This window comes from Rhyacophila brunnea, unplaced genomic scaffold, assembly GCF_057557595.1.
Source record: "Rhyacophila brunnea isolate RB1 unplaced genomic scaffold, BYU_Rbru_1.0 scaffold_10, whole genome shotgun sequence".
NCBI lineage: Eukaryota > Metazoa > Arthropoda > Insecta > Trichoptera > Rhyacophilidae > Rhyacophila > Rhyacophila brunnea.
Genome location: NW_028232752.1, coordinates 34,939,917 through 35,228,274, shown reverse-complemented (window position 1 = coordinate 35,228,274; position 288,358 = coordinate 34,939,917). Strand labels below are relative to the sequence as shown.

The 288,358-nt window shown below is 33.4% G+C and overlaps 5 protein-coding genes and 2 long non-coding RNA genes across 9 annotated transcripts; 3 read left to right on the top strand and 4 right to left on the bottom strand.

The window, feature by feature from the left end:
- Positions 1-9,669: 9,669 nt before the first annotated feature.
- On the bottom strand, positions 9,670-81,514 carry LOC147079145 (uncharacterized). The gene is made up of 11 exons (XM_085953627.1): positions 81,443-81,514; positions 67,601-67,781; positions 41,754-41,843; positions 27,668-27,862; positions 25,913-26,069; positions 24,921-25,043; positions 21,718-21,977; positions 20,708-20,915; positions 16,439-16,646; positions 15,657-15,837; positions 9,670-10,890 (listed from the first exon to the last, which is right to left on the bottom strand). Exons 2-11 carry the CDS (start codon positions 67,679-67,681, stop codon positions 9,724-9,726), a joined length of 2,670 nt encoding a protein of 889 aa, XP_085809753.1. The 5' UTR covers positions 67,682-67,781; positions 81,443-81,514; the 3' UTR covers positions 9,670-9,723.
- On the top strand, positions 76,024-89,018 carry Sam-S (S-adenosylmethionine Synthetase). 2 transcript variants are annotated; one of them, XM_085953639.1, is made up of 10 exons: positions 76,024-76,209; positions 76,562-76,639; positions 76,753-76,875; positions 80,814-80,926; positions 82,639-82,782; positions 83,331-83,417; positions 84,724-84,855; positions 86,057-86,239; positions 87,392-87,525; positions 87,997-89,018. In XM_085953639.1, exons 1-10 carry the CDS (start codon positions 76,095-76,097, stop codon positions 88,097-88,099), a joined length of 1,212 nt encoding a protein of 403 aa, XP_085809765.1. In that variant the 5' UTR covers positions 76,024-76,094; the 3' UTR covers positions 88,100-89,018. The 2 variants fall into 2 exon arrangements, with proteins under 2 accessions (XP_085809765.1, XP_085809773.1); XM_085953647.1 differs by lacking the exon at positions 80,814-80,926 and adding an exon at positions 78,508-78,620.
- Positions 89,019-112,043: 23,025 nt separating this feature from the next.
- Vps13 (vacuolar protein sorting 13C) lies at positions 112,044-215,055 on the bottom strand. Its single transcript, XM_085953718.1, has 54 exons — positions 214,859-215,055; positions 213,822-213,908; positions 205,489-205,686; positions 200,889-201,112; positions 199,868-200,006; positions 199,101-199,299; positions 197,829-198,117; positions 197,505-197,619; positions 196,981-197,218; positions 196,550-196,683; positions 192,676-192,799; positions 191,823-191,975; positions 190,625-190,802; positions 189,982-190,175; positions 189,180-189,249; positions 187,947-188,094; positions 187,000-187,268; positions 185,903-186,040; positions 185,006-185,117; positions 183,835-184,070; positions 181,732-181,887; positions 180,057-180,296; positions 178,538-178,750; positions 178,076-178,369; positions 177,107-177,407; positions 176,847-177,019; positions 176,074-176,259; positions 173,185-173,413; positions 168,399-168,545; positions 166,177-166,379; positions 165,556-165,693; positions 164,442-164,636; positions 163,799-164,001; positions 162,505-162,613; positions 160,429-160,623; positions 155,487-155,762; positions 153,324-153,554; positions 152,265-152,480; positions 146,878-147,081; positions 141,741-141,878; positions 140,933-141,079; positions 140,551-140,699; positions 138,522-138,653; positions 138,025-138,240; positions 137,305-137,470; positions 135,970-136,186; positions 127,025-127,200; positions 125,075-125,304; positions 123,398-123,593; positions 122,804-123,043; positions 122,004-122,173; positions 116,975-117,101; positions 115,268-115,393; positions 112,044-113,363 (listed from the first exon to the last, which is right to left on the bottom strand). Exons 1-54 carry the CDS (start codon positions 214,956-214,958, stop codon positions 113,163-113,165), a joined length of 9,885 nt encoding a protein of 3,294 aa, XP_085809844.1. The 5' UTR covers positions 214,959-215,055; the 3' UTR covers positions 112,044-113,162.
- LOC147079143 (uncharacterized) lies at positions 169,309-171,010 on the top strand. Its single transcript, XR_015071462.1, has 3 exons — positions 169,309-169,339; positions 169,454-169,522; positions 170,878-171,010. It is a non-coding gene; the product is annotated as an uncharacterized LOC147079143 (long non-coding RNA).
- Positions 170,761-172,318, bottom strand: LOC147079142 (histone H2A-like). The gene is made up of 2 exons (XM_085953822.1): positions 171,983-172,318; positions 170,761-171,879 (listed from the first exon to the last, which is right to left on the bottom strand). Exon 2 carries the CDS (start codon positions 171,611-171,613, stop codon positions 171,443-171,445), a length of 171 nt encoding a protein of 56 aa, XP_085809948.1. The 5' UTR covers positions 171,614-171,879; positions 171,983-172,318; the 3' UTR covers positions 170,761-171,442.
- Positions 215,056-241,924: 26,869 nt separating the features above from the next.
- LOC147079140 (uncharacterized) lies at positions 241,925-251,975 on the bottom strand. Of its 2 annotated transcripts, XR_015071440.1 has the most exons (4): positions 251,797-251,975; positions 244,579-244,659; positions 243,223-243,828; positions 241,925-242,657 (listed from the first exon to the last, which is right to left on the bottom strand). It is a non-coding gene; the product is annotated as an uncharacterized LOC147079140 (long non-coding RNA). The 2 variants fall into 2 exon arrangements; XR_015071441.1 differs by lacking the exons at positions 241,925-242,657; positions 251,797-251,975 and having other exon boundaries at positions 243,655-243,828; positions 244,579-244,859.
- A 9,063-nt stretch (positions 251,976-261,038) lies between these two features.
- On the top strand, positions 261,039-282,317 carry emei (transmembrane protein 161-like emei). Its single transcript, XM_085953777.1, has 9 exons — positions 261,039-261,196; positions 261,721-262,089; positions 263,704-263,783; positions 268,611-268,826; positions 273,717-273,833; positions 274,660-274,800; positions 275,289-275,463; positions 276,332-276,589; positions 279,118-282,317. Exons 1-9 carry the CDS (start codon positions 261,194-261,196, stop codon positions 279,235-279,237), a joined length of 1,479 nt encoding a protein of 492 aa, XP_085809903.1. The 5' UTR covers positions 261,039-261,193; the 3' UTR covers positions 279,238-282,317.
- Positions 282,318-288,358: the final 6,041 nt, after the last annotated feature.

Sequence of the window (288,358 nt, the reverse complement as noted above, 5' to 3'; positions counted from 1 at the left end):
CAGTTTTTTAAACATAATAATTTGAACAAACTTTAATGAATGCTTAAACGATCAAAAATTAAATAAATGTTTATGAACATTATAAGAAATAAGTCAAAAGTGAAAATTAAATCGTTAACGTAAAACTAGGAAAAGTTTTTGAAGTTGAAAAACAAATGAAAAATTCAACTTGCGTCATGTTTTATTTTGAATATATTGTCTATACCATTATGGATAATTTTTTCGTGGATTTAAACATGGCGTAATATAATACTAATTTATTATATGTATAATAGCAATATATCGGATATTTTTGACCGCGGCATGCCGTCTGCGATGTTGTTAATCATTTCTTTCGCGCCAGTTTGTAGAACAGGAGTGTTTGCTACGCGAGAACTTTGCCGAGTGGATTGCAAAGCAAGTTCGAAGCGGCGTAGCAACAAGCGGGTCTACGCGCGGGTCTACGCGCATGCCGCTACAGGTATTCGTCGGCTACGGCGGCAGCGATCGCTTTTCTCTACACTCGCACAATTATGTTTGAACCGATACAAATCAAAATAAAAAGATACAACGCATACTTGGATGCACGCATATCATAAGACACATCAGATATGTAGGCAGTTATTATATTAGATTTTCTTTTGTAAAATATGGGTACTGGGTGGTTTCGAACCTACTTTCATATAAATGCTTTACCAATTTAGCATAGTGGACAAAGAAGAACAAGGATACATTTTTGATATTCAAATATATAGCTTATTATTCATGCACAAAAAATCAATTGCACAATTAATTTTAGCAGAGTTTAGAATATTATTATTTAGAGTTTGGTAACTTTCCGTGAGTTTTTCGTAGTTTTCTGTTTATGGAAATTTATATAAGTACATATAATCAACTAGAATCGTCTTTTTACGAAAAGTTAAATAATGTACACAAACTCCGTTGTATTAAACACGCGGTAATTATTCATATGTTCTTCGTTGTGCGTACTTGCCGGTTCTTTTCGGTTGTTACGGTATTAAAAAATCTTTATAGCTCATTAGTAGAAGCCATATGCGAGTGGGTCGATTGTTTGGGCTTCTGTTCAACCAAATTCAGCTCAAATTCAGCTTCAGTTCAACCAGTTCTGTTCAACTAAATCGTTTTGCTTATTGACATATTCCACCTACGTGAGAATGAGTATATGTGGACATTGTTTTATAAAATAACTTAATACTACATATATTTCTTTTTTACATAAACTGTTTCAATAATTAGTATTTCTTTGTTTTTAAATGTCATGCTGTGAACGTCTTAAATTAATAATTTGTAAAATTCACTGTATGTAAAATAAATAAACTTTGATTGGATTTCATAAGTCGAAATATGTTTTTTTGATCTCCTGTCTCTACTTGGCTCCAAATAATGATATCTACATAAATAAAAATTACAAAGTCTGTTTGTTGAAATTACCTTTTCTGTTAATTTTGAATTTGAATGTTCATGGCACATAAAGATTGCATTATTTTTTGGATTCAATTTTAAATCGGTTTTCTTTTGTTTGACGTTTATTTTACGTGAAAATAATTTTCATTCTGACATATTATAGTGAGGCAGTGAGCTGATTATTGTTGTATATTATTTAAGGGTGGACATGCTCAGCGTAGGTCGAAATGGAGCTTTTTTGCATTTTCAAAGCATGATCCTGGACATTCCTTAAACGTTTTAGATAATCTATTTATATAATTTTGAAGCATTATTATCCTTTATATTTATTTTAAACATTTGATGACTGCATAAAGTATTTTTATTACATAAAATAGTATTCTTTTAAACCTCTTGCTCTAATGTTTTAGAATATAGTCATATTTCAGTACATGCATGTGCAGTGGTGTTAAGATTTTTTACATTTATTAATTTTTAAATGCTTTTATAAAACCATTAGTATAATTTATTTAAAATAATGCGTTTAAAAATTACTAAATTATTACCCTTTTTTTTAATTACCCCCTTAATTGTAAGTATATTATTAATTGTGATTATCAATACAGGATTAGTGGTAAATTGTAAAGATATTATTATTTTATTATTATTTTGACACGCTCAGTAGTCAGTAATGGCGGACAACTAATAATTGTCAACCATTTTTTTTTTCAAAGCTTAGTCAATAAATCTATGATGAAAACTCATAATATTATAATATGTTATAATAATATATTGTTTTTTCTACATATTTTGATTTGTTTTATTGTGATAAAAGTTTCAACCAACATAAACTATTTGAATCAGCATCGATGTTTATTGTAAAAATTATCTACGCGCGTTAGAAGTTATACTTATTTGGCGTAACAAAACAAAAACAAAACTTGTGATAACCAAGATTCTTCGACTAGCTCTGGTGTGGTGATTTAGAATCAGGTTCACAAAATAAATAAAAGTGTATCTTTGGTTCATCGAACTATCAAAATTATTTGTTTTTCTTATTGGTAGGAAGTTGAAATGGAGTGTCGATGGCTTAAAATTATCTTGTTGCTTCATTCCGTATTTATGAATATTATTTACTATTACCATTTTAATTATTTTGTTAAATTACACCTCAGAATAAGGGCTGCTTATTGGAGTTCCGCTGGTTTAAAATTATTTTATTGCTTTAATGGAATGATTCCGTAATTATTAATATTATTTAATATTACCATTTCACTTATCTTGTTAAATTACACACTCAGAAAAAGAGCCGCTTATTGGAGCGCCGCTGTTTTAACGTGTACCCTTGAGACCTGAATGAATATATTCATAATAATAATTATTTACCAACTCAACATTCACAAAATTTATTTATTTATTGATATATTTTACTCCTAAATATCCTCAAATCTTAATACACAATCTTTAAAATGAAATATAAATATACACTCCAATATAAATAAAGTTTTATGAATAACGTTAGGAAAGTTAACAGAAACAAATTTAAATCAGCCTAACACAACGATAAATATTTCAAAGTATTACGCAACCCGAATGCAATATAAATTATAAAAAATATGTGCTACATCGCGGCCGGTCACACGCAAAAAATACACTACGATATATTTTCCCGAACGCGCCAAAAGAAGTATAACTTCAAAAATCACTTAGGAATCATTTTATTTTACTTTTTTTTACCTATTCTAACTATTTTATTTTTCTACCTACATTATTTCAGTCATTGCATATTACATCGTAATGTACAATAATTTAGAACTGTATTTGATAGAAGTCGATTATTTATTTTTTATAAAATGTGGCAAGGCACACATTGACATATTCTAATGAATAGATTTATGTAATAATTGTCATCTACTCATTATGTAATGAGGATAATGGCATGATTTTTTTTGACGACAACGTAAAAGACAAACATTTAGAGATGCCAGTTACCAAGTTAGATGAGCCGCATACTGAAGATAATATTATTCATATTGAGTAGATAGCAGGTGGTAGAGATAATAGTGAATAATTTACTCCTATCACGGATAGTAGTGTTTTGTTCAATTAAATAGTGCCGGGTCGCTGTTTTTTAAATCCTAAACAACAACAATGTCATTTTCTACATTCACGTGATTGGTGACGTTTATGTGTAATGACAAAGTATCAGATTTTTTTCTCTCCACACAATCCATTTATAAGATCGCCAACGCGCCAAAAGAAATACAACTTCAAAAGAAAAAAGTTTATCGAATATGGTTTAAAGACAGACTTGTAAATACCTGATCTAATTGTTAACACACAGATAATATAGACGACGTTACCAATTATGATGAGAGTACAATGAAAAAGATGGCGCCGGAGTAATATGATGAATAATTAGTTTTATATTACATCATGTTTCCGCTCACACAATACTCATTTTAGAATAATTATAACGTTAAAAAAATTATATCATTTTGTTGTTAGAAATTCCATGTGCACCCGGTTTGCCAATACTTTCAAATGACACAAACGCCGTCTTAAAGTGATTTCATCGTGGCCGCAGTGGCAGAAGAATCTGTAACCATTCTACGTCAGATTATTACTTCACCCAGTACGCTTGCTAACCATGCTAAGAAGATCATAACATGGGCTTCCACATAGTGGAGGTTACGAATAATAATCAAATACAACCGTATACACAAGTAGAAAATAATATATTAGCGGTAAAACTTTTAAAGGGTTGTTTGTGCAAGTTTTCTGGGTTGATAACAAAAATACTATTTTTTAACCCACTACTGCGGGTTATTAATTTAAGAGTAATAAATGTTTTGCTTTGTGGTAGACTTCAAATATTACGACATAGTGATATTTTATTACGTCTTGTAGTGTGAGGGTAATCCGTAGAGCTTACGTATCATAATCACAAAGTAACTGAGATTATTGATTACATAATTAGCATTTCTTTCGCGTTGCAATATTATTTTATAGGATATTTTTTTTTAATTTAAAAAAAAAATATTTGATAGCACCGCACCGATCTGAGGTTAAAAAAAATCATTCATATCATCGGCATAAAAAACATAATTGTATAATATCCTAACATTATTTAAAACGGAAAATCATATAAAACAACAATATCTACATAAGTAATCAATTTTAATACTGTCGACCGTACTTGATGCAATTTGAAATTAAATTTTAATGGATTTTAGTTTTGTACTATTCCATTTGAATCGAGTTTTGCGACCCCGGTTTTATCTGTCGGCATCTTCAGGCACACACGCACTAACAAAAGGCAAATACATACTAACAACGAATACAGTTAGTTACAACTTACATAATAAATTAATAAAATAAAGTAGGTAAAACAATTATCACCTATCTATCAAGTCAAGGCTCATAATAAACAATATAACAAACAAAATTATGAATAGTTGAAGTGTTTGTAAAAAACTCTACCTATAATGCATTCAATAGGCGTATAAATCGTCAAAACCTACAAATAGATTATTAGATAACTACTCACTAATAACACAATCGATAGGCGTAAAATTGTAATTACTGGGTAACGTATTGGGAGTTTAATAGAGTTTACTATTGAGAAATAACAATAATAATTATTTATAGATTACAGTGAAACAATTGTCCGACATTTTATGTGGGGAAAACTACAAGGTAATTAATAGTACAAAAATTCGTCGCAGAAAGATGAGACGTAAATAATTCGTTAAAATATTACGAATGCTCTCAGTAATGGGCCGTAAATGATATCTGTAAAATATTACAATTTACGGAAGATAAAATTGTACAAATTTTGGTAATGTCGAGCCTGGAAAAACTGCAGACTGTGATAGAATTATATCAGATTTCTTGAAAAAGATTGGACAATGGTTTTTTATGGTCGTCAAAAATAAATACCTACCAATATTTTAAGAAAACGGGTTCTGCCAAAAACAATGGAAAATAGCAGAAGTGCTAGTAGTTGTCATGGGAGATACTATTGGACCTTCCGCAGATACCATGAGCTACCACCTAATTCTAACACGAATTATTAGAATGATTAATATTGTAATGGAATTTGCTGTAACCAAGTGTTAGTTCCAACTACTTACCCATTATGGGGCCACTTTTAGAGTAAACAGTTTAAACAGACTAAACAGAAAATGGCAATCATATTGCTTTCTGATTCTTTTTCGCGACATATTATATGTATGTCTTATGGTAGATCGGAGCTTAAAATTACCAATACAACTGGCAAATACAAAATAATAGCTGTAATTACATACTTTGAGTATAGCTGCACTTGATCTAGTCTATTCTCAAAATTATAGTCGTTGTTTGGTCTCCAAGTGCTCATGTTTACAATATCGATACGCAATTTTAAGGTACCATACATATTATCAGTGGCACCATATCCTCTAGAGCAGCGGTCGGCAACCCAAAAACATTGGCGTGCCACAAAATAGGTAATTCAAATTACTGGACACTCAGCGTGCCACTGAAATAAATTAGTAAATCTATTGTAAAACAATTTTATTTGACTATAATGATACACGCTACATAAAAACATCATAAAAATTACAATATTTAAACATTAGTGACTCCCTTGAGGTTCAATTTTGGAAGCTAACACCTCAATAGTTGGTTCATAGTTTGAAGTTTTTAATTTTATGCATATTTCCAAATTTTCTTCAGTTAAACGATTTCGATACGGGTTTATAATATATTTCATAATTGAGTATAGTTGCTCACAGTAGTACGTTGTACCGAAAACACTTAAAAGAGTGAATGCGACTTTTTTCATACGATGAAATCTGTTTGGGAGTTCATTTCACGTTTTGGTTATCATGTCAAGATAATAATTGTCTACGTTTTTCATAATTTCATTGAACGGCGACCGTATTATCACATAATATTACGGTATAGTTTTGTAAGTACTGAAAACTTTAATAAATCGTCATTTTTAAGGCGTGCGACGTAGTGGCACGCGTGGCATATGTTGCCGGGCACTTCTCTAGAGTCTAGACCGTTTTAAAATTGTTCTGTGTAATCAAGGATATTTCCACCAAAATATGGTGAAACTTGTACACATTGAGCGAATACAAGCAATAAGCAATACGAAACTCAATCATTATAACGTTTTCAGCAAAAAAAATTCTTTTCTCGGAAATTCCTTTCTGGATTGCAGGGAAAGAGCAGCTTCAGACTGGACGTGGGTAGTAGGATACTTAGTGACATGGCTAGTAAGAATCGTGCTTGAAGAACTTTCTAATTGCAGATCTACTGGACGAACTTTCTCTTTTTAGGCTGCCTAAGCCGAATCTGGTGTAGGCATTACCAATACGCTTTATATATCGTGCAAGTGTGACCAAACTGGAGGCTACGTAAATTATTGATGCCTTGCTGGCTCAACTATAACCTTTACCTATGCGATTTCATTGTTGTAGTTTTGTAATCTTCATTTTAGGCAACATTTTGTTTTTCTATCGCCATATTAATAATACATTTCATATTTATTTTACCTTAATTTTTGCAAAAAATAAAAGTATTTGGAAATTTACTTAAGATTTTTTAGAGTTTGCACTTTTTTGTGGGATAGGGGGAAGAATTCTAGATAGAATTTGATGTTCCACTATTACTATGTTGGCAGTTTTCTTTTTTACGTAAAAATGCTAATATTTCCTTTAAAACAGTCTAAACTTTCAGTTGAAGCTGAAGCATCCATTTGAGCACACGTTTGGTTTAAAGTGAAGAAATATGACACCTATCGCGTAAAACATATAATTTTTTTCGTATTATAATTCATATTGTGCATATTATATTTGAGATTATTACAATATCTGTAACCTAATTTCAATATGGGGAATGGGACGACTGGACTCCGGACAATTGGATGCCGCACTTTCGTAGACACGTATACAGAACGTAGACGAGGTATTTTAATCAGTTTCTATCTACTGCTTAGTAGTTTTAATTCATTTTACTCTTAACATATTAATGTATTCTTTATTGCGGATTGAGAATTACTATGCCTAAGGCTTTATATAAAATTAAAAACTCTTTTTTCGTTGGAACTTAAACATATGCACGATTAAATCATTATTTACGTCTGCATATTTACATTCTCACCAACTATTAAATCATAATATAATCATTTAAATATAAATAATAATATTAAATATATTCTTTAAGTACCTATAAGTACCTAACGTCTATTTATTTTCGAATTCCGTGGCGTCCAGTTGTCCCGGTGCCAAATCGTCCTAGACCCTCAATATGTGGTCGGCTAAAATAATCTGTGAATATGTGGATTATTTTATCTGTTGTCAACTGATTTCTTCTAATTTGGTCTTTTAGATTGTATAACTACGTTCAAATTCAGAATTAGATGACGTATTCGTTAATATAACTTTTTATTCTGGTATTCATGGTACACCGTTTATTTTGTCGAAAATACCATTTTGTGAAGTGACAATTTTTCTTTTTCCCCGTTAAAAATAACTAAAAGCGTTATCTTTAAAATATTAAGCATAGCAACATACTTACTTATTCAAACTCCCCCGTTATATTGGAATCGAGTATTCAGTGAAGGAGGAGGTTTAGTGAAGGCCGAGCTGCAGCTATCAAAGGAGAACACGTTGGGTGAGATTGGATTCAGTCGTTTGATGAAGAGGTGACATGGTGTGGGAGGCATTGGCGGCAACCGCTGAGCGACACCTTACAGCTTACAACAAGCCCCTCATATATTATCTTACCTCATTCCTAGAAGGATCAACATTGCAGACATTGACGTCATTGTAGAATTAAGAGCGGGCTCGCAAAATCCTATACCTATAATACGTAATTATGTAAATAATCTAATTTCTACATTCTGAAATTTTTGGTTAAGTTAAGGTTAAAACTTAAAACTCACATTTTTTTCACAAAAATAGTAACAATAATTACATTAATTTCAATTTTTTATTTAAAAAAATATCACGCCGTAGACCCTCTACGCCATAGATTATAAACTAATTTTGTCTGTGCGGCTTAGTGTGGCCTATTAAAACTCACATTTTCTTCACAAAGAGAGTAACAATAATTACAACAATTTCAATTTTGTATTTTAAAAATATCATGCCGTAGACCCTCTACGCCATAGATTATAAACTAATTTTGTTTGTGCGGTATAGTGTGACCTATTAAAACTCACATTTTCTTCACAAAGCGAGTAACAATAATTACAAAAATTTAAATTTTATATTTTAAAAAATATCACGCCGTAGACCCTCTCCGCCATAGATTATAAACTAATTGTATCTGTGCGGTTTAGTGTGACCTATTAAAAGTCAAATTTTCTTCACAAAGCGAGTAGCAATAATTACAAAAATTTAAATTTTGTATTTTAAAAAATATCACGCCGTAGACCTTCTCCGCCATAGATTATAAACTAATTTTATCTGTGCGGTTTAGTGTGACCTATTAAAACTTACTTTTTCTTCACAAAGAGAGTTACAATAATTACAACAATTTCAATTTTGTATTTATTAGATTATGAACTATTTTTGTCTGTACGGTTTAGTGTGACCTATTAAAACTCAGATTTTCTTATATAAGGAATTGTTATTTATGAATTATATTAATTTATCTACATTACATTATACTGCTTAGGCCTCTTAATAATTCTTGGTAGGTATTATTTTATTAATGTTTAATAAATTATATAAATATCACAATAATAGGTACAATTTGTTATTAAGAACAAATATAAATGTATAACTTCTACACTTAATAATATAATATAATGTTGCTTTATAAGTAGTGGGACCAAATAATCAGTAGGTAACTGGGGGGACTAGAAGATTTTTTTCACCACTCTTCAACCAAGAGATGGAGCACCTTTATGATCACAAAAATACGATTTGTATTGCTATAATAGACGCCCACAGTAAAGCCAACGAAATGCATGTTTATTTATCTCCCATTAAAGCGGGGTGTATTATATACATCAAATAACGGAATTACGAGACATGCAATTAAATACTAAAAAATATTTTGTTGAACTTCCAATTATTATAAAAATAGAAAATATTATAAGTAGCTATATGCGTATTGCCAATAATTGTGTATGTTTTACTAAACGGACGAACCCAGTTCTGATCATTATCGTTTATTATGCAACACGAGTAAATACTATATTATTATAAACCTACATACTACTATATTTTCCGCTTAAAAGCGCTTAAATCAGTTCATCAAACTCAAAACTATGCCCCTATATTTAAGTTTATTTCATAGACATTAATCTTCAAGTACGTCAGTTTTTTTTGTAATAAGTCAGTCATCTACAAAAACTATTTTTTTGTCATCTGGCCGATTTGGGGAAAGTTTGTCGGGATCCATGATTATATTTAGATGTGATTCAGCATGTCCTGTCGGAATCTCGATTTCATCATTTATGTTAATAATTGCATTTTTGTCAACCTCATTATCGACAATATCAGATTCGGAAGCATTGAATATGTCTAATGCCTCTACATTACCCACAATATCATCAGGTAGACATATCTTACCGGGTTGTATATTATCATATATACTCCTTTCGTCTTCATATACGTTTGATTGCGTAATGTTATTTTCATTCAAATTAAAAGAATCTTCTTCTTTATCTTGTGAAGTATTCATTTCAATTTCTTTTCCTTCTATTGTCGAACAATCATTATGGTCAACGCAATCGTCTGATTTATTTTTAAGTTGACTTTCATAAATTTTATTCAAATCTCCGATTGGAAATTTTAAATCTTTCACGTATTCATTATTTGCACATTCAATAGGGTACTGAGAAAATCGTTCTGGGAAATAATTTTTATCAATATTTTCATCGCTTCCTTTAAAATTTACATTTTCGTACGCATGTTTGTTTGCACTAAAAATGCTCGATCTTTTTCGAGGTACTGGTATGTTAACCACATGATCTGAATCATATACATTTTGGGGTATATCTTGAAGTGTTTGAAGATTTTCATATTTAAAAGGATAATCAACGGTATTCGAATCATCTTTTTTTTTGTAATCGGGAATTCTGAGTGGATCGTTTATTATATGAACAGTTTCGTGTGTATCCCCTACGTCATGCTCAAACCCTATGCTAATAAATCCTTCATCGTCTAACTGTTTATCATCATTAAGAAATACTAAATTATTGAAGCTGTGATCAATTCTCTGCAGTGTGGAATCTGGAGAAAACAGTTGCGCATTGTCGACATGGTGTTGCGGTTCCAACCTTGCTTCGTATTGAGTATTATTGTAAGCGATGGCTTTGTTTATGTTGTCTTGATCATTTTGGGCGTCGACTTCTTCGGGTTTGTCTGCGACCATTGTTGAGAAGGTTTGTCTTCTGTCTAATTCCGCCTGTGTTGGGCGCCGTCTACTTACCTCGCTTCGAAATCGCGTTGAGACGACATTTTCTGTCTTCCTATAAGTCATGGTGATCAGCCCACGCACCTGTAACAAAAGAGACATATTATTAAACTTACATTAGAAAAATCTTAATCATACATAAATCGAATAATAATTATGTTTGTTTTAAATGAGTATTTGGTGTGTGTTTAAAGTATTATTATTATTATTAATGTATTATTATAATTAATCCAGTAATCAAATAGTCGACAATCACCATATGAAACTATACAATGTACTTGAAATAACATTAACTTCACTTGGGAAATATTAAACAACTGGTAGCATAACGGAACTGTGTAACGTTCCCTACCCGTCTTGCAAATGATGTAATTCCTAAAAAAAATGTAACATAGTTAAATCATGGATGATTTCACTCCATAACCATAAATTTGTATAGGAAACCATAATGTTATTTGTCTCTTCTCTAAAATAGTATTTTTGGAGTTACACAATTTTCTAGTTTCAACGACGATTAGCATTTAAGCAATTTGGTTTCCGTTCTACTTTCCGTTATGCTTGTATTTCTATTGAACTAGCTTGCACTACCCTAAAATTTTCCTCTCAAAGTATTGGCATGTAACGTTTTATTAATATTTTTCGACATTCATTGTACAAAACTTCGTATGAAACAAACCAAAGTTGATTATTTGTCACCTTGATTATCTAAACGGCTTTTGATCATTTTAAAATAGACAACTTGACATAATGCTATTTAGGTTTTATATTTCCCTACTTTTTGTGCATGTTGAGTCACACAACATATTGAGTAAGTGTGTTTGATTACTATTATGTTTTTAAGAAAACCAGCAATGTATTTTATAAACACGCTATATAAATAAAAAGTCTATTGCAATTATTTATTACCTGTTTTTTTATTAATAATATTAAAAGTTAATAATTATTTACTTTGCATAAGATGTTCGTTTTTCATTTTAAATTATCATCCATATTATATTGTCCTGCTTATCAATTATAAGATAAACTCTTTTTTATAAGCTTTTTGTAATAATATAATAATAATTAATTATATTACTTATAACTATATTATTATAGTGTAGCGTACAATCAAAAGTGTAAATTAAATGTTGCTTTCACGTGCTTCTCTCATTAATATTTATCTAACAGAATTTTATATCTTTATATATTTGAATACTAATTCGTTGAATATGTCGTGATTAATTATATTTCTATAAGAACTTTTCCAACTTATAATTAACTGAATAATAAACTACATGGTTGATGGAATTTTATTACGTTGATAATATAATATTATCAAGAATAAAAATTGCGTACAGATGCACCTACTATTTAGTCATTGAAATGATTTATTTTTTTAAAATTATAATAATTCCATAAACACGGAAGTCCAACAAACGTTAGGTACATAATATTATACTTACATGAAGTATTACAAACATGTTTATTTATTTAAAAAATGACACGTTGAGCACATACCAAATCATTAATTCAGGACGTTCACAATATGACATTTAGAATAAAAAGTACAAGTAAATCAATTAGAGAAAAAACAAGCTAAAGAAGAAACAAACAAAGCGAAAAATATAAATTTTATAGAAAAGAAATAAAATAAACAACAGTAATTCAGACAATACAAATTAATTTTTAATTTTTTTTCGACCAAATTTCAATTGTTTCATATATTTCCACGTTTGATTTATTCTTCAAAGAATATTACCACATGAATGAACCCAAAATTGTGGCTATATCGCCATATACCTATTCAAAATGAGTTTTTAATTAAATGAAATAAAAATTTAATTCGTGTTTCATTTGCCAAGCAATGATACATGACGTGACATCTGCAATAGCCTTAAGATGAGTCTTAACGATGTTTTATTTTGAAAAAAAGAAATTCAAAGAAACCTTTTGGAAGACCACATACAGGAATCAACTGCACGTTATAAATTAAAGAAGATTGATAAAACTCTTGCAAAAGAAAAATTTGCCAGTATGAAAGTAATAATGGTTGACTTGGAGAAGTGTTTACCTAGGTGCTCCATATTTAACTAAAAATCAAAGTTCCTATATGAGAAAATCGTGGACTCTGAATTTTACAATTTACGATGACATAAGTGGTGAGACACAGCAATGATGTGGAGAGAAATAAAAGGTAGAAGGGGTGGCAATAAGATTGGCTCCTGCTTGATGAAATAAATGGGCATCTAGCAATGTTTTAGCAAATATTGAAGAGCTGACAATTTGGTCTGATAATTGCCTTGGCAAAAATAAGAATATCATGATTATTTTTTCATATACCTGGCTTCTGAAAACTATTCCTACGCTGAAAATCATAAATCACAAATTCCTATTAGGAGGCCAATACACATAGAGGTCGACACTAACCACTCTATAACAGAACGTAAAAAAAGACTGAGCTGTATGCAAATTGTTACTCCATGGGATTGGGTTCAATTTGTAGAGACATGTAGAAGAAACAAGCATTTTAAAGTTATTAACATGGATTATTTCACAGCCGACTGTATTTAATTTTGTATCTTAAGATGTCGCTGGTTATCTACGTTATACGGCAAAGTTCTCCGATGAAGATTTGAAAACTGTGGACCTCCGTAGAAAAACAAGGTCGCAAAACATTTTGTTTCCCATTGGCATTCCACATATTCAAAATGCTTTACGTCCAATTAGCACGGCCAAATTGCAAAGATTTGCAAAGTTGCTTTTTCCTCCACCATTCACCACGTCTCCACACTCAGAGGCAGGCGTATACCGTGGCGTAACGAACGATATGCGCTCTTCAAATTTGTGCCGAAAATGTCCCAGGAGCAACTTCCCAAGACTTTGGTTGGCGTGATCCCTACTTCGATAATGTATTACGATCAATTCTCGATGAGAAAAGACCTTTTCGCTCGCCATAAAATGCCGCAAACTTTTTAAAAGCTGAGATCTGCAAACTATGAAACAATGGATATCTCGGGAATTTCAAGAATTTTGTGATAGAATTCCACATAATTCCTTATCAGCAGATGTACCTATAGGAGAATGACCAGGAATGCTTTTCTCATTGTGTTGATTTTTTTCTAGACCAATAATAAATTTCAAATAATGCTGTTGTATATGTAGGTACAGCTGTGTATAGGTAGGTACTTACTGAATTATTTTGTATATTTATAATAATATAATTATTAATAATATGATGCGAAGAAAATAAAATATTATATACCTACCTATATTGACTTCGGTGTATTATCTATCTATAACGATATTATGTAGTAGGTAATATAATTATTCAGGTTCGAGCAAAAAAACTAATGACTCTGTGTCTCCAAAACCAAACTCAGCACCCACCAAATTATACTAACATTAAATTTGATAGTCGCCATCTTGAAGGGGTGAACAAATTTGTGTACCTAGGATCGTTAGTAAATGTCGATAATTTTATTAAGCGAACGATGAATAAAATACAGATTATTTACCGATAATAAGTGTGTGCATTTATGGTTTACCAAAAAAGATATTAAAGTAAGACGATATTCAAAAACAAAATATGGCTGTACAAAAAATCTTCTGAGACCGATGTAAACATAAAGGATTGGGACATGAATCATGTATTCTACAGATGGTAGTCGTAAAGATACTTCTGATAATTTATTAAAATGGAGTATGGCGGAGACGATTTAATCACAAACTGTACAATCCCTGCGAAGAGCTTTATACTTTTATAAAAACTTTGCTGGATGTGACACATAGGTAGGGTACACGATACATCTGACATCACGACACTGAATCCAGGAGCTTGGCAGATTAAAAATGATCCCTCTCGATGTCTCCAACTGGCGTTCCGGGGTAAAGAAGACAAGATGGTGGAGGATAATTCTTGAGGTTGCCGGAGCCCACACCGAGCTGTAGTATCATTCATAATAATAATTTAGCTCCGCGTACTATATTGTCGTGAATATTGTGTATTACGAATACGTCAAAAGTACTAAAATTTTATCCGAAATCTGAGAAATAATATAAAAATGCTATTTGAATACTTATAGGTATATGTCATGGACGCAATAAATTCGTTTACATACAAATCTAAGGAGAAACGCTAGAGGTCAGAAAACCTAAAATAGGATAGTATACAATCATCCTCTATGTCTCGAAGCATCTTGTACACAATTTTGAATAACCTCAAAACCTACATATTAGAAAAAAATAGATACCTATGAAACTATACCGAGTGGGACTCACGTCTTTCACTTTCTGGGTAAGTGCTTTCACGTCTTCTATGTTATTAATTCGCTTACTAACTTAATAACTTCGTTTTAACTGAGGTACCTTCTTCAAATTCTACCAATCAAGAGGCAATCTGCTTTGTAATCAATTAATCAGTAACATTGTTATCTTAATTATTGTAAGTACCGAATGTTTGGCGCCAGCTAAATTTTTATTATTGAAGTTCTTGTATTTTTCTTTTAAACCCGGTAAGTGAAAGACGTGAGTTCCAGTCCTACTCAGAATCTAACATTCTTAAAACCTTGTGTGTATTCAGAATTAAATAATAATTAAAAATCGCATTGAAAAATAACTATAATGCCATAATACTACTTCTGATAAATAAATACCTTATTCATAATTACAATACGACAGTGACACGAAAGAAGCCGGAAATGACTATTCTAGGTCCAAACTCTTTGGCACCTGCGTACTGACTAATAATTTAACGACAATATTGTACGTACTCGTTTACTTTCAATGTTTCCACCATGTCTGTCTTTAACGCTGAGGCAAGAATCCCCAAAAACGCTTAGTAGCCAACTTTGTAGTATAATCTGTAATCCCACCTCTTTGTTAAGGTAGCAATAAAGCAAGGAGACCATGACGCCCTGCATCCCGTCCACGGCGTACGTGAAGAAGTAATACGCCTGCTCCAGGTTGCAGGATGTGGTGTCTGGACGCCATGCCGTCAGTAGGAATTGAACCCCAAACAGCGGCATCAGAAATAGTGTTGCTTTTGCTGTGCTCCTATAAACACATAATAAATTAAAGTGATTAGATTTAATAATTATTGTAAAACATAAAAGATGCAAACAAAACATTTACATATTATATTTACATGAATAGAACGTTAATATTTATTAGTTACCAAATTAAATGTTCAGAGGATTTTAAAAAGCCATGTCAACCGAACTATAAAAAAATACTCATTTTATCGTAATAATATTGAATTATTTATTATACAACAATTTCAATATTTGATTAATTTATAAATGAAATCGGTGACATATTAATAATTATTGAAATTTAATTACATTTTTTTTCTCCTTACATAAAAAAGCTGGTTTCTCAAAGCAAACCCGCTAATTTACCAATATGCCTTTCCGTGCCATTTTTTTCGGTCGTTTTATCATAGGTTTTATCGTAAAACTTCAAATACATTACAAAAAAAACTGTACTTATACCCGAAAAAGACATTACAATCAACTACACATTCAAGCAAAAAATACTATAAAAAGAACGTTTAGTAAGTTTAGATTTAGTAAATCAAAAATGATTTTGTGCTTGCGTGCATTTAGATGATTTCGCGTAGAATTACACTTATAAATTTAATATTTGTATTGCTTACAACTGGTTATCATTTTCTTGCCGTCGTAATTTCGTAAGAAGCACCCTGAGGATGTCCACAAGGAGTATAGTATTCACTAAGAGCATGCAAAGTCTTGGTGCATCCAGCACCCACTGAATGTTGGGGACCTCGTACACCAGCCAGCAGTTTAAGTCATTCATCGTTGCCATCAGACAGATCCAGATAATCACTGGGATGACAGTCGCTCCTGTAATGTAATTTTAAAATAATTAATAATGTCATGCCTTTCCCAAGAATATAACTTTACTATTACATGATTATCGCTATCATATAAATTTCTATAAATAACACATTTGAAAAGTGTTCCCTAACCTTTTTACAACTGCACACCGGCGAATATAGGAGCAATATTTCGCAGACCGCTAACGCAGATTAAACTATTAGGTATGTGTAAGTAGGTAGGCATATAGATTTTTTTAAATTCTTACTTATATTAAAACATATAGATGCAACCATGACAAATGTCATTGGATGCAACAGACATATTAATATAATAGTCTGATTACGAATACAAAAAAATATATAACATAAAAATTATTTTGTTTATTGAAATATAAAAATACCTATCGGTAAATAAATTGTCAATAATAGAACTTTAGAAATTTTTAGAAAGCAATAAGTACTTGTTTTACAAAATGAATGCGAAATATTTTTTGCTACAATAGTTCTTCAAAGCATTGCATTCGGTATCCCTGTTTCGTTTATAATTTATATCACTGACATGAGCAAAAATGTGAATAGGTAGGTACGTAGTGGAAAATACGGATAATAACTGTTTAATAGGTTTGTAACTTAGCTATTAATGTTCTTCTTCCAATGATATCCAAAACTGAGACAATTTTGTATTTTTGTTTGGACATCATATTGGCATCAGGAAACAACTCGATTAGGTTTTATTATTTCGTCTATGAAATGCTCGTGAAGGTAATATGAATACCTTTACGAAGATCCTCATTTTTAGAATAATAGCGACATAATTTTTGACCTAACGCCTTTCAATACTAATTTATTATATTTTAAATAATTCTTGCAGAATAGGAAACATTTATATATTGTCATCTTGTATCTAGTCAGGTCATTCCAAAGAACCAGCTTCTTTTTAAGCGCATCCATCATTATATTTATATCGATATAAAAAAATTATTAACAATATTATATTCATTAATTATTAATTAGGAATTAAGACTGAAGAATTTTTTGGAATGAGAATTACAAAAATAAAGATCGCACTGCCCTCTCTCAGCTGAAATACAAATTAAGAGTTGGGATTGATAATATCCAAGTAATATAGTAAGCTTCATGAAAATTCCGATAGGTTCCACTGTTGGCTTTTCTTTATTTTCAGATATTTTCATGTAATTCATTTTTACCTTACCACATAGGTATTCTACTATGACCTTCTTGGCTACGACGCCCGTTAGCGACAAATTTATTATTTCGCGTAATGATAAGAAAATTGTTATAATTTGTTATACTCAGGGTCAAATTAAACATCGCGGAAGATCCATCGCTGAATGTAGATGGCTTAGTTACTAAGCTTGGTAATATATTATAATAAATATTTTATTATTTTAACGTAATTTACAACAAAGTAATAAACTTATCTTATTATTATGTTTGTATTACGTTGTATGACGGTATTAACAAAATCAATATGCTATGTATGCATTATTTCCTACCATCACACAAAATAAATCACTAAATTAAGTAAGTAGGTAAAATGAGAGCAATGTTTTTATTTTACTTATCAAGACATTAAATTTAATATTCAGGTATCTATGCCTGCACTACTTGAGGTAAATATTATTATCGTAACTTTTCTGTGTCCCTCACCGTTTTGATTATTGTTACTAAATGTTCTTCTTCGCGCACTGAAGCGGCGATATTTCTTTGTAGGTACAAGTGGTGATAAATAATTGAAATTATATAATATATAACTATGAAAACAATAACACTGTTACAATATATAATGTAGATTATATTAAATTCTAATTTTTGTCTTATTAGTCGACAGGTATTTATTTCTCTTACTGTAGAATTCAACTGCAGATCACAGTACAAACCAGTCTACCATCCAGAGACAACAGGTAAACAAACGGCTCTTGACAATAAGTTAATCTGGAGAGACATAGTTTTTAGTAGCTTCCAAGGAATGCGAAGCAGAGGAAGGACGTACAAGACAAGTGAAGGTGCTTACTGGGGCAGCCTTCTCTCTGCCCTGAGAGAAGCAAAGGGCCGAAAGGTGTGGAATGTGAAGGTGGTCACAACTAGGGATTCCAATCCCGGGATGCCGAATCCCGGGATTGATAAACATAATCCCGGGATTTCGGGATTGATTTTTTTATCAATTTTTATGGAAAATAAAATAAAAGCGAAAATAAAACAGAAAAAATACTTTTAATAAAAAATAACTACATTAGAAATAAACTGAGTTTGAATGAAGTTTGATTTATACCCATGTGTAGGTTGCGAATTCATTTTATTTTTTCACATGAATTATTAAAAATGAGAAAGATTGGAAAAAAACAATACTTCGCACTTTTAACAAAGTAATTCTACCATGACATCATACATTTTACGGCAGTTTCATATTTGGCTGACTAATTATTAGATTTATGAAGCGGAAAGGCCATAAGTACGCAATGATTATTTGATTTACTATTTTAAATCTCGCTAATCCATCCATTATGTCTTTACTATCAGAAACAGCAATCTCATATTAAATTCACATTATTATTATTATTATATTATTTACTCCATTAAACTTGTGTATTTCCAAGATTGAACGTATACAATATTAACAATAAATGTCTTAAATAGTATAAATTATACTAGATTTATTTATGACCAATTTTATCAATGTTATTTGTAAATATAAAAAAAATATATTAACAATGGACAAAAAATGCCAATCCCGGGACCAGTCCCGGGATCTCGGGATTGTCAAATTGTAATCCCGAAATCCCGGGATCAGAATTTTGGCTCGGGATTGGATTCCCTAGTCACAACCCTCAATCACGATCGACCAATAAGAAAAGACAGAATTTAATATAATTATTTATGTTACCATTTTATTTCTCTACCAAGTAAATACTAACTAAATCAATATGTTATATTATTGTTCACACAAAGCAGTTACCTGGATATTGTTTGAATCCTGTTTCATCCATATATAGATAAGTGTCTAATATGTGATGATAAAAAACTGCTCTTAACTATTTTTAAAATTCTATATTACTAGTTTAATCAATTAGATGTTTTTTCTTACTTTGAAGTCTGAGATGTTGTAGTATCAATATTGATTAAAATAAATTTTGGCGCAATAACCAAAAAAAATCCCTACCCCTATCTCTATCTTCTCACATTATTCTCATCACTTGATTATCAAAATGTACCAATAGGTCATCAATCCATTCGTAAGATTCGACGGTACACACCTGACACTAACAGAGGAGGAAATTTTAATAGATCTAAAAAATGACCTGTGCACAAAGCCTCGTTTTATGAGCTAGAGTTGTCTGCATTTTGGATATCGATTTGGAATCAATATCCTCGATTGGCTACAACAGCAATTAAATCTCTGTTGCCGTTTGGATCGTCGTATCTTTGCGAATTTGGTTTTTCAGCGCTTATGGAAATGACGTCAAAAAAAGAAGAGCGGTTACAGATGGTAGATGAGGAGTTACGTGTTTGTTTATCTAATTTAGAGCCGCGTTTTGGCAGAATTCTTTCTAAAAATTAAATGCATCTTTCATCCTTCAAAATATTAAAATATTAAAAAAAATTGTTACCTACACTATGATTTCCTTTATCCATATTAATAAGGTGCATTTCCTTTTTAATGCATTTTTACTTGGTGTGCCGTGGAACAAATCCCATTCACCAGTGTGATGTGCAGTAAAAAGTTTGGCAGACACTGTTCGTTCATAAAACCAAGGGACACAAAGCGCGCCGACTGTCCTCAATTATTGGATGCGCGTATGTAGACGTGATAAACTTTATTGTATATTATGAAACATTCGAAACTATTGAAAACACCAGTTGTATAATACGTTACGTTTAATATGTACTAGTTTAATATGCCATATTTTCCACACTCGAGATCCGTACCCTGTTATAGGTATCACATCCGGTAGAATAAGCCAGTTCCCATTAATTTATATTCCCTGCACCAAACCAACCATCCGAGAGCCATTCAAATGTATATTACGCCCTTCATGACAACACGGTTGCCGATTAAAAGCTTACCTGATGCCAGAGAGTAAACCCATACGACGTTGAGTTCCTGCTTGAAAACAGCTACGATTCGCCTGTGGAGAAACATCCCGTCGACCAGCATGCAAGTGAAGGCTGAACTGGATGCCAGCTTCTCCAGGGAAGAGAGGAACCTACACCAGAAGCCATTGCGGATCATCACCGTGTTTCCGGTGTTCGATGTCAACTCCTCTATCATCACCTGGAACAATCAAATCACCCATCTTATAACAAATTGATTATTTTTTTTTAAATGGAATAAATTTTCTTTACTAATTTAAAATATTTTTTTTTATTTTAAATTCATAGTTGTATTCCTATTAACGATTCAATTGGGTCCTTGCTCGGTTCAAACCAAACACATAATAAAAATCTTATGGAAAAATACATTACATAGTCGGCGAATTCTTTTTGTTGTGCAATTGGTTGCCAAACTTTACCTGGCTTTAATTCTTCTAAATATCGAATAGTTCTTTATTATCAACATTACATAAATGTTTTGTAATATACCAAATCAATCGACACTTTCAAGATTCAATTACTGCGGGTCTACTCTATACACAAGGCTGCTTTCGGCCGCTACGACGGCTAACCTAGGGTAGGTTTGTATCAAAGTATTAGCACGTATTGTAACAATTGCAATAAATTGGTTGTAATTGTTGCAATAAGTACTATATTTTTAACAGCACTTCTCTTGAATGTGATAAAATTTAGAGCGAGATATAAATATCGACAAAAATTATAACAAATTGTATAAAAATGTAGCTCCAAATAGTATGAAGCAAATAAAAATCGCCGTTTTCGACCATTCCGGTGTTATTTTGTTCACTCCCAAGTCCCACATAACAGACGTCACGAAACACCACCATACTGAGCGAGGAGAGGAAGCCATCTTCTTGCTAATGACGACGGGAGATGTCAGTAGGTACCTATAATATTATTTTAAAACCAGATAAGCATTTAACACGTGTCACATAAGAGTATTGTATGCTTATTTCACTTACAGCTGACTTGATGATGATGACAAAGATATTTCTCATCATCAGTGATACGAGGAGGTTCCGATGCAATGCAAACCTGCGCTCCCTCAACCGTCTGTAGGCAGATAGGACAATAATGGCGGGGAAGCAGAAGAAGGCGCTGACTCCCAACCACCCTGCGTGGAAATCGATTCTTTTCACCAAACGAGGCTTAACGCTGCAGGTGGAATAGTCTGTCGTAGGATTCCATGTTCCGTTCGTGAAACATTCCTTGGTGCTCATGTCTGAAATAAAAATAATCTTAGATAATATTGCTTTCCATAATTTATTTAATGTGCATTTAGTTCTTTTCAGATAGGCACACAATTTCATACGTAAAAGATACCTACATATTTTATTTAAAACGGAATGTTTTTATTTATATCTCATCAAGCTGCCCTATAATGACCAGAGTTTTGATGTAGATACGAGGTACCTACCTAGAGTAAAACTATTACAATTTAAATTATCCATATTAATCAGGGCTTATGATTACTCAACTTTTTCATATTGGATAATTATTGGAGAATTAAGGAATATTTTAATCTTGAGAAATCAAGATAAGCTTATCGGTCGTTTCGAGATTCCGAAAAAAATCCTTCTTGGCGTTGTTACAGGAGGGAAATTATTGTAAAGATATTTTTACGTTTTTTTCGTAGTGTTCGAGGTATGAATCCGGATTGTCCAAATTAATATCGATTATTTTCATGAATTGTTGGCGTTACTAACATTTTACTTGCCCGGTTCATAATATTATGTCTAGATATCATTTGGTTTCCCGTAATAACACATAACATTCGCAGACTGCTCGCAAATATGTTAGTAACTGGAGATTAGTATCAGTATTTTCTCGCATGAGATCACCAAAAATAGCGTGCAATTTTCGATGTTATGAATGAAAATAATGTTTTGTTTCTATGGTATATGTCTCACATTCCATGTACGCATCTGTTGAAAATTTCTCGATTTCTCGAAAAATAGTTTTATCAAAATTTCATAGATTTATTAATAAATGAGAATTAATAGCTCCTTTGATTTATCGAGGCGAGAATTGTTAGTAATAATTAACAATACCTCATCTGCTGGTACCTTCTACTCTGACAAAAATAAGTTTATTTTATAAAGCAATTTATATTAAATTCTAATGGATTTAAGTTTTTTACTATTCCATTTGAGTCGTTTTTTGCGACCCGGGATTCACCTGCCTATTCTTAATGATCAACTTACCTTTCCTAATAGCCCATTGCTATATCCTATATTAATGTTTACACGCGATACTATAATATTATACATGGTAATGAGTAATGATATAAAACATGCCCTATATGAATTATTTATGTGGATGTATATATTTGTGTATTTGGGTAAGTATGTGTGTGATTTATTTTGTTGGTTTATTGTATAAGTATAAAAAACATAGTCTGTAAGTATATAAATTGATTAGCTAATATAACTTTTTTAGAGTAAATGAAAACAAAGCTAAAGTCATGGTACAAAGCCGACAAATCAGAGTAGGCTGGGCCAAAGTTCCAATTTTGGAAACCATCAATTTGAGGTTGTCAACCGGTTCACATACCTGGGTTCCAATATTACAAAAGAGAACGAGGAATTAGAAGAAAAAAAAGCCCGAATAACCGCTGCAAATAAATCGTACTTCTCATTGCTGCCCATATTCAAATCCAGAAATGTCCACATAAAAACTAAGACCCGGCTCTATAAAACCGTCATACGCACAGTCATTGCTTGGGGTCCGAGTCATGGACGCTAAATATGAAAGCAGCTGAAATGGTGGACTGCTTTGAGAGAAAGATCCTGAGGCGGATATACGGACCCATGAATGATGGTGGGGAGTGGAGAATTAGGTACAACACGGAACTATACTGCTTATACCAAGATTCAAAACTCTCCACCTTCATACAACTCCAGAGACTTAACTGGGCAGGTCATATCCAGCGCATGCCTGATTCTCGGATACCGAAGAAGATCCTCGAAATAAACCCAGGGGGTAAAAGGCCAGTGGGAAAGCCACGCACACGATGGGGTGATAACATTACAAAAGATGCCAACCAGCTGCTAAAAATCAGGAACTGGAAAAGACGTGCGGATGACCGTTCCGGCTGGAGGACGGCGGTGGAGCAGGCCAGGGCTCGACTTGAGCTGTAGCGCCATCGAAGAAGAAGAAGAATATAACTTTTTAAAGCCTGGCATTCATACTAACTATGAATTATTAATACCCATTGCTATTTATTATTATTGGGTACTTATATTATTGTTATTTCTCATTAGCAAACTCTCAAATTCTCATTACGTGACCCAGTAATTACGAACTTATGCCCATTGATTGTGTTATTCTAAACAACTTTAAAACGGACCTGTGCAGAAGTACACTTACTTTCATGCGCATATATAGTAGGTGTGTAAACGCTGCGTATGTGTGTGAAAAGTCTGTTTTACACGATACTATTATAGTATATTTACGATATTTACAGTTTTACAATGAATACCCCATCTCGATTGGGGTATGACAAAAAACCTTTACAAAGACAAGCACGAGAGATTATTGTTTTTAATGTGACCGAATATTTAAAAGCGATGAAAAAACAGTACAATTATAATGATACGTAGATAAATATTTGTATACAAAATGATTATCACAGTGTGCGTTTTATAACCACTTTACTAAAAATACCAATTAAAAGACATTACCTATTTGAAAATTACAAAAAAATGTGATTGGTTCATCGATATATTTAATATGTATAGTGTTCACTTCTACGTATAAAGTAATAATTTGTGTTCTTCTAATTATTTAATTAGTACATATCTGCACAATATAATCAGTTAATGTCGGTTTAATGATTTATTTTGCCTTCCAAACTCAATAACTACCCAGTATTAATTAACCTTACTATCATAATGCTAATAATTAAGAGGTGAAATTATTTTAATTTATGTTTCTATTGTTAATTATCGAATAATAATTGGTGTAATCACACATGCGTATGAAACATGGACCCTAAGTAAAAGAGAGATCCAGAAACAGTAGCACAACGCGGTATGGAGAGGTGCATGCTGGGCATAATGCGAAAGGACAAAAAGAGGAATGAGTGGATAAGGAAGCAGACAAGGGTTTGCGATGTGATAGAGATAGAGGTTTGTGATGATTAGTATCAAAATGGTAGACTTACGATAACAAGCAGGTCCAGAATTTGTATATGCAAACTCTGAACAAACTTTGGTCGATATTTCTCCTTCCACTCCCTTTTCCCAACAGTTCCAAGCATCCCATGTTGTTGGGCAGGTCTCATTAACTAAAACAATAATTTGAAACTAAGTTACCTTTAAATGTTAAAATACTTCAACTTTCTATACTAAAACAGTTGAATACGATTTCCTTCTAACTGAGTACAGTCTCAGACATTCCATATTAAATCCTAGTAAATCCCATTCGGATAGCGAGTTTTCTCTGCGACGCGAAGTGATTCATCCCATAATGTGTACCTCTTCATATTTAAAACAATTATTAACACTCCTGGTATTCTATCGTTGGTTTATTTCATGTTGATTTTGAGCCCAACACGAGGCGAACTTTTATGCATGCGGTACATAATATGTCAACGGTTGTCTTTTAGATGCCCCCCATGGAATTAACAAATAAAGCAACCGAAATAATCACCTCAAAATAAGACGCCAATTAATTACCGATCATTTCGGGTAAGGTGTGACCTGGTACTTGCAGCCTGCCTTCTTGGAATTTCACCAGCTAACTCACAGCATATAAGAGATTTCTTACATTTTTTTAGCTAATTTTAACATGTAAAAACGTAAAATAAAACTTCAAAACATTAGTAGACTAAATTGTAAATAGTCTTGGTTATGTGACCGCTAGAAGCCAGTTCCGCTTTAATTTCCGAAAATTGTTAATTTAATAAAAGATGTCAGTAGGTACCTATATAAAATTTTGATAGTGTGTCGAAGGCGATTATATGACAAGAAAATGATTTTTTCCAAAAATAAATATTCAGAGAAATTAAAAAAAAAAATCAGTAGCATTTTTGTAAATGGAAGATCAACTACTAAAACACCTACTCGTTATTGTGTGTTCTCTCTGTTGGGATATAATATATTTAAACAAAATTAATGAATGAATTTTCAGAAGATATCGTTTAAAAGCAATTACCTATGTGTGATGCATGGTCATTCTTGCAACAGTCTTCAGCAGCTATGACACAACGCTCCCAACGCTCAACTGCTTCCGCAGAAATTAGAAGTCTTCTGATTTCAGTTTTAGTTTCATGGATGCGTCTATCGAAAGGGAAGCATGTCTCATAGCCAGGCTACAGAAAATTTCATTAAAATATACATTAAAGTTGTTTAACAAACTTTATTGTCAGTAAAATAACTTATCAACAAACTCAAAACTTTCGTATTGAAATGCTTCCGTGATAATCTATATAATATAACAAAGTTGTTAATTCTTGATTTTAACTATTTAAGATTATGCAGATATTAAGCCAATTTTACCATTAATATTTGTGAGCGTTTTGATAAAATAAATACGTTTTCCCTAAGAGGGCAACCATTAGATTTTTTGAGCACGTACGACCAATTATTGCAAATCAGTGGCATTAAAAAAAATTAACACATTCACGCAAACTATCGATTTTGACAAAATGGCCGATATGAAATATTATTAGCAGAGTTTCCACGATATGCAAATAAAACAATGACAATTAAATATACCTTATTGAAAAACTTCAGAAAAAGGCCAACCAAGTGGGACTCGAACCTCACATTTTTCGGAGTGACGGCTCTCGTAATTGAGAAATCGGCCTAACTATGACTCATGCGGATTAAATCTGATAATTATCCCCGTCATCAGAGTTATTCCAAAATTTTGCCGAAGTGAAGCCACCAGCAACATTGATTGAATTGAGGTAATCTTATTGCTAACATGACTCGAAAATAGCTCCAGGTGTCATCCAATTTTAATTATGATGTCTCTACTCTCTATACTTATGTTAATATAGCTATTTATTACTTTATTTATTTTATTCAATACTGAATACCTAGCCATAAGGTGTGACAGATTCTTATAATTAAATAATTACAAGATAAAAAGAACTTTATATATACCACGTTTTTAAATTTTCTGTTGAATCATATAAACTTGACAATTCTATGTATAAATAAATACTTTTTTGTGTACTTGACAGAAATACTGAATAAATATAGAATACTGAAATGTTATTTTGACATTTCATATTGATTTCCACAGTAACGCACGTATATATTAATAATTTAGTTGCTAGGACTGGACACACAAGAAAAAATTTGTACTGGACAAACAAGAATAAGAGCTAATAAAAACATGGTAAGATACATCATTTTTGAAAAACCTCAGAAAACACACTTACAAACAAAAATCATAGAAAAAAGGTCAACCATACATTTATATTCACTGTCCCGGTGATTTTCTTGATAATCTTTATTGAAAGACAATAGTAATTAACCAAACAATACAATTTTATGTAATCCACTTCTTCTACTCTTATTTTTTTTAAATATGTAAATCATTACCACTACAACAGTTTCATGTCCTACCTGACGAAGCCAATAGGTAATGAATTATCTGAATAATATATAGTGAGTGCTAAGGCCAAAAAGCGTATGTAACAAAATTTGCAATTTAACAGAACAGCAATTTGAAAAATTAATTTTATTGGGCTTGGGATTTTATTATTAGTATGTATATTTACCATACAAAAAAAATGTTGTACGAAATAAATAGTCCTGCTGCACTTTTAGGACACTAAATATGTCATTAGGTATATACATATTATAATAGATGTCCCTTTTTGATTATGATTCTTGATTTGATTTTGCTAATACTAATATTATGATTATGATAAAGATACAAAGTTAGCATTCTTACCACATAGAAACATTTAGCAAGTCTCTGCTTGTATAGGCACTTAGAAAAATGTGTAGTGACATTAGGCTTTTTAAGGTTAGGCTGCGTGAAAGCCAAACACCCGTAAGCAGCTTCCCATTGAAAGTGAATCTCGGGATAGTAGAAAACTCCGCGATAGTTACACGGCTTCGTTAGGTTCCCAACATCTCCGTTGAACTGAAAAAAATTATCGTTATTATAGTAGATTGAGTTGATGTATATTATAAGCAAATTGTACAGCTTCATAGTAATCCTCCAAACTTTCATGTGTTAAAAAAGCATATGAATTTAAATCGAAGGTAAACAATATGCATCATTAATACACATTTATAATTGCGAAAACAGTTTGCCACAGGATTATGAGGAATATGTACATATTTCTGTCAGAGGAGAATCATTTTTTTAGTATTTGTGATTTTGACACATATTCGCATACTCAAAATTACGGAAACATCCAAAAATATCGTATTTTTCAATTAAACATCACTAGATTAGGTTTGGTTAGGTTAGGTTTGGTTTAAGTGATGTTTATTAGATTCAGTTTACATTTGTATAGTGGTTTACTGCTAATACCCACATATAAATGGCAACGAATGTATATAATATATTATAATATAATGTAATATTATTACATTATTATTTTATAGAATATTGAATAGACACAAGATTTAAGAAAGTTAAATTCTTCTTATTGGGGTATTTTACCAGGTATCATATAGTTAGTTACCTATTAGATAATAATTTTCCCACGCTAATACCGATATGATTACGTGGCATACGCCGTGAGCCTCGGGATATTTTATCAGGTTTCTCGTATGAGGGATTATTTCCATCTATCCAATGATCATATTGTTGTTTTAATACTTGTTTAATATTAACTTGCCGTAGGTGCTATTGTTTTATGTGGAATTCAGTAAGATGTTTTGTGCTCGATTGTTCCAACAAAGAAAGATGTGGTTATTACCAAATATCCACTCGTGCGCTACGTATGTAAGTCCTATTGTCTATATTTTCGAATAATATACTTAATAGAAGTTTCTATAGACTATAATAAGAACTATTATCTTACCTAGTTAACGGTTTAGACACCTACTGTCAATATCAGTGGCGAAGATTGCCTGTTGGGTGAAGGTAATTTACTCGTTACCGAAAATAACAGTGCAGACACCAACAATAAAGATGTGTTCATATACGAAGCAATAATATTATGATATTTTTGCATACACTCTATATAATAGAGCCTCACATAAAACTGTGATTGTTAGAATCTAGCTAAAAACCCGTTTTGTAATGACATACTTAGGTATGTTTATTTACAATGAATAATGTAATACGCTATATTTAACAAAACAATATGTTACAGCATTGATTATCTTTAACTATTCACAATAATTTTAAACTTTGGGGCACACTGTTTTTGTCATTATAATTCGTAAAACCAGTATAGCCAGACATACATCATGTCCCAGCAAACAAATTACAAAAATGTTCGTTAAATTGTCGCTATACAAATGCACGTGCACACAGATTTAGCTCAGCACATGTCCACCAATGCAAAAATTTCAAAATTTTTAATACTACAACAAGCCACGAGACCCGACGACATTGGCGTATTTAAACACTACACTACACAAAATTACATAAATATATGTGACCTCACTGAAGAACGTACCTGGAGCCCCCTTATAAGAAACGAAGGAAACTATACGAAACTAATCATTAAAATGTTGTGCGCTTTAATCAAAACCAAAATAGGGTTATAAAACCACAGATATCCCCACTCGCTTGTGTGCTCAGTGATTTTACACATGTTTCTGACATCCGCGTTTGAATGCAGAACAACACATGGGAATTTATATAAAAATATTTGAAATGTTTCATTTGCATATCATGTAACTTTTTTTTATAAATTGATTGTATTGTTTTATTGATTATATTAATCATTAAACACAAAATACAGTCAACGTACACCGCAATAAAAACATTCACGTTATAGCACAAGTAAAATGAATAAAGCTATATAAAAAGCTCTCGGCCTTGAACCAGAACAACTTTTTTGAAATTCACCTTTTCACATTTCTTTGGCAAGAAAAGCTTAATAAAAAATATGCTGTTGACTTTGAACCGAAGCGGAATTTCTTAAATTTGCCAGTACAACAAAAAGGTAAGAAAAGCCTTAAATATATCTCGAATTCGAACTCAAGTGGATTCGGCTGGTAAAAAAATTTGGATGAGATGAATTATAAAAAGTGAAATCTTGTGAAACAAAAAAGTCGAGAAATTACACTTGCTAATATTTGTTTTATTATTATTATTATTATTCGATACAATAAGGTTTAAGGATTATTATTAATTAAAATACTCTTTCTTGTTGTTTCTAGCATTCTTACATATTGTGTATTTTCGGTAGGTTTTGAATAAAAAAAATATGATTTAATTCACTCTAAATAGATAGTGAAATCACCATAAAATATGAAATATAAAAATGACAATTCGAAAGACAGTTTTAACTTGAATACAAGTAAAACCCACTTAAAACCTAATATTAAAAATGTTCATTTTATATACGTAGATAAATACAATATTTAAATTATTTAAAATATCACCGAAAAATGCATTGTAGGCCTCTTAGAATTACATAATACATAATAATATACTTGTTTTACATATAAATTACATATTATACAGCGAAAGTGTTGTTGAAAATATCAATATACCCAGACAATATGTACGAACATGTGTTAGTCGTAAAGTATTTTTTATTGCCTTTCTATTGTTTTAATTCTAAACAAAATATTAATGATGTGAATTTACACATACATCAGTATATTCTCTCGTATACAATATAGAAGAAGAATAACAGGGACTGGATAGATTGAATAGTGGCTAAGTTCCACCCAGGCTGACAAACTGAATAACAAAATTACCTTGCCGTAGCGACATAGAGCTGTCTACGCCGTAGAAGTACACTATTATTAATTTCAAGGAAGAAATATATGTAATATATTTTCGTTTGACTCTATTAGAATGTACATTTTATATACGACTAGAGTCTAGAGCAGTGGTTCTTAATCGGTGCACCGCGGAGCACTGGTGCACCGTTAGCTTGTTGCAAGTGCACCGCGAAAAAATAATAAAAGCAGAAAATTCCGCGAAATAGTGAAAACCAAAAAGTCCTTCGAAAAATTATGAAAGCCGATGAAAGATCTAACGTGATTGTGAGTTTTCGTATCAAGAAAAAGAAGAATGAATAAATTATTGGTCACCTTGTCAACGGATCGTACCTACTCTAAAAATAAATCTTTCTGAAATAACTATGGAGAAATTTTGGATTTCTGTCCGAGTCGAATATTAATTCAGCTCTCTACACGAGGGCACTGAAAATCTTGTAACAGTTTTCAACATCATATTTGTGTGAGCTTGGTTTCTCAACAATAACTAATATAAAAACTAAAAAATGAGAAAAACTTACGAATTTAGACGAAGAATTGGGGGTAGCTATATCAAATATCCGACCTAATATTTCAGAAATCTGCAAAATCCGACAATCTCAGGTATCACATGAATTTGATTTTCACATCAAATATATTTCATTTTGTTAAGGACAATTTTAGTTACAGCTTTTTTTTATTTATATATATTTTCTATATTTTTTTCATTGACTGTTATGTAATCTGTCTAATTTGTAATAAAAGCTAAGTTATATTTTTCGGTACTGTTCGGTTATACCGGAGCCAGCGGAAAACGCATTTTGAAAATAGCCGATAAACTGGATTATTTGTTAGTTTGGGTTAGTTTAGGTTCGGTTAGGTTGGGTTAGGTTAGGTTAGGTTAGGTTAGGTTAGGTTTGGTTAGGTTAACCTAACAAATAATACAGTTTATCGGCTATTTTCAAAATGCGTTTTCCGCTGGCTCCGGTATAACCGAACAGTACCTATTTTTCTTTGTTTCCTGACCGTTTGATGTTGGTGCACCGCAATTTTTTCTTTTGATCAAAAGTGCACGGTGACTTCGAAAAGGTTAAGAATCACTAGTCTAGAGACTAGACTAAGTGAGCGTTGGCAGACTCTAACGTCATTGTCCTAAATCGCCATCCATTTTTCATGGATTTCCAATTGAATGTTGAGGGTTATTTTTCTCTCGGCCAAGCTACATGGTTTTCATTTAATAGACCATGGGCCAAACTTGGGTAAAATTGGCCACGCCGACTTGATATCAACTAAGGCCAACTTTTAGGCATTTGAAAAGTTTACTGCGTCGTAATAATATGGAAGACAGAATAATTCCAATCCCTCCACTTTCAACTCCTGACTCATCTGATTTGACAGAATTCCAGTACATGGGTACAGTCGGTACAGAAGACATTTCATGTCACTAAAGATGACGATAAAAATTACGATAAACAAGTTAAGATCCTTTTTTTATTTTCATATATACATGATTGCTACATTAGTATCTTGCAGTCTCAGAACAAGGAAATATGGAACTAAATTCTTTTCATTTAGACAGATTTATAGCAGATATGCAGCCGAGCACAAATCGCGACTGCATATAAATGACAGGTAGAGATAAGGTTACTCAAATCATTCTCCAACTACCAGAATCTTCGTCTCCTGGTGCTTACTGTTAAACATGTTTATTCTGATTAAGTCTTATTTATAATGTGATCTCACAATATGAAGTGAAAACGCAATGTTATTATATTATTATATCATAATATTTGATCGATTCTTGAGCGTATTTTGATATTTGATTTTGATTATTTACTTACGTACTATGATTTCAATTTTACACGAGTATTCATCTAATTAATGATGTACGGAAACTGATGTTATAAATGTAATGTACATTGCTGTGAGTTTCAATAGTTTTTCCATAAAACAAGATATAATGGGAGGGTCGACGAATGAAACAAACCCATGCAATACGCTTGATTGAATTATTTATTTTATCCAATGAATTAATTAACAAAGCAACCTTTTCATTAAATACATATATATATATGTATCTAAAGTTTGGAACGACCTCAGAAACATACCTGTTATATAATTAGATGTGGGTATATTGATAAAGGCTTTGGAAAATATAGTATAGAAATTTTACTAAGCATATAAATATTTTACATTATAATAAAATTATCATTAAACTATGGAAACACAATAAAATTGACATATACCTATGAAAAGTATAACGATTAGTACTATTTAATAATCAGCCGTATATACGCAGTAATGATGATTTTACATAAACAAAAATATTGAAGGATGTATTGTAAATAATCATCTTATTCGTAGTTATTATCCTCACTATTGAGGGTTTCAATTTCCACTGAATGGAGTAGTAGCTCCGTTACCTTCGACCATCTTTCCCTTCTGAATGGTAGAAATAAGAAAACCAATATCTCGAGCGTGTCGGAAAAATGCTAAAGAAATCAAATACGTTACGCCGTGAGTTTATTTTAAATGTACAGCTAGTTCGGAATATATGCGTTCGTATACTTGGCCATGCATGAAATTCGGAACACCATCTTCTATCACCAAATTTTCAACAGTCGTTTTTTTATGTCTTCACACCCTAGATACACAATATGCAAGAGGCTAGTAACGTCCTATAACGCATTTCGTTATGTTATTGACTTTTTCAAATTCTACCTAGCCTATAAATGGCTACGTTCGTCAACGATATTAAATGTGTAACGACTTCAGATACTAGTATTAAACATTCTTATAATACATACCTCGCAGTATGACAGCACTGAGCCTATTTCATTTGGTTGCCATGTCGAGGAACGATTGTACACTACCTTAATCATAACACTCCAAAAAGTAATGAAAAAACTATACGACTCGAGATACCTATATATAAAATGATTAGCTCCTCATACCTTCAAACTAACTGACAAAACAATCTATATTTTCAGTTATCATGTTTTGCCCAAACCGGTATTTTATTATATAACAAGATCGAGCCTGTTTTTCGTGGCATATAATGCAAAAATCTTGTGTTATTTCAGTCCATCGTGCGTCATAGAATGCCGCCAATCCATTTATCTTCGAAGATAGGGTGCGCGATGATCCATGAACTTGTCAAAAATGTGGACCATTCAACATCGATATCACTTGACCAAGGCTCTTCCATGACGTAGGTGAGTTTTGATCATGCGAGAAAAACACCAGATGAACTCTTCGCGACCTCTGGCCGAAAACTTGGGTTGCTAACGCGGTTAGATTATTTACTAAACTTTTGCTTCGAAATTGAATAATAAAAATAACACACCTCATATGACGAAAGGATATGGAACAATGTTGACGTGTGTTCATTCTTAAATTTAAGTCATCGGTTTTTCATAATATGAAGTTTTAATACTAGCCAGGTACGTTTTAGTTGCCATAATACTCTACAATTAAGATCTATCGCTGTTTATATAGTCGATGCCTACGGAATGTAGGTATTATTTAGATATTTTAACTACTAATAATTAGATTCTGTGTACTTTTTACTATCCTTAGGTAAACAAAGCTTTGTGTGTAAGAGGTTCTGAGTATTATCTTATATGAAGGCCACACCTACATTTTTGTTTATAGATAAAAAATAATCTTTGTCAGCTGATGTATTCTACTTAAATATGTATATATTATATTCATATTGTATTAAACATTTTTTTGTAAGTGCAAAGATTTAGTAGGTTATTTTGACGGTTTATTTTTCTGCACTGAGAAACTAACTCATGAATCTAATATGTTTGGTGTGTTATGATAGTTTGAAAATTATTTTGGACCCGTCAAATGTTATGTAATACGTATCCATTATACTAATAAAATTGCAGGAAATTTAGATTTTCTTCTAATAATTCTATCAATACAATCCTAGTCCAACCAAAGAGAGATTTTCTTTTATACCAATGCATTCTACATAGTACTTCTTCGTGAGGTCATTTAAATCAATTTTAATTCAGTTTTTCAAAATTGGTAAAACGAATTTCTATGTTTCCACAAATGTGATAGAAGATAGATAGAAGTGATTTTCATGATGCAGTTTATCGTGCTTGATATTGAAGTATGTTTTTATAAAATATGCCATATATCTAACCATATTGAATGACTTTAGTTAATCATTTTATATGTTGCTTACAATATTTACCTGCACACTCATAAACAATATACAATAATATAAATGTTAAAAGCAAGATTTTTTTTTAATTGGTTATTTTATTTTCTATTATTAATAATAATATAATTTTTATTTCTTGATTAGAAATCGTTAAGAATAACAACATAATTGAACTAGGAGAATTAATATTTAAATGTTAAGTAACTTTTAAATGCCTATTTAAAAATATCCCTTATTTTTTTCAATGTTGAATGAAAGTTTTTAAAAAATGTGTAGAAACTGTATTGAATATAATAATATTATTATCGGGTCATATTATTAGCTACTCGACTTTCTGCGGTTTCTAATACTGGGATACAGATGAATAGCTATATGAGATAAAATAGTAGCTTTTTACACGAAAATACTTTTATTAGAAAATAAATTATTTATTATTATGAAACGTTTTCATCAATAAATAAATTACAAAATCTGAAATTGTTTTGTACGTTCTGCTACGCAATATAAAATGCAATAGAAGATTTATTTTCTAATATGTTTGCGTATTTTCAATCAGTACAATTAATTCCATTACTATTTTTTATCTTTTAAAATATATTAAACATAAAACATTTTATTAAATTTGATAAAATTAAAAAGTGTTGTAAATATGTTTACTTGGTATCTATTTGTTGACGTATTACATATGAATTATTATACTACGGTAAGAGTTCATAAAAAGAACCAATTAAGTAAATGTTATCTTATCTCGGAATTATAATACTCATCAAAATTGGTTATAGCATGGTAACATCGTGCAATTCTGAGGTTATATGTTTCAGTTCTAGATATTATTTCATGCAGGCAGAATATTCCGGTTAAACGTGTTATTGTTATTCTTGCGGTATATGTCATCAAAATCACACTTTAATTACTTTTTGCATTACTTATTATTAGCTGACAAACGTCAGTGTGCCAAATTTTGCTGAAACAATAACGTTATCTTTGACCCGTTTTAATTAAAAAGCATTGAAATAGAGGAGGTGTCAAAAATATAATTTATGTTTTACGGCAAAATTTAATGAAAAATTATATTGTAATTTTTTATTAGTAATAAACTCTGATATAACATTTATATTATGTATTATATCAACGTCTCTGTTGCCATATATAGTCTTTATTACATACGTGTATGTATATCCAAATATTATTCGATAGTCAAGGTACCTTCTAGTTAGACGTACGATCAGTGGCATTATCGAAATTACTTTCTCTTGGGCATTCTACATACTGTGGTTAAAAATTTAGAAGAGATTTTTATTTGGTTACCGTATTTTTTCTGTCTCATACGTGGTCTAAATGAGAGTTCTGCCTAAGGTCGATATATCGAAAAAGAGTATCGATACCAAAGTATCGAAACATCGGTCAAATGTATCAAATTCAAATATACTTTTTTAACTTTGCCTGCCATATGGGTTTGTATCCCATATTATCTAAGAAATCGGGAGCATTCTTAGTTGTTTGTTCTCTCAAGATGCTAAAATAACCCATCAGTGGTAATACCAATTGGTAGAATAATAACGCTCAACCAAATTGCTTGAGATATCGACATAATTCACTTACACGTGGATGAGTTAAAATTGACGTTGGTGGCCGCGCGGCTTAAGCGTTGGACTATAACTCCGTGGGTCCCAGGTTCGAATCCTGGGTCTGGCAAGTACACATATTGTTTTTCAATTTGTGGGTGTCAGGGTATGGACCCAATAGATTGAGCAAGTGGCTAATATCCATTTCTCGTAAAAAACAAAATCTGTCAATACAAACCTCTACTATGTGGAGGCCCATATGATCCTATTAGGATCGGACATGGTCGAAAGAAGAATATAAATTCCTAAATTAGGGTATGTTTGGCTCACTAAGTTAACTTTTTTGAAACTGCTTATAAATTATTGTGAACAAATATATATTTTTTAAGTCACGCTGTAATCAGCGTGTTACTTATTATTCTTTGTGCTTCGTGTTATATTGGTCTTTACACTGTTTACTTACCTATGTAAATAAATTAATTCACTTTAATAGCACAATAGCACAGGTATGACACACCATGCGTTAGGGAAGGTCATTTTATATTTCACTATTTGGGAGTAGAATTGCAATGCGTAGCAAATATTTTGATGCAAAGAAAGTACGGTACAAATTTTCACGCGCGGAGAAAATCAGTGACGTAGCTACATGATTGCGATAGTTTGCAAAGTAGAATAGTCCAATCAGACAATATACTATACTACTCAGTTTAATAGTGTATTTTAATGTTTAATCAATACTTAAGTTTTTTGGTCGGTAGCTAAGTGATAACTCTCGCCCGGATAGCAAAATATGCGTATACTAATCTTGTATTTAGCTATCTACGATATAATATTATATAATACTCGTAATTAACTAACTACATTGGGCAAGCCATTTCGCATCGATGAAAGATACTAATATTGCTCATTAAAAAAAATAATGTAGCGACAGGAAAGGTAAGAAAGAAGAATTAATTTTAACTTTCATTTTTAAAAATAATATGATGAATATCTACTTATTAATTCGGATGAAAAATATAGTAGATATCTCATATTAAAAATATGGAAAATCCCTTGCATGATTTTATTATAATAGTCATTATTTTTGGCTATGTCAATAGTATAGTTATGATCATGGTCCACATCCTGAAGCGGGCCCCCAGGCCAGAATCTTTGACGGCCCCGCCCCACCCACCTATCCCTAAGATTAAGTATTCCACTGCTAAAGACGCGCCCGGTCATTAGATTTAATACTTTCACTGCTGACGAGTTAATTACCACATTTAATTATCATGTTAATTGCTACACGCCAGGCGTGTCTTTAGCAGATACCGTTTTGTGGTAATTAACTGGCCAGAACGGATAGTGTAAGGGCAGTCTGATGTTCTACAGTAGTGTTTTCAAAATTCTACGAGGGAATTATTATTTAAATACCTATATCAATCAGTGATCACTTAGATGGTCATCCCACCCACCACGCGGGGCCCTCCCTATGCGTTATGATCATGCAGAATTAGTAATTTATTGTTACTAATGAAATATTATAAATTGTGATTTGAAAGAAAACTATTTTTGAACATTTCATTCCACGTATGTCTCTGGAATGATATGTTGACTCATTATGTTGATTTTAAAATTGAAAAATAGTGGTTTAATATTTATTATTAATTATTATACCAATCTTAAGAACGATCTAAAATGATTAATTCTAATAAATATTCAAACAGAAAACGCTGATGATCCTAAAGTTGTGACAGAAAAATGGGAGTTCACTATCCGTTTCGCTCATTACAGATAAAAGGGGTGTAGTTTTCATATGTATTATTCGATTGTATTATTTTGTACTTATTACACTATAAATATTTATTTAAACAATTTATAAACATGCAAGCATCCTTACAAGTCAGATTTACATGTGCGCAATGGAAATTATACTTACTTATATATACAATTCCCTCCAAACATTATGGGTTTTTGACTTGTCAAAAAAATATATTTAAAATTTTCCTGAACCGGTTAAATTTGACAGGATTCCGTTCCCTAACGTTCCTTTAAAAAAATACAATAGGTGTATTTTTTATTACTTCTATTTATTTTTTTATACTCGCTATTATCATGCTTCAAATAGTGGATATGATGACATAAAATTTTAACATGTTTAACATTCAAATGAGTTTATATCTGTAAGATTAAAAAAAATAGAATTTTCGAATGAAAGTGTTTCAGAAAACATTTTGTTATACTCAACTTTTATTCTATTTTATTTTTCATTCTTTGTGTAAAATCCTAATTACCAGATCTACTCGTAAGTATAAATCAAATATAGTTCAGTAATCTAACGACACCACCTATGAGCTATAAATCTTTTTTTTTTATCTAAAGCTATATTGTCAGAGTATTTTTTGTTAATTATTGATAAAATTGATATCATACGCTAAGTTTATCTTTTATCAATTTGTTGTAAATTTCTATTACCTAGAATATTTACCACATTCTGTTTTTTATGCCATGTAGGTATTAAATCTATGAAATAATATTATATAAAAGTCAATTAATATTATTTATAATAAATACATTTATTACGTCAAATAATACTTTACGAAAACAACATTATCTGCATACAAAAAAACTAAGCAAATGAAACCAGAATTATTATAATCTTAATTATTTAAAACCTACTTTCGAGATATATTATTCCATTTGGAATAGTGTTGTCATGTTAAAATGAATTTAATGATAAACATTTTTGTTTTCTACAATAAATAAAAAATACCATCCGTTGTTTATCACAAACTTCGTGTTGTGGATTATCGTTGACTTATTGAAATATTATTGATTATTTACTTATTAAAAACGTTTTCAAAAGTATTGAGAGAAATTCATTCGATGATAATAGATTTGATAAAACTAATTTAACGGAAAGATATCTGACTTTGACTTTTAATGGTTGATTAATACGTATGATTGAATTGGAAACATCAAAAATCCAATGGCAACATTGTATGCAAAATGTCAATTTTAAAATGGTGAACTGTTGTCTACTTTCTTTCAAATTTAGTTACTGATTAAGTAAAGACTGTTATTTGCAACCACATGGTTATCCAACTCGTAGTCGGATTCTCACTGTCCTGTAATTTGTTACCTGTCAAATATTTTGTACATATTCTTTAAAATATTGTTGGTTAAAAGTCTATCATTCAACAGAATGTATCGTTTCTCACCGCACAATACATAAAAAACGTACAATCATACAAAGAAAATGGCCAATCTTCGACAGTCGTACTACAGAAATTAAGGTGAAATGCATAGACTGGTTTTGGTTATTTTTGAGCTGTCTATTAAGTTGTTAACGGCCGTCAAGTAAAATATGTAAAATTAGATAAATAATTTAATAATGGACTTAAAATTATCCTTTTATTATATTTTTCAATTAATGTCATGAGATACTATCATTTTTTTATGTTATAGTACAGCGCCCGGCAACCTATGCCACGGGTGCCACTAGGTGGCACGCAAAAGAATTTTTGGTGGCACGCCTCGAAAATGACGATTTGTTAAAATTTTCGGTACTTTTTCGCTAATTTTTTTTTTTATTTTCTAAATTTTAAAAAGTTTGTGGACACTTTAAGTAATTGCTTTGTAATACCTGATATAATGCATTATATATCAACTTTATAGAAGTATTTCATAAACAGGTTTATGAAATAAATCGCATTCGCTCATTTAAGTGTTTTCGGTACAACGTACTACTGTGAGCAAACATTCTCAATTATTATGAAATATATTATAAACCCGTATCGAAATCGTTTAACTAAAGAAAAATCGGAAATTTGCATAAAATTAAACACTTCCAACTATGAAACAAATAGTGAAGTGTTAGCTTCCAAAATTTAACCTCAAGGGAGTCACTAATGTTTAAATATTGTAATTTTACAACGTTTTTATTAGCTCGTATTCTTATTTGTCCGGTGGTTGTGTATCCAGTATAAATCTTGCAATCGATTTTTAACTAACTTCCCGACTAGCTAGACATTTGAAACTTTTATAATATACCAGAACACAATGCCAATGCATTCTTTTATTACTTTTAGCCATTTTTAAGTAGAATTGAATTCATTTCCAGTTAATCCTGTTTCGTATGAAAAGTTATTTCGGAAGAAATTCGTAATCCAATCCACTATTATTGGTTGCTAAGTGGGTGATCCTAGCAACTAAATTACTAATATATACGTGCGTTACTATGGAAATTAAAATGACATTTCAGTATCCTATACTTGTTGGTTTGTTTGTTTTTTTATTTACTTCATATCAAGTACAAGTTTGAGCATATTGAGCATAATAGTTCAACAGAAAATTTAAAAACGTTGTATATAATTCTTGTTATCTTATAATTATTTATGATGTTTTATGTAGCGTGTATTATTATAGTCAAATAAAATTGTCTTACAGTAGATTTACTAGTTTTATTTCAGTGGCACGCCGAGTGTCCAGTATTTTGAATTACCTGTTTCGTGGCACGCACATGCATTTGAATTGCCGACCGCTGTTATAGTATACAAAAATAACACATGTCATATGAAAATAATGTGAAAATGGGTGCCTGACGAAATCCCGAATGGCCGAAATCCCGAAAGCCTAAATCCCGAAAACCGAATTCCCGAAGGCCGAAATCCCGAATGCTGAAATCCCGAATGGCCAGAATCCCGAAGGCTGAAATCCCGAAAAATAAAAAAAAACAAACAATAATAATTGCACAATCTTAACAATCATCTCGAATTGCGCAAATTTTACAAGATGACAAAAAACCTTAAAAGTGTTAAGATTGCGCAATTATTACTGTTTGTATTTTTTTTATTTTTCAGGATTTCGGCTTTCGGGATTTCAGCCATTCGGGATTTCAGCAGCCTGGGTTTCGGCATTCGGGATTTCGGCCTTCGGGATTTCGGCTTTCGGGATTTCGGCCATTCGAGATTTTGGCCATTCGGGATTTCATCATTCGGGATTTCAGCCTTCGGGATTTCGACCCAAACCCTGTGAAAATTAATTTCTTAATTCCGCAATAGAGACTCGCAAATGCAGAGACAGCAAACCTTTATCTTAAAAAAACTTAATTTGTCGTATAAGCAAAGTTTATAATACAAATAAGAAAATGATAATAATATTATGCACCATATTATTATTTTGTCGTAATAATTTACGCTCTAATAAATAAAGACTATCGAGGAAGTGACTAAATAATAATTTTCTATAGATAAGAAAATGTTTCTCAATAGATAATTTCTAACAATTTTTATCAGAAAGAAATTGCTGTGCACAATGTTTTCATATTAAACTGTTGCATAAATATATATATATATATTCCGATAGATTTTTCAATATTACTGCGTAAATATAATAAAATAAAATATCATTACCACATAACATTCTGGTGGATTCGTTTGACTTCGTGAAGATACGAACGGTTCTTCAGAAAAAATATCTATCTCTTGCCCAACAACTCCAATCTGCAAAAAATAAAAACAGGATTTGTTATTTATCTTAATATATTTAAAGATACTAGGGACGGATTTTTCTAAAAACTAAAAACAATATTTATGTACTATTCAACACATTTTATGCATTCGCTGATATATCAATTCAAAATATATATATTTATATCTCCAAAAAAAGAAAACGTGTTAGACAAAACTTATTGAAATTTGGTATGTATTACAAAATGAATCGACATATATGATTTTATTGGAAAATAAATACCAACTTTCATCAGTCATTATAAAATGCTTTGTTAAAAGTACCTAGATGGGGGAAAGTCGGATACTCGTTTGTTTTTAAGGCGTAATATTTTTACTTTCAAATATCGAATCATTGAGCTTTCGGAATAACTCATAGACAATAATTGACGTAAACATTTAGGTAGGTATACTGTTTCTTCTTCTTTTATATTTTAAGTAACTATTTTTTTAATGATTTACCGAGGCTTTGACGGCGACTCGCTGTCATATCGCCTTTAATTAGGTAACTATTAATATTTAATGTTTATATTAATTAATTTACAGTTATATTTTTTCTTCTTTTATATTTTAAATGTCAACATTATGATAAGTATTCCATTGCTATTTTATTACCTATTGTAAAATACATACTTATAGGTCAATAAAATAGTATTATTATTATTATTCCATGTCCGATCCTAATAGGATCATATGGGCCTCCACAGAGTGGAGGTTTGTATTAACAGATTTTATTTTTACGAGAAATGGATGTCAGCCACTTGCTCAACCTATTAGGTCCATACCCTGACTCATACACAAATTGAAAAACAATATGTGTACTTGCCAGACCCAAGATTCGAACCTGGGACCCTCGACACCACATACCGGCGCTTAGGCCACGCAGTCATCGTGGGTGTATAGTAACTTTTGATATTTTATGCCATAATTACTATGATATAATATTTTTTTCGAATACATTCTCCTGATTTTCGTCAAAACCATTTTACATTCGTTTGATTATACATGAGAATCTATTGTGTCACTGTGCTTCTTATGCCGTGTCCACACTGGCAACAAGTTGTTAGCAACCTCGTTAAATTTCACGATAATTATCAAAATTTGTTTGAACAAAAATTATTTTTAAAACAATTCCGGAATAATTCATGTTATATGCTGGATTGATTTACGCTGAACATTCCAAGGTAACGTCGTTATTTATTAATAAATTCATTCATTTTACACTTCTGATGAGAATTTTATGTTCTTTTCTCTAATTTTATACTTCATAAAAATAATATCATTTTTATTTATTCACCTAGCCTAGCCTAGTTGGTTAAATGATGTAGTATGTTGTAATTCATTCAGTAGTATATTTAGTACCTACTATTTTGCTCATAAGCAAAGCATATGGACTCACCCCCATAGAGTAGTAATTATTTTAAAATACTTTTTAACGAGAAATTATTTTTAGTATTTGTTTCAATCTGATGGAAATGCTCCATTGGATAAGCAAAACGTATTATTTTTATTGCAATAACCTAAACGCACGATAAATAAAACTATTCTCCTATCAACTCAAACTGCTCAAAAATCCTTCCCTATGAAAAAAACCACCACTCCATCCAAACTACTTACTAAATAAAGTAATCAACACGTCAAGTCAATGGGTTTCATGATTATTAAACTTTCTCGTTTTAGAACAGATATACCAGATTAGGACGCCAAGCGACCTGCAACGTTTAGCGAGGCAGCTAGCTCTGCTAGTTACGAGTATAATAGATAATAAAATCTCTATACAATAGCGATTTATATAAATAAGTAGTTAGCTTAACAATATAATGAACTTCATTAAATTAAGTGTGTATATCATGTCCATTGTCCAATAATAAAAAATATCTGACGTCAATTTTTACATGATAGGAATTATTCCTATCATATCAAACAATCGCCTCAAGTAGAGCCACCCCTGTTTGATACATTACAAAAGACGTCATCACAGTATCGTAGCTACTTCGTATAAAGAGTACGCAAAGCGTTTTTTCAATAAAAATAATATAGTGTCCAGATAAAATATAGATTAAAAAGATGAAAAAATCTAAAATAATATGAAAAATGGGAGGAAAACTGATAAGACTTGAGAAAAATTTGGAAAGAATAACTATATAAGTAGGGATTGCAATACCGATATTCCATTATTTATTGATACCTAAATACCGGTGTCAAAAATCCAAAATACCAGTATTTTCAGTATTAAGAAAGCATACACGTTTATATTTTCTAAAATGAATTTATTATTACTTTTTCATTGCCTACTTACTAAGTACTATATTGTATATTCATTTTAGTATATAAGATTAATGCTACCATAACGTAAATATATCACCTGAAAGAACAAAAGCTAAATAAAATAAAAAAATCCCTCAAATATAAAAGAATTGCCGCGATGAATTAACATTTCGTAAATGAAAACATTCGTGGAAAATATTTCCAATTATTCTACAACTATTTATCCAACGTTGATTGTACATCCAACAAAGTTGAATTTTAGAAAAAAATTTCCTGAATCCGGACTTGTAGTATTTACGTCATATTTATAAAGGTCAACAAAATGTAGGTTTGCTACAGGTTGATACAAAATATTATTTTAAATAGATTTTAGTAACTATAGTTATTGATATGTATTTCTTTTTTCTTTATAATATGTTTTGATGAATACCGGTATTCAATAAGAAATACCGAAATATCGGTATTGATATATCCATTCGGTATTGTAATCCTTATATTATATAAGGCAATCGTCATTAATTATTTTGGATTTTTTTTTAATGGCAAACACAAAGAGGCTCTTGCGTGATTTTTGTATAGGGGCGGTGCAGTAGTTCTAGTTACAATACTACGCATTTTGCATTCTATAAAGCAATAGAAGATAAAATCCCTGACGAACACCCTTCTCGGTTCGGAAACTCTTAGAAAACGCGCTATTTACTTTTTCCTTTGTGTGGCTATTGTTATATAATTAAAAACAAAAGAATTTTTTTTTGGTTAGGTACATGTTCAAACACGCGCGTTAACCCAATGCCAAAAGAAATGGCGTATTTCAAAAAAACACTACCTTATTCTTAGGTCAATAATTATTATAAAGCAATCATTATTCGTAAGATGTTTATCACATTTGAATGGTCAAAGACATAGCTTATAACCAGTATCTTTACAATTATCTTCAAATGTGTTAATCTTGCCCATTTTTTGAATAATAAAATGCCTAATTCTTGTGAAATTTGGGATCACAGAGATTATCAATATAATTTTTTATCGTAAATATTTCACTATAATAATGTCGACATAAATTATACTGATGGTTTTATAAATGCGTTTAAAAATTAATAAATTTAAAAAATCTTAACACCACTGCACATTTATGTACTGAAATATGACTATATTCTAAAACAATAGAGCGAGAGGTTTAAAAGAATACTATTTTATGCAATTAAAATATTTTATGCAGTCATCAAATGTTAAAAATAAATATAAAGGATAATAAGGCTTCAAAATTGTATAAATATAATATTATCTACAACGTTTACAGAATGTCCAGGATAATGCTTTGAAAATACAATAAAAGCTCCATTTTGACCTACGCTGAGCATGTCCGCCCTTAAACCAAGCCGTTTTTTAATAATTAGAATACTACAAAAGTGTAATTAATATCAAATGTATATTATTTTTTTTACAAAATGGTATTGAAAAATATTTGAGATGCTAAAATAAACAATACAATATATACCAAATACGTGGCTGCTACTTGCTTTACCGATAATAACAGTAAACTATGGAGAGATTAAAAAATATTTTTAATTTTTCCCCATACCTACACTACAAGTATAATTATTATACTACTTGAACCGTTCCCATACTATCGACTTCCCCCTACACATAACTTACACATCAAATTCATCTCGGTACATCTGATAACCATGTAATATATTAATAATAAGTATCTTTTATAAGTAATAACAGTGTCATTAAGCCTTGAATTTCAAGAATTAAATTATAAAACATAATAATAATTATTATTTATTAAAATAATTCCACATAATATCATCGCTACATTATTATTTTAATGCGATCTGCGATAATTTCTCTCTCCGAAGCAAATTTAATTCCATAGATTTAATTTCCAGTATACACTAGAAATTTGAAATTTTATTGTTAGTTTAATATTGTTTATCCACGAGTCAAATGGGTTATCATCGTTTATCAGTTACGACTACTTTATTCATTTCAAGCAAACACGAACAAAAGGGGAGTCAAAATCGTCATAGTACCTATAGAAGAAACTTCACAGATCTTAATTTATTTGATAAGAGGTCAATGATCGGTAAACTGAGGCTGTAAAAAATCATATCATGGTTAAGCATTGAACCTGAATGTTTTCAAAAATACTTAAAAGTCTACCTAATGAATCCTGGAACGATGTTGATTTTAAACGGGACCTCGGAACCATCGATAAAGTATGTAACCATAGTTATTGTTAACGACTCATACATAATAATACTATACCAATATATTAATATGTGTTTTGTATATATAATAAAATACCAAAACCACTATTACTTTCACAATTACTTTCTGATGGGTTTTATTAAGTAGATATATTTAGGTAGTCACAAAGTACATTTATAAAATGTGGTTAAATGAATATGTAAATACTTCAAATAATATCTGTACCTCAGAGCTATACTACCTTAACCCATAAATCCATAATGGCAACACTTTAATAGTTTAATTTATAATATATGTACCTACATATTACTTCTCTAATTGATCACATTGATAAATGAATAAAAATATAACCATTTTGTCAGCATACTTAGTCCAGTACAGAAAACTGCAAATTAAAAAAAAAGTCATTCAGACAAAAGAAACATAAAGAATAATGCTGCAAGGCAACACCATGCAATTAAGGGTTAGAACAGCTTCTTCGTTCGAAAATTTAAGATTATTATAATAATGTAATGATTTAAGAATTTCAGGTTACTGATATGAATAAACACAAGGTTAGAATAATTGGGCCTGAGATAGATATGATCATTATGTAGGTAAAAAAATCGACAAAAAGACACTTTGAAGTATAAACATTAATAATAATAAATTCAAATAATTGAAACTAATAAACACGTATGTATTAACATTCAATCGGTGTAAATGACACAAATGAACGCCCACGATGGTCGCGCGGCTTAAGCGTCGGCCTATAGCATCGTGGGTCCCAGGTTCGAATCCTGGGTCTGGAAAGTACACATATTGTTTTTCAATTTGTGTATGAGACAGAGTATGGACCAATGTTCCCTGTAAGGCAGTGGTTTCCAAACTTTATGTTACTACGCCTCCCTTTTAAAAAAATCTAATCTTGGCGCCTCCCCCCCCCTTTATTTCATTAAGTAAACAAGGTTTTACTACTTGTATTATATTCATTTTTAAATTAATTTGTTTTTCATGTGATGAATGTGCTTGTTTATTAGCACAATCAATTTCAATAGTAGTCAATCCAAATTCATAATCGTTCATTGGCAAATGGATTCTATCATGGGCCCCACATCGTGAAGCGGGCCCCCAGGCCAGGATCTTTGGTGGGCCCACCTACCTATCGCTGAGGTTGTAAAAATATTGTAAAAGAGCATCATGCTTCGCAGCAAATATGCCAGGAAGTGGATTGCATGGAGGTTGTATCTTTTAAAAAGGCATTTAAGTCAAAAAGTACTTCAAAAATTATGGTTTCTGGGTTATTATTACATAAAATCACTGAAATTAATAAATACCTTAAAAATATAAGTTTCAATGAAAAATTGTATGTGTGGATTTATGGGGGGGGGGGGTGTAAATTTACCGTACCGGGTGACACCAACCCTGGTTACGCCACTGATCAGATGCGTTGATGATCCGCACACACAATAGAAAAATTAGAGGGAACGTTGGTATGGATCTAATAGACTGAGTGTGTGGCCGGCATCCATTTCTCGTAAAAACAAAATCTGTTAATACAAACCTCCACTCTGTGGAGGCCCATATGATCTTATTAGGATCAGACGTGGTCGAAAATGACAATAGTTATAATAATCACAAACATATAACTGCGATTTCAATTGAAAGTATAGGTTTGACCAATTCATGAATAAATTACACGAAACCGATCTTGACTATATTATGTGGATTAAGTACTATGTACCTATATTACTAGGTAGGCTCTTACATATTTATCATATTTTGAAGTATGTATTGTTAAAAATATATCTTATCGGGATTTGATAAGATAGTTAATCATATGAATAGTAAGCTTAGATAATATTATAAGAATTGTTTTATTATGTACGTGCCAGCATCAGCAAAAATGTGGTGGAAATCAGTTTCAAGAACGTTATCATCTTCTCGTCGATGTCTGTCGTCTTCTTATCAAAGTGGCATGGCTATAATCAGTAATCACTTCTTCGACTGCCTTTGATCTTAATTCGAACTTCACCATTAATTATTGTTTTACACTGTCACTGTTTTTCAATTACTGAAAAATCACTATATATTATATTATTATCCTGTATCTCTGTACTTGGTATTACTCTACATGGAAAGAAATTTAACTAAAATATTATTCAGAACAAAAAAAAAGCATATGATCATACAATATTTTGGCTTATTTTCTTTTTTCAAAGTCACCGACGACTTGATTTCGAATTTATATCACGCGTATTTATTTATTTAAAACATATTACATAACTTCCTATTATCTGTGAGGTTTTTAATATTCAATCGTTTTTGTGTCATAGGTACATAGCAGTGGGAAAGTACTTAATTTCCTAAGTACATATAATTTTTGTTTTTTACATAATATTGTTTTATATTATCACTAATAATATCCGCCATTTTATATTGTATCATACAAATGAGTTTTATTATCAGTTTAATCTTATCAATTTTATTATTTTATTATAGGCAGTTGATGATAAGTTATATGGACAAAATTACCGTTTGTATTAGATTTAGATGCCTAATAGTATTCGAGACAATTTACGAATATATTATATATAAGTATATTAGTTTTCTCTAAAGATGGTGGGAATCTTAATTTTCTTATCTCGACATTTTTTTTCTTCTAAAATTTAGAAATTTTTATTGAGAAGACGTGAAATTTTTATCACATTTCCATTTCTTCTGGATGATTTTTTAAAAAAAATCCAAAATTCTCGAGAAAACATAAACCAAAATTTTATTTTACTATATTATGATAAATTTAATAAGTATATCATACGATACCATTAAAATCCGAATTTATTTAAGCAATAAAACTATACAATAACATCAAGGGCATGAAAATTTTAAATTGCGTTTTCTTGAAAGTACTCTTTTTGAAGATAAGGTAGTCTGGCTCTCAGGTAGAGAAATATAATCATCACACGATAGTACCGTGTGTTTTGGTGATTCATACACAATAAAGGGGAAAAATCTGTTGGTCACTGCGAATATGCATAAAATAAGATTAGTGCCTCGGTTATTTATTAATTGTATGATATTTCGATAAATAAAATGTATTTCCAATGCTTTCTTTATTTTGTAATAATATTCTACGATACGACCGCGGGCCGCAGCTTTTCAATGTGACAGCCGTATAAAAATCTTTACAAAGCTGTGGTACATCGTTAAATTGTAGTTCACAATAACAATGCCATAAATTAAGCCATTTCACACGTCCGAGTCGCAATATTACACAAAAATACATCATAACAAAATAACGTATCAAATACTTTGCGCACACAACTCGCGAAAACATTATGACGCATTTTGTATGAGATTATTAATTAAATTATTATTTTCACTTCAAATATACAATAATATTAATTCATAATAATAAATAAATGAACCAAATATTTGAACAAAGCCGTATTTTTTTCCTTATTCATTTACATTAAATTTGATACAATCAAGGATTAGATTCTTCTGTGAATCTTAAGTGTATCTACGTCACTCGTAATGAAATATTTAGAATACAACATCACCATGACGTATCTACTTATGAGATATAAAGAAAAAACATATTGTTACACAAAATCGATTTTATCAATCAAATATTTCATTCAAATAAATTCAAATTATTGCAAAACTAATCACAACACGTGGAAGAAACTACGTTGCACTTATTTTAGATTTAAAGAGTAATTAATAGTTTTCATACAAAATGTATTGTTTTCCGTACAGTTTTCACAAAGTACTGATATCGACGTAAGAAAATTACTTCGACTCGATTTTTTATCAGTATCTTTACCTTATCGATAAAAATGTTTGATAAACACATGTTCCGCGTCATTTATTAATTTTGCATCGATATTGTGCAACTGGAAGAAATTATTCATTGTTTTTCACGAATTTATTTTTGAATAGCACACTTTTGTACGACGTAAGTACGAGGTCAGGGCAAAGTATATGTGATTAAGGGCCCACATGCTCAGCGTAGGTCAAAATGGAGCTTTTATGGTATTTTCAGAGCAAAACCCAGGACATTCCTTAAACGTTGTAGATAATCTATTTATATAATTTTGAAGCCATATTATCCTTCATATTAATTTTAAACATTTGATGACTGCATTTATATATTTTAATACATAGAATAGTATTCTTTTAAACCTCTCGCTCTAATGTTTTACAATATAGTCATATTTCAGTACATCCATGTGCAGTGGTGTTAAGATTTTTTAGATTTATTAATTTTTAAACGCATTTACAACACCATCAGTAAAATTTTATTAATGTTACATTATATCGTGATATATTTACGAAAAAAATTATATTTTATAATCTTTGTGATCCCAAATTTGACTATTACGTATGACGTATTAGAATACGCTGAGCATGTGGGCCGTTAAGGATTTTAGTCTTAAATTACATAGTTTATTAGTGCCGTAGGAGAATTATTTGATAGGATAGTAAAGTTATTTACACATATTATTTTTGTCCAAAGCCATTGAGCAAGCCAATAAACTCACATTTACCTAAACATAAATAGTATAGTAATAAATAATTTCTGTATTGTAATTATAACATTATGGTACACATTTAGAATATATTGTAGTATCGATTTCGATACGCCTCCTTACAATGTATAATTAAACTGTAGCAACACTTGTCAAATTTTCATTTCTCTTTACTTAGTGGCGGCTTTATTTATTTGGAGGCCCGAAGCACTGACTGACTTCTTAGATATATATTAGATACAACACACGTAGCTTAACGGTTAGAACACACGGAGCCAAATCCCGGGGGCTTCGGGTTGAAGTCAGCTAGGTGTCTTTTTTCTTGTGATTATAATACATTTCTCAAAGGTATTTTCATATTATGTATATATTATATTTTAGTTATGATTAACATACTTTATTCAACCAAAGAGATATCAATAATTTATAGACAGCGATTATTTAATAAATTAAAAAAATAACATACCTACCTACTATTATTTGTATAGTAATTTACATTTTATTTGCGGAATCGGAAAAAAACGGCTTACAAAGACTAATGAGTAATAACAAAGTGGTACTGAATTATTATGCTTGTTTCAGTAAAACAATGTAGTTTTTGTTTATCCTAAAATTGAAAATAATGTTACAATCCCGAATTCATAATAATAAAACGATCGAAAACAAGATATATAGGTAGGTACCTACCTAGCTTGAAAAATATTCACAGAATGCCAAAAAATATTATATTTCCATAATACATAAAAATAAGCTGTTGTATGATTTACTCAAAAATAGGTCAGTTACAATGTTTACTTAAGGAAACCGGTCAAGATTATGATAAGAAATTATAACAGTTCCTACTCACTTATTTTTTTTAAACGCAATTTGATTGAAATACGATAACAAAAATAACATACAGCGCGCAAGCGCGCTGCGGTTCCAACCCTTAACCTAAACAGCAATGTCCATAACACAATATACAATATCCATAGCCCACGGGTGAATCTGACACCAATATAAATTTAAAAAAAAACGTAAAAACGATTTGTCAAAAAATTAACAATCCTTACAATGTTATCGAAAGTAAGATAGCCTCGTGCCTAAATAAACCACGCCAGTTCGACACACCTAGCAACAGAAGCACATGTTCGCAGCACAGATTGGTGTTTCGTGATACATTAGTCAAGTAATTACTTGTGATCTGTAGGTTGTCATTTTAATAAAACATATTTTTTCTTATAATATTAAACTCGTACTTTCCAAAAAGATTAACAACGATTTAGTTTACAATGTCGTTAAGTAGTATACGTAGGTATACGAATATAATAATATATACTATTATATTTTAACCAAAAAGTTTGGACTATCACTGTTGAGGATCTGTAATCCATTCCTGAAGATATCGAAATATCATTGATTCGGTCGAATCATCGTATAGATAGACGACCTCACTAGTTCTCATCGACCTTCGATGTTTCCTCTGACAATGAGCCTTTCCAAATTATTAGTTTCTTTCCTAGTTACATTGTGGTAAAATTACTGCGGTACTCAGAACTTTATAGCAATTCTAATACGTTTTAGTGTGGTTAAATCGATATCCACAAACAAGTAATAATATACATTGTGGTTACTTAATATTTCATTTTTTAAATTCAATTTGGCCACCCACATGACGGTATATGGTACAAGAAATTAAAATTTGACTTATCCATCATCAAATTGTTCATTTTTATGTTTCGGGGTTGTGAACAGTGATCAAACATTTCGTGGAGGTCCGGGGTATATTAAATTAGGAAGCTATCCTATAATACTATTGACATGAAGGGCCTAAACCTTTTCTCTCAATGAAACTGCTAAATTCAAGTATCTAAGCCAGTTTGCTCTGGGTCAGACGATATAATATATTTTACATTATTTACCAAAAGCTTTCAAAAATTTTTACTGTAGATATTTATTTAAATCTGGTTATCTCCATGCGCAATTATTTATTTGGAATGCATTTGTCTGTTGCTACGCACTTCCGCAGAGCTTAACTGCTCCGTTGAACCAACGGTGAGTACCACTGAACGACAAAATTTGTCCAATTAGGGTTTTAGCGAACTCTATTACATCGCGTACCTTCCCCTTTTTGTTCCCACACCCAATCATTCCGTTTGTCATCTTGTGCAGCATGCAGCTTTCCATACTACGCTGTGTTGTTTCTGAATCAAAGAAGCGGAATCTTAGTGTATGTATATTTTTTTTAATTGGAATTGAGATAATTCATAAATTATAATTTATCTTTACAATCTTTTTATGTGTCATATATTTCATTACTGTTAGAAACCATTTTTATAATATTGTGTTCTGTTTACTTATCCACAAATTACCTACCAACAATAATTATACTCATGGCGTAACAATCGTCGATGTGATATGTGCAATTTGTGCGAATTCTCCGCACCACTATCTCCACGTGAATCATGATAGACGCCACCTTTTAAAATTGACCCGGAAATTCGTACAAAATTATTTTTATCTGTCACCAAGAGACACCACATGGCCCAGACACGTTGTTTGTCTGATGGCCAAATCTCATATAAGTTGATTGTATGTTTAGTGGCTAACAATCCCTGTCTCTGCATAGCAATAATATAATATCAAAAAAAAAATATTGTTTTCGTTTCGTAAATTAGAATCGTTCGTAAGAATTTCCCCGAAAACACTCGCAAAAAAATCCCTCTAAATTAAAAACATTTTAATATGATTCAAGTAGGCCTAGTAGTGAATTATAATAGGTAGGTACAGGGTCCAAAAAAATATAGTATTTCTGAAAAAAATATAGTATCTACGCATTGTCATCGTTTGTAAATGTATAGGTTTTTAAAAGAACCATTTCTCAAATATATACCCACTAGAAAAAATCATATTTGAAAAAATACGGCGCTCGACGGGATTTTAACCCTGAGGTGTTTTCAAGTTATGTATGTTCAATATATTATGGTATGTTGCATTCTCAAAATCTTGTGAATTATTCGTTGAATAAAAGAAATGGTTTATTAAAAATTGTTAGCAAGTTCAAGTAGACGTTATAACTAAAATATTTTTTTGCGAGAGCTGGGTGTCGGTTAGTAATTAAGGTAATTAATATTCCTTGATTTAATACACAAAAACCGATAGTTAATAATAACACAATTTGATAACCATTTCATGTATGACCTACTGTTTAAATTGTCGTAATTAGATAGGAGTCTCGTAGCATAATTGTATAATGCACAGTTGGCGTGATACCAGTGGTTATACTTACGGGTTCAAACCCGTCGAGCATCGTATTTTTTTTCAAATACTATTATTTTTTTCTAGTGGGTATATATCTGATGTGTTTTCAAGTTATACCTATAGGTTTTTTGTTTCTCACAAAAAAACGGGTACCTAATTTGAAAAAAAATATCGCCGTATATAAGATATTCAATTTCAAAATCTTTTTTTTACCTCTTTCGAACGACTTTTTTTTCGACTCGCCAAATTTTCCTCTATTACGATAGTGTTTTTTCTCACCAAACTATGGAACATAATGTAGAAATTAAATCTTTCGAGAAAAAAAACTTTTTACAATATTCAATTAAGTATATTAATGTATTTTGGGCGTGCTATTCCTTTTTTATATCGTACAATAAATAAATAAAGTTGGTAACACTGACCTCAGTTTAAAGCACGGATAATCAAATCTTCTCATTCTCTCACTCCTGTAGCAGGCTACGAGTGATGCAATACGAATCAAGTGCTATGTACGGGATAATGTTGGCTTCTTCGTCGTCAATTTGAAAATGACTTTCACGTAATCTGGTTAATGAAATAAACATGATTTTTTAATGCATCGCCTTCAAACTATTAATGAAATCATACATTACAACTTAACGTACACGCTTTTTTATATTTTCACGATTCAATTCTTGTGGGATACGGTGCGATCGACGTGTTAGAAATGTCTGCGACATACGATAAAAGTGTCAATATTGGTACTTTTCTTCTCCGTCAAGACCTCATGATTGAAGATAAAGCGTGAACCAAATTGAGGTGCGTGTCGCGGACTATCACGTGACGTCACAGTAAGCTGCCGCTACGGAAAAGAGTGTGTAATGTCGTTTTTCTTGGTGTTTAAAATGTTATCAGACTAATGCTCCCATCTCGTAGCACATTTTGAACCTTTAGTTTAAACTAACAAAATCTGCTGAAATCACGAGAATTATAATGAGGTCACCTCACGTTAAACTGCACTGCATCGACACTGCATGATTCAGTGAACCTTTTTATCATCATCTACATGCCTACACCTTTCGACTGTCATGTCCATATCACGTTTTTTTTGTTTTTAGCGGTTGGCACTATGTATTTTCTATAAGCATGTTGTCAGTTATCTATGGTCTGCAGGTTGGGTTCTGTTCAAAATATTATTTATGGATGTCATGTCGGAAGTCATTTTAACGTATGCACACGTAGAAACTGTTAAAATTTATTGAAATTAGCATGAATGATTAATAATAATTCAAATTACTAATACATTATAGTTGGCACTTTTCATCAGTGTCATTATTCAGTGAGTTTACAGAGATGGTGCTCGTTCAAAATATTCTGCAAAATGACGAAACCATAGACTAAATTTGTCGCCGTGACGGCGTGACAGTAGGCGACACGCACCTCAATTTGATTCGCGCTTAGTGAGCAGGATTATGACGTATCTGTTTGACAACCTTCTCCGTAATTTGGCTGCACCGCTTTCTAAATTCAACGACAATCACTGTGTGCCGGTGGAAACCCCGTAACTTTCTTGATTTGATCCATCGTTCTAGAGAATTGCGCTTCCTCGTTCTCTCTGGCATACATCACCAGGAAATGTGTCGAGTTTGGTAAATATTCTCTGTCGAATCTGGAATTCGCAAATGCATTATTAAAATTTTCAAATATCCTGCGGTGCCCCAAAGCGCTGAGGACTACACTATAGAAACCTCTGCACTACAAGGAAAAACTGCATATTGAATTTGTCGTATGTACTTACTTAACTAGTTCTAACTGTTAATAATACACATCATCCAGTTTTGTTGACAATTTTGTACATGTTAGGTACATGTTGTCCTACCTTTTTCGAACCGTTTTGGTTCAATTCCTCAGCGTATGATAGCGGCTATCGCAGACTATTAAATTTATATTTCCCGATATAAACAACGCTCCATTTATATATAAAATTAAATATTAATATTTATTTAAAATTTGCTTATTATCTTTGAGACCAATATTGTTGCATCATACGATCATATAAATAATGATTAATGTGTGCCCATTTCACAATCGAGAATTATAAAAAAATGCATTAAGTATAATATTATAATAACTTTGCAATTAAGTACGGAAGTGAACTTAGATACTTGCCGCCCGATATGTAGTAAAATATTTTAATAAAACCACTTATACGAATACAGAATAAATCGGTCCTGGAGTGGAGAAACTATTATATTATTATTATGGTTTGATAGATATGCGAACAAATTTTGACCGTCGAAAACAATATATTTTGTAAACACCCGAGACTTCATATTATTATTGAGAACGAATATTAATTGATAATCAACGTCATAAATCATTAGATTTTAATCATAATATTTTTTTATAATATTAAAATTAAATGCAAGAAAATATTTTTCACACAGTTCTGATATTGCCAAACAAACAATTGAGTTGTATAGAATGAAACGGATTACTATAAATGTTGCCAACTGTCATTCACAAAAATATGGTATTAAATAAGCTAGATGGCAGAAAAACCTTTTTAATTTTCTCATGATTTTCTCAAAAAAAATTGTAATAATCAATGTTATTTTCATAAGAATAAAGATTGTAGAAGGATGGTTTCACAACTAATAAATATGTAAGTCATACAACTAGAAATTAATGCGGGTTCGAAATTTAGTCACGTACGAAAGGCAACCATGTTGATTTTCAGTGGTGATCTGGAAAACATCATCACAAGATTTGCAAAAAATAATTCAAGAAGATCGAAGAATTTTCGGAGTCATACAAGACAATTGCGTCTGGTGAGCGAAGTAACTCGGAGTTATATCGCCTGTTTGTGCAGTTAATAATAGCGCAGTTTAGGGTATGCTATATCGCATGGATGGAGAAGATGCAGGCCCCAAAACAAAGAGAAGAAAATTAGGAATACTCAATTTGAGATGGTTTAACCCCATTAATAGGGCCGTCACCACACTAAAACTGCGCAGGATAGTCAGGCGTGGAGAGATATTATTCTCGAACCAATCGAGATCCTTACAGTATTGTAAATCAAATAATTATATTTATCAACTAAATTAATTTTACGAAGTACCTATGTAGTTTCTTTTAATATTTCTTGTCTATATGACCTCTCTCCCTACAGTATGTCATGCAAAAAAGATAATCTCGTAACAAACCAATATGAATGTAGAGCGGATTGCATTTTATCCGTAATAAGGCGGTTTTAAGTACATTATCAATCATTTTTAACCAATTTATCGTTTAACATGACCATTTTAATACCAAATTATTTTATGCGTGTAAGTATAAAACTATATTATCATTAATAAGATGGTATATTACAATAATATTATTATGGCCTTCATGATATTATTAAATATAACTAAGTCATGGAAATATTGATTTCGCACAACATTACTGACATCGGCCTATATCAGCTTCACAATAATGATTGATATTATATTGTTTATAAAAAATAGCACAGGAAGTCATTGTATATTAAACAGTAATACAATAAGAGGAGCAAACTATTATCGTCACAATGCTTGCCACAAATTTCATAGTCACATGATTGGGTCATCACTTTTGACGCGAAAATATTGTGTTTTATACAAACGTAGTGACCTTTGTAGAAAGATAAAATCCCAAGGTGATTATTCTTTTATTCATTTTTTTTATATTTCTCTTCAATGACAATGTCAAGTTACCTAAAATGTAACAGTCTCTCTGTGTCAGATGAGTTGTCAGATTACCATCAAGTATGGAAGTCATAAACAATGAATGTCGGGAAAATGGATTTGAAATAAATACCTACTGCGTTTGCAATATATATCACATGTTGTATACATTATGAATGAATGCTCGGCTAATAATGGCTCCCAAACTTATTATGCCCATGGAAAGCAAAGCAAAAACCTGACCATGAACCCCCAAATGAAATAACTCTACTACTGCATAATAGAAAAGTTATAAAATTAATTTTATTATCGTGAATGGTACATGGTGTTATAAAAATAAAATATAAATAATAAAAATTAAAATGGTTACTTGTATTTATTGAAATTATAACTTTTGTTAACACAAAAATACATTTTTTTCAATGAGATGGGTGAACCTGATGGGATGATATGAGACTATTATTTATGTTTGGCTCTATGTTTGTGAGTAACATATTATTTCGTGATGAGATTCATAACTGCACTAAGTCTACATGCTACTAAATAGGAAGACAGGAAAGCAATCAATAGCCTCCGTACAGTGTGATCCATAATGCAGGATATAAAATTGGTATCGGTTTTTTAACCAGAATTTGTGGTATCTTTATTCAAACATTGGTTTCAGTTCCTCATTTTTGTGGAAAATTCACTAAATTGCTCCTATATTAGTATGGATTCATCTGAGTTTGTCTGTCTGCTAGCAAAAGGGTCCAAGACCCACTATGGGATTACCAAGTAAAGAATGTTTTCAAATCATTGGCTGAGGTCAGAATGAAGAGTCGTTAAGTGTTGACAATAAGCTACCAAATCATCATCTCGTTTTTGTAATTTTGAAAGATTTGGAAACTGTTCTCTCCCCAAGTTTTGTTTGTATATATATATATATTTTTTTGCAACAAACGCAAATATTATACTTTTAGTTTTGATTCAATTAATTGATCACCTTATAGCTTCAAATTGATTTCGTTAAATTTTGCAAATAAGTCAGAATCGGCTACATAGGTCATTTTTTTGAATTAATTAAATTGAGCCGCATATCATTGTATTTACTTTTCAGGAATTCCAATACTGAATCAAAGAATGCATAAAATCGATCCAAACATTCATTTTTAGACAACCAACAAACTGCTATTTATTTTATCTTTCATAATAATGAAAATGTGTCAAAAATATATTTTTATATCAAACCATTCGCGGAATCCTTGGCGTTGTCCACGCACCCCAAAATTATTTTAATTTGCCACAGACCCCCTCAGCGGTCGCAAGGATCCCTGGGAGTCTGTAGGAACTACTTTGGGAACCACTGCTTAAACAAATTGCCAAGCAGGCATGTTGGGGTTGCGCAGCACCCGGGTGGCAGCATTTAAAGGGCGGTAAAATTAATAAAAACTAATAAAAAATATATAATAAATTGAATTACATAAATAAAATATTTTTCCGGTCATTAAGCAGAGGCAAATCTGGATCAGGGCAGATGCTAATGCACAAAACATTCGTTTTCTTCGCGTTGATTTTCAAACCAACGCGAGAGTTGTCATGCAAACTGTCGATTTTCTCTTGAATGCTCTCGATTGAGTTGTCGAATAGGACAGCCTCATCGGCGTATTTTAGGTCACATAGCTTCATCGTGGGGGTTACAGATATGCCTCAGTCAGATGGTATTTACTTCCGTAGTATAAAGTCAAAGAGGATGATGAAGTGAAAAGGAGCACACAAAGACACAACCCTGTCTGACTCCGGTCGTGACTTCTCCGAACCATTCTGTGACAGTGTAACCAATTTTGACACAGCATTCGCTATTATCATGCAGACATTTAATTATGGTAATGATCTTGGGAGGCAGTTCCCTTCAGAGTAAGGGGTGGTGCGGACTGTCGAAAGCTTTCTCATATTCAACAAAGCAACAGACCAACGGACTGTTCAGCTCATGGCTCTGCTGGAGAAAATATCGAGAGCATCGACAGCTTCAAATATCTGAGGGTGCACATCACGGGAGATGGCATTTTGCAGAGAGAGCTCGCTATCCTAATGGTAATGGCTGGAGCAACGTTCAACTCGATGCGAGGTGTCTGGAACTCACGATTGTACTCGGTCAAAACCAAATGCCGCCTATTTAATGCTAGCATTCTGACGATGCTGCATTATGGTAGCGAATCATGACACTTTACGAAGGCTCAGAGTAACCATATACTGATCTTTGAGAACAGATGTTTGCGACGGATAATGGGTGTACAGTGGTATGTCTATAGGAATAACGAAGAGACAAGAGAACACACCAAGCAGCCTCTCATCACGCTGAGAGTGAAGATGCGACGTTGTAGCACGTGCTGCGGATGCCAAAAGAGAACCTCAACCTGGTTTTCCTGTTCATCAAGCCAACCGGAATCCGGCATCCTGGAAGGCAGCTAAATACTACCTATAGAGTGTATTCTGTGGAGCTACGGGATGCTGGTAAGACCTGGAACGATACAAGTTGACTGGCTAGCGACGGAGATTCTTCAAGGCGCCGCGTGGTATCCATATGTCCTAACCAAGGGGCGGATAAGACCGAAGAAGAAGAAATTTAATATCACGTTGAAATATAAAATACCTATATATTTTGCAAACTCACGAAGAATGTCGCTTACCAATGTCACTAATATTATTATCTTAATATTAACAAAGAGATGTGATTCTAGGAAAGAGATATATTGATATTTTTACTAGATACTTTGGTAGTTGGGATTTATGATTTTTATTTTTATTTTTATCGTGGAGGGCTCCAAAATCGGTCAGTGCCTCGGCCTCTAAGTCTCTAAACCCACCTCTGACAAGACATCCACGTTTTAAGAGTAAATAGGACATTGATATAGGCTCTATTAGATTTCGCAGCGAAAGTTTTATTTATTTACTCATTTATTCACGATCTCAAGAAGCCGATGTGAAAGGTTGAGCCGGGTCTGCATTATTTAGTTCATTAATTACTTACAACAGCACAGGTTGAGGTATTGTTTATTCCACCGATTACTAAATAATCTAGTCAAAACGGTGGTTGAGAAATAAGCATATAATATGGAAATATTCAGATCTTTCTGGCTATGTATCTAAAAGCTATACACTGTTATTTTTAAATAGGTAGCGGTCGTAATGGAAAACTTTAAGAAACTGGAGCGTTCGATAATCTGCCGAAAATATGAAAGTGTCTTTTTATTTGTATGCCCACGATGGGCGGTCAATGACAGTTTTTTTTAACTTTTGACATGCATATCTACTGAAGATCAGGCAGATGAAGCTTGTCAACGTCGCAAGTTAAAATAACCTCATGTGTACGAAATATATTTTTAAAAATTATATTATTCTATCTTGCCTCCCATAAGCAGTGGATGATTTGCCTAGCCCCACGGAACATCACTGCTAGTAATTGTTAATAATGTAACATTTAATATCGTTTAAAATGTTGTAATAACATACAATAGGTATATCAACATTGCCTGAAAATCTGATAAACATTGGAAATAGAAAAAAAAAAGAATTATTTTCCTAATAATCGACAAACAGGGATGAAATTTTTAATTTTTCCACTAGATGGGAAGCGATGGTTTCGAAGATTTCACTAACCGAAGCTGCGTTCTCGTCCATTTCAACAAATAATTTTTCACACACGATCAGTATCAACATACCAACCGATGTTTTCCTTTTTAAATGCCATATGCCATCATGTTCTGATTTTTTTTTCTTCATAAAATCAGTAATTCCGCTTCATATTTAAAATCTTAACCTTGATATTGTATGGCAAACGTATTAACTTGTTAAAATAATATAATAAAATACCCCTCTTCAACTTTTAGCTATGCATCAAACGTTCACTTGGAGGGTTATATCAATAGTATTATTGATATGAGGCGTTCAATTACAAAAAGCGACAAGTCCACAATTCGATATTTGCGGGAAACAACATTTTTATGTTTCAAGCTTCAATTATTTGTTTTAGCATAAGATTATTTTTCCGTTGTATTCTATGTCGAAATTAGAACCAAATGGCAATTTTTTTCAGCCGATAAACTCTTGAATGTAATAAATATAGGCAAAATAAAATTGGACGTAGCGCTTCTTGAACCTCACTTTTTAATTTATCCTGCATAAGGCACATATTTCCGTGGCACTGTCATGAGTTTACCGGATGCTACAGCATGGGAGACGCCATTTCCAATATTGAACGTTCCCTTATTGGCTGACGTAAACACGCGCGAAATCAACCAAGCTTTAAATAATATGAAACACGGACTTGGCGCTTTTTATAATAAATCGAGACTTAAAATATTTTTTTTCGTATAACCAAATGTGGACTCAAATAACCGTGAAAATCTTAATCAATCTATAACTATTTTGTTGGTAAATAATTAATATGCATTGCTGCAGGGCGTAAGTAATGTGAAATTAAATATATTTGAAGAGTTTTATAATATAAGGAACCCGCTTGTAAGTGCTGGTATACATAATAAGGAAATGAATGAGAACGATGGAGAGGAAAATTAGTTCTTATGACATAACACCCTCGTTTGATTATTAATGAAAAGTCACAATTTACATGGCTTTCTTTACAAATGAGGAGCAGAGAATTAAAAGGAACCAATTGCTAAGTTTGAGTATTTTGACACCAAAGATAAATATATATGCGACTATAAATTCTACAGATTTTGAACGATCTGAAATCTGGTCACAAACATTTTATATTACTCAAATGCAAAAAAAATAATGATTTTTTTCTATACGTTTATTAGTAGGTCTACGATTGAATGAGTACATTTCGGATCATATAAATTAGATACGCTGCTGTGAAAATCATAACATTTATACATTTATCAATTCACGGAGTGTAATTTTATTATTCAATGTTTAAAAAATCTGTAAATGAACACTTTTCATGCATAATTATTAATATGTAGTTATGTGGTGGTATGAAAATTTTCCTCAGCTCATCTCTTACTATTGATGTCACTACTATTTGAATTCTCAGCCTCGTATTTTCTCAATATTTATATCACTTATTCAAAAAAAACGTAATCTACATACTATACTTTAGTCATCTCACCAATTACCCAAGTTTTATAGAATATTCAAGGCTAGTGATATATATATATATATATATATATATATATATAGTGGTATTGACACATCTCCATGGAAACGCCAAGTGAGATAGATCTTGCGAGTGCATTATTGCTGCACTCTTCCGTAAATCAATATCAAGAATGCAGCGGCCCAGATATGAGATGCAACAGCATATGAGCAATATACATTGTGTGTAAGTAGTTTGATATTATTAATCACTGGGAAATCCTCACCTGTAGAACTATTGTTGCGTGTTTTGAGAAAACAATTCATTTAGGTTCGTTGACAGGTTTTTTAGATTATGTATCACCTTTCAACAAATATATCGAATACGTATTTACATACCCTACATTTTTATTATTAATATTATGGTTTTCCCTGTATAATAACGATTATCAATAATTCAATAACTTCTTACAAACTAGACAAAGCATGAACCTCAAAAAGAGGAACAGGAGAAACCTCAATAACAATATTTTAGAAAAAAACCATGAAAATATTTTGAACAGAATTGGGTTTGTGCACAATTTATTAATGAAAGAAAAAACAGGAGCTTGAGATAATGAACAAAATATATCTAATTAAAAAGTATGGCATTTTCTCAATTGCAAACTAAAGATTAAAAAATACCCTCTAATACAGTGTTTCCCAACCGCCGGTCCGCAGAAACTTTCGGCCTGTCCTCAAATAGTTGCCGCCCATTATAAAATGCATCTAAAATTCCATGTAAATCTTCATTCAATAAATAATAATCAATTCTTGTAATGTGTCAATCGATGCGTAATTGATAGTCGAAAATAAGGAAAACTAATGGAGTTGTCTTTTGATGCCACTTTGGTATCCAGACATAAAATAAAAACATTTTTAATCACAAATTCATTATATTATCATCCACATTCGACTATGAGTTCGTGTGAGAAGAATTTTTTGTCTGTATTTAAAGAAAACGAACCATAGAAACCGAATGGATGTCAATGCAGCGCTTCGTCTCTCTGAAACAACACTAAACATATGCCAGCAAAGATGCAGCAGCAAATTTCGCACAGTTTTTTAAAATCAACTTTCTCAAATATCCAGAAGTACCATTATTAACAATTTATTTACTGGTCGATATCTGATTATTTCAATTAACAATAGAATATTCAGTATTTATTTTTTTTGTATTCGCAATTAGACTCTCATAAATGTATGTTATGTATAATATTTATTATAATATAAGATTTAAAAATGAATATACAAAATACTATAATAATAAAAACAATAATAATAATAGTTTGTTCTGCGTTAACGGTCCCTGATATTTTTATCTTATTTTTACCGGTCTACAGTAGTAAAAAGGTTGGTTAACACTGCAGTCTATTCCTTTTGTATTGCAAATTAATTTGTAGCAATCTTCATACTCAAGTCACTTCCGTACATTGTATTTTAGAAAATATATAAAATGTCCTTTGAAAATTGATGGTGTTCTTTTCAGGGCCAGATGTTCACTTAAAAGAGCCCTAGTCTAATACAGTCCCCATCTAAAATATCAACTAAACCTGGTTTTACAAACGCTTATTTTTTAATAGAGAGTTTAACGTGATCGATTTCGATAAATGTTTATTCGTATAAGTGTAGTTTTCAATTCACAACAATGTAGAAAATTATATTTCACATTGATAATTAATTGCAGGTTTACCTACTGAGAAGAATGTGACGTATTTGTGCATTTTAAATTTAATATTTCTTCTTGTGGCAATAATTCATTCCCCAACGCGCATACTACAGCCTCCTTTGCATCAAAGTTGTTTTAAAATTAATCTTTCAGGCTCCGGGGCCCTGAGTTTTAGCCATTTTAGCCCGATAGTATATCTAGTTCTGATTATTTTAGTAAATTACCACATATATATATACATTCAAACATGACACCTAGTCAACTTGTACCGGAATCAAAGCATTCATAATATAATACAGATGTGGGTAGCTATAACCACATGCAAAAGGAAAGACCATTTCAATTTATTGTACACAGACAGACGGCCAAACACATCAAACCATCATTATTTAGAATAATTAGATTAACTACGACAAAATATCGCGTAGGTATGTCACTTATATGAAGGAAACAGACTATTATAAACAAACGTTTATTCTCACCGTGTTTCGATGAGCCAACGTTGATAATATATTTTTTCTGTAGGTAACTTACTATCAATACTATCAACTGCTGTAATATCATATATTTAGACTCCCTTAGATATTTTTTTTTTGTGATTTTACCGAGGCTTTGACTGCGACTCGCTGTCATATCGCCACTTCTCTTCTAGAAGGGGATCCGTCGATCAGGTCCTCACTCCTATTCTGTTAAATAACTTTACAATTTTGCCTAGCTCTTCCGTCTTACCCACCGCCAGGACACCCTTCAATTCGTCGACATTCTCATAGATATCCGCAATTCGCAACTCTACTCTGTGAAGTTCATATTTAGGGCATTGTAGTGCTATATGTACAATGTCCTCTAAAACATGACATTCATCGCAGAGTTGCGATTCGCTTCTTCCCATGAGGACATCAAATCTTTTGCCCATTGTGTGCCATGTTCTTAGCCTCAGTATTAACTTAAGCTCATTCCTCGTGAAAGGAGACTCTACAAACCAGGGCACCTCTCGTTGTGATGGTAGAATAGACTTACTCTATTTCCCCTTTTCTAATGATGCCCTATAGTGAAAATCTATCCACATACTTTGGCCCATTTTCTTTATAGCTTCATTCCAGTCCAGGTTTTCTGGTATCCACTGATATGGTACCTCTGAATGGCCAGCTTCCTTTGCCAAATCATCCGCCCTTTCATTGCCCTCAACACCCATGTGCGATGGGATCCATCTCCCTTAGATATAGTATATAATCTTTGGTCAGTACATTGATATTATAGTGGAATAATTTAGCCCTGAAAATGTGTTGATGCGGTATATTCTAGTGTGTAGCACCAGTTAGGCAGGGCGAATTTACGAATAACTATTGTTACAGTTGCTGTTTTGATTGCACATCATCATCATCATCATCATCAGCCTGAATCTATCCACTGCTGGATGAAGGCCTCTTCAAGTTGCTTCCACTTCTCTCGGTCCTGTGCATTGCGTTGCCACGTACTTCCACAGAACTTTATCATTTCATCGATCCAGCGGCCTCTAGGTCTACCTTGTGGACGTTTTGTACTTCTTGGATACCACTGGATGACTAGATTTGTCCAACGATTGTCTCTTCTTCGAGCTATGTGTCCAGCCCATCTCCATTTAAGGCTTTTAATAAACTTTATTACATGGACAGCTGAATGTGCCCTACTTCCTTCTCTGCTCCATAAGATTCAATGTTGCCTTTGAAAGCTTGGTGGGAGGTGTGACTTCCGAGCTTTTTACGCCTGTTTTTTCTGCACATTGTAGAATGATATTCGTTATATCCTCCGCGTTGGATAGGGAAAAGGTTTCGTTCTCATCTAAGAAAGCCGATAGTGCATTTTTGAGTTCATCTTGGAATTCAGTATTGTTCTGCAAGTATATGCGAGCATTTGACTTCTGGAGTTTGGATCTTTCTGATTTGAAGTTCAATCTTATCTTACATCTCACCATCCGGCGATTGCTGCCGGTGTTAAACCGATTGATCACCTTACAGTTTAAAAATGTATATTTTCTGTCAGTGAGGATGTAATCGATTTCGCTGGTCCTACCTGACGGGCTTCTCCACGTCCATTTACGTGTAGGTTTATGTTGAAAAAAGGAATTCATGATGTGAAGATTGTTGGTTTCAGCAAACTCCACAAGCATGTCCCCTCTACCATCCCTTGAGCCATGTCCGAAATGTCCGACCGCTACGTCATCTCTTTGGTATGATCCAATACGTGCATTGAAATCTCCCATTATGATGTTGAAGTGGCATTTACTTTTATTTTTCAAGGATGTTATTTCCTCGTAAAACTCTTCCACTTTTTCATCAGGATAACTCTGTGTCGGAGCATATACTTGCAAAATCTGAATGCGGTACCTAGCATTGATTTTAAGTATCACGCTTGTGACCCTGTCAGAAATGCAGTTGAACTCGACTATGCGGTCCCTCCAGGCTTTGTTGACAACAAATCCAACACCGCTCGTGCGTCAATCAATCATACATCAATCATATTGTACCGCTTTCTCTCACTCTGAGATGCTCCGTTATAATATATTGTGTTTTGTTACACTATCGAACTTCACCATAAACAAAATATGCGCAGATGCATTTTTTCTAGTGTGCATAAATTACACAGGGAAAATATGGGATAATTGTTACATTTGATATTAAGGACCGTATTTACATCCAGAATATTATATCACTTTCCCTTGCTCGACACCCTTCTGAATAAGTCTAGTTTTCTCAACCTCACACTCATTTGGGATCATTATAATACTAAATATTATATAAACGTCCATTAACTACGTGCGTTATGTTTTATGACAATTCAATAATTCCCAATGCAGGTGAAGCTTGAAGGTGATTGCTATAAAAGACTAAGAAGAAAACACATGTATTCGCTAAAACATCTGCGTCGATTGTTCCTTCAAAATACATAGTTATTAAATTTATCAGAGGCATTATTAAAGTATGGTGAATGAATCAATTAGTCAGGATATATTTCAATAAATCATTGGATGGATTTTCGTTCAGTTAAAAAATAAAATTAAGTCACCTGCCTCATGTTCTTATCTTCTTTGCTCTGAATACATTGTTCTGAGAACATTGGCACACTTTTCTTGATATGTTCACACATTATTAAAATGATAATTAATAGCCAGCTTTATTTTATTCGTTCACTTTATTATCAAACATAATTTTAATACTACTGACACTTTTAATTTACTTGAAACACACTTACAAAATTACGTGATACTTACATAAAATGTTTATTCGGAAAGCTTACTAAATATTTCATCATGTCATAATATTATGAAAAATAAACTCCGCCGATTTATGGTGGTGTGATTGCAAAATTTATATCAATGAACCTGTCAAAAGATTATCGCAGTTTTAAAACAATTCTCAATTATAAACAAATATATTCTGCTGTCGTCAGCTGACTTGCATTTTAATGATTATACTTCAATAACACGTTGGAATTTAGTCGAAGAGAATAGTAAAGTTATCCTAATTTTAAAAAAAGCGAGCCTCTGTTTTCTAACATGAAATACTTAAAATCAGAATATCGATCAAGACACACATACCCTCATTTGGATAATTGCTTAAGGACAGTTAATTCTAATTATGTACCTGGCTACAGTGACGTCCCGTGGGGGTAGGCAGATTGAGCGTCGCTTGGGGGCGGCAGTTACTCGAAGGGCGGCAAATTGAGGAGAATCATTTGGTAAATATGGAAATAGCTACTTAAACTGAGTACTTAATAACGAAAATATCCTTCCTTTAAAAATTCCGCTCACTGGTTGGAAACAAGATGTATTAATAATTAACATAATAGGTTTAACAGGACTGTATTTTCTTGTCGGGTTCGCGATGTCTAGTTTACTTCCATTGCCTTTCGACGTCATTCGTGACCAGAAACGACACAAGCACATTGTATGCAAAATTATATAAAAATATTGTATAAACATTGGGGCGGCATTATGGCGCTGCCCAGGGGCGGTATTTTGTCTAGGGACGTCACTGCCTGACTATAATAAGTTAGCTGAAGATTTACATTTTACAGTGCCCAAATATGTCGTATTGATTTTTTTGCATAGCATGTATTCGTATATAAATATATGTTCTTATGTACATTTAAATATAAGAACAGCCATTTTAAATACATATTAACAATTAAAATTTATAATAATGTTGAAAATTTGAATCATGGTTTATTGTTTAACTTTTTTAGTATTTTTATTTTAAAGCTTGAAATATTAGTTATGTAATATTTTTTGAAGATGATTTATGTCGATATGTGTGTCTCTTCTCTTAAATAATTATTAATTGATTGATTGATACGGTGTTTAATTTATAGAACTCCATATTATTAATAATGCACATTTCTGTGATTTTCGGGGTTAAATCAAGATCATCTTTTTGGATGTTTAATAGATATCAGATTTTTTTTAAAACAAGTATAAATATGACAAATGTATATAATATATACTATGCGCCCCCGTCTATGTTCAAAATTTGTATTGCGCCCTTCGTGGCAACAAATCGGAAAAAAACAGCTTTTCGATCGACCAATTAATTGTTCATGACTGTTCAATAGAGACGAAGCCTAAATTATATGAAATTGAAAGCAAAAAAAAGTATCTACGACTGATAATTAAAAACATTTAATAATTCCAAATTCATCTGTAGCAACATTTACAATATTGCCTGCTTCTGTCAAAATGGTAAGGTAAGATTTTTAATATTTTCTTCATAATTTTAGTCACAGTCAATCCAATTCGACAATTCCATAGAAATGTGCAGTCCCCAATTTTTGACATAATGTACCCATTAAATTTCAAGTCGTTTTATATGAATTTATAAAAAAGGAAGGAAACTCAAAAGAGATTTATTTATTTTTTTAAATACTTATTACCCTCTTCCATACACCCACAGATATATTAAAATATACAGTATGGATCCGCACCCTAGTCGATGTGCATGATACCAAGTAAAGTACAGATTAAAATTTACTACGTCACTAGCATGACTTCGAAGCAATCGGGATCGGTTTCGTCTGCGTAGTAGTGTTGCCAACCGTGTGTACTATAATTATAGTACAATACCATATTTTTGATTCCCCGAAAAATGTTCTTGTGATGTAATTTTTTTTTCAGAAATACGGTAATGTTTACACTTTTGTACTATAATCGGCATAGAAAAGGATGGGAACACTACTGTGTAGACTGTAGACCATCTGTAGACTCATCGAGGGTAGGGTTTCGCAGGTATAAAAAATTAGATAAACACAAAAAAATAACACCATTCTGTCGCTGCATCTTTCTATTTTCCATTTCCAGTGGCATTTCATTAATTTTTTTTTTCTGAAGTGTGCCAAATAAGTTTGGGAATCTCCTTATATAAAGTATGTTTTTTGAAAACTTATGCTTATTTAGTTTGTTCCATTTGATAATTGAAAATAGCAGCACATGCAACAATATATACCTATAAGGAAGTACAGAGTACAAAATTAATGGGCATTATCTTAAATGCATTTTAGTAATGAAACAATGTCTGCCTGGACTCATTCGATATCACTGCCCTCTCTAAACAGTCGGTAGATGGGTTTTTTGTTTTAGAAAATAAATAATAATAATACACTCCTTTCTCAGATAGAACGAGTAGTTACCTACCTACCAGCTACCGAATAAAAAGAATCCTTATCATTCAATATTGAAAGACTGCTAAAGAAAATAGCATCGACTAATAATACAATGTACCTACACAGCAGTGCTTTCCAATCGATGTACCGCCAATTTATTTTCAGTTTAAGTTTTACCCATAATAAGTATAATGGCATGCCTAACGTATTATTATATCATCAGTCTTGTTGAGATCACTAGATTATGTGATTTTTTTGTTATATAGTCTACATAGCTCAGATGGTAAACTTAGTTTTTTCATGAGACGGTGCAATAATCACGAGGATTTCATGAACCAGACTGCGCTTCGGTGCGCTCCTTTCCATTTCGAGGCCTGATTTTGCTACGGGTCAGAGACATTAACATGAACAGCTCTTGATTATTCACAGAATCTAGAGGTGTTGAGCGTAGAATCTTGCAAACGATTTGGTTCATTCTACGAGGATAACCTCTCACGATATCGCTGTAATCATGGGTTCTACAAACGCTTTGGGTTTGTCAAAATCAAAATCGTACGTCTCTGACGGACCGACCACTTAACTCGTATGGATGATTAAGTAGGTACCAAGAAAGCGCCTCACGTATGGAAATGCCACGATTTCGTTGGTTTGGTGATATAAAAAAAGACTTGAATATTGGGAGTGATCAACTGGAAAAGAACCTGGCAGAGTTTGGAGTCTGCTTGAGGCGCACAAGGTCCATCCTGTGATATAATGCAAGATAAGAAGAAGTTGTCAGCGAATGCTTCATTTCCGCGCCTATTTTGAAAATTGCACATTATAAATCAACATAAATTTTACTTCCGCCAACCGCAACCATTTACCTTTTAGATATATACGGAACTCTAAAAATAATTCATTTAATTAAACAACTGACATCAGCTCACTCTTTTTATCTGTATATGGCCGTGTTGTCAAATTGACTTAGTTTATAGTGAGCTTCATATTATTTAATTATTATTATGTCGATTCATGGGAGTTTAGCAGAGGGTCAATCGTGCAGTAGGTACCTACCTATTTTAGTTAAAAACACTTTCATATTAAACCAATACTGTTGCTAACTAACTATCCTGGCTTAACCGAACAGCTCGAAACAGTACGTAGCATCTGGCAATAGTGGTAAGTCTTTGTAAGGTAATAAAATTTAAAAACAAAAAAGCCTCGAAATATGATTCTTGAGGATATGTCATACTTGTCCCGAAATTGTCTGTGTTAAAGGGTTGGGACCCCTAATAGCGACATATATTTTTCTGAAGAAATCGTTTGAACGCAATATTCAAAAGTGACACCCTACTATCCCTAAGTTCTTCCTTTAGGTATGGGTGATAAAGATTGACCTGAAAGTCAACCAATCAAATTGTTAAAATTGCCGACATGGAGAGATAGATGCATGTTGGATATCAAGTGCAAGGGTCGAAAAATAAATAAATGAGTATAATATACAATAAGCTACATCTCTCAAACAAATTTCATTATCTAGTAGTGGTTACACCTGAGATATTATGAGAAAACATTAAGGTAGGTAGATAAAAACGCGATATGACGTGGCAACGAAATACTAGGGACCGATAAGAGTGGATTCCGTAAAGAGAGGCCTTCGTTCAGTAATGACATAAATGCCGTGACACGACAAAGATTGGGAAGTACAGATGGTACAGATGAGAATTTTTAATAATCCATAGGTTAATAATAACCTCCCACTAAATTGATGTTTTAATTGATTATTGTAGTGCAAGTGATGCTCTTTTCAAAAAATCCCACAAAAGTATCAAAAACGCTAGTTTTCATAGAGATTTTTGAGTTTAAAGTTGGTGTGTTATATGAAAAACGGACACTTTTCACACATGTTTGTGAGTCTCCTGTAAAATTTTGTAAATGGCTTTTGGCCCACTTTGATACTAAGCTACTCTAATTATTGTTACGTATTTAAAAGCATTGATTATTCTCGAAAATAAAACAGTATATTAGTATTTTATTTGATACAAAATTTTACAATAAATAAGAAGGTCTCTATAATATGTATTTGTATTTGTTTCCGTGCCTGTATCCGATGTTTTCCAAAAATGTCGACCATCGATCGAATATTATGTTTACTCCTCGCGGTTGGTTAATTATAATTTTACTATTGGCCATTCATGCTTTCCAATAAATTTCTGCAAACAATGTTATTAATAACACACACGCAAACAGCTAAAGGCAACCTCTAATAACCTTTGATAGAATTATGTTTCAAATATATATAAATGGACAATATTTATCGGAGAAATAATAAGTACGTTGACAACCTTTGATTGAATTTTGTTCCAAATATAATAAGTAAATGGACAATATTTATCGGATAAATAATAAGTACGTTGACGTTGCTATAAAAATAACAAAAAATGTTAAAAACAAATCAATATTGTATTGTTTTATAATAGCAATATCATTTTTATAATGATGCGCACACTATATTATGTACATATTTCAATAATAATAGTAATAATATTATTGCGTGCATAAGGTTGTTCAAAACAAAAACATTTCGTATGTATCTATAATAATGACCCCTAGTATAAAATATATATATATGAGAGTTTAAAGGTAGCTAGGTAATACCTAGGTTTTCGTTATTCTTAGAATACAATTATTAGCTATCGGTTAAATATAAATATAATACAAAAATAAATTTAACATCATGTTTAGTTTTAATTCTTATTGATAATAATATTTTTTAAATATTATTATATACTTATCTATTAATTAAAATACAAAATAGAGATCGGATTATGAAGGCTTGTTGTAAAGATGTAGGTATGTAAATGTGCCTACATAGGCACCTGTCACATGGATGACTTTTGTTTAACAAATATACCTACCTAAATAAATATAAGATTTTATCGATTTTGTAATATTTACATACTATTATCATAGCTAATGATGTCCATATGGCCTATAGCCATATTGAAATATATGCGTAAAAAAATTGCTGACGATGATAAACATTATTATTAGTTTCAGGAAACGCTCTAAGTATATAGTAGTACCAGCCAATGTTTAATAATCCCCTGTAACTTACACAAGCAATAAACAAAAATACGGTATAATACTGGTCAGTGAGGTCCATAGTTAAAATCTAGGGGCGGCAGGTTATAATATATGAAAGTATGGTGAAGCAGGCTAGTATGGTGAAAAAGTATGGTGAGACGGGCTGGTAATCAATGTATGGCAAAATTTCCACGTTAACATTATATTATATGGGTACGTTATAATGACCAAAGTAAATCCTCCGTGATGCCCTGTATTTTTTTTATCGCGTCGCTATTTCTCGTAAGTTGTCAGCTATTATTGGCCTGCTTCATTCAGTTGTATGAGAGAGCCGATTGCTTGCCCCTCTATTTATTTAATACCTCTATGGTTAAAATGCTGCCCCTATGCAGTCTCAAATAGCTGCGCTGCACTCAACTACTATTGATTTAGTGTTTATGTAAATTTTATTCTTTCCCCACTATATTTTATTATTTTAATGGATAATAATATAATGGCAGTCTGATCCAGATATCCTCAGAAAATGAAAGTGAGTAATAACCGTCTAGTCCAGTCAAATTAGACCGAAAAATACGTTATGGTTGCAAAAGGTCGGGTAGAAGATTTTTTTTTAATTTGTATATATGGTAATGAGTGACAAGAAAATGAGTTTTTCCAATTCGGATGACTTCGGCACAACTTTTGGCGGGCAAAAAACCGCAAAATTTTGGGTATTTTTTTGGTTTTTCGGTTATATCTCAAAAACGGTTGGTCGTAGCAAAAATATTGTTCTATATAAAATTAAAGCTTATTAGATTTCATAAAATGTTTATAAAATACATTTTTTCTATCTATGACCTTTTATGAGATACTTGCTGTTGAAAACAGTATATCGTCGCTCTAGGATTATATTGTCCAAAGCGACAATATGTGAAATGTTCAGGAGACGAAAAACAAAGTTCATTACCTTATATTTCAATATTATTATTTTATTTTTACATTTAATAAATAGGTTGGATAGGTAATGGTGGATTTATTACATTCATGGAATTTGGGCCACAGATAATGGAGTGACTAGTTAGATAAAGTCCATTAATTTCGCTGGGTTTTTTCAGTTAATATGCTATTGATATTAAATGTTTTGTTATTGTTATTTGAAATTATCCTATAATTACCTTTTATTGGTTTAAGAATATCTTTCTCATTCAAAATATGGTCAGTAATATTAAAATTATTAAGAATTGAAATTATTAGGGTACCTACTTATATAATAATAAAAGATAAGTTACATATTAAAAAAAATATTTGGGGTTTATTAATTAGTTAATTAGTTGGGTTTACAAACTAGTCTTTATTGTCAATGGGCGCAATGTTCCAGATGGTGCGTGGGGGTGGGGGGAGGGTTAGTGGGAGTGGTAAAAAGGGCCACATTCTAATTTCTACTTTCACCAGCATTGAGACTCACAGCACCAACATTAACAATCAGTTTATTGTGGTAGTATAGCAGGCAAAAAATTCTCGTCTTCGCAGAATTTATTCTAAAAAGTTGTATTATTCACAAACCCTTATTTACCGCCCCTAATCAGCGCATGATCTGTCTGCATCCTGGACGTTACTGATACTGATATACTTAATGTATTTTAATTGTTCGATACATAATTATATGGTCTGTTTCGCTTAAATGGATTTTTCGAAGCTTGTACCTTAATCTTTTTTTTTGTTTTATTCTGACATTTTACGCTCGATGTCTTTGATATAATATTTTTTGTAATGAATTCTTATTTTAAGATTTCGTGTATTAATTAAATGTATTATAACATCTGATAGATTCATATTATAATATGGATATACCACATCGATATAATGCCTGCACAGGGCAAAAAATGTTTACCTTATTTAAAAAAATGAGATAAATATATTTTTAACAAAAAATAATATTATATTATTATTGGTTTGTATGATACACCAGTGCTTTGAACGGTCGCTGTGCTATAATCATTATAAATATTTTAATCATATTCCATCTCGTTGTTTGGGTTAAGAGGTCAGCAATATATAAAACGTTGTATCACTCGTGAGTTGTAAGTCTACAATTCGTCGCACCGAGTTACACAACTCCAATTTATTGTTTAATCGTTTACTTGCTTGCAACTATTTTTAATTTAAAAATACGTATCATAAACTACTGTTAAACAACTGTGATTTTAAGTTAAATCTGTGCTATTTACTTGGATTCCAAAAGTTTAAAAGTTTGTTAGGTAGTGAAAATTTTATTAACTATATTACGTGAAAATTTGAACATTTATTCATTTTTAGTGTCTTCAAAAATTCTTTAAATTATCATAAATCCATAAATTGTAGTTTGTAATGCATCACGTAACGTCTTTGAAATGATTAAATTTAAATAAGATTTTACTATTTTGTGTTATTGAACAATAGATTGTAAAATAACTTCAATTAGTTTCTACATAGCTTCTGGAATATTTCACAATTTATAAACATAAAATGTGAAAAGACGTTTTAATTTCTCATAACAAACTATTTAAAAATATTATTCCTCGGGTTTAGACTACTATTTAAGATGTGGTGGTTGATTTAAGTGTATTTTCATTTCAAAATACTTCCCATCGCACCATTTTTTTTATCTAATCAATAGTGATTCAAAATCGCCGCTTTTTTGCAGATTGCGTGCGCATCGAAGAAAGAAGATCCGACCAATAGCATCGCGCGTTAAAGTCAGCTGACCCCAGCTGCGTGAAGTTATAAATAGCAGTGAAATCCTGAAACTCGGTCTCTTTTCCACAATATTTCTAAGGGGTGTTGGGGTTTTGATCGTGAAGAGTGCAAATTAAGGTTCAAAATGCCCGAAACTTGCAAAGTAAACGGATACGCCAAAACGAACGGACACAATTATGAAACACAAAATGGATCAACGTTTTTATTCACGTCGGAGTCGGTCGGAGAGGGCCACCCAGGTTAGTATTTATTTAAGCCGCATTGATTATAAAGTTACAATGGCCGCCGACTGGACATGTGCGCAATAGCCGTAAACAGCTACAGAATGCAAAGGCGCCAGAATACTACACCTCTATTTTGACAATCGAGACTGTCATCTGACAGAAGAAATCTGTGAAAACACTTCGATTCGTTGTCAACACAATTGAATCATTGTCACAACTTCCCATGTTTTTGTTATGCTTGTGTTGCATGCTTTCACACGTGGGATATAGAAAATTGCCTTTCAGGCATTTACAGAAAGTCGCTAAATATAAATGAACAACTACTATTTCGATGGCTTGAATAATTACGCATTTCGTTTTTCCCCAGATAAAATGTGCGATCAGATAAGTGACGCAATTCTCGATGCGCATCTCATCCAAGATCCGAACGCGAAAGTCGCCTGCGGTGAGTACTCATTTTACATGATACGCATTATTATTTTTCAATGTTGTGTTTATGTATGACTATTCCACTAGTCGGGCATCGGAGCATCTTTTAATTTGTTGTGGTTATTTCAGAGACTGTCACTAAAACTGGAATGGTGCTGCTGTGCGGAGAAATAACATCAAAAGCAGTCGTGGACTACCAAAAAGTTGTAAGGGACACCGTAAAGCACATCGGCTACGACGACTCGTCTAAAGGTGATTGTTTTGTAATATTGTGAATCAAACAAACATTAAATAAAGCCAGTGTTACACTTGGACGTTTGCCAAGACATCGCTCACTTATATTTATTTTGTCGGCTAATTCTGTCAACAAATTATAAGCTGGTGATAGCTGAAAAACTAACATTTTTGTGTATATTTCAGTGTATTGTGAATGTGTCGTAAAGAACAAGCTATTATGGAGAAATGTTATAAAGTTTTCAAAAAATTATGTGTGTAGGTATAATATATGCCTAATAGCGCCTGTACACGTGCACGGAATTACTGTTGGCAATCGTGCTTATTTTAAACTATCATGACAATAACTTTACACGTAAAAGTGCTGACTGTCTCCAATCTCATTCTTCAAGAGTAAGCGAGACGCGAGGTTGTCATTTTATACTACTATCTGACAAGTCGTATGGAAAATCAGTTATTTATGCACCCAATCTTGCCACTGCAGGATAATACATGTTTCCCCATACATTTTATTAATGTGCAACAGTAAATCTATGCATGTGTAAACGGGGTATAAATCAATGAATATCAACCGTCATTTTTTAAACCGCCAAGTAGGTTTCATTTTTCGAAATAGGAATTCCAAAAGTGTTTAAAAATTCAACTATCCCTTTTAAACGAATATTAGGACATTAGGTACAATTTATTTTTACTTGTTTGAATGTTATGTACCTACCTATATATGTTGTGATAAGAAAATTTCACCAGTTATCAAGCTCCGTTCCCTAAATTATTTCGCCATTCGGTGCAATATGTATATTGCGTGTCATTGAATAATTCTTTTAGATGATGTTTGTCTAATAAAACAAACAAGTCGCAGGAGACGGCATTATCTCTTATGCAAATATTAAAATTCTCAGTTACCGTTGTGAAAAAGTTCATGACAAACATTGTCTCTGGGCCTGTTCGTCACCCGGTTTTCCCATAAAATTATTATCACAATTGGAACATTGATAATTATTATTCGAAGACTAATAACATTTGATTTAAATCTGTATTACATGTTCGATTTAGAATTAGGTTTGTTTTTGTTTATATTATGTAAACATTCACAGTATTGAAACTGGGGTCACTTCATATCTATGAACTCCCACCCCCCCTTGGTTGTCATCTATTTTTCAAACTTGTGACGGTGATATAAATATTTCTATAAATGAACTCTTTACCTATATTCCAATAGTTTTCTTATTCTTATTGCAAACAATTTTATCATATCTATAGCAATTCAATAGGGAAATAATCTCTTTCACTGCAAAGCGAAGCATATAATATATTCTGGGAGAATCTGTTGGTAGCCTTTCGCTCAGTTGAAAAATGACATGTGAATTATCTACTAATTTTCAAATATAATACCTGTCAATTGCAAGTACGGTTGATGTTTTTCGATTCTTTCCGAAAGTTGTGAAATATTTAATAGTTTCTGTGGAGTCCTTGAATTTTAAAGGCCGTATGAAATTGATCATTAAATTCGCAAATGATAGTCACCCCCACCCCTTATTGCCAATATTTTTTTTTAATGTATTCTACGTGCCATATACAAATATAGTAACAAAATCGGTGACAAGTTATTCGATATTTCGGCATTTACTGAAACTTTATACAATTGACCAGGATTCGACTGGAAGACACTTAATCTGCTGGTAGCGCTGGAGCAACAGAGTCCAAATATAGCGGACGGAGTCCACACGGACAGGGAAGAGATGGACATAGGTGCCGGAGACCAGGTATTGGCGACAGGCATGTCGGGCATGACGGACAAAACATGTGCGCTGCCTACCAATGGGATATAACATTAGCTACAAGGCCTTTTCATGGGGACTATTATATTACCATTATATATTGCATCATCATTGTACTCCGAGGACTCATATTTATGGATATAATTATTATTACTGTATCCTGGAACTATTGATATTTTTCAGCATTACATATATTTTTATATTCTACTGATGCTTTTCTTCCATTTTATAATTGATAAGGGGATCTTCTAAATTTGTCCACTCGTAATGATAATTTTGGCATCGTAGTGACAATATAATGGTGATAAATATATATCAAACCGTCTTGGTTGATTTATTGCTATGACAATGGTGACATAACTGTGGCCAGTTAATTGATACGCATGATGCTTTTAAAATCAATATTACGTAGGACAAAAGAATTACATATCCTCATCTTACTGTAAGAATTCGTGAAATGTTTTGTTTTGGTACTTTTTTTCATTATTGTCTATGGCAGTTCATAAATAAAAAAAGTCACTCATTATGTTTTATTTATCTCATATTGAAAAATTTTGCTATAGTGGAAAAAGTCATTACTGTAATATTACCATTTCATCAATGAGTTACTTGCACTAAGATGTTGATTCGGAAATTGCAATTGCTAAAAGTCAATCATTACCTGATCGTCGCATTAGGCTATTTCTTCTGTCATTTCCAATTGATTTAACTGACCAGGTGAATTTGTAGTGACCTCTTACAATTCTTATATCGGTGTCGAAGAGTGGAGGCAGGCTATGGAGATTTGACATAAATAGTACACTATGTCAGTTGTTTTCATCGATTTAAGCATACAAATATCAGATGGTGTTGGTTAGTTTTTAAAATTCAATTGAACGTTGCCTAAACCAAACCATTTTTGACATGATATCTATATGTAGGTATATACATACATTATAGAGATATTTTTTTGTCTTATGATTTGATTTAGGCAGGGTTTAATTGAATTTTAAAAATTAACCTAAAAGTCAATGAAAACATAAGTATGACTGACTGACCAAGTGTTCACTGTTTTGCCTGATCTCAGCGTCCACCCTTCGGCACTGCCCTATATTATCGATTTGATTTGTCAACTTTTTATGTACTTCTCTCCATAAAACATTGAACTGTTTTGAAGTTTATAAATGTTTATAATTCAATGAAAATGTTTGAGAAAACAGAAGAAACAATTTAATTTCACTTGTAATTTCGAATAATCCACACAGGATACATTTTTAAACAATAAATAAATGCTTGCTGGGCTATAAAAGGAGTACATGATATTGATTTGCTTGCACTTATACTTGTGGGTTTGTTATTAGTATAATCAGAAGAAAATATGATGCAATTATGTTAATGATTCCATGTATTAATGTTTATTAATTGTAATACTATTCAATTAAATTTGTTTTTTCATTTGTGTCTTATAAACTTCTTGGACCAGTATTAGTTCTGGTACTGCAGAAAAAAGAATATATTCAATAAAACACCTGTTGGTGTCTATGTTGAATGGGTTCTTCATTTCAATTAAATCTTTTTCCCTTACGGCTTTTGCTAGGTTTAAACATTTTCAGAATAATATTACAAAGTTTATAATACCGATTGAGGGTAAACTATATTTTAAATCGGTTCTAGCAACCTGGGTTTCGCCTCTTGGCATCTTTAAGCACTGTATATAACTATATTATCCGCATATGGTAAAAAAATATACAACTGACACGGGTTAGAGCTACTATTTTATATAATAAAATCTTTTAAAATAACAGTTTAGCATATTATAAATAGTAAGCAACCCTAATCTGTGTCAGTTATATATTTACCTTAGTCCGATACATTTTGCAGACAATATAGTGCCTGAAGATGTCAGAAGGCGAAACCCAGGGTAATAAAACTGATTCATATTAAATAATGACTGCTTTATTAATTCGTATCATGGTTTTTCATTATGTGATGTTTGGTTTCTTGATATTAGTCTACGCATTAAAATTCAACTCATTACAAGACAACCTGTACACATTTTATATTGAAGGACTTCCTTGAAAAAAATTGAAAGTTTATGCTTTGCCTAGCCGATAATAGACCAAACATCGCTTACATGAAATTATAATTATTGGGTTGCATGTTTGCCTTGTTAAAATATTATGTGAAATGGCACGACAGGTTTCGACCACAAGACATGCAACGTTCTGCTGGCACTGGACCAGCAGTCACCGAACATTGCGGCAGGAGTGCACGAAAACAAAACTGATGAAGAAGTGGGGGCCGGTGATCAGGTCAGGATACGGATACATCTTTAATCCAGCAATAATGATGTCTACTATTGCAATAGTTTCCTTTGCTTGCATGTTCTGCTTTCCTAGTACAAATATTTCACTTGGCCATACTGAGCAGATTGCGGAAACTGCCTCTGCTGTGCGGTAAAGCACATCTTATGCATAGCACAAAATATTTGTAGTTATTGATGGCTCTTGCATTTACGATTTTATATATTTGAGGTTCCGAAATATGCCGAGAATTTGTATTAGGTCGATTCGTTAGTCGTTTTGTATGATGGTAATATTTTTCCATGACAGGCAAAGGTTCATGAAATTTTATTCAGTCTTCAGAATACACAATTTCCGTTAAATGTAGAGAAAGTTAGCTTGGAACCTTTACAACTATTAACTGAATCAATTTGAGTATTGATTTTAGACAATGTTGTATTGTAGGCAATGAATCTTTGTAGAGATTATGTATAATTATTGGTCAATACATGCAATTAACACAATCACTGCTGACCTATTAATTACCACATTTAAATAACACGTTAATTATATCTAATGGCCAATTACTCCAAACCCGCCAGTCGCGGCTTTAGCACTAAATGAGTTAACTTTCTCTCACTAATGGCCTGTTTTCATAAATGTTTATGAAATAATGTAATGTTTATACAAAAATGAAATTTATCTTCAATATTTTTGTGTACTCAATATTATTTGGGGCACTTTTTTTAGTCTTCAGACAAATCATCAACAGATTTTTTTATTAATAGTTTTTAAATATGTCACTGATGTTTTTTAAAATTATTTACAATAATTAGCAGTTTAATTAATTACCATTTCTTTTGTTTTGTTTCTCATGTCTGCTCAAAGGTCATTTTTTTTTTAATGATTACATTATTTTCATGAATGTCTAGCCACTCGACATATCAGTACAATAATACATTAATTATTATTTTGTAATATGTATTTTGGCTCGATCCATACTACTATAAACTATTGACCGACCTAAAGAAATGACGCTGATAATATGGGCTAAGGTTAAGTTATAATTAAGTTTGCATGCCCTCTTATTTTAACAAATATATGTTTTAAACTTATATCAGACCTTCACGTTTCATCTGCATGTTTTAAAATTGAACAACATGCCACCAATCAAAGTCTCATTGAATCATAACACAGACAATTTACCATATCATCATTTATTTTGTGTCAGATGATTTTGTTTGATTTTACATTAATGTCAGTATGAAATCTATCTTATGCTTTTTTTTATCTCCATTACGTTCTATATTAAATTTATTGGCAGAAACTTGAGATATTGCTCTTCTATCACTCAAATATTCACATTGGTGTCTCTTGTAGTGAGTTGTTTGGAATCAAAGATAGAACTATCCCATATATAACAATTACCTACATTACAATTTAACCTCTTAATACGATGATATTATAATCTATGGGGCAGTTGTACATTTGCCAGACGAGTCTTATTTTTCTGTTGAACGTTCACCTAAATCCTGCAAGCAAGCTGGAAAAAATTCATCGAATATCTAAAATAATATTTTGAGTCAACAAAATCATATTAATGTCCAAAAACTCTTGTTTTACCTTAGATTACCTCCGCTTTATAGAGACCCATAATCACTTTTAAGCAGTGAAAGTTGTTATTCACTCTACTTTTGTTTTACCTAGATTTTTTTTGTTAATTTAATTTAATTTATATCCAGGGTTTGATGTTTGGATATGCCACAAATGAAACACAGGAGTGCATGCCGCTGACAATTGAATTGGCCCACAAACTTAACTATCGCATCGCCGAGCTACGCAGAAGCGGAGAGCTGTGGTGGGCGCGTCCTGATACCAAAACACAGGTATTTACAACCACAGCCACTAACAATAGTCGAATCGAATATGAATTCCTGTTTGAGCAAGGCTGTCAGAGTGAGAATAATTATAAGGGAGCATCCCTAGAATGTTGTTGCAAGTATCATATTTAAAAGAATTTGTGGGGCCCTTTTTAAGTTCATCAAAAATAATTCATCCGAAATTCAGTTGGTTTACCATTTCTGTTCACAAAATGTTCGATCGTTATTATTATTCTGTATTTTTATAGTAACCATCTGCCTCTTTACAATTTCAAGTACCTGTGCTCACACTAGCTTTTAACTAAGCACACACGCAAAATGTATTTCCGCACATAGCTCGATCTAGTTGAAAACTAAATTTAACTGTATGAACTAATTGAGTGGCTTTGGCTCACCAAGAGTTTGAAAACCCCAAAGTGTGTGGCTTAATCTAGACTCTGGAGAATGTAGAATTTTTATTACATATTTTCGTAGCAACCATCTGCCTTTTTGAAACATACAATACCTTGATTTATTTGTTTGCAGTGTTGTACTAATTATTATGTTGTTTGAAGGTGACCTGTGAATACCGTTTCCACAATGGCGAGACAATCCCACAAAGAGTACACACCGTGGTTGTCTCACTTCAACATTCTGAAAAGGTAATTCTTAAAATAATATTTTACCCTTCGTCTCTATGAGTTACTTATTTATAATATTATGCACCCTGCAATTTATAAAGAGCAAGTAGAATTGTTATTGACTATATTAAAATTTATCAATTAAATTTACCTCCATGACGTTTATCTATATGTATGTAGGTATCTGTATTTCATTTTGATTAATGTATTTATTTTTTACTTTTCTTGTTTTATAAATAATCAAGTTCCTACTTGAACATGTGACATGATAAAAGATTTGTATTAATACTACTGTGTATAAATCATAAATTTTATAAATAAATATTTCCCATGTAAGCTCGAATAGCTAGATAGATGCAATATAACCTCTGTCTGAACTTTTGTTCACTTCCGTAGAATATTATCATTGTTCTAAATTGATGCATCTACTTTTAATAACCTTATCAGTATGTTTGTGAAGGAATTCTAATATAGCTCTCCCAGTCCAATATTTTAATTGATTATTTGAGTATTTTAGTTTGGATAAACACTTTTGGTGTAATTCCTTAATACTGGCAAGGGTCAATTGAGTAGGGTAAGAAGGAATAGGCTTCTCTCATCACTTACACATTACAATAATGACATACTTCTGAGACGTTTTTTTTAACTACATTATGAGTTCATGAGATACTGGATTATTTTGACCTTTAATTAAATTAAAAATAACTTAGTGCAACATGAACATTTCAGAGACTGATAAAGTGATGAAACGTTTGACTGAATAATTAATTTTGATAATTATTATATTACTACTATTTGACTTAATTGGTAAAGACTGCTCGCTTGCATTTGTATGTGAAATAAAATAATTATCACTTGGATGTTCATTTAATTGCTTGAATTTCCAGCAATAAATATGAGAAGGCCTTTCCCATAATCAATGATTAAATTTTAAGTAATTATTCAGTAATGAGTTTAATTTGTTATGAATTTGAGGAAAACTTATTTATCCTACAATGCATCATCATTAGCAATGACCCCAACTGTTTATATTGAAACTGATAAGGAATATACTATTGACATAAAAAAGTGTTTATCTTGTGTAAATTCTATTTTTGTTGCTGGGACTGCCATCTATTTATTGTCACAAATATGGCATTGCCACATTTTATCAATCGTACCTGTATTTGCTACCTGGAATTCTAGAACGATATGCTTGCATTGCATTCCTAACTTGACTCAGGTGCCGACTAAATAGACACTTTATTTCCTATAATTTTCAAAAAAAAAAAATATGTAGATATAAAAATAATGCATATAATAATATATTTTTGCTTAATTTTCTCAGGTCACATTAGAAACTCTGCGTGAAGAGGTAATGGAAAAAGTGGTGAAGCAAGTGATTCCTGCTGAATACTTTGATGCCAATACAATTGTTCACATTAACCCCTGCGGAGTCTTCATCCTCGGAGGACCTCAGGTAAGCTGTACTTTTGGCATCTCCATTTTCTGATACACACGTCATGTAAGTGGTAAGCGCAGTGCAGTGCATCACAATCTTGTCCAGGACTGGTGGCCGGGTGCCGGGCATGCATGGTCCCGTTTTTGTAAAAATTAATCTCTTATTATTTTGAAAAGACCATAGACAACTGATAATTGTTGGCGAGCGTTGACAATGCGCAAAATTCCAGTTATAAAATCGCTTCGATGACTTTTCTTCGACTATTCTTTTAAAACTTACAACATTCATTTAGCTACACATTGTCATTCCATACAATATCTGGAAAAAAATTGGTGTTTTTCTAGAAAGTCTTCCGACAAAAATCTGTAAGGGTCACCCATATTGCAATGTAGGTAGATGTCAGTATGTATAAACATCTAGCGTTAGGATGTATGTATGCACATTGGTGAAAAAACAACCATATTGATGTATACAAATTAATGCAGTTTGGACATTGACCTTACAACACGATAGAATTCAGAGATTTTTCTGTCACCTCCATCTGTATTTATTTCAAAAGAAAAAACATTGGATGATTTCTGGCGAATTAATATGTTTGTGTCATTTTATATTTCACACTGATAATGAATGATTAATAGTATCACCAAAAGTACACGTGGGTTTTTAATGTATTCTATATGAATTGAAGAATATCAGATACAATATAATCGAAAATATGATTTGCGCGTTCTATGCTCACCTAAAAGGTTTGGTTGCTTATGTTCAATTCAATTTCAATTGTCAAAAAGGATCAGTTGCTTTTTTCTATGACTGCAGGATCAGAATACACCCATCCCGTTTTGTCTCTTTGACAAATGTTGAAAGTCATGACATTATATTTTCATGTTGGTCATATAAATATTCATGAATATTTTGGCGATGTGAATAACAAATCATTCCCAATGAAAACGTGCAGGTTTTTTAGTTTTTGAAAAATTAAAATCGAGTTGGTTGAAGAATGTGGGATCAGAATAATACTAATTCTAATTAAATCAATATGTAAACATTTAGCCTCAGTCAGTCAAATTCAAATTATCAAGATATTTTTTGAATTGAATGCTTAGTAGGTAATATTTTCATTTGACAGTTTGGTATAAAATCGAAATTACGTACATACCGTTCTTCAAATATCTTGGTTGCGTATGTAAATGTAATATAGCATTTTCTATATTGCTTTCAGTCTGACGCTGGTCTGACGGGTCGCAAAATAATCGTGGACACGTACGGAGGGTGGGGGGCACACGGGGGAGGTGCTTTCAGCGGAAAGGATTTCACCAAAGTTGATCGATCAGCCGCCTATGCTGCCCGCTGGGTCGCTAAGTCCCTCGTCAAAGCTGGCCTCTGCAAGCGCTGCATGGTTCAGGTAAAATATTTACTCTATCTAACAAACCATCTCTGTTTATCACATATTGAATATTAGTTTGATGTAACATTTACAACATATTTACTTACCTTTAATTTTTAATTAACTATTTCTTTTATTCAAACGAATAATTCACAAGATTTAAGAATATATCATTCTGATTATTGAACATTATAAATAAATTGTTCAATAATCAGAATGATATATTCTTAAATCTTGTGAATTATTCGTTTGAATAAAAGAAATAGTTAATTAAAAATTATTAGCAAGTACAAGAAGTTGCTTAAAAAATATTGGAGAAATTCCTAGACGTCGGTTAGTAATCGTTGTAATAGTAAAATAACTACCTACTTTGATTTAATAAACAAAAATCGATTGCCGAAGTAACATGATTTCGAAGAGCGCTGAGTGGTAGGTATTTAATAGCCAATAGCTTAAATATTTGTCGTCATTAGTATGTCTTCCGTAGCATAATGGCTGAATGCGACTAGTTTGGGGCGTGTACCCGTTGGAGATGCCGGGTTCGATTCCCGACCGGTTGGCTTACTTTTTTCAAAAGAAAGTTTTTTCTATTGGTTGTGATATACTCTCTCAGTTAGTGTTCTTCTAAATAATATAATGTTTTACCTTTAATTATTAAAAAGAATGTTGAGATAATTAATGTCTATGTGTATTTTTTTTTTTAAATAATGCCATGCCTGTAAAAAAAGTAAACAATTGAGGTTACATTAACATACTGTTTACAAGGAATGGTGGTTAGCCTTCGACTCCTGTGTATACTGGATCAAACACAATGCTGTGGGTTCGAACCTGCAATCCTCAGTTTCCATGAACCCTTTACCAAATAGGCTACCGAGGGTGCCAACTAACCCTCTCAAAATGTAAATCGTTATGAAACAATTTTTGATTATTTTGTAATTTTAACATGACTGATATTTAGTAGATGCCAGAATGCCCACTCTTTAAATCTGTGAGTCTTAGTTTTTTCAATATGTGTTTGAATACAGATATGTAAATCCAACTGATTGAGCTAACAACCATTCCTCATCAAAAAAAAGTATGGTGGCAATCTGAGCCCTAGCTGCATCGCAGACAGAATGATATGTTTACCTTTGATACTGTATTGAACATTTGTCGTGTCACTAATTCCAGGTATCATACGCAATTGGTGTAGCAGAACCCCTTTCTATCTCCGTATTCGACTATGGCACCTCAAACAAAACACACGATGAATTATTAAGTATTGTAAAGAAAAACTTTGACCTGCGACCCGGCAAAATTGTAAAGTAAGTTCATATACGATAACTAATTAACTAACTATACTCACCCCCCCCCCCCCCCCCCCCCCGCCATTTACACAGTGTATTATTTATTATGTTCCGCAAAATTATAGAAATGGTTTCATGGTAATAAAAAAACCGTTGAAACTGAGTCATTTGACAAACATAATTGAGAGGTTGGTTGCTGAAAACTATCTCATATTTTGTGTTCATTGCAATAAGTAATGTATTATGTATGAAAGCATTATTTTACCTTGTTTTTCCTTGATAAACTATTGTAGAATTCAAAAAAAATACATTGGAGCTGCGATTGTGAAAGTTAAACATTTTATCATTGAGCTGTTCCATCCTCTGACAATTTAGTCAAAATGATTTTCTTAATATTATATGTTTGATTATAATATCAGACCCGCAATATTCTATTTCCCACCAGAATTTAAATATAATTAATTAATGCGATATTCTTTTTTTTTGCAGAGAATTAAACCTGAGAGCACCAATCTACCAGAAGACCAGCACATACGGCCACTTTGGCCGACGCTGCTTTTCCTGGGAAAACGAGAAGACGCTCATCGAATGACTCCGCTCGTATTAAGCCTAATAATTATTCATCATAGTGTCTGTATATATTTATTTTACTCAGTATCATTCGATAAGTTTAAATCGGGATCTAATTATCTCGGCATAATAATTGCGGTTTCGTGACGTTTTCTTATACATCGTATCTTAACATTTGGACAGCGCTCTTCACGAGTGAGAGTCGCGCACGATTGACGGAATACTGTAAAATGTTCAGTAGATTTTACTAATTAGGTTAGTTGTTTGTTAGGTAAGAAAAAAATTGTTTTGTTGTTAGTGTAAGCCGGTAGTTGCAAGCGAGGCGGCTTCGCTGAGATGCGGTCACAGTCGGTCCGCAGCGGCATCTGCCCGCTCGGCCCTTCTGCAAATACTTGTGTCAAGAGCGGGAGACTTACCATTGCCCCTGATCACTCGCCAATCTCATCCATCTTGTCAATTCTGCACAAGGATGGATGATCTTTCCATCTCGGTTATTATTAAACTGACAGCGCCGGTTGGAATGCGAGATTTCCCGCTCTGCACGCTTTGTGTTGTGTTTACGTAAAGGAGTCAAACTGGAAAAGAGCCATTCCGAAAACACACCGGCCCTCTCGGCGAAGCGCTGCATCGTCTATTCCTTTACCTCCCTTACTCGAATAACTTGTATTCTTGTCTTTGTTATAAATAGTGTCAAGGACTTTTGTTTATTGACGCACAAATTAGTATTTCTTGCAGACATTTTGTGAGTTTAGGGGCGCGTTGCCCATTGATGCAAATCGCCGCGTGCGAGTTATGATTGATATATGTTGCAGTTGTTTCTGTGAGCGTAATATGTTTTTATATACCTTTACAGTTATACCTGTATGTGTAATGAGTTGCCACATGAGTGGATTTTAATAAATAAAATATATTTGCTGGCAAATAACCAGGTTAAAAAATGATGAACTGTTTTATTTATGGAAACACCTTATCCAATTCAACATTCATGAACACACTAATATTTCCCAAATTAATCATCCTTGGCTTAAATTAAGCATGACACACATTTCTCTTGTAATGTTTGCCACATATAATTAATTACGGTGGCCGAGCGGCTTAAGCCTTGGACTATCACGCCGTGGGTCCCAGGTTCGAATCTTGGGTCTGGCAAGTAGACATATTGTTTTTCAATTTGTGTGTGAGATAGGGTATGGACCTAATCGGTTGAGCAAGTGGCTGACATCCATTTCTCGTAAAAAACAAAATCTGTTAATACAAACCTCTACTCTGTGGAGGCCCATATGATCCTATTAGGATCGGACATGGTCGGAAAAAAAAAAAAATTTATTTGTGCAATAGTTCCTAAAATTAACTTTTATGCAAGTGAGTTTAAACAGAACTGTTCAGTTTTGTCAAATTAAACATCCGAACTTGGGCCCCAGTCTGATGATGCAGTTTCATATTAGATGTATATATATCTACACCCACGCAGCAAGCGTTTATAACACCATGGGTCCCAGGTTCGAATCCTGGGTCTGGCAAGTACACATTGTTTTTCAATTTGTGTGGGTCAGGATATGGACCTAATAGATTGAGCAAGTGGCTGACATCCATTTCTCCTAAAAAACAAAATGTTAATACAAACCTCTACTCTGTGGAGGAGGCCCATATGATCCTATTAGGATCGGACATGGTCAAAAAAAAAAATTATATCTACAGTAAAACCTCGTTAATACGAATTCCATGGGACCGAAAATGAAAAAACTTCGAATTATGAAATGTATGGGGACAAATATAAAAAAAAGAAAATTTAATTTAAAGCTTGTCATCTAGTGGCATAACTCAATTAAATAAAGACATTTCTCAAATTTATTGAAATGTGCCCCTTATCGTTCGGGAGGTGCCTTCAATTATGAGGGGATAACTATACACAAAATATTTACATAATGTACGGCTGAAAATATGCTACCGCGCATGAACGATTTACTATTGTACGGCCAACAATCGAGGAGTTGTAACCATCGTATTGCAATGCAACCCCGTGCATGGACGATCGAGCGAACGGCCGCGTTGAAAATCTGGGTTAAGACACAAAATTTTACACCGATTCAAACCGGCCGGGGCCCCATTGGCAATGCTTTTAAATGAGAGCCCGCGCATGACACGTCATAGCCGGCCGAGAGTGCACTCATACATCGAACCGTTACGAGATCCACATTTGACAGTTCATCGATGCGTACATATTGGCTTTGCATGCGCGTACCAGTCCCATTTTTTCAGTTTCTCCCTTCATAATTTAATAATATATACACCCACGTTTTAAAACAGTTTAACCTTTCCCTTACCATGGTAAAAAAATTACGCCCGTTCCCATGCCGTCCACTCAGTGTCCCGATAGAAATTTGGCATTTTAAGGCATTTCAAAAGCTAATTGATTGCTTCAAAAGGTAAAGTATGTTTTTAAATACTGTTTAGTCATCGTTTAACATTTTATTCTGTGTATATTACATGCAATTATCTTATAATCGTGTATAATATCGGACATCGATAAAAGTACGTCATATCTAAGCCACGGCGTGTCTCGGTCTGTTTTAAATGGAACAACCAACATACGCTGCCATTTCACGGAGAGTGGGGGTGGCTAATTCATCCGAAGCGAACGAGGGATGTTATTAGGTAGGATAACATCTGTGTGGACTTGCGTTATCACGTTCACCACATAAAATAATAGTTATAATTTTGCAATATCGATTCCCTATATAATTTTAAACACTGTGATCTTATTGTATCATGTTATTAAGTATTTTTAAAAATCGTATTTTAAAACACATTAAAATAATATACTTACATAAGAACAATTAATCATGAAAAATACTCCGATTGATCGTATAGTTTCCACTAAATATATTTTAATATCATGTTTCTTATGCTGAAATAATACACATTAATAAATATAAATCACTACGCTACTTGAACTTATACGCACGTATTAAGTCTATACCTCTAAGACTATAGATATATCTTACCTACTTTTAGATAATTTCCCAAGTATAACCTAGTATATAAAAAAAATACTTATAATTTTGCAATATCGATTCTCTGATTATAATCTATAATATAAAAATCAATATTTGTTTGTTCGTATTTTATGCGCTGCCATACCGTTCATCCGACTGCGATAAGACTTTGTCATCTTATTGCTTGCACTTGCGCGCAGATTATAGACTATAATATCTTATACATAAAAATGAAAGTCTGTCTGTCTGTCTGACCTATGCGTTCCTATACCATTCATCCGATTGCGATGAAATTTTGGTGAATTGATGTGTGCACTACGGGTGCGAGTCATGGACGCTAAATGTGAAAGCAGCTGAAATGGTGGATTGCTTTGAGAGAAAGATCCTTAAGCGGATATACGGACCCATGAATGATGATGGGGAGTGGAGAATTAGGTACAACACGGAACTATACCGCTTATACCAAGATTCAAAACTCTCCAACTTCATAAAACTCCAGAGGCTAAGCTGGGCAGGCCATGTCCAGCGCATGCCTGAGTCGCGGATACCGAAGAAGATCATCGAAGGAAACCCAGGAGGGAAAAGGCCAGTGGGAAAGCCACGCACACGATGGGGTTACAAAAGATGCCAACCAGATACTAAAAATCAGGAACTGGAAAAGACGTGCGGAGGACCGTTCCGGCTGGAGGATAGCGGTGGAGGAGGCCAGGGCTCGACTTGAGCTGTAGCGCCATCGAAGAAGAAGAAGATGTGTGCACACCCGCAAAGGTTTCTGAATTAGAAAAACTATCTTCTACTTCTTCATTATACCTTCTTTTATTCATATGGTTCCTATACCATTCATCGGATTGCGATGAAACCTTCGCCAGTTGTTGTGGCAACACCCGCAAAGGTTTCTGAATTAGTACAACCATCTTCTTCTTCTTCGCCGTCTTCATTCTATATTCTTTTATTCGTATGATTCCTATACCATTCGTCCGATTGCAATGAAACTTTCGTCAGTTGTTGTGCCCACACCTGCGAAGGTTTCTGAATTAGTACAACAATTTTCTTCAACCTTTTCTTCTATTCTATCTTCTTCTATTCGTATGCGTTCTTATACCATTCATCCGTTTGCGATGAAATTTTGATCAGTTGTTGTGCGCATGCCCGCGAAGTTTACTGAATTAGAAAAACCATCTTCTTCGTTATATCTTCTTTTATTCGCATGGTTCCTATACCATTTATCGGATGGCGATGAAACCATCGTCAGTTGTTGTGGTAACACCTGCAAAGGTTTCTGAATTAGTACAACCATTTTCTTCTTCTTCTATTCGTATGCGTTCTTATACCATTCATCCGATTGCGATGAAATTTTGATCAGTTGTTGTGCGCATGCCCACGAAGATTTCTGAATTAGAAAAACTATATCTTCTTCTTCATTATATCTTCTTTTATTCATATGGTTCCTATACCATTCATCGGATTGCGATGAAACCTTCGTCAGTTGTTGTGCTAACACATGCAAAGGTTTCTGAGTTAGTACAACCGTCTTCTTCTTCTTCATCGTCTTTATTCTATATTCTTTTATTCGTATGATTCCTATATCATTCGTCCGATTGCAATAAAACGTTCGTCAATTGTTGTGCCCACACCTACGAAGGTTTCTGAATTAGTACAACAATATTTTTCCTCTTCTTCTATTTGTATGCGTTCCTATTCCATTCATACGATTTCAATAAAACTTTCGTTGGTAATTGTGCCAACACCCGCGAAGGTTTCTAAATTAGTACAATTATCTTCTTCTTCTTCTTCTATTCGTATGCGTTCTTATAACATTCATCAGATTGCGATGAAATTTTTCTCAGTTGTTGGTCGCACACCTGGGATGGTTAGTATTAAATAAAATACAAAGTTTGTTGTTTGTTTGTTCCATCCAATTTTGAATTTTTTACTACATATTAATACTATTAATAACGTTTGCATATTTTGGATTCGATTTTAATTTACTGTTCTTTTGTTTGACCTTTTCTCTTATTAGAATTACTTTCATATTGTCATATTGTATTACACAGATATTTTATTATTAAAAAGATAATTTCATTATTATTTTTTAAATATCTAAGGTAAATGTATCCACTAAGCAACCCTGTGCGAAGCCGGTTATCTCACCTATAATATAATTTGAAAACACTGATCTTATTGTATCATGTAATTAAGTATTCCTAAAAATCGGATTTCAAAACACGTTAAATATTTATATAAGAATAATTAAAAACAAAAATAATCCAATCTTATAGTTTCCACTAAAATTATTTAATGTTGTGTTTATTATGCTGAAATAATTACACATTATAAAAATTAAATCACTACGCTATGTGTATCTTTACGCACGTAGTAAGTCTATAATATACCCATCTTTCGAGAATTTCATAACAAGAGGTTTTCTAGTCTATGTTAAAATAAATATATTGTATCTCCATAAAAATGTACTTTCATACATATTATATATTGCCAAACTGGTAGGTGCGCAGTGTTGCGAAGGGAGGCACGAAAAGTTTTACACAAATAAAGCCACGTCATGATTACAGTTTGCAAATAAAGTTTATAAAACTGCCGTTAGTTATAAACTACATAAAAACAGTCCTTAAAAACGTTGTTTGTAAACCTGTCTGAAGATAATATGTAGACTAATTTTTTAATACCTCACTTCTATACTATTGTTGAGTGTGCTTGCAATCTCGTGAAAAAATGATATACAAGGATCAAATCATAATATTGAAATTTGAGGCAAATTTGTTTACGAATGATAACTGTTGTTAAACTTGTCTATTTAGTTAAAATAAAAATAAAAGTGAATAAATCAATGCAAGGACCACTAATGCATTGACTGATTTAAAAAGACAAAGTGAAGGCATACATAAAAAATGGAGCTTTGGAAATCAAAATTTAAAAAAAAAATCGTCATGTTTCCATTTTTAAATAATTTTGCGCCAGATATATTGAAGCAAACAAAAATCTATTTACTGAGCGCTTTGATAGTTTGCTAAGATTATTTATTTCACAAATTTACTCTAATAGTAAAAAAAATCATTTGATTTCAAAACTATGATATATTAAATATGTAGGTAGTTGTACGTTTGATGTGATACCTATATCATGATTGATATATGTAATGATAACTCCCGTGTATGTGTATAATTTAGGAAACACTACATTATAGTACCACACTGCCCTTAACCTCAGATATAGGTAGGTGGGCCCGACAAATATCCTGGCCTAGGGGCTCGCTTTTCGCAAAATCTTTTTTACACATCAATCGCATGAAAAACAAATTACTTAATTTAAAAATGAATAAATATAATATAAGTAGTAAAACCTTGTTTATTATTTATATATTTAAGTTTTCTTCATTTTTGTATTAGTGCCTACATTTTTGACTATTTAAAAAGGTGTCTGAATTATTTAATGAAATAGAGCGCCAAGTTTCGATTGTTTTAAAAAAGGAGGCGTAATAACATTACGTTTAGAAATCACTGATGTATTTGATAGGAACCGTAATTTAATACTTGTGTATTTTTGTAGATACTAAACATTATACTTACCTACATATAATAAAACAATCATTAGATTTACTTAGGTAGAAGATAACGGTGTGAAAGACCCCTTACTTCAATAATTGTACTGAATTCCACTCCACCGTGGAGGTACAGTTAAATTGCGGGTTTTTTTAAAATCTGTGGTTTTTCCATTACGCCTATTTCATTGTACTACGTTTTAACTTAATTTTCTAAGCATAACATATTATACAAACTACAAATGAATATATTTACATAATATTATCTAATTAAAATTTAAATGGTGACTCATAACTTTATATTATAATATAAAACAACCGAAATAATAAAACTACCTACTATTATATTTCTAAGAAAAATACTAACTTTCTGAAATGCAAAATATTAAGAATAACATTACCTACATAATATATACAAAATACATAAAAACATTTTATACATGTGATAGAGGTATTTTTTGCAATTTACATTAAATTTAGTCAATACCATTATGTACGGACTATGTCCAAAATGGTATACCAACATAAATGAATTGATTTTACAGACATGGGGTGCAGAGAAATAATATTATATTATATTTATACCTACATCAGATTGAATATGATAACATTTTTATAATAAAATAATATTATTTGGTACTTATGACATTAAAAGCAAAATTAATAATTAGTAGGTAATCTTTAATGTATTAGTCCTACCTAACTAAAATTCACAGATTTCAGGGACATAATAACATGGAGTTAATGTTATAGTATAATAACTACATGTAAATGCAACAGTTTCAATATAATTAATTATTTAGACATGTACCTACTCACTAATATTATTTTGTATAAAATAAAAAAGATAAAAATAAATATCAGTAAGCAATTATTCATTAGACGTAACCAATTGAAAGAAATCATAGTGTTTCGTACCACGAGAAAGTCGTGTATACTATTGAAAATACTTTAAATACTTTCTGCGACTATTGTATACCTACATACTTCATAAACAAAAGAATATCTAGTTGTATTTGAAATGCATGTCCTGACTAAATATTCTTTTCGGGCATAAGTTATTATTAGTAATTTATAACTACAATATAATTTATTATAGAGGTAGAATATGCAAGTACTCATAGGCACAAAGGCAAACCGACCGCTTGCTGTGCGTTTTTGTGCAGGTCACTCGAGGTAGGTATATTTTCAAATGCACATGTTCCACAAACTGATGTAAACTTTACAGACCTTGTAAATAAGGGTTTGTATTCTTCTAAATCTGGGTAAAAAGGTTTTTATGACCTCCCCGAGATACCGGGAATTTTCGGTAAGTGTTTGGGAATAAACGCCATATGAAGCAAAGTTAACATGATAAAATGAACACTAATAACATTACATTAAGGGTTATTTTAGCATATTATCGTCAGATGCAGTGAACATTTTAAACTTCAAGGTTCGTTATATTATGGGATGTTTTATACGAGCGCATCAGTCATATAATTAAATTGAACAAACACATAAATTGTTCTTGCTGTTCTTACAAATAACATTTTATAATAGTGTCTCACTTTGCAAAATTATTATGTGGGTTTCTCTAAAGTATATCTTTTTACATAGCCCTGTCACTGTCTTATCAAAATATCGATCAGACTTTGGAAATTGATTAATTTTATATAGAAAACATTCAATTAAACTACTTGTGCATTTTTATTTTTACGCATAAGCATTTTATCTACAAATAGCTAAAAGTAGATTTTTCTGTATATAATAATAAATGGGGTATCCATGATTTAAGGGCCTAAATAAAGTGCGAGTCCTTCATGGCAACGGGAGTGTTAATAATCTATACAAAACCTCTATATATAATATAAGCTAAGCTTTACAAAATCCATTTTGACGTTTCTTATCATATCGTGTGCGCCATTTTTCGGTGCGGACGCATATCTTCAATGCGCGCGCATTGCCTCCGATGTATATCACGCGCCATGCGCGCTCAAACATACTGGCCGGTAATAAATCGGATCATGCGCGAGCAAACCAACGATTGTCCGAATGCTATTGACCGGTTATGTAATCGTCCATGTGCGGTAGGCCTAATAGGAGAGTGATTATCAACTGAATAGATCACCCATCGACCAAATATTCACTCTCCGCTAGATCCTGGGTAAATCATACAAATTAAATATATACACACATCGTTATTCATTTCATTCATTCAGAGTTGCATACAACTTGATAATTGATAGAAACTATACAGAGCACTGCAGGAACTGAATATATCTAGCAACTCTATTACCCTTGCTTATTATCTGCCTAATTACCACCTTGTGGTGCTGGAATGGTAGTAAAAATTTTCATTTCAGCTTCCCTCTAGGAGAATGTCAGAAATCGGAGTTGTGATTTTCGAGTAGCTCAGGAGAAATTTATAATAGGCTATCACGGTCTTGGGCTCTTTTCTCTGCCAGCCAAATTTTACTAGGTGGTCTGGGCCAGCTATTTTTGGAATAAAATTGTTCACGTAGTAAATATGAAATACGCATAGAATGATGAAAACCTCACCAAATTGACATGTTTCTTTATTTTTCCATCAACATTTTCACACTAAGGTAATTAGTATTTGTTTGAAAATATACATGAACTACTATGGCGTTGACTAAATCTCGTGAATTAATTTGCTTATAGCCTGACAAATACATAAAAACTTGGCGAATAAACTCCCAAGTGGCACTTGGAGGATTAATAAGGTTGAATCCAAATATCTGCAATCTTAGCATACACAGCAGTGTAGAGTTCTGCGTAACAAAGGCAAAGATTGATAAAATATAACGATCCATACTAAAGAGACTGAGAGGCTATCCATGGTTTAAAACAGCGGTCCCCAACCTTTTGAATCTCGCGGACCACTAAACTCAAAATCTTGAATCCAGCAGACCACTACCACGTATTATTTCCACACTTGTTAAAAATTCGATATATCAATATTATAATGATAAAAGAATTATAATAAATAAACTTATTAACACAGATATTCATTATGAAAAATACATAGAAAACATTTCAAATTTCATTTTATTAAAAAAGAATCGATACAATTGTTAAATTAATATGAATTCTACGACTCGACATAGAGGTGCATAAAAGATTAATTACAGGTAACATAACAAAAAGATAATCAGTGTGAACATTGTTGCTGCTTGTTTGAAACAAGCTGTTGGATTCTTGGTTCCAATGACGTTACTGAAACACGGAGAGCTGTTTGTTTTTCAAGACAAATGCGGTACATGGTTTTAATTGCCGTAACTGATGAGAATGTCTTTTCACACAAATATGAAATGGAATCAAAATTTTTAAGTTCTTTCCACTCAGTACTCATTTTTAACAGAAAGCCAAAAATGAGATCTTGATACAGACGAGTGGAATTTACTTTTCAGACCATCGTTGAATGATAGATCAATTATTATTAGGCTTTCTTGTATATCCAAATTACAATTATTGATTTTCGCCGTAAATGGATCTATTATATACGTATTTCCGTGACTGGGATGCTCTTCCTTGGATAATAAGGGCAGAAAGAGTCACTGAGCGACTGTAAATGCTGTTGAACAAGAGTTATTACCTGTCGGTTGACATCTTGTTTCAGATAATCGTCAAAATTAGGGATCATTTGCAGATCTACTTCAGCCAACCACTTTGGCCACAGCAATATCTTCCTTTGAAGTGCATCAATTTTGTCTCGCAATGTGAACACGTCCGTGTTCAGTCCACACAGCCATCACACCTCGGCGTGAAGAAGAAGATGAGTATGCTGAAGGCCCATTTCTTCACAAAGTGCTTCAAAGATTCGAGAATTGAGTGCTGTGTGGCGAATTTCGATTACAATTTTAATTACATCAGACTCCGTGCTGTTCTGGAGATAATTTTTTCGTAGCAAGTTGTTCACCATGTATAATCAGTATAATGCAGGGGTCGGCAAACTCTTGGACCAAAAGAGCCAAATATGAGTAGCACAACGATTAAAATTTTTTTCGAGAGCCATACATATATTTTTATATGATTTATTTCAGTGAATGTTTATTTATCAAGTGAAGAAGATTTTGCGAATAAAACTAACGCAAATATAAGTTTTTTTATTGTTGAAATTATAAATATAATTTTTACAGAAAATGATTTACAGACAATTTTCACGTACAGGCGGACCTCGACTTACGAACGTTCGACTTTCGCACAATTCACTATTTCGCACATTTCAAAAAAAATCGTTTTTTTAAAACGTCGCGCTGGCCATGGGGTTAAGATATCCCCTTCTCGCTCGCTCACAAGCAAGTGCATTTCTTGCGTCACTTGCATCCTGCTCGCACCCGTCACTTTGCTTGTGAGTTAGCTAGGATAGGTGGCTTGCGCAGAAGCGCGTGCGGGCGTGTCATGTTGTGCGTTTTGCTAATTTTCTTCATTTGAAATATTTCACCCTAAAAATTTATAAACATGAGTGAGAAACGGAAAAACTGCAGTGTTGATACGAACGTATATATACGACTTATACGAGGTATAAATGAGAACTCTGCCATTCTGGGCAGTGTTGACCTGTGTGTCCCTGATAACTATCTTAGAAATAGAGAACATCAGTTGTTTATTCTCCCAAGGTGCAGAACCAACCTGCCACTGGTAATGCCAATTGGGAGGGCGATAACTATGTTCAACGAAATTGCTTCGGGTGTTGATATATTCCGCCTACGTGAGGATGAGTATAGGTGGACGTTATTTTATAAATTTTTAAAATAGGGTCTGCTTAACTCATCCGGTGTATTTCCATGTACCTATATAATTAATATTTTTGTATGTACATATTTGTTTAATAACATATTATCTATCTCTTTTTTATGTCATGTTGTGAACGTCTTAAACTTATAATTTGTAATGTCCACAATATGTAAAAATAAATTGAATAAATTGAAATTGAAATTGAAATTGAAAAAGAAATCAAGGACTTATAAACTTCACATGACGTTCTGATTGCGGTGAATCTTTTGCTTCAATCGGACGTTCGTATGATACAAACAGGTCTACTACGATATGTTCAATTGTGAAAAATAAAAATAAAATTAAGGAATACGTTCAAAATTGTGGAAATATATTATCTTTAAAGGTTGTTTCTAAAGGACACGGCATAGTTATAGATGAAATGGAAAAATATTTGTCATCATGGATCGACGACCAACATCAAACAGATGTCCCTCTGAATATTTCAATTATTCAAGCGAAGGCTCTTAGTTTGTACAAAGATTGGAAGGCTAGAAAAAGAAGATTCTAACACGATTTTTCAAGCAAGTAACAGTTGGTTTATATTAAATTCACTGGAAAATCGGCTGATGCGGATAAAGATGCTGCAAAATAATTTATTTCCTCATTATCCAAAATTATTGAAGATGGAGAATATTCCTCTAGCCAAATATTTAATGTAGATGACACAGGTTTATTTTGGAAAAAAATGCCTAGTCGTACATTCTTATCTAAGGAAGAATCAGTTGCCCCAGGGCATAAACCTTCTAAAAACCGATTGACATTGCTTCTTGGTGGAAACTTGGCTGGTGATTTAAAATTGATGCCAATGTTAATTTATCAACCAGAAAATCCCAGAGCATTGAAAGGGAAGGATAAAGAATTGCTTACAGTAATCAAAAATCTGGGTTTACTGCGTTAATATTAAAAGATTGGTTCACTTTACATTTCGTGCCAGCAGTTAAGCAATATTGTAAAGTTAATGATTTACCATTTAAAATATTTTATTTAAAATAAGAAAAAGAAGAGTGGCAAAGAGTCAACTCTTGATAACTTTTTAAGGGAAACACCCGCAAACCCCACTTAAACATGTCTTTTAAACATCTTATATTTACTTGATAAATAAATATTTCAAAATACACACAATTTTTTTTTTTTTACTTCCCTCTACTTTCGAACATTCAACATTCGCACACCTTTTCAGGAACCAATTATGTGCAAAAGTCGAGGTCCTCCTGTATTCCTTCAAACTAATGTGAACAATGACCTTCCTTGCATTTCTTTGGAGAGTGTATGTTTGGTATGTAACTAGTAGTTTTCAATTTTAGGCGCGACTCCAAATTCTCATCGGTTATTTGGCTTCTCTAAATGCTATTTATATTGTTCATGTTTGAAAATGATTGTTCACATAGATACTATGTAGACTCGAATATGAGTTAGCTATACCATGCTACCTACCTTATTATGTAGATCTTTTAGAGCGCTCTGCTGAGTTGTGAAATTAAATTGCATTTTTCTCTCTCCAAATCCTCAATTTTGGTGGCAAGACCAACAAATTTGGAGGTACTCAACTCTTTGCTTGTTAAATCCACAAAAAAAAATCTATTTCAAAAGTGCTCGTGTGAATATGAAATGGAGAAAAATTTAATTTGTCGACTTTTGCAGTGGGCGGATTTAAAACGATAACAATCATACCTTTTTTGTAAAAAATGTGAATTGGGAATTTGGCAATGAGCCGCACGCCAATACCTAAAGAACCGGATGTGGCTCCTCACATTTCTTCCATTCTATACTGTGTTCCAGGAAATAACCATTAATTGCATTGAAGATTTCAGAGCCGGTTGTTCTACCCGGCAAGGATAGCGAAGAGGAGTTCTTCCTTTAATTCTCCTTGGCAATCAAACCTTACAAAACAAAGAAGAATTGCCTTGTTAGTTATGTCTGTTGTTTCGTCGAGTTGAATCAAATAAAACGTAGAATTTTTCACAAGTACGATCACTAGATTTTCAATTTCTACAGCCATGTCTTCAAACCTGCGTTGCACAGTGCTAGCGAACATAGAAATTCCTTTCAGTTTTTGGACAGCCTGTTTCCCAAAAACCTCTTCACAGGCTTAAGTAATAAGGTTAAAAATGCAAAAAAATATATTTTAAGAATATACATACTGAAACTTTTTAATAAATACGAAAATTGCAAATATATTCAAATTACTCTGCGGATCACCAAAATTCTCTCACGGACCGCTGGTTTAAAATATATCTATTATACTAGGGTTGTCCATAAAATAAGGTCTCCAATTTTTTTTCACAAAGAAAAACACGTTTATTTGCAATGAATTATACGTTGTTGGAAAGCCTGGACTTTCTACCATTTTTCTGCGTAATCCCCGTTCCGATCGATGCATTTTTGCATGCGGTGTAGTATTTTTCGTATACCCGTGTCACAGTGGCGAAGGGTGACTTTTGGAAAGAGGTAGGCTGTGGAGATCAAAGAAAAAGTGCACACTTCTCAGGTATACTCACGGGAAATAATACGATATTACTACTGATGAATAGGTACGACTAAATCAATGAAATTTCAATAGCTCACTGACGATACAGAATTTAGCAATGAATATAAATATGGGAGAATTGATCAACTTGCAATATTTGTGGGAGATTATAACAATTTCTCATATTGAAAATAAAATAATCGTAACATTGACTCTTGACTGGGTAAGGAGCATGTATTTCCTCCCCACAGCCAGTCTCGGATACGAAATATGGACAAACTCCACACCATGATAGAGTGCACTCGAGGTAATATGGTGATAAGCCAGTATGACCACCATAAAGAATGATGAAGAATATCATAGATTTGACTTGGCGATTTTGGTCTATTTTGATGTCACTGCTTTTCCATATTTTATTGTAGCTTTTCATTACTCTCGAAATACTGCGATCTGTGATTAATTTTTTCGCATCCTCCGATGTGTGTAATGCAAAAGCCAACATAAACAAAATCTTCAACCATTATAGGTTACAATACCAGCACTTGAAATGGAAAAGTTAACAAACCGAAACGCTCGACAATTTTCTGAAGATAGTACTGATACCGGCCTTTCTCCGTCGAGGAGAATGGTGAAGGCCGTATCACTAGTAGGCCAGAAGCGGGGTGGAATTGAGAGAAACACACATTGTGGTTGCTGGCAGTTTATTATATCGCTATGCAGGGTAGTCGTTGGCGGTTGTAGACGCGGTTTTTGCTGGCTGGTGGCTTCACTGCTGAAGGCTGCTTTTCTCGGCTGAAGGCTGGAGATGCTTATGCTTGGGGTCCGAGGTGAGAGAGGAGATGCTGGCTTTTCGGCGTCCGATGCAAGAGAGAGATTTTTGTGGTCGATGCTGTTCGTTCGGTGTCCGATTCAAGAGAGAGACGCTGGCTGTTCGAGGTCTGAGACAAGAGAGAGATTTTCGCGTGCGTCCGACCATCAGATTCGGCGTCCTCTCGGTCGCGAACTTCTCTGTTTTACCGACGGATTCTAGTGGCAGCGCGAGCGGCCGTTTTTCGGCAGACAGCGTCTGCGTTTTGACAGGAGCGTGGACGAATTCGAATTTTTAGGAGGCGGGCTCCGCTCGGCCGAGGGTTGCGAGAACCGCGAAGAGTGGACGTAGGCTGTGGTGTTTTGGGAAACATGATGGTTCGGTCCGCCCTTTGAGGTGGTTTCCTGTGGGAGACCTTCATCCGGTATCAGTACATAACATAGTTATCAAATTTTATGTATTTTATAAAAATAAATGTGATTTTTGAAGTTATACTTCTTTAGGCGCGTTTGGGAAAACAGATCAGTGTATTTTTGGCGTGTGACAAAGTTGCGCGCGCAAATGTAACACATTAATTTGGCATGGTATGGAAGCTTAGCCCGCCGATGCGATTTATGCGATGCATTTTGCGCGGCGACGTTCAGGTGTTCTAAATGCTAGAGGTTTGTAATTTTCAGAATAGGTAAATAGGTCCGTTGTTGCACTCCAACTCGTTGCTGTTGATGATCTTCGGTGAGCATTTTGGGGACTGTAACGTTGCAGACGTTACCAACAGCTTAATTAATACTTTAATTAGCACGCAAGTTTATCTCGCTGGCAAACTTTAGTGCTGCAATTGGCATCCCGAGCAGCGTTCTGGATTCGAAAGGTGGTGGGGGGAACGGGGCAGTTAAAGTTCGATATCCGCCCACTTCTTCCTTCTTATTTGGACCACAAAACGGGCAGGTTGACCTCTCCTTGTGTACCGCGCGGCGCCGCGTGGTTTGTATCATCATAATTTTATTCTTTTTGTTTGTATAATTGTGTATTCTTACCTCACATGTGGATATAAATTTAATATAGGGTTAAGTTGCAGAGGGGTGATTGTGCTTGTATAACTATTGTAAATTTCTCACGGCATTGTATTGCCATTTGATGAACATAATTATTTATTGTTATATTATAATACAGTGAGATTAAGATATCACGGGGTTTCATTTGATTGAATTGTTCTGTTTTTTAATAAGTAAAGATTTGTTGCAGTTTAAATCATTTTTCCCATACAAGTTAGCAGTAGGGTGATTATATTGGGCCACAGAAAAAGTTGTCATATGACAACTTACATATTATGATACGAGGGTGGGTCAATAAGTCCTTAGAAAAGCCGACAGGTGGCGCGACTAGTACTGTAAGCGGTTTGTTTTCATGCAGCGGCACTACCGATTCAGTATGCTGCGAAGTTTCAATCAGATTGGTCGGGTTGTTGTGTTTCTCGTACATTTAAAAAAAAAATTTGCTTGTGGAAAATGGAAAATGGAGAAAATTGAGTTTAGATCTGTTATTAAACATTTTAATATAAAAGGGTTAACAGCAAAGGAAATAAAAAATGAGTTGGATTTAGTTCACGGCATATCTGCTCCTTCACTTGCTACTATTTATAACTGGTTAAATGAATTTAAACGTGGTCGTACATCAACAAAGGATGAACCACGCTCAGGACGTTCTGTAGAGGTGACTACACCAAAAATGATCAATAAAATCCACGATATGGTGTTAAGTGACCGAAGATTAAAGTTGAGTGAGATAATTGAGGTTACAGGGATCTCAAAAGGTAGCGTCATTTCTATTTTACATGACAAATTGGGCATGAAAAATATTTCTGCAAGATGGGTGCCGCGTTTGCTCACAGTCGACAATAAACGCAATAGGGTGGTGGCCTCTAAAGCCCTGTTGTCGCTCATGCAACGCAATCCGGATGAATTTTTTCGTCGCTTTGTGACTGTGGATGAAACATGGATACACCACTATACTCCCGAGACGAAAGAACAGTCCAAAGTAGTGGATTGCGAAGGCAAACCATGTCCAAAGAAGGCGAAAACCGTAAAATCAGCTGGTAAGGTTATGGCTACTGTATTTTGGGATGCACGTGAAATTATTTTCGTTGACTATTTGGAAAAAGGAAAAACAATAACAGGGGATTATTATGCATCTTGATTGGACCAGCTAAAAAACAAAATTGAAGAAAAACGGCCTCATTTAAACAGGAAAAAAATCCTCTTTCATCAGGACAATGCCCGTGTTCACACATGTTTACGATCAATGGCTAAAATTGAAGAATTGAAGTTCGAATTGGTCGACCACCCACCGTATTCGCCAGATTTAGCCCCCCAGTGACTTTTTTCCTTTTCCCAAACTTAAAAAAAATGGCTAAGTGGACAACGTTTTTTTTTCAAATGAAGAAGTCATCGAATCGGACAAATGCTTATTTTGAGGACCTTCCGAAAACTTATTTTTCTGACGGTTTAATAAAAAAATTGAGAAACGTCTTACCAAGTATATTGAGCTCCAAGGAGATTATGTGGAGAAATAAAAAAAAAATACAAAAATAAAAAACTGTTTTAAATGCTTTTTTCTAAGGAATTATTGACCCACCCTCGTACCTCCAGGAAATTAAGCTTTAAGTTGATTCTCGGTGAAAAACATTTATTTTTGCAATGGAAATATGATTTTAAAATTAATAAAATGCAATTTCACCTAAAAACTGAAATTTTCAATTAGTTTATCAAAATTGAAATCGCTGTAAAGTGAGATTTTTAGGGCGTTTGCCCCACGGTCTAATCCAAATTCTGATGTGGAAAGTGGCGACTTTTTCACCCAATGTACATATTGAAAAAGATAAACCTTCAGTAGGTAATTGATAATTACGTCCTTGGTCTCTGCACTCTGCCTTGTATCTATGGAACAATAAAATTGAGGAATTGAAGATTAAAGGGATCTATATGTGTAGGTTGAGTAAATTTCTACATTCTATGTAAATGAGGTATGGTTCTACATTATCCATAATATGTATTGTAGCATTTTTGGTATATAAAGAAGTGAGTTAATAAAATGTTAGGAATAAAATGCTTATTACTCTTCATACAGTTGATTTTGTTTTACCATTATTATACGATTCTAAGATCATGGGCCTTCAGTGAAGGTTATATTAACAGATTTTTGTTTCTGCGACAAATGGATGTTAGCCACCTGCTCAACCTATTACAGAGGTCCAAACACAAATTGAGAACATGTGATTTTCTTGCCAGACCTGGGATTCGGAACCAATGACATTACAGGCCGATACGTTACTGTTCAACGTTCAACCATTTTTGGGCCATCAAAAAAATATTAATATGACACCTGATCAAAACTAACACATAATTTGCAATATTTTTTCGGAAAATAATCCATTGTGGACAAGCATCCTTTTATACTGATACTTTTCATGTGACACAATACCGATAATTTTTCTTTCAATATAACAGCTCTAGGTCGAATCAATTGGTGTGGACATGTGAAATCTGCTTCTAACTCATTTTTTTCCTTGTATACTCCTTGGCCCCTCAGTTAATATATCATCAAAATATGTATTCATTTACTACATACTTCTGCAACAATATAAGGGTGCATATAGCATAGCTGAAAAAGCAAACCAATAAATAAAACAAATAGACAAATAAATTTTATGTATGTGTGTTATTTCTGGGATAAAATTTATGCTTAATATTATGCCTTTAATATCATCTAAGGATTTTCTCTTCATCAGTCCCAGCAAATGTTGATTGGAAGCGTTTAGGTGAGATATTTGTCAACAAAATTCCTACAATGAACTTTTTTTAACAAAAAAAAAATGTGATAAAATCCACAATACATTTTCCTATCTAGGTTTCTTTGTAAAAATATTAATAGGAGTCGAAGACAATATGTATTGGAATAATTTAACCATGAACATGCGTAAATGCAATTCTATCTTCTGCGCAGCAATCGCCGATTAACCAGGAAAAATATAATTATTGTTACGGTTGCTATTATGGACTGTGGCTGCATCGACGATAATGCATCGCTTTCTGTCTGTTATAACTAATTCTTCTTGCTAGGCTTGAAGCCTTAAAAAGCATGGCCAAATAATTAAATTAAATAAAACAAATTCATGGCATAGAAATATTCCTTTATTCACTTTTGGTTAATATATTTATGTGCAATAAAAAATAAAAATTTACTATGAACAAACAATTTACTACACATTATATCAATAAAAAAATAAAATTGACCACCCCACTAAGGCATTTTGGATCTTCGGAAACCAAAGCGACAGCCAAAAAAGCTTATTAAACGTTTAATTACAACATTTCAATAGAATTTATTATGAACAATAAAAATCAATCAAAAATTCTACAATATATTTTTAAAATGCACTTTCATTTCAATATCACGATCAAGAGGATTATAAGGTTGTAAGTAGAAAGATAAACAAAAGGAGCCTTTTAAACATTTTTTTTTTTCGACCATGTCCGATCCTAATAGAATCATATGGGCCTCCACAGAGTAGAGGTTTGTATTAACAGATTTTGTTTTTTACGAGAAATGGATGTCAGCCACTTTCTCAACCTATTAGGTCCAAAATAAACATATTACACTAAATTATTTTTAAAAAAATTTAAAGGATTATGAGAAAATTTTTATTTTATTCTATAGTGGGATAATAAAATATTAATAGTTACATGAATTATAACGTGACTATTTTCTCATCAATACATCTCACCAGTCAAAAAAAAACCAATGAGCTTAAAAGTCATGACTATTTCCTTCTTGTCTATTAAGAAAAATGAATCAGTCAGTAAAGCCAGTTTCACCTAATCTCTGTCTCATTGCAGTATTCATAGGAAAAGAGGTCTCTGTCTCTGGCAGTAGGTTCATGAACAATTCAGAATTTGGGGTGTCACTGGTATTGGCATTTAACATAGCTTAGTTATTCATTATTTAACTTTTAAGTCCCTAGATTAGGAATGATCATCAGGCGACAATTATTTAACATTGTATCACAGATATGACACTTTCAAAGTAGTATTTCTTTCTATCAGAACATAGAATATATAAATCCAACTGATGGTTTATTGGAAGGCTGTGATCGTAATTATTTAAATGAAGGATAATATAATCAATTATAACCGACATATCCACGAAAATGTTAATAGCTCATTGAGGTCATATTCAATAAAAAGTGTTTATCATTATCACTTATAACCTAATAATCATATGATTATGATAAATGTGCAAGAACAACGATCTTGTCAAACATCTTAACAATGTAAATGCCATAATTTTTCAAGAAATCTCTGAATGAAAATCAACGAATAATTGGACCATATAGTATTTTTGATTGACATCTGAATTTATTTACTATAATAATAATATTATTAACATCCAAAATTACTAGTAAGGCAGGACGATTATAAATCAACTTCTATAATATCATTTAAATAAGTTTATCAATAAAGGGTGTGCATCGGAAGGTTCAATAGTAATTTAGTTTGCACTAAAGGGTGGAGGTAACTAAATCAAGAACAAGTTGATACAAGATAGTCATCCAAAATTAAAGTTTAATGAAAAATCATTACATAGGTTTTCTTAGTTTTTTAAATGACCATTTGAATTAATATTAAATGTATTATGAAGATCCAGTTTTAATAAAAGGAAGACTTGAAACTTTCATGAATGTTATTAGGTACTGCTGAGAAAACAGTATGTATTACCTGAATTTCTGATTAAAACCTGATTAACATAGCTACAACATGAAAATAGTTTGTAGAGATATGTAACACATTTTATTTCTTATCTATGCTTGTTTTTTGTGCTCTGGCATTTTGTTATTAGGAATAGGAAATACAATACAATGAAAAGCAAAAATAATTAAATTGTAATGCCATTAAAGGAGATCAAATGAGTGGAAGTTGGAGGAGAGAAAAAAAAGGAAAAAAAAACCATTATACATAATAAATTAATAGTAGACGTAATTAGATCCTACCATCTTGCGTTTAGATTATTAGATCACGGTAATTTAGCCCAGTGTGTGAAAGATGTAGGGATTATTGCCATCGCTTGACTAATAAGTTTATTATATAAGTCTTTCCTCATTCAAAAATGGGACCGTAAACGTAAGATTTTGTAAAAATTATTCTTTATGTTTAAAGTTTCTACCTTTTCCCTCGGGTTTTAGAGTGTGAGATTTGATTTAGTGTTGTCGAGTATAATTAATGTTTTGGTAAGAATGTATATAGATTGTTACAAGTCACGCAATCCTTCGGTGTCCGTCACATAATTTACAGATATAATATTATTTTGTAACAAGATAACTGAAATCATAGTATTTTGTTTTTCATTGAGCGAGACTCTAAAACCCGGAGGCCAAGGGATCAACCGGTTAGTCCCTAGAACACATTGAGTTAAATATTATGAACACTGGTATAAGGTATATTATTATTATGCCTACTTTAAATCAATGGATATAAAATAATCACTATATCTATCGAAAGCGACTACGCGTAAAACGCAAGTATTCAATATTTTCACACAAAACATTATTTTATTGATGAATGGTTATAAAACCTTTTCCCTTGTTTATTTCATACGTATACATATCTACGTATACAGCTAATAACGTTAATTGACTAATGAAATTATCAATAAATTAGGAAATTTGTAAAACCTTAGAAAACGTTAGAATGTCATAAATGAATTTCAGGTATTAGAATCGACTGAAATTTCAGTTAGAGCCAAAAAACAGTAATGTTACATTTTATAGAATTAACAAATGATGAGATAAGAACTCAACAGTTAATATTTTTTTTATTTCACGCCATTTGAGTCAGTTTATTATAAATAACAAGTAATCTTCTCTCGGTTATGTAGTGTATGACCTAATGTAATATTGACATCATGTCAAATAGAAATGATAACACTTTTCTGTGATTGAGATTATTTTTAATGAATAAAAAAAATATGTATCTGGTATTATGTTAGTATAATATATTATTTTTTACATCACTCAAATTACTATTTTTTAATCAAACCGAAAATGACATGATTTTTTTTATTTTTAGTTTAATATTTTACATATTCAGAATGGCAAATACATACCAATAAAAATAGTTCTAGCATGTAACATTATTACTTTGATATAAAATATTTTCATTTTGCTTGAAGAGTATCAAAATCAACAAAATATTTTATCATAAAGATAAAATTAACAGATCTCTGATAAGACCGGGTAAAATGATATACATAACTACATAGTCTATTTCAAAAAAACCAGTAAGTCCACAATTCAATATTTGTGGTAAACAAAGTTTTTGAGTTTAATGGGTAAATTTTTTGTTTTTAACGATAGTGACTTTTGTCCATCGTATTGTATTTTTAAAGTTAGTTAAAATAATATGCCCATTTTTGTGAAAAGTGAAAAATGAATATGTAGACATATTGACATTTATTTGTTTGTATCAGTTTTTAAACATTTTAGTTCGTATGCTTTTGGCGGGTTTTGGAAGTTATAGATAATTACATACAGAAAATATTTGCGTATTTTTTGTTAGATTTTGCCCATTATGTGGACTTATCCGTCTTTTGAAATAGATGCCTCATAATTCATGTTATTTCAATTGCCGGTATATTTTGTCAAATTATTCAACATACTACAGTAAAACCTCATTAATACGAATTCCAATACGAACCGAAAATCAACCGAGATTTTATTGTTACAAATATAACTGACTGTGTAATCATAATTAAACATTAACTTAAAAATATAACTATTGATAAATTTGTGAAACTTGGGATTTGTGAACATTGCAGAAGCAAATATGTAAACGCAAAAAAAATATAGCCATCAATATAATTTTACAGGAAAGGACTAGCAAAATAAGTTGTAACTGGTAGGTATTATATTTATTTTTCACTGTTAACTCTCGGTAGAATGACGTCATTAGAAATAAATAACAAACACTTCAAAATGTTCGGTTATAATTTCAAAATTGCTTTATTACATCCGAGACCGGTTAAAATTGTAACATCCAATTTCTTGTGTGTAATGTGTAATATAATAATTGTGGAATTGGAACTGAACATTTTGTAGCATCACCGGTACATAAAGTATTTTGTATTAGGTACTATTTGTGCTTTTACATCTGCATACATGGCGTAAAAATAATAGGTACAGTAATTTGTAAAATCAATATGGCGTTAACACAATATTCGTTCTGTGAAATTGGTTCAATGAAAATTCGGTATAAATATTGGCTATAAATGCATGACTGTGCAGTTTTCTTTGATGTGTTCTTTATACATACATATATACTATGTATATGATAAACAAGCATAATTTTATAATTTATAAACCTAGAACTAACATATTATTTCATAAAATAAGCAATAGAAGCAGGTCTCAAAGAGACAAGACAGTATAGTGTAATATTTTCTGTCGATTATTTAGTATTTTCTTGAGATATAATAATCAATCAAATTGTTTGAAAAGCCTTTATAATGGCATCCTGCATAGTGCTATGTCAAGCCAATTTTATTAATAGGCAACTCCATCCATTAATATAAAAGACAAGTAATACAGAAACATCTAATTTGGGTTTATAAAAATAATAGTATTATTATGCATTAATTTATTCTAAAACAGTTTCATAAAATCTCACACATTTTCAATAGTAAAGTTTATCATTGTTTATGGTAATTAAATTATCTTTTTATAATGTATGTGTATTAATTTCTATAATGCACATTTGGATACTTGTGTAATAGATGAAATTTGAAATTTTGATTTTATGAATAGATGGAGCTTGAAAGCGTTCCATATCAGCCTTATAACAGTCAATAATGTAGTTAAGTACCTACTTCATTATATAAATGTGAAATAATTACATCAAAACGAAATTCAAGAAAGACCTGCCTCTAAAAGCAACAACAAATTGTGAAGAAAAGGCAAAGTACAACTAAACATTAAGAAAGATTTATACTTTAAATATAAAAGTAAAAGAAAACTTTCCATCATTATCAATAAAAAATATTATTTACGAAAATCAAATCAAACGATAATTAATTATTTCATACCGTATAACTTTCTTAACAGATCTCTAAACATCGTAAACTTTGATTTCAATCTATTCTCATTCTACAATCTTAACTGACAAAACATTCAACCAACCGCTCACTGAATAATTACACAATAATTGTAAGTCTGATTTCAACTAGTTTATTAGCTAAACTTTGTATGGGTGAGGAAAACGTGAAATGAGTCAATTTTAGTAAAACATTATTAATATTTATATTCCCCTTTATGTCAACAAATCAGTCGAAGTTCTCAACTCGCAGCGATGAGAAATTGACATACGATTCTATATTAATTTTTTAAATTGTGTTATGTAACTGACTTCATCTCTTCTACACCACCGATACTATGCATTCATGAAATTAGTTGTGTTAAATTATTCACCAAGTTCTAAATGGCATCAGACTGAACACAACTGGACTCCGACAAAACATTTTTCACGTACAACCCGCACATTAGTAAATCATAATGACAATGCAAACTGTGACATTTCAATAGTCAGCAGTTATAACAAAACATTTCCATATTTTATACAGGATATCACTCTGTTAGAACCCGCGTACCGTATTGGTTAGTAACTTAAGATAAATAAAATAGAGTAAGTGACACAGCTATAGTTCAGTTTTCGTTTCATTCTTCCATGCAATAGGTTTTTCGAGTAAAGTATAACATACCGAGAGCATGTTACAGATGCATAGGTAACCATTTTTAGAATATTTAATGGATTTTATAGCGTTTTAAGTACATAATCCTATGTAACAATAATAACACTTCATTTACTCGTATGACATCTAAAAAAATAGACATACATAATATTTTTGTAAACTGAACAGTGATTATCATTATTTTGAATTAATGCTTCACAATCAATATGCATTATTTTTAACATAATAACAGGTCACCAATTACAGTGGTGAAACACATCACAGAAATACCCAGATTTAATAAAATCACATAAATGTATTGTGACCACACAAGGAATCGAACACAGTAACCATGGTATAACCACCCAGAGGCTTACGGTTTGGACCATGTAGGCTGCGAAAATTTTATTGATTCGCATTTTTTCACTATTTTAATTTAGTATAAATCTTGAGGTATGTCGATAGCCGTACCATTTACCCTATAAACACTAAAACCATAAACACAATAAAACATTAACACGTAAACATAGTAAGAGTCTAAAAAATTGTGCCCAAAGATTGGATGTGGTGCAAATTGAAAAAGTAAGCCAATTGCATGGTGGCGTTGTGCACGCTGAAGTGTTGCCAGAATGTGTAAAGAGAAAGATTGAAGCGTTTGGTGGAGGGGCGTTCCGCCATCCACATTCTTGACAACAGTGCCTCATGTCAGCGGACATCGTTGTACAGCTTCAGGCAGTGTCCAGCCAGGAATTCACGCTGCTGCTCCTTATGGATGAGGATGAGCTTTCCAGGCGCAGCTCCGCCGAACAATCCCTTCTTCTTTCCCTCAGGCGTAGTCACAAAGACTCCTTTCTCAACAGCTTTAGGAGGGCTCGGTAGTTCACTCCACGTGTAAGACCACACCATCTGAAAAAAAAATGGTTATAAATTTAATAAAATATTTGTTTTATTCAACGAATAATTCACAAGATTTAAGAATGTAATTATTTTATTGAACATAAATAATTTGAAAACACTTCTGAGAAATATGAAAAAATCTTTTGAAAAAATAAGACACCTAGCAGGACGCAAACCTACGCCCACTGGCGGCTCCCTGCTTAGGTCATTAGGTCATTGACCTGCCATAATAAATACCTTACAATCGACATAATAATATTAATAATATGTGCAATGTCATATATAATAATATTAATAATAATCGGTGGATTTGAAATTATAGGGCGCGCGATATTGTGTCGACCCAGTCTATTGGGCTTTTTTTGTTTGGGCGATAATTCCCCGAACAAAAATATTGTGTTCGCCGGCAGTCTGAAAATTGACCCAAATTGAATATTTTTATAAAATTTTCTCTCTCGTTTCTCATACATAAGACAGAGATCGATATAACACAAAATACGAGATCGAAGCTTGTAACGGTGCGTGAATTACTGTAATATCGGCAATGCCCGAGTGTGAGACAAAAGATTTTTTCACCTAATTAAATGAAACAGAATGATAACACTGACTAGATAATTGGTCTCAAGACGCAACTGTGTATGCGGTTCGGATTCGTTGACAGGTTTTGACGAATGCCTTTGGTTATTTTAATCATATGTAAGGAGTTTTTGGTGTAGTTATTTCATATACACACAACGTTTGGTTTTTAGTGATTTATAACATTTTTGTGAAGCAGTTAGTACGCACGCAGTAGCAATTGAAGTCTGTGATACAATTATAATGGAAATGGAAGCACGATTCACATCCAACGATCATCTCATTATATCCGATTTGTTCAATAAAGAAAATTACGCTGATTTTAAAAATAATTTTTCCACACGTCAAGTAAATTTGGTAAAACTGTTAGAAGAAATAAACATAATCAAGTTAAAAAATGAATTATTGGTGTTTTATCAACGAGATGATTTGCATGGCGCTAATAGTGCAGTTTCTTTTCTACATTTTTTACTCAGCAATAATTTCAACGAAACATTTTCCGAGTCGATCAAAGTTCTCCAATTTATTTGCGTCATACCAATGACAACAGTTGAAAGTGAAAGATGTTTTTCCACTCTCAAAAGAATAAAAACCTTTCTACGCAATAGGGCCAGGATAGACTGACCGCTCTTGCAATGCTCAGTATTGAAAAAAAATATGTGGGAAAAATAGACAATTTTTATAATCGTGTGATTGATGATTTTTCAAAAAGCAAAGAAAGAAAAGTGGACCTAATTTACAAAAAATTATAACGCGTTGTGTGCAATTTCGGTTAACGATGGGTTGGCGTTATGAAAAACGGACATTTTTTGAAGGGTAAGTAGGTACCTACCTATAACAATTTCTAGCACTTATTCTATAATGTATAAAAAGTCAATTTGCAATACGTCTTTTCAGTATACAACGAAAAGGCAAATTAAAATAATATATTCAAAATTGACCTGCTAGCTTTTTCCGGATTAAGCCGCCAATGCCTACGCCCCTCGAGTTTCGCACCCATGTGCCTGACCACTATGATATATGTGTCATATCTAATTGCGACAAAGTTAAGTAATGGACTTTACAATACTCTCTGTAGCCCTTTCTAAATTGCATTACTTATTGGCAATCGGCTTTTGTATTTTAAATCATAATATTAAGTATCAGTTAGTAATTAAGGTAATTCCATTTCCTCAAAGTGATTAGTAATATTTCCCCAATACTACGTTACGGGCACTCAATAACACTTTGTTAGAGACGGTAATATAATAAGTATTGTTGATTGGATTATTATTCAATTTATGACTTAATTTTACATACGAGGAGATGTTGATTAATGTGGCTCTATAAATTCTCACCTGCCATCCGCCGAAGACGGTATTTTTCTCCAGGTATGCTAGACGTTTGTCGGTGCACAAGACCACTTCTTTAAGAGTCACCACCCAAATGTGTATCACGTACAAGTCAGTTGCTACATATTTACCCTGCGAATAGACATAATATATTAATTCAATATACATAACATGATAACAAATCTTACTAAATTATTACATACATAGATCAAATTACAATTAGTTCTATATACTTAAGGTACTGTATATACAGTTGGGTTTCGGAAATTTCCCAACGGGAATTCTCTCGGGTTTTATAAAAGAAAATCGCGGCCCTTCATTCACGGCCATACTAAAACTCCCGGCATATAACCGGTTAAAAATACCTATTCTCCGATATAACAAGTAACGCTTATAACGAGCAAATTCAGTCGGTCCCATCTTCCTCGTAATAACCAAGTTCGACTGTATACAAAATTTGAGTTCACGTGTGTGCGATCATGTGATTTTAGTTCTATAAATAGATATACGATTATGAACTGAATGTATATGAAAAAAAGTGGATAAAAAACACAAAACATTTAGACTGATCGGGACATTTAACACAATTAAGCCAACGTCGACTCAAAAAAATCAGGGAATTTTGTGTCTCAAAAGCGTATGCGATTGTCAGACGCAGCCATACAGTCTTGTTTTTTTGAAATCCTATTTTAATAAGTAATATTTTGAATTATTTGAAAAAAAAATTCGAATTATGAAATATGAAATGTATGGGGGAAAAATATTAAAATTATGAAGAAATTTTTTTTTTCAATTTTCATAAATTTCGTTTCCGATCATAGACGGCACGTCGCACGTAGGCACTACCAAATTTCCGATACAATTCTTTCAAATTAAAATCTGTGCAAATACCATGTGTCATTAATCCATAAATTGAAGTTACCAAGTAGCTAGAATTATAAAAAACTACGAAATATTTTTTATTTTTCCATATTTGTCAACACAATTGTTTGGCATTGGTTCTCTTGTAAAACTATGTGAAAATCCAATAAACGATCAACAATTAAATACCTACAGCCCTGAAACATGTGAGTTATTGCTTTTCCTTTGAGTGGAGTTGTGCCTCTGATGACGTGTCAATGGGTCATAAAATGTCAGGATTATTTTTATTACTTTCATAAAATAAGTAATTTTTGTTGTTTTAAGAAAAGTCTGTCACAATTTTCAATGACTGGCTCATGAAATAGTGCACTGGACTTTTTTTTCGCGAATATTTCGAATTACCAGTGCTTTTACTAACGAGGTTTTACTGTACCCACCCCAAAGTGACCCACAGGCACTAAGTACTGATGAGTCCAAAATTATCAGTTTTACCCGTCAATGTATCAGGATAATAAGTTTGGAATATATTATATTAATTATTCAAAGATGATGAATTGAGAATGAACTGGTTTGAGCTCAGCACTCCATCCCTATTTAGAGCAGCAATGGACAGGGAGAAATTGGCTGAACTCATCGCCAATGTGCAATAACGGAGATGGCACAAAAAGAAGAACGATGAAAAATACACCACATAATATATTACAATCGGTAGGATCTAATATTATCCAATATGTACAAAAAACAACTAACATGACAGAGTAATGGATGAAATATGTGTTATAATCTATACTTAAAACTAAAGAATCTTTCATTAGGGATGTGTTTTGGATGTTTAATCTATTTAATGCAAACCTTATCAAGGTCCCTGAGAATCTTGTATCCCTCTGCGCTCTGCTGTGAATATGGAGTCACAAGGCCATCAGCTGCTAACCAACGCGGCGGACGCTGTCTCTGAACTTCCGTTGACATGTCGGCAGCCCTATTATTAACAGATCATATTCCTCTGCAATACTCATACATATCTACAGTATTACAATACAAGAGAATAGGGATGATTGTGATTTTGAAAACAAATCATATAATAATTAACAGTTCTATTATATTTCATGGTTTCTTTTCCTATTACTAATATTAATTATCCAGAAACCCATAAAAGAATTATTGATGCTTCGAGGCAATCTACTCACACCAATATTTTAAGGTAGAATGAAAGTAATCTTCTGAAAGTTCATTAACCCGGCCGGCGCCAATGTCACACACCTTGTACAAATCGGCCAAATTCGCAATGCGCATGTGTATAAATCGATGCCACCGCGTCCATATTTATCATACGGGACTGATTTTTTCACGTAAATTTGGCCTGATTTGTCCTTCTCCTGCCACCTATGACATATTTTAAAAGCATTGGTTCTAAATATAAAATAATCACCAAAGTTTCGAACCAATTCGTACGGCCAAGTTTTGCCGGTCGACAGAAATCAGTTTGAACTGCGCGCCGCGACTGCGCAGTATACGACAGACTTTCAACCGAGCGGGCCATTGCGCGGGATTGTATTTATCACATACAAGTTGAATATTTACCGCAATCGTTGATAAATCCTTTTTTTGCTGTCTGTTGTACTTATCACATTAAAACTGGCATGATTAACTATTGAACGTATGAATTTATTTTATCGCGATTTTTAAAATACTTTTTGTACTGTCTACCGTGTCCCATTTTAGTGAATGTGAAAATTAATACTGATATCAATAACTATGGTGTGTGAGTTTAATGGTTTCTGTGATTTGGCGTTTCTTAATACTGTAGTTAAACATTTTAAAAACATTTCATAGTTTTATAGTGCGTAAATATGGAGGAAGAAAATGTGCGTACTAATGAGGAATTGGACTCAGATTATGACATGTCGGAAGAGGAATTGGAACAACATGAGACTGATCATGATGTTGACGATACGGACTCTGACGAGCCAATTGAATTTTTGCGGTCATGGAGAACTGGTCCGTATATTCCAATAGTTCACGAATTCAATGATTGTCGATCTGGCATGACATCGAACGACTTGGACGAATCCTCTCCCGAATGTCTTTTCTTTGAACATTTTTTGAATAAAAATATAATGTCGGAAATAGTGAACCAAACGAATACATTTTTTAACCATTCGTAAAGTGCGGGAGACCTCGGACCGAAATCGCGGTCACACAATTGGACAGACACGTCAGTGCCGGAGTTGTATACATTTTTTGCCGTATCAATGCTGATGACTCGAAATAAGCACACGTCGATAGAGGAACATTGGAGTACCAATCCTTACCTGCATGCAGACATTTTTGGGAAAATAATGGCTAGAAATCGATACCAACTTATTTTACAAATGCTTCATTTTTCTGATCCTAGTGTGACCGCCTCAAATGATAGACTAGCTAAAATTAGATTACTGTTAGAACACACAAGAACAATTTTTAGGGAAACGATGATACCGTATCAGAATCTTTGCATAGATGATAGCATAATCGTGTTTAAGGGTAGATTAATTTTTAAACAATTGAGTCGTATAGTATCAAAAGTAGAACTGTCGCATATATGTCGAAATTGAACTAAGTATGCCACATTATTCTTCGGATCATAATGTATGACTAGCAATATAATATTCGAATTAAAATCATATCTGTGTGGTATAAAATCGTGAAAGAAAATAGGGCTTGGTATCAAAGTTAGAAGTGTTCACGTCTTTGGAAACACAAGTAGAACTGTTCGGTTTCGACCAATCACAGAGTTGCCCTAAGTGACGTCACAATATGCCCGCGCATACATATCGTTCAGTTGTGACTGTTGACATGCCGTGTTTAAAGTTGAGTTTTTTATGTTTTTTTTTACCAAAACATATAAATACTGATAGCTAGTCCCCTCATGGAGTACCAACCAACACCAGTAATAATAAAAAAAGGTCGCAAGAGAAGCAGAAATCCTGAAAAATGACAGGCAAAAATCGACAAAGTTAGCAGGTCAGTGCGTGTAAAATCCATAGGCGTACCTACATCAAATGTTTTGAAAATATTACTTATTATTACTTACTATTTTATTTATCCAAGTTTCAACTATTTCAAAAACATAGTGCTAATTCTTTTTCATCCTCGGACGAATGAAACATCAGTTGAAAATTTTCCTATAAGGATAAACCGCTCCTGATTCATTAAATAAAGTGGATTTTAGTACAATTGTTTTTATGAAATTTTATTTATATTATTAAAACTAGATTAAACCCCCCCCCCTCTCTACCAGTCCCCCCTCTCCGCCAACAAGAATAGTTTCTATAATTATTTGGATTGTTTTTGTTCACTTTTTGTTTGTGTTCTTAAATCTTATTTATTTTCTGTGAACTGCTTATTTCATTCCTTTTTTCTTATCGATGACATATTAAGTTTTCTGAGTCCAAAAGAAATATGAAGCGTTCAAAACGTTAGGGGAATGTTTTAGTCCAGGTAGAGAATTTATATCGATCAGATTACGGGAAACTAAAGAATATTATACAAGAAAAATAATAACATTGATACGATTCGTCCATTTACAGTTGCAAAAAGGTTGCCAAGTGAAAGAAGTTTTTGAATAAATTATTAACTAAGCATTATGGGCCACAATGGTAAACTTTACGTAGGTACTCTCCAATTCTATAAAAAAAAACATGTGATGAAAATAACTCCCGGAATAATATACGAGATTCGGGGGACGTGAACTTAGGTGAAATACAAGATGACATTCTAAATGAACTTATAGTATAGATTTTATTCCGTTATTATTATTAATACCTAATACATTGGAAAATATGTCCTATTTTCTTTATTATAAAATATGTCATACAATAATATCTCTGTCTCCCTGTATGTTTATGGTTTCATGTTATTCTTTTAATACATACAATATTTAATCAATTTAAAATTAAAGTATTATAAATTTTATGTAGGTACCTATTAAAATTGAAATCAATAAATAAAAAAATACATTATTTTTATTATAATGATGTACTGCACTGGTAAATTTGAACTACTTCTTAGTGACGTCATCCACAATTGTTTGGGATCAAATACAGAACGTTACACAACCTTGGTAACAAAGACAGAACTGTATACTATGTGAGTATCAAATGTAGCACTCTTCACTTTTAAAACAATTATATTTAATTATTTACAACAATCAGAATTCTGACATACGTAAATTCTGTTGTGTATTTCTAATTTCTAAAAGTAGAAAAATATTTTATGCTTTTATAAAACTCAAAAATCCAACAAAGCGTTTTTCGTCATTTTCTCGAAACGATGAATAGTGCACAGTTCTACATATGATTCTATACGACTCAATTCATTCCTTCCAAAAGACATCGATTTGGAATAAAAATGTTTGTGATGTGTGACGTAATGACAGGATATATTATTGACTTTATAATTTATTGTGGGGAAGGGACTGACATACAAGACAATGAAAATCTCGGTATTTCCGGTGCGGTAGTGACAACGCTAATGAAAGACTATATCGGGAAAGGTCACACCTTATGGTGTGATAACTGGTATTCGAGTCCGGCGCTCTTTAAATACCTTCACTCTCACAAAACGAATGCTTGCGGTACAGTGAGAAAAAATCGTAAAGATATGCCAGAGTTCAGCAAACTGAAAAAGGGAGATACCGAGGCTAAGTACAATAGTCCACTTTTGGCTCTGAAATGGCACGATAGGAGGGATGTTCACATGCTATCCACCCTCCACGATGCATCATTTGGACCAACGGGAAAAGTGAACTATAGAACTGGCGAAAACATTGAAAAACCAAAATGTGTTATAGATTATAACAAAAATATGGGTACGGTAGATAAGTCCGACATGATGCTTAGCAACTTGTCGTGTATGAGAAAATCGATCAAGTGGTATAAAAAGGTCGCATTCCACATGATCGACTTATATTTATTAAATGCTTTTTATTTATATAAATTTATTAAATCTGACAAAAAAACATTGGGCGATTTTCAACTCTGTGTAATAAAACAACTAGTGGACAAATATTGTGTGAGAATTTCAAATGCACCCCTGCCTAAGCCGACAGCGTCAACTAGCGATAATCCCGTACGATTATTGCCCAAAAGTGCAACGGGACATTTGCCAGAATACATTTTACCGACACAAAATACCGATAAGCCTAGAAGAAGATGTTTCGTATGCGGGAATTCTAAAAAAAATCCGAAAAAAACAAAACTCTCTCGCTATATGTGCCCAACGTGTGATGTTGCGTTATGTCTGTCACCTTGCTTTAAAATATATCACACATCTAAAGAATTTTAAAATAGGTTTATTATTGTATTTGTTTTTTTTTTTAATATGTGAGTTCGTGTTAATTTATCAATAATATTCAATAAGTGAAGTGTTTGTGTAGTTTAAATATATTAAAAGGGTCCCCTTTATATTTGTTTACGACTCAACCCGAAGACATTAATATGTGATTTATCGATATGCACTTGAAAATTAGTAACGCTCGATTCGTGGGAACGTATGCACAAGTGTCGAAATATTACACACCGCGCAGAGCTCTAACTATTTGCTACAAAATGGCGACTTGCGGTAAGTTCTTTCAAATTTGGATAGCATTCGTTTGTTCGAGTGTTTCTGATATTATAACTGATTTTTTAATATCAGATTTTTTAGTGTGTCGAAATTATCTTAATGGCTTTGGGTTCTCGACTGGAGCTGTGACATATTTTTTATTGCTTTTTTTAGTATAGAACAAAGACGATAATGAAATTCATGGGTAGTTATGGTGCGTCATACGATTTTTGAGGCAGGTGCCGGGTTAAGACATGAAGTTTTGAATATTCAAGAGAACATTGATTGAAATGAATACCTTTTGACGGCGTCAAGTGATCCTGATGCAAAGTCCACAACTCCGGCAGTAGGTCTCGCAACGAGTCCTACCGCTCCTTTGCCGAGGCCTTTGAAGAATCCCAAAGCGCCTTCCTCTCGAGCGCCCGATATCGGTTTAGTGAATACTCCACTTACTCCATCCACCACACCCTATAACAAAATCCAAGACACTTGAGCTCAATTACATTTTTTATTTTAATAGATCATATTGATGAAAAATTTATAATATCATCCCTTATTCCTCCATACCAATGCAAAAATGACGAATTCATGATTTAGTGAGGTTCAAAAAATATAATTATGGGAATATGACTAAATTATTATTTTTTCACCTCTCTGCTTGAGACGGAAGATATTGTCACATCCACAGTGAAACCTTCTATAAATATTTTTTACATTTAAATGATTATGTAGTTTATAAACAAATTTCTCAATAAAAACTATTACTTTTACCATAAAAACATCATATAGTTATGAATTAACGTTTGAAAATCAGTATTTATGTAATTATGTATATGTTTTGGCTTCCTGATATTAAATGTAAATTCGATGTCTTCAAAAACTCGATTTTACATTTTTAATACGTAATGTGACTAGAGACTTTTTAAAATAGAGTCGGATGTATATCATTGGCTCAACCCCATTTGGCTACAAGAATAGAAAAAATGAATATGGCGACAAATATCATTGATGGACCAAGACAGTATGTACTGCACTGTCTGTCTCACCGGACGGGCCATAATGACATCCACCAATTTACGTATTGACTAAAATAATCACCATGAGCAGTCCTTTGCCACTTCTAGCAATGCCTTCCTGAAGATTGGCAGGCGGTTTGTTGATGTTATCACGCCTCTTCCGCTGATAGTCAGAATCGCACGAGAGCGCAGCCAGACCGTGGCCCATGGCCCCCGCGATGCGAGACACCGCACCCGCTGCTCCTCCCACCGCATGCCCCACCAGGGAACGCACCCCCAACAGCAGACCTTCTGCAAATTCTCCCGGACCTTGGATGGCACCCTACAAACATTACAAAAATATGATATAAACATTTTTACACATTCTGGAAACCCTTGTGTGGGGTGAAATATAGGTGTTATGCTCCATGAACTGCCTGCAACGATGATCAGCATCATAAAAATGACAGATATCAGTTGAGTGCTTGAATCATGAACAAAATAGAATATATTCTATTTTACACCGACTCAATCAGTCCATTGCTTGTGGCGCCACCATTCAACACCGTGTGGGGATGACTTCACACAGCATTTTGTCATGAGATAAAGATTTTGACAAACCAATTTGAACATTGATAATTAGAATGAATCCTCGGAAACCTGAAAATATTGCAAAATAAGAATTATATATATGTACCTGGAAAGGTTCATAGAACAAATCTTCCACTCCTTTGCTGAGACCCATCACTAAACCGTAAGGGTTTCCTATCACATCAAGTCCAAGAACTAACACATACAGCTGTTTCAAAGCCTGTCCCGTGTAATGGCTAGTAGCAGTAGACATCATCTCTTTTTGGGACATGAACTCGTATGTCCTCTCGTAGTATGCCAATCTGAAAACGGAAGGATTTAATTGGTTTATTATTACAAAACTACAGCGAAATGCAAAAAAATTGTAATATTTCTGGGGTACATGTCTAACGAATAAAACAAATCTATAAAAATTTTATTCGAAAGATATTTCTGTGAATGGGCACTGAATATTTTTAGGAAACTAATATTTATATGAAAATTAAGTTTAATCTGAAATTTTCAGATGGCGCTGAATAATGAATGCTAGAACAAACTGCAATGCGTTACTACGTCTACTGTAGGTATATAAGTATTATAACAGATTCATTACTGGTCACGTGTGTAATTTTACTGTTATCACTTGCTTTGGATCATTTACTTCCATCCAATAAGGAAAATTACTGTTCAACCAAATTTCTTCGCATATCGAAATATTCCATTTGAGTGTGGGTTTGTTGAGTCAGAGTATGGACCTAATAGGTTGAGCAAGTGGCTGACATCCATTTCTCGTAAAAACAAATAAAACCTGTTAACGCAAACCCCCACTCTGTGGAGGCCCATAATGATCCTATTAGGATCGGACATGGTCGGAGAGTGGGTTTAGATCATGGGTGGCCAACCTTTTCAGCAGCCGGGCCAGATTCTAAAAATGAGATTTCCTACCGGGCCGCAAAACCGATTTTTTTATAATACAAAACAAAAAAGAAATATATATTATATATAAATTAATAAAATAAAACAAAAATCAGAATCAAACATATTTATTAGATTAGATTTTTTTTAAATAATAAAAAATAAACAAAATAATATAAAAATAATAAATTTTAGTGAGTTTGATTTTGTGTGGCAGAACTAAGTGCATCAATATCGATATCGAGTGAGGTTGTTCCTACACGCAAACAGTTTTCCAAATGCACATCAGTGATTCGTGTTCTCACTCGGGATTTGATATACTTCATCCGACTAAAAAGCTGTTCACACGTGTAAGTGTTTCCAAATAGCGAAGTCATCATTAGAGCATGTTTGTAAAATGCAGGATATTTCTCCGTGTCTAAATATGTTTTGTAAAACTCTTCCAAACCAACCTGATGGAATTTTCTGACAGAGAATGGCGTAACAAATGCAGCAGAAAGCACACGGTACTTTTTGAAATCTTGAGCCAATATCGAATCTCAATTTGCAAAATTAGCACATCTAGCGGTAGCATTTGATATTATTTTTATTTTCTCACTGCTCCACGGGCCACAAGTTGACACCCAGCAGGGCTGGCCACCCATGGTTTAGATGAATGTAATTTTATAAATTCTAAATATAGAGTCCATTTAACTCACTCATTGTAACTTTCTTATACTCTTCATGATTTTGCACACATTTTTCTTAGATCTATACTTATGTACTATGTAAAAAATCATCTTATGAACATCTCAAACTTACAATTTGTAGTGTTTGTTGCTTCATGTAAATAAATAAATTTGAATTTGACTTCCCAGAATTATTAAAAAGGTTTTCATTGAACACTCACTTAAACAAGACATCATTCATATCGGTGAGAGTGACTCCCAATCCTTGGAGCAGGGTCCCGAGGAAGGATGGAAGTTGAGTGTCACCGCCCATAGAGAACGAAACATGCACTTTAAGCGGAGACAAGTGGAGAAGGTCATAGAAGTGCTTGAGGTCGGAAGCTGCTCCGTCTGCCACCACCAATTCAAGGGGACGACCTGCTGATTCAATGTCTACTTTGAAACGCTCCGCCTGCAATACAAATAAATAATAAAACACCACGAATATTGAATTAATTTCATTCATGAATAATATGTGGTACCTACAGTAGAACTTCGTTAACGGCGCCCACATGCTCAGCGTACGTCAAAATGGAGCTTTTATGCTATTTTCAAAACATGATCCTGGACATTCCTTAAATGTTGTAGATAATCTATTTACATAATTTTGAAGCCTTATTATCCTTTATATTTATTTTAAACATTTGATGACTGCATAAAGTATTTTTATTAAACACACGCGTTACTATGATCTTACTCCCTACTTCATTTATCGTTTGTCAATTTATGGCTACGGCCGTATGTTGTAGCTTAGCCACTGGGAAATGCCAATAGAAATGGCGTATTTCAAAAAAATACTACCTTATTCTTAGGTCAACATAGATGTGCCTACCAAATTTCTGGTTCCGTGTGTGTTAATGGGTCATGATAAATGTCAGGATTATTTTTATTACTTTCTTCTATAAGTAATTTATGATGTTTTAAGAAAAGTCTGTCACAATTTTCAATGACTGGCTCATGAAATAGTGTACTATATTTCGATTTATTGAATATTTTTATATGCCAGGACTCTGAAATAATTTCGAATTAAGAAATTCGAATTAAGGGTATGATTTTATATGAAAATAATGTTCAAGGGACTTTTTTTTCGTGAAAATTTCGAATTACGGTGAATTTCGAATTATCCGTGTTCTTATTAACAAGGTTTTACTATATTCAAGATAATTTTAAAAAAATACCTAATACACGAAACTACCACCTACAGGCCATTCGTGCAACAGCTGAATCATTTTGAATTTCATTTGCCTACTCACTCCTGGACAGAAAAAAAACCGTGACATCTGTTAATTTATGGCCTAAACTTTTGTTTAATATTACTCTGTAACTTAATAATGTTAACATTCAATTCGTATCGGACAAGTTTTAATTAAGGAAACTTCCTGTGATTTTTTGAATTATTTGTATAAGGGGATGTCACAGAATTCATTAATTGAATGCACCCTCCGAACAATGATAAACGGCACATATTTTGCATATTGAATTAAGTATAGAACAATGATAAGTAGATCCTTATGAACGTTTTAATGTTTCGAAAAGGTTTATCCTTCACTCCTAGATGATGCTGTAAGGTTTAGAAAACTGCTTTATCCAAGAACAACGATACACAGAACAAAGATGGCGGATGTTAGTGGTGTGAGCTTGTCATCTAGTGGCATAAATCAAGTAAATAAAGACATTTCTCAAATTTATTGAAATGTGCCCCTTATCGTTGTTCGGGAGGTGCCTTCAATTATAAGGGGATAACAACTACTTTACACAAAATATTTACATATATTCGGCTGAAAATATGGTAAAACTCTAATCTAAACTAAAATCTAAGTGACTATCAACTGAATAGATCACCCATCGACCAAATATTCACTCTCCGCTAGATCCTGGGTAAATCATACAAATTAAATATATACATACATCGTTATTCATTGACTTCAGAGTTGCATACAACTTGATAATCGATAGAAACTATACAGAGCACTGCAGGAACTGAATATATCTAGCAACTCTATTACCCTTGCAGACCCTTGTTTATTATCTGCCTAATTATTTCATTTTTTGTCCTTATGTGCTATGGTCAGCATGCACTTTTCTATACCACACCGTGCCTCACGAGTGCAATGATGTAAATTAATACATACAGCAACTGTTTCGGAGATTTCTTCCTCGGGAAACATGCCCAGTAAGGCGTTGATGAGACCCATATCGATCTTGACGTGGAACTCTTGCACCAGAATCTTGAAATACTTGTACTGCTTCACGTTGGTGTGTTCCATGATGCGCTCCACTATGCACAGCTCCACAAACGGTTTCATTGCTGAAATTAAACACCAATAATTATTGAACATGTTTTTGGCAATCTGTGATATAAATAAAGGTAAAATAAGAGGCATTAAAGAATGCCTACCTCCATATTATATAAAGAGTCTAAATACATATTATATAATTGTGAAGTTGGAAACAAGATACCTATACTAATAATCAGGGCTTTTTTGTCATGTAATGCGGTGGAACGGCGTTCCGGCACCTTTTTCACGGTAGGTATGTTTAATGTTTCAAAAGCAATTAGACGAAACAATGTTCGCGCTTACAAAACTATTGCGTTTGATATATGCATTGAATTCTATTACCATTTCTTCAAGTGAATCTGAATGTGAATTTTCGCAAATGAATCTAATTATTACCCCAATAAGAGCTTCGTTGAAGACCAAAACAGTTTCGGCATTTTTGTTCATCAAACTCGTCGGACCACCTTTAACACTTTTCGATCCTTCAAAATACATTGATCGGTGGTTACTCAAAGGAAGACATTCGGCCATTGACTCTAACACTAAGAAAAGGAATTGAGACGATTTTGCTAGACGAAAATTGGACTGAACTTTGGAAATCACCATGGTCCCTACAAAGGGGGGGGGCCTGACAGGGCTCTAGCCTGGGGGATCGACCAGATAAGTGAGATAAACGCACATCAAAAATTTTCTCTAATTGTAAAAAAAATGCCTGCGGCGCTATTTCCTACAGGCATATCAACATTTTTAAATATGTGGTTGAATAATTGCATTTATTGGTTAATGTTTGTAGATATACTGAATACCCTTAATTTTACCTCGAAAACCATTTAAAAACGCTACTATAGAGCGCCACAATGCCTTTAACCTTAGTGATAGGTAGGAGGCCCGCTTCAGGATGTGGGGCCACGGAAATCACTATAATATGCTTTTATTCAAATATATGGTGTTTTGACAATTTTTTTTTCCAACATTAGTTTTTTATTTGAATTTTGTTTGTTTGTTTAATTTTATGCGCTTCGTAGCATAGGAAAAGTTGCTTTAAATGATATTTGAATATAATTTTCATTAGCAGGTAAGAAGTTTGGGAAGAAGTGAGTTCCGGCACCTTTATTTAAAAAAAAAAAAAGCCCTGCTAATAATGAAATTAGCTACAAGGCATTTCACATTGCAAATCAAACTTTTGCAATCTGTACTCACAAGGCTTATTTGTCAGGGTTATACCGAGACAAAATCACATTTTATTATTGTTACAAGCATAAAACAAAAATTGTATACAATTGTCCATCATTATTTAGACATTTAGATGAATATTCACAAAAAAATCGTTAATGCTAGTACATCATACGTAAAGTATAACAAAACGTCAAAACAGGCCACAGTCTGATATAATCTGCCACTTTTCAATGGGCCAATATACAAAATATAAATATGTATATGCTAAAATAATCGGCATCAAACGTTGTACGTAATTCTAAAAGCTTATATGAATCCGTTTAGGTTTCCCAAATGCTTTAGTAAATTACCAATTTCACACATTGATGCAGTGGTTTCCGAACTTTATGTTACTACGCCTCCCTTTTAAAAAAATCTAATCTTGGCGCCTCGCCCCCTTTATTTCATTAAATAATACAGACAGATTTTTAAATAGTCAACAATGTACTAATATAAAAATGAAAAAAAATATATAAAAATAAACAAGGTTTTACAAATTAAATTACATTCATTTTTAAATTAATTTGTTTTTCATGCGATGAATGTGCTTGTTTATTAACACAATCAATTTCAATAGTAGTCAACCCAAAGTCATCATCGTTTATTGACAAATAAATTCTATCATGGACCCCACATCCTGAAGCAGGCCCTCCTATCGCAGTGTGGTGCTCTAATGTAGTGTTTCCTAAATTATACACGGAAGTTATCATTTAAGTATATCAATCATCATAATATAGGTATCACATCAAATTGCAACGCACCACCACATATTTAAAATATTTAATAGCCCTGAAACAAAGCAGCGCGGCAGGCAGCGCTCGGAATGGAGCAGAACGCCCTGGAGCGCCGTTCCAGTTCGTGAATTCCTCGAGATTACTGTTCCGTCTCGTGGAATCCTCGAATATACTGTTCCTTCTCGTGGAATCCGAGAAGATAGCAAGATGTCTTGTAAAATTCTCGAGCCTCAGCCTGGCGTTCCGGTTCAAAATATTTTGAAACATAATAAAATACTTATCTTTCTATTAAACAATGATTTTACTAGTTGAAAATCCCTGATTATTGTTGCTACATAATATGTCGATACAAATGGGTGCCACAATTAGCCAAGTTAAAATTTTGTTTTTAGAAATACATCGAGCTAGGAATATTTTTTCCCAACAATGCATTTCTAGACAACCCATGTGTCTAATAATAAAAAAATAAAAGTTTTTATTGAAGAAAGCACCTTTAGATTTATTGCTCTCTTCCGTTTTCTTAATAAGACAATATGATAATATAATAGTATATTATTACAACAATGTTTTTTTGCGTGCAGACAAAATCACAAAATACATCATTTATTTAGCCTGGTATTATGGGTATAGATTATAGAAGGACGTAAGGTATTGGTACCGTAAGGAGGTAAGGGTTAGGTTAGGTTTGGTTAGGTTAACCTAACAAATAATCCTGTATATCGGCTATTTTAAAAATGTGTTTTCCGCTATATTCCTCATAACCGAACAGTACCGTAAATAATATTAATAAATACGGAATTAAGCAACAAGATAATTTTAAACCAGCGGCACTCCATTTCAACTTCCTACCAATAAGAAAAACAAATAATTTGGCTAAACACTTTTATTTATTTTGTGAACCTGATTCTAAATCACCACACCAGAGCTAGTCAAAGAATCTAGGTCTAAGTTTGTTTAAAAGTATGCATATTAAATAAAGAATGCTACATTCGTAAAACTTGTGTATTAATTGAGTAGCTAATTTTATTAAATTAATTTATTATGATGTTCATACTGTGTTCTTGATGCTTGATGCTCTTGCTTTTTCGTACATGTTGGATTTTGATTTGATTAAAAAATAGTTTTATCAAAATATTTCCAATTTACTAAAAATCAGAGCTTTGAATAAAGTAGCATGCGTCCTGTCTGTATCTATCTCAAAGGCTGTTTGAGACTTTCACGGTTGTTTGTCATCGTAATTGATTTTTGGGTTTTCACCGCATGGACTCCTTCCTTCTTTCCTTGACGTTTCGGGCTAGTTGCAGTGCAGAGGCCATTATCAAGAGATATCATAATCAAACATAATAATTATATTATAACATATCGAGGAAAGAAGGAAGAAGTACACTTGGTAAAAACCCAAAAATCAATTACGACAAGGTATCTTCACTCATGTTTCCATCTACACTTAGTTACACATTTATAATTTATTCAAACTACTGACGAAACCAATGGGAAATTGTATTGGTTTGTCCATTATTTCATGTATTTTTATGTTTCCTACTCCAATTATTGTCCGGCAACTTGATCTTGGCTACGTGGCAAAACTGTGAACTACAATCGAACTTCCGGTTTCAAATTAGGAACGCCCCTAAATTATTCATTACATTTTTGACATTTGTATTTGACGCATCTATCTTTTACGTAATTTGAAGCTTATTATATTCAAAAGATGTCCAAAACTATACGAAGTGATGTTCGAAATATTATTAGTAAACTTTTGATGTATTGTGAAGAAGAAAAAGAGTCGCATTTAAAAGGCGAGCCTATACAATACTTAAACAAGCCCATATCACGGGTGGCGGCCATGTCTGGTATGTCAAAATTCAGTGTTGTAATACTAGAAATATTTCCCCAATTACTGGAAATTATGTTTGTTTATTATATAGTTGTGTGTATCGTAATATGTTTTATTCATATTTTTAGACGTATAATAATTAAGTATAAATGATCATTTAAGTACACTGGCAGTGTAATAATAAATTGGCAAGAAGAATATTTTCAAGAATAAACATTATTGTAATTAAATCAATTATTACAGAGATGTAAAATTTACAAAAATGCTTAAAATTATATAGATACTTACAGGAAGTGTATCATTAATTTACAGGATTATCCCCAAGGACAGTTTCGAGAATTAAGAAAGAAATGACTACAGCGAGTGCCTCCTCTTCAAAAATCGTAACGCTTGGAAAAAAACGCCGTGGAAAAAATAAGATTGCATTGGACAGTATGGACTTATGTACCATACGTCAAAAAGTGCAGGAGTTTTATACTGTCCGCAAACAAGTTCCGACGCTGCGAACCTTACTAGTTTCTTTAAGAGAGTGCATGGACTTTCAAGGAAGCAAAGAATTTTTACGGCGATGGTTACATAAGCTAGGGTTTAAATTTAAAAAAAGCCTTTCTAAAAGAAATGTTATCATAGAGAGACACGACATAGTTGCGTGGAGAGGTAGATATCTCAAGACTATGCGAAATAATCGGCATGGTGAAAATCGTCCTGTGTTCTATGTAGATGAAACATACGTGCACGCATCCTATGTTATGAATAAATGTTGGCATAGTGATGATATTAGAGAAGTTTTGAAACCGAATCCGCTGGTCCTCGATTATGCATAATACATGCTGGGAGTGAAAATGGGTTAATTAATAATGGATTGGTAATATTTAAATCTAAATCAAAATCTGGAGACTACCATGACGATATGAATACAACTAATTTTAAACAATGGGTGGAAACACGCCTTGTTCCAAACATTCCCACAAATTCTATAATAGTTATCGATAATGCCCCTTACCATAGCGTTAAAATAAATAAACCGCCAACTATGGCCAATAAAAAAAGCGTTATGAAAGAATGGCTGAAAGAAAATAATATTATATTCGAAGAAAATATGGTTAAAACTAAATTAAAAGAAATAATTGATAGAAATAAACCAACACCAAAGTATTTATTCGACGAGCTGATCAAAGAAAAAGGCTCAACAGTAGTTCGTCTACCACCATACCACTGTGATCTTAACCCAATAGAATTTATGTGGTCACTTGTGAAAAGAAGAATTGCAAGTAATAATGTTGATTGCCGAGCAGCTGACATGCAAAGGCTAACAGAAGATGCTTTTGGAACGATAACACCGGACGATTGGAAAAAACAATGTGAACACACAATACATTTGGAAGAGGATTATATGATAAAAGATAGATGTTGTGAGACTATGAGTGACCAAAGTTTAGTTTTTAGTGTCAATTTTGATAGCAGTAGTGAAAGTGAATAAATTAGTATCGAGTGATGATGAAACCAATATGTCTGGTGTAGAATACCTCACATGATGATTGATTTAATCAATTTTTAATATCGTGTCCTTGGAAATGTACTTTTAAAAGTTGTGTTGATGACCTTACATATGAGTCGTATAGTATCAAAAGTAGAACTGTCGCAAATATATCGAAATTTAACTAAGTATGCCAAATTATTCTTTTGACCATAATGTACGACTAGCAATATAATATTCGAATCAAAATCATATCTGTGTGGTATAAAATTGTGATGGAAAATAGGGCTTGGTTTCAGAATTAGAACTGTTCAATACTTTGGAAACAAAAGTAGAACTGTTGAATTTGAACTGAATTTCTAATTTCTAAATGTAGAAACATATGTCATGCTATCATAACACTAAAAAACCGAACAAAATGTTTTTCGTCATTTTCTCGAAATTATGAATAACGCACAGATCTACTTTTGATACTATACGACTCATATGATGTTATCAATTATTTTAATCTTATTTGTATTTACGGTTAGTTAATTAGTTGTCCTCTTGTATTTTTAAACCGATAAGTAGGTACATATTGTTTTAAAGTTTATAATGTTAGGTGGATATAATTTAATTTATAGAAAATTATTTTCACAGTAGGTATGTGTTTCTACAACAGTTTTACTAAAAATACGATATAAAAGACGGCATTTGTAAATTATAAAAAAATGTGATTATGTCATCAATATAATATTGAATATGTTATATCTTTCACTTCTACTTATTTAGTCATAATTTGTGTTCTCCTAATTATTTAATTCATAAATACCTGCAGCAATATTATCAGTTAATGTGGGTTCAATGATAGATTTCCTTCCAAATTCAATAATTACGCTGTATTAATTAACCTAATATAATAGTAATGAGGTGAAATTATTTTTCTATTGATACTTATCAAACAATAATTAGATTTATAAATTAATTACTTATTGAGAATAGAATTGTTATAAATTAAAAACTTAATTTCGCGGGATTTGTTTTCTCAAAAAATGACAACATTGAGAAATATTCTATAAGTGACACGGGCGACTTCCTGTTGTCGCCTAAATAATGTTGTCGTACAGTAGATTCATATACATTTAGATATTTATATTTGTACGAGGGTGGGTCAATAAGTCCTTAGAAAAGCCGACAAGTGGCGCGACTAGTACTGTAAGCGGTTTGTTTTCATGCAGCGGCACTACCGATTCAGTATGCTGCGAAGTTTCAATCAGATTGGTCGGGTTGTTGTGTGTTTTTCGTACATTTAAAAAAAAAATTTGCTTGTGGAAAATGGAAAAATGGAAAATGGAGAAAATTGAGCTTAGAGCTGTTATTAAACATTTTAATATAAAAGGGTTAACAGCAAAGGAAATAAAAAATGAGTTGGATTTAGTTCACGGCATATCTGCTCCTTCACTTGCAACTATTTATAACTGGTTAAATGAATTTAAACGTGGTCGTACATCAACAAAGGATGAACCACGCTCAGGACGTCCTGTAGAGGTGACTACACCAGATATGATCAATAAAATCCACGATATGGTGTTAAGTGACCGAAGATTAAAGTTGAGTGAGATAATTGAGGTTACAGGGATCTCAAAAAGTTGCGTCATTTCTATTTTACATGACAAATTGGGCATGAAAAATATTTCTGCAAGATGGGTGCCGCGTTTGCTCACAGTCGACAATAAACGCAGTAGGGTGGTGGCCTCTAAAGCCCTGTTGTCGCTCATGCAACGCAATCCGGATGAATTTTTTCGTCGCTTTGTGACTGTAGATGAAACATGGATACACCACTATACTCCCGAGACGAAAGAACAGTCAAAGCAGTGGATTGCGAAGACAAACCATGTCCAAAGAAGGCGAAAACCGTTAAATCAGCTGGTAAGGTTATGGCTACTGTATTTTGGGATGCACGTGAAATTATTTTCGTTGACTATTTGGAAAAAGGAAAAACAATAACAGGGGATTATTATGCATCTTTATTGGACCAGCTAAAAAACGAAATTGAAGAAAAATGGCCTCATTTAAACAGGAAAAAAATCCTCTTTCATCAGAACAATGCCCGTGTTCACACATGTTTACGATCAATGGCTAAAATTGAAGAATTGAAGTTCGAATTGGTCGACCACCCACCGTATTCGCCAGATTTAGCCCCCAGTGACTTTTTCCTTTTCCCAAACTTAAAAAAATGGCTAAGTGGACAAGGTTTTTTTGCAAATGAAGAAGTCATCGATCGGACAAATGCTTATTTTGAGGACCTTCCGAAAACTTATTTTTCTGACGGTTTAAAAAAAATTGAGAAACGTCTAACCAAGTGTATTGAGCTCCAAGGAGATTATGTTGAGAAATAAAAAAAAAATACAAAAATAAAAACTGTTTTAATGCTTTTTTCTAAGGAATTATTGACCCACCCTCATATATTAATGTTATGATTTTGTAAACGATTTCGTAAACTTATATTATTATATATTTTGATGTCACAAACAACTGATTCGGGCGAATGTGGTGATGAAAATGTTTTATAAAGTACATTTTGTATTAGTTATTATATCGAATATTGCACATATTTTTTGAAAAAATATTGAGCGTTCCAGTTCGTAAAATTTTCTATTTCGAACACTGGCCGCAGGCGACTTTTTTTACTACATATTAATAAAATAATGTGAAAAGTGCATTAGCAAACTAACCAAGAACTCAGTAAATAGATTTTTGTTTGCTTCAATACATCTGGAGCAAAAATCATTTAAAAGTGGAAACATGGCCAACTTATTTTTTTTGTAATTTTGATTTCCAAAGCTCCATTTTTTTATAAATGCCTTCACTTTGTCTTTTTAAATCAGTGAATGCATTAGTGGTCCTTGTATTGATTTATTCACTCAATTTTTTTTTAAATATCAACCAAATATACAAGTTTAACAACAAAATTATCGTTCCTAAACAAATTTGCCTCAAATTTCAACATTATGATTTTACCCTTTTATTTCATTTTTTCACGAGATAGGCAGCGCGCTTCACAATTATAATAGTATAGAAGTGAGGTATTATAAAATTAGTCTCCATTTTTTCAGACAGGTTTGCAAACAACCTTTTATAGGAGGGACTGTTTTTTTATGTAGTTTATAACTAGCGGCCGTTTTATAAACTATGCATTTGCAAACTGCAAACCTGTGGCTACATTAATAATAAAATTGTATTAAACTTTTCGCGCCTCCCTTTGCAACACTCCGCGCCTCCCAGTTTGTAAATCGCTGCATTAATGGAACATTTGGGCCTCTACAGGGTTTAGGTTATCTTAACAGGCTTTTTTACAAAAAAACAGTCATACGCTCAACCCACCAGATCCTCATTATGAATCAAAATGAAGCATTCAAACCTCAGAGTGGAGTTATTTTCATGAGACATTTTATTTAATACAAGACATGGAGAAAATATAAAAGTGCCGGAGGTCGATTACTGGAAAACCACAGCGAAGGAAAATAGGGGAGTCAGCTTTATAATGCAAACATACCATGAGAAGAAGCAACACTCTTGGGAGGTGGCACGGGAGCCAGCACAACAGGGAAGGTGGGAGTGGGTAGCTGCTGGTCAGCCTGCAGGCGGTGCAGACGAGCGTGCAGCTGCGTCTTGTGAGTGCCCCCTCCCCACTGGACCCATACTCCCGGGGCCAGAGTCCGCCTTAGGCGCCGGTGGTTGGGTTTCAGTAATTCCATCGTCTCGAAGTCAACCTGGAATGATAAACAACAATTTTACTTTACTGTTTTAATTAAGGTGCTTGCTCTCGTTCACTCACTGCCATGGCGTGATAATGTGTATCTTCCAGGCATAATTAACAGAAACTGATACCTATGATTGCGATAAGCATCAGTTTTGGTGATTTTGCAATGAGCAATGTGTCACCTGCATATTTAAAACGAAAGAGTTTATCACCACCAACAGTTACACCGTTTACCTTAATCTCAAGTGGTTTTATTATATATAGGGATTTACTTGATTGAAATGAGCCGGGAAGAAATTTTTCAACCATATAGCCTGCAGAGAGCATGATAACATAGAAATAATTGTCGTATTTGGTCAGTTCAATGATTGGAAAGGACAAGGAAGAGCTCCCTCCAGATGAATGGACCGATCACGGGTATTCTTGCATGTCTTTTAATACAGGGAGCGGGTGGAGACAAGCCATAGAGAAAACTACCAGATAGCCATATAATATGGGTCATGAATCAATGACTCAATAAATATGAGATATTAGCCACTTTATGTTTTATGGAACTTATAGTTGGCACTTATGCTTTATTTACCAATTAAAATTTATAAGTCATATAACTTTTTGCAATAGACAATCAACAATCACAGCTGTTTCCGATTTCGGACGTAATGTGGTTTCAACAGGATGGCACGGCACTATGTGCCATATCAAAATTTGGCCATAAGTTGATTTCGAGAAATGGATTTCTGTCTATTGGCATCCAAGGTTGTGCAATTTTACAACTCTGGATGATTTCCTGTGAGGCTATGTAAAGCACTAGTCTATGCTTATAATTCAGCAACAATTGATGGCTTGGTAGCCAACATTGTTCATGTTATTCGTAATATACGGCCAGCAGTGCTCGAAAAAGTAGTCCAAAATTCGACGTCCAGAATGCATGTTGTCAAGAACAGCCACGGTGGCTATATGCCCCAAATCAGGTTCAAATATTAATGCCATGTATTATTGATCTTTCGAATAAACAAGATTTGATTGAAAGTTCTATCGCGCTTAAAAAACAACCTTTACAAATCGGGTTAGAATATATTATGGCATATTAATCACAGATGGAAAATGAGACACAATCAAAATAATCACCTCTGTCTTAGTGTCGAGTCTTGCTCTACCGGGTACGATGGCATCGGCCACCTGGCACTCCTGGAGGAATCTCTGGTAGGCGTCCTCCATCACGGCCGTGTCTTTTATGCTTAGTGACTTGAAGCGGCGGGAACCCAATTTGCACTGCTCCCATATGATGCCCGAACTAAAAAAATTAAATTAGTTTCAATTATGATAATGCAAAATCTAATTAATCATCATCACTCAAATAGTCATCAAAATAAAGCCATTGAAGAAAACTTTAATCTATAGAGCCAAATTTATTTGTAGCAAACATCAAACTTTTTTTTCAAACCATGTCTGATCCTAAAAAATCATAAATGGACCTCCACAGAGTGGAGATTGTATTAACAGATTTCTGTTTTTACGAGAAATGGATGTTAGCCACTTGCTCAATCTATTAGGTCCATACTCTGAATTCAAACACACATTGAAACACAATTATGTGAATTTTTTTGCCAAACCCATGACTCGAACCTACGACTCACGACATCATAAGTTCACACTTTATCCGCTCGACCATCGTGAGCGTATTACTTTTACGCTCAAAGATATATTTTCTATGGCTACACCGAGATGAAAACGGCTTGCATTAGTGTTACAATGGTAAAATATGTTTTTAAATAATTTTTAATAATATTTTTTTAAAAAATCAAAGGAAAGATTTAAATTAGTTGAAATGCAATTAAATTATTTCACCTGGCAATACTGATGTACATGATCTCCTGCCGGACCAGATTATTGACTAGTGAGAGTCCAAGGCCGTGCATGGAGATGGTGACCTCAGTGTTAATGACGCCTGCTTCACCCGCCGTGTGCGCCCCGTGCGCCAGCAGGAGGTCGGGGGTGAAGAGCAGTACGCGCTGCATGCCGTCCAAGAAAGACACCCAGAACACTCGACTCTCATTGCCCACCCTGAAAAACATATAGTAAGCATTGAGTGGAAATTTACCATGTTAACACCGTTTGAATGGTAACTACCTATATTAACATAAATCATAGATGTATAACATAACCGTTTAAAAATTAAGCGGAAAGTGGGCGGGGCATTAGTACTCTGACATCGAGTATGGATACATCGCTTCCGACACGCGTAAAGTTCATTTTACACAATACAATGTAATGTCAAAAATTTTGAAATGAACACATGTCTTCCGGGGCATTACGAAAGTACAAAGACACTAAGTGTTACTCACATAAATTCTCCGAGCCCATCCTTTCGCAGGTCGTTTTCGATTTCTTTCTTCTTGTGGCCTTCAAAGATGATGATGCGAGGTCCAGCAGGGTTCTCCCATGTGTACATCATGCTGTGCATGCCATCGATTTTCCTAAATATAAACATCAATATTATTTATTTTTAAAAAAACTAAGAAAAATCATAAAAAGCATAACAAAAACCACTAAAAAAAGACTTGTTAAAATGGTAATATTTTCAATCTCCCTATACTGTGTTGAAACCTGAACTTTAATAGAAATCGATAGGAAGTGAATTGACGCGTTCGAGATATGGTGCTGGCGGAGGATGCTCCGCATTTCATGGACGGCCAGGCTTACAAATGACTCTGTACTGGTAGAGCTTGGGATTAAAGAACGTGTCTCGGCCAACTGCAAGAGACGTGTTCTCCAATTCTTCGGCCACATGATAAAAAAAGATCCAAGCAGCCAGGAGAGAAGAGTGATCTCTAATAGTGTCAAAGGTAGGAGGTTGCAAAGGCCTGCGCCTTCCAGATTGAGTGACAGCATGAAGAAAGCGACTGACTCAATAATTACTGAAACAACTAGATCAGCACAGGATCGCTCTAGATCAGTACTTCTCAAACTGGGGGGGGCGGCTCCCCAGGGGGCCGTGGAGCTTCTGCTAGGGAGCCGCGAAAAAACAAAAATCATAACGTGATCACTGGACGATACCTGATACAAATCAGTCAAAATCTCAAGGTCAAATTTTTACATGATCACAACACTTTATCCAATATAGATAAGAATTGTAGAACTTAGTAATGAACTTCGCCTCTTTCTTTATGACAAAAATCTTTCCTTCCACTTCAGTGATGAAAAATGGATGTGTTTTGTTTCATATTTGGCGGATTAGTAAATGAATTGAATAGAGAAAAGATATCAACATTTAAATTCTGAGTATTAAACTTCAAGCTTTCTAAAAAACTTTCTTCGTGGTCAAAAGGTATTAATCGAGGATGCAGATATGTTTTTATGCTTCTTTGAGACTGTCTTACCACCAATGAAATATCACTCTCGACTTCAATTAAAAATGTTATACATTGTCGAATCACAACGATTTTTCAACATATACCTATTTCCCAAACTTAAATGAATACCAAAAGTACAATTGCATAAAAACACTATTTGCTAAATCTTCAAAATATGATCATATTACGTGAGCAGCTCAAGACGAATGGTTGATAGTAGATCAGATAATTCCCTTGAAGTCGAATTTAATGAAAAAAGTCTTGCAGAATTTTGGATAAGGTGACAGAAAGAATATCCGTCAATCGTAAAAGCAGCATTGTCAATCAGAATTCCTTTTGCGACAACATACCTATCTATGCGAAACAACATTTTTATCATTACTGGTAATAAAAAAAAACACAGGTCGTGTCTTTCAACGGAAACTTTGGAGCAAACCCTGTGAATTAGCATTTCAAACATTGTACTGGATATTGATTTATTACGTAAAATATGCATTCACCCTCCTCTCATTAAATTGTGTTTGCAGGGTACAGCTGTAATAAATTTGAAGTTAATTTTTTTTTAATTTTTGCTTTACAGCAATTAATGAAAAATTATTAAAATAATTTTTAATAAAAATGTACCTACTTAATGTTAAATAAAGTACTGTAGGTCACTAAAGACTAACATTTTTGGGGAGTGGAGCCTTGGATTTATTTTGTATGAAAAAGTTTGAGAAGCACTGCTCAAGATGGAAGGAGATTGTTGACAACGCTTGTAATTTCAGTGATAACCATCCTCAGTAATGTGGCAAATCACAAAGAGAGACCTCCTGCCAGGAAGTAAAGACAACTTTATACAATATTTATTGTATACTATAGTACTTGGTGTTTTTTTATATTTCTTACACAGAACTTCAAAAAAGACATGCATGTTTATATTTTCATAATTAACATAACTTAAGTCTATGTGTCATCGTGTAGGTATCTGTATTAAAACCGTTTCGTGCAATTGCTGCCCGTCCTATATAATGTTACGTACCTAATGTTAATGCTCTCCTTCTCCCAAAGGCTGATGCTGTAAGGAGTATGATTGATAATGAGAGCAGGAGCGAGACCGGATCTGTACTGACCCAGCGTCACGTACACACCGCCTTCACTCACTTGCGTCTCCACATTTATTCCTCCAAACTGGAAAAAAATTATGGAATGATATTTTTTCTACATTATTATTGAAAAGTACTTGAAGAAAGTGCATGGCATTAGTTTAATAGATACGAATATAAGAACTGAGACAGTTCTGAAAGATCATGAATTACATGATGACTTCATTGACCATTAAAAACTGTACCAATAATAAACAATGTATCATTTTAATTCTTTATATAGTATTAACTATCTATGAAGGTTAGTTTACCAGTTACCTGATTGTCCAACTTGAGGAGAGAGGTGTGCTGATCAGTGTAAATGAAAGGCGCGCTGACAGCCAGATGATCTACCGCCTTCAGTCTCATCAGTTTATTGTCTTTTTCCGATAAAGGCCACAAAGGTTTACTGGATTTCGCCTCAACCTGAAATCACAATACAATGAGCTGTCTTAAAAATTTTATTCTAGTAGTTGTTTGAATTTTACATACAGAACATTAGACATTTTAACCATAAAATTAAGATTAATAAATGACAGTATATTGAAGACGACTTCTGTCAACTGAGGCAAATTCAGCAGATTTTATGTAATGCTTTCGACTTCTCACAAAAAGATTTTTAATCCCCCATCAAGGCATACGTGTTAGATAAATGTTAGAATGCACGATGTGGTGTGTAAAATGGTGAATTTTCTTGTACTAAATCTCAACTAATAAGTTTCATATCATTAATTTTGTGCTAAGACAACTATTCAATAGAATGCTTCCTTTTTTTCAAATGCACGTGAGACGTTTAGTTATGTTTTTGTAATTTTACTACTGTGTTTACGTAGGACCATATGACATATGCAATAATTACTTCACTCCACAAAAAAAACACAAAAAGTCCTCTCAAAATAATACAATTTAATCAGTTAAAAATATTAAAAAACCTATGTACTTATGTATGCATATGTATAATCTTATCTATTTATAATTGAGAATGGCTTCTGCGATGTAAATAATAAAATAAAATTAATCATGATTAATGTTATATTATAAAAGAATAACAATAGCGAATAATATGCGTTATTAGAAATAAACTTACCCTGGTGTAAGGATCTCCTGGTCTGTCAATTTCTTGACAATCAATGGCAAACGGAGCATTATTGATGAGCAGGAAGTACGGTGTAAATGTCACTTGTTTCGTCAGGCTATTGTAGGTCAAAGTATTAGAGACGCCAACCTTTAAAGAAAGAGCAAAATATTATTTAACAACAAAAAAACAAGCTCCTGTTCTTAGTTATTATTTCCACAGTAGCAATTCTGTTTTTTTTCTCTGTATACATGTATACTTTATCCTGTCAAATTGCGTTTAAATAATCACAAATTTGAGATATACATAGTGTGACGCCCCCGTATGGTCCCCATTTGGGTGTGTCTTTATGTACCTGGAGACGCCCGAATCGGTATCAAAGCCAACAAATAATAACGGCTGATTGCGAAAATAATTAAATAATGTATAATACCACTAATAAATAATATCTGACCGGCAACATTGTCCAAAAAAAAAACACGTATGGCAACGTCGCATTGTGCACAGCTCGCGAGTCCAACGGTTTTTTTTTTTTGGCGCTGAGATCGCGACAAGCAGCACCATCGAGAACGCGTACATTTCGCCCTCCGTAGAATAAAATTATTAAAAAATGTAACCATATAGCATATTAACGTAAATAAACTCGCCGCTTTCCATCATAATTCCGGTGTATCAATTATTTACCTCCAAATCCTAAAACGCAGACGATAAACCAGAAAACAAAACAAAAAGTGACAGTTGAAAAATTCACACACACATGCCAAAATGGAGGGGAGTGATAAGTGGCCCCAGTCAACGTGGGACTACGCTTCTTGATTTTGATCGTCTGGAATCAAGAAGCAGGTGGAATTTCTTTCACCCGAACACACACCCTGAGATCCAAACACCGGAATAGGAAACGGCGAGGAAGAAACATCCAGAGGCTTGCCTCTGGTGGCGCTCAACAAAAGTATAATAATAAGCAGTAGAAAGAGGATGCTGCCAAAGCCAAGCCAGTGAAGAAAAGAGCAGAAACACCCGGATTGCGAAGTCATGGCTCCCGATGTACTCCCGACCAACTGCATCCGCCAGCGAACTTGGCCCACGGACGAGTGTATCGGGCAAGACCCTGGCTCCAACGAGGGAAAACGGCATCAAATGCCCTGCATCATCAGCCGCTTGAGCCCTCTTCGTCAACAGCAGCGTGTCTGTGAGCCTTGCAATCAGCCCTGGCCCAGATGCACCATGATGAAGAGAGCTACAAAGCGGCCTTCTTCAGCTGAGCAAAGCAGCCTCCATCAGCGGAAAGCAGCCAAGCAGCATCCTCAGCCATTAGCATCATAGATTAGTTAGTTTTAAGTGTTTTGTGTTTGGAAGCGATGTATATTAAGTTATTTCAGTGCTCGAAGTGGAAAATTTTACAACCCGGAGCAGTTGTATGAGGCAGAATGGCATTCCGGTCCATTTCGGGCCCTGATATATTTTTAAAAATTATTTTTATAAACTCTAAAGCCATTTTAAGTATAAAATTAAGTTTTCGCATATTATATTAGTATAATATCAGTGCAGTGCGTGTAATTCGATAGCCGCGGCAGGGCAAGCGAGCAAAAAAGGGGGTCAAGTAATGCGCCGGTATGCACTTTCGTGAGGGATCGACTGATTTTCGGACGGTCGCTGTTGGGAAAGCTGGGTGCGACGTCCTCTCTCAGCATCCGCCCGTACGGTAGGCCTGGGAGCCGCGAACCACTACGCCCACAAAGCGGCGTAGTGCTGCATCCGAAACTCTCTGGTTGCCGACGGTCCGAGGGTGTTGAGAGGGCTGGGCGCGACGCCCTCCTCTCTCAGCAGCTTTACGGTGGGCCCGGGAACCGCGAACCACTATGCTACAGTGCTGCATCCGAGTCTCTCCGGCCGCCGACGTACCGGTGGGGCTTCGATCCTTCAACGTCTAGAGACGCAACCACCCCTTATCAAGCCACCGCACTGTCCAGTTACACACGCTATCGTAATCAGCCCTTAGTTGGCCCGACCCCATTCGGGCCTTTCCAGAGAGGTGCGCTTGTGACGCCCCCGTATGGTCCCCATTTGGGTGTGTCTTTATGTACCTGGAGACGCCCGAATCGGTATCAAAGCCAACAAATAATAACGGCTGATTGCGAAAATAATTAAATAATGTATAATACCACTAATAAATAATATCTGACCGGCAACATTGTCCAAAAAAAAAACACGTATGGCAACGTCGCATTGTGCACAGCTCGCGAGTCCAACGGTTTTTTTTTTTTGGCGCTGAGATCGCGACAAGCAGCACCATCGAGAACGCGTACATTTCGCCTTCCGTAGAATAAAATTATTAAAAAATGTAACCATATAGCATATTAACGTAAATAAACTCGCCGCTTTCCATCATAATTCCGGTGTATCAATTATTTACCTCCAAATCCTAAAACGCAGACGATAAACCAGAAAACAAAACAAAAAGTGACAGTTGAAAAATTCACACACACATGCCAAAATGGAGGGGAGTGATAATAGGTATAGAATCAAAATACAGGCAGTATCCTCAATGTTTATTCCCCCTGTAAAACGCCATTTTGTAAGACATAAATTATTTGAAATACAATAGATAAAGCGGGCTGTTGGTGACAGAAGCAACAAGGGAAGGGAAGTGGCACCACACATGGTCAATAGGCAGTGTGAGTTTGGTCCAGTATTGCCAGTTGAATAAACAATAACAACCTAAGATTTTAATCACCCAACCTGCCCCACTACTTACAGTACTATGGGATTTGCAAGTACAGATAGACAGTTTGTCAGATACAAAAACTATTCCTTGATAGGTTCTTTTATAAATTTATTATTCTAACAATTGTACCCCGCTCTCATGGGCAATAATTGTTTTTTATATTCTAATTCTCCCAAGTACCTTCGGTCGATAGTATTAATGTTCCTTTATGTTAACTAGTACATGCTTGTCCGTGGATTTTAAAATAAAATTGATTTCTATCATAATTTGTTAACCGTACTGACTAAGCATTTATGTATCTATGTAGTTATCCAGTTGACACAAAATATTAATATTAAATTAAAAAATGCATATGTATTATGCTACCTGAAAGCAACAGTAAGATAAGTGAAAAAAGTAAATTTTGAGATACGTATACCCAAGGTTTTTTTTATCATGTAACGCGGTGGAACGGCGTTCCGGCAGCTTTTTTCACGGTATTTTTATGTTTCAAAAGCAATTAGATAAAACAATGTTCACGCTTACATAGTAGGTACAAGTTAATTTTCCTGAATCATCTCATATAAAAAGGCGTGTCCTGAAAAACTATCGCGTTTGATATATGCATTGAATTCTACTACCAAGTGAATGTGAACGCGAATTTTCGCAAATGTTTCTAATTATTACCCCAATAAGAGCTTCGTTAAAGACCAAAACAGTTTCGGCACTTTTGTTCATCAAACTCCTCGGACCACCTTTGATACTTTTCGATTCTTCAAAATACGTTGATCAGTGGTTACTCAGTGGACGACATTGCCCCACAAAGGGGGGGCTGACAGGACTTTAGCCTGGGGGATCGACCAGATAAGTGAGATAAACGCACATCACAAATTTGGTCTAATCGTAAAAAAAATCGCTTGCGGCGCTTATTTCCTTCAAGCGTATTAACATTTTAACTTAGTGGTTGTGTAATTGCATTTTTTTGTTAATGGCCCGCTTCAGGATGTGGGGGCCATGGAAATCACTATATACCTACTTTTATTCAACTATATGGTATTACAACTTTAGTTGTTTATTTGTATTTGTTTGTTTGTTTAATTTGTTATGCACTTTGTGGCATAGGAAAAGTTGCTTTAAATGATATTTGAATATAATTTTCTTTAGAAGGTTAGAAGTTCGACAAGAAGTGAGTTCCGGCACCTTTGTTTTTTAAAAAAAAAGCCCTGCGTATACCAATTGATTGCTGAAAGCTATACCTACATAATGAATAACTTTAAATTGCAATATGTACCCCATTTAAAAGAAAAAATGCATGAACATTTATTAAAATTGTATATAACTTCAAAACAGTGGGATAATTAGATAGTCCTACCCTAAAAAAGCCTACCGTTATTATCTATTATAAACTGCAGAAAACACAAAGTAAACATACAGTTAACTATTTCACTTGTATGACACAAACGTTAAAGTTCAATTATCTCAAAATTACTATTTTTTTTATCCCACTGTTGCTCTCAGGTAGTGACATACTCCTGGACTTCCCGTCTTCAATGGGGAGCCGGAATAAAGTTTTGTAGGCCTAAGCGTGCAGCTTGGTCATATAGTCAATTAACAAAATATGAAAGGCTTATGACGTATCACTTGGCTATCTGGATAAAAAGGAATATGTTAGATTTAGAATGCTAATTATAATATGTACCTATATATAAATTTTCAAACAAATAGCTTTAAGTGTAATATTAAGATTTATACCATTAAAATTGTAATTAATTTAGTAATAGGAAAAGTTTGTAAATCTATATAAGATTTTGTTTTTTAAGTTTGAAAGAGATGGGCGAAAAAGATGTATGAGTGGAAGGGAGTTAGCATGTAATTTATTTTGTAACGAATGAACGACTGTACCACTCACTAACTTATCAAGTGAGATTTTTTTCTTTTATTTAAAGCAGTCGAAAAAAACGGGAGTTGCGGGCGGACGCAAAAGTCGTGTACTCCGCGCCAAAAAAATAAACTATTGTTTTAATTATTAGCATATAAGTGTGTAGCAAAGAAAATTACTGAAAATATAAAGCCACGTGCTTATAACCAAAAAAAAAGACAAAGACTTTTCATTTAACCCAAATTTACTTAATTAATTTTTTGTGAATCCTGAGTTCGAAGCAGTTCTGAGCTAGACCGGAACTCGGGATATCTCAGTAGCGATTTGTATTTATCTGTACCTACACTATCTACATAAATTATCTTTACCAAGCTGGTCTGCTCAAAACTAGAGTAGTGTAGTATACAAACGTGGGGTATTACTAAGTACAAGCTGGCCATAATAAATGCCAAAATAGAACTTCAGTGTGTAAATATAAATGATCAATAACATTTACAACCTCTCTGATAGGGATTATTCTTCAAATGAGTCATAGTAAAAAGAACAAACTACAAAATATTCCTCACTTGATATATTCTTCCGCCGGTGTTACAAAGAACGACCCCTGAACTTCCCGGCACATCGAGAGAAAATTTCTCTGACCACTCCCCGTTCTCGACACGAATCGCAGCTTTCTTTTTGCCAAAGAAGTTTTTGGCCTTAAACGAGAAGAGTATTGGCTCCTTATAATCGGACGGGTGATACAGGACGTTGCTGGAATCGTCAGAATTCTGAAAATATATTACAAGAGCATTAATATTATTAATAAAAAAACATTCCCTCCCAGACAGAACATAATATTATGTTCATGACATTATGGAGGTACATATTATCATAAAGGTATTATTTTACAAAGATTGCCTGTCAATTCATAGGTTGAGAAGGAAGAGGATAAGGTGAAACATCATGGAAATACCCTGTATCGAAATCGAATACATACATGTTAATTTAATAACCAAATTTAGGAACCAGACCCATTGTTTATGTATTTGTTTGACATCTATCAACCAGATAGGGAGCCTTGGCAATACTCACTCAGTTGTCCATGGATCACATGCTGCTTTTTATTTGACAGTGTCAATTTTATAGAATTATAATAAATATTGTATTCATCTATCTTTTAATGTAGGGACATTATGAAATGGGTTAATATTATCTTTATTATTACTCTCTGGTAATTTCTCTGAATTCTTTGGAAAGATGAAACAAATTTGCAAAGATATAACATGTTGCCTTACACAAATGCAGCATCTCTTCAAAATTCCTCCACATTTATGAATGACGTTTGAATAACAATGTTTGAACTTTGCTGCTACACGAGAAGCCGAAGATCTTTTTATTTTTTTCTATAATAACAAATTACAATAATCATCCTTATTGAGCCAAATTATTCCAAGTTACATGAACGAAGGGCCCTATGCATAGTGCCTAATACATATTTATATAAGTTAGTCTGCTTAGGAGTTACTTTGCCAATTTTTAGATAAATAAGAAATAAGAATTAATACATAATGAGAAACAGGTGGCACCTCTGTAGACGAAATTGAGACAAGAGTGACAGCTGTCATTTAATTACATATTCTAAACAGAAATCAAGTAAATATAGTTTTGAATGATGTTTACTTGTTTCCAATGAAGCAAAATTGTTTGAGTCCTGATTATCTACTCAAACACGAACAACTAGCAGTATTAAACATGTCCTATTATAACATTAAACCACGATTGACACATATTGTACGCATGCGTCAACCGACTAATGTTGCAATACTTTCCATTAAAGAAATATTGTTCAAATATTAGGTACGGTCATTTGTATCCGAAGTGCATTCACTTATTCAATTAACGACTGATAAAGCAACCATTTTAAGTTTATATTAATTATTCAATTTATATCATGCAGTTTATATCAAAAAATATTTTAAATTTAATATTGAAAAATGTAATTTCAAATATTGACATTCTATGCATCAGGCCCTAAGCAGTATAAAATAAATATGATAAGGAAGTACTTATGGATCACAATGAAATTACAATTGGTATTTATACTGCCCTCACGACATTCATCAACGTAGCCTCCTGTCACTTACAACTTCCTCTTCCCCTGATGTCCGTCCTTTTCATACAGGTTCAAATTAACCAAGAGATATCAGTGTCCAGTATTTTAGACAATGATTTGTATTGTACTATAATTAGAGAATATACAACACGTGTTGACATTTTTAATATTCTTTGAGATTTGATTTATAAAAAAAATATTATACTGTGGGTTGGCCCCATTAAAAAATAGCAGCAACTGTTGTAAAATCTCATTTATAACCGCTATCTTTGATGGCCTTTTGTCATTATTATAACACATGTATGACATTATTATTATTCGACCATGTCCGATCCTAAAGGATCATATGGGCCTTCACAGAGTAGAGGTTTTGTATTAACAGATTTTGTTTTTTTTACGAAAAATGGATGTCAGCCACTTGCTCAACCTATTAGGTCCATACCCTGACTCACACACAAATTGGAAAACAATATGTGTACTTGTCAGACCCAGGATTCGAACCTGGGACCCACGGCGTTATAGTCCAACGCTTAAGCCGCGCGGCCACCGCGGCATGCTTATGTATGACATAGCTGATTATATTCAAAATTGTTGGTTTGGTGTATTCACAACTGAATATGATCATTTATCTATCATCTGTATTACAGATGTTATTGATGACCAGACCATTACCATGTAGAAATTGAATAGAAGGGGTGACATACATCCTTGCCGCATCTTCTCCGTATGTCTATATCATGGCATTTAATCTGCGTGTTGCCATTTCATGCCTAAACAGATTTGGACATGCCTTTAACAATTCGGCTCAATAGGGACAATACTATCACTTTATACGCATTATATGCATATTAACATTTTTCTTCCAGTTTTCTTTGTGAAATTACATTTCCTTGTATCTTTAAATGAATTGAACTTTTAAAATTACCATTCTAATTTATCGTTGATGCCCTGAAAATCTTGAAAAGAACCTTGCCATAATACAACATAAAACATTTAAAGCATTCTACAGTGAGTGAGACAGACCATTAAATTGAGATATATTTTTTTTATCTATCTACTGACTATAGGGCAAAATAAGGCAGACATTTCTTGGTGAAAAGCTGTCTGAAAATGTGCTACAGAATTAATTTGTCCATAAAATGAAAGAAAACATGGTAATTCAAAAACCATGCAATACTAAGTAATCACACTAACTAAAATGATTTATTTAATTTGACATATCAATTGAAGGAACAATCATTAATGTAAAAGAAAATATAATAAATCATTAAATATCGTTTTCAAAGATACAGCGTTCAGAGTATACGCTACATAACTTTGCACTCCGACTCTAGGGAGACAATGATGTAATTGATATATTCTAAAAATATATTTTTTACATCTATTATCCATTTATTTATTTATTACTACATATATTAATACAAGTGAATATCATTTGATCTAATTTTATGTGAGCTAATCAGGAAAAGAGTGTAGTAAAATGTGCAAAGTTATGAAGCGTATATTTTAGTTTGTGGTAATTAATAAAATCAGTTTATCACTTGGTATTCACCGCATTAGTATAAATATGGTCATATGACACATGATAAGCTTTATCAAGTATGAGTACTAAAATTCATGTAATGTTATAATTAAGTATTATGGATACTGTTTGGGTGAAGTACAAAGGGAGCTATATGGCATGGATTTCTAAGCTATTGTTTTTAAAAACCTACTTTATTTGTGCAATAAAGGATTTTGAAAAATTAAAAAAGTTACGATCATTTTAGTGGTTTGGAAAGTCTGAAAAATTGTTACTTTTAAGGCATTTAATATGTCTGTTGATTCCAATATTATTGAAAGCTCGTTGGGTTTTCCTGATATAGACCTGATCACAGTTATTGCGTATTAATAATTCATTGATGTTGCTGTTCCCTAAAGGTTTATTTTTGTCTTTCCTATTTGCAAACATTTTTCCCAAGTTATTCAAAGTTTAAAATGCTGTTTCTATGTTAATGTCGTGAATATCAAATGAACGTTCAAATATACCTATATAGTTTGATTGTAAAAAAATTAAAATGAATATTTTATTTAAAAATAATGAGTAAATAATCATAGGTAATAATTTATTAATGATTATATTATACTCACACTTAGTACTTTCTACAATCTATGTAATAAAAATAACTTGTGAACAGTAATAGAATGTTTCTAGCACATCGATGTATGTATCTAATAAAGCGCACATACCATTGAAAAAAAAATATGAAATTATACAATGAGTGCGCATATTATAATATATTATGTATATGTATGTAAGTATGTTGTATTGCTTTATTTGTCATGACATTGATATCTATAAATCTAAAAATTGATTATAGATTTTATTAAAGATGTAATATATAAACTGTTTTACTAAAAAAAATATGGATAACATGAGATTTAAAAATAAAACATGCATTGTAGACCTGATGTATATGTATCACATAATATTGTAATACACATTGTCTAATAATACTACCAACACACTATGTGTATATTATGAAACGATATAAAACAGTATTAAAAGAAATAAACATGATTACAAAGTTAAATGTGCATTCATAATTAAACAAAATAAAAGACAGTAATATGATGATAAATTGAGTGCAATTTGTGAAGGCTTCGATACCTTACGAAGACTGTCAGTAGAATCGCTTCGTTCGTTTTTGCGTGACTTCTGGAATGTCAAAACTCAATACAAAACCCATTTTCAACCAATACAATTAATAGATAAAATCCTAATTGTTGTTATTAGTATTACAAATCTACAGAATTCAGTTGAAATACAAATAACTAACGAGGGGAAAAATGTTAGATTACACAAATACAAATGTGTAGTTATTTAATATAGTCTTACACTTAAAAAGATTCCCCCATACAACAAATACCATTATAATAAAAAAGTTTCATTTCAAAAATCAACCAGTAGAAGTGGGTACAACAGATACTCAACATAGGATCGGTATTAATTAATTCCATAAGTTGTGTGAAAGTGAAAGAAAAATATCTGATTTAAATTAGAATTGTTAAGTGATATAGCGGAGTAGAAATATCTATCATTCCTTTTCACGTTTAAAAGTCAATACTATGCAATCTTGTCATACCAGAGAAATACTCATTTTCAGTTACATTATGTATGTACCTATTTCACTTATGTTAAAAGTTTCCTTATTTCTAGAATTCTAAATGAAGTATTCATTACATGATTAATTTTCTTTACACTTAAATCATTGGTAAAAAAAAGGACATGGTATATTAAAACCATTTTTTTTTTTGGATGCTAAGTATGGATAAAGTACTCAAAAAAACTAAATTGCAGTGTTTATTTAAATATTCATTATGACGTTTTTTATTGTTTTTTTATTATTTAGACATACATTTGATTGTTAATTAATGTCCAAAAGTGAATCCCAGAATCAAATTACAGTCACATTATTTTCAAAACCATATTCTTGACAATAGCTGTTTGTTTAATAATATACGGAATTTCACTATTCGAGTGAGTCGAAAATGGTGTTGAAATGCTTATGATTCTTGACGGGTGCGGTAGTGATATAATAAGGTAGTATAAAGAAGCTAATTCAAATATTAGTATATGAGTCCTTTTTTTCAGTTTCACTTTCATATATTTAATTAAGCTCTGTCTTTTGTAATTTTTATATTCATCTTAATGTGGTTATTCAGAAAAAAAAACCTTATAAATATAACGAATAATTGTTGCACATCGGGGATCCTTTTGAAAAGTAAAAAAACTACTCCTGCACCACATATTAGAATGGTTAATAATTCATGTGAGTTAATTTGAAAGTCAAAGTTTAAAAGTGAAATTAAACTTACTCTGTATGCCAGACTCAAGCCAGTTTTGTTGAGCATCCAGAATGGACAGTACAGGGAGAAGTGTTGGCTTCCGTTCTTTTCAGAGCAGTGCATACCGAGGTCCATCGTCATCTTCTGGACACTGTCGTGGGACTCAAACGACCACACTGAAAATTCGGCTGCGTTTTCCGGTATGACGCTGGTGCATGTCCAGCATTTCTCCAGATAAGAAGGCAACTGGAAATATTACATTGAATGTATTTCTTTAGCTTTAGCTTAAACTTTATATTACACAAAAAAACAGCATTTCCTTATTATGTATCACATTATTTGGTTGATATTAATACAGCCGGATGATTTTTGATTTGATTACATTTAGCTGATAAAAGAAAAGAAAGATCAGTGGCTTTGAGATGTGCTGTTAGAAGTGCATAATATGGATGCAATAAACAGTGAAAATCTCCATATTGAAAGAAATAAACATGAAAAACCGGGTCTTTAAAATATGTCTCCAGAATTCTGCAGTTCTTTGATCACATAGCCAGATGAAAAATCAATAATTTGAAAAGGCTCATCGTCAGCAGAAACAATAAAGATCAACATGGAAGATGGAAGTCAACTACACAATAGTCTGACTATGTAATAGATGCTACAGGATTTTCAATATCTTTATCTTGATCTTGATCGGCAGAATGTATACACTGAAAATAACTTGAGGCTTCTGAAAACCGCCACACCACAAAATTTAGGCTTTGGATAAGAAATGGCCAATATTGGTCTTCTATCTTCTCTATCTTTAGTAATAGCGGTCATATACCTATAAATCAAGACTTCGTGGCTTTTGGTTATGATTCTGAAGAGGAAAAGAAAGGTTTTCTCTGAATTTCACCATTTTATAATCAATAGTTATATTTTTCCTAAAGGTGGCTAAGACCCACATCGGGTTGTAAAACCTTTTGATGTCTTATCAAATTCTTCATAATATCCTCAATAGAGATGATTCGAAATTCTTTATATTAATATCTATCAATAGCCAATAAACGATTATGTATTAATAATAAATAAAATACAACTGCTTACCATTATAACAATGGTGGTCTTCCCTGGTTCGACCTGCGGCAGATGCAGAGTCTCTCCCGGCTTGACGGAATGTTCTTTGAGGTTGAGTATGCCCTGCGGAGAGACAAGGATGTCCACTGGAAGAGTGTTCTGCAGAACAACAGCTGGTCGCAGCCAGATGTTGAAACACGCTGATGACATTGTTCGCCGAGATGAATCCGCCAGGAATACTTGCTCCATTATGCCCACCGCCTGAGAGTTATTGCAAAAACAAACATTTGTACATAATGAGTTTTACCTGTGATATGAGAAAATGTTGTCCCGTAACTTGATTTATATTTAGGTCAATGTAGTATGGAGAGAACTGAATCAGCGGCGGCTGGTCTAACATCATACAAGTGCACTGCACTGCTTGCATTGCTATGAAACATCGTTCAACATCGTAAATCATATTTTTTCTTCATAGGTTTTTAATATTATCGAACACTTATTGTAATGCAAACCATAAACCAAGGTGCCCATATTGCCAATAGGCGATAATACAGGCACTGTGCACCGTATACATCATCCTCACTGAAATCATTTGGGCCCCGGCAATATATTTAGTTAATTAAAATGAACCCAAAGCTTAGTATGAACTAAAGCCATTATAAAACAACTTAAACCATGCTAATCGTTTTTGCTGCAATGCGTAAGTTCCAGAATATTAGAGTAGTAGAGAGCAATTACTAATTTGAATTATGGTTTATTATTATAGACGCAGCAGCTTACTGTTCACGGTCAAATTATGTTTAGTATCATATTTGGCAATCTCGTTTGTAAAATGCCTGTAAAACTAAAAACAATAGAATTCATTATTTTCTAAATTAAAAAACGGTAAGAAATACAACGTCGGCAAGATATTTTGATTTATGTGTACTCCAATTTAAATCAGTGAAGATAAAAGTAATTTTGCTACCTACCTCATTTCTAGAAAATTAATATTTCATTATCCTGTGTGTTGACTAAACAGTCGGTTATTTATAATATAGAAAATTATTAATTCATGAATTCTTGTGATAAGCTAATAAATCTTAATACTATTTTACAAAGTGCAGTTTCATAATAATCATTATTCATGCAGTGTACAAATTGCTAAAGATACCTAATGTACTTATATAGAATAAGATGGCTTCCGTTAAAAGTAAAAGGTATTTACCTACTATAAGAGATACAATCGTTTCTTAAAACTAATCCAATAAAGATTTAAGTAACTCGCATCATGTTTTATTAAAAATATAAAATATACAGGTAATTTTCCAAATGTCAATAACGTTTTGTCGTTTTGCTTCACAATTGATTTCATTTTTCAATAAGGTAAGTTTCCAGCGCACCCTCAAAAATTACAATCCAAAATATCACTGGACGCCACTGAACTGAACAGATATATTTTTCATTTGTACAAAACCATTAGTGTTTGCTTATGGGGGTTTTTATGAGTGTAGATATTGGGTTGAATGTAAAGCTGTGATTATAATATTATGATGCACGTCGCGCTAAATCACGCAAAGTCACGATAAGCTGCCGCTATGGGAAAGAAGTGAGTAATGTCGTTTTTCTCAGTGTTTAAAATGTTATCAGACTGATGCTCCCATCCCGTAGCACATTTTGAACTTTTAAACGAACACTGTCAGTTAGCAAAATCTGCCGAAATCACCTGAACAATGAGGTCACCCCACGTGTACCGTACTGCATCCACACCAGCATGACTCAATGAACGTTTTTTATCATTTTCGGGATGCCTACACATTTTCCACTCATGTCAAAATAGCATGTTTTTTGGTTTTTAGCGGTTGGCACTATATATTTTCTATTAGAATGTTGTCTATTATCTGTGATCTGCAGGTTGGGTTCTGTTCAAAACATTATCTATGAATGTAATATCGTAATAAGTAATTTTAACGTACGCATACGTAGAAACTATTAAAATTAATTGAAATTAGTATGAATAATGAATAATAATTCAAAATACTAATACATTAGAGTTGGCACTCGCCATCATTGAATTTACAGAGATGGTGATCATTCAAAATATCCTGCAAAATGACGGAACCATAGACGAAATTTGTCGCCGTGACAGTACGCAACGTGCATCTCAATATAATAATAACTTAATGCTCATATTTCAATTGAATAGCTTCTTACCTTCATATAAAACTTGTCTTTCTTGTCCCTGTCTCTGGCGGGGCACGCCAGCAGCGCAGTCTGCTCCACAGATTTGCGCAAATCTCTCCAGGCAAAGGGACGCGCACAGACAGTGTGGCGCTCCACAGAGAAGAATAACTCTCCCAGTTTATTGTGCACGGCTCTCAGGGGTAGGTTCATCACAGAATCGGGGGAGACATATCCCAGTGACTCCACTTCATTTCCTGTCGACTTCATGAAGTGGACTTCTACAGGAACTGACAGTCGATTCAGCACCTGATTATTGAAGATTAATTTAAAATCATAATGCACATACAACCATACAACTACACATAGAATAAACATGTTTTAATCACCATAACCCAATAATTATAACATCATTTCATTTTGCAAGATTTAGTTTATTTATTGACTATAACAATATGGACCTTTATGAAATTGGAATATTAAAACAATGCAGAGAAATTTAGTAGTCAGAATAAAATAAATATTTTGTAAGTTGGCAGATTTGAATTAAAACATGACAACTTATTAAGCTGGCATGTCCATGTTCGGTACATACACGCATTTGACATATTTATGATTGTTCATCTAAATATCTTGGCAAAACCTGCACACATTCTGCTTAATCTGTAAACTTGCGTAAGGCTGCGAACAGACGGCAAAACGAAATTTCAAAAACATTCGCCGAACGTCGTCTGCGTTTCAAATGCGTTTGCCCTGCGTTTGCCCTGCGTTTGCTCTGCGTAGATAGAAAACACAGTTTTGAAGGTGATTCATAAACACTTTTTTTTTGAAACTGCACCCTGCTGCGAGAGTATTTATCTCTCAGTACAGTGGCTCTATCACCGGCATCGACAATAGTGTTGTATTAATGGTAGGCACCTTGCCGAACACAATATGGGACGGACGTATTGTTGATATAATTTATTACCCTTAAAAGAAATTGAAAAAATGCCACTTCTTTATTAATTATTATTAGTGTCATCTCACAGTGGCGTTTATGCAATGTGGAAAAACAGATAAAATTTAATAGAAATATTTTATAGATTCAATACCTACATAAAGATTCTACAATCATAAAAAAGTAGGCATGATTCTATTAAAGATACATACCTATTATCTAATGTAACCAAATGCATACTTGTGCATTTCCCAAAAGAATGGTGTTATTTTAAAATATGTATTTCATAATAATATGAATAGGTAGGTAGGTACTTCAATACGTATAGGTACTTATATAAATATTTTATTGAAAATAAAATGGTTCAGATTAGGTATTCATCAAAAATTATTTCAATTTGCATATTAGGAATTATACCTTAACCCGGCACCTGCCTCAAAAATCGTATGACGCACCATAACTACGCATGAATTTCATTATCGTCTTTGTTCTATACTAAAAAAAGCAATAAAAAATATGTCACAGCTCCAGTCGAGAACCCAAAGCCATTAAGATAATTTCGACACACTAAAAAACCGTAATAAATCAGTTATAATATCAGAAACACTCGAACAAACGAATGCTATCCAAATTTGAAAGAACTTACCGCAAGTCGCCATTTTGTAGCAACTAGTTAGAGCTCTGCGCGGTGTGTAATATTTCGACACTTGTGCATACGTTCTCACGAATCGAGCGTTACTAATTTTCAAGTGCATATCGATAAATCACATATTAATGTCTTCGGGTTGAGTCGTAAACAAATATAAAGGGGACCCTTTTAATATATTTAAACTACACAAACACTTCACTTATTGAATATTATTGATAAATTAACACGAACTCACATATTTAAAAAAAAAACAAATACAATAATAAACCTATTTTAAAATTCTTTAGATGTGTGATATATTTTAAAGCAAGGTGACAGACATAACGCAACATCACACGTTGGGCACATATAGCGAGAGAGTTTTGTTTTTTTCGGATTTTTTTTAGAATTCCCGCATACGAAACATCTTCTTCTAGGCTTATCGGTATTTTGTGTCGGTAAAATGTATTCTGGCAAATGTCCCGTTGCACTTTTGGGCAATAATCGTACGGGATTATCGCTAGTTGACGCTGTCGGCTTAGGCAGGGGTGCATTTGAAATTCTCACACAATATTTGTCCACTAGTTGTTTTATTACACAGAGTTGAAAATCGCCCAATGTTTTTTTGTCAGATTTAATAAATTTATATAAATAAAAAGCATTTAATAAATATAAGTCGATCATGTGGAATGCGACCTTTTTATACCACTTGATCGATTTTCTCATACACGACAAGTTGCTAAGCATCATGTCGGACTTATCTACCGTACCCATATTTTTGTTATAATCTATAACACATTTTGGTTTTTCAATGTTTTCGCCAGTTCTATAGTTCACTTTTCCCGTTGGTCCAAATGATGCATCGTGGAGGGTGGATAGCATGTGAACATCCCTCCTATCGTGCCATTTCAGAGCCAAAAGTGGACTATTGTACTTAGCCTCGGTATCTCCCTTTTTCAGTTTGCTGAACTCTGGCATATCTTTACGATTTTTTCTCACTGTACCGCAAGCATTCGTTTTGTGAGAGTGAAGGTATTTAAAGAGCGCCGGACTCAAATACCAGTTATCACACCATAAGGTGTGACCTTTCCCGATATAGTCTTTCATTAGCGTTGTCACTACCGCACCGGAAATACCGAGATTTTCATTGTCTTGTATGTCAGTCCCTTCCCCACAATAAATTATAAAGTCAATGATATATCCTGTCATTACGTCACACATCACAAACATTTTTATTCCAAATCGATGTCTTTTGGAAGGAATGAATTGTTTAAAAATTAATCTACCCTTAAACACGATTATGCTATCATCTATGCAAAGATTCTGATACGGTATCATCGTTTCCCTAAAAATTGTTCTTGTGTGTTCTAACAGTAATCTAATTTTAGCTAGTCTATCATTTGAGGCGGTCACACTAGGATCAGAAAAATGAAGCATTTGTAAAATAAGTTGGTATCGATTTCTAGCCATTATTTTCCCAAAAATGTCTGCATGCAGGTAAGGATTGGTACTCCAATGTTCCTCTATCGACGTGTGCTTATTTCGAGTCATCAGCATTGATACGGCAAAAAATGTATACAACTCCGGCACTGACGTGTCTGTCCAATTGTGTGACCGCGATTTCGGTCCGAGGTCTCCCGCACTTTACGAATGGTTAAAAAATGTATTCGTTTGGTTCACTATTTCCGACATTATATTTTTATTCAAAAAATGTTCAAAGAAAAGACATTCGGGAGAGGATTCGTCCAAGTCGTTCGATGTCATGCCAGATCGACAATCATTGAATTCGTGAACTATTGGAATATACGGACCAGTTCTCCATGACCGCAAAAATTCAATTGGCTCGTCAGAGTCCGTATCGTCAACATCATGATCAGTCTCATGTTGTTCCAATTCCTCTTCCGACATGTCATAATCTGAGTCCAATTCCTCATTAGTACGCACATTTTCTTCCTCCATATTTACGCACTATAAAACTATGAAATGTTTTTAAAATGTTTAACTACAGTATTAAGAAACGCCAAATCACAGAAACCATTAAACTCACACACCATAGTTATTGATATCAGTATTAATTTTCACATTCACTAAAATGGGACACGGTAGACAGTACAAAAAGTATTTTAAAAATCGCGATAAAATAAATTCATACGTTCAATAGTTAATCATGCCAGTTTTAATGTGATAAGTACAACAGACAGCAAAAAAAGGATTTATCAACGATTGCGGTAAATATTCAACTTGTATGTGATAAATACAATCCCGCGCAATGGCCCGCTCGGTTGAAAGTCTGTCGTATACTGCGCAGTCGCGGCGCGCAGTTCAAACTGATTTCTGTCGACCGGCAAAACTTGGCCGTACGAATTGGTTCGAAACTTTGGTGATTATTTTATATTTAGAACCAATGCTTTTAAAATATGTCATAGGTGGCAGGAGAAGGACAAATCAGGCCAAATTTACGTGAAAAAATCAGTCCCGTATGATAAATATGGACGCGGTGGCATCGATTTATACACATGCGCATTGCGAATTTGGCCGATTTGTACAAGGTGTGTGACATCGGCGCCGGCCGGGTTAATATTGTTTATTGTTTTTTTATTTAGTGAGTAGTTATAGTTGGTGACATCTCTCATTAGTTAATATTATTAAACTCCCAACACATTGCACAATGACAAAACTATTGTTTACGAAAAATGACATTTTAATACGCTTACCTATGACCGAATGTATTAATAGTATATAAATACTCTCACAGCAGGGTGCAGTTTCAAAAAGAAAGTGTTTATGAATCGCCTTTTAAATCTGTGTTTTCTATTGCCCCAGAGCAAACGCAGGGAAAACGCATTTGAAACGCAGACGACGTTCGGCGGATGTTTTTGAAACTTCGTTTTGCTGTCTGTTCGCAGCCTACTATGTGCCAGGATATAATATGATATATGAAACATTAATGGTTAAACATCCCAAAACTAGTACTTTGACTCGTCTCATTATTGCTTTGAGGTAGCAATATGTATATTCAAATTTTATGCAGAAGATAGAAGATATCACTGAAAAATATATAAAACTGAAATACATTTTGTAACTGATATTTAACTAATCAAAAAGGAAACTTTTACCACACATAACAAGAGCAGCATTGCTTTAATTAAATTTTTCTAAGAATGACTAATAATACTTAACAGAATTTTGTGAAAGATAAGTCTGATATGTTACTTGAAAAATGAGTCGAATATGTAAAATTAACCAGAATGCATGTGGGAAAAAGAGACTGAATTGAATCAGCGCTATGGAATTAGTAAATTTCACTGAGAAACATTCACATACAAAGTTGTCCAAATCTTAATTTCCTTTAGTGTGTGCATATGTGTGTGTGTGCATGTGTATTCGCGTGTGTGCTTAAATGTGCATACCTGAATGACACTGCGCAGATTAATGTGTATGGTGCCATCGACCATGACCACTTCGGAGATGAGACCACAGCCATCCGCGGCGGACAAGCCGGCCGCTTCATCGCGACTTACGTTTGAGCCCCCTCCGCTCAGTGGGAAGTAGCGCTTGTCTGCACGCACCACCGGCAAAATCAGCTCACAATCTAACTCCAATAACTGGAATAATAATATAGTACATGTTACTATGTGGACTTTATAATTTCAGCACTATAACCCTTGCTGACTTGTTTAAAATAGGTGGCTTTCCCATTTTATCATGCATAAATTGCCGATAAACAGCATGGATTTAAACAATAAATGATCTATTGAGGATTGAACTAATATAAATGCAAGAGTGACCAAGTTGAGTAAATCACCTTCATAGTTATATACAGGTATCCCCATTGATCACAGAGAATACATTTTGGATACAGTAGCGATGAGTGAAATTTGGCGATCAAACATTTATTGGAAAAACAAAACAATTTAAAATATGAAAACACTTTATTAAGTAAACAAAATAAATATCATACATAAAATAAAAGTACTTAATAGTAAGTAGTAACTTTGTAAGAAAATATTAAAATAACATTCATGTTGTGGCATGTCTCCACTTATTATGTAAAATTTATCAATACTTGCCAAATAATCTGATCGTATGCGTGTGATTCCACTCAATATGATGATTCTTGGCACATGGCACATGTCAAAACAAGTGCGAGACAAAAAAATATGATTAAAAATCGATCGAGATATACCAAACAAGAAAAAACCTCAAACAAAAAACCTACTTAGAGAAATCCTAAAAAAAAGGTTTGACTGTTGAATTTGAGCTCATCTTATATAGTCCCGGGTGAGTACTCTTATCATTTGAGCTATCGATCCGCCTATGACTCTGCGATTTTAATTCTTGCTTTAAACTTCAACGAAAAGCAACCAGCTTCATGATAAATAACATAAAAGTAATCAAGCCAGGGCTTGGCGAATGACGAGGTGGATGATCATGTCTTGTAACGCGCAATAACATCACTGACCAATATTCCATACATTCCAGTAATCCGGCACCATCATATTTTATATAGTGCCAAATTGGTGAGATTCTACTGTGTTTTCAATAATAAGAATCTAACACTTACATCGTGTGTATATCCAGTATTGAATAAAAAAAAAAAATTTAATTAAAAAACTGTATAGTAATCCATTCACTACATAACTATAATAATGTTAAAATGAATATACAGTCGAACTTGGTTATTACGATCACGGATATAGCGAGATCTCGGATGTAATGAGGAAACATTCGTTGTCATTTTAGTTTATGATTTTCTCCATATCTTTATTCACTTTTATAACGAACTACTTATCGGGTATACCAAGCTAAAATATCGTCAAAAATTTTCTTAAAACTGTCGATCATTTAAAAACATTTCGACCCTAAGCAATAAAATCCTACCGGACAGGATGCCACCGGGATCGGATTACGTTTATGACACTAGTTAAAGTGTCTAATTGGTGTTTTAGCCGACAATATTGATATAAAGTATCCACACATATGGTTGAAATTGCATGTAAAAAATCCAAGGTTTGTGAAGTCAGTAGGTACCTACCAGCGTTCATTACAATAAACAACTTCTTTTGTAGTTTATGAATGCGATGCTAGTTTCAGGAATTTTTACGATGGTTTTCAGATTTTTTATGTTCTAAATAATATGCTTACTCTGGACAATGCATAATAAACACCCAAGAGTTATTTAATGGGTGAGTGCTTTGAGGAGAAATTTAAGAACAATGAGAGTGAAAACAATGAAACAAGAATCAATTTTAAATTTTATAAGAAAAGTGGATTGACAGACAAATGTAATATGTGTGTAACAAGTGTGTAAATAAATTCTAATTGTATAGTTTTGTTTGAATTGCTACTTTTTGTGTTATGTGACCGCTCATTTAAAAATACCTATTCTCTGATACAACGAGTAACGCTTATAACGAGCAAATTCAGTTGGTCCCATCTACCCCGTAATAACCAAGTTCGACTGTATGTATATACATATCAGTTACCTTGATGTGTAGGGACCATTTTGGAAGACTTTGATTTAGTCCGGTGGAAGTAGCCAATCCAGAACGTAACTGTAGCGGTATAGAATCTCCATGTTTCAGTGTCACTTCCCTAAAAATATATTCACATATTAAATTTATCTGACATACTGTAGCAACGTATGAACATAATTGTCAGTGATTTCCAGAAACTACAGGTGTTTGTAGTACAGAATCTTGCGAAACATCTATTGCCCAATCTGTGAAGACGGCATCTTGTGACATTACTACAATCATGAAATCTCCCTGGTGAGCCTGATGTCATCAGATTTATCAAAATTCAATGCCCATGATAAGATCGCTAAGAAGCGGCCAAGGTCCATCCGGGGATGTAGCGCCAGAGAAGAAGTAAGAACATTTATTATACTATGAGCTCAAACCTCTTCCATGTGTAATGAACATATACCTACAGTAAAACCTCGTTAATAATAACACGGACAATTTGAAATTCGCCGTAAATTGAAATTTTCGGGAAAAAACTCCCTTCACCATTATTTTCATATAAAACCATACATTTAATTCAAATTTTATAATACGAAATGATTTCAGAATCCTAGCATATAAAAATATTCAATAAATCCTAATAAAGTACACTATTTCATGAGCCAGTCATTGAAAATTGTGACAGACTTTTTTTAAAACATCATAAATTGCTTATTTTATGAAGGTAATAAAAATAAACCTGACATTTTATGACCTATTAATCAGTGGCACAACTGCACATCACTCAAAGGAAAAACAATAGCTCACGTCATGCTTAAGGGCTATAGGTATGTATTGTTGAATGTTTATTGGATTTTCACACATTTTACTAGAGAACCAATGCCAAACAATTAATTTATTTTTTTTAAATTGTAGTATTTTAACCCCCCCCCCCCCCCCCCCACACATTTCATATTCCGTAGTTCGAATATTTTTTTCGATTTTCAGCCCCGTGGAATTCATATTAACAAGGTTGTAATGTACATAGTATGTAATTGCAGTTTCATACTCTTTCATACATTTTTTAGATACATGGAATCGTATCACGTAGCCCACAATTACATGCAAACATCACAATCAAGAAATTTGCAGAGAGATTTTTCTAACTATTTATTTTTGGTAAACTGAAAGTAACCAAAATCCAAATATGAAAGTTGATAAAAATAAACACCTAGAACCTTGTATTGATTTGATAAACATTTCGCCAAATCAAAATATGCTACAATATATTATAATACAGTACATATAGTACAATATAGTAAAATAAGTAAATCACTTGTTATTGGGTGGATTTTGAAGATCCAGAATGCTGGAGTCAAGTCCTTGAGTGTAGAGAGTGAAAGCATCTCTGTCGAGCAGGAGATGAACTGTCATCCCGGTATCGTTCCTCACCAGGTACGGTGAAGAAGTTTCTGAAGTCTTGGGAGGAAGTCCTCCTTGAACAGCAGTTGAAAATGATTTACCCAGTTGGGACAACACCTGAAAACACAAACAAATTACATAGGTATAGGTTTTTAATTTTTGTTTAATCAAATTATGTATGGTGTCAAATTACAGCAGGACTACATAATTCACAAATAACGGCTGTACCTAGTGAAAGCCATTGATTGAGGCGTAACCGATGTAGGCACTCGGTCCCTGGGCCATCACCAGAGAAGATAGAAGAACGGTCTGTAATGCTAACTTAAGTAAATATATTGTATAAAGTCAAAAATTGTTAAACACATGCATCTCTCGCGTCAAAGCATGTTCGGAGATATGAATGAAATTTACTCCAGTAGGCATTTTTTCAGAAAATATTTCATTGTATTCAACAGTTTTTAATTGTTTTCTAATAATATCATTTTTATAATTTAAAACTAGGTATCCATATTTCTATTTATATTTATATAATACTATTTTAATTAATTTTAACAAACCTGCAAGGCCGTATTTGTGATGGTCAATTCAAGAGTTTCAGAACTGGTAATTTGGACAGTCAGGTTGGGCTGCGGCAGGTTGACTTCTCCATCAACCGCGTCTCCAGGAATGGCCGGAGAACCTTCCTTGCTCGGGGACACAGTGCTGACACTCGTGAAACCATTAGGGCTGCCTTCATTCTTATTCATTTGAACCTGGAAGAGATAAACGACTTTTGAAAGGTAGCTCTGAAGGGGTTTTAATTGACACATATTGTGCAAGTTTACTTTGAATTTGTTAACCCAGAGATTCGAGTATCGAACTCACCAATTAAGAATGCATCACACCAACTACTGCTCTACTGTGGGTAGATATAAATACTGCTGTTGGGGGTAGGTATACGATTTGTAACAAAAACAGTAGGTACTCACTTGTTAATTATAGACAATATAAATAATGATGTATGTACATTTTAAATAAATAAATACATGTGACACAACCCTGAAATCAAGTCATCGAGGGCCAAGAAAAAGCAAATAAGCCAAAACATCAGTGTTACAGTAATATTGTTCAGAATTATTCAGCTTCTCGAAAATACACAATCATACACAAAACAATACACAATAGTGAATGTTTTTATTTTACCACTGGAGAGAGCTAGTTTCTCATACGATTAAAACAAGGATTAAGGTCGAATAATCTCATAGAAATGGCATATAAGTCACAACATTGAAGTTGCTAGTTTACTCCAATGCTCACGATAGCCGAGCGGTTACCATGTCGTGGGTCTCGTGCTCGAATCCCGGGTCTGGTAAAATTCACATGTTGTTTTTAAATGTATGTTTGAACCCAGAGTAAAGACTCAATAGGTTGAGCAAGTGGCTAAGATTCATTTCTCGTTAAAACCTAATTCTGTTCATACAACCTTCTGTGTGTGAAGGACTATGATCCTCTTAGTATCGGTCATGGTTTTCAAAAAAAAAGTTTACACCTGCTGTGCCTAATTCTGTTGTGGGCAGGTAAGTGGTAGTTAGCAATGATCTCTCTTATCAATTTAGAAGTAACCATAAAAATAATCATCATTTTATTCATTTCATATTGACCACGATGGTAAAGTTTTTTGCTCTAACAAACCTGCATTTTAAGATCCCACGGGACGTGTCTGCAAATGTTGTCAGTCCAAGCTTCCACCGGTTCAATGAGCGGCTCCCATAATGCTAAAGAATTGTTGTAATACGACACTTGCATTGACCATGTAGATTCCAAATTTAGCTGAAAAAAAGATTTTAAAAAAATGTTTTTAAATTTTTTTTTACTTCTCCTTGTTCATTTACAATAAATTACTAGGTAGTATCAATTGAGCAGTTGAGGATTAAAGAAATTCAAGTGTATAGATGAAAAAGTTGAGAGAACCGTGTACCCTTTTAATCCCCGGCCCATTAATTATTATGTTCTCACCAACATCACTCATATCTTTGGGATCTTCAATATACCTTCTCACAGAACGGATGTGTTGTTTCATGATAGCATCTATCGTGCGGTTAAGGAAGAAAGTTGAATAAAAGTATTATGAAATAATACTTTTATTAAATAGATAAACAATATCATGTGAATTACGGATTATAATAATAATTGATATTATTTATTCTCGATACTAGCCATAGCCAGGCAAATATAATTCCATTGTGTAATATATCGGTAAAAAATACAAAGGTTGTATTCAATACATTGGGTCACAATAGAGAGAAGGCCTACCTGTCCACTCCAGTCCTTAACCTCAGCCTGCAGAGAGGCCTGCATGCTGAGCATGGGAATGGTGTCGTTTCCGAGACCTGCTTCGATGGACAGGATTATGACGGGGGCGGAAACTAAACATTTCTCTCCGGCGATAACCGGCGCTGCCACTACAGCAGCGTTTGCCTGCTCTCCGTACAAGTTCAAAGCATCTTGCCCTATTTCTGAAATCAATCACAAACAAAATAATGTAGGGATAAGAAAAAGTGCAAAATCGGCATAAGTAAAACTCAATGAATTTAACAATAATTACAAATTGAATACCTCCTCGCACATCATGTTTGCCTGATACTAATACATATTACATGACGATCTTTGCTCTCACATTCCTATCCTTCAAGCAATTTTACACTGCAGCTAAGAAATTTTACTTCATATTGCACTAGATAATATAATAATCATGACCTCATTCGATTCCCAACATTTTTTGTTTTGAGGGAGGCCTTGAACCTCTACCAGGCTGACACATATTAAAGCTCCAATTGACTAAATAGACATGTAAAACAGTAAGCAGCGCCATATTATTGCAGCTGTCTTTCAGCACACTCAAAGAATGTTCATTACCAAGATAATATGTACTATATTTTATTAATTCCGCATGGCTATCATAAACAGATACATATTATACAGAAAATGTTTAATATTCTAATTACACATCCACAAATATTCAGTTGGTGGGCGCGGAAGTGAAATTTTTTTTATAAATATTTGCACTCGTCCAAAACTAATAAACAGGTCAATAAAACAGAATAGTACATAAATATATCAATAAAATAAATCAATGTTGTGCTGTAACTGTAATAGCGCCTGTACACGTGCATGGATTTACTGGCAGCAATAGTGAGTATTTTAAACTATCGTGACAATAACTGTATACACATAAAAGTGCTGACTGTCTCTCCAATCTCATTCTTCAAAAGTAAGCGAGCCACGATGTTGTCGTTTTATGGTACTATTTGACAGGTCATAAAAATCGGTTAGCCTCAAAATGAGTCTGTCCGCAATGTAGTTCATTTTTTTGCCGGTAGGTTCGCCACTATCGTTTTACTGCACAGCCGCAGATCGAAAAAATCCCAACTGTCGCATGAAAATTCAGAAGCTTCCGAACTTTTTTGATTCATGCACGCAATCTTGCAACTGCAGGATAATACATGTTTACACGTATATTTCCTTGTTATGGTCGCGATAATACGTAAGTAAAATTCATGCAAGTGTAAACGGGTTATAAGGTCGGTGTGCAATTTTTTAAATGCTTTGACATAAACAAAAGGAACAATGCATAGTAGGCGGCGACGTTCATCACTATTGTACGACAACATCTTCTTGGCTACGCTTCTAGGCGCTGCTGTATACTAAATGGGAGGAGCTTGTTAGTTTATAATGGAATTTCGGGTAAAAATGGGCGGAGCATGTTAGTTCACAGTTTTAACACGTAGCCAAAAAGATGTTGTCGTACAATAACAACTGAATTCCTCATTTTTGTTCTTTCATGCGTTACTACCAAAAAAATTCATCTCTCATGTAACAATCTTGCTATTTTAATAATATAATTTCAGTTATATTTTTCTTGCATATCTTTCCATCCTGCTGAATTTGAATAATTGTTACTGTGATAACTCCACCACACCATGTGTTTTTTTTGAAAGTGGTTATGAAGAAATAGATTACGTACATGGAAAGCGCTAAGCCAAATGGTCATTATGGACATTATTGTGAAAATTGGTTATTTATGGGGTCAAATTATCTATGGCGTCCCAAGTGCGTCAGCAAGACAAAGTTACAACTATTTTTGAAAGGGTAATTAGTGAATTTTACACCCACGTTGGCCGCGCGTCTTAAGCGTCGGCCTATAGTCGTGGGTCTCAGTTTCAAATCCAGGGTCTGAGAGGTACACATATTGTTTTTTAATTTGTGTATGAGAGTATGGACCTAATAGGTTGAGCAAGTGGCTGACATCCATTTCTCGTAAAAACAAAATCTGTTAATAGAAACCTCCATTCTGTGGAGGCCCGCCCATATGATCCTATTAGGATTGGACATGGTTGAAGAAGAAGAAGAATTAGTGAAAACTAATAAAATTCTTTTTTGTAATTGCTCTTCTGTAAAGATACAAATCATCACTTTTCATGGCACTCATAAACGCACTTTTAACTTTCGATATGTACAATAATTTAATAAATTACCTGTTCGCAAAAACCAATAGTTGTGCTGATGGAAGGGTTTGATGGCCCACAAGTCTTTGTATACTCCCACTGTGTCGACTTTCTGTGCCGAGTCGTCTTCGCTTTTAGTCATTGTCACCATCACGCGATTCAACAGGTCGATTGTAGCTAAAAAATAATATACATTTCAGCAGTAAGTAATGCAGCTTATCAAATTGAGAAGTCTAAATGTGAACATCAGCGATTGTAAATCATTTGTCTATCAATTTTTTTGGTTTGGAAATATGGCTTTGGTAACTGAGAACTGGAAAAGTCGGTAAAAAGCATTTTCGAAACCATATTCAAATGAGTATTTATCATTCTACTCAAATATCACTAACTACAATGATGGTATCCAAATAAAAATGAAAAAATAATCTGCAATGATAAATTTTATGAAACTAACCATAAAATTTAATTTATTATTTCAATGGTTAGGATTGATCAAAGAAAAGACTTTGCAAAACATTGTAAAACAGTGGAGGTACCTATTTTTATACTACCAAATTTCCACTTATAATAAATTGCCCAAGGACCATTAGGCCTATTCTTAACAATTATCACTTTAGCACATTTACGATGTTACCATTGGTCCAAGTTAACACATTTGTTATTCAGGCACACTGTCAGGTATTATCACTTTAGAGGCAGCTAACTTTCATATCCGGTTTAAACGGCTAACTACGGCGTGAAGTACGTACGTTATTTGCTGGTATATTATCTATGATTTTCTGACTTCGGTTAAAATCGGCCATGTTCATGCCGCGTTGTCTCTGGTACCCGAACGGCGCGAGCTTTGTTTATATAAATGTCAAACGTCAAACGTAACCAAACTTAACCTACAATTTTGCCAGTCATTTCAATTGCATAAAATATAGATAATATACGTAAAGTCAATTGTCAATCGGACAAAGATTTTGACGGTAAGAATATATAATTTAAATATTACAATGTTGTTTGTGTGTATGGAACAGTAGGTATATTATTTTGTTTGGGATTATTATGCAACTATAGTACAAAACTTTTTTATATTCCAGCACGTAAAATATCAAGGCGTCATCCTGTGGAAGAAGCCGAGAGCACACCATTGCAACCCCGGCCTAGAGGTAATAGTTAAATATTGTTTGTTTCATATTTGTTTATATAAAAAATATTGAAGAAAACCTCGGTGTAGGAAAATGGTTGAAAAAACACCGCAAACATACAGCTTGTCTTATATTTTTTCCATCAATGTTGCCGGCCATGAATAGGGATGTTTCCAACCTTTTATTGGAGAATAACCAGACGAAAGTACTATTATCATACATTCATAATATAATATATATATATTTTAACTATATCAAAATAGCATTCACCTAGACTAGGTCATCATGACCGATTGACTGCATTCATACTTGCTTTACACTAATATAATATTATGTATGCAGTATGTAAACAAACAATATTTATTTAGTAAGTAAGTAGTACATACGCCTGCCATATCTATACTTAATACATGTGGCCCTCGACTTTCACACGTAATTAGTTCCTCAGAAAGTGTACATTAAAATATTATTTATTTATCAATGGGTGTAATAAAGTTACGGGTGTTTCTTTAGAAACTTGTTATATATATATAAATAGTCGAATACCACCCTTTTATATATTTGAGAAGGTGACAGGGAACGGAGGAGAGAGTAGCAACTGCGTGGTAGATTACAGTTTTTGCATTATCAACAAGAATCTACATTGTAAGAAATGTACGAAATAACGAATTATTTTAAAGTCGAGGGCCACCCTACTACGATATCAAAAGAGAGTATTGTATCAGGAGAAATTATGTATATGTGTTGTAAAAAAAATAATCCAAGTATAAAACCATTACTAACAATTTTTATTAATCTTAATATAATACAATATAATTATTATATATAAAAGTATAAAACAGAATAAGTACATAATAGTATGTGCATTATGATAAATTTGGCATATTTCAGTCATTTGTCGATAATATATTGGATAAAAGGTTAGTTATTTATTACGTCGCATTTATTTAATTAATTATTGGCACCAAAATATCTGTTGACAATTCTCTGTTGAGCAGAATACGCCTGCCTTATCCTATTGGCATTCCAAGTGTCAGTATATACAAATTCAGATGGGACAGGGTCATCTACAAGTTAGATTCGGTATCCTGTAAAAAAAGAGATTTGTTAGCACAATACATTACATACTCAATCCAATGTCACATCTATTTAAGTACCTATTGTTTTCATTTACTTGAACTTAAATTACCTAAATTCTTGTATCACGTTGTGCAGAATACAATATGCATATATTTTTTTTATTTTTGTTGCTTTTTGTTCGCTCGTAGGCATCTAAATTTTGTTTTAAGTACACCGTTGAGTCTCTCTACCACATTCGTTGAACAGTGGGTTTCTCAACCGCATAACCTAATTTGCCTGAAATGTTTTTAGATTAGTCAATACCAAGAAAACCAAAAGGAAACAAGAGAATAACGAAGATGACCGAGAGAGAAGACGAAAGCTGCAACCGACTACATCATCTGCTTCACGTTCGTCAGCTGAATGCAGAACTAAGATTTCAATGATCACAATCTGTTTTTTGAATATGTTTTTGATTAAATAAATTTGAAACGTTATACATTGTTGTTTCATTAAATACCCACTCATAACTATGCAAAATTTTGATTCCTTTTATGTCTACGGAATACGGGTAATTGTAAAACCAAACGAAAATGTTTGTTACTGGCAGTGCCAGTGGCGAAGGGTGGAGGTAGGCTGTTAAGATCCGCCATAAATAGTGCACACTAAACTTTAAGTTAAAACTCTTTCGTTATGCAATCGTTCCATTTCCAATTTGACCAGTGATTCGTTAAATAATAAATGTCATCTCATAAGCAACAATAACGACCTCGACACGTTCGCTACCAGTCGAATTTGAATAAAAATGGGGGCCCTGAAAAGGGCCTTTTGTACGACGATAGATGGATTATTGCATGTAATCATAGACGATAAGATTTTTTTTCACGCCTTCTCAGTCTTCTTGGGCAAGAGCACCGCCTGGATATTGGACAGCACTCCACCCTGGGCGATGGTGACGCCGGAGAGCAGCTTGTTCAGCTCCTCGTTGCGGATGGCGAGCTGCAAATGACGAGGGATGATCCTGGTCTTCTTGTTGTCCAACATTAGCTGCATCTCCTTCGTATATCATATATACGTTTGAATACAGGCTAAATTATTTGGCACATACATGTGGAACGGTGTGGAATGAGTTATTGAGCGCTGAAAACGAGCCTGTCCATTAGATACTGGTATAGTGATTGTGTTAATCGTCACCAAAATAGATGTCAACAATTCGTTGACGAGTAGCATATGCCTCCCTTAATCTATTTTGATTCCGCGTCTCATTATACACGAATTCCGATAGGACAGGCTCATCAACAGGTTCTAGATTCGGTATCCTGAAAAAGAAAGAAAAAGAGATGTGTTAGCACATGACAGACTCAGTCCAATGTCACATCTATTTAAGTAATGTTTTCATTTACTTGAAACTTCAATAATTACCTATAATGTTGCATCATGTTATGCAGAATACAACACGCATATATTATCTTGGTTGCCTTCTCAGGTTTATAATGGAGGGCTCTATCCCCTCGAAGGCATCTAAATTTTGCTTTCAACACACCGTTCAGTCTCTCTATGACATTCCTTGTTGAGCAGTGGGCAGCCGTATAGCGAGCTTCAGGTGAATCTACCTCGGCACGTAGAATCGGAATGAGCATATATTTTTCTACCGCATACCCTGAATCACCTGAAATGTTTTTTGGATCAATCAATAACAAGAGGAAATGAAGAATGACGAAGGACAATGAACAATGATAATCTGTTAATTTTAATATGTTTTCTGTCGTGGTGAATGCTTAAAGATGAAGTAGGTAGGTATTTACATGTGCTGTTGTCAAACTGAGTAAATGTATCTTACCCATGATGTTATCTTGCGCTGTCATAAAGTAGGGTTAAGTATAGCTACTAAATGTCGAAGTAATTTGTGATTTTAATTACCTGAATTTGGACAGGAATTCCTTTGGGTATGCCTCTCATCAACACGGAGTCCAATTTGGTCACTATCTCGATCACTATTTCTTTCGACAGTCTGTATAATTGTAGAATGTAGATGGATAATAAAATTGATAAAACAATATTACGACGGTTATTTGACATCCGCGAAACGAACATTTATTAGTAATAGTATCTATGATTCTAACCATAGAATCCGTAGAACCGAACCACAAATTGTGGTTTGAAACTTTGCATATTATCTTGCATCTCAATTTTCAATATGTAAAATTGACATATTTTCTCTCGTTCTCGCAGTAGCACGGCACATCGAGGTGCCGCTAACTTTGACAGGGATATCGGTTAACTTTCTTACGCAAATGACCGCGAGAATAGCAAATGTGTTAATTTTGATAATTTTATCATAATTAGCCGTTTTAACCTTTTAACACATACGTTTGGATACGTTAGAATAGCCCCGCATAACCATGCCAATTGTGGCGAAAGAGATTTATATGTCACTTTTGTGACCACGGTGGATTTGACACTCTTTTCCTCTGACCAGTGGAGTAGAGTGCTCGAATCCTACAGCAAAAATTATATTTATCAATCAGTATAGTATGTATAAATATGATTTTTGGTCCATCTAAAAAAGTGATATTATTAAAGCTGGTCTAACTGTTGTGATAAAATAATGACAATAATCTAACCTGGTGAAACGTTGAGCCTAAGGTCAGTGAGGGTGATGTCGATATGCCATGGTTTGACATCTGATGCTGTAGCATTCAAAGAGAGGTCGCATGGTTCAAGAACGGAATGTCTTCCACGCAGTACGGCACCCGTTCGGCCAAATTGACAAGTGAACAGTTGCAACTGTTCCACTGAACCTTGCATCACTTTCTGCTCTTCTGTCATTCGAAGTTTGAAAGTTATTTCATTCTGTAAAAGACAAGATATCACTGTAATTGAGTTGAGAGTTTTGTTTCTAATAAAGTGACCCAAGAATTGAAAAACTCATCTCTTGCAGGTAGAAAAGACTAGACTCTTCCGATACAGAGCCATTAGTGCGGATTGTCTATTAGTTATTACTATCGCATTATATAGTAACACCAAGGAACTTGCGGCAATTTATTTTATCAGAATCAGCTTAGCTCAAAAAAATTTGTTCAGTTTTAACAGTTTCAACAATTTTAGAATGAGGTATTCTTTTCATAATATTAAATTCACTGGAGAATCGGCAGATGCGGATCAAGATGCTGCAAAAGAATTTATTTCCTCATTATCCAAAATTATTGAAGATGGAGAATATTCCTCTAGCCAAAAATATTTAATGTAGATGAGACAGGTTTATTTTGGAAAAAATCCCTAGTCATACATTCTTATCTAAGGAAGAATCAGTTGCCCCTGGGCATAAACCTTCTAAAAACAAGACATTACTTCTTGGTGGAAACTTAGCTGGTGATTTAAAATTGATGCCAATGTTAATTTATCAGGCAGAAAATTCCAGAGCATTGAAAGGGAAAGATAAAGAATTGCTTCCAGTCATTTGGAAATCAAATAAAAACGCCTGGGTTACTGCGTTAATATTTAAAGATTGGTTCACTTTACATTTCGTGCCAGCAGTTAAGCAATATTGTAAAGTTAATAATTTACCATTTAAAATATTATTAATCTTAGACAATGCTCCAGGACACCCAAAATCTATACAGAATTTATGCCCGGAAATCAATGTTGTTTCTTCCTCCCAATACTACCTGCCTTATATGTACAGCCAATGGACCAAACGGCGATAGCTACGTTTAATGTTATGTTATAAAATTATTATTTATGTTATAAAATACTATATGAAGAAAAGAAAAAGAAGAGTGGCAAACAGTTAACTCTTGATAACTTTTTAACCCGGCCGCCGCGTAAGTTTCAATATGAAAGGGGCCCTCTCTGCGGTACCATTTTTCTAAATGCTATGCTTCGCTGTATTATGATAAATACGGCAATTAAAAATAGCTGGTATTACTGTTATCATGCCTAGATACATAAGGTTCGAAGTGCCACACTAAAAAATAGAATCGATTGTTGAATTTAGCTGTGTTTACTTGAATGAAATCGTCCATAGTCCCATGAACCGAAAAATTACGCAGCCATGTTTGTGACGTAAAAATGCGTCATTTTGATTGTGCGCCTATGAAAAGAAATAAATCACTGACACTAATTTTATTTTAGTCATGTTAGAAACACTTAAAAATGCCGTTAAAAATATTGAAAATAATACCTTTTATTGTGTCGCATATTATTACAAGTTGTATGGGTCGCGTAAAGTTGAGTCCACAGTGGTTGAAATATTGTAATAATTTCTTTTGTTCTTTTTTGAGTGTAATTTGGATTTTTACTAAATTAAACTTTTCAGTTTTATTGAGCATTGTGTTATGTTAGTGATTGTCGTTTTATGTTTTATAAAAAAAACAATATTTATTTTGTAAGATCTGCATAATTTAAAAAAATAAAAACATTTTTGCGTGAGGTTTTAAAATTTTATAAACATTAAATTGCATGCAAAGATAATATGTAATATAGTTGAAAAGTCAATATTCCATGATTTATATTTTATATTATGTTGTGTACCCGTGTGTGTGTTTTTTTTTTATACTTACGTTTATTTATACGTTTTATATATTCCTTCATAGTAATTCGTAATTTATTGGTAAAACTCGCAATCGTCCTAACTAAAATATAATGATATATTATATTTTTTCATTCCGTGTGGACGAATCTTTACCACATATTTACGAATTTCAATAATGAACTCGATTTATGACTTTCAAACAATTGGGGTGACACATGACCATGAGTAGTAAAAATAAATGACATAATCCAGAACACAAGTTCAAGTACATATTTAGAAATATTTCGACGACACATTATTGTTTTCGGTTCGGTTTTTTGGTTGTCTTTTATTCCCGCAAACATGGTGTTGTAAAGATCGCGGTGAATATTCAACTTTACAAGGTAAATCACTCGGCGCACACTCAACTCGAATGAAAATATTTTGTATACCTAGTGCGCAGGCGCTCTAAAATACCGCGTAGATTTGAACTGATGCAATCGTACCGGCGAATCTCAATAGATCGAGAGGGTTCGAAAGACCGATGATTATGAAATTAAAACAACATATTTTTGACAAAGTTATATAGGTGGAAGTAGGCGGATGGATCGGGCTATTTTTTAATAAAATTCTCAATGCCGCATGAAAAATATTTCTTGCGTTATCCACAGGTCAAGGTTTGCGTATCTGACTGCTATACGGTCACCCATGTGTTACGTAATAGCCGTATCCTACTGGAATACGGTCGCCGAGAAAGGGTTAAGGGAAACACCCGCAAACCCCACTTAAACATGTCTCTTAAACGCCTCTTAAACATCTTGTATTTACTTGATAAATAAATATTTTAAAATACACACAATTTTAATTTTTTTTACTTCCCTCTACTTTCGAACATTCAACATTCGCACAAATTTTCAGGAACCAATTATGTGTGAAAGTCGAGGTCTTCCTGTACTACGCTAAAGAGAGAGAGTAAATAAAATATTACATATTTGCTTACATTCAAAACAAGCGCTTGACAGTCTTTGATGTCCATGGACTCAACCAGTATAATGTCAGGTTTTTCCACCTTCAGATTGATGGTGAGCATTCCTTTCTTGTCAGCCGCCTGTCCTGGCTGCACTTTCACCATATCCTTACTCTTTTGACCTTCTATTGCGCTTATTTTAGAAACCTTCCGGGCCATCTGAAATTGCAATTTATTAAGTGATTATTAAGAAATCGGAGGAAACCAGGACCCGCCCCAAGTTGTCAGACTCCTGATGATGATTGAGAAGATTACACTAATAGTATTATTTCAATTCTTCATGGAAAAATATTACACATGAAAAAGTTACTTACCTACCATGTTCGCTCCTAATCACATGATATGAACCTCCATTACAATATAACACCACATTTTCTTGAAAATCAAAATACTGGGCTTTTGTGGTTTAAAGTCATGTAACATTTATTATAACAATAAAATAAATATGACATGATTTTAAGCGATTTTGTACTCAAATTCGTTTTTAGCTGTATGGCATATTTGTCAATTTTGAAACCATACATTTATTTATTAGTGGGTGGTATATTTACAGACATCAGTCATTTTTCGTGGTACACCCGTTGGGAAACTTTATTCTAAATGATCGTATCTAAATGAGTTGTAACCAAATCAATGAATAACAAACAAGGAAAATTAATCAATATTCAGGAGATTGCAGAAGTGTGAAAAAATTACACTACCAAAAGAATATGAGGAAAACAATATCGGTGCAATTATGAAATTACCGTGGTGCTTTCAACAGTTTTTCCATGAACAATTACTTCAGATCCATCAGCGAGCGCTGCGACCTCTTGCGAGGGAGGCGTCATCGCTGCCAAACCGCTCGTCACAAATTCCATTATCTTCATCATGAAGTCCATTGACAGGATTAAGTTGAAACTAAAGATGCGAACATCCACTGAAAATCCAATCATACCATAAGATTATTTTAAAACTTTTTATATTGTAAATATACAACTGACACGGAATATATGTAGTTACTTACTGAAAGTATCTGCTTGCTTTTGAGAAAAAGTAACATCGATCATGCTCCTCATTTTCTCAGGGGATTCGCTGGATCCCCGACTGGAATTGGGTTCGCATACCGACTCTGATCTCCTCTCCATAAAGCGGGTGATCTTGGCCTCTCGATTCGGCCTCGTATCATCCAACAAACAGTTGACCAGCAAAAGAGAAGTGTACATTGAATTGTCTGACAGCATTTTTCCTTTCACGGAGAGAAGGGATAAACTGAAACGAGCCAAGCCGACTTCGTCTGATGATCCGAGGGGTGATATGAGTATAGTCTGCAATTCAAAAAAACAATCCATAAAATATATGAAACAAAAAGCTTTCTTATCTGTGTCTCCTCTACAATACTTCTACATGAAATAATGCTCTTTGTCTGCTTCCAAAGATTTAGGCATTTTAATGTTAATAAAACTCAATGCTATATCGAACACACACCGAATTATGGGCACAAGGATTGTAGTACCGGGGAAAGTAAACGGAAGGGGGGGCAGGTTTTACCTCAAGAAACGACCGTGGTTTCATAAAAGACAATGTAATTTTGTAATTTTTGTAATAGGTATTGAACTTTTATGGAACTGTATACGGCGGAGCTACGGGATGCTGATTTGACCTGGAACGAAGCAACAAGACTGGCGAGCGACAGGGATTCTTGGAGGCGCCGCGTGGTGTCCATATGCTCCAATTAAGGGGCGGATATGGCTGAAGAAGATTGAACTTTTGATCAAACTCCTTGGTATAACCAAAGTATTGAAAATGACATTTTGACACTAACCATCTAAACTTATTTTTCCTGTCTATCACTGTTCTAAACAGGGTTGAAGTACTGAGCCAGTCCTTAAGATTTTTTAGCCAGGACATTCTTCTACTGTCTCTTAATCCCAGATGTCTTAATAAGTGATTATTTAACTACACATTATAAATAAACAAAAAAATGCATTCTCACATTCTCGGCTGGTTTAGTCATCATTTCAACTGTCAGACTGTCCATAGTGAAAGTGAATCTAATGACAGTCTTAGCGGGCGCTCCAGTTTCCACTTCCTTAGGTTTGTGCGCCTGGTGGACGGCCATATCGGTTTTCTTGAGGGAAACTGAGGTCTTTGAGTCTACACTGATGCTGCTCTTTAGGTGCGGAGGGGACGGTGCAGGGACGGGTGCTGCGGCTTGCTCTGAGCCCTCTGTCAGATTTTCCGATAGAACTTTCATCACCATCTTGAAGTCGTCATTTGCTATTTTTAACTGAAATGAGAAAACAGTTCAATTACATTTTGATATAATGGGACATGATAGATGAAAGTTATCCTGGAGAGAGCAAATGCCCACACAGAGTTGTGCAATTATGATGTACAGTGACAAACAGTGAATAATAATACACACATGGTACTGAAAAAAACATAATGGATTTACCTGGATTGCTTTTAGCCGACCTGACATATCAATATCAGGTATTTTGCTATACCAAGAAGACGAGAGATTTCTTTTGACAATCAGATTAAACGTCGTCGGTTGAAGGAGCATTTTTTCATTGCTAATATCATCAACATCCGCAATCAGCTTCACTCTTGACAGTTTCAAATTGTCCAAAGCCAAAGTCAGCTCATCAATGACAACAAGATTTTCCTGAAATATTTATATCATTACAAATCAGAATAAATGACATGCAAAATGATTTAATATTTCAATAATTCGTTCCAGAATCTTACTCCTAAAGTGAAACACTCAGTGAAAAACCCATATAAATTAATGTAAAATATGATAATGCGTTCCATGCCGAAAAAAAAGCTCAATTTTTTTTATTTGTAACGTTTATTCAAAGAAAATTACTTATTATTATTTATGAATTTATGACAATAACTAATTCTTTTTTACTGGAAAGCTGTCTAGACATTTTTTTTTGCCGAAGCTTCAAAATTTGGTGGAAATGTGACACAGCATTATCATTGAATAAATTTGTAGCGTGCATAACCACCGCCTTATTAGGGTGATGCTACTCAATATATGACGCAACAGTTTCCCATGCTTTCAGCATCTCTCTTATTGCGCCAGAAGATTGTTGCTTTGCTACCCCTCCTCCTTCTCCACTGACAAACTCTTCTCCACTACTTCTTGCTGTGAAACACGATTCAACTCCATAAGCTCTTCCGCGTCATTTGTTATGTGAAATTTCGCTCGTTAAGGGAGCCATTTTTTTACAATTTATTTTGTTCATTATGCGAATTGCTTGTTATGAGAGGCTCCACTGTATATCTCTTTTGAAAAGAATAATGACATAATATTGCAGCATATATTATGTTTACAATCTACAAAAATTTCAATGCAACATGTTGCAGTTTGTCAATTGAAATATGGCTTAGCAACCATAGCAGATATGTTTATAATACATTTGTCATTCTCCAAACCAAAATTTGTATTATTTTTGTAACTAACTTTGTGATGAATGGATTTAAAGTGAATTTTTATTATTTAAATTGGTGTTTACGTGGTATGTAGAACTCAATAGTTTTAGAACCAAGTTTTTTTGTTAATAATCGAGTTATTTATAACAGCTGTTTAGGGTTATGAAACCATCTCAGAAGGAAACTTAGGTAACTATTTTTTCGAAATAAAACACATATTATTAAAGTAAATAACTCCATTGTCAAAGAATTAACAAAAAAATTTTTGCTTTAAAACCATTATTCCAGTGAACTTTTGAATTTATATACATTTTATATATCGTTAGTATGTATGCATTCATTAATAGTACGTAATATCATATTACATATTATTATCTATTGAAGTCCATGAATAAGACTGTCCAGGTCTGCATTATTATTTTTGGTTACCCATCGTTTACCTCACTCAACAGGCACACTTTGTATATAGAAATGCTATTTACATAATTATTTCGAGATGAAAATACAGAACAAAATTTTGCAATACATACCTTTACATTGAGTTCAATAAACTTGTTTGTCAGAGTGATGTAACCGAAATCGACCATTACAGCAAAGAGGCTCTTAGAATTTTCGGGAGCAATAACGATAGGAGCTTTCAGCTGGACATGCATGGCAACCTTTGTCGCCTTCTCGTAAGCGTTCTGGACATTGGCCTTAGCAGATTCAGCCGCCATCGCTGAGGCATCTTTTATGGCCTGCTGTGCTACTTGGAAGTTGTTCAAGAAGTTCTGTGAAGAAGAACATTATGTGAATAATATAATTTGGAGATCTTTATTTCTAAAAGAAGGTTATATAAAAAGAATTCATATAATTAACACTTCAGAATTTTTTTCAGACAGCTATCAACATTTACAACTTTTTGCCAGATCTACCAATTTTTAACTGGCTTGCAAAAAATTCATCTAGCGTAATGTGATAAATCTAGTATTTGTTGACACTATGAATAGCTTAAAATTTTTCATAAAATGTTAGAATATTACATTAAATTTGCTTGAAAATCAATATTTTACCCACTTTATACATTTTAACAAAAAAAAATTACAAAGGATAAAAAAAATTATAAGCGATCATACGTTAATTTAAAAACGAAACTAATTCTTCAATCATTATTCTTATGGTGACAAGATTTACCATTTTTGCTGCCAAATTTATATTCTAACAAACTTGTTCAATCCTCTCGTAAAAAACCAAAATCTGTTAATACCACCTATTATTTTTAATTTATAAAATTGACACAGGTAATGTTACACCCCCACCCCCGTATAGTCCCCATTTGGGGATGTCTCTGTGGATCTAGAGAGGCCCGAATCATTATCGAGCCGACACATAGTAACGGTTGATTGCAAAAATAAATAAATAAATAATAAAACTGACAATGCTGTAATAGTGTAATATGTAATTTAACAAGAATGGCAATGCAGCTTTTTGCGCATTGCTTTCTGCGCCGGATCTTGGTGTGCATGCGCAGAAGAGGGAAGAAAGATTTTGACAGTAAAATTAAAAACATGTGTATTTCGATTGCCGCAAAAGATTGAAATTATATAAAATGTAGCCCCAAATATTCACGTAATAAGACTCGCCGTTTCCGACTACAACTCCGGTGTTTTATTTTGTTCACTCCGAAGACCTAATGACGGACGAAACACCATCATACTGAACGAGGAGATGAATGCTTCTCCTAGCTCACGACTTAGACGGAGATGTCAGTAATATCGTGGGTATTCTGCGAAAAAGCACTAAGTCAAAATTTTGCTGTTTTGACTTAATGATGAGGTAATCTTATTAAGAGTACGCTCTATAGTCTACAAAAACACACACAGTCATATCTATAAAACTGGCGAAGATATTTTATGTTATAAGTCAAAAAGACATACATCTATTCAGAGAAAAAGCACTAAATGGACTTAGTGCATTTGCTTCTCTCATTCTCAGGCTATATTCACAAAATTCTGCGTGCGAAACTGCACTAAGTCATACCCAAAGCAATATCACAGAAAGGAATTTGCCTTTTATATATATAAAAAAAGTTAAGACCGTCCAAACTTTCAAACTCGATTATCTCAAAACTAGTATTTTTGACTTAATGCTTATTCGCAGAATACCCACAAATTATACAGGTGTGATAAAAAAAATCTGATGGTGTTTGCAAAATATTTTCCTCACCAACATTGAGGAGACGAACCAGTTGAGGAAAACAATTCTGATACAGCTGATCTGAGCATCGATGGTCATATCGTTGCAGTCAACGTTGCTGTAGTGGTCCATATTGTATAGGACCAACTGCACTGTCAATGCATCTCCCCCCACAATTGATAATATCTAAAACAAACGAGTTATGATTTAGTTTCACATATTCTGGTAACATGTATTCAGTGGCGAAGGGTGACTTTTGGAAAGAGGTAAGCTGTGGAGATCAGAGAAAAAGAGCACACTTGTCAGGTAACTTACGGGAAATAAGAAGATAATACTTACGATATTACTTCTGATGAATAGGTGCACACTAATGACAACGACACACTGGTCATAGGTTTCACCGCTGAATTTGTCAAATTATTTAAATCACTTATGGCAGTAGAATTCCACGCATACTTTTCTTTACCAAACAATACGGATCGCCAACAAAAAAGTTTGTTTAATGTATAACTGCCAGTTAAAAACAAATATTTATCATATAAATTGTTGTGAAAACGTCTAGTTTTTTTGCTGTATTCAAATCTAAATGAACCCTTGGAAGGTCAAGCTTTGAAAATTTTTAATTTTTGAAGAAACGTCAATCTCGGGAATGATTTTTTTTAAATGCAATCGTTCGCACATTTTTTATCGGGACACTATACAATTTAATAAATACTTATATATTTATAGCACTGGCGAATGATTTTGGTACAATATGAGATAATTTATCCACATTCAAAACACAGTGACACACTGAATTTTGTATTATAAAATAAACCTTTATCACCGCTTTGAAATGTCAAAATGACATGAACTGTGAATAGCATGTTATGTTTGTCTATGACTGAAGTAACCTAAATAATAATCGCGAATTAATACAATATTTATTTTTAATAACAATTTATAAATTATATGTGATCGAACACAATAGTTATTATTTTTTTTAATCATCCTTATTATTTATTATTTACTTTTAAAGATAAGCATAGACAATAAACAAATCAACATAGCGCATAAGCTTGTCCTGTTTACGCTTCCGAGTCGGGAACAAAAACGCAGACATGCATGAAGTTGGCAACTGAATTGCGGTAGAAAATTCGGCTTGGATTATCGTTGAAATAATTCTAAAAATAGCACTCACGTTGTGACGTTCCGTCATTTATTTTTGATTCGAAACTTGACTAAATTAAATGCTCTACTTATAAATAACGGCGATAGATGACAATCAATATTTTTATTATAACCTACAATATAGATATTTATTTATTTAAATTAAATACTTGAAAATAGAATGTAAGCTTTAAATAATCGCTTAGTATGGAGCCTTCGCCACTGCATGTATTAGAATATGGCATATATCGGCAGTGTCTAGAAATTGCAAGAATTACTTAATTACGATAATTTATAATGAGTTTTAAGATGACAATCCACTGGTAACATACGCTACATGCATTTTTTATATTATTATTTGCTTTGAAACAAATAAAAAATATTGCAGGGTCCACTCAGAGTCAGTTACTTTAAATTAAGAATTATTGAAAATGTTGATCTAACTTATCTTAACTAGTAGTTTGAAACTCTATTAATGAACGAAAAATGTAATAATGAAGGTTTTTATCATGATTACTTAACAATGGTATTTGGTAAATTCTACAGACTTTGTTTCTATACACAAATCATAATTACAGTCAAACCCCGTTAATACGAACACAGTTAATTCGAAATTCGCTCTAAATCACAATATTCACTAAAATTCATAAAATCAATTTCTAATAATTTCCACTAAATTATTGAATGAATTATAATAGTCACCACTGATATTAATCTAAAAGAAATTCTATCGGAAATGGAAACAATGTTGGAAAATTGAAACAAAAAAAACTTCCTCATTCAAGATTTACTGTTTTTTTGCTATAAATTTTTCATAATTCAAAATTTTTGATCCTGTCGATTTCGAATTAACGGGGTTATACTGTATCTTGAAATATACTCATTTCTCAAATCTTACATTTCCATCAAATTTTACTTTGTATTAAACTTATCAACATTTAAATTTAACAACAAAAAATGCATATAAAGAAAAAAAAGTCATACTTTCTTATGTATAGTCGCCGGATTTTGATCGATGACCGTAATATCCTGAAGGGTAGCATTGACTTGCGTGTAGGAGCTCTTCATGATGAGGCCAGCCTTGAGTCCGGCCACAGCCATCATGGCGAGTGAGTGCTGTTCTGTGGCAATCTCCACTCGCACCTGTTCCATCTGCACCTGAACCTTCAGCCCAATGGCCTCCACCTGCCCCCCCTTCTTGCGCTTCGACACTGTCGACGCTGCAAACCACCAATCATTTTAATGACATTTAACATTACTTTTTATAAAGCAGAATTACCCAATTTAATTTACTAATATTTTGTACAATATAATAGAATCCTTCAAAGCATAGGATAAAAACAATAAATCTGGTTCAACATTTTTTCAATCAGTTCAAATTCTTCAAGAAAATTCGCAAGTGTTTGAAAAGAGTCTTATTTTTCTCCATAATTAAGATCCGAAATTGCAATTTACATGACAGAAAATATTTCATCTCTGGCATTAATTTTTTTTACATTTTTACAATCATTGTACAATTTAAGATAACCACAAATTGTTGCTAATCAAACTCTTTGATGCAAAAACATGCTAACAACTCTTGCCACAGTAAATTATTTATACTAACGAGGACTTTACCTCGTGATGCCACACTTCTGAATGCAAAATTAGGGCCGAGTGATGATTTCCCACATCTCTACATATAATTTGAAATATCATCACTGTAATGGTCGGCATTCTGGATAGCTTCGTCTAGCAGTTTTATGTATGACTGAATTATTTTTAATGGTTTTTATCGAAATCATATCAAACGAATACCAGCAACCCTCGTTGAACTCCATTTACTAAACGCTGTTGCAAACATATTATATTGTTTTGACCTTTTTTGATACCAAAAATGACCACCTAAAATATTATATTCACAGAACAAAGATAATCTAGATACATATTCAATTTTCCAGATTGTATAATATGAGTAATCTTTTACATTCATCTGATACTAAAGTGACAATTCTAAGTACATATAAAATTGTGAAAAGGCCAACTGACATAAACAGTGTCTGGATTTTCATTGCTCTGATAACGTCAATCAATTCATTCTGGATAACGAAATGTTTGCTATGACAAAAGTGTACGTTTATAATAATTGTTAATATAGAATAAGATGATAACTTACAAATTTTTGATGCCTTCGCTGCCGGCATTTCCTCGTCTTCGGGAATGGTGGAAAGAGGCGTTCCGGCAGAGCCGATACGATCTTTCTCACCTTGAACAGCACTCAGTCTTGCCTGAAAGCAAATATTAAGGAGTTGAATAATCTGCAGAAGAGTTATGAATGTTGTACACTGAAAATACATAATTTGAAAAAATCACAGAAATATACTTATTAAAAAAAATCTTGGAATAATTGGGATATAAATTAAGTCTTTCACTTGCCAGGTAAGGGCTCTGACCACCAAGCAACTGATCCAAATATCATCCCTGTAGATATTTCTTAAGGCTACACTTCAGTCTAAAAAGATCGTGGCTAGGCGATGCGCGGATTGTGCAAATGACGCGTGCCGAACGAAATATAATTTGTCATAAAAATCCAACATGCGTCCATTTAATGTTATGTTTATTGTTATATTACTAATAATAATAGTATATTCATTGACATGTTTTCTTTTTTAAGTACATACGTAAAGTTTTTTGGTCATCTTTAAACGATTTAAGAATATTTTCATCCGACGCCATGACACAACAAATCGACGTGCGGACACCTCGACTGTCGGTCTCCGATTGGCGGCTAGTGAGAAATTTCGTCGCACCTACTGTTGAAAATTATTTGCTGTTTCAATGAAGTACTCTCTTAATATTCTTAATGTTATGTAAAATATCTTATATAAAAAAATCACCATTTCCATGAGATTTATTTTCTACAGTGTGGGGAACTATTGACAGACTCAGGGTTCGAACCAGGAATCTGTCGGTCGTCAGCTGAACATGGTGGCGTCTGCTCCGTGTGTAGCAGTATTATTGCACAAAAGTAAATTTATTTTCCAGTAAGCGAAAGAAATAATTTGACCAATACCTGATACTGAGTAGCGACAGTCAACAATTCTCGTATGCCTTCCTGGTGAAGCAAAAGTTGAAGAATAGTGAAGTCCAATTCGATCAGTTGTTCCACAGAGCCGTGCTTGTTATGAAAGTCAGGGAATTTCTTGTCAACCTACAAACACAATGTCATTGACTGAGTTTGTAAGATAGATTACTAGTTGTATCAATTTAGGACAAATACTCTATAAAAGAATATGTACACAGTTGATTGTTGAGTCGGGATTTACCAGAGTCGCGTTAATTAACTGTGACAAAAATATAAGGGAAATGGAAAAAAAACAATAATCATAATCATCATTATGGCACAATGAAAAATATGAAAAACAGTACTTAATATGAAATAATGCTAAGTGATCCACTATTATTATTATATTTTACAGATGACTCAATTCCCGGTTGCATGATTGTAATCTGTAAATTTCAGCACATACAATGAAATTGAGTAATGTCCCCCCCTTTATAGTCCCTTCTACCATGGTAAACCATAGTCAAGACAATTATTGTATCTGCTGTTTTCAACATTTGGGTACAATAAAACAGTAAAAACTTAATTTGACAGACTTCATAAACAATATATGACGTATGATTAGCATCACAAAGTACTGTAAGGCATCATATTATGCCGTTATTGTCAACTATTATTAATAATTATTAATCAGCTCTGTTATCACATGGCGTGATTTTCCACAGCAGTTATAATGCGTAACTGCCTATGTTCTGAATTCTGTTCTGAAAAAAAAATCTGTTAATAATATGACCTCCACTATGTGCACGCCCATATTATAATCTTCTTAGGGTTGAACATGCTTAAAAAAAATTATCAACTTACATTACGTAAGGGCTTTTAAACTTTAACGGAGACCACGTCTGAATCAAGTTTGTACAGAAAAGTACAAAAAAAATACATCTTTTTCGTGATCCATATCGGCCAGTTTTGACAAATAAAGTCATTCCGAACTACCAAGTTGACACCATAACAATGGATAGATTTTGTAAAATATCAGTGCCATCACATCACAAAATTGATAACGTCATGTACTTAAAAATAAAAAATAAATAAAAACAACTCACATTGCAGTATCTGAGTGTAAAGAGATATTGCCTGACGTCTTCATCGCCGCGCGGAGTATTGACGAGTTGCAAAGGTTGGTCTTTGGTATTACGAAACAGCGTGAGGGAGGCGGCCCCCAAGCGAGCAGTGGCCTCCATGGTCAGCGTCCTCTGCACAGCCCACAACTCCAAACCGCTGAGGACAAAGGACACCAGCTTCTCTTGCTGTTGCGGTGCGCTGTCAGTCGGTGACTCCGTAGTGTTCTTACGCATTACCACCAGGACAAACTCTATCAGGATAAGTTATCATGTCAGAAAAAATAAACCAGGAATACTGTAATGAGCTAATATACCACATTCCATTTCAATTAAAGATCGACAGACACACAGGATTGAATAAAGTGAGTTGTGGAAATAGGTTAACGCACAAGACAGAACTGAGAAGAATGAAAAAGATTTCATATTACAATGTTTCCCAAACTTACAACATGCAGGTACCCCTTTAGATACATTGACTTTATTGGCGTACCCATAGAGTTAGAAATAAGATTAGAGAGAGGGTATTGTCCGACAATATGCAGTTATTTTCTATACCTGTTAATATTATGATTAAATTAATTTTAAAAAGTTCAGCCATGTACATCTTCAAATCTTTTGCGTACCTCCGAGGGTAGGTGCGCTAATACTATGGGAAACATTGTACAGTGTACTGAACAGATAGAGGCAGATGACAATTAAGACGGTGAGTATACTATTTCCAAATAACCATCATTGCTTCTGACCAACTGAAACTCTCAAGAAAATGCCCAGTAACTACCATCTAAATAAGCCTCGAGCTGATTTGTTGATAATTATGGAAATACTTTAGATTTCAATTCTTTTACATTATAGCAATACATATTAAAAGTTTTTTCATAACTAAAAATTATACCTAGTAACAAAGTGAAAAAATTATGAAAATAACAAACCATCCATAATGAAGTTAGCTTCAAGTTCTGTCAACTGCACAAAGTCTTCTAGCAAAGCTCGAGTTTTCTTCTCTGCTTGCCGCTTCTTATTTTCAACAGGATCAAAATACTTCAGCAGAGATAAACTGGACGACCTTGACTCAGCCGGCTATAAAAAAAAAGGAAATTGAAATATATCACTACAAAAAACAATACAATTTTTTAAATAATAGTATTAATCAGTGTGTAATTTGAATTGTCTTAAATAATAATATAACAAAAATTACATTTCAACAATGGAAAATCGTGAGAGAGAGAGAGAGAAAATGGATCTTTAAATAACAAATAAAATAAACCAAAATATTAAATTCGAAAGTCTTATTCAATAAACCGATATCCCAGATATGTATGTTGGGTTTATGTAAGAACACGTAAATAGAATTGGTTTACATGTTTGGTACCACACCATAAAAAGCAATTTCTACTTTTCGACATAGACAAACATAACTTTTAGACACATATTTGAATGAATTACAGTATTTTAAAGTCACTGTAACTTATAATTTGAAATCTAAAAATGCTATAGTACATCCGCTTAACAATGAAGATACACAAATCAAATTGTTTCTCATGTGGAGAAAAAAGGAGACGGTAATTTGTTTATTGTTATGGTCACTATCTCCAACAGGGTTTAAATCACCCCTGTTATTTTGGCTAGTCCCACTCGGGGCTACTCCCATTCTTTCTCGCTTCCTGCCTAAACTAACCAACCTTACTTATAATGTGGTACAATAAATTATAAAAATAAAGACCCGATGGCTGAGCGGTTACCGCGTCAGCTTGTCGTGGGTCCCGGATTCAAATCCCAGGTCTAGCAAATTGACATGCTATTTTTCAATGTGTGTTTAGACCAGAGTATGGACCCAACAGGTCGATCAAGTGGCTAACATTCATTTCTCATAAAAACAAAAATATGTTAATACAACCTCCACTCTGTGGAAAACACGATATGGATTTTTATTGTACCTAATTCATTGAGAACACTAAAAATACAAAATATAAGTTTACATATTGTTTACGCTCGCTTAAACGAGATCAATTGTCTATGCTCGTGGCAAAAAGTAAAGGTTGCTTCTTAGAGCTTGGGAACAGAACATAATATACCAAAATCCACATAAACATACATGAAAGATTATTTGGGAGCGCCAGAATAATTCTATCTAAAATAACAATGTAAGACAATATGCTATATACCTTGAGTGGGTACACTTGCTCGTCTTTGGGGAATGGAACACTAACGAGCACCTCCAGAAGTTTGATCAGCCTGTATTTTAACAAGAATAATTTATAAGACAATCTATATCATGTTCTTTGGTACTTTATATAAATAATTATGGAGCTTTTTACATTACAGTACACCCCATTAATTCAAACTGAAATCCGAAAAAAAATCGAATTACGAATTACAAATTTTATGGCTATTTTTTTTTGTAATTTTTATTGTTTATATTTCAGATACAATCTCTTTTTCAAAATCAAATCATGGTAACTATCATAATCAACAATCCCAACACTTTGTGTAAGTATCAAAATACAAATGTACTGTACGTTTTTTTAATAGCCTTAAACATATATGTATTAAAAAAAATCTTGGACCAAGTGGTTTTGAATACAAATATACATTATTAAATGCATTCATAGATGACATCAAGATTACTCTATACTTAGTTTTAACATCCTTGTACTTGTATATATTTTCATTGATGTTGGATTTTTTTTTTTTTTAAATATCCGCCTTGCTTTTTTACTACAAGGTGGAAGATGTTGTTGAATTAACCAGGGAATAGATATTCCCATCGACCCCCGTATTAACTAAACTAGTAAAAATTTGCGTGAATCATAGACAAATTGATAGCTCAATAGATGAGAGCACTCAACCGAACAGTGAAAGATATGAGTTCGAAACGAGTCAAACTTTTTTAACTGGATTTTTTTCTAATATGTATCTTTCTGAGGTTGTTCAAAATGATGTATTACCAATGTTGAATGTATTTACCTTTCCTCAGATGCATTAATAGCAATCTGTGTGAGGTGCGCCGAGACCTTCACTTTGGGCAACCTGGGATCGTCAATGATCAGACATTTGTCGATCTCAATTTTAAGAGTGGTCGGCTGCAGCAGATGAAGGGGTGTCACCTCACTTTCAATAATGCTGGTCTTCCAATCTTCTCCTTTACCAGCAATAACTACCTGTTTATAATATAAAATACAGTATCTAAAGAGATTGCACTACTATAATGCCTATATATATTGAGGCCGACATGTAAAAATGGAGTGTGTTGGCGCCAATGATGAACTGTAGTGTCTGCGATGAGCTGGATTTCATAAACTTATAAGGATCCAAAGACTCCACTACACTCCACTACATAGAATAAACACATCAGCATGATGTCATTAATAATATGAAAACAAACAATTTCTCAACTATAACTCCAATAAATTAAGAACCTAATAGATGTAGGAACAATATATTATTCTACAACCAACATGTGTTGCCTGCTTTTTCATAGCTCTGTACTTGACAGTAGCGAGAGATTGGGGAGGTATAAATATGTATGTGAAAACTCAGGAGGATTTTTAATTTTTCAAATCGGCACAAGTCTGCAGCCACGATTATATTATTTCATGAATCGTATTACCTGTATATCTGTCAATTTCAAAATGAACTTGTCGTAAGAGTGTAGGATAGCCTGTTTCAGAATTTCATCATCATCAGCGCCTTCCTTGAACAGTTGGTGAACGTCAAACGCTTTGTCTGAGCGAGGCGCCGACTTCACACTTACCGCGCCAAGGTTCACCACAACACATGATTCGTTCCTAAAAAATTCAATCAAAATAACACTCAATTATGACAGATTGCAACACTTCGAAAAATCGAAAAAGCCATACCTATTTTACAATAATTAATTATCTTAATATTCCTATTTATTAATTATTCATTTAACCATTGACAAAGTACCCATTAAATTATTTCAAGTTTATAATATCAACTATTAATTTATAATTATTCTATACCATTTCCATGGTTTTATCATCCTTGACACTTGGAAAAAAATTTAATAACCATCAGAAAATTAATACAAACATAATTTTGAAAAACATTTTCTGAGAAAATATATTATAACCAATAGAAAAAATCTTTTTGAAAAAAGTAAGCCACCCCGGCAGGGAATCAAACCCTGCATCTCATGGGTTTACGCCCCGTCCGCGCATTACCTCTGTGCTACAAGGCGACATACTAATTATGACAAATTTTAGCTATTGGCCTTTTTAATACCCACTCATCAGCGTTCTTCTAAATCAAGCTACTTTGGCAATCGGATTTTATTTATTTAATCAAAGTAGATACCTATTACTTCAATTACTAACCGACGTCGTGGATTTCTCCAATATTTTTTATGATATAACTTACTTGAACTTGCTAATAATTTATAATTATGGCTTACTTTTTTCAAAAAGATTTTTTCTATTGGTTATAATATATTTTCTCAGAAAGTGTTTTTCAAAATTATGTATGTTCAATAATTAGAATGGCACATTCTTAAAATCTTGTGAATTATTCGTTAAATAAAAAAAATAGTTATTTAGAAAATTAAAAGTTAAAAAACGGTTACAATAATGATGTCAGAACGTGACGTAATATTACTAATTAAGGGTTTAGCAACTGTCTTTTTATTTTGATTTATGCACGTAATATTGACGTTTTTTTCAATTTAAAATAACTTGACATTCTATGCAACTAGGGCTTAGTAAGTAGACATTTAAACAATTTCAATGCTAGTGAATATCAACTCATTATATGGCGCAGTTTATTAGAATAATGATTTTTTTACTCACTTCGTATACATTCCACTGTGTGATAGAATGATGTAAGACGAGCAAATATCAATGTCTATGTCAATAAGAGTGTGTTTGCTGACGGCATGTTGCAAACCGAGGGCCGACTTCTCTTTCAGATTGGATAATTTATTACCGGCCGCAGCTTGCAGTCTGAAAGAGTAAAAATTTAATTAGTCACTTGCACTGGCACACAGCACCTTTGTGTGACCAACTTCATATGCAATGCAGTCGGGGCCGTATGCATAGATATACTTATGTAAATACGTGGGCTTATGAGTTATTTAATTGATTTTCGGACTCATGAGAAATAACACATATTGAGTCAAATAAATACAATTAGTAAACAGAAATGAAGTAAATATAGTACCTATAATATCAACCAAAAAGAATATTGGAATGAATAATCTGCATTTTTATGAAGAACACGAAGAGTGTATTGCCATTTCATAAATAAATAAAAAAAATCTAGGGACACTACCCATGGCATGTATCGATAAACCACTCATATAGCAACAATTTCATTTGTTTAGTTTATATTAACCATTAATGTATAATAATTATTCTTTTATTTTTTATAATTATTCTTTTTGAACATCAATTAAAAAATATTTTTTAAATTCATATCTCGTACGATTTAAAATACAATACGAAAGCACCATGGATGTTAAAAAAGATAGATCGGCCCTTAACTGATCATCTACCGTGAAAACAAGAAGTTCAATCTCACTGATGTGTATTAGAAGTATAATTATTAAACATGTAAATTTATCCTAACGTTTCAAAATTTACCAATAAATTCGTATTATGGAGATTTTGAAATGAATACATAATAATATTATTATATACTAACTGTGACAGTGCAGAAGATTCCGATGGTAACTTAAAAACGTCAACAACTTTAATGATTGTCTGAGCATCATAAACCATCTGAAGCGGTCTGGCCGCCACTTTTATACGTTGTCCACACTTGCCATCTGAAAAAAAAATGAACAAACAAGTTAAGGAAAATCCAAAGAATTTGGATTATATTAAGGATGGGGATTAAGGTGATGTCTCTAGGTAAAGTTGTTATCGAAAAATAGCTAGAAAAGTTTATTAATCGGTAAGTATATATTCAAAAGTAATGAGAAAAATAAAATAAAAAATTAAGATGTATCGTGGAGTTCTATATACCAAAAATACGTGTCAAATTCGGTACATTTCTATCGGGTGGTATGGATGAATGACATAAGATTTATTATCAAAATTACGATAAAAATGTACGTAAATCTATTACCTAGGGAAACGCTAAACGTTAATTGGAATTTATTATATCCTTATATCTTTTTTTTCAAATTTAAAAAACATCGATTTAGAGGTTAGAAAGCATGCAATTAAAATCGAAACATCTCGGTTCAGATGTAATTTATCGCAATAAACGCTTAGCGTTTCTATTAAAAATATTATTTAATAATTTTTAGGCTAGTTATTTAAATTTAATCTTGTATTTTTGTATATTAACGAATCGATTGTAAATAAAATGAATATTTGACAAGACTTTATCGACATATGCTGCTAACGCGGAAATAAATCGAACTATTTTTGAAACAGTACTTGCATAGATTAAAAAATACATACACACACACATACATTGAAAATAAAGTTTCGCCAGGTACGAAGACAAAAACTGTGTTAATTCTGCTGTCAATAATTTTTGTTTGCGATATTGGAGCATATGTCAATGGACTACATATATCAACCTCCACTTTCTGAAATAGTGTTGTGTAATTATTTCAGATATTTATTACTGTTTTGACGTACCTACTTTTTATAAAGCGATTTTAAAATAAATATAGTTTCATAATAATATAAAGAAAGCATACGAGCGAAAATGCCTAAGATACTTCTGACACACATCAAATTTAATCTTTGTCTAGTAACTGTACAATTTATCCATATTTATGTTAAGTGTTTAAAATGTTATAAGTAAAAAAAAAATCGTCTATTCACGTGGTAGTCGCGAAAATTATGAACAATATACAATGTTAAAAATAATAAGAATTGTTAAAATTTCTAGTCACAATATTATTCAAAGACAAATTAACCCGATCAAAACAGCCTCGACAAACTTCCACTTCACTAACTTTTGTTCTATATGTTTATCCTGGATACAGCGGCAAACACATTTTGAAAATAGCCGATATACTGGATTATTTGTTAGTTTGGGTTAGTTTAAGTTAGATTAGGTAATCCTAACAAATAATCCAGTATATAGGCTATTTTCAAAATGTCTTTGCCGCTGTATCCAGGATAACCGACTTGTACCCTAACTTTAATTACATACATACTATTGTACTATATTTGGGCCATCAAACGTTCATTCCTGTCTACGGCCTTAAAATTATTATCTACGTGCCTATATAACTGTATGCCGTCCTGTCAAAAAGTGGAGGTTGATAATTTAGTATGTAGAAAATAGAAGTTATTATTAGTCTCCATAAAATATAGGGTAAACAATTCAGTGAATGAACACATAAGAGGTGAATTTGAAAATAAATTAAATTAAAAACGATTAAATGAACTAAGAAAATTATAACAATAGGTAGGTACAATAAATTGTGTATAACCGTGGTATTACTAATTTTATGCCGTGATGCTTTGATAGTTGAACTTTTCATAATATTTGGATCACTATTTAGTTGCTCATTTATCTGCTACATCATAAAGTCGTAAATATTGTTTTTTTATGAAGCAATCATAAATACAAAAAATTAAGATCTACTTTTCAATCATAGTAGATACCTAGGAATATGGTATAGGTGTTGATAATTTTTAATTATTTATTCGAGATCTTCAGGGAATTACAAAAGTCCACACCTAGAAACCACTGGGCCAATAAGGTTTCTTTTTATATCTCCAAATCCATTTCACTTACACATTTATAGGTAAAATAAATAAAACTATCTTTTATTTTATCTTGCACTGTTCTTTAAAATCGACATTAGATTTTTTCAAATAAATAACGTTCTGTCTTTTTCTTAGAATATTATGTAATCAGTGGTGCACTTACTTCAAATTCTAAATTTTTTTCTTACGTTTTACAATTTTTTTTTTAATTTGTCACTTATTTTGTCCTTGGGTTTGCTTATCAAGATTTGTTCGCATGTTTATTTACGTTTTTTCTTACCTCCAACATCTTTTTTATTCAATTCGTTGCGTGTCTTACTTTATTCTTATCTCAGATATAGTTAGTTAGTTAATACAAACCGTCCACTCTGTGGAGGCCCATATGAACCCATTAGGATCGGACATGGTTGAAACGAAATGAATTGGGATGTCTATATAATATCGACATTGTCATAATTATAACTACAGTCGAACTCGGTTATTACAATCTCGGACATAGCGAGATCTCGGATGTAATGAGGAAACAGTCGTTGACATTTGGTATATGATTTTCTCCGTACATTTTTATTCACTGTTATAACGAGATACTTATCGGATATACCGAGCTAAAATACTGGTAATGTGTTGATCGTTTAAAGACATTTCGACCCTAAGCAATAAAATCCGATCGGACAGGATGCCGCCGGGGACAGATTACGTTTATGACACTAGTTAAGTGTCTAATTGTTGTTTTCGCCGACAATAAAAATACCTATTCTCTGATATAACGAGTACCGCTTATAACGAGCACATTCAGCCGGTCCAACCTTCCTAGTAATAACCAAGTACAACTGTATATTCCTTATTTTGTTTAATAATAATTCGAATGGCATTTGTTTTGCTATTCATTTCATATCATTCTTTTATTCCACCTCTAGTAGAAATTCGATGTAATTGTCAATTGTACAAGATTAAACTCAATCTTATAAACATTTGTACTTAAATGTTCATTTACTACTATAAATGAATTTTACTGTAGAAAAATATTTATATTAATTCGTATTGACAACGTAAAAAAATCTGGTTCATTGACTGGACAGGATACCCTTGTATTGCCACTGTAAAAAAAACTACGGTAAACAAAATGTAAAAATCATAAACACTTTAAATCAAATCAAATAGACATGTTAGAATTCTAAATATTTTATGAGGAAAATATTAATTGTAAATATTTTTACATAGGTAAGTAAATATATAATAAATTTAAATGCATTTTTATCAAGCTTATGATTTTTAATATGTGGCGACACACAATATTTTATTTTATATTTTATTGCCATCTGGTTGCGATCGACGAAAGTTTTTAGTAACACATTTTTAGAAATTCATGGTAGATGCCTGTAGATGCCTTTAGATGGCGTTGAAGTCACATTTGATCGTAAATTGAGGCAAAGAATTCGCCTTAAAGGAGGAAACTTTTTGTATTGCACTTAGTGGCCACTCCATGCCTTTGCAGCATTGAAACATGTTTGCCTGTTTTGATGTTTTGTTATAATTTACATATTTGCAAAACATTTTTATCTCAATGCTGTCTGGCAAATAAATCTCAAAGCACAAGAGTGTAATGTATGCTACAATGCAAAATGACCTACAGGTAAATTGATTATTAGCCTTAGTTGTCATTTTTTCACTTTTATTTTCATATTTATATGATAGAAGGCTGTCATCAATGTCTTTGGGAAAACCAGTGACCTATGGTTTATAGTTCACCAGTGATGAAGTTTTTATTCTAATCAATTTATTATTAAAAAATGATAAACCAAAAAAATTAGAAGAAAGTTATTGCAACACATTTTTACCAAGCGGATTTGTTTCGAACATGACGTCAAGTAAACTGCTTCCTGCTGTGATCTGCTTCGAAGTTACAAGTCGCGGAGTCATTCCATTTTGCTCCAAGCCTGATACTGTGAATTCTTGCATTCTCACAACAACCCTAAAAATTCAAACTTCTTTTACAATCGATCATATTGCTTTGTTGAGAGCTCACCACCATGGCTCAACGATTAAACGTAAATCATGGTCGACTCTCAAACAGGTTTCTCAACAGATTTTCTTACAAGAAATAATTCAAACACTCATTGATAAACCCATGTGAATTGTGACATAATGGCTTCAAATGGGACAACCTGCCACCCGTCCACCGCAGGCGCTATATTTTGTATGTTTATAATTGCAACACTCTAACATTATAATTTTTCATGGAAAAATGGAAATATGGGAAAATATTTACCTCAAACCGTTAGCGCTCGGTCTTTGCTGAAGGGACGCCTGCACGTGGTTGAGGCGTGAAGTGATGACGTCAGTATTCTCATCACTCACATGAAGAAGAAGACAGTTTAGGGTGAAGTGGCACTCGGTGGCCACAAACTCCAGAGGCAAATGCATTGGAGCAGAGTTCTCTTGGTAGTCTATCGCTTGGAATAGTTTAGATTTTTCTTCCGATGTCATGGCCTTTTCGAATTGTTTCACTGAAGAAAAAATTAAAGATCACCAATTAATCATTAACCCACACACTGCGTTGAGCATGTAAACATGCCTAAACAAATCAAGTCTATATTGCGATGGGCATTTAAACATTCCCAAAATGAATTGAAATCATCAAATTTTACCAGAGTTAATAAATAGATGATAAAATAATTAATGCACGTTAAAAAATTAACTATATTTATTTAATTAATTGCAATCCCTAACGCTTATATATCCAAATAAACTGCTATAAGGGTTAAATTTGTATCAAGTGAATGATTGACATACTTATATCTGTTGATTCACTTGATTCTTCATCTTTCTGGCCTCCGCCCCCCCACCAAGAACTGAACCATCCTTTCTTCTTGTTCGCCTCTTCCTGCGCTTTTCCAAGTCTCGCAACCTTCAATAAATATGCAAAGGCAACCAGTTCAGAAATGTTTTACTTTTTGTCATATCGAAGCTGCTGAGTCGAATTGGCACTATGGTCGTAATGACAAAAATGAGTCATTTATGAGATTAGATTATTTACAATATGATATTCAACACTTACACCTCCAAAGAGGTATTTTAATGAACCAGTTTATAATGGTAAAGTTGAAGAATACTCACTTCCATTTCTATTCTCTGTCGAATGACAACCAAATTGAAGAGATCGAGGATCTTCTCACAGTTGTTGATCAAGCACACGAGGTCGTTGGGCACCTTGTTGGCGGGTGTCTGTAGCTTCGTCTGGTAAGCCACCGCGTATCGCCGGCATGTGTTGCGGTGCTCGCTGATGTGGTTCCAGTCCCAGTTCCTCTGACGCCGCCTAACGTCCTGCTCCAATACGCATGTGTACGCAAAGCGCCACCATTCCGCATAGTGGCCTTTGTACGACATGAGGAATGGCCGATATTTTCTGAAAATTAGGTTAGTTAAATGTTTAAAGCAATCATCGCAGGGAATATACCGAAGAAATTTTATACTACCACCAGTGCGATAATTTTCCATGCAAGTATATTCACCAGTATTAATTACTAACACGTTAATTGGCTGCACCCGATACTTATGACAAAAAAAATGTTGTGCAAGTAAATGCTAACATATCGTCTAAGATATTTCGAGACGCACATACACCTTAGACTGTTTCTCAACGTTTTTACACCTGCGGACCATTGACAATAGGAGAAACGTTTAGCAGACCAATAACACAGAAATAAAAAATATTATTTATATGGTAACTTATAATGTCTAATCACGGTTGATTTTTCATGTAAAACCATTAATCTTTTTTAAGAACAAAAACACAATGCACAAACACTTGTAGGTGCACGGATTTTGAAGATTTTATTGGAATTTTTAGCATATGCATTTAGACGTCAAAATTTCGCAGACCACCAGAAAAATTCTGCGGACCACCGGTTGAGAATCACTGCCCTAGAGAATACAAAAGTAGGCTAGGCTAGAGTGGAACAGCCTAAGATTGAAATTGCACAGAATGCAATTTCCTATACTGCGCACGAATTACATAGGGTAAATTTAATTATTGTTACCATTATTATTTCCGACTGCTCTTCCAAGAAGTCTGTGAATCATTTTCTCTCGTTCTGCGTCGCTCTACCTACATCATATTTTCTATCTAAACTATAGAAGTTCACACTTATGTGATATGTTTATAATAACATCATTGTAAATAACTACTTGCTTCATATAAATGACAATGAATTTTTTGGTGAACAGGTAAAACTTGAATTATGTATTAAAAACTTGCAAATTCCTCACAACTTACAACAATGCTACAAAAGTGATTTACATGTTACTGATCTGTTACAGACCATGTGAAATTGTATTTGTGTTTTTATGATCAAAAGCCTGCCAACATGCAAGAAATAAATTGTATACCTGTATGGCATTCCTTTAGTCATCCTGTCCATAGAATCGGCCAGTTTCATCACATCCTGGTACTGGGCCTTCGTAATTCCGATGGCCAGTTGATCCATGTCCAAATTGAGAATACATTTTGGGAAAACAAATTTGGGATTGTCTTGTTCTGGTTTTGGATTCAGTTTTAATCTTGCCGATGCGTTAATTGGGCCAAGTACTGAAAACAAAATTATCTTCAAAATAATTTTGTATCGATCATTCAAGCATTTGACATGCAAGAAAACTATTATTAAATACACAAACCAATAAATCAGAGATTTTTAAAACTATTAGTTTATGTTAGTAACAAATGGCAATTTAAAATTCTTATTATATTTGTTTGAAAATTTAATAGATATTATACAGTTCAACTTTAATTGAGAATTTTTTTAAATAAAAATACCATTTGTTTTAAAACACTATAATAATATGCAATTTACTATGGATGATGTTATAAATCTACGTGTCCCAGTATAGAAAGTAAAACAAAAAGTTTCACTTCTGCTGTGTGCATTCGACACACTCTTTGTATTTTAATAATTTGTATCAAAATTATCACCAATACAAGCCAATGTGAATCTTGGCCACCCCCATAAAACTCCACTCCCCTCTGTTGCAAGCCTTAGCCCCAAGGAGACACTCTCCAACTACCGCAGTTATCATAAATATGTGAAAAAGAGTTAAGTACAGATAATGTATATTTTTAGAGTGAATGCTGTATTTATCAAGGAAAATTTTTAACTTACTGTATTTGTAAGATGAAGGTTTGTCAGTTTTCGTTGCAATTTCCAATTGGAACTTTTGAAGCATTTCCTCTCGGGACAGTTTTGTGTACAACACTGACGATGGATTCCAATACAACGCGAGTCCTTCCAAGTCTAACACCTAAAACACCAAATAATTAATACTTTTAATAGATACTGCTTTTCACTCGCAGTCGTATTCTCTAAAACTACTTCTTCTTTCACCCTGTCATGACCCAGCGTTGGGGCATAGGGCAAGCACAAGTTCGCGCCACTTCCCTCAATCCATCGCCAACTCTTGCACCTCCTGCCATTCCAGACCTGCAGCGCATAAATCGCTTTACTATTAAGATTTGATCTACTATTAAGTTCTAAAGTAATAGATTTTTGACCAAATCCGAAAATACACGTCACTGTTTGCCATGTATTCAGGAAAGTTACATGGATTATAATTTTTAAATGATAAAAAATAAACGTGAAAGAATACATTTATAAAGTCTTTGAAAGAGTGGCTAATAATTAGTTCATTTCAATAATGTTTGGAAAATGTAAGCTTTTATCAAGACCTCGAACATATGGGAGCAAATCACTTAGTGCAGTGGTACACAACCTGCTAAATCCACTGACTACATGAAATATGTGAAAAAATTTTAAAACGTTGATTAATGATGTCATCCGTTAGTAGTAACTGTTAAAAGTTTATTGTCTTGCAACATATATCATTAATGTATGTATGGTGCAGTGTACAGTTGCGTTGTCTTCATAATATAATGACGCATGTGCACCAAATTGCGAGTTTTAAAAATTTGTATTTTTTGTTTCAAATTAGACATTATGTTCGAAGACACCAAAAGTATGAACAGCATTCACAAAATGATAAACAAACACGGTGCTCTCATGATTGGTCAATACCTTTAAAAATATTTTTTTACCTTGAGTAACCCATGAACAGATGAAACTGGCCCTAATAATAAAAAGGATGTGCATCCAAAGAGTATAATAATATGTATTGTCATTTATTTACTTTAAATATTTTGGTGGCCGCCTCCTGCAATATGGTTCTCCTCCATGTTTCATCGGTGGTATTTACGGAGAGGTTGTGCAAACTGATCCCCAAAGAAAAGGGGGCGCTCGGATTCGTCACCTTATCCTCATACCTTATGTGGATGTCTTTTATGTTCAGCTGAACATTTTTTATTATCTGGGTGACCAACTTCTCAACGAATGAATCGTCCACTTTTTGTTCATCTGTTAAATATATTTCAATTTATACTTTAATACAATATATTTTAACTTACACATAAATAAGTAAATTTTCATTTCACTTTAATAATACAGTGAAACCTCGTTAATACGAATTCCATGGGACCGTAAATCGAAAAAAAATCGAATTACGAATTATGGTAAGGGGGAAAAATAATAAAATTAAAAAAAAAAAAATATTTTCATCAATATCGTTTACGATTAAATTTCCGGTTCCGTGTGTGTTAATGGGTCATAAAATGTCAGGATTATTTTTATTACGTTCATAAAATAAGTAATTTTTGATGTTTTAAGAAAAGTCTGTCACAATTTTCAATGACTGACTCATGAAATAGTGTGCTTTATATGCCAGGACTCTGAAATAATTTAGAATTACGAAATTCAAGGAAAATTTCGAATTATCCGTGTTCTAATTAACGAGGTTCTACTGTATGTGAGTTTTATATTAATAATTAACACTTTACGGTCCGGGAACGCCACATTGGCGTCCTTAGCGAGCCGAACGTTACGGTCCGGTGACGCCGATGTGGCGTTTTAACTTACACATATCTTTACTGTGAAAAATAAATATTAAATTTAATATTTGGTTACAAGATCTATCGACAGATGGTTGAATGACATGTGCAAGAAGTAAAATCACGATGGAAAAAAAAATATTTCGGTGTTTTTACAGAGATGGCGGACGTAATACCATTCAGTATTTTTTTGTACCTATACCATTTTTTTAATTAGTTACAAGCCCGTTTCTAGGCGGGTGAATCACGAGACATAAACAAAAAAAGGTAATAAACACTCAATGTTATATTCCAGTGTCGTCACTTCAACTTCGAAATTTAATTGTCGACCCTTTTCAGTGGCAGTCAACCATTTATGAACCTGCATTCTTTTTAAAAAAAAAATGAATGCGATTTTTAGCTATGAAATTGCGTGCTATTTGATATTTTGTCTTTAATGGTTTACTACCCATGAAACGTCCACCATGCTTCATCATCCATGATAGAAATTTTAACTTGAAAATGAGAACAGTTATAAATGTGAACTTGTATCGCGTTATTTTCGTTCGCTTTTTTCGGGAGGTTATTGCTTGTGTAACTGCATAAATAATAGCTATTATTATTTATATTTGTTGCACTAATTTCATTGAAAAAATAATTAATCTAAGTATATTTTAGCTAGGATATATATTTTTTATTAGTTTTATCTCCAAAAAAACTTTTTAAAATGGAGGACCAATCGTTTTTAGAGGAAAACTATGCGGATTGTATGTCAGATATTCCCAGTGACTGTGAAGATATCGGAGATTTTAGTGATATTGAAACAGACTCATTTGCTCCTTTGAGAACACGCCCAAGTACAACATATTTCGCGAGTGATTCTGAGGATTCAGAAACTGAGGCCGACAATGATGGAACGATGATGATCCGCCGAGAGAGAACAAGCCATTTGAAGGATTATCAAGAGTAACATTTGACACTGATAATTTAAGTCCTAAAGCTAAATCTAAAAAATGTGTGGACATAACCATGTCGGAGTTGAAAAAGTGGTTCGGTTTGGTGATAATAATGGGCATTGTCAGAAAAGCGACTCATTCTTATTGGCCGACAAATCCACTTATTCCACGTAAGCGGTTTTTCAAATATTGCGTTATGTACATTTCACTAATAATGAAAAATGAAATTTCACGATTTTTTGTTGAACATAAAGTTTGGATCGAGGATATACAGACATCTGAATCAATTGATGTTGCGGAAACGCATGCACCTTCTACATCTTCTGATACAGATTCAACCCATAAAACCAGTTCACCTACTTCATTACAAAGACTCTCTGGCAGTGTAAAACAACATCAAATATTTCCGGGGATTTCCGCAACTAATAAACGTTTAAGAAGAAAGTGTAAAGTGTGTTCCTCACATAAACTTCGAAAAGAACCTATTTACATGTCCAAAGAGTGTAAAGTACCTCTACATCTACATATTGGTAATTGCTTTTTTTCGTATCATTTAAAAAAGTGTATTAGTTGTTAGTTCATTTACATTCATAGTTTTATAAACTATTTCAAATAATTTCAGTTTTAGTGTTTAATTTGTTTTAAATCTACTCGTACACTATATTATTATGTGCCAATAATTATTTCATGCCTAGCCAGTTATCTAAAGGTATCCATAAGATTGAGTGTTGATTCAAATATTTTTGTGGAATATGGATGTTTGTTTTACAATTTATTGCTCTTAGATTTTGTTATATGATTTTTTTACGCACGCCTCTGCACTGTTATTGGATTGTCTCGATTCCTACAAAAATACCAAATTGTAATAAGCGGTGGGAATGTATATGTGTGCATTTTTATTATTTAAATTTACGCGAAAATATGCACGCCACTGCACTGCCTCTATCGCTAGGCCTCAGCCATAAAACTCGTAAAACCAATAAATCACTAAATAAGTATTCGTTCGGGAATGAATGTGCATTTATTTTTAAACACTCACAGTTTGTGTGAAGTCTTTGTTATTTTATTATATTTGATAATCAGAGATATGAGTAGTAGCGCTAAAAATGAATTGATACGTATTCTATAGCGGTGTAAAACATTTTGTATTTGAATATTTAATTACATTTTTTAATTAAAAATAATATATTGTGATTGCTTTATATCAATAGGCTGTTTCCTTTACATTATATTTAACAAATTGAACTAATCTAATAACATATAATAAACAATTTACGAAAATTTACAAATTATATACTTTACCTTTATGGAACGCGGGCCAGAGGTTGACAAGTGTTAAATAAATGACACAATTTGATGCACTGATATATTTAAAGTATTTTCTGAAAATGTTATTGAAATATATCAATAGGTTCAAAAGTTATAGCATTTTTAACTTCGTGATCGAAATTTGTTGATTTTCATTTAAAAATACCGGATATTGGTGTAGGTACGCGGACCGTATAGTGTTAAGATAACTGAGTCGTCTAATTACAAATACGGACCACTTCAAACCATTATACCCAACCACACTCGGTTTCCATTGAGCGTATCATGAGGCTGTACGTTTGGCTGTGAAGCATCAGCAGTTTTTTGAAGATACCCAAGACTGACGTCGCCACGTTGAGCTTTGACTGAGTTTACAGTGATTTAATTTAATAAAACGTCCCCATGCGAGAAAATACCACGGACAACTAACAAAAACAAATTGAGGCGTCTAATTACAAAAAGCGATAAGTCCATAATTCCATTTTTGGGGGAAACAACGTTTTTATGTTTGAAGCTTCAATTATTTGTTTTAACGTAAGATTATTTTTTCCGTTGTATTCTATGTCAAAATTAGAACCAAATGGCAATTTGTTTCAGCTGATAAACTCTTAAATGTAATAAATATGGGCAGAATAAAATTGGACGTAGCGCTACTCGTACCTCACTTTTTAATTTATTCCGCATTAGGCACATATTTCCGTGGCACTGTCATGAGTTTACCAGATGCTACAGCATGGGAGACGCCATTTACAATATTGAACGTTCCCTCATTGGTTGACTTAAATACGTGCGAAATCAACCAAGCTTTAAATAATATGAAACACGGACTTGGGGCTTTTTGTAATAAGTCGAGACTTAAAAAATTTTTTTTTGTAGGGTTTTGTCGCGGTTTGGAATTTATAGATCATTACGTATTGTGTAATATTATACAAAGAATACGTGTGTATTTTTTTCTCGATTTTGACCAAATGTGGACTTATCGCTTTTTGGAATTAGACGCCTCAATTATAAATACTTTCATTTAAAATACAAAAGCTGATTGCCAATAAGTAACGCAATTCAGAAAGCACTTCAGAGTATTGTAAAAAACACTAGTTAACTTTGTCGCAATTAGATAGGACACGTATAGCTTAGTGGTCAAACAAAGCACAAGGCCGTGAAACCTACTGGGTGTCTTATTTTTTTCAAAAAGATTTTTTCTAGCAGTTATATTATATTTCTCAGAAGTGTTTTCAAATTATATAGGTGTTTTCTGTTGAGAAATTTAAAACAAGATTGTTACTATGTATTATTAATTCTAGCCAATACATCTCTGCGTATCATCATAATATACTATTTACGTTGAAACTACAAACATTCAGCAACTTTGATTGCAACATAATAATAATAATAATTTATGGAATTGACTGAAACTGTAAATAAAAAATTGTGTTAAAATTGTGTTGAAATGCATGCAGTTGCATTTCTGATTGCAGCTAATTTAAGCGGTAGTCCACGAGTCCTATTTTACTGTTTCAGTTTCACATATTTAGGCTCATTCTAATAGAGAAGGTTTTCTTCAACATCTTTGATATAAACAATAATTATTGCCATAACAAATAACCTTTCTGTGCTTCTCTTTTCTTCGCTTCCTCAACCCGCTGAAGTTCGCTTTGCTTATTCTGCAGAAGCAGGCGGTCTTCCTTCTCAGGATCATATTTGACCTCTTGGTTTGGTGCCACCAACAGGAAAAGCCTTTCGACTGTGGCCTCAACCGAGGCGCCGTATAGATTCTTCCATGGTATTTTGAGAACCAATTTTCCTGCAATGGAAGAAGAAAAATAAATGTTCCATTATCCTTTGAAGATATTTAATATGCAGTGAAGTTAAGGCCGTTCACTACACGTTAAATGAATTGTAATCCCCCGCCGACGTAACTATACTAGTAGGTATATATGATCGCAAGCATAGAGTTTTTAGTATTTTTTTTGTATTTGTATCATTATATTCAAATGCATGAAATAATTCAATATGGAATTTGTGTCCCGCCGCTAGACTGAGCACAGCATCACTGAGAGATCTGAAAAAATCGGGGCAGTGGAACATTTTTCATCGAACGCCATGATTAAATAGTTTGGGCAAATTATGTTAATTAATGTCTCAGCTATTTCTGAATGCAAAAAACCAAATAGTTTCATAGTTCCAATATTATTTTGATATAGGAGGAAAAAATTATATACACTATTACCACTTATATTTATTCAGCATTGATACAAGCTTTTGATATTTTGTCAGTACATTCATTGTTTAGAGTTGCGCAAAACTCAAAGATTTTTTTCCTCAACATGATAACCAACCATATCTCAGCTCACTCGAATGTTCCATCAAAATAGCCGTGAAATAACTTTCAATATAAACACTTTGTAGTTATAATATATCCAACTGATGATAGAAATAACTGTCTTTACATAGAGCCAAATCAACAACAACTGAAGTGGTAGATAAACATTATATTAGCAGATAATGCAATATTTTATATACAAGAATTATTTTCCTTGTATCCAAGGACTGATAAACATAGACTGTCAGTTTGGTCATACATAAAGTTAACTGCAGACCACTTCATACAGAGAAGGCGAAACAAAAAAATCAGTTGTAATTATTATGTATGTGAACTTATGTTAAATGACAAACTAATCGATGAAATATAGAATTGAAAGCTTGCTTATTGGTAATAAGCTAGCTGCTAGATGATTAGATGTTAATGTAGATATTGTATTCATATTTTTTGTCAATTTCGAAAAAGCTTTTGCTATAGTAAAATATGCTAAACTCCAGGAAAAGCCACCGATGCTTGAGACATTCAACTTATAGCTAATTTATATTGGAAACAAACGGCAAAATAATAAGTTTGAATACAAAATCAGTAGCGAGACAGAAATTCGGCACAATGTCTGACAGAGATATATATCGTCACCTCCACTCGTTATCTTATATTCTGAGACTATTTTCAGGATAGCCTTACTGAATGAATTGGCAGGTATTGTAGATAATGGGTAAATTATAAACAATATGCGGTATGCTGACGATACAGCGGCGTTCGCTTAACTGTAGAAAAAGTTAACGAGGTCAGCAACTCATATGGTTTAAGGTGACGCATCAGTGAAACGCCAAATAATTTTCAACTGTACGCGCGACGAAATTTTGTACTCGCTTCGCATTCATTGAGAGAACGGCGAGTCAGACATACGTCACTTTGCTGCGTGATGGCGACGGGCCAATTAATTCTAAAATCGTGTAAAGATGACTAAAAACGTTACCCATTTACTTTAAAAAGAAAACATGTCAATGAATATATTATTATTGTTACTAATAGAATAATAAACAGAACATAAAATGGACGTATGTTGGATTTATATGAGAAATAATATTTCGTTTGACAGGCGTCTTTTGCACCCGCGACCCGCAATCCGCACATCGCCTAGCAACGATCTTTTTAGACCGTGCCTCAACTAATGCATGGCCTTAAAAATAAACCTGAATAAAATAAAACTATCAACAGGATCCAGATTTTGTAATTAATAGCAAACAAATAAAATGCATGACCATATAAATATATAAATATTTAGGGAGAAGAATCAATTATAAATGGGACCAGTCTTAGGAAACAAAAACAAGAATTGAGATAGCAAGTAGTCTCAAAATGATACACCTCCTTAGCAATTGAGACCTTAAACCGCATAATATGGTGGCTGTAATGTCTTCTCTATGGCATAGAGGGATGGAAGCTAAGCCAAGGAATGTCACAGAGAATAATTGAAGCCTTAAGGATGTGGACTGTATAAATATATCCTCAATATTCCTTGGACTGACTAGTATCCGAGAACTTCTGCATAATATCAAAACCATAAAACTATAGTACCTTGGCCACATCAATAGGACAAAAGAACAACATTTCCCAACTTATTATCCAAGGAAAGATCAACGGAAAACGCAGCAGTGGCTTAAGAACCACTGTGATTGGTACAAGTGCAACTCCACCACACTCTCCAGGGTAGCAGATGATAAAGCAAAAATCACCCTGATAGTGGATGGAACAAGAATTGACAAAAAAACGAATTTGGAACACAAAGCCAGTTTCAATAAAATGTATATGGCAGAATTGATATAAAACATAAAACAATTCAATTGACTGAAAGGTAACTTCTCTCTGATCTTTTACAGATATATGTAACTATTTTTGTAACATGGTCTACATACAAATCACCATGATTCAACAGTGTAGTATTATTTCAATCAAACTAAAAAAATAATTGACTTATCAAAAATATTAAATAATTTAAGTATATAATTATTATTTCGTCACCGTACTTGCAGAAGTTGGTAGGTGACAAAATTGAGAAAAATGAGTTAAGTGTACAGCGAGATTTTTGGGTATCAAGTCTTCGTCTGGAATAACTCAGTAGGTGAAATTTTTATTCCAGTTTTTCAAGAAATAGCAATTTATTTTATCGGTAAGTACTTTAATGCAAATTATAGTCAAGCAATTGTTGGTAAAGTCACTTCCCGTTAAAAGCCACTCATAATATTCTTTACTATCAAAAAATAGACTGGAAGAAGTTGGTAGGTGTGCACTTACTGATTTGTGCCTGACAGCAATGTGTCGAATGTCAATCTTACGTAGATGTCAGTTCGCTGTAATCGTCAGTAATTGGGCAGTCAACGTTAATAAATCTCTCCGTAAAAATGGATTATCATACAAAAACAAGAAAGGAAGTGATCATGATATGCCAGGCAAACTGCGTAAAGAAGTTAATTGTGATAAATGTAGATTTCGATGCACAAATATATTTTCTGGAGATGAGATTTGTCAATCATTTTGGAGTTTAGATTATTCAAGACAAAAGGATTACCTTAATAATATTAATGAAAATCCTCCTATTCGAAAAAAAATTGCGAATATTAGACCGAATCATAAATTATCCAGATCATATTATTTGAAATACACTGCTCATAGTGTGTGTTAAAAATTCTTTATGAGCACTTTGCACATTAGTGATAGACCTATAATAAATGTGTTCAAGGCAAAAAACTCCTTAGGTCTAAATGGCAAACCTGACCAATGAGGAAAACACACCCCCATTAACAAAACCCCCGAAGAAACGGTCACTAGGGTTAAAAATCACATTATAAGTTTCCTGTTACTGAATCACATTATTGCCAGAAAACCATCGAAAAAATATTTGGATGCGTCACTTTCTATTGGTAAATTGTACCAGTTATAAATGTTGCTGAATGTAAGGACGAGAAAGTTGATTTTGTTTCATTCATAACGTGTAAACGGCATCTTTGGTCAAAATTACAACATCTCGTTTTATAAACCAAAAAAAGATCTCTGCACTCTTTGTCAAAGGTATCAAAATGCAATTGGCACAGTAAGAGCTTCTTTAGAGGTTGAATATCAATGTCATAGGCAGAGATAGGTGGAACGTAATGAAGCAAAAGAAATTGATAAAAACCGATGCGAGACAGATCGGAATTTCATGTCTGCTATATTCGACATGGAAAGTGTTTTGCGAATTCCTTCTGATTCAACTTCCCAAATGTATTATTCAAGGAAAATTAATGTTTATACCTTAATCGTCTACGAAGCTGTTTCACCAAACGATGCCTATTGTATCTCTTGGACTAAATTGAATGGAAAAAGAGGAAGTAATGAAGTTGGAAGTGCTTTATTTTACTGGGCTAAGGAGCTGCCTTCTGAAATTCATTTCTTGAGATTATTCTATGATACATGCGGCGGACAGAACAGAAATCAGAATATTGCAGCACTTCTCCTACATATCGTAACTACCACAGGAATATCTACGATCGAGCAAAAATTCCTAGAATCAGGTCATACACATATGGACGTAAATTCTGTCCACAGCGCAATCGAACATAGAAAAAAAACATGTGTCTGGGTATTCCATGATTGATTTCCTGAATATTGTAGTAGATTTTTGGGTTTCCACCGTGTGTCCTTCTTCCTTCTTTTCTCAACGTTTCGGGCTCATTGCAGAGGCCATTATCAGTTGTGATAATGTAATAAAACGTCAAGGAAAAAAGGAAGATGGACGGTGGAACCCCAATAATCTACTACGATAAAAAACAACCGTGAAAGTCTCAAAGATTTGCTGAATATTTTCCGCTCTGCCCGTTCCACGAGAAATTGTAAATCTGCTTGCCCTTATAAAACAAGGCAGTTAGATTATTCTGAAATTTTCGATTTTGCCGCATTATCCAAGGGTACAATTAGTAATAGAAAAATAGACGAGAATAGAAACACAGTTTATTGGTTTAAAATTTGAAAAAGAGCTTCCTCATATAATTCAATATCGATACGATCATAATGGTGAATATAAAAAAATATTTACGAACATAACAAAAAGTAGAGCCGCAAGAAGTCTTGAATCTGTAAATAATTTAAAACCAGCATACAAAAGTCTACTTCCTATATCGATTGCTAAGAAAAAGGATCTCGAACGACTTTGCAAGTTAGGAGTGATTCCAACAGAACTGCATGGATGGTATAAAAGTTTACCGGCATCTAAAACAAAGTGGACATACTACCAGAAACGGAAACTGAAGATAACGAGGAACATGTCGATTAGATTTTTTTTACCTTAAGTCAATATTTTTGTGGTTTAATTATTATAATAAAATTTTTAAGATTGATTGTGACTTTACAACATTTTTACTGTTTAAATTAATGTGCCAATGATTCTGTAATTTGTGAATCATTGTTTCCATATCTACAACCTTTTTATGTTTATTTATTTATGTTATTTTTATTTCACATCCATTTATGTCGAATTTTATAATATTTTTACATGTTAATGTTGATATTTTATTTTAATTTGATTTAATTTCATCAACCCACTGTTTATTTCTAATTCACGTCTTAGTATCTATTCTTATACTTGCACTCATTCTTTGAGAAGCAAAACTTTGTAAGTGCAACCTTTTAAATAAAAACCAACAAAATGAATATCATTTGTTTATCTATTTATTCCAAACTTTATTTGTATCAGATCAGCATAAATCAATTTATATTTTGATGTTATAATGATTAACGAAACTATATATATTGAAGCTAGAGGCTCTATCCTAAAAGATCAAATTTTCATTCGCTGTTTTCTCAGAACTATCAATATGTTACTTACCAACTTCTGCCAGTACGGTGACGAATTTTTATATAATGTGGAATGTCAGAAATGGTCATTACCAAACTGAAGATGTTGCAAATTAAAAACTGGATATGGCAAAAAACAATGTGAAATTAGCTAATACTGACTACTACAATGTGATATCTCAAATATATACGTATCTGTAAATATTCTAGTTGGATTTCTAATTATGTATATAATAAAAATGTTCGTAACTTTGACAAAAAAAGTTGAGTACATAAACAGATAGGTATGACAACTTTATGAGTTTCAATCAGGTCCCTATGTTAATTTTCAAACAGTTGACCTTTTGACACAACCAATTAGTGTCTTGGTATATCTAGCAATGAACACAGGACAACGAAATATTACTTCATAAATATTTTAGATACTATTATTGAAATTCCTGTTCCAAAAATTCTTAAAAAGTATTCAAAAATTTATCATAATTGGTAATACTGAAATATCACAAAATAAAAACTAATGAACTCATTATACGTGAGTTATGTAGTTCGTTAATTACTCATTGGTTGATAATTTTACTGCATTGTTAAAACTGATAAGTACCTACACTATATTATTCAAAATGCAAAGTATAAAAAGATAACTATTATTCAATTACATACCTACAATGGTATACGTTCAAGTAAATGCTAACTATAATACTTCTGCTATCGATAATACTTCTTAACTTAACACTGATTACATAATCAATTTCAAAAACCTGAGGGTAGATATCTAACCAATGGTGATTTAGCTTACAGGTGTAGAAAATGCCTACATCGAAAACATATCACAAAAAAGAGCCCTTTAAATTTTCAAGTCATTGTATATTCTGTGTTGCGGATTAATGATTCCATGTGGTTAAAAACATCTATTACTAATACTACTTATGATATACAGTTAACTCTCAATTTATCAGGGTAGAAGGAAAATATTCGAGAACTATCTGATCTTTCAGTCAATAAAAATATTCAAAACTACGTAAAACTAAAAAACTACCATAAAATCATACATAATTTTAAATAGAATATTTTTTATTTATTATGGTTTGCTTTAGGCACGTTTAATCATATTTTAAAAACTAACACTATCTGCAATTTGTATTCTTAGCTCAATGAAAATAAATAAGTATGACTGACAAAGCTTAGTGTGCACTATTTTTGTCAGATCTCCACAGCCTAACTCCATTCTTCATCAGGTTAAAGTAGATGACGTTTTATAAATCCGTAATAATGGAACCTATTAAGCTTGATACCGGATGAAGGTCTCCCACAGGAGACCACCTCAAAGGACGGACTGAACCATCAACTTTCCCATAACACCACAGCCTACGTCCACTTTTCGTGGCTCTCGCAACCCCCGACCGAGCGGAGCCTACCTCCACTGAAAATACCAAAATTCAAATTCGTCCACGCTCCCGCCAAAACAGACGCGGTCTGTCGAAAACGGCCGCTCGCGCCGCCACTAGTCAATCCGTCGGTAAAACAGGGAGGTTCCCGACCGACGGAGGAACATGACGCCGCCAAGATCTGACAGTTGGACGCGCGCCAAAAAGCTCTCTCTCTTGCCGCTGACGCCGAACGAATAGCATCGACCGCCAAATCACTCTCTCGTATCGGACGTCGACCAGCCAGCAAAGCTTCTCTCGCCTCGGACGCGAAGCTACAAGCATCTCCAGCCCAGCCAGCATCTACCGCCAAAAAGACCGCATCGCCAAGCCGCAAGCACTGACTCTCGCCTCGGATGCCAAGCATCAGCAGCCCAGCCCGCGACACCACATCTGCAGCCCGCCAAATCGCCATTACCAACCCACCGCCAACGACAATACCCTGTATCTACGATAAAATAAACCAGCAACAACAGCATACACCGTGCGTTTCTGTCTCCCACCCCTGCTTCTTTGGCCATGACATTATCACGGTCTGCCATCTCCGCCTAAGCGCAAAGAAGGCCGGTGATAAGCTCATGCAGTATACTTCGATGTATGTAAGTACCTATAAATAATTTTGTATGTACAGTACACTCTCAGTAATCCGCCGCTCGATTATCCGACAACTACTATAATCCATTGTTATTTTTACTAGTTGAAAGCACAAAATCAAGCTCTACAATTCGCCGGTATTCAATTGTCAAATTCAGTAGTCCGCCGCGTACAAGTATACAAAGCAGATGAGACGGGTTGATTTTGGAAACTTCTCCTTTGTAAAACGTACGTTCATCGTGAAGAAAATAATGTACCAGGGAGGAAAGTGCCCAAGGACCGCATCACAATAATTATGCCGTGCTCCAATGCAACCGTGACACACAAACTGAAGCTTTTGGTCATAGGGAAAGCCAGGAATCCTATGCCATTTAAGAATATCTAGTTAATAAACTTAGTTTATAAATATGTATAATGTAGTAAATACTTGATTTTGATTATAAATAAAACCGTAATTTGCTAGTACAAATTTCTCAAAAAAAAAACTATTTTTACGAAATACCTGTTTTTTACCATATTTTGTATGTATGCACTATAATCCGCCGTTTTCACTAATTGGACACTTGTCTGGTTTTTGGGGTGGCGGATTACTGAGAGAGTACTGTATTTTATTTCATCACACAGCTTTTTTTTTAAACGTTTATGTTTTTATTGTTGTGAACATCTGAAACTTGTAATTTGTAATGTTCACGCATGAAAATAATTGATTCAATTGACAAGTGTTTAACTCAAATGTATTTCCGACATTGGCTTATAACTACTCACCTAGGTGTCCGAATACAGTCTGTACCGGTAAATCCAACTCATCGAGGGCATTCTGTTTAAGAACGAGGTTCTCTAAAACGACATCACCTGCAAAGTTTTCAAAGTGGTAATTAAAATAGTTATAATTGAAGAACCGGGTAGGTAGAAGAGGGGCACTTAAATTTATGCCCCTCTAACTAATTTTGAAAAAAATACCGGTTTAAACATAAACATTTTAATTATTAATACAATCCCTTGAATCAGTAAATTTACATTTTGACCACTAGTAACAGCTTTAGTTGTCAGATAGAAACCCTCGATGGCCGCGTGGCTAAGCGCCGGCCTATAGTGTCAAGGGTCCCAGGGTCGAATCCTGGGTCTGACAAGTACACATATTGTTTTTCAATTTGTGTATGAGTCAGAATATGGACCTAATAGGTTGAGCAAGTGGCTGACATCCGTTTCTCGTAAAAACAAAATCTGTTATTACAAACCTCTGCTCTGTGGAGGCCCATATGATCCTATTAGGATCGGACATGGTCGGAATTGTTATAGAGATCAACATGTTGTTGATATGGGTTTACATCCGATTATCCGTGATAAAATTCATTTCTTGATCTTTTAATTAATTTATATTATTACTCATTAAGATGTTTGCCTCTCTTTGTGGATACCTATTATAATGGTATCCACAATCAGGAGAGATGTGGAAAAAGAAAACTTTGGATTTTACCAGTTGGTAGGATTCAATATTTTTTCTTCCATTCAAACATTATTTTTTTTATGAATTTTTCAAAGCTATCAACACAGTTTGGAAACCAACAGATAGATAAGGCGCTGGTTATTGGTAAAAAAAACATGATCTTATTAACATGCAGTGTTTACCTAACTACTGTAGATAGCAATCTTAATTGACATAGAAAAGATAACATTGTATTTTGAATATTATTATTGAAACCCATCACATCCATGTACCTCTCGTGATATATTGTATCACGGCAATGAAAGAAAATTCAACAATGAGAAAATAATATAATAAATTAGATAACCCCACTTACCTCCCCATATGCCAATTTTCAATTGATTTCTGTTAAGATTTTCAACGTAATCTCCCAAAAACCTATTCAAAACATCAACAACGACTGCTTCAAAAACCATGATTAGTGATTACTATGAGATCATAATTATTCCTGTCCTCACAAAATTACAGCGCAACATTCACTACGTCTATATAGAATACAACTTTTACGCTTCTGTCAAATTTTAGGAAAACCAAAATGTTCAAATGTTGCCATCTGTCATATTATCAGGTCCATTTACCTGGATCACCCAATGTTAAAACTCCAACTTTTTTTGGGTGCATTTGTTTGTGCACGATTTTTTTTCGTTTGTGCACCTATAATAACCGAAAAATTCCAATTTCAAATTGGGTGTTCCAGCTAAACGTTGGGACAACCAATGTTGTATGCAAAACCTGACTGCGTGGGTTTAAAAATTTTTTTTTTGTGAATTCTCTTGTCGCATAACTAATGGGCAATTCTGTATACTTTTTAATTTTTTTTCTCATATAGTGCGTGAGATATTTGATATGAAATATTTGATGAACGTTAACTAGAACCACCCAACAAACTTTTTTAACTTTTTATTAGGTCATCAATTTGTCTATTATTGGCTTACGTTTGTGCACGTGCTTTTATTGTTTTAGAGATTATATCGTGAGAGATATTATTTTTTTAAATTTAGTGACTTGATATTTTAACCAATAAATTTGCCTTAAAATTTTTTTGTTAAGTGCATACGATAATGTATATTTATTTAAACTTTTTCAACGTTTTTTTTTAATTTTTATTTCTTGAATTAAGCTAAAAATTTGATTTTGAGTGGCCGTCAAGTTTTAACACCAAATATTTATTTTCCACATTTTTTAAATGCATACATTTGAGTAATTTTATTGCATGTTTTTTCATGTATTTTTTATTGTTTTTCCATTAAAATTACGCGAAAAATTCGCAATTTTGTATTTTCACTAAGTACTGAGTCAAAATATCCCGAAAAAAAACAACATTATCAGTATGGATGGTTCTGTCAAAAGAGTCTCGTAATACAGACAACCCGACTGTAATGCTTCCTTCCTACCTCTTCTCCATACGTTTACCAATCTGACATATTCGTGCTTCAATTTGGCGAGCACCTGTATGTATTTTTATAAATGTGTCGTCAAAATATCCATTGCGAAGCTTTTCACACAGTCAAAGCTGTGTCGAAAAACAATTCTCACCACTCCAATGTCACATAGTATAACATTTCAGTTTATCGTTAGATCTCCTGCGTGCATAAATGTTTCGTTTTCATTAATTTATGACGAGCAAGCTGATATTCCGCTAGTTAACCCTTTCATGGGATCTGGCCTCATATGGGGACACATAGTAAAATTATGTTTAAATAATAAATTATTGCCGTCTATGGGTAAGTAGTCAAACTAATTAAATATATAAGTGTTGAAGCTTCTAATTAAATCAATAGATGGATGATATATACCCTGTATTTTTATTATTGGCATTTATAAGTCAGCCATTGGCTTGATCTGTCAGAAAGCTGAATATGTGAAACTAATTATCGTTTTTTTCTCTGAGGATTGTGTTTTACTCAAGTAAGTATTTTTTTATATAATGTTAACATGTTTATTGCATAACCTATTTTATAAATTTTGTCGAAAATTGCATCTTTTTCATATAAAATCTTGTTTTTTCTATCTGTCCTCATATGTGCACTCAGAGCATGAATGGTAATAAATGTCCTTTAATGTGCTGAGTGCACATTTGAGGACAGATAAATTTCATATTGGTAAAAATGCTATGTATTTGTAATATATATATATTTTAAGTGGACATATATGTGAACAATGTTCATACCTATTATTTAACTCCTTAATTTTGTTGTTACAGGATGAATAACGGCGAAAGATATTACAGATATAGACCTCTGACACAGAAGGAGATTGAGGAAATTGTAACTGAGTTTCCTGAGGACTCTGAGGATGACAATGTCTCTGATGATGATGATACTATTGATCCAGATTGGAATATACGAAATGTCAATGAAGTGATTATTGATGAGGATGAGCCAGCGGCACAAGAAGAGGAGGAGCATGCTGAGACCTCAGCTACCCCACCATCTGCAACCAGACAATTTGAAACTACTCCGGTATTCCCTATGCCGGATCAACCACTTCTATGGTATTCAGGCAAGGAAAATATGCACGCCAATAACGCACCTAAATTTCAGGGAAAGCATGAGTTGTTATTTCACGGAGAAAGGCCTATTGACTTCTTCAAACAGCTTTGGCCAGACGATTTGATGGATCTTATTGTACTTAATTCCAATTTATATGCCACTCAAAATGGATATGATAACTTTAAAATGACGATTGGCGAATTAAAAATATTTTTGGGCATGAATATAATAATGACCTATATCAGATATGCCAGGATCAGGCAGTACTGGTCAACGGAAAGAGGTCTGCGATGTGACATTATTGCTGATAGTATGTCAGTAAAACGATTTGAATTATTCCGTCGTTATATCCATTTTGTTGACAATGCGGACATGCCTGGCACCACAGACAAATTATTTAAAATACGGCCAATACTAACAAAGCTATCTGAAACATTTGCAAATGCTGTATCACCAGAAGAACACCAATCTATAGATGAAATGATCATTCCATTTAAAGGTAGGTCTATTATAAAGCAGTTTATAAAATCAAAACCAAATCCTTGGGGCATAAAAGTTTGGGTTCGAGCTGGAGCTTCAGGTTATATGTACGAGTTTGAAATTTATCAAGGAGCTTCAAACAAGCCAACTGCATCAGCATTTGGTGCAACTGGAGATGTGATTTTGCGACTGTCTCAAGCATTGTACCATAAGAACCACAAACTTTGTTTTGACAATTTCTTCACTTCAGTACCCATCATGCAACATCTTCAAAATAATCGAGTATATTGTATTGGAACTTGTCGAGCTAATCGACTCGGTGATGCTCGCAGTAAACTGAAGACCATATCGGACATACAAAAAGAAGGACGAGGCACACATACCATTACGACATCTAGCGATAACGTTAGTGTGGTACAATGGGTTGATAATTCCGTGGTTCACATTGTATCCACATATTGTGGAATCGAGCCCACAGATGAAGCCGATATATGGAGTAGCAAGGAGAAAAAAATTATCAAGGTGCCACGACCATGTATAGTTAAAATATACAATAAAAATATGGGAGGGGTAGACCTGCTTGATTTTTTCATTGCCTTATACAGACATTCAATAAAAAATAAGAGATGGTACTTACGAATTTTTTATCACATGTTAAATGCCACCATTGCTAATGCTTGGCTGTTATGGCGCTTAGCATACCCTAACAGTAAGAAATATCTCTTGGAATTCCGAAGTGAAGTGGCGATGTCACTTATTTACCAAGGACAAACAACTAGAGATAGAAAAAATCGGGGACGCCCGTGTTCAACCACTCCTCCACCCAAAAAACGTCAAATATCCAAAGCGCCATTTGATTTGAGGTTTGATAATAAAGGGCATTACCCTGGGAAATCCACGGCAAATTTTGCATCAAGATGCCATGAAAAAAATTGCCATAAAAAGACCAGATATAATTGTAAAAAATGTAAAGTGCCTCTTTGCCCGGAATGTATGGAACCATTTCATACAAACTAAATTTTTATTATACCTACCTACTTAAAACATGTAAAATTTTAATGTTTAACTTGCTTGTTTAAAAATAAATAGTATACTCCATATCCCATGAACGTTTTTTCCATTTTAATTTCAAATGACAAACTTGCATACAAACAAAAAATACAACCTTACATGTGCTGAGTCCCCATATGAGGACACATATTTTTCTAGATTATCGAATGTTGAAAAAAAAAAATATATATTTTTGTCTTATTCATCCACCAAGCATAAAGAAATAGTCATGAGAAAAATTTTTCCTAATGGATTTCATAATTTGCCCCTGAAAGGGTTAAACTTTAAAAATCTCAATTTTACTACGTTCAATACAATGGGGAGGAGTCCAATCTCTTTGGTTCAATATAAAGACAAACGATAAACAAAATTATTAGTACTTATTATTCATTTTATCGTGACAGCGTATAAATAAAATTAATTGTTTTCGGCCGGCAATATAATATAGTCTATGAATGCCTGTTGTCTTTGTCTATGTAAATACTAGCTAACGTCAAAATCATCTGTCAGTTGTCACCGCCAAAAATAATAAAAATGTTTCAATTTTCTTTTGTAGTCAAAAGTGGAACTGGATTTTTCCATATATTTACCACATCCCTGTTGAAGCAACTAAAGTGGATAATTACCCTCCCTAGAATTTTCCCAGCACCTAGGCACATAGGTAACCGTACAAAGAGATTGAAGACAACTGTATGAGACTAATGTCACGATAACGTAATTTTTTTGTTCATATCCTCATACACCACATCATTTTCCACACACCCTATGTCGATGGATGTGCCATAATCCACCAGGACCTGTGCCACGTGCGCTCCACGAAGATAACTAGGTAGGACACCGTTTGAACTTGGAGTATCTTACGATATGATAACACCGACATGAGGCTTGGGGCTCTGCATTCAGCTGATGAACTTAAAAACTGCAACATGTATTCTGTTTTTTTTATTGTATTTAAATTCTATTAATAAAAGTATTTCAAGCCAGCCAGTGTAAAACAATATTTTATTTATACCTATGCTAAGAGAATGCGTGACAGGACATGACAATACTCACCATAACATACCTACTTACATTATTTGAAAACACCTCAGAGACATTGGTGCTTGAAAAAATATAACGCCAGACAGGTTCAAACCTGTATACACTGGATTCCGGCTGATGTGCTTTACCAATTTAGTCACCTATCTAATTAGGGTGTTTTTTTTTTTTTTTTTTTTTTTTTTTTAAATTAGGGTGTAATTAACTATCCAAAATTCATCTGAAGCATTTTACAAGATTCACTAATATTGGTCATTGGCCTCCGCAGCTTGGCCAAAATACAGCTTCAAGTCCTGTCCGGTGCAATATTAATCCAACTGGTGTGTTTTAAAATTATTCATGTTCAATAAAAAAATGTCATCTTCACAAATATTGTGAAATAGTATATTGTATAAGAGCACGGTGGATTCCTTGCACACAGATATATGCCAAAAAGTGTAATAATTAGTAATATTATGCTCTCTCATATTATAAAATCATTGTATAACTTGATAACTGATGCAGATTGACTTAAAATTATCAAAGGAAAAGAAGGGAAAACTGAAATTCAACATTCATCGTGAAAACATATATTTATTGAAATACTTAAAACTAGGTACCTACCTATATCTATTAACAATAATTATTAACTCCAGTGGTACTTATGTAACTTGGTAGTTGTCTTAAAAAAATCATGAAATATACGATATAAAATTAAATCAATTTTCTGTTGGCACATAGGTGAAGGGTAAGCGAAAAGAATAATCATTGTCACATTAATTCAGTTTTGAGATTAAGTGAAAAAACTTAAACTGGTCATATGTATATTATCTGCTAAGCTTGAATTAAAAGTTATCTTACATGTTAAATTAATATTAATTATTATTACCGACCATGTCCGATCCTGATAGGATCATATGGGCCTCCACAGAGTGGAGGTTTGTATTGACAGATTTTGTTTTTTACGAGAAATGGATGTCAGCCACTTGCTCAACCTATTAGGTCCATACCCTGACACACACAAATTGAAAAACAATTTTTTTGTACTTGCCTGACCCGGGATTCGAACCTGGGACCCACGGCTTTGTAGTCCAACGCTTATGCCGCGCGGCCACCGTGGGCGTAATATTAATTACATTCACAATAATTCACTCTAGTTAAATATAGTTTTGAAAAAAAATAATTGCATATTATATACTAATATAATATTTTCCTAGTCAAATGTTTGTGATAATGATCTATCTTTTGAATATCAATGTTTTCTTTCCGAGATCAGTGTTTGGACAATTATTTTTATTATTTACTTCTAATTATGCCATCAAATGCCGTGTCCACACTGGCAACCTCATTAAATTTCATGATAATTATCAAAATTTGTTGTCGAATCGAAATTTAATGAGGTTGCTAGCAACTTGTTGCCAATGTGGACGGTCTCTAATAGCTTACAAAGTTCTCCACTAAATGCCATCATTATTTTTTTTTTTGCGGACAGTGGTCTTTCCGTCTGCATACCCTTCAAGTAGTATTGAAAAAGTAATATAAACTTTATGTAGTTACCAAAAGAAGTCAATATTAAAAGTCATAACTCTAAAAGATATTTCTCTCCCATCTCCGATTAAAGTGGTATCAAACAACAACCAAAAGTGATCATATAACATAATAAATCTGATCTTTTACATAACCAGAATGTATTTTACATCATTACACTTTAAAATACAAATGAATTAGGTAGTGAAGAAGTAGAACCTAAGTTATCTGGAATAGGTGGGGATGAATATAGAGGCCGCATGTCAGAAAACATAATGAAAACTCCATTTTACTTCCGGAATAAACATTTTCCAAAGCATTTCTTTCGTTTCATACCTTTTTTCATAATCATACAAAACTGACAACGTTCAATTGTAATAATTATAAATTCAATCTGAGATCCTCAACACATAATCATCAGATATAATTTTGCCAATAAAATACAACAATGTCATCATTTATGAGTAAGCATTAGCCCTGCACGGCATCATAAGTCCATACCTTCCTACGATCGGTGGGTAGGTACCCACGACCTCCATCGAAATCTACCAAGAAATCAAGCACAGTGTTAACATCATCACACAATTAATATTTAAAATATAGTATTGTTGTTTAATTTAATAAAACGCAGAAATTAAAATGTAGTACTTAAATTTAGGCATAACTTAAAAAAACTAATGACATACATAGCCGGCAATTAATCTGAAAAAAGCAGTATTAATAAATCAATTTGTGGTACAAAGCGGTAGACCTGTGAAAACCTAATTTGATAAACATGCATCTGTTACAACGGAAAAACATGTGTCTTAATGAAAACTTACATGACACAGCGCATGTTAAGTAATGTTTACATTTCAAAAATATTAATGAAAATATTATAATAAGTACACTTACTTATATCTCATTATGTTATTAGAAGTAAAAAAATTTTAACCACAGAAAATCCATGAACTTTACGGTATTGGATTTTTGGATTTTCTCAGTACAATGATATTTCTAACTCTAGTAATGGGCTTCTGGATAGGGTATTCAGCAACATCAATTTGTCAGATTCCCGATGCATGTCCCCTCTTGTACGGGAGGATGACTATCATCCTACTTTGGTTTTTGTGCTCAGGTTTCGGTTGATTCGCCCGCTGCGAACTGACATACCCTTACATGAAACCGATCGGTGCAGGGGATGGAAGTTTGAAGGTGGAAACTTCGAGCTACTTTACTCATTAATGAGTGAAGTAGATTGGAGTGAGTTGCTCGGGATTTGTGATGTAAATGAGGCAGTACAATTCTTTTATAATACTGTATATAATGTGTTTGATGAATGTTTTTCAAGGAGGTCGCCATGTCGTGGTGGAAGGCGATACCCGAGGTGGTTTTCTCGAGAGATTATTGGGGACATTCAGATCAAGCATTGCTATCACAAAGCTTGGAAGGCTGAGCATGGTCAACGCGACTATGAAATGTTTAGCCTTTATCGCTTGAGAGTGAGGCAAGCTGTTCGAATGACCTATCGAACATATATGGAATCGGTAGAAGATTGCATTCGTGAAAATCCCAAATCGTTTTGGGATTATATTAAATCATTAAGAAGGGATGGCGGGTATGCCGATTCGATGAGTTGGAAAGGCGAAAAGGTGACCGGACATGGAGTGGCAGAAGCATTTGCTGGTCACTTCAGGTCTGTTTACGCAAGTAGTATTCCTTATTTGGATGTTGCCTCTGCGTCGAGACAGCCATCATGCGGTGCCCAGTCCATTGATATTTTTCCAGTTGATGAGAGTGATGTATTAAAATTTAAAAAAAAACTAAAAAATACTCACTCTTTGGGACCTGATAACGTCCCTACATTTTTTTTAAAGGGGTGTGTTGATTTTGTCAAAGGCCCACTTGCATATATTTATAATCTTACAATGGAGACAGGTATCTTTCCGGAAACGTGGAAGATGTCGAAGGTTACTCCAATCCATAAGAGCGGTACAGAGTCATCAGTGGAAAATTACAGGCCGGTAGCTGTTCTCTCTGCACCAGCAAAAGTTCTTGAGATGATCATGCACAACATGATTTCTCCAAAAATTGAGTCATTTATAATAAATGAACAGCATGGATTTAGAGCAGGCCGATCAACGGAAACTAACCTGATGGTATTTACCAATTATGTGTCATCGGCCCTGGATAGAGGCCACCAGGTTGACTGTTCTTACAATGACTTCTCGAAAGCATTTGACAAAGTCGATCATGATGTCCTGATGGAAAAACTCCAACTTATTGGATTGTCTGATCGATTTTTGAAGCTATTCGGGAGTTATTTTAGGAACCGTCAACAATACGTATCGTACGGCGTTTATCAGTCATAGACCTCTTACACATTTTCTGGTGTCCCTCAGGGCTCAAACTTAGGGCCGTTGCTGTTCACGATTTTTATAAATGACATAGCATTGGTAATAAAAAATGCTATGTTTTTGTTGTTCGCTGATGACTTGAAACTCTTTTTGGAAGTTGTCACCTTGGACGATTGTCGTCAGCTCCAACTTGATATAGATAATATATTAGATTGGGGCAGGCGTAACAAACTAGAATTCAATATTGATAAATGCAATGGTACTGTTCGGTTATACCGGAGCCAGCGGAAAACGCATTTTGAAAATAGCCGATAAACTGGATTATTTGTTAGGTTAACCTAACCAAACCTAACCTAACCTAACCTAACCTAACCTAACCCAACCTAACCGAACCTAAACTAACCCAAACTAACAAATAATCCAGTTTATCGACTATTTTCAAAATGCGTTTTCCGCTGGCTCCGGTATAACCGAACAGTACCAATGCAATCTTTTGTCGTTTACCAGAGCCTCAAAAGTGTTGTTTTTCCAATACTCGATGCATGGCAGAGTTCTGTCACGAATATCATCTGTAAGGGATCTTGGCATTACGTTTGAGAGTAAACTGACATTTATTAGCCATATAGTTACCATTTGTAACAAGGCGCTTAAAATGTTGGGCTTCGTCATGCGTACTTCCCGGGTCTTTTCGGATGTTACGGTATTAAAACTTTTATTTAATTCTTTAGTTCGAAGCAGACTTGAGAGTGGGTCTATTGTTTGGGCACCGCATCAGTTGAAGTATGGCCTTATGGTGGAGAGGGTTCAGAAGAAATTCTTGAGACTCCTTTATTTGAGGTTGTACGGATACTATCCGTGGCTTTATCCAACTGACTTTCTCTTAGGCATGCTTACATACTGCAGTTTGCAATTTAGAAGAAATCTTTAGCTATGTATTTTTTTCGACTTATACGAGGTATAAATGAGAACTCTGCCATTCTGGGCAGTGTTGACCTGTGTGTCCCTGATAACTATCTTAGAAATAGAGAACATCAGTTGTTTATTCTCCCAAGGTGCAGAACCAACCTGCCACTGGTAATGCCAATTGGGAGGGCGATAACTGTGTTCAACGAAATTGCTTCGGGTGTTGATATATTCCACCTACGTGAGGATGAGTATAGGTGGACGTTATTTTATAAATTTTTAAAATAGGGTCTGCTTAACTCATCCGGTGTATTTCCATGTACCTATATAATTAATATTTTTGTATGTACATATTTGTTTAATAACATACTATCTATCTCTTTTTTATGTCATGTTGTGAACGTCTTAAACTTATAATTTGTAATGTCCACAATATGTAAAAATAAATAAATTGAATTGAATTGAATTGATACATAATTTATTTTGATCGAGATAATTATACCTAGAGTGAAGAAACAATATCCTCTCCAAGACCTAAATAAGGATCGAGAATATCGGACTGTTCGAATTGAATTAGGTACGTATCTAAGTATTTAAATAATATAAAATAATATTCGACTCGTGATTATTTTTTTCCCATTAACTACCATACAACGGTCTCTCAAATCATCAAACAATCCCCATCGCCCATTGTTTCTCTTGCAATATGCAACATAATGACCAATGTTTTTATAGTACATGCGAGAATTCAGATTCACCGATGCTATTACACCCCACAATCTATATTTGTTGATTTCAAATTTTATGCTGTTTGGAATCATTTAAACAAACTGATTATGTCCAGTATAATCTCTGAACTATTATTCTGGTTGAAGTCAAATCGATATTGGTGCAATAAATAAATGGCCCTTAGAGTCGTTAAATGATGATTTTTTGATTTGTCCACAGAGCTCACATAGCTCACAAAGTGCACACTCAGATTTAAGCGTATTATCAATGTATTTCTATAAATCACCCACTTTATCGCCACTAATTACAGTGTTCAATACGTGAAAATTCAATATTTTATTTCATACACATACATTTTCACAGACAGTAGTGTGAATAAAAGAAGGTAAATCTTTAAAAAGTAATTTAATCAACTCTTCAGACGTACTTTCACAAGACACTTGTCGAATACCATTAAACAACTCGGCAAATGGTAATATCTTGGTTAAAATTAACCCACGTCTTCTGTAGGCCTGTGCGGTGGCACCATCTCTCGCGATATTATTGACGCAATTTCTTGACCATCTATAATAGTAGCACATACTTGTAAATACACATTCAGTGACGTGTATCTGGTAAATGCACGCACTACAGCGGACATTAATGCAATTGACTGATCAGTTATCACAATTTTTGGCACCTGACCAACATCTCTCAACCACTGGGAAATGCTGTTGTTGTCATGCTGTTCAGAAAGCATATGTGCAATTGGATACTGTAAATCTAACACGTGATCATGTACTATGATTTCATACAAATAGATATTTTTGGTCTGCCTTCCCCACAATGAAGATATTTTTTTCACTAAGTCCCCAGTAGCGTCAATGCTAATTCAAGTAGTCTCAGAATTTGACGCATAAGATTAATTGTAAACTTTTGCTTATAGTGGACTCCAATAATCTATCATACCCTATGTCTCTTATGATATTAGTAGCCGATTGGTTTTTCATAATGGAAAGTGCAATAATTATTGGATCATCGTGGAGTGTCTTCTGTTTTAAATATAAACTCTTTGCAACGCGCAGAGAATTTAATGATGGTAAATGACTTGGTTCGGTATCACTGGCACCCATGAGATCACTAGCTTCGCATCTTCTATAAAAGGTAGCTGAGATGTTTTCCTTCTCCATTCTGTCTACAGCAAGTCTTCTTTTATCACGTAAAATTGAAAAATTACATTAGTACAAATGAAATATAAAAAAAAGTTTCTCTTATATAATCTTTACTATTGAATCTTATTTCGATTCTATTATTGATGGTATAGCTTGATTTTAAGTTGGGCTATTAGAGCCATATCACGCCTAGATGCATAAAAAATTATGAAATTTCTTGACGGGTAGGTAGCGAATTATGGCACCTTACGAAGGCTCAGAGCAACTGTATACTGAGCTTCGATAACAGATGTTTGCGACGAATACTAGGTGTGCGGTGGCATGACTTTAGGAATAACGAGGAGATAAGAGAACGCACCAAGCAGCCTCTCATCACGCTGAGAGTGCAGAGGCGACGTTGGACTTGATTAGCTTATGAGTTTGATGAGCTTAAATATTGGGACCATACCTAAATAAGATTGCATATAAATAAAAAGGATTTCAAGTTATACACATTTATATTTTTATAAAAATCGATGTTTTTTTAAATAAATATAAAAATATTAAAATGATGAATTAGTCAAAAATCTACACGACGAAAAATTGAAACCATAAGCTAAATTTTAATAATAAATATGACCATAAAATATAATGTAATAATAATGTAACTGTGTATGTAAATATCTAACAAATTCACATTTTTCTACAATTATTGTAAGTTTATCTTCGACTTAAAATAAAAATATTTTTCTTCTTACTAGTTTATCAAAAAAATGTCTTAAATTGCAAGCTTCGTATTTTTCCGCTAGGTGCCTCTGGTAGGTAGGTAGAAGCATCCCCCAAGAGTAACAGGATAACGAAACATGTTGTAATTTGATATAATTTATCAAGCATTTTCATTCAACAGTGTTTTAATTTATCAATAAATACATATAGGGAAACACTAAAGAGAAAAAATATTCATCAATTAATTAGAGGAAAAAGTAAAATTTTAAAACATATAGAACCTATACTAAAGCCTGATTTAACATAATTAAAAAGTAAAATATTTAATGTCGGTAAATATTTAAATTTTTTATAATATAAAATCTTGTAGAGTTACAAGAAGAGCTCACGAATATCCACTGGGATGTTGTCGGACTCAGCGAAGTAAGACGTAAAGGTGAGGGTATTATCACTTTACATAGCTGACATGTGCTGTATTACAAAGGAACCGATGAAGGACGCACGAGTGGTGTTGGATTTATTGTCAACAAAACCTGGAAAGACCGCATAGTCGAATTCAACTGCATTTCTGACAGGGTCGCAAGCCTGATACTCAAAATCAATGCAAGGTACCGGATTCAGATTTTGCAAGCATATGCTCTGAAACAGAGCTATCCTGATGAAAAAGTGGAAGAGTTTTACGAAGAAATAACTAATCTTTGTCTATCTAATAAATAATCTTTGAAAAATAAAAGTAAATGCCACTTGAACATCATAATGGGAGATTTCAATGCACGTATTGGATCATACCAAAGAGATGACGTACTGGTCGGACATTTCGGACATGGCTCAAAGGATGGTAGAGGGGACATGCTTGTGGAGTTTGCTGAAACCAACAATCTTCACATTATGAATTACTTTTTCCAACATAAACCTACACGTAAGTGGACATGGAGAAGCCCGTCAGGTAGGACCAGCGAAATCGATTACATCCTCACTGACAGAAAATATACATTTTTAAACTGTAAGGTGATCAATCGGTTTAACACCGGCAGCAATCGCCGGATGGTGAGATGTAAGATAAGATTGAACTTCAAATCAGAAAGATCCAAACTCCAGAAGTCAAATGCTCGCATATACTTGCAGAACAATACTGAATTCCAAGATGAACTCAAAAATGCACTATCGGCTTTCTTAGATGAGAACGAAACCTTTTCCCTATCCAACGCGGAGGATATAACGAATATCATTCTACAATGTGCAGAAAAAACAGGCGTAAAAAGCTCGGAAGTCACACCTCCCACCAAGCTTTCAAAGGCAACATTGAATCTTATGGAGCAGAGAAGGAAGTAGGGCACATTCAGCTGTCCATGTGAGAAGCATGGATTGTCCAAATTTGGTATAGGAACACATACGAATAGAAAAAGATAGAATAGAAGAAGAAGAAGATGGTTGTACTAATTCAGAAACCTTGACGGGCGTTTGCACAATAACTCACCAAAGTTTCATTGCAATCGGATGAATAGTATAGGAACGCACACGGGACAGACTACATTCATTTATATAATTCGAGTGCTTAAAGTCAAACAACGTTATCTACAAAAGTGTTTTTTTTTTTTTTTTTTGAGATAACGTTATTTTACATTTCCGGCTACATGATAGTCAAACAACGTTATGTCAATCTTTTCTAATTTGTTCTTAAATCGTCAGTAAAGTTTAACGTTAACTACATAAGTTACCCTTGTTTTCATATTTTTTAAAAACTATTCCCATAAATTTTAATCTCATCATAAGCAAGATAAATGTACAATACACAATAAATTATAAAATATGAACATTAGGTTTTAAATAAACATTTCCCTTGTTGAGTTACAAGAATCTAAAATAAAGATTTTTGGCTCTCCTGTAAAGTTGCACTTTTGTAGATCGATATAATACTAGCTGAAGTACCCGGCTTCGCACAGGGTCGCTTCGTGGTTATATTTATCTTAGATATTTAAAAAATAATAAGAGGTAATTATTTTTTTAATACTAAAATATCTGTGTTATACAATATGGCAATATGAAAATAATTCTAATAGGAGTATAGGTCAAACAAAAGACCACTAAATTAAAATCGAATCCAAAGTATGCAAACCAAGGCTTGAACAAAAACGATGCATGAGTGCGAGTGAGAAAGTATTCGGCACCCTTATAATCTCTGCGACACGCGCTAGAGTAAGATAAAACGTCTACATATGTTTCCGTTAGTTTCCAAAAGTATCGCCAACAAATCGTGGAGAATCGCTTCACGTAGCATCGTAGCTCGTGTTGCTAAATTGCTATTTTTTGTGTTAAACATAAAGTCAGTGGTAAATATTTTTTGTTAATTAAGTAGGAAAGATGGTTCTGTGTGTTGTATTAAAATATGGTAGCCGTACTGATAAGCAAGAATATGGTATTACGTTTCATAGGTAAGTTGATACATGTTCGTGATAATTTATTTGTATATTATTATATATATTATCAGTGACCTAGTGTTTCTTTAAAATAACTTAAATTTGGATATCTTTTCCTAATTGGTTGCATTTTGACCGCTTAAAAATACTATATAACGTAAAAAAATAGAAAATTATATTTTAATTCTGAGCGTCTAGTGCGAGCACTTTGGGCAAGCACTACCGAAATGGTCTATGGTCTCGAGCATTTGTAGACGAATGCGTTCGCTCGCTCACAAACCAAACGCATGGCACGCAGCTTCATTTAGCAATGCAACGGGTGGTGTCTAGATGTATCTATAGTCTATGATGCAAACGTTATTAATATGTAGTAAAAAAAATCAAAATTGCATGGAACAAACAAACAAAATACGCTGTATTTTAAATAATACTAATTTAGAAACCTTCGCAGGTGTACGCACAACAACTCACAAAAGTTTCATTGCAATCGGTTGAATGTTATAGGAACGCATACGAATAGAAGAAGAAGATGATTTTCTAATTCAGAAATCTTCGTGGGCATGCGCACGACAACTCACCAAAGTTTCATTGCGAATAGAAGAAGAAGGAGATGGTTATTCTAATTCAGAAACCTTTGCAGGTTTTGGCACAATTATTGACGAAAGTTTTATTGCAATCGGATGAATGGAAGAAAATAAAATAAAAGAAGAAGATGGTTGTATTAATTCAGAAACCTTTGCGGGTGTTACCACAACAACTGACGAAGGTTTCATCGCAATCGGATGATTAGTGTAGGAACCATACGAATAAAAGAAGATATAATGAAGAAGAAGAAGAAGATGGTTGTACTAATTCAAAAACCTTTGCAGGTGTTGGCACAACCACTAACGAAAGTTTCATCGCAATCGAAAGAATGGTATAGGGACCATACAAATAAAAGAAGATAGAATGATGAAGAAGAAGAAGAAGAAGGAGATGGTTGTACTTATTCAGAAACCTTTGCGGGTGTTACCACAACAACTGACGAAGGTTTCATCGCAATCGGATGAATGGTATAGGAACCATAAGATATAATGAAGAAGAAGAAGAAGATGGTTGTACTAATTCAGAAACCTTCGCAGGTGTTGGCACAACCACTAACGAAAGTTTCATCGCAATCGGATGAATGGTATAGGGACCTTACAAATAAAAGAAGATAGAATGATGAAGAAGAAGAAGAAGATAGTTGTACTTATTGAGAAACCTTTGCGGGCGTTACCACAACAACTGACGAAGGTTTCATCGCAATCGGATGAATGGTACAGGAACCATACGAATAAAAGAAGAAGAAGTAGAAGAAGATGATTTTTCTAATTTAGAAACCTTTGCGGGTGTGTGTACAATAACTGACGAAAGTTTCGTTGCAATCGGATGAATGGTATAGGAACCATACGAATAAAAGAAAATAAAATGATGAAGAAGAAGAAGATGATGATTTTTCTAATTTAGAAACCTTTGCGGGTGTACACACAACCACTTACCAAAATTTCATCGCAATCCGATGAATGGTATAGGAACGCATACGGGACAGACAGAAAGACAGACAGACAAACAGGCATACAGACAGACAGACATTCATTTTTATATATAAGATATAGCCTATACTCTTCACGAAAGTGCAAGCAATAAGTTAACAAAGTTTTATCGCAATCGGATGAACGGTATGGCAGTGCATTCAATACGAACAAACAAACACACAAACAAATATTATTTTTTATATATTAGATATAGATTTGTATAGGCGTTCAGTTTAAAACATTTTTTTACTGACCCTACATTCCGATGTGGATCTCAGCTGCTCCACGAAAAGGTTTCATAACAGATATTTTTCACAAGAAAATGGCAAAGAGAATGGTTTGCTCAACCTATTGGGTCCACAGCTCAATAGTTGATATTCCTAAATAATACATAATACACATGATTTAAGGATGTAACAGTCTTTATTGAAAATATTTAACTTGGAAGAGCCTCAGTAAAATACCCATTCGATAAATCTTTGATCTTCTCAATCTCTGGGTAGCTTAACTGGTAAAGTACTCAGCTGGTATGCGATAGATCTAGGGTTGATTACCATGTCATGTTCTAACGTTTTTATCAAATAGGTTTGTTTCTGAAGCTGTTTCAAGTTATGTAATAAAAGATTGAAAAATGTTACATTCTTAAATCTTGTATATTACATCTTGAAGAAACTATAATTTAATTTAAACTATTAAAAAGCACTAGTATGTCAACACGAAAATTCCAAGAGATCCTTATGCCAACTATGAATCAAAATTTGTAGGTATATATGTAATAGAATATGAGCTGGTATTCACCACATATGAAAATTGCTGTACAACAGTTGTTTTGTTCACTCAATAAGCTTTTTATCAAGCCATCATCAGCCGGGGTCGATCCACTGTTGGATGAAGGTCTCCCCTAGTTTCCTCCATTATTCTCGGTCCATAGTTTTTCACTGAAACATACATCCTTCTTGGTCGTTAATTCATGGCTGAGGATCATGACCACTTTTTAATTTTGCCATCCTTTGCAATCCAACTTTATTGCTGAGTTTATTCTTTTTTTTTTTATCAAGTATGAGGACTGAAATTTATGTTCAAGTTTATATAATGTGCAAATTTAAATATGTATGCAAAGGTAATTCATGCAAAGACAATGTATAAATATCTTAAGTTGTTTTATTGCTTTCAATATTCCTTCATTAGGTCGCCCTATGTTTCAAAAAAATCTTAAAGGCTAAACCAAACAACTATGAGATAATGAAAATTCTTGGATCCCTATACGCTGCATCTACTTTTTAATCTTAACGAGATATAGCTCGTGCACATCTCAAGAGAGTGACCGATCAATTCCCAGATGGCATCGAAGCTCGGATTTAATTAGAGCAGTCTGATTTGCAGTTACATCATCCCATTTTTTATTAATATACTAGACATAAACTTTCATTTTTAAAGACATAATAATTATGTATAATCATCTCGTCATCTGTCTTTGTTTCATCGTTGATACTAGATATGTACTAGATAGATAAAATGTACACTTCAGAAAAGAGGTGTTTATTTTCTGCAATGTGAAACTTGTAAAACAGTTTATCTGGGTCAGGTAGGCGGAATAATAGTTTTAGACACCACATCAATTTATGGAAAACAGATTCACAATTCACCAAGCATGTCTTTATAGAGAGCAGCAGCCATATTGTAGATCCAATTCATGGTCCGAAATATGTGTTTCTATATGACAAGGGTGATCGACTAAATCTCATGGAGCAATTTGAGATAAAAAAGTGTATTCCAAAAAAGTCTATGTGGATGTTAACCTGTTAAAGACTCACTTTCGCAGGGTTTAATTGAATTTTAAAAACTAACCCAACACCATCTGTAAGTTGTCTTATTTCAATGAAAAAAATATGCATGACTGACAAAGCTTGATGTGCACTATTTATGGCAGTTCTTAACAGCCTACCTCCACCTTTCACCACTGCTATCTATGTCCCAAGGCTTTCTATGCAATGTGCTGCTCACCCATCTAATGGTCAAACAATCAATGAAATGTAAAAACAATAAATTGTTGACTACGTAATATACGTTTATACAGCAAATATTTTAAGTAATATTCTGTATAAAATCTATATCACATTTGCTTAATCTTATCAATGCTTTTTTGTTTTGAGTTGGGCCGTGTAACGGCTCTCTACTCTACAGCATGGTGCTCATCCTGAGAAGAATGGCCGCCCACGTTTTGCTTGGTCACAGAAGTTTATTACTTTCAATACTTACCTATGTACCTACCTACCCACAGAAAATTGATTAATTTTTGTATCATAAATTTCATGATTTTTCCTTTATAACATTGATGATTTATTGTAGTATATTTCGACCAAGCAAAGAAATTACACGTTACACCTGCTTTACATTTGTCGACTACCCAGTTAAGTACCTCTTGGATTGATGATTGTTAATAGAGAGGTAGTTTTAAGTATTTTAATAAAAATAATTGATGTTTTATGATAAATGTTGAATTTTATTTTTTCACCTTTTCCTTCGCTCAGCTATTATGTTATAAAATATTATTATATTCGCAGAGAGCATAATATTACTAATTGCACTTTTGGAGGAGTCCACCGTGCTCTAAAGGGATCTTATAGAACACACTAAATCACAATATTTGTGAAGGTGATATTCTTTATTGAACATACAAAATTTTAAAACACCTCTGAAACATATCTGCTCGATTAATGGAACCGCTGAACGGGACTTGAAGCTGGTGTCTATTCTGACCAAGCCGCAAAGGCCAAAAATACTAGCATAATTTGTAAAAAGCTTCAGTCACATTACGGCTAGTTAGTTACACCGTAATTGGATATAACACTGGTGACTAAATTGGAATTGGTAAAGCGCATCGGCCAGAATTCGATGTATACAGATTCGAATCCTATCTTCCTACCAAGATTAGACGGTTTAATGGGCCAGTTTTGTGGCATGCGAGATTTGGGCATAAGCAGCAAGGTAGATGACAATTGAGGTTTACGTCACGTCATAAACATTATTTTTTTATATGATTCCAATAAGTTTCATATTATAAACTTTAAGAATTATATTTAAATATGTAAATAATTATATTACTTTTTAATAATTCACGAATTGTAGTGCAATTTTTCATTTTTCCACGAGACGGAGCGATAATCTCGAGGAATTCATGAACAGGAGCTGCGCTCCGGTGCGTTCCAGTCCACTTCGAGCGCTGACTATATTCTCGAAATTTTTAATTATAACTTGAGTTGAAAAACTTTTGCACACATATATCGTAGATATGGGAGCTGAACTGCAATAGCGTTATCGGATATCCGAAAATATTCTTTATTAACCGAAATCTAGAAAATAGACAATGGAACATCGGCAAAGTTCAGTTTTAAGAGTCCCATCGTTTCTCAATTCAACTAATTCCTCTCAAATTTATAGAGAACGCGCTTCTATAGAATTTTCGGCATTGGTTGCGAAAGGGTTTCGAATCCAGTCATATTGATTGTATGAATATAATGATGAAATTTCTTTTGCAGCAAAGTTAATTGTTTTTGAGACGGATCCAAAATTAATTGTTTGTTTTTAATGGTGGTCTGGTAGGTCCTTTGGTACATTTGTAGAGATCCTTTTTTTAACTCCTTCTAATTTATCAGAGCATGTCAATATATTATTTTCATTCTGACTTTGCATTGTTTTATTAAGCACATGCAGGTGCTAAAATATATTACCAGCCATGTACGCAAATTTGGCTATTAAGTAATTATGGTATAATATACAAAATTATTTGTTTTTTTTGCAAGCTATGCACTGCAGCACACCTAGCAATGTCTCACGGCGCACCGGTGTGCTATAGAGTCTCATGAAAGTGTTAAACAGTGTAAGATTCTCTCAGTTCAGACAGCATCCTAGTTATTTTCGTGGAGCGTACGTGGCATAGGTGCTGGTGCATTATGGCTCATCCATCAACATTGACCTCGGCACTGGGTGTATAGAAAATGATAGGTATGAGGAAATGGAAAAAATATTGACTTTATCGTGACATTAATACCATAGAATACTTAAATGTATAGTGCGAAAAAATCTTCTTGGCTACGTGTTAAAACTGTGAACTAACATGCTCCGCCCATTTTTAACCGCAATTCCATTATAAACTAACAAGCTCCTTCCATTTAGTCGCCAACAGCGCTTCCTTAAAGTGAGACTACACCGGACACTTTTGTCGCCAACCTCATAAAATTTAACGACTATGTCTCGGAATAGGGTAATAAAATCGAAGGTGTTGCTACTTGTAGACGTTGCTCATTTGTCCACACAGAGAGGCAACGTGTCGCGCAACATCATTTTTTCTTGTAAGCCACGGAACGTTCGCCTGATTATTATTATTTATTCGCATTTGACACCTGCTATACCTACCTATCAAAAGGCGCTCGATATTTGCGGCTGGGATCATGCACTCTTTAAACTGTAGGTACCTATTACAGTGGGTAGGTTTAAGTCGCCCAAATAAATATTATATGTACTGATAACTCCAGGGTTCCGGTCTAGCTCAGACAAAGTTCAATTCGAACCCTGGTATCACAATTTTTTGTTAGTAACTGGTAAACGATCACTTTTTATTCTTAGTATGGTTTTTTTTTTTAGGATTTGGGCTGGGTAAAATAACGCACCGGAATTAATTTTATAACGGCAGGGTATATTTACGTCGATTTCATATAATTATTATATAGTTTTATAATTTGTTTTACGGACACAATATGTCTTTTTTTTAAAGAATTATTATAGGTTATTCATCACACACAATTTATAAGCGCAATTGATTCCAAAATTTTTATATCCCCGAGCTGGTTACTTATAATATACAATAGCCGCGAAATGCTATCGACACGCGATTTTTTTTTTATAGTTTATGTTACCGAGTACGAAATACGTGTCCCGCATCTTACTATTTTCGTCATCCTCTCGCCATCTTGAAATTCATCCCCAACGGTTTTTTTCTTGGGCGACGTTGCATATCTCCAACGGTCAAAGACAATGTTGCCGGCCGACTTTTAACATTATTTTCTATTTCGGAATCAACGCTGTTAAATTGTTTACATTTATTTTGTACGGCACACTTACGCGTTATTACAACGTAGTGTCCGTACTGCGGATTTTTTTATATATCTTAATTTTACATATCTTACGATTTAGTTATGACGTAATACTCTTTTTCTTCTCCTAGCACTGCCTAACATTCCTCTCTTTCATTCACAATACAAGTTATTACAATCTATTGGCGTTTTGCCTACACATTCTACTGACATGTTTAAGTGGCAAAAGCCCAATTTCATTCGTCGTCTCGCATGCTTTCTTATTTATTCAGGCCTGGTCTTCCACGAACCGTGTCCTCAGCCTCAAAGACACGGGCCGTGGGACTTATTTCTGGAAAGAAACGTCCCTCTGGGTGGTCAAGGGTGCGGCTCGGTGCAGTTTATTTGACTACGAGGCCAAGGGCGTGTTCAGGCCACTCTACACCCCTAAAAGGTACTCTAGGTATAAGACCCGAAGTCCGAGGTCGTGACAGTACTTATAGCTACCTATATTGCAATCTCAAATGCGTTGGTGATTTGACACGGCTAACCCAAAATAGGTAGATGTAGGTTAGTACCTACTTCAATTTGGTCGATATAAACCTTAGAGAAAAAAACGACATCCAAATTATTATTTTACTTTACTATAAATTCTTAATAAAAAGATAAACCATACCAATACGATAATAATCGATATCATTGTCTTAATCATGACATATTATTTTAAATCAAACCTCGATGCAGATGTAGGTAGGTACATGTAACATGACTCAGAGTACAGGAAAGAGTCAGGAAACACTTACATGTAGGTAATCGACTAATCGTAATCATTCTTACCCAATGCCATTGTTCTTACCTATCAAAGAATTATCGTTATATTTTTTATTGCTCGCGTGTCGCGTGTTATAATAATGATGCAATTAGGGATTTCAATACCGGTACATATTTCATAACCGGTATTCAATTATTTATCGATACCGAAATACCAGTTTCAAAAATCCAATATACCGGTATTTTCGGTATTAAGAAACCGTAAGTACACGTTTATGTTTTTCGAAAATGAATGTAATATTATTTTGTCATTACTTACTACTGCATACTATATTAAATTTAATGTATAGGACGACAATGTAGTTAAATAATATTAAAATAAAATCCCTCAATTAATATACTTATATAATTGTCGCGATGAATTAACATATTTCAAAAAAGAAAATATTCATGGTAAATATTTCCAACTATTCTATAACTATTGATGCAGCGTTGATAGTACATCCAGCAAACGTTGAATTTCAGCAAGGTTTTCTGTACCCAGACTTATGGTAAAATTAGCAGTTCTAAAATATCTATACTAATGATCTATACATTATTACAAAGGTCATCATAATAAAAAAATGTAGTTAGGTTCTTTAGGTTGCTATACAATAGTGTTTTAAATAGATGTTAATAGTTATATTTATTGATAGGTAAGTACTTCTTTATTCTATAATATGTTTTGACGAATACCGGTATTCAATAAGAAATTCTGAAATACCGGTATTGATATATTCATTCGGTAATCCCTAGATGCAATTGATTTCGAAGCACCGCGTGTACACATACAATTTAAGATTTCATTCCACTCATATTTTACGAACGAGAATATGATGATTATCATTAATAATTTATTTAATGATGTTAAAGCATAAGTTATTGTTATTATTATTAAAATATATTTCGTAATGCGTCAAACATTTTTTTATAAAATCATATGGTACTTATCAAATAATTCATTATATCAGCTATTTTCTAAATGTGTTTGCCGCTGTATTCCCCATAACTAACTTGTATCCATTTTTGTCAATATACTTAGGTACCTACTGATATTTTTTTAAAATATCGAAATATCTACTGAGTTTAGAATCTGGCAACATTGTAACAAATCAGTATTCGTCGTGGTTGGAATTGCGGCACTTGTGATTGGGGTGTTTTGGGTCCCATACACACCTTTCTTCTCTGCAATGTTCAATAGCTGTGATAATTTTATCATTGTCCCAATGTGCCATGATATACCAGTGTGTAGGTATGTAATATGACTAATATGTAATAACAAAAAAAAAAAAAGAACCACCGCCGCTGTTTCACGTGTTCACGCAATGAAATATATAAAATGAATGACACTACAATAAAACTAAATCCGTCCAAAAAATATAGATACCTACTCTGTGTACCGTATACCGGTATGGGCATATGGCTACGGGATGGGATGTTATCAGTCTGATAACATTTTAAATACCAATAAAAACGACATCATTACATACTTTTTTCCCGTAGCGGCAGTTTGCTGTGATCAGTAGAATCAGCAAATACAGTACGTGATCATAATGGATTAATTTGAACCTTTATAGCACCGATTTTCAAACTGGGAGGCGCGGAGTGTTGCAAAAGGAGGCGCGAAAAGTTTAACACAATGTAGCCACAGGTTTGCAGTTTGCAAATGCATAGTTTATAAATCAGCCGCTAGTTATCAACTACATAAAAAACAGTCCCATAAAAGGTTGTTTGCAAACCTGTCTGAAAATATGGAGACTAATTTTATAATACCTCACTTCCATACTATTGTGAAGCACGCTAGCTATCTCGTGAAAAAATAAAATAAAAGGATCAAATCATAATGAGGCAATTTTTTAGGAATAACGGACGATAATAAAAAAAATGAGTGAATAAATAAATGCAAGGACCACTAATGCATTCACTGATTTAAAAAGACAAAGTAAAGGCATTCATAAAAAATTGGAGCTTTGGAAATCAAAATTTAAAAAAAAATAAGTTCGTCATGTGGAAACACTTTTAAATGATTTCTGCGCCAGATATATTGAAGCAACAAAAATCTATTTCTTGGTTAGTTTGCAAATGCATGTTTCACATTATTTTATTTATAGTTAAGTGTGCTTTGTATTGCTATAAGTAGTGCTTTGTTTCAGTGCTAATACATATTTTAAATATTTGCTTATGCGTTGCAATTTCATGTGATACCTATATGATGATAGATATACTTAAATGATAACTCCCGTGTATAATTTATTAAACACTACATTGGAGCATCATACTACCATAAACCTCAGCGATAGGTAGTTGGGCCCGCCAAAGATCCTGGCCTGAAGGCCCGCTTCAGGATGTGCGGCCCATGATAGAATCCATTTGTCAGTGAACGGTGATGAATTCGGATTGACTACTATTGAAATTGATTATGCTGTTGTGTGTGTAGCACATTCATCGCGTGAAAAACAAATTAATTTAAAAATGAATATAATATACCTAAGTAGTAGTACCTAAAACATTGTTTATTTTTATATTTTTTTTCATTTTTGTATTGGTACATTGTTGAATATTTAAAAAGGTGTCTGTATTATTTAATGAAATAAAGGCTGGGGCGCCAAGATTGGATTTTTTTTAAAGGGAGGCGTAGTACTATGAAGTTTGGAAACCACTGCTTTATAATACGTACGCGTTGTTTCTCAGAATTTTTTTTCGAGATTTCGGAGAGTCCGAAAATACTATTATTTTGATTCTGTAAAAAATGTCCCAAAATGCGTAATAAATAATAATCAAAATAAGTGCTAGACATGCTCCAATTGATTGGCAATCGCTACCTACACGGGAGAATAAAGAGTAAAAAATACATAGTCGATATCACTAAATTCCTGTACCTACCTACTTACGTAGCTCTTCGTACTAAAATCAACTGGTATGCGAATTTTATTAACAATAAATTAAAAATGATCCTTCATTAAAGTGTGTTGCTAAATCTTTTGAGTTTTACCGCCAGCCTCGAAACAAGTGGTGACTCGTGTCGAGCGACAGAAATTCGATCCTCAATACGATAAAAGCAATTAAAACTTACGGACTAAAGTGATTATTTTTATGATGGCTGACCTCATTTTATAATGTCGCCACAAGTTTCTTTCAGTGAGGACGATGTTGTCAACCCCAACATTTGTCAACTTAGTTCAACAAACGATTAATGTAATTTATGGTCCAATAAAATATGATAATTATCGTTAAATTTTATGAGGTTGACAACACAAGTTTCTGGTCAGGATGGGCCTTTATGTAGCCAAAAAGATGTTTTCGCACTTCGCACTCTTAATAGGTGCTGGGAAAATTCTAGGGAGAACAATAATTATTATCCACTATAATTGCTTAAGCATGGATGTGGTAAATAGATGGATAAATGTGTATTAAATAGTATATCCAGTACCCTAAACATGAAAGGCGCATCTCATGTGACAGATGATTGTGACGTTTGATAGGCAACGACAACAAACTTGTTAATATATATTAATAGACAATATATGACAAAATACTAATATTTAAATAATTATTACTAATTATTCGCTGTCATTCGAAACGATAAGGTGGATAATAACTACTTATAATTTTGTTTATTGGTTGTCTTATTATTAAACGTACTTAAAATTAATAAAAAGAGATTTTTAAAGTAACTAGCGTTGGATATAAAGCTTGCTCGTCATAAATTAATGCACAACAAAACATTTATGAACGCACGAGGTCTAAAGATAATATAGTGAAAGCCATCAATAATTTGTAAGAAAAATAATATAATATTATTATATTGTGACATTGGAGTGGTGAAAACAGTTTTTGGTGACAGCTATGACTGTTGCGAATCGCTTCGCAAAGTATATTTTGACAACGCACCTTTCCAAATTGAAGCACGAAGATGTTGATAATCTTGGATTAGTACATAAATGGAAAACAGGTAGGTAGGGGCCGTGTTGGCTGTTACGAAACTCTTTTGATCGGACCATTCATACAGATGCGGTTGTTTTTGTTCTGGATATTTTGACGCGGTACTTAGTAAAAATGCGAATTTTTCGCGTAATTCAAATGGAAAAACAATAAAAACTTCATGAAAAATCATGTAATTGAATTACTCAAAGGAATGCATTTAAAAAATGTGAAAAAAAATCTTTGAAATGTTAAAACTTGACGGCCATTCAAAATCAAATTTCTAGCTTAATATAAGAGATAAAAATTTGAAAAAACGTGAAAAAAGTTTAAATAAATAAACATAATCGTATGCATTTAACAAAAAAATTTTAAGGCAAATTTATTGGTTCAAGTATCAAGTCACTAAATTAAAAAAATAATATCTCTCACGATGTAATCTTGAAAACAATAAAAGCACGTGCACAAACGTAAGCCAATAATAGACAAATTAATGACTTAATAAAAAGTTAAAAAAGTTTGTTGGGTGGTTCTAGTTAACGTTCATCAAATATTTAATATCTCACGAACTATATAAGAAAAAAAATTAACAAGTATGCAGAATTTTCCACTAGTTATGCGACAAGAGAATTCACAAAAAAAAAATTATTTAAACTCACGCAGTCAGGTTTTGCATACAAACTTAAAAATCAAATAGCGCGCTCAATATAGGTGAAAAGGCAAAAAAGAATCGTGCACTAACGACGCACAAGAGTTTACAATTTAATTTTTTAAAAAAATCTAAGTTTAGTGACACAAGTATCCAGCATTTAGCTGGGTCACCCAAATTGAAATGCGAATAACCCCCTTAATGTGCGTGCACAAACGAAAAAAATGCGTGCACAAACGATGCACAAACGAATGCACTCAAAAAAAGTTGGAGTTTTAACATTGGGTGACCCAACGTTTAGCTGGAACACCCAATTTGAAATTGGAATTTTTCGGTTATTATAGGTGCACAAACGAAAAAAAATCGTGCACAAACAAATGCACCCAAAAAAAGTTGGAGTTTTAACATTGGGTGATCCAGGTAAATGGACCTCATATTATCAGCCCAAAAATATATTATTATATTCGAAATTAATCAAAAAGATTACCAACCTCTTCGAAATTCACAAATAAAATATTATTAGGTAAAATCAGGGCTTCAAATCGTTTTTTTTTTCGTTTCAGTTTTCGTTCCTGTTCAAGTAAAAATATAAGTATCTGTTCGGTTCCGGTTTCCGGTAATCAGGTGATTAATTTTTACGCCTACAACTGAAGTGGGTAATAAGTTTCCGCGCGTGTCTGAACATGTACCAAACCGAACCGATAGTTTTTTTTCAGTTCTGTTCGGGTTTTCGTTCCTACAAAAATAACGGTTTTTCCGGTTATCAATTCAGTTCTGGTTCGAAGCCCTGGGAAAAATCTTCATCATTTGAATTTTTGTTTAAGAAAACCATACGTTAATTACTTTACATTTGAATTTTTGTCTAAAAAAAAGGTGACGTTAATTAGTTTACGCGTAATTTTTGGAAAATGCAGAAAAGTATTCATCATTCAACGCATACTATATTTTTTGCCGAAATACTGGAGGCTGCAGTAATATAAAAAAAAAACTCTTCAGTCTAAAAGTCCGACTGAATGGATGCCAGGAATGTATATAGTAATAATATTCAAACTTTATATTAGTATACGAGTAAGTGTTATGTGATTATATGTTATAAAGTGGAAAATAAAGGACAACATTAATTTTAATTAATAATATATTTTAATAGCTCCAACCCATAATACATTAAAATATTTAAGTAGATAATTTCAACTAGGTCCAATAAATTTATTAAATGTACATTCTGAACCAGAGTGGAGAGCGGTTGTGGAGGAGGCCAAATCCCACCCCGGGATATAGCGCCGTGGAAGAAGAAGACATTCTGAAAAGAAAGAATTTATTCATTGAAGTTTTGATAACAGTAAAGTTACTCCTCAAACAAATAGAATTTGGGGTTTTCCTAGCACAATAGTGGTTAATTAATGCATGTATATTTTTTTAAACTAGAAATTATAGTAGGTACTTATACCAAAATAAATACTACATACACCCAGCATACATAATACATTATATCCTTTATGCTGCTCTATCTACTATAGATTTTTTTTGAACTAATAGGTAATAGTCAAATCAAATAAAAGTGTTTATGTTTTACTAACTTTCCGAATTTTACGTTGTGATACTATTTTACATTATTTCAAAACAAATACAATACACAATGTACCTTACTACAATACACCCCTGTTTATTTTGTTAATGAGTCCAATCTCTTTGGTTAATTCAAATTTCAGTGACTTTTTTACTGACAGAAAGTCTTATAAATCGTGTTATTTCATAATAATTATACGTAAATTCTACTCTGCCCCAGCGAAAAGACAAACATTTTTATGCATATACATTTAAATTATTTTTCACAGAATCTGATATGTTTTATGATAGTAACACACCTGCATACTTTCTGATGGTCTGGTGGTTTGTGGGGCGGAGAATCAATTATATGCTCGGCGAGCTACCATTATTTCTGCCCTTTTGGTCTTCGATGTGTGCTTGCGGATGGCGGGTGTGAGCAGTAGGTTAATTCGGATGAATTATACTGCTTTATATCTCTGGTGAAGTTGATGGTCTGTTTTGCGGTAGATCGAGACTCAGCGAATGTATCGGGATCGGATATTTGATGATTTATCGGACGGAGCGTTGGCGGGTGACCGCTTGCTTGCTTAGGATATTTGCAATAATTTTCTGGGGCGGTAGTTATACTTAGTCAAGCAATTATAAAATAAGTAACAAAATTATGCATGACCATGCAAAAAATATTATACTAACAAAAATTTTGAATAAGTGAGTAATTGAGCGGCATCGGTCACACTCAAAGTCGTGCTTCATTTTGATATGCCGACGCAATATTTGCTTTGTGCAGAATGGATTTCGATGTGATTCTGTAATCATGCGGCCAAAGGTTTCTGTGGTGCCGCTCTTCGTGCAGCTTTAGCGCATATGGGTGCCTAAAAGCCAGTCTGCATACCCCGCAGTTACGAGGCAGAGGCAGACCACTCCTGTTAAACAAAAGAAAACACCATTAAAATTAAGAGTTGAAATTGTCCAAGCAAGTAGGTGCTAGAATCTACTAAGCTATAATTTCTAATCCTTGTGTAAGGTTAAGGTCTCTCGTACCATAAAACAAAAAAATCTAACAGGCGTGTTTTTATAAAATACACGCAAAATTTGATAACTATGTTAATATCTTCATAAAATATCGAGCGCTCCGGTTCGTAAACTTTTCTATTTCGAGCGCTGGATTTATCGAATGTCAAATCACGGTATACGTAAATAAATACGAAAAAAAAACAAAATATTATTAAAATTAAGTATGTTAAATAATATTAAGTAATTTTTTTTATTTTGTTAATTCATGGTGGAACTGCATTGTATTGTTGTTTTTATTTAATAAAATGCAATTTTTTTGTAGTACTAGTAGATTAGGACCAGTTTCGTCCGCCTCAGTTGAAAATGTCCCTCTGAAAATGATGGGTCATTCGCCGTACAGCCCCGATTTGGCACCGAATGATTTCTTTTTATTCCCGACAGTCAAAGATAAATTGCGTGGTCAACGATTTTCTACACTAGAAGAGGCGGTTGGTGCATTCAAAAACCATGGTTTGGAGTTACCTTCTGCAAAGTGGGAAAAATGCTTTCCAGATTGTTTCAAACACATAAGTAGGTAGTTAAAGGAAAAGTGTATAAATTATTGTGAAGAATATTTTTAAAAAACCTCGTATAAGTAATTTTAATGTCTCATTAATTACCTGAATGTTTTGATTCGTGCTGATTGCTTGTTGAGACGTCTCGGGCTGGGGCTTCTCCTGTGCCGTGTAGGTATACTGAAACTGGAGAATCTTTATACAAATGTCTTTTTTGCCACGGTTAGATAAACGGTTCACTAATATCGTGATCATGGTAAATCCGTGCTATACAACTATGCTACAAGCTATTGAAACAAAAAATGCTTAAAAAATAGATTGTTAAGGCGATGTCTTTGCCTAAATAACACACATAATGTGACTTTTACGCCATCTATTTATATTTAAAGGCATCTACCATGAATTTCTAAAAATCTGTTACTAAAAACTTTGGTCAATCCCAACCAGATGCCAGTAAGTTACCATAATTAAATTTAAAGTTGCCAGTGTGTTAAATTGCTAGACAAAAATTCATTTACATATTATTTAAGGATATAATATATTCTACTATAATATTATTATATATCGACTGTGGAAAGGCAAAAGGATTTAACCCTCAGTTTTTGCAAAATAGGTTTTATTGAATAATAGCATGGCACACAACTAAATACACGTTCTTTCTAAAGGATGTAAGCTGCAAAATGCCAAATTATTATCAAATTTTAGCTTTTAATTTTTAAAAAAGTAGGATGTTTGAAATTTGCGTCCAGGAAAAAGGATTTATTCCACATCAATGACATTATTAGTCAATCACGTAATCTTTTACGGAAAGGTAAAAGGCGTTATGCATCTTAAAGCCGCAAATGTATGAGAATCATGGTAATTTTACTAAACTCTGCCGGCCGACCGGGTAAGTTATAAACCAGAAAGAAGACTTGTGCCACTTACATTTCTCGCGCGCTCGTTTGACAGATAACAAGGATTTCGACAGTCTCTTCATAAAAAAGCATTTAAAATTTAAACATTCAATTAAAATGGCAACAGAACGATGCAAAATGATTCTCAAAATGTGTGGTGTTAATATGGACGCAGCAAATAATCCCGACAAGAACGGTAAGTGTTTAAAATTACATCTTGAAGTTTTTATCTCACACACGTGAAGAGTTATAGTAAATTCTATCTATATAGGTATGAAACGGCCTGTTAAAACTTATATTGTGTTTTAATTGTTGATTATCGATCTATTATTCATAATATCTGAGAAAAGTAATACAATATTTGCTATATTCACGTAAAACACCGCCATGCGGTTTATAGGTTATGCGACGTGTCAAAAACACTTCTCAATTGAAATTGTTTTCAATTCACTTTAATTTACGATTAATATCATTGTAATAGACTAATATTATTATTATGCACTGCTTTATGTTAATATATTATAGTTATAACATAAATCGAAAGTAAAATGTCCGTGTTTTTAATTTTTAGATGCTGAAGCTTTGCCTGACAGAGAACCACTTCTGGACATATCGAATGACTGTCAAGAGAATATTCCGCCTACAAATATTGGTAATTTGTGTTATTATTATAAATGACTAAGATTGAATTATATTTGAAGAATAAGAAGACCTTGAATCTATGTATTATAGAGCTAATATTATAATGATTGTCACCAGTCTTAATGTGTGTATTTTTTCACAGATCAAAATGAATGCTCGTATGTCGACTGTGACGACAGTCCCCTGAACAATGTCTATGGAGACATCAATTCAATGGAATTCACTGATGCTGAAGGCTGTACAATCATGCCTTATTATCCGGATGGACCTTCAACGAGCCAAAGCATTATATTCTTACCTGCACCTGATACAACACTAAACGAAGGTATACTTTATAATAATTGATTACACTTTGTTTATAATTTATAATATGATTTTTGAAGTGAAGTCAAGTCAAAACGATCTACAGATAGCTAATATAATTTATTCAAATCGATACATTTTTGTATTTATAATAATTTCGCTGGATCTCATAACGTTTGGTGTTGTATGGCAGTGAAGAACTAGGGACCGATTTGAGTAGAAGGAGCTATGGAGAGGCCTTCATCCAGCAGTGGATCGATCCCGGCTGATTATGATGCATAATGTATTTTCTCATTTGTTACAGATCCAAATGCAGTAACGTCAATGGATATTGTAGGAAAGGACGGTTTGAAAAAACCTCAGAAGAAAAATGTTAGGAGATGGCAGAAAAGAAAACAAATCAAAAGGCTTGTGTTACACAGGATATATCAACCAAAATATAATCGTGCCAGCTAAAGGAGTTAAAGCTGTGGCATGTCAAAACATGAAATGTTTTAATAAATGCTGCAGTAATTTCAACGAACAAGAACGTCAAGAAATATTTGATCAGTATTGGAACTTAGATAAAGCGCAACGTTTCTTTTTGATTATGTGTATAACACGTAATGAAGTCAAACGCAGGTATGTGGCAACTAGCCTTAACGCTTAAGAACGTAAATCAACATTTAATTATTCTTTGCCCAAAACTGGTAACATACGTTATCAAGTATGTCAACAATTCATTTTAAAAACATTAGATATTAGCCAAAAATTATTACAGTACACTTATGCAAATAAGACGGGTATTGATACTCCTAAGGAAGACAAACGGGGTAAGAGGGTCCCAGTCAACAAAACTCCTACCGGTTTGTCATCACGAGTGGAGCATTTTATTAAAATGCTGCCTGCGGTGCCGTCTCATTATAATCGAATCAATACAGAAAAAAAATACCTGACGTCTGATTGTAAAAATCTGTCAAACATATACCGTCTATACAAAGCCCACGAAGAATCTGAAAGTCAGAGCGCAGTGAAGGAAAAAGTCTTCAGATGTATTTTTAGAGAGAAATTCAACATTGGCATTCATACGCCGAAGAAAGATAAATGCATGACTTGCGAAAAATTTAAAGGGCTGACTCCGGAAGACTACGATATACAATTTAAAAAACATTTAGAAGAGAAAGAGCTCACCAAACAAGCTTTTGATCGAGACCAAGCTCGAGGCAAAGAAGATGCATCATTTTTATGCACATCATTTGACCTTCAAAAGGTCCTGAACACCCCGCATGGTGAGAGCATGCTTTTATATTATTCAAGAAAGTATGCAATGTATAATTTAACCTTCTATGAAAGTATTACACGCATAGGGCATTGTAATTTGTGGGGTGAAATTGACGGAAACCGGGGATCAAATGAAGTGTGCTCAATTGTATATAAATATTTACAAGATATTGACGACAATGGCACGAAAAAAACTGTGGCACTCTATTGTGACAGCTGCCCAGGGCAAAACAAGAATAGGCAAGTCATGTCTATGTTGCATTACTTTATTAATTCAAGTAAATGTATACAAGAGATAACACTAAATTTCTTGTTGCCGGGCCATACATACATGCCAGTGGATTCGATGCATGCATGCATCGAATCCAATTACCGTAAAAAAATTATTTGGGCACCGTCAGAATGGCCTACCATTCTTACAAATGCACGCAATAACCCTGGACCGTTCCACATGAATGTCCTTAATTTCAAATCTTTTAATAACTGGAAACCAACACAAGAGTATATGTTTCCTGCAAATGCCAAATCAAATGATGGTAAGAAAATAATGATCAGGGACATCCGTCGAGTTTCTTTGACGAAGGGGAATACCATTGGCATATATTATTCATTTCTCGAAACGCAAGAAAGAATTGACTTCGATGTGAAGACTAGAAGAAACTGCCGCCAAACCCAATATCCTGTTCCAAGTCCTCTATATTCAAAACCCCTTTGCATAACTCCGGCAAAATTCAAGGATTTGATGGAATTATGCAAAAATTCTGTGATCCCAGATAGATACCATGCGGAGTACAGGGCCATGAGTATGGCGGAAGATGTTCCGGATATTTTATTAGAGACTGATGAAGAAGATAATTGCCCATCAACAGCGGATATAGAATAAAATATTTATAATATTAGGTTTATTTTACAATAGTTCTATTTTTTCTGAAAATATAGAATTGTAATTATTCTCTTGTAAATTACCAATTTTATTTAAAATGTTTCGTTTTTGTGTATTATTAAATTATGTTTATTCTAATTTTAAACCTCAATATTATTAATAGGCTCCATTTTACTTTTTAATCTTGTGCCCTTTTATGTATTAAATTTAATTTAGTAATAATTATTGTGTTTTTTATTTTAAAATTTTAATGTCATTTAATAAAAAAAATCTTCTGAAAATTGTGTGAAATTTATTATTTTATTTTGATTAATTTATTCAACTGTAGAAAATGAAAAAATATATAAATATTATAGTGAAACACTATAATATTGTTATTATAATGCAATACACGCCTAAGAATGTTATTTAAAATAAGTGAGGAAGAAGGTTGCTACCTGCATAAGTCATGTATTTTGTGAATAAACCATTTCAAATTGGTGAGGTAAAAGGCTTTAAGCTGTCTAACTCAAGATAATGTTGATAATTTTTGTCAGGTAAATTGACTTAACCCTCATTTTTATTAGTTTTTCTTCAATAACTTCATTATTTAAATATAGATTGGGGAAAAAAAAACACCAAATTATTAATCATCATGCACTTCAACTTTGTGTCTATTTTAAATTTAGACTTTGGCCCAAAATCATTATCAAAACGTTTTTTGTGCCTCCTGTAAAATTTGATTAGTGTGGATTAACTCATTTTGCCTTTCCACAGTCGATATAGATATACCTATTCAAATAATTATTATTTTTTTAAATAAGTACAATATTTTATTATATCGTATTGACATTTTTATGATAGTATAATAGTATATTATAATATATTGTAGGTATATAATTTGATCAAATTCAATTACACAAAAAACGTTGTTTATGGAATTACCTTCACTTATTATAATATAAAAAAGTTCCACTAGTTATTTTGTAATATGTGACAATCTAATTCACTGTGAATTGACACATATAGTTTTAAATCGTCTGCCAAGAGTAAAAACTGGATTCCATTGATAACATTGACAATGTCATTAATGAATATAAGAAACATAATTGGGCCAAGATTTGATATAATACACGTGATATGATATAAGAAAATAAAATATAATCGCTAAGACACTTTGCTATCTTCCATTTTTTGTGATGCAAGTGCTTTAGTCGTATGTTTTAATTAAATCAAAATTGAACCATTTTGGGTAGCGACGCGAAGAGCCGATGATTTTTTTTATAAAGAATGACTTGTCAAAATAAATACATTATATATACATTGGTAAAATACCTTCACTGCAGCATTGACGCCACTAATCGAATATAAAATTTCCCAATCAACATTCAGAAATTCGTAATACATATGCAATAGGTCGCCCTTAAAGAAATTCCACAAATTATTATTAATAAACTTCGATTCAGTACATTCACTGTCTCCATTTCCAACATTATGATGTTGAATACGACTATTTGTGAACCGTAAAGAATTTAATGGCAAATCTATTGAGAGTGCAGGGTGATATTATGCATCTTCAGGTATAAGTGGGTCGGCACAGGCATGTACCGGTACACAACAATCTGAATCCGCCAAAACTAAGTCTAAAATTCGCGATTTCACATTTTGATACACCCCTGTTACAGGCGGGCTTCTCCCGGTGTAAAATAATCATTTAGTAGTCATAAGTCGAAACGTAACCCTGACCTCTAGAAACGGCTTCATAAAACATCTAATCTGATTCCTTGCTCAACTACGTAAATTTTTTTTTATTCATAAGTAAAGGCCTTCGTCCGGTGTGTGAAAATCACATACTGGGCGGAGGTGTAATTAAGATAAATTTAATTTGATTTAAAAAGTTTAAATTATGATGGATGAGAGAGATAATTTTAAGACTAATATAAGTATTCATATATAATAAATTTTGCGGTGCTTGCCAGCAACGTTAAAATCTCCACGCGCCTGCGCCGGGGTGGTCCTCGTGATTCGTCAAATCAAAAGCACCACGCGATAAAATTTGGCCAATCACGAGAGTCCTTTTTGCTGGACGGCGTGGGTACGGGGAATTTGAAAAAGAAAGTTAGTAAGCGTCCTTTGTAAACCGTGTACGGACCTGCGTAACTTATTGTAAAAACAAAATATGTAATGGACTATAAAGTAACGTTGTCCAACCAAATATTAAAATATATAACGCTAAGACCGCACGAGAAAGACTTAGTGTTTTATTTAATTTTACCAACATATATAAATCCTTTTTTTATCTTTTTTTTGTGAATCCAGGGTTCGATAGACACCTGAGCTAGCCGCTGGAACCCCGGGTATCTCAATTTCTTATCTCTGAAAACTGCTTGAGATTCATACAGGATAAAAAATGAGATGAATACAAATTGAAATCACCAATGATGGTTATACAATTATCAACTGGCAAGTTTTCAAAGTATGAAAAGAACGAATTATATGCATCGCGAGACGATCGCAGTGGAAAATACACGCAACAAACAGTGAAAAATGACCCATTTCACCGTAATCGAATAATAACGACGTCAACAGCTGCAGCAAAGTGACAGTCAACAACAGATATACTGTCTGCTCGGTCGGAGTGTACAGCAATGAGAACGCCACCACCTCTCTGCCCAAAATAAAAATTGCATTATAGTGAATTTTTTTTTAGCTTTATAAGCTGGCGACCCCACAGAAAACCCGTCGCGTTCCGAGGTTGGGAACCCGTGGTCTAAACAGTCATCTCGCTCGAAAGTTTAGCTTTGCCAAGAAAAGTGCTGTTAAAACATAGCACTTATTATAACAATTACAACAATTCGATACAAACCTTCCTTAGATAGCAGCGGGAAGCGTCTTGCGTACATAGTCTAAGGAATAGACACGCTGGATCCAAACACATGTTTGTGAAAAATTGTTTAGGTTTAGGAATCAGGTTATAGAAAGTATTGAGAATACTAGACGTGTTGAAAATAAATCTTGGTGAATATCTTCACCTTGGAAGTGAATAGAGGATTTTTCGATTTTAATTGCATGCTTTCTAACCTCTAAATCGATGTTTTTTAAATTTGAAAAAAAAGATATAAGGATATAATAAATTCCAATTTACGTTTAGCGTTTCGCTAGGTAATAGATTTACGTATATTTTTATCGTAATTTTGATGATAAATCTTATGTCATTCATTCTTACCACCCAATAGAAATGTACCGAATTTGACACGTATTTTTGGTATATAGAACTCCACGGACCACGATACATCTTAATTTTTTATTTTATTTTTCTCATTACTTTTGAATATATATTTACCGATGGTAGGTACTCACCTTTCAAATAACAATTCCTAGTATACAAGACGATAGGCGCTGACGTAAATTGCGTTTGCATTCTTTTTCCCGTGATGCAATTTATTGTTTGTATCACATCCGTGCTGCAAAAATAAATTAAAAATTCCATTTTCAAAGCAAGCGTCAGTTTGTTCACCCTTTTAAAAAATAGATGCCTAGGCAGTGTTGCCAAGTCAAAATTTTTAATTTCAGTAGAATGTGTAAAAAAAATTCAGTAGATTCGACAAAATATCAGTAGATTTCTGTTTTAGGAAAAAAATTTCGCCGCGGGCCGCAGGTTCCCAATTTTTCATAGTCAGCTTGTTTTTTTTAGGAGAAATATTTTGATAGTCGGCTTGTTTTTTTTAGGAAAAATATTTTGTCGCGGGCCGCAGGTTACCAGATTTTCATAGTCGGCTTGTTTTTTTTAGGAAAAATATTTCGCCGCGGGCCGCATGTTCCCTATTTTTCATGGTCGGCTCGTTTTTTTATGCCAGCGCTCCATTGGCGAGCCAAAAGTCCGAGGACAATAAGTCTTCAGATTTTTCTACATTCTGCTACTGGCTAACAGACGTTCAACGAAACGAGGTACTATATTATTAATTTGACGAGTAAAACCGTCGACTTTGACAGCATAGATAATATACGTAAATTTGACAGTTAAATCGTGATGGCGTTAAATGATACCGACGTTTTGTGTTTTTTGGGTTATTGGGTGGCAGATAATCTAATAACGAAGCAAAGGGTACACAAATACTGGGTGAAACAATGGTTAAGGAAACGAACGACATTATCCCACACAAATTTAATATGAGAATTGCGTTTGCAACCGAGCGATTTCCGCAATTATTTGCGAATGTCGGAGGATGTATAGGTACACAGAACTGTATAATTTGGTCTCCCCATTTATTAAAAAAAAATACTATTATGAGGGAAGCTATTTCTCCTCATGATAGATTATGTGCAACCCTGCGATTTTTGACTGCCGGCGGAACGTTCACTGACTTGCATTATAGAACTGCGATTGGAAGACAAACTCTGGGCAAGATAATTCCCGAAACTTGCCAAGTCATCATTGACGTTTTGAAAGGAGAATATTTCAAGGTGTGTATTATATTATACGTCATCTAATAAAGTTGGGCAAATTTACAAATATATAATTAACAAGTAGACGTCGGTTGGTCTTATAAAGTGAACGTTTAGTGGATTGTTTTACCTATATAACTCATAGACGGCAACAGCATAAGAATGACAGACAAGATGCATTTGAGATAGGTATATATATAGTCTCAAATAAGGCCATCGTTGACATGCTAAATATTCAATAGACCGTTAGAATTCTGTACCTAGCCAGGACTCTCCATATAGGCTGTAAGCAAGCTACTTAATTATTCCTGTTGAATGTATTGTAATACTAGTCATATTCTTCGAAAAGCAAGCATGGAATTTGATTTCTAAATGAGGCCACATAATAATATAGGTATGCTAACATAACTCAAATATTTACCATTTGTTGTATCGCTTAAGCCTTAAGGTTTATAGGCATAAAAAACAAACAAAAAAACAAATATTTTACAAGATATTTATTCACACAAAAAACATTAATTTATTATACCGGCTTTTGTACATTTTTGCTTAATATACGATAAACTGGTTGAGTATGAACAGTAGTTGCTGGCATTATTTTGTCACTTTGTCCCATAAAGGCAACTTCATGCATCAGCTTCTCGGCCAGCAATCTTTGTCCCTGTGACATCGATCGTAGTTTCATGGCCATCATTTTGCCAAAAACATCAAATTCATCTTCAGTCTTGCTTAGTTTGTCGGTGATTAATTCTAACACTTTGTTGGCGCTATCATTCGATTTTTTTCGTTTGAACGATGGGGATTCTGGTGCTCTATTAAGATTCGACCTTGGAGTAGTCGACAACGTTGATGTTGAAGGCGAATATTCTATCTGTAAATAAAATATTGATTATTTTTTGTTGCAGTTCCCTGATACGCACGAAGAAATGGAGACGATTGCAGAAGAATTTAATAGTAAATGGCAATTTCCAAATTGCCTGGGCGCAGTTGATGGGAAACACATTGCAATGTGCCACTTGCAGGCGCCGGCTCCCACTTTTATAATTACAAACATTTCCACAGCATTGTTTTGATGGCGATTGCAAATGCTAATTATGAATTTATTTATGTTGATGTTGGAACAAATGGACGTATTTCTGATGGAGGCGTACTGAGAAAATCTATTTTTTTTCAAACGTTTAGACGAAGGCAGATTAAAAATACCTGCACAAAAAAAACCTACTGCTAATTCTGATGCACTGCCATTGGCGATGAAGCCTTTGCATTACGTAACGATTTCTTAAAGCCGTATTCACAAAGGCAATTAAATCACAGTAAAATAATATATAATTATCGGACATGCAGAGCCAGGCGAATTATAGAAAATGTTTTTGGCATTTTAGCTGCTAGATTCCGCATTTTTCAAGCTCCAATAAACATGAAAATTGAAAATATCAATACAGTTGTATTAGCTTGCTGTGTGCTGCACACCTTTCTTCGTCGCAAATCAACACATTCTTATACTCCTTCTCATGACCTTGATAGGGAAAATCCTGAGACAGGTTTAATAGAGCTCGGACTGAGGTTACAGGACACCTTAGCGCCTTTGGAAGCAACGACTAATCGGAACTCGACTGCCAATGCTAAGAAAGCGCGAGGAGATTTTGAAAAATATTTTAATACTACCGGGGCTGTCACATGGCAAGAAAGTATGATAAGCAATAGATAAATTAAACCAATGTAACAGTTTAGTTAAAATGTTTTACCTCAATACAATCTTCGTTGCTTAACGAGTTGGAGTAACTCTCATCAGGAGACATGTTTTCCAAATCGTCCGCCATGCTGGATATTGAGCTCGATTCTGTAAAACAAAATGTAAATTGTTAAAATACAACATAATACTCAAACTTGTTTTTTATTATCTCTCCCCTAAGTACCCATTCCTTCATACGGTTAATATTGATATGATTATTTATATTGGTATAATTGGTGTAATCCAGTATATCAGGTATTTTCAAAATGTGTTTTCCGCTGTATTCCTCATAACCAAACTGTACCATTAATTTTGATTGATGATTGACGATTTATTGATTGTCTCTGAAGGAACCTAACTCGAGCGATTTTTGATTTCATGATCATTTATTTTCTTCTTCTTTCGACCATGTCCGATCATAATATGGACCTCCACGGAGTGGAGGTTTGTATTGACAGATTTTGTTTTTACGAGAAATGGATGTCAGCCACTTGCTCAACATATTAGGTCCATACTCTGACTCATACACAAATTGAAATTCAATGTGTACTTGTCAGACCCAGGATTTGAACCTGGGACCCGACCACGACTCAATAAGCCAACGCTTAAGCCGCGCTTCCACCGCCATGATCGTACCTATATATTATTATTTCTTACCTACCTCAGCAAAGAATAAGTAATTTTATTGTGACTAGAAATGATTCATAGCTGTATGTTTTAATTGCTTAATAGTTGCTAATCTAATGCGATGTCACTTTCAGAGCTACGACAATGTCATAGTCTGCACGTGTATAATAAATAGCTTTAAAGCATTCCCTCGTACCTATATATTATTATTATTTATTACCTACCTCAGCAAAGAATAAGTAATTTTATTGTGACTAGAAATGATTCATAGCTGTATGTTTTAATTGCTTAATAGTAGCTAATCTAATGCGATGTCACTTTCAGAGCTACGACAATTTCATAATCTGCACGTGAATAATAAATAGCTTTAAAGCATTCCCACGTACCTTCCATTTGGTCGTTCAAGAACTCCAAATTTTTATAGTACCACAGTTTGGGTAGATATACTGCGTCTGTGCCGGCTTCGCTTCGATATGATGTCCTTACTTTATTTCTCTCCTTTCTGTAACCCGACCTCAATGTCTGTATTTTCTTTTTGACATCGTTGACCGTTGCCTGCGGCTCCACCTTGATTAATATTTCCAAAAGTTCCGCATACGCCAAGGACTTGGCATCACGATTCTTGTCGTCTTCCACAACGACGGGTTGTCTTTAAAACAACTAATAAAATCTTCCAAGAAACTTTTCGAATGCACTCGTAGATCTACCATTGTTGTTTTCGATGTCCGAACACTTTGAATGACAGTAAAATAATGATGGCGCTCATAGACTAATATATGGCGCTGTCGTCCGTCGGCATAGATATAAATAATGTGACGGTAAAGCGTGGTGAACGTACGAATTTCAGCGGCTCGGCGAGTAAAATATCAAACATGTTTGAAATCCAACGAGCCTGGTCTGCGGATTAAAAAGTCCGCAGACCTGGGGTGCTCCACGCGAAAAAAAAGTCCGAAGACTGTAAATCGTCTGACTTGCGTGCCAATGGAGCGCCGGCATTTTAGGAGAAAAATTTTGAAGTTCCCAAGTTTTCAAAGATGGCTAATTTTTTTCCCGGCTGGTGGGAATTTTGTGAAATGGAGAAATATCCGTAGATTCAATATATTGCCAAAAATATCAGTAGATCTACTGAAATTTCAGTAGACATGGCAACGCTGTGCCTAGGCTCGCCTAGGCTCAGTGTTGCCATATTTTGAAAGTGGAATTATAGTACAGTGCCTTCAAAATTATAGTATTTCGGCAAAAAATATAGTACGCGTTGATTGACCAATAATTTTCTGCATTTTCAAAAAATTAAACGTGGGGTAATTTACGTCTTGTTTTTTCAGACAATATATCCATGAAGGGTAATTAACGTCTCTTTTTTTTAGACAAAATTCAAATGTTAAGTCAGTGGTTTCCAAACTTTATGTTACTACGCCTCCCTTTAAAAAAAACACCTTTTTAAATAGTCAACAATGTACCTACTTACGAATACAAAAATGGAAAAAAACAAGGTCTTACTACTTATAATACTTATTATATTACTTACTATATTACGAATGTGCTTGTTTATTAGAAAAATCAATTTCAATAGTAGTCAATCCAAATTCATCTTCGTTCATTGACAAATGGGTTCTATCATGGAACCCACATCCTGAAGCGGACATCCCGGGGCAAGATTTTTCCACCACATATTGAAAATATTTAATAGTTCCGAAGCAAAGCAGCGCCTTTTTTTGCTATTAATAAAATAATGTGAAAATGCATTAGCAAACTAACTAAGAACTCAGTAAATAGATTTTTGTTTGCTTCAATATATCTATATAGAAATAATTTAAAAGTGGAGACATGGCGAACTTTTTTTTTTGTCATTTTGATTTCCTATGCTCCAATTTTTTATGAATGCCTTCACTTTGTCATTTTAAATCAGTGAATGTATTAGTGGTCCTTGGATTGATTTATTCGCTCAATTTTTTTAAAATTTCAACCAAATACACATGAAACACACCAACCAAGTAAGGGATTATAAAATTAGTCTCCATATTTGTAGAAAGGTTTGTAAACCACCTTTTATAGGACTGTTTTTTGTGTAGTTTATAGCTAGCGGCCATTTTATAAACTATGCATTTGAAAACTGGAAACCTGTGGCTACATTAATTGTGTTAAACTTTTCGCGCCTCCCTATGCAACACTCCCGCCATCCAGTTTGGAAATCGCTGTGTTAAGTATTAGCATTATATTAAGTTAATAACCTTTTTTTAGACATGGGTATTTTTTTTGCTTCTCACGGTATATTTTGGCGTTGTTTTTCTTCTATTGGCAACTTTTTTTCCGATTTCTCAAAATTATAGTATTTTAGGCGTACTATACCTGTTTTATATCGTACATAGTACGCAGACGAAAATTATAGTACAAATACTATAATTATAGTACGGTTGGCAACACTGCCTAGGCTAGTCATCAGTGTTGCCATATTTTGAAAGTGTAATTATAATACAACAGCGGTAGGTACCTAAATAAAAATGGGTTTCGGAGTTTCTCAAATTCTCCGTTATTTTTTTCTGAGACAAAAAACCTATACAATTTCAACAGATGACAGCGCGTACTATATTTTGGGGAATATATATTCGCACAATTGAATAGACTGTTTTCACAAAGCGCTGACAACATTTAAAAAGATGTTCGTCACATCGGAAATGGATGATATTCACAAATCAACTACAACACTCAAATGATCGATTTGCACTAAGGAAAAAGTAGTCTTCACGTATCAATATACTATTGTAACCATAAAAGAATACAAACACTATGAAAATTAGGTTTAATGATTTTAAACAATATTTTGGCAAAACATAAGTATGTTTTAGGCACCTACTTTCAGATTCAAATAATACTATAAATACCTATTTAGAAAGTGACGTTAATTAAAACTTAGGTAATTGTGCCGCAGATGCCGTCATGAGCTTTTATGATTTTTTTTACGAAAACAGTTTATTCCAGTAGACAATTATAATAAATACCTTTTTCTGTCGGCACATAGGTTTTTCGATCCAATAATTGTTAATTTAAAATTTGAAATGCTCATAGATTTTGATACTTCATTATCACAATCTAAGATTATATTATTAGGTACCTAATATTAGGTTGGGGTAGGTTAGGTTAGGTTAGGTTAGGTTAGGTTAGGTCAGGTCAGGTTAGGTTGGGTTAGGTAAGGTTAAGTTGGGTTAGGTAAGGTTAAGTTATATTAGGTTAGATTACGTTAGAATAGGTTAGGTTAGGTTTAGTTCAAAAATGATACTTATACAATCTCATAACGGCATCTGCGCCACATTTACCAAAATTTATATCGATGAACCGAAAAAGATATACCTAGGTGGTGTTATTTGGTTGTAGATTTACATCAAATAATATATGAACGACAGCAGCACGAATATACACATATTTATATTACTGCGTTAAACATTAATTATATATACACCTAAGCATCATTTTTGCGATTGCCTTCTAATAAATTGTATTGCTGCTACAATTATTAGTTTGAAATTTGTGAATTTCTACCTTTTCTTTGTCGTCGCTATAGGATTTGTTTCCCGAATAGACCAAATGTCAATTTTTCAGGAGACGAAAAACAAATTTCATTGTCGTATATTGAAATATCAGTAGATGTATCAATCATTCTTTCTACACTGTATGATTGCAACATTATCTAAGAATAGATTCCAAGAATAATATACTGGTATAAATCAGTAAATGCACAGAAAATGCGTTTTATTTACAAGTACTCGTTGTGGATATTCGGGAAATTTTTAGCGCTCTCTCAGAATAATGGATATTCGGGACAAAACATGGACGTTCGGGACTTAAGACCGTAGTGTATTGCTGCACGGCCCACGGATTACTGAGTGGTTAAAAAGTACGCACCTCAAATGTTATATTTATTTATACGATAATTGGTAATGATTACTTTTACTATTTAAATACCTAATGATCGTAATAACCCAAGTTCATAGGTAATAATAACATGCGGCATTCGCTTTTTTCGGTTTTTTTCGTAATAAGTAATAAAATAGTTTTTAATAATCTTTTTTTATTCAACCAATAATTCACAAGATTTAAGAATGTACCATTCTAATTATTGAACATACATAATTTTGAAAATCACTTCTGAGAAAATATATTAAAACCAATAGAAAAAATCTTTTTGAAAAAAGTAAGACACCCGGCAGGAATCGTCCCTGCATCTCCTGGGTTTACGACCAAGTCCACGAATTATCCACTATGCTACGAGGTGACATACTTATGACGACAAACTTTAACTATTGGCCTGTTAATACCTGCTCATCAGTATTCTTCAAAATCATGCGACTATTGGCGATCGGTTTTTGTTTATTAAATAAAAGTAGGTATCTACTACTTCAATTACTAACCGACGTCACGGATTTCTCCAATATTTTATGATGGTACTTACTCGTACTTGCTAACAATTTTATATTAATTCTTTTTCAAAAAAAAAAAAAAAAACTATGTATATATAACTGTATATTATTAAACCTATATATTTCTATAATTAACAATTAAACTTATTACAAACCACCAAATAAATATTATATATTTACTATTGGAATGACAACACAAAATAATAGCATCTATAAATTAATTACCATTGGCTGCTAATATTAGGTAGGTACCAATATCCTAAGTATATAATATTCACCAAATAAATAGTTACTAACATACATATTAAATTAAATTAACTTTCAGCGCATTCAAAAATAAATCATAGCATCGCCTTTATTTTCATAGAAATACCTAGATTAAAAGTAAAATAAAGACAAACAATGTTTGATTAATAATAATTTGAAATAATAATTATTTTTTACGTCATAGTAGTTGCCGGGTCATACTGTAGAATTCATATAACCGTTGGGATTTTGTGTCATTTATCAAAACAAAATGCAGTTATTTTGGTTAAAATACTCACTTCCAAAACTTTACTATAAGTTCAGGGCAAACTGGTGATGTATCAGCTATAAACGATCTCTTCAAATTAGATGAATTCACTATTAAAACAATAGTAACTTTAAAAACAATATCAATAAGACGAAATTTGAAAGAGGATTCCAGACGGCCGAAAAATATGAAAGTGGGCGTGATTGTTTTAGAGCTAGACAGCGTGAATGTGGGAGCGAGATGCACGGCGTCAGCGCGGTTTGATTGGCTAAAATTCATATTCGGGAAATAAAAACTCAGCCAGAGATTTATTTCGACCGAAATTAAATTGGATATTCAGGTACGAATAGTTGGACATTCGGGAGAACAACACGGAGTAATTGTAACTTAACATGGCGTATTCGGGTTTTTCAAAAAAATATCTCTGTTCCTAGATAAAAAAATATTTTTTTTATAAATGATTTCGGTAGAGTTCGATAAAAGAAATTGAACTGCATTAAAATGTCGATTTCGACAAAAATGGATATTCGGGAAACAAATCCTATAGCGACGTTGTGATGAACAATTTTACAAATGTGTGCAGTTGTCAAAATTGAGTGAATTTATATTTACAATGAGTTATTTATGATTTTTGTTTTGTGAAACAAACTATTTTATGTGATTTCATCTATTTATTTGTGAAATCATTTAATATATGTGAAAACTACTTTCTAAATGTTAAAGTTATTTTTTTTTTGTGAATTTTGATTATTGCATTGTGCGATTAATTCCCACCCCTATACTATAATTTTGGAGGCGCTGTACTTTAATTCCACTTTGAAAAGATGGCAGCACTGGGCAGCACCCGTCAGTAATATTAGTCTATGGTACAGGCCCTTGCTGTCAATCTGCATTTTGCAGTACCTGAAAATTTTGGAAGTTATAATTTTTGTAGACTTGTAAAAATGTCAATGGAAAATAATATGTGATGACAATCTAATCTTACAAACCGTTTATCTCATCCTAAAGTATTTATTTATTACAATGGTACGCACTTCTTATCTTTCATTTAAAAATATGACTTTGTACAAGATTATCTAGGTTAAGTACCTATTTATAGTTATCTACATTATTATTAATAGCTGACCACATTTCTTTAGCCCAATTTACTTAGGCGTATATCCCAATTATATATTTAATAATTATTAGCCGATCCTTAATATTATTTTTTACGAATATTCGAACACAACTACCTATTAAAAATACTCAGACAACATTAACATGACAGAAATTATCTAACTATGATATTATATCCACAAACTGCACTTATAATATGACTTAAAATAGTACACATTGATATGAATCGACATCTACGACCCTTTTCGCGCATAGTATTTCTAATTTGTATGGCTAGGAATCTCACAACTAAGATTTGAAACTGAAAAATATTCTTTAGAATTCAAAAACTTTTGAAAGTTGCACTTTCCAATAAGTTGGACTCTTGATTTAAAGTTTAAATAGATATCACATGGATTGGATTATAAAATAATCATTCTTTTTTTTCACAACAGGCACTTTTAGGAGCGCAGCTTGTGATAACCCTTGTGATGGTATCTGTAATACAAAAGATTGGATCGCATTACTCGTTCGCAAGATGGTTGCTTTGTTCGACGGGTCTTGTGAGATATCTTTACCCGACGGATGATGAACTGAGAACTCTCGCAGGCGTACCAAAAGAAAAATCAAAACCAAAAAGAAATCACAAAAGCTTTGAATCAAATGGAAAAGTGGATACATTTCATGTGCCACGCAGCTTGGATATTCAGCTAGAAACTACGAAAGTTTCGCCGCTTGATGTGGTCCATTTAAGATATTACACTGAATACCAGTGGCTTGTTGATTTTTCACTTTATTCCTCCATTGTTTATACGCTCACCGAAGTAAGTTTAAATTATTTTCCTCCAATGTTATAATTTTTTTTTTTTTTGAATTATGTTTACAATCAATAACGTTGATGAAAGTCTCTATATATTAAGTATATAAGTGTGCAGAGCATAAATATATAAAAGTGAAGCTGAATAAAGATTACTAATGGTTAAATCAGCTGCAAGCAGAAAATTTGGATTATAAGTAGGAGTTTTAGAAGCATAGTTAAGTTGGTAAACTCCACAAATATTAACATCGCCTAGTTGCCATTCCTATATTCTCATTCATGCAAAATGGCTGCCATTTTTTATGTTCATTGTAATTACTCACTCGAGTGTAGTATTATTGGCTACTTATCTACTCATCGTAACTGATTGTCTTTTTATACACTCTGCAAATTGCCAAATAAATGTCATCGCAGTAGTGTGAAGTTCTCTGCAAATGAACCTGCAGTACGAAATCATTTGTAGCTAACTTGTGTTGTGGACCAGTGCTCCTTTTTTGCCTCAATTTCATACATCTTGATTTCATTGTTATAGTGTGTAGAGGGATTTTATCGACATCTTTGGCTGCAAGTCATTTTTCAAACTTAACAATGTCTTTTTAACACAATTATTTTAGATTCATTTAGTCGATCAATTTCATGCAGTCCTAGTCCAGTTACACATAATAAAATGTTCTGACGCAGATGTCCATATTTTTTGTGTTCTGCTGTGAAGTAAAATATTGTTCACATACAGTTGTTCTCGGTCTGGAGGGCGATTCACGAATGAAGCAGTATGACCGGTTGCACAACGTAAGCGCAAGCCTTCATCAATGAAGTATATTAAAAGTCGACCGGTAGTGTCGAGTACAGTATGCAATTGAAGTATACACGCTTTGGCGGTAGAGGCGCTAGCAACTCTCCGTTTGACATAATATTAAACGTCAAAAATTCGTACGTAGTGAACAGGCTGTTATTCTATTTTTTTCCATCTTTTACATAACTATTACCGCTGAAAGTATTATTTTGTGTTAAAATTCTCACTTAAATATTTATTGTGATTTTGTAATACAGAAACACACATGTTTGTTTGCAAAATACAACGGAAATTCCGTGTTGTAATATTGTTATATTGGAGACGTAACTAGCTTGTTTAAAGATTAATTGGCTACGTACTTCAACAATGAATGATTTAATCATGCAACGTTAACGGTAAGTACTGATTGAATATGAAGTCATTACCAAAATGGATAAAAACATTATTTAATTTCCATGAAATTCACAAGCGTTCCGTCATGGTCATGGCATGTTTACTTTCTATCTTACTCTAACGCATGGACATGAGGTATAAGCATGCTGAATGCTTTCTCACTCGCACGTATCCATTTCGTTCGAAGCTCTATACACACAATATCTCCTGTAAAACTAAAAATTTTACGTGCTTCAGTTAAAGCGGTTCAGTGACGTGTTTTTCACTGCTTCATTCGTGAATTGCCCTCCTGGACTAGGCAATACAACTTGATTAATTACTAAGTTCATATATTGTTCATTTTGAACTGCAAACATAATATAAAAATATTGTATATTGTATTATATTATTGCATAACATTATTTGTTTATTAACGTGCCTATTCTTATTTTCCAGATATATTTGTCATATTTCCCCATTAAAGACGAAGTGAATCTCAGTATGATGTGGTGCCTCTTAGTTTTAGGATTTTCATTGTATCCTTTTAACAAAATTATAATATTAAAAATTTCAGTAGCTCACTGCTGAAAATGACAGAAGGACAGAACTATGTTTATCAGCAAAGGGGTTCTATAGGAAATTATGATAAAAACATTTTTTGAATGTCTTTTGCATTGAATGAATGAATGGTTTAAAAACTACAACATTAACATCAGATAAGTTAAGATCTCACGGAGCTATATGCATATAATGAAGTGGAATTGGAAAAACATACTGGGGGTCAATCCACTTTTACATTGCCATTTTTACTAGTTGATCGAGCTTTTCGTGGTTTCTCTATTAACACTTTCAGCCCCGGCAGGTTTTTATAAAATTTACCCCTATTCCCGGACAAATTTGAGTGAAATTGGTTTTTTCTAGTAAATGATATAATCTTGGTTTATTGGCTTATTTGTAGGAATATTTAACTAAAACTTTCAGGAACAATCAAAAACAGTTTAATAATTACGAATAGTGTGATATTTCTGCCAGAAGATGCTTTTGTGAAGAGGAACATCACACTCTTTACACATGTACCGAGTCTCACCCCTTTTTTATTTTTGGCACATAACTTGCATAGCCTTGTTGGATATGCCTTTTTCTGCGTCGCTAGAATCGCCTGTAAGGTATGTCTGGACATGTCTCCAGATAATCTTACAGGCGAATCCAGCGTCACATGATGCCTCAGAGCCGGAGAAGACGAGACATCGGTACCAAAAGACATTAAAGAAATTGAACTTACGACTAGGGTTACATTTAAAAAAAATCATTGAACAGACTGAACGTCAACATTCACTTTTACACCTGGGTCAGCAGTAAACGGTCCAGGTGCTGGAGTGTAGTCTTCTGTTGACCACGGTTCAGTAACACTGGCACTAAACCTTGCATGTCCTCCTCGGCTGCCTCTGGGACACATTAGTAAACAGAATTTAATTCTTGGGAAACATGTGGCTTTATCAAAATGTTCGATTATCTTATATAAATTATATTTTGCGTATAAATTATTACCTTGTGACGTATCTGGTCATTCAATTATCTGAATATCAGAGGCAAATCGGTTGGTTTGGATTAGTTGTAAACAACAAAAAAATCGCCATTAGTAAACGAATTTTGAATGTTTGGAAAACACGTGGAATTAACTAAATACTCGTCAAACACATATAATTATAATATATAGAATATTCATAATAATTCAATATTCTAAGCTTATAAAGAAATATATCGGCACATTATCAAGGGATTGGTAAATAATGAGAACATTAAAACTTTGCATTCGGAAATTTCGACAGTAAAGCAGCGTGCACTAAGAAACACGTAAAATTAATCTATATTGCCAGAAACCATAAATAATTATATAAAATATCATATATAAATTATTTCTCTTACCTTATTGAATTCCTTTATTGCTTATTACTGTAATTTTCGTCCTCAAAATCAGTACATAATTCGGTAAAGTCACACGAGAGAATGATCAAAAATGGCGTCTCACAATAATAAAATTGTGATTTTTATATAATAATATCAAAGAAGGTAAAACAGATATCGATATTTTATCTATACCAGTCGGTACTGAATTTTATAATCTAACAGGATATGTCAAATGTTTTCGTTGAAAATACATAGATGTCACAGTAAACATATTTATTTAAAAACGCGCAACAAAACGAGGATCCTCATGTGCGGTACTCAGCGTAATTATTGATATAACGAGGATTCTCGTTTGCGGTACCGAGCGTGTTAAAATCACTGAAGCAAATTCCAGTTTGTCATATGCAATAAACAATGACCTTCTTCCTCCCTTTTCCAAGTTTATATGAAAATTAGTAGACCGTGGGTCCACTTTCACATGTTTCGGCTCCATTTCAATAGAAGAAAATGTTCTTCAACATCCTTTACTAAATTACTAATTTCACTCTTAAATAAAGCATATTGACCTCGAGTGATGGTGATATTAACAGGAATAATTGTTTTTTATCATTCGCCCAACTCACTGAGCCCTTGAGCTGGGACAGTCACATATTAGAAAACAACATAATACAGTAAGTCCTAGACTTATGCGATTTTTAAAAATACGTTTTTTTGCTGCAATTTATTTTTCTGCGCTTGTGTTTACATAAAATATTATGTTATATATTATGGATCATGTAAAAAAAATAGTAGTAATGTAATAAGCTGAAGATATGCAGCAACAACAAATTCCAAAAAGTCTTATACTCATACAGGATAAAGCCTGGAGTCGTTTTGAAGACATAAAGTGTAAAAATGATAATAGTGTGATACTAATACATTCACTGCAAGCCACGGACGGTTTCAAAAATTTAAAAGCCGTAATAAACTACACAACATCAAATTAACAGGTGAGGCTGCCGACTTGTGCAGATATAGAGGAATGAGATACCCGGGGCTCCAGCGGCTAGCTCAGGTGTCCATCGAACCCCGGATTCACAAAAAAAAAAAATTAAACGGTTGGAGTATAAATAAAACTCGGTCTTTCGTGTTCGTGACGTGGTCTTATATTTTCTTATGATTTTTAGTTTCACAAATTTATCTGGTTTTTTACGATTATAGTCGCAGGTCCTATCCTATTGGAAAAGGGACGCTTACTAACCTTTTTTTTTTCTTTTTCAAACTTCGCGTACCCACGCCATTCTACAAAAAGGACTCTCGTGATTGGCCAAATTTTATCGCATGATTTTGATTTGACGAATCACGAGGACCAGATCGGGCCAGATCAGACCAGGCGCGCAGATATTTCGACGTAGCCGGCAAGTGCGGCAAAATTTATTATTTTTGAATCCTTATATTTAGTCTTAAAATTATCTCTTTCATCCATCATCATTTTTACTTTTTAAATTAAATTAAATTTATCTTAATTACACCTCCGCCCAATATGCGATTTTCACACACCGGACGAAGGCCTTTACCTATGAATAAAAAATACTTACGTGGTTGAGCAAGGAATCAGATTAGATGTTTTATGAAGCCGTTTCTAGAGGTCAGGGTTACGTTTCGACTTATAGCTACTAAATGATTAATTTACACCGGGAGAAGCCCGCCTGTAACAGGGGTGTATCAGGAACCTACTAATTTCATCAAGAGTCTAGCAGAAATCATAAAAATGAGGATTACCTGCCCAACAAATTTTTAATGTGGACGAAACTGGGCTTGTTGGAAAAAATGCCAGATCTGTAATATAATGTATCCCAACTAGAAATATCTATGCCAGGTTTCAATGTGGCTAAAGATATGCTAATCTTTTTACTTGGTGGAAATGCTGCTGGGGATTGAAAAATCAAACCACTTTATCAATCAATAATGTTTTCTTAAATGTATGGATGTAGGTCCATTTTATTTTCACGTATCCTTTGAAACTAACATATATTATTTAAAAAATGGCATGATTTTAAGTTTTATTCGACTTACGCGATTTTTCGACTTACATGAAAACCTTCAGGAAGAATTAATCACGTAACTCGAGAACTTACTGTATTATAATTTTTGCACAATGCAGGCGGACACTCTCGCACTCGCACTACTCCGCAGTGACAAATTAAAAAGTATGAGTACTTATTTTTTTTGGTTTTTGTTTATGTAATGGTAATGTTACAATTTTATTATTAATGTCAATACTGTGTGGTGGGAGTAGAAAAGGAACTATCTAATGTGTAATTTTTGGTGGAGTGGGGAGAGTTAGGGTTAAAAATGGTGTTAATGCCTTATTGCTGTTAATATTTCTGGAAACACTGACCAGTCTAAACTACAGGCGGTCCTCAACTTTCGTACAATTCGCTAGTCCATACATTTTTTTTAAATTTAGTTTTTTGTTGATAATGCAAAAACTATATGCTTCCATGCAGCCACTCCCTTCGTCTGCGTTCCCTCTCTTTACAAGTTTATAAAGAAAACACCTGAGTGCTAATATGCCTCTCCTCCTGATCCGTGCCACGGACGAATTAACTCACCAAAGCATGTATGTCGCGTCAGGCCACGGACTAATTAACTCGCGGGTTCTTACAAATGCCATAACTTCTGAATAAACATTCTGTGTATATTTTCAAAACAATATTTATCATTTTAGTGTGAAAATATTCACGATAAACTCGATAAACATGTATTTGTAAGTTTTCATAAATATTTATCATTCCGTTCCTATTTCATATTTTTTAAAGGATTTATTTTATTCCGAAAATAGCTGGAAGTGTCCACCTAGTAAAAATTAGTTGGCAGTGATAAGGTTACATTTATTATACCCATGATCCCATCGATAAATAAATATTTTAAAATACACTTTTTGATGTTTTTTGTACATTACTGTACTTTCCTACGTTCAAGATTCAAAAATCGAGGTCCACCTGTATTAATTTTTAAACCTGATTACTTTGCTCATGCAATGATTGAAATTTCCGTTTTGAACAAAATTGTGTTGATTTTGAATCAAGTGGTTTGCAAATTCTGAAAATTTGTAACCTTTTAAGCATCTAGTACATTCATTAACCCTGATGTTGAAAACCGGTTAAGTTTTCCCGATATAGACTGGTCATGCTAATTGATAATTGCTGCGATAAATTGATTTTAGAAATTATGGATCTCTTAATACAATTAAATTACACAATCAAGAGGCAGGCTTGATTAATGATACTACAGTATTGAAATATAATTCAATAGTGGTTTTTTTTAATAGTAATAGCAGTTATAATGACATTCATTGTGAGAGTAATTTAGGTTTTTAAAAATATGTTATCATTCATGCAATTTATTCAATTATATCTTTTTTAATTCCATCAATACTAAAAGAATAATATAATCCGTGACAGTATTCACAGTAAAATTTTAGTGTCATTGACCCTTCAATACTTCCAAGGACAAGAATCAATTGGTGAGAGATCAACGTGCATCGTGACCGGATGTGTTTATTTATTGATTGCCATGATGGTCCTCATAGTGGACGAGAGAACGCTCGAAGTCAATTTGGAGAAGGCGTATTCCAGCTTCAATGAAAGTGCTTCACTCTTCTTGGACAACCAAGGACTATCTTCAACGTAACTATTCTATATAAAATAAAGCATTTTATATTTGTATATAGTTTCACTAACTTTTATAAACTTTAGAAGCTAACATTTTTAACAAATTTTTGACCATAGATAATAAATACGTAAATTGATTCGCAAGAAACGTACAAGACTATTTCCGCTAAAACAGCGCCATTTCTGAGCTGTATCTCAAAAATTACTGAAAAGACCAAATTCAAAATAAATATTGAGTTTAATCTCAATAGCATTAGAAATAACAAACGCTCAATTATGTTAGTTATATATTTTAATTTTTCATACTTATTTCTACAATCATTTATAACAATTGAGTATGTCCTAAGGACAAACCCGACTTTATTATAATTGTGGAAATAAGTAAGAAAAATAAAAATATATAACTAACACAGTTATGTTCTTATTTTTTCTAATACAATGTCTCCAGTAAAAATATAATTGAAAACGTAGGTATGGTACAGTGGGGAAAATACCATGCACAGCTTAAAATCAATTAAATTAGTTGTATTTACAGATAACATTTATTGTAAAACCATAAGTTTATAGTACATACTTAGATATATTTGTATATGTTACGCCGAATGTGCGAAATTGACTATTACATGAAAAACGCAAGCCCGTTGCCTTATTCATGAATTAGACAAAATATCTGGCGAGTGCGTGAATTCGGAAGTAATTTTTCTGCCTAGTTCATGCATTGGACAAATTAGATAGTAGCGCTATGGTGGCATTTTTTCCAACTAAACTAAATGTGTGAAATGCTCATGCATTGGTCAAAAAGTACGTATATTATCTATGGTCAAAATAGATGGTCGCGCTCCGGTGGTGTTTTTTGCAACTAATCAAACTAACCAAATGTGTCAAATGTCATTGATTATAATATAAAAATATACCAATCAATAACTACAATGACGTTCATATCCATTTACTATGCGCAAAAAAAATCTAGAACTATAATATCGTCGGTCCCAATTAAAAAAGTCGGATCTGCAAAATGCTACTTTTCAGTACGAGCAATCAAAGATGTTTTTATCCATAAAATCGTTAATTAATAAAATATTCTTACCAAATTTGGCAAAAACACTTATTTTTAGGTGTTTCAAATATATATAATACAATTTTTGAGAATTACTTATAAAAACTCGAGAAAAGTCACATGCGACATTTTTAACTGGAATAAATTAAGTAATTTTGTCAGAAGTGTCAGTTATGACAATTTTAATGGGACTATGTTAAAATTAATATGTCGAATGTGTCAGTTCCGACTATTTTAACTGGAATTTGATGAAAATTTTATGTCGGATCAGTCGAATAAAGCAATTCCAAGTACTTAATTTAAAGAATGTGTGTATAAAATCGAAATCACAGATAGATATAAAAGTAGCTACTTACAAAAAAGAAAACATAATCAAAAAATTTACACTGTAAACATATTAAATATACCTTAAAATCATAAAAACTGGACATTGTCGTAGCTTAATAAAATTCCTATATATTTAAGTATTTTTTTTAACTTAAAAATCCCCAAAGACTATAGTTAGTAATAGTTAACTTTGTTTTTTGTCACTATTACTATCAATGATATCATACTCCGCTTGTATTTTTTAGAATCTTTCAATATGGGCGAGCTCCATGTAAAAGTTGTGATATTTTTCTGGAATAAGATTACTCTTACACATATCTTGCAAATCTTTATACTTATAGTAACTGACAGGAAGTGAGCCATCATAAGCTTCCTTCAGATCAAATTCTCTTGAAAATCTGAAAGTGTTTCGTGTTGCACATCTTAGCACAACTATAGCTTTTACAGGTTCACTTAAATCATATTTATACTCAATCAAATACAGCATTGTTATGCATTTACCTTTAGTTCTGTTACACGAGTCAATTACATAAATTCACGAAGTATTTTTTGACCAATTTTTGTTTGCGAGTAATGATTTAAAATCCTCATCATCATTGTAAACACTTTCTTTACTATCTATGGTTCACCTTCAGCTTTTGCCCAACGGATTAAGCAATACCTACCACTTCTCAGGTACAAACATTTTGCGATCACTAGCTCTTTCAATGGTTGAGTGGACGCTGCCATTCTCATTCTGAGTTTGGTCCTTTTCCATAAATCTATGAGTAATGGTGACATTGAACTCCTTGGCTGCAAGCATATAATGGGTAAATACGATGCGGTTTCTATTCTGACCACCAAAATCGAATTCTTTTACACCGATAAATAATGCGGTTCTTTTATAAAATTGTACAGACAACTTACTAGAAACCTCATTTGCCCCCGTTTTGCAATTCCTTCGTGCCACATATAAAAAGTTCCGATTTTCATTGCCATATTATACACAGTAACATTTAAAGTTGGTAATTTTCGTTTGTAATAAAAAATAGGTACGTCATACTTCCCCATGAAGAGTCGTTACTACTTTTTGAAAGTCAAATATAACGATTACAATACTTTTAAAGGGCTGAATGTTTTCCCTATCTTTTTTTGTCTTCGTCTGTTGGACTGGTCTTGACCGAAAATGCATGACAAAAGCAATCTTTTTTTGGCCGGTGAAATGCTATATTGAACTTTTCATTTACAATATCTCCGTATTACCCTTTGGTTAGTGACTTGTTAGAATATTTATTCAGATCAAACTAATCCATTGAAACACCTAGTTGTGAACTGTAAAAATGTAAAATGAAATGTAAAAATATGACAATTGTAAAATATCCACTTATTTAATTTTATAAGAATGCCAGTTAAAAATAATATTTTACTTAACCTACCTTTCCTGTCAGAATGACCGTTGAGATTTGAATTTTCAGTGTCCATTTCTTTCTTTTTCTCCGGGAATTTGTCACTATACTTTGAGCCTAAAGCATTCTTTAATATCCTCTGTGACCTATTGCTTGCCATGATGAATAAAAATACGGATTATAGAAACTTTTCTAAACTTTTATAAAAATATCCGTCTGTCCCTTGAACATAGCAGCAACTGTCAGATCCGACGCATCTTGCTCAACCGCGACCAGCCAACAATGTCGGTTGGTAAGAACCGACATTGTTATTCGGACCCTGTCGGTAGATCCGTCATTTTTATCTTGAGTATTTCAGAATTTTTCAAACAAACAAAAAAAACTGTGATTGTGGTATAAATGTTTAAAGTGTTTTTTTTTTAAAAAAACTTTTACGTAATAATCCGAAAATGACAAAAATTCAGATCCGACTTTTTTAATTGGGACCGACGATATGATAACGGAAGAATTTTATTGAAAGGTATTTTCGCGATTTGATTCGTGCTTGGGTATCAATCGTGCAATGGTCGATTGTATGTTTGTGATAGTTTGTTGACACTTGTTAGCTAACCTCAAAATGGACATTCAGTTGAATAATTCAGAATTACAAAACCTAACCTAACCTAACCCAACCTAACCTTATAATAATAATATTATATTATGTCGAATTATAACTAATAAAACCATCCGTATTAAATTTACTTTTTCTACTGTCATCTTGACAGTTTAAGAATCCATACCCTGGCGAATTCACGTACTCGGCAGAAATTTTTCCTAATTCATGAATAAGGCAACAGGCTCGACTATTACATGAATTAGCCAAAATTTTGCCCATTTCATGTAATACTCAATTTCGCACATTCGGCGTAACATATACAGAGAATAAGGTGCTGAGAACTAAACAAGAGACATATTTTAAAAAAACCAGTTGGAAGTAGTTTTAACATCACCACATACATACCTATTTATAGAAACAGGATTTAAATATTGTGTAACTGCTTTGTATGGAGAGATATTTATTCCCATTAACATTGGAATATATTATCCCATGAACATGTTTTATAAAATGTTTAATAAAACTCTAATGTTTTGGCTTTAATGGACATAAAGATTTTTTCTTTCTTCATTAAATTGTCATAAAGGATTATTTGAGAAGGAGATCCCATTAATTACAGAATATTAAAAAACATTTTTTTGTATATTTTACAATCGCATATTGATCATTGAAGTCGATTTACTTGTGCACTTGTATTAGTTCAATACTCAGCGCCTGAAATATTGCTCGATTTTCTTTGATTTTTCATTTGGATTATAAATATGTTGTGTCCGTCATACATACCAAAACAGTTTAGCCGTCGCATTTGCCCCATGAGTAAATTTTGACAAATTTCATATTTCCAAAATTGCTGGTCAGTCAAACATGAAATTTCAAACTTTATTAGTTTTTCCCCACTGTACCTTATCCCTTCTTAGATTTTTCAACTCCTGACTTCTCTGTTTCTGTAGAGTTTCAGTAGATGGGTGTCATGGATGTCACTAAAGATAAATGATGGCAGAGCAAGTCAAGATTCTTTTTTTATTTTTAAAATTCTTTCTTTAAGCATCAAAGTACATGGTTGCTACATCAGTCCTGTGCAGCTTTCGTTTTGGGACAGGGAAGTGTTGCAATAAAATCTCTTCATTCTGACACGTTTATAGCATCATGGAAGGTGGCCGTGCGCAAACCGCGGCTGAATATACGTGACGGGTGGAGATGGGGTAACTCAAATCATTGCACCTTATACAGAAAGTTATAAACACAAATAATCAGTGCAAGGTGTTTGATTAGTGCAGTATTTACACGCTGATTTCATAATGTTCGCTATTTTTCGATACGTCAATCTGCATTTGTTCAAGTGACTTTAGAAATAATTTAAATATTTTCCTTTACATATATTCTTTTAATTCCTGTTTTTCGAATTGAATATTGAAAATTGAATTGTAATTTGTAGCTTATATTTTGGCGATTTTATGTTCACATCGAACCATTCTCGTAAATTATATTAAAAATTATTATTGTTTACAGAATATAACATTGAGTGTGTCATTTTCTTTTAGGGGTCCTGCATCTAAATTAATTATAAAGTTCTTCATTGCTGTGTGGTGCGGCCTGATTGGATGTCTTTTCACTTTCCCGGGTCTTCGTATGGCAAGGATGCATTGGGACTCTCTATCGTGAGTAATATCTTAATTTAATTCTTAATTTTAAAATTTTAAAACTGGGCATCTATACTATATTTTAAGATATCTTTATGAAGTAGGTAGAGCATATGAACATCAAAATTTGTGATTATAATATATTGATTAATATTTTTTTGGAATAACTGGCTTCAGAATGAGTGAACAATGACAAAAAAAAAACAATGGAATAAAAATATTATGTATTTCAAAATTTTGGGACAGTGAAGCTTTTGCAATGTTTTTTAAAGGGTTCTGGTCTGAGGTTCGCAAGAATCGAAAATAAGGGTTTCGGTCTCGGCTCCAGTTTCAAAATGAGTAAGGGGTTCTCAGGGTTCCAAGATTCGTTTCCAGTTCCATGTTCTAGCTCTGGTTATAGCAAGTGCAATTATATTTTAACTTCTTAAATACAAATGCCTGATAGGATTTTAATTAAAATTTGATGTGAATAGTAAACATATGTAGCCATGCAATATAAAAATATTGACAAAAATTCTCATAATTAACACGTTTCATTAATTTAATTAAAAAAAAATTTTTTGACCATGTTCGATCCTGATAAGATCATATGGGTTTCCACAAAGTGGCGGTTTGTATTAACAGATTTTATTTTTACGAGAAATGGATGTCAGCCACTTGCTCAACCTATTAGGTCTCTGACTCTGACTACACAAATTGTAAAACAATATGTGTAGGTACCTACTTGTCAGACCCAGGATTCGAACCTGGGACCCACGACACTATAGGCCGACGCTTAAGGCGCGCGGCCATCGTTACATTATTACCGCTGGTCATTTATAATGATATTCGTTGTTATTTTCAGATATTGCAAAGGAAACAAACTCTTACAAGTACTTCTAAACTTTAGTTTTGCTTTGCCGTTCATATTAGTAACATTTTGGATTAAGCCAGTTTCCAGGGACTATCTGACGGGCAGAGTCTTTTCGGGAATGACAGGACCAATGTAAGTATAGTTCAGTAATAATAATTCATAATTCTAAATTTCCTGTAATTCAAATTTTCGCCACTTACACACATTTTATATAATTCTGTATTTATAATTTAAAATTATTTATGACCCAACAAAACTGTAGGGAAATATTTTCAATACACTGATCACAGATAATATTACAATGAAACCGGCCATGTATCACATTTTTGTAATATTAAAAGCTAAGACTGATTGTAACTAGGCTCATGGTTAAACTGTTTTAAATGATTTATACGATATTGCCAAAGCAGTCATTAGAAAACTGTGTCCATATTATTCATAATTATTATACAACGTACTTAACTTGTTGACCGTGGAGCATTTAAATACTTTTTAATTACCGCATTTAGATAACATGCTAATTATATCGAATGGCCAATTAATTAGTGTACAACAGGTGTTCCGTCCGCGTGGAGCGTTTAGTAGCATTTTCGTAAATCCCGTGACTTTTTTACTTTCAGAATGACAGAGCATGCCTTTGATACTCTTCGGATTCTGGCTGTAGTGATTGCTGTAATCCTGAGGATAGTTCTCATGCCAATATACCTGCAGGCATACTTGAACATGGCCTACAATCGTTTGGAAGAACAGAAGAAAGAAGCTGGCAGAATAACAAATGTAGATTTACAGAAAAAGGTAATTCTACATTGGTTTTACATCACTGATATTGAAAGCGGTTCCGCAAGCCGTACAAATTTTTTTTCTCCCAAAGAATCTTGCAATCAATGCACGATCACAATGATAGATTTCGAGCGTGCAGCATGCATATTGTGGGCACTTGTTTAACATGCACACTGCATGCCCCGCTCCGCAAAATGCTGCCACTGTGGCCTTACACTTACTTATACGTTATTTCTGTTATGACATTTGAAATTATTTAGCAAATACATGAAGCACGGTTAATTTGGTAATTTTAACAAATAAAACATCTCACAATTACCATTCTGATATTCTTATTCACGTAATGCGTGAATAAGAATATCACGTGACCGTTTGTATCGTATCAAGTGACCATTTTGTATGTTCAGTGTGATCAATTACTCGAGTGCAGTTAGTTATAAACAGTGTTACACGAATTTTACAGGATTTTTCAACTAAATAATAATGCTGAAGTGTAGTATTATTGACTGCTTATCCACTCATCACGACTGATTATTTTTTTATACACCCTGAAAATTATCAAATAAATGTCATAGCAGTAGTGTGAAGTACATTTGAGGACTCTGGAGACAAAAACGGCAGTCTCCATTTTCGCAATATAAGAAAGATATAAGACATTTTTAATGACTCACCAACATAATTATTGCGAAAATGAAGACTGCCATTTTTGTTTCCAGATCCCTCATTTGTAGCTAACATATTGTGTTGTGAACCAGTGGTCCTTCTTTCACTTCAATTTCATACATTTGGCTCTATTTTCTATAGAGGTTTTCAACATCTTGTCTTTGCTTATATTCTGTAATCAGCCTTCCAATTAATGCATAAATACTGTGTCTGATTTCAGATAGCTGCTGTCTTCTATTACATGTGTGTAGTTACGTTGCAATATGTCGCCCCTTTGATACTCTGCCTGTATTTTGCGCTAATGTATAAGACATTGGGCGATTATACTTGGAGTGGATTGTTCACAGACCCTTCCCTTCCTGAGGAATGCAGCTTGGACCCCCCAGCCAATCTCATGCCACCGGATGCGGACAGTGATGAGCAAACCATCATACAATCCGCTCAACAGTTTCACATGGCTATGGAAAGCTTAAAAATGGTTTGTTTCCAATCTCTTTATCATAAAACTATTCAAGTCATACTTCTTCTGGCACTACATCCCATGGCGGGATTTGGCATTCTCCACACAATTCCAATCCCTCATCATTACCCTCCAGTTCCCAAGCCTTTCCATATAGCTTCAATCTTCCTTCAGGTATCTTTGGCATGTCGAATATTTAATATGTATGCACAGGGCTTTTTTTGCCATGTAACGCGGTGGAACGGCGTTCCGGCACCTTTTTTCTAGGTATTATTAATGTTTCAAAAGCAATTAGACGAAACAATGTTCGCGCTTACATAGCACAGGTTAATTTTCCTGAATCATCTCATATCAAAGACATTTCCAGAAAAACTATCGCGTTTGATACTACTACCCTTTCTTCAAGTGAATGTGAACACGAATTTTCGCAAATGAATCTAATTATTACCCCAATAAGAGCTTCGTTGAAGACCAAAACAATTTCTGCACTTTTGTTCATCAAACTCATCGGATAACCTTTGACACTTTTCGATCCTTGAAAATACTTTGATCAGTGGTTACTCAGTGGAAAACATTCGGCCATATACTAAATACTAATACTAAGAAAAGGAATCGAGACGATTTGCCAGACGAAAATTCGACTGAACTTTAGAAATCACCAAGGCCCCCACAAAGAGGGGGCGGGGCTAATAGGGCTCTAGCCTGGGGAATCGACTAGATAAGTGAGATAAACGCACATCACAAATTTGCTGTAATCGTTAAAAAAAATCGTCTGCAGCGTTGATTTCCTTCAGCCATATTAACATTTTAAAATAGGTGGTTGTGTAATTAATTGAATTTTTTTGTTAATGTTTGTTGATCCACTGAATACCTTAAATTTTACCTCGAACACCATTTGAAAAACGCTACGATAGAGCGTCACACTGCCTTTAACCTTAGTGATAGGTAGGGGGCCCGCCAAAGATTCTGGACTGGGGACCCGCTTCAGGATGTGGGGACCATGGAAATCACTATATACCTACTTTTATTCAAATACCTATACTTATGATGCATGTAAAATTTTATTTTTGACAACTTTAGATGTTTATTATTTGTATTATTTGTTTGTTTGCTTAATTTTTTTCGTGGCATAGGAAAAGTTGATTTAAATGATATTTGACTATAATTTTCTTTAGTAGGTAAGGAGTTCCAGCACCTTTGTTTGTTAAAAAAAGCCCTGTGTATGCACATTATAATACATGGTAAACATATATATAATCATGAGTAATGAGAGCCGTGTAGTCCTATTCTAGCAGTTATGTTTACTGTTAAAATAAAATTTATCACCTATAGGCATAAAGCCCACCAAAGCGGGCGAATCACCAGGAATACAATAGAAGGTACACAGCGTATGACGAATATAACGCCTCGCGCGCCTTCTATTTCAACGCACACAGAATTGAGCGCGGCGTCCTTTGACGTCATAACACGACAATAAAACGAAAATACCATGTATTCAAATACGTCAGGGCCCATTAAATATGACCAGCAAAAGCGGCGCGACGGTCTCTAATTTAGTCGGTGGCGGGAGCGTCGTCGTACAGGCGCGCGCTTATTCCGCATACATATTATAATTTATTCTACACCGTGCGCTTACATCGCTTATTGTTATTGCAAATGATAACATACTAGCTAGCACAATGACATCATTGTGAAAATGAATTTAGAGCGGACAAATAAATTACTAAATTTTATAGCTTTGCAAAGAAACACGAAGCGAAATGTGATCGGCGCCGCTTTTTACATAGGTGAGAGGTAATGCGCGGCAAGAGGCGTGTGATTATGGTTATGTATATACGCTTCTCATGCCGACTGCGCCCTGCTCGCCCGCTTTGGTGGGCTTTATGCCATATACACAAAAAATATGAATAGAATAATGTCACCAGTTTTTCACAATTTACCACAAAAATTCACATGTTGGCTATATTGCAATAATTTGGTACATTGGAGTTAATGGTCACCCCAAACCACAAGCTGTATTAATCGGACGTATCATGAGACCTTATGTTTGATGTGAAGTAGTGAAAATGTCTCAGTAGGTTACCCGATACTGGGGTCACCATGGATTCGAGTGTGCTTTGACTAAATTTATATGACTTTTAGTTTTGAGTACCCATGTGAGATATGACCACATAGATGCAAAATTAAAACTATATAATATATTTGACCATGTCCGATCCTAATAGGATCATATGGGCCTCCACAGAGTGGAGGTTTATATTAACAGATTTTTCTTTTTACGAGAAATGGATGTTAGCCACTAGCTCAACCTATTAAGTCCATACTCTGACCCCAAACACAAATTGAAAAACAGTATGTGTATTTGCCAGACCCAGGATTCGAATCTGGGACCCACGAGATTATAAGCCAATGCGTAGGCCGCTTGACCATTGTGGGATGCAATGGTAAAATAACCTAATATTTATAATATTAATACTTTCGACTGAAGGTACTTGAATCCATTAGAATTTAACCTAATATTTTATTTGATTTGTTTATTATTTCAGGTATTTACTACGGACGTGTTCAGAGGTCTACTCGGCTTTGCTACTTGGTGGAGTTGCTTTGCGTGGTTTGCGACTACATCTATGGGAATGGTCTATCAGTCGTACTTTAGAAAATCTTAACATTTTTTGACTACAAAAAACATACTCTAAAAGACACTTTGGCCCAGTATCGGGACAAAAAATAATTTCATCATGGCTGCGGATAAAAAAAATTTTACCATTAGATTAACCAACAATTCTGCAAGGTATTTTTATCATATTTTTTTAAGGTCATATTGGCTATAAAAATATGCAATAAATTAATCATATATAAAGGGTTAGAAGAGTAACAGTTCGATTGCTTTGTGATCTATTGTCTGAAATGATTTGTGTAGCAGTAATTTTTGACATAATAAAATGTTTCATTTGACGTCGAAGCCATTGACTCATTTATCTGAGAGAAAATATACATGATACATAATATTACATTGTTATAATGTTAAGTTATTTATTTTTGGGTATTAAATAAATAATGCCTTCTTTTTGTTAATGGAAATTTTTATTTATGTTAAAATCGACAGCATCCCTATGAATTAATATTGTTACATTAGTGTACTGAAATATTGCAAACTTAGTATTTGCATTATGTTACCATCCAAAATATGCAGGATGTCAATAAATTTATTTAATACATGGTATTTTATTTTGATATTCTGCAATTTTGTAATGGATTTCACATAAAATAATGTAATGAGTGCCTACATAAAATGCCGTTTAAAACACAACTGATTTGTTTTGGGAAAAAAACATAATTGATAATTTAGCTATGTTTTTCATGTACCTAATAGTTATATAAATTATTTCTAATTATATTGTGCTGAATGTAGTATGTAGAAGGATACGATTGGGCCATGCACAAGAGCCAGTATATTTGGAGGTCACACTGGACAGAAGCCTAACTTTCAAGGCCCACTGCAAAAAACAAAAATGAGTCATCTCAAGGAATAACACTTGAAAAATGGTTGAGGTAACAACCCCTATGTTCTAAGAACAACTGCTCTGACATTGCTTTCTCTGCTTTTGCATGCCCTGTGTGGAACTGTTCAGTCAATATGAGAAAGGTGGATACATCTCTGAATGGCGTGCTGCATATACTAACGGAGTACTTGAAATCTACTCCTGTGGCAAAAGTGAACATTCTGACTGGAATCGCATCATCTGACGTTCACAAAGAAGTAGCCGCCAATGTACATCGCACTAATGAAAGACCACAATGGCGCAATCACATCTGAATGATATGAAGAAGTCTGGATATTCCGATGATTCTTTAAACTCCGAATGTGATGGTCTGTCCTCTTGCTTCATCTAATTGCACCATATAGTCTATGATGCGGTCACCACGGTGGCTAAGGCGTGGTTGGGAAGAGTTTAGGCACATCACTCACACAGACACAACAGAAGAAGTTAACTTTTATTGTTGGTTAAATTTATCAAAAAGTATGCATCTGTGCATACAGTTTAGATACATTAACTTGACTGAACCGTCAGCGATTCTCAAAAGCTACAACCATTCAAGTGTGGAATCTTGCGAGATGTTCATTCTCCGTGACATCGCCGCAATTATGTGTTCTATCAGCTATTTGATGACCCCAAATTCTTCAGATTTATCAAAACTCAACCTGCGATGATGAACAAGAAGAAAGACAGGTTGCAGGAAGACCGTGACTATGGTCATTTTATAGTATACAAAAATACAATCCCTGGGACTCATCAACTGGAGAAAGAGAGCTGGGGACCGGGCAGAATGGAAGGGTCTATCTATGTAAAGCAGCCGAGGTATACTCCAGGCTGTAGCGTCAGAAAAGAATAATTTTGCCTTTTGTGAGGCTTCAAGGGCTCTCCAGTGAAATATCAATAATTACGCTGTTATTTTGTTTACCCCAACAGTATCTATATAATATTAAACTACCTATTACATCCTCAAACACTTATTCGTTACCTACCCATAGTTTTAGTTTAATGAAATTTCTAAAATTTTATTATGTTATTAAATACCGCATGATGTTTCAATAGTCTTAATGCTCACTTGTATGGATTTTAATTTTTAAAAGAATTTTCGCAAAAATAATATATATACTTGTATGTAAGTAGGTATTACGAGGGTTGTCCAAGAATTAAAGACCTTTATTATTTTAAAAATCAGGAAAATTTTATTTTTACAAAAAAAGCATATGAAATTTTAGGTATACACTATTTTTTGACGTAGTCCGCGTTATGATCGATGCACTTAGTGATCCGTGGCACTAGGTTCTCGGTTCTCTAGTAGAACTCCGGCCCCGCCGACCTCATAAATGTTTTCATCTCTTCCTCCACGTCATCGTCAGTCATTTTCCGGCCAAATGTTGCTTCAGGTGAAGAAAAAGAAGGAAATAACTCAGCGCCAGGTCCGGGTTATGAGCAGGATGATGTAGGGAATCCCATTTGAACGAGTACCAAAAGCTTCAAAAAGACCTAAGCGCTCTACACACGATTTTGTTTGTAAGCTTCCGTCAGCATTTTGGGCACCCAACGAGCATACCTTTGCATACCCTAATTTTCCCCTCAAAATCGTTTGTATGGTAGACTTGCTGACGTCTGGGATAAAAATTGCGAGCTCACGGACTGTCAGACGGTGATCTTTATGAACTTTATCATTGATTTTCTTCAACAAAATGTCACCAATTGAGAACCTCCTTCTTCTCTCCTCCTCATCGTGAATACTCGTTCTACCACTCAAAAACTCAGGACACCACTTCCTGACATTCCGCTGGTTCATCACATTACCATAATTGGATGTGAGACGACGATGAATTTCAACAGGGTGAACTCCCTCCTGGTTGAGAAACCGATTGATTGAATGCACCTCGCAGGCGGCAGGATTTGACAGCGCAGCGTCCATCTCAAACGGATGCAAAGGTCATACTGAAGCAGCTACCAAGCCGGCTCACCACTCGTTCTGGAGAGGGAAGCCTACGCCACACGCCATTCCTGCCATCTTTTGAGAAATACCATCCGTGTCGCCAAAAATGAATAAAGGTCTTTAATTCTTGGACAACTCTCGTATTATAAAAGTCTTCCATGACTGAATTAAAATGATATCATTTACATTTTATTTTAATATGGAACTCAAATATTATGTGTTTTATGTTTGAAATTTGTTAATAAACATGAAGTTTTCAAAATATGATTTCAGTACTTACCTCCCGATTCATAAGTGTTTCACCATCATGGTTTCCATCATCACTGAAAATAAAAGGGATAAACCCAAATACGTTGAAGAAAACCTTCTTGTATAGAGATGGAGCCTAAACGTATGAAAGTGATGAAGGAAAAATGACCACTGATTCTCATAGAAACTGTCATTATTACTCTGCTTGTTGCTTCTTTCTTCCACATAGAAATGGTACTTACGTCAAACTGGAATTGCCTTCACTGATTTTTATAAGTAAACCACAGAAGGCACTTGAAGAAAATTCAACATATTATTTAGAAAAAGATATTAAATATCATCACTCGTAAGTACAAAAAGTTCTATGTTCAAAACCCTATTTTTGAGATAGCAAAAAATTTCTTTTCTGCCATGTAGAGAAAATGGCTACATAAATTTACAGAATTGTTAATATGTTGAAGATGTTTATTTATATACTCACACTCGTTTTAATATGCAAGGAAAATGCATGTACTAAACAATATTTAAATAAATAATATTAATTTGACATGGATTCTGCTAACACTGCTAGGATCTCACGGAACCATTGATCGCCACATAACATTTACTGATTAGATTACTAGTAATCATAAATTTTATTTACAATTTCATCTGTTAGGTATTTCATTTTAATGAATACCTACCTACTTGTATAATTTCAGCTCTGCCAAGTTGTTTAATTTCCAAACCTGTTTTTTGGAAATTCAAGATAGATAGAGAGTTTAAAACTGATAACAAATCTTCCCAAAAAAATATTATGATAGTTGAGTGATAACCAAAAATAAATCATTAACCCTTAGACTGCGTATGGCATGTAAACATGCCATAGACTTTACTCAGCCCTGTGCATAACAAATACTAACGCAGCGAATTGCTCGGTAGTATGTGTTGAAACCGTGTATGTGAAGAGTGGACGGCCGCCATTTTGAAAGCGCGATCAAAGCTTGGATTTTTTTAGCGTCTTCATTTTCTTCGATTTATTTTAGTGAGAATGTCACGAATATAGTTTATTTCTTGGTGCATTTGGAATAACTGATATATAGTTCATCTAGTAATTTATTTTTTAATTTTGGAATCGATCTGTTTTATCTGTAGTGACCGTTTTAACAGATCAGTTGACTGAAAATAAATTCCCGCGAAAATGGCTCGCAGCGAAAGGGTTAAATTTAAATGACTCATAATTTCAATATGGCAAATCATGGCGTCATTTTATAACGCATTGCATCCTCATAACTCTTTTTAATTTATTATACGTAATTAGTAAATAAATGTCTAAAATGTTTACTGCTTTGCTATCTCTCAAATGAATCAACTATTATCAACAGTCATTGAATATGTCACCAGATATCTCCAAACGTTATGAGAAGAGTCCCAAGTGTTAAACACTACTTGTTGGAGGAAAGAAAACAATTGGTAAAGCCTCAATTACATTGAGCTTCTTTATGAGCTGTTTATTGGCGAATTTAAAAGCGGGCGATTCAGCTACTGCGATTTGATGATTACACACAAAACTTTCCATTCGCTGAGAAGCCACAAGCCAGCGACTATTTTGACAGAACATAGTTCGTTTTTTTACCGGGAGGTTGGTACTGCGCAGACGCAGTAGGCCCACACTCCGGCGTGTAGCGTGTAAAGTTGACCGGCTTTCAACTTTTCTCGGTAGAGTGTTTACAACCTGCTTATTAGCTTATTCGATGATTACACTGGGCGACTTTACAGGCAGATTGTAAATTCGCCAATAAACAGCTCGTAAAGAAGTTCAATGTAATTGACGCTTAAGTGGAAACAATAGTGCGCACTTTGACTGTCATCTTTACGCAAGGCCACTGCGAGGAGTATACCGCAACCAAGACCACTGGTGGAAAACATTATTTAAGTCAGCGAATTACCTTGAGTCGAATATTTCTGACAAAGGCGGGTGAGAGACTAATATGAAAATGATAATAACAATTGTAAAAAATTATATGTCGAAACTGCCACCAATTTAAAAGAGCATAAAACCAAACAAGTAAAATGCATTTCTTATCTTCCCAATTTGTATAAGTGTCTCTGAGACTTGGATGGTAAAGATGAAAGAAAGAGAGGCTAGATGCATTTGAACTGTAGTGCTACAAATCAATAAAATCATCCTCATTTATCAGTCACGCATTTCATCACGTTCCGCACACAAAACAATTTTGTCACATAAATTAAAATCGTAAATTACCGAGCATTAATATTGCACAGTTCAATAGTGCATATTATTATGTTATTTATATTCACACTGACATCATATTTATTATATATTTCACGTAGCATCTTTTCACAAAATTAAATACACTAGGTAACACATTTGCATATTATGTATTAGTTAAATGGTACCTGCTTAATTAATATCTGTAAAACAAAATAATATTATAAGACTTCATTCACTCGTGAAGACCACCAAATCAATAGCCTGCCGGTACAGAGAGATAACAAGAGGCAGCCATCCTTGCTAATCATCAATTATGGCACAACCCTTGGCGGGTCTTGGCCTCCTTCAAAATTTTTTTCCATCCTAGACGATCCAGCGCCCACATTCTTCAGTTGCATTGACTGAGTATTTTTAAATCTCCCGTGCCGCAGTCCAGCCATCGCAATTTCGGCCGTCCAGGTCTTCTCTTGCTATCGGGAGTTGCATATATAGCCCGTCTCGCCTTCTTTTAATATCCTTTGGCATTCCATGCACGTGGCCGATCCAGCTCGTCATTATACCTTGACTTCCAAATGCCACTTTCTTGAACAGCCCCAAAGATTCTTATAACTCTTCTCTCAAAGCCTTATCCTTGCTAATGCTAATAATTGATGAATACATAATAATGACGACGACATATGACGTTAATCGAGACTTTTTTCCAAATCGTATTGAATGTTTCAAGCCATTGGAATCCGTTGGTGATGTAAATCCTATGAACAACTAGCCATTTCTACTGATTTTATTGTTTTAAAACAAATTTATTATTGTAACAAAGTTTTAACTCCACAATAAAATGTATGTAATATACTCAGGATTAATTCAATATCCCTAGGTATTCAAATTATTATTTATAAATAGTTTTTTTTGTTAATTAAATATTAAAAATTTTAGAAGCCTTGAGTTTTGCTGCAAAACATATAATTGTCATTAGTTTTGTGTATAATATATTATATTTATACGTATGTGAATTGAATTTTACAATAAAGAAACCATTTTCCACTATTTTAGTTTATTTCGTGTCCAACATCATGAACAATTCATATCAAATGAAATTTATGAAGTGGGGACTTTTTATGTTATTGATTTACAACATTTTAATGTGCTCGTATGTAGTGGCAAAGAGAGATATATTTGATGGTGTTTTGGTAAGCTGCGTTTCATATTTGTCATTCTTCCTTGAAAATAGCTTACAGGTAAATATCGTAAAGAAAGTCTGTTAAGGTACTGAATGTCCATATCCATCGTCTAAGAATATATTGTAAAGTAAAAACACAAATTTAATGTATATTATGACATGTAATAGTTACTGAAAACAGTTGTTAATGTTAGCCGCAAAGTTTTGTTGGAATGTCATAACTAGAGACCGGATTGTATGCAACATAAAAAGCTTGAAATATGCGTGAAAAGTGTCAAAATATTAAATAATAAAAAAATAGTAATTTTTTATTTCAAAATCAGCATACAATTAGTAAGTATGTAATTAATTAATTATTAACTTGTTGACTGCGGAGCATTTAATTAATTACTGCATTTAAATAACATGCTAATGATATCGAATGGCCAATTAATTAGTGTACAAAAGTTGTGCCGTCCGCGTGGAAAGGGTTAGGGGAAGGGATTAATTAAGAATTGTTTAACATTTTGTTACTCTTGTAAACGTTAACAATCAGGTACTGTTCCATTGAATTTGGGTGGTGTGTTACAGTAGCGAAGGGTGACTTTTGGAAAGAGGTAGGCTGTGGAGTAACCATGCCTGTCAGATATATTTATGGGAAATAAGAAGATAACCCAATATTACTACTGATGAATAGGTACACTAAATCGATGAAATTTTAAAAGCTCAATTAGTTTGATATAATTAGTTTATAAATAAGCAATTAGTTTAAATTATGTATGTATTTTCCTAAACATTTATAAACGTAACATACGCTCAAAATATATTACCTGTCATCTTTGAAAATATCCGTTGTTGTGTATAATAATTATGTTCCATAACAATTAATAATTTAACCCGTAAAACTAAACATTTTAAAATACTTCTATATTTAAAACACAGACTTAGGTACAATATCAGATAACTGATCAATAACTGATAAATAAAAATTGCGGGATAAATTATTTTATATTTTTAACAACAATCAATATTTATATGTGATTGAATCCCATAGAAGTTATTTTTTAAATTATCTCTATGCTCTTGGGAATGTAGGCGGTAACTAAACAACCTATGATTTCAGAATAAAAAGCCAGACAGTGACTGGCGTCACGTGACTGAAACACATACAAAACACATCTTAAATTCCCATCGAAATATTTCATAATATAGTTGAATCCAGACGGCACTACTCGCACTAGTTATGGTTATAAACAGTGGCGGCCGGTGATAATAAAATTAGGGAGTGCAAATAAAGACATGCATTTTTCTTTTCATGGTATTGGAAAAAAATCTGCAATAGCCTTCGTGGTGGAGGTAGGCGTATGCTAAACGACGCTTACATTCACGGACAGCATTTATTTGTTGCCAAGTTACAAAGTTCAAGCCTCTGGTATGATAAGTACGATGCAAAAGGCAATAGGTACACACGTTTTTCGATTTTTATTGTACCTAATTACACTTCATATGACGTGCTGACATATTTACCACGTTTTTCACTCGTAACTTCCATAAATCGTAACTGATGTAAGTATTTTAGACATGTCTCATTGAGAATAAGCCGCAAAATCCTCATTTGTCATCCCACATTATTCTCATATACGCGCTGTATCATTTTTATAAATACTAGGCATGGATCATTAATTTTACAACGGGATATCACTTATATTAAAAATTTGCTACTTTTGTACACCCCAATTCCAGAATTGCACTCCAAATGGGACTGATTTGAAAGACATTCAACGTCAAAAATAATAGTTAGTATAAGTAGGTATATTATATCGTCACTGTTCTGGCAGAAGACACTAATTCGAAAAATTACATATTGAGTTGGTTATACCAAAATGTTCCTTATTTCAAACTTTACCGTCTGGAAACCTTTTTAATAAATAAACAGTCTTTATTTTAAAGCATCCTTTTTACAATTACTTAATAAACTCACATGATAGACCATTTCAAACATTTTAACAACTTCAAAGTCAAATTACTCAAAACTAGTATTCTCCAGTTAGTGTGTTCTGCCAGAACAGAGATAATATGTATTATGTTACTGACTTACTTTGCTGTAGATTTATATTAAAATTATTTAGTGTTTAATTTTGAAATGTAAAATAATTATAAAATCGTATTTGTATGGTGAGATGGCTGTTCCTTACTTAATTATCATAATATTACTCTAATCGATATGTTCATTGATTCAATATTAATATGGCGCATCAAACAACGGAGCATTTACCTCATAACGTCATAACGTATGAAATAATAATATACCTAGTATTTTTAAATACTGCGCGGGAACCTTTTACCTACTTCATACGTACGTACAATAATATTATTATAAACGCGCCAGTCAATCGCGACATCTATCGGTTATACGTGAAGCACTAGGAGGGAGCACATTGCACAATGCAAGGTAAAAATTGTACGTTCAGTGAGGTACATATCGGCAGCATGCAAAAAAATCGTCTACAGATGCTCTTTCGAACAATCAACAAATACTATGAAAGACGTACATGTATACATACATCCAGCTCAGCGGCCGGTTAAAAATACGCTAGAAATACGTACAGTGATGCGCGTAGCGGACGGGTGACAAATTAAAGATATTTTACAATAATTAATTATTACAATATGTAGGTATTTG

Coding starts and splice junctions, on each gene's coding strand:
- LOC147079145 (XM_085953627.1), bottom strand. CDS start 67,681: ATGTGTGAACATATCAAGAAAAGTGTGCCAATGTTCTCAGAACAATGT. Junction 25,044..25,912: donor TGACCATGCATCACACATAG/GTAATTGCTTTT, acceptor TTATTGTTTTAG/TTAATGAGACCTGCCCAACA. Junction 16,647..20,707: donor GGTTTACTCTCTGGCATCAG/GTAAGCTTTTAA, acceptor ATTACATTACAG/GAGCGACTGTCATCCCAGTG.
- Sam-S (XM_085953639.1), top strand. CDS start 76,095: ATGCCCGAAACTTGCAAAGTAAACGGATACGCCAAAACGAACGGACAC. Junction 80,927..82,638: donor AAGTGGGGGCCGGTGATCAG/GTCAGGATACGG, acceptor ATTTATATCCAG/GGTTTGATGTTTGGATATGC. Junction 86,240..87,391: donor GCAAGCGCTGCATGGTTCAG/GTAAAATATTTA, acceptor CACTAATTCCAG/GTATCATACGCAATTGGTGT.
- LOC147079142 (XM_085953822.1), bottom strand. CDS start 171,613: ATGCAGCTAATGTTGGACAACAAGAAGACCAGGATCATCCCTCGTCAT.
- Vps13 (XM_085953718.1), bottom strand. CDS start 214,958: ATGGTTTTTGAAGCAGTCGTTGTTGATGTTTTGAATAGGTTTTTGGGA. Junction 197,219..197,504: donor AAGTGAATCAACAGATATAA/GTATGTCAATCA, acceptor TTTTTTCTTCAG/TGAAACAATTCGAAAAGGCC. Junction 147,082..152,264: donor GCTTGAGTCTGGCATACAGA/GTAAGTTTAATT, acceptor ATATATTTTCAG/AATTCTGACGATTCCAGCAA.
- emei (XM_085953777.1), top strand. Junction 263,784..268,610: donor TTAGTTTTAGGATTTTCATT/GTATCCTTTTAA, acceptor CAGTATTCACAG/TAAAATTTTAGTGTCATTGA. Junction 275,464..276,331: donor ATGTAGATTTACAGAAAAAG/GTAATTCTACAT, acceptor GTCTGATTTCAG/ATAGCTGCTGTCTTCTATTA.